The 288,358-nt window shown below is 40.5% G+C and overlaps 3 protein-coding genes across 5 annotated transcripts; 1 reads left to right on the top strand and 2 right to left on the bottom strand.

Annotated features, from left to right (window-relative positions):
* Positions 1-38,483: 38,483 nt before the first annotated feature.
* Positions 38,484-39,867, bottom strand: LOC124545187. The gene is made up of 2 exons (XM_047124087.1): positions 39,489-39,867; positions 38,484-38,593 (listed from the first exon to the last, which is right to left on the bottom strand). Exons 1-2 carry the CDS (start codon positions 39,865-39,867, stop codon positions 38,484-38,486), a joined length of 489 nt encoding a protein of 162 aa, XP_046980043.1.
* A 39,972-nt stretch (positions 39,868-79,839) lies between these two features.
* On the bottom strand, positions 79,840-164,877 carry LOC124595508 (Golgi reassembly-stacking protein 2). 3 transcript variants are annotated; one of them, XM_047134290.1, is made up of 8 exons: positions 164,857-164,877; positions 164,370-164,531; positions 164,193-164,273; positions 111,325-111,528; positions 99,059-99,276; positions 96,239-96,326; positions 88,608-89,307; positions 79,840-80,654 (listed from the first exon to the last, which is right to left on the bottom strand). In XM_047134290.1, the coding sequence occupies exons 2-8, from the start codon at positions 164,430-164,432 to the stop codon at positions 80,527-80,529; spliced, it is 1,482 nt and encodes a 493-aa protein (XP_046990246.1). In that variant the 5' UTR covers positions 164,433-164,531; positions 164,857-164,877; the 3' UTR covers positions 79,840-80,526. The 3 variants fall into 3 exon arrangements, with proteins under 3 accessions (XP_046990246.1, XP_046990238.1, XP_046990230.1); XM_047134282.1 differs by having other exon boundaries at positions 164,722-164,859; XM_047134274.1 differs by lacking the exon at positions 164,857-164,877 and adding an exon at positions 164,626-164,845.
* A 43-nt stretch (positions 164,878-164,920) lies between these two features.
* LOC124595529 (exosome complex component RRP4) lies at positions 164,921-280,437 on the top strand. The gene is made up of 6 exons (XM_047134300.1): positions 164,921-165,150; positions 204,935-205,172; positions 205,270-205,404; positions 236,422-236,601; positions 241,237-241,365; positions 280,062-280,437. The coding sequence occupies exons 1-6, from the start codon at positions 165,020-165,022 to the stop codon at positions 280,137-280,139; spliced, it is 891 nt and encodes a 296-aa protein (XP_046990256.1). The 5' UTR covers positions 164,921-165,019; the 3' UTR covers positions 280,140-280,437.
* Positions 280,438-288,358: the final 7,921 nt, after the last annotated feature.

Below are 288,358 nucleotides of genomic sequence, written 5' to 3'. Positions count from 1 at the left end.
TGACTCTCAACTAAACTGGACCGAGCACACTGCAGTACTTGGAAAGCAAATAGCTTCAGCATGCTATGCACTTAGGATAATAAATTCAGTGTGTAGTAGCTTGTGTACTAGAACTGCATATTTTGCACATGTTCACTCTATAATTAGTTACGGCATATCCTTCTGGGGATCAACAAAGCAAAACAGACAAACAATATTTAAGTTGCAAAAAAGGGCTGTACGAATCATAACGAAAAGTAGCAATAATTCCCATTACACAGAGTTATTCAAATTTTCGGGTATATTGACAGTTCCGTGTGAATACATTTTGCAGCAGTAATATACATAAAAAAAAACCAGTTCCATACATGCACATGAAACCAGACATAGACAACACTTACACATCTATAGGAAAAACAAACCAAAATCTCAAAATAGCATGTTTATATAATGGAATTAAACTGTACAACAATTTTCCACAAGGGATCAAAGACGTAAGCAAAATAGATAACTTCAGGAAATAGCTAAAATAATATCTCTTGGAAAAGTGTTTTTATACTGTCAAGGATTATTTGGAATGATGTAAATATATAGTTATATGTAAAAATTATCAACTGCGTCATTAAGTGGTTTAATAATGTATCTTTATGTTACAATATTCATGAATTCCAACTGTGATAATTATAAATTTGTATACATGTATGCTGACAACACCCATACAATCCTTACTGTTGACAGATGGATAAATAAATAAATAAGTTTTACATATTTTATTTTATTTGTATTTGGTACTTATTATTAATTTTTTATGGAAAGTCATCACTTTACAAATGTATCTAAAAATCAGTTGGTACCATTTCAATTTGGTTAACTAATTGTTCCATCAATACTGCTGCTGTATGTTAGGCACACGTGAGAGAGAAACTAAATAATCTTCTATTTAGTTTTCCAACTCAAATCATATATGTTGCCTCTTTGTGGTTAATGAGGTAATCAGTGACTTGTTACTGCAATTTACCCTAGCTCACACACAGACCATTTACATTACTTTCAAGAGAATTTGCTCCATAGTATCTGGGGAAGCACATCCTGTGAGGTAATTGCAAGCCTGTATCATCAATAGCAAAGATATGACACCAGCTTTTTATGTTCATGCATGTATGGACAGGTCTCTTCCACTAATCCCCACAATCAGCATGTCTTCCTATACTAGTTTGGAGAACTCTTCACAAATGGGATCAAAATTCAGTACCATTCCTTACTTCTGTAAAAACTGTTTAGACACGCTTCTTTTGTAAGATGATACCTCTCAACCATTTACAATCCTTACAATGGTAGCATTCCTCTCAATATCTATCTCCCTTACATGCCTTCTCTGCGTCCATCTAACTTCAGTATGCAATGTGTGTGAGAAAATTAAGGAGACTGACTTTTTATCGACCAAAGTTTTATTTTTTTCAACCAATAATACTGTCCCCTTCAAAGCAGTTCCCTTCAGCAGCTATACACCAGCCGGGTCATTGTTTCCAGTCTCAGTAGCAGTGATGAAGGGCTTCAGTTGGTAGGGCCTTTAAAATGTTGACCACATTTTTTTAAAAAAAAACATTCTTCAAAACAAAGTCACAGGGACTCAGATAAAGTTATTATAGGGGCTGTTGAACAACAGGAATGCCATTCGAGGGGAAAAATTCCATGATGGAAGTGGCTGTATGACATGGTAGGCATCCAGTCACATACCCCATGGCATCATTTTAGCTCCTCTGTCATTCTACCTTTGTTTTAATCCCAGGTGCAGCAGCTTTCACTATTTCTCCATTGTTTTATGGTTTGTGATATGGAGTGACTGTGTTGGTTAATGCAGGTGAATGAGTGAGTGAGTGAGTAAATCAATATTTTTAGCTCGTTTATTCACATTTGTTTCCTTTAATATTTGTAAGGGAGCTTATAATCTGTGCATCCTCATGCAGTTTTACCTGTCAATACCGTACAGTCAAACCCACTGAGCTAAAATACCTGCCCTGTTCAAATGTAGCCAGAAATTTTTCAAGTGTTTTGTCTTAAATGATACAGTACAACTAGAATCCCGACTGTTCCAGTACAATACTTCACAATCAAAGTCTAATTTTACTTTATATATCAGTAACAAATAAATACATAGTAGTATTGCAAATTTACATTTGGGACAACTAAGTTTGCATGAACTTGTCCGTATCTGTGGGTAACCTTGTTTCTTCTTTAACTAAACTAAATTAATATTCAAAGACTTTGCCATGTTCACGTCTGCTTGTGTTGAAACTTCTTTTAAGATACGGTAACCAGACTCAGTTGGTAAAATAGTCTAATAGCGTTCATTTCTCCCATTAGCATCTGCAAGGTTTGGGAATGGGTTTGATTCCAGTTTTGTTCGCTATATGAAATCGGCGATCAAAATGAAAACACTTTTTTTTATCATTTGTGATACAAAAATCTGATATCAAAGTGATATGTTCCACCTATTTCCATTTTTCCTTACAAGCTGTATACTCAATATTACATATCAGTAGATTTGTTTTCTTGAGGGCAGTTCATAATTAGTGATCTAGTAGCCAAATGCCTTGCTGCGAGCAGTAATGGATGCCACACTACAGGCTGAAATTTGAAAATACACTCATGAGACACTTTGAATTTGCTGTAAGATTTGGACTGGGATTGGACAATCTTAAGGTGGCCAAATGCCTTGTCATGTACGTGAACGGTTGCTGTGCTGTAGGTCGTAGTTCGAAAATACTCTCATGACACATCTGGAATTTGCTGTAAGGATTTTGGTCATGATATTAAGGTAACTAAATACAGAGGCTTGAGCATGAATAGTGTAAACGTATTGCTTCATCAATGTCACCTTCAGTCACTTTGCACTCTAAATTTTAATATATATCGGTAAATTTCTGTCACACCCTTTTTTAAACTCTTGTACCCACCAAGCCAAAACTTTTTTCACATTTTATCTTTTTGCGTGTTTCTCTCATGAAATGGAGGGACTGATGACCCAACAGTTTAGTCTCTTTAAACACATAATCATCACATTGAATTTGTATGTAGGGTGTTCAAAAAAAAGTGTCAAATACTTTGAGAGGTGGTAGTATTCATTGAAACAAGAAAAACAAGTCCAATAAACATGGGTCTGGAAATGCACACTTTCTACGATAAACACATGTCTACACGAGGTGTTCAACATGGCTTCCATTAATGACAATACACCCCTCTGCCTTCTGGTGTAAGGATGACCCTTTGAAGTATACCTGGCTGTTGTTGCACCTTCTGGCAGGTACTGAAGACGCTACCCTGTAGTGTCTGCACATCATTGATTGGTGTGGCGTAGACCAATTCCTTCAAGTGTCCCCATAACCAAAAGTCTAGGGCATTGAGCTCAGGGGAATGAGCAGGCCAAAGTGTGCCCCCCCCCCCCCCCCCACCCTCTCCTCATGACTAATCCAGTGGTCGTGAAATGTTTGCGTCAGATGTTTGCTCGTATTGTGACAAAACTGTGCTGGTGCCATTGAGCATGAACAAAATTTGTATTTGTTACTGCAGTGGCACAGCCTTCAGCAAGGTAGGCAATACATTAATAAGAAATTCCAACTAATGTGCCCCATTTAACCTTTATGGTAGCACATATGGCCCTATTAATCTATCGTCAAGTATGCCTGCCCATACATTGATTGAGAATTGGTGTTGATGCCCTCTTTACTGAATTGCTTGATGATTTACATTTATCCATACAAGCTGGTAATGGAAATTCACATAATCATCTCTTGTGAACCCTGCCTCACCGATAGATAAAATCTTGGATGTGAACAATGGATTTGCAGCACACTTCTGCAACAGCCATTGACAGAACTCCCATCTGTCATGATGATCCTGTGGTCTCAGGGTCTGAATGCACTTTAGATGATTTGGATACAGCAATTGTTTATGAAATACTCCCTCTCCAGATAAGAGAGAGAGACATGCCTTCTGCAGCTGCTAATCATTGCACATGGATCCCAGGGGTTTCTTCCACTGAGCGTAGCACGTGCTCCTCCGTGTCAGGTGTGCGGGGTTTTCCATTGTCAGTCTTTTGAGGTGCAAGGGTACTTGTTTTCCTCAGATGCAGGAAAAGTCTTCCAAACAGCTTATTAGAGGGCACTCTGTGCTGTGGATATTTTTCAGCGTAGACGGCATGAGCTTGCAGGCTATGTCCATTTTCCAAACCATAGCAGAATATCATATCCACCATTTCACTTATCGAGTAGTAGGCTTCCATTGCTAAAAAGTAGTGGAAGAGAGAAAATGTAAATGTACTACACCATTTGTATGTACAAACAGTGCAATAACAATAAACATGTAAGTGAATCCGCTTTTGGAAGAAGGTAAAACATCACGATACGTATCCAGGGTTGACAGTACTGTACAATAAGGCACACAAACATGATGAAAACTAATGTAGCCTACAGAATGACTTGAAAAACACAACTGACTGCAGACCACCTAATGGCAGGTAGAGTACTGTGAGTGAGACATCATAATACCCTGCCGATACATTTAATGGAGCGCCAATGCAATGACTGTGCTAATGTCCACAAACAAGCATCACACAGCCCTTCCTATAAACACATATTTATCTCAGAACTTATTTATTTCCGAACGCATGTTTATTGGATTTACTTTTCTTCATTCAAAGAGTACTACCATCTCTCAAAGTATTCCACAATTTTTTTGAGTACCCATGAATATTTCTGAGTTACCATGATGCTAATATTCCTTATTGACTCACGTGTATATAACACTTATCAAACGCTTCACAAATTTTGATCAAACAAAATACATCACAATAAGCTACTGCTCTTCTAAAGTACACAGTGAGTGATGTCCCATTCTGTAGGCATAGATTCAACTAGGTTTTGGTTGGCGCGACAGTGGTAAATTCCAACCTCACTCGGAAATGCCACACAGCATGTGAACACATCTCAAGTTATTAACAATCTTAATCTGGTTGACTCAAAATCGTCTCAAAACGCTTTAATCTAATTTGGTAGCTTGAGTTGGCCTATCTCTAGTCAGATGTAATAGGGACAGGTACCATCATTTGCAATTTTCTCCAAAACATCCTGGGATACTAAAGAAATCTCATTTCCTAAATCTATGTAAATATTGACAGCCCTTCCCCACACATTTCTTACTCTTGCAGGTTTTGTTTGCTGCTCCTCTAACACCTTATCTTCTTCCAATAGCCATTGACTTGTAGGAATAGCCTGTGTTAAAGCAATCAGTGCCACGCGAGGTAGCTACGCGGTCTTTTTTTTTTTTAAGCCTAGGGACCGATGACCTCAGCAGTTAGGTCCCATAAGACCTTACCACAAATTTCCAAAATTTTTCCAAAGCAATCAGTTTCTCAGTATATGGGCCTACAATATTATTGTTACATCCTGGATTTTGTCCCACACTCCAGAATGTTTCCTGTTGCTATAATCGAATAATTACTCTCTTCTGTGTGTTGGTTAGTAAAAATGTGCTATTTTTTACTGTAGTGTCAACAGCATTTTTGTTACTGGGTATAAATACCTGTGAGTCATTATTCTGTTGACCTCTTCTAGTTTTGTATCTGCTATTGTTAGGCCTTTTATCTACATGACACTTCCTTTTCTCTTTTGAAATTTCAATGAATAACAATTGCTTTTACTATTTTCCGTGTTGCAGTTTTCTCTCTGTGTGTAATCCTCTCTTTCTGTATTAAGCATTGCTAGGCCTTCTATGAAGGTTAGTAGACATCAACAGTGGCCCATCACCTATACCATATTTATTTCCTCACACAGTAAGGTGATCTCCTAATGAGGACTTGCACCAAATGCTTTTCCTCTACCAGTTTATCTAATAATTGCTTGTTACTAACCCACATATTGTTATAGTATATATGCTCTATACTATGCGATCAAAAGTATTCAGACACCCCCAAAAACATACGTTTTTCATATTAGATGCGTTGTGCTGCCACCTAGTGCCAGGTCTCCATATCAGCGACCTCAGTAATCATTAGACATCGTGAGAGAGCACAATGGGGCACTCCGCGGAACTCATCGAACGTGATCAGGTGATTGGTTGTCACTTGTGTCATACATCTGTACACGAGATTTCCACACTCCTAAACATTTCTAGGTCCACTGTTTCCAAAGTGATAGTGAAGTGGAAACGTGAAGGGCCATATACAGCACAAAAGTGTACAGATCGACCTCGTGTGTTGACTGATAGAGACCGTTGAGAGTTGAAGAGGGTCGTAATTTGTAATAGGCGACATCTATCCAGACCATCACACAGCAATTCCAAACTGCATCAGGATCCACTGCAAGTACTATGACAGTTAGGTGGGAGGTGATAAAACTTGGATTTCATGGTCAAGCAGCTGCTCATAAGCCACAAATCACGCGGTAAATGCCAAAGGACACCTCACTCGGTGTAAGGAGCGAAAACATTGGACGATTGAACAGTGGAAAAATGTTGTGTGGAGTGACGAATCACGGTACACAATGTGGCGATCTGATGGCAGGGTGTGGGTATGGCAAATGCCTGGTGAACGTCATCTGCCAGAGCGCGTAGTGCCAACAGTAAAATTCGGAGGTGATGGTGTTATGGTGTGGTCATGTTTTTCATGGAGGGGGCTTGCAGCCCTTGTTGTTTTGCATGGCACTATCACAGCACAGGCTTACATTGATGTTTTAAGCACCTTCTTGCTTCCACTATTGAAGAGCGATTCAGGGATGGCAATTGCATCTTTCAATACTATCGACTTCCTGTTCATAATTCAGGGCCTGTGGTGGGGTGGTTACATGACAATAACATCCCTGTAGTGGACTGGCCTGCACAGAGTCCTGACCTGAATCCTACAGAACACCTTTGGGATGTTTTGGAATGCCAACTTCATGCCAGGCCACACTGACTGACATCAATACCTCTCCTGAGTGCAGCATTCTGTGAAGAATGGGCTGCCATTCCCCAAGAAACCTTCCAGTACCTGACTGAACACGTGCCTGTGAGAGTCGAAGCTGTCATCAAGGCTAAGGGTGGGCCAACATCGTATTGAATTCCAGCATTACTGATGGAGGGCGCCGTGAACTTGTAAGTCATTTTCAGCCAGGTGTCCCGATACTTTTGATCACATAGTGTAGTAATTCTAGTGTTAATTTCTCATGTGTTCTGTGTACCCAATATTAGCATTATTTCTTTCCTTTCTCAGACATTATGTCTGGTTAAAAATGGAAAGTGACGTGGACCTTGATCAAGCGTGACTTTCTTTTAACTGTACGGTATATGTTACATTGCATTTAGGAACTTTCGGGTAATTGAACATGTATCACTAATTACAGATTTCTGTAGTTGTATATATACGTTTGGATGTAGCTGTATTGCTTAGGTATTCTGGTGGATATTGTGTGGTATGACTCCTGTAGTTGATAGTATAATTGGAATAATGTCAACTTTATTCTGATGCCACATGTCCTTGACTTCCTCAGTCAGCTGGATGTATTTTTCAATTTTTTCTCCTGTTTTCTTCTGTATATTTGTTGTATTGGGTATGGATATTTTGATTAGTTGTGTTAATTTCTTCTTTTTATTGGTGAGTATGATGTCAGGTTTGTTATGTGGTGTTGTTTTATCTGTTATAATGGTTCTGTTCCAGTATACTTTGTATTCATCATTCTCCAGTACATTTTGTGATGCATACTTGTATGTGGGAACGTGTTGTTTTATTAGTTTATGTTGTATGGCAAGTTGTTGGTGTATTATTTTTGCTACATTGTCATGTCTTCTGGTGTATTCTGTATTTGCTAGTATTGTACATCTGCTTGTGATGTGATCTACTGTTTCTATTTTTTGTTTGCAATGTCTGCATTTATCTGTTGTGGTATTGGGATCTTTAATAATATGCCTGCTGTAATATCTGGTGTTTACTGTTTGATCCTGTATTGCAATCATGAATCCTTCCATATCATTGTATACAGGGTGTTACAAAAAGGTACGGCCAAACTTTCAGGAAACATTCCTCACACACAAATAAAGAAAAGATGTTATGTGGACATGTGTCCGGAAACGCTAAATTTCCATGTTAGAGCTCATTTTAGTTTCGTCACCTACGCTTCCACCTACGCTCAATGGAGCAAGTTATCATGATTTCATACGGGATACTCTACCTGTGCTGCTAGAACATGTACCTTTACAAGTACGACACAACATGTGGTTCATGCACGATGGAGCTCCTGCACATTTCAGTTGAAGTGTTCGTACGCTTCTCAAAAACAGATTCGGTGACCGATGGATTGGTAGAGGCGGACCAATTCCATGGCCTCCACGCTCTCCTGATCTCAACTCTCTTGACTTTCATTTATGGAGGCATTTGAAAGCTCTTGTCTACGCAACCCCGGTACCACATGTAGAGACTCTTCGTGCTCGTATTGTGGACGGCTGTGTTACAATACGCCATTCTCCAGGGCTGCATCAGCGCATCAGGGATTCCATGCGACGGAGGGTGGATGCTTGTATCCTCGCTAACGGAGGACATTTTGAACATTTCCTATAACAAAGTGTTTGAAGTCATGCTGGTACGTTCTGTTGCTGTGTGTTTCCATTCCATGATTAATGTGATTTGAAGAGAAGTAATAAAATGAGCTCTAACATGGAAAGTAAGCGTTTCCGGACACATGTCCACATAACATATTTTATTTCTCTCTGCGTGAGGAATGTTTCCTGAAAGTTTGGCCGTACCTTTTTGTAACACCCTGTATATTGCCTTTTCTTAGCCATGTGTTGGATGTGTCTCGATCGATGTGTGGCTGTGTTAAATGATATGGGTGCTTGCCATGTAGTGTTTTCTTTTTCCAATTTACTTTCTTCGTATCTGTTGATGTTATGTGATCTAAAGGGTTGTAGAAGCGATTATGAAATTGAAATGGTGTAGCTGATTTATTTATATGAGTGATTGCTTTGTGTATTTTGCTAGTTTCTGTTCGTTCTATAAAGAATTTTCTTAAATTATCTACCTGTCCATAATGTAAAATTTTTATGTTAATAAATCCTCTTCCTCCTTCCTTTCTGCTTAATGTGAATCTTTCTGTTGCTGAATGTATGTGATCGTGTAAGTGTATTGAGTGCTTCTAGGTCTGTGTTACTCCATTTCACTACCTACTCCAAATGAATAGGTTAATATTGGTATAGCATACGTATTTATAGCTTTTGTCGTGTCTCTTGCTGTCAATTCTGTTTTCAGTATTTTGTTAGTCTTTGTCTATATTTTTCTTTTAGTTCTTCTTTAATATTTGTATTATCTATTCCTATTTTTTGTCTGTATCCTAGATATTTATAGGCATCTGTTTTTTCCATCACTTCTATGCAGTCACCGTGGTTATCCAATATGTAATCTTCTAGTTTAGTGTGTTTTCCCTTGACTATGCTATTTTTCTTACATTTGTCTGTTCCAAAAGCCATATTTATATCATTGCTGAACACTTCTGTTATCTTTAGTAATCGGTTGAGTTGTTGATTTGTTGCTGCCAGTAGTTTTAGATCATCCATGTATAGCAAATGTGTGATTTTGTGTTGGTATGTTCCAGTAATATTGTATCCATAATTTGCATTATTTAGCATGTTGGATAGTGGGTTCAGAGCAAGGCAGAACCAGAAAGGACTTAATGAGTCTCCTTGGTATATTCCACGCTTAATCTGCATTGGCTGTAATGTGATATTATTTGAATTTGTTTGGATATTAAGTGTGGTTTTCCAATTTTTCATTACTACATTTAGGAACTGTATCAATTTAGGATCTACTTTGTATATTTCCAATATTTGTAGTAATCATGAGTGGGGTACACTATCAAAAAGCTTTTTGGTAATCAATGTGTGCATAGTGTAGCGACCTTTGTTTAGTTTTAGCTTGATATGTCACCTCTGCGTCTATTATCAGTTGCTCTTTACATCCTCGTGCTCCTTTGCAGCAGCCTTTTTGTTCTTCATTTATAATTTTGTTCTGTGTTGTATGTGTCATTAATTTCTGTGTAATGACTTAAGTTAATATTTTGTATATTGTTGGTAGGCATGTTATGGGGTGATATTTTGCTGGGTGTGTGTGTGTGTGTGTGTGTGTGTGTGTGTGTTGGTTGCGAAAGCTTGAATTTTGTGTGTGCATTTGTTTTTGTTTGTGTGTCTATCGACATACCAACGCTTTCGTTTGCTAAGTTACATCATCTTTGTTTTTAGATATATTTTTCCCACGTGGAATGTTTCCCTCTATTATATTCATATCACTTTTTAAATAATTTAGTTAGATGTGAATGTGTTGAGGTGAACTTCTTTAGCCAGATATTTGTTATTTTATCTTTTCCAGGGGCTTTCCAATTGTGCGTAGAATTAATGTGACTTCATGTTGCAAAATTATCACTTCAGGCATTTGTGGTATCATCTTGTATGTGTCTGTTTCTGCTTGTATCCACCATGCATGTGTGTTATGTTGTACCGGGTTTGACCATATATTGCTCCAGAAGTGTTCCATGTCTGTTATATTTGGTGGATTGTCTACTTTAATGTGTGTGTCATCTATTGTCTGGTAAAATTTCTTTTGGTTTGTGTTGAAGAAGAAGAAAATACAGCAATGGACTCAAACGTCCAAGAGCAAACAAACAAAGAACAACACGCATCAATTAAACAATGAGAGGAAAACAAAATCTTAAGACAGCCACCAGAACAAGCACAAATAGAACACGAAGTGACACACATGTTAGATATAGAAGAAAAATGTCAGCTGACATATATACACTCCTGGAAATTGAAATAAGAACACCGTGAATTCATTGTCCCAGGAAGGGGAAACTTTATTGACACATTCCTGGGGTCAGATACATCACATGATCACACTGACAGAACCACAGGCACACAGACACAGACACAGGCAACAGAGCATGCACAATGTCGGCACTAGTGCAGTGTATATCCACCTTTCGCAGCAATGCAGGCTGCTATTCTCCCATGGAGACGATCGTAGAGATGCTGGATGTAGTCCTGTGGAACGGCTTGCCATGCCATTTCCACCTGGCGCCTCAGTTGGACCAGCGTTCGTGCTGGACGTGCAGACCGCGTGAGACGACGCTTCATCCAGTCCCAAACATGCTCAATGGGGGACAGATCCGGAGATCTTGCTGGCCAGGGTAGTTGACTTACACCTCCTAGAGCACGTTGGGTGGCACGGGATACATGCGGACGTGCATTGTCCTGTTGGAACAGCAAGTTCCCTTGCCGGTCTAGGAATGGTAGAACGATGGGTTCGATGACAGTTTGGATGTACCGTGCACTATTCAGTGTCCCCTCGACGATCACCAGTGGTGTACGGCCAGTGTAGGAGATCTCTCCCCACACCATGATGCCAGGTGTTGGCCCTGTGTGCCTCGGTCGTATGCAGTCCTGATTGTGGCGCTCACCTGCACGGCGCCAAACACGCATACGACCATCATTGGCACCAAGGCAGAAGCGACTCTCATCGCTGAAGATGACACGTCTCCATTCGTCCCTCCATTCACGGCTGTCGCGACACCACTGGAGGCGGGCTGCACGATGTTGGGGCGTGAGCGGAAGACGGCCTAACGGTGTGCGGGACCGTAGCCCAGCTTCATGGAGACGGTTGCGAATGGTCCTCGCCGATACCCCAGGAGCAACAGTGCTGGGAAGTGGCGGTGCGGTCCCCTACGGCACTGCGTAGGATCCTACGGTCTTGGCGTGCATCCGTGCGTCACTGCGGTCCGGTCCCAGGTCGACGGGCACGTGCACCTTCCGCCGACCACTGGCGACAACATCGATGTACTGTGGAGACCTCACGCCCCACGTGTTGAGCAATTCGGCGGTACGTCCACCCGGCCTCCCGCATGCCCACTATACGCCCTCGCTCAAAGTCCGTCAACTGCACATACGGTTCACGTCCACGCTGTCGCGGCATGCTACCAGTGTTAAAGACTGCGATGGAGCTCCGTATGCCACGGCAAACTGGCTGACACTGACGGCGGCGGTGCACAAATGCTGCGCAGCTAGCGCCATTCGACGGCCAACACCGCGGTTCCTGGTGTGTCCGCTGTGCCGTGCGTGTGATCATTGCTTGTACAGCCCTCTCGCAGTGTCCGGAGCAAGTATGGTGGGTCTGACACACCGGTGTCAGTGTGTTCTTTTTTCCATTTCCAGGAGTGTAGAATACAAAGACACAAATACAGACATTAGACCATTCTTACATTGACCACCAAATAAACCACAAGTCAAAGCAACAATAACAACTATCAACACAATCATACACATCCTTCTATTTTCACTTTTTTTGTATCTTCTAAGTCGTTTGGCCAATGCTTGTAATTTCTGCTTCTTTTCATCTAATTGCTCTATTGCTTCTTGTTGTGAGATTTTACCTAACCTTTTTGGTTTTTTGTCTGATATTTCATTTCTTATAAATTGTGTTTGCTGTCCGATGTATTTTCTCAGTTTTTCTATTCTGATCTGTAGCCTATGTTGCCATGCTGGTTTTGTGGGTTTCTTCTGTGTGTTGGTTGGTTCTGATCTCTGCCTAGTGTGTATATTTAGTGAGTGAGTGCTGCTATATAAACCAGTAGTTGTAACTCTTCCATAGTTGTATTTTCATTTATTTTGTTGTGTATGATTGTGTTGATAGTTGTTATTGTTGTTTCGACTTGTGGGTTATTTGGTGGTCTATGTAAGAATGGTCTAATGTCTGTATTTGTGTCTTTGTATTCTATATATATGTCAGCTGACATTTTTCTTCTATATCTAACATGTGTGTCACTTCGTGTTCTATTTGTGCTTGTTCTGGTGGCTGTCTTAAGATTTTGTTTTCCTCTGATTGTTTAATTGATGCGTGTTGTTCTTTGTTTGTTTGCTCTTGGATGTTTGAGTCCATTACTGTATTTTCTTCTTCTTCTGATTGCACATTATTTTGTTCCAGTATTTGTTGTACTTGCTGTTTGATGTTTTCTAATTCTGACTGGGGTATCCTGTTATTTTTTATTATTACACGGATCTGAACAGCTAGTCATTGTTCTGTTAAAAATTTTAATTCTGGGTATAGGGTAATAAATGTGTATACCTTGTGATCTGTATCCAGTTGTGTTGGTTCCTAAGTTTGTTGCTTGGTAATAACAGAGCATGAGGTGTTGGTTAACTTCATCTGACCGTCTCATCCTCTGTCTTTGTTTTCCTTCTAGAGTGGTTGCAGGAAGCGTATCCTGCAAAACACCTCTATTTGGATTTAAATCATTTTCCGTGTGGCTAGCAATGTCGTTACCATTGTGGACGGGCATAGGGTTCAAGCGTTGTCCTTGACCATGACAGTGCTTGTCCGAGGCTTCATTAGTTCTGTCCCGAACCAACTAATCACACTAAAAGGGGGGTTAGCCCTATTAGTGGTTTGTTCTTTTCATCGCCTTTTACGACTGGCAGAACATACTGGAGGCCTATTCTTTTCCCAGGCCTATTATTATTATTATTATTATTGTTAAACACGTTACAGGCTTTTATCAGACCATGTGAAACATTCATGACTACTTGTTCTTCCTGTACTCCTTCATTCTTTCACTAAAGTCTCTCTTCCTTTCTTCAGTCCACTTTGGCCTTTGGGATTTAGGTGCTGTTTTCTCTGACATCACCTCGCCGCACTTGTACACCTTATGTCTATAGATGCCTTTGTCCATGATGTCTATCTGAGCTTTTTCCAGATCAATTTTGACTTGTGTCATCAAGGGTGTAGTGGTCTTGAGTCCCTGGATGTACCTGAGGATTCTGTTGGTGAGTCTGGTCTGTGGGAGTCTGCTGATGTGTCCATAAAATTTTAGTCACCTCTTTTAAAGTCAGCTACAATGTTGGAGAACTTTCCTGTGGTGTCCCTGGAGTGAAGCCTACATCCTTCATCCACGAGTTTCAGTCCAATAATTTTCCTAATGATTTTTCTTTCCTGTATGAGAATGTTCCCAATGTCGGCCTTTGTGAGTAACATCAATGTCTCACTGGCATATAGCACCTCAGGTTTGATTACAGTGTTGTAGTGACGAATTTTGGTGCAAGTGGACAGACATTTCTTTTTGTAGATACCCTGTGTTTTGTATAAGGCTCTCTTCATTTTCAATACCCCACTGTTCTGGCCAATTTTCTCCTTTCCTGTCAGTTTGAGCACTTCACCTAGGTATTTAAAGTGTGTGACCATGTTGATCTTGCCAATATTATTATTAATATTATTATTATTATATTAATTTTTCCTGGAAATCACACCAAGATTTAAATTCTTCTTAATGAGAGGTTCCCCTTCCCAACACTTCAGCTACTATACAACTAATTGTAAAATCAATTTGCTCTCTTTGGTAGATATCAAGAGAACACACTCAAAAAATGTCACATATGCTCACACATCACTATCTGATTTAAATTTAGGAAACTGATTTTATAAATTCATCTCATTTCCCATTTGAAGTGTCTATTAAATCATTTGCTATCCAGATGTAGTGACAATAAGTTTGTTTTGAAGGTCTTACAGTGTACTTTCTAAGGTTTGTCATAACGCCTGAAACCCATTATGCCAATCGACAGTACCATCAAGAGAATTAGTGATAATGCTATTAGATTTTACTTTCTCTTGTGCCTTTTGTTCAACTAATGCCTGTAGATATTTCTCCAAATTAGTCAAAGCAGTTGGGTCAGTTGCCTGTACCTTACCTTATGTGTACGAGATTTGATTATTCGAACTTTTGAAATTACTAGTTGAAGATTCTTCTATTTGTTTCATCTTAATATTTATGTCTCTAACTGTTCAATCTATTTCTGGACTAAGTCACATTGCATAAGTACGAGGGTGGTTTGAAAAGTTCTTGGAATCACTTGGGTCAGCATTAACGCAACGAATTGTTCATGTCATGTTCATTGGACTGTTGCCTGTAAACACAAGTCACATCAGTGCTCTTGGAAGAGAGCTTGGCAGTGACATTGCTCTGTTGTTGTTCCTGCGTAGGGATTTGTGAAGATGGAAAAAAATTGAGATTCCAGCAGTGATTAAGTACTTTGTAAAGACAGGTATGAAAGCAAAGGACATTCATGCTGATTTCCAGAATACACTGGAGGACTTTGCTCCTTCATATTCAACTGTTGCCAAGTGGACTAATGAATTTAAATTTTGTTAGGAGAGCTTAGATGATGATCCAGGCAGCAGTTGCCAAGATGTGTCATTACTCCAGAAATCATTGCAAAAGTGCACAAAATGATCATGGAGGGTCGCCAATTGAAAGTGTGTGAAATTTCTCACGCTTACCAGATCTCATTTTAACTGAAGAATTAGAAATGAAAAAAAATATCTACAATGTGGGTGCTTTGGCTCTTGACGCTGGATCAAAAATGCATGACAATGGACATATCGGAACAACGTTTTGCTGGTTTTAAGAGAAACAAACAAGATTTTTTGCGCCAGTTTGTGACCACAGATGAAACTTGGGAGCACTACTATACCCCAGAGACAAAACAAAAGTCAAAACAATGGAAACATGCTGATTCTCCACCACCAAAGAAAGCAAAGACAATTCCTTCAGTGGGAAAGGTCATGGCATCAGTGTTCTGGGGTGCGAAGGGGATTCTGTTTGTGGATTATCTCCCCACTGGGCAAACAATTACTGGAGAATACTATGCTAACTTCCTGGACAAATTGCAACAAATAATATGTGAAAAAAGGCCAGGGTTAGCAATAAAGAAAGTCATCTTCCATCAAGACAATGCGCGCCCGCACACATCTGCCATCGCCACGGCAACATTACATGAAATAAGGTGTGAACTGTTGCCACACCTGCCTTAGTCACTTGGCATGGCTTCGTCAGGCTTCCATCTCTTCCCAAAACTGAAAATTTTTCTTGGTGCATGAAGATTCACTTCAAATGAAGAATTGATAGCTGGAGTTGACAACTATTTTGCAGGACTGGAGGAAACTCATTTTCGCGATAGGATCAAGGCACTTGAACATAACTGGACCAAGTGCATTAATCTGCAAGGAGACTACATTGAAAAATAAAAGAAGTTTCAGTGATGGAAGTACTTTTTTTCTATTCCATTCCAAGAACTTTTCAGATCACCCTCTTATTTCTGTTTCTAACTCCTAACCCCCTCCATGAACCGTGAACCATGGACCTTGTTGCAGGTTCTGTGGCTTGCATGGCCCAGTGATACAGATTGCTGTACCATAGATACAACCACAATGGAAGGAAATCTGTTGAGAGGCCAGACAAACATGTGATTCCGGAAGAGGGGCTCAGCAGCCTCTTAGGTAGTTGCAAGGGTAACAGTCTGGCCTTGTAACATCAACCAAAACAGCCATGCTGTGCTGGTACTGCGAATGGCTGAAAGCAAGGAGGAAACAACAGCCATAATTTTTCCTGAGGACTACAACTCTCCTGTATGGTTAAATGATGACGGCGTCCATGTCATCATCTGGAGAAATAAAACTGCACTGTGCATATTGGAGTGTGGAACATTAGATCCCTTAATCTGGCAGATAGATTAGAAAATTTAAAAAGGGAAATGCATAGGTTGAAGTTAGACATACTGGGACTTAGTGAAGTTTGGTGGCAGGAAATGAATACAGGTTTATAAATACTAAGTCAAATAGGGGTAATGCATTAATGGGTTCAATAATGAATAAAAAATAGGAATATGGGTAAGCTACCAATAACAGAATAGTGAATGCATTATCATAGCCAAAATAGACATGAAGCCCACACCTACCACAGTAGTATAATTTTATATGCCAGACGATGAAGAGATTGGAGAAATGTACGATTAGATAAAATAAATAATTCAGATAGTTAAAGGAGACAAAAATTTAACTGTCTGGGGGACTGGAATGGAAGAGAAGAAAAAATAGTAGGTGAATATGGACTGGGGGAAAGGAATGAAAGAGGAAGCCACCTGTTAGAATTTTGCACAAAGCATAATTTAATCATCACTAAAACTTGGTTTAAGAATCGTGAAAGAAGGTTGCATACAATGGAAGAGACCTGGAGACACTGAGAGGTTTCAGATTAATTATATAATGGTTAGACAGAGATTCAGGAACCAGATTTTAAATTGTAAGACATTTCCAGGGGCAGATATGTACTCTGACCATAATTTATTGATTATGAACTGTAGATTAAAACTGAAGAAATTCGAAAAGGATAGGAAATTAAGGAGATGGGACCTGAGTAAGTTGAAAGAACCAGAGATGTTGAGAATTTCAAAAGGAGCACTAGGCAACAGCTGACTACAACAGGGGAAAGAAATACAGTAGAAGACGAATAGGTAGCTTTACGAGATGAAATAGTGAGGGCAGCAGAGGGACAAATAGGGAAAATAACAAGGCCTAGTAGAAATCCTTGGATAACACTAGGGATACTGAACTTAACTGATGAAAGGGGAAAATTTAAAAATGCAGCATATGAAGCAGATGAAAGGGAATACAAACATTTAAAAAATGAGATTTATAGAAAGTGCAAAATGGCTAAATAGGAATGGCTAGGGGACAAATTTAAGGATTTAGAAGCATATTTCACTACAGGAAATATAGATTCTGCCTAGAGGAAAACTAAAGAGGCATTTGGTGAAAAGAGCAGGTGTATGAATATCAAGAGCTCAAATGGAAAACCAGTCCTAAGCAAGGAAGGAAATGCTGAAAGGTGGAAGGACTATGTAGAGGGTCTATACAAGAGAGCTGAACTTGAAGGCAGTATTATAGAAAGGGAAGTGGACATAGATAAATATGATATGAAAGATATGATACTGCAAGAAGGATTTGACAGAGCTCTGAAACATCTAAGTCCATACAAGGCCCGAGGGATACACGATATTCTGTCAGAACTACTGGTAGCCTTGGGAGAGCCAGCCACAATGCCGTCTGCTGTGCAAGCTATATGAGACATGTGAAATATCCTCAGACTTCAAGAAGACTGTAACAATTCCAATTCCAAAGAAAGCAGTTACTGACAGGTATGAAAATTCCTGAACTATCAGTTTAACAAACCATGGTTGCAAAATTCTAACATGAATTCTTTACAGAAGAATGGAATAATTGGTGGAAACTGACCTCAGGAAAGTTTAGTTTGGCTTCCGGAGAAATGTAGGAACACGTGAGGCACCACTGACCCTATGACTTATCTTAGAAGATAGGTTAAGAATAGACAAACCTATGTTTATAGCATTTGTAGATTTTAGAGAAAGCTTTTGACAATGTTGATTGGGATACTCTCTTTGAAATTCTGAAGGTGGCAGGGGTAAAATAGAGGGAAGGAAAGGCTATTATAACTTGTACAGACCAGATGGCAGTTGTAAGAGTTGAGGTACATGAAAGGGAAGCATGGTTGAGAAGGGAATGAGGCAGGGTTGTAACCTATCCCTAATGTTGTTCAATCTATGCACTGAATGAGAAGTAAAAGAAACCAAAGAAAAATGTGGAGTAGGAATTAAAGTTCAGGAAGGAGAAATAAAAACTTAAATGTTTCCCAATGACATTGTAATTCTTTCAGAGACAGCAAAGAACTTGGAAGAGCAGTTGAATCGAATGGACAGTATCTTGAAAGGAAAATATAAGATTAAAATTAACAAAAACAAAACATGGATAGTAGAATTTTAATTCAGGGAATGGTATGGATATTAGATTAGGAAATTAGACACTTAAAGGAGTAAGTGAGTTTTGCTTTTTTGGCAGCAAAATAACTGATGATTGCCTAAGTAGAGAGGATATAAAATGTAGACTGACAATGGTAAGAAAAACATTTCTGCAGAAGATGTTTGTTAACATCAAATATAGATATAAGTGTTAGGAAGTATTTTTGAAGGTATTTGTAAGGAGTGTTGCCATTATGAAAGTGAAAGATGGATAATAAGCAGTTTAGACAAAAAGAGAATAGAAGCTTTCAAAATGTGGTGCTACAGAAGAACATTGATGACTAGATGGGTTGATCATGTAAGTAATGAGGAGGTACTGAAAAGAACTAGGGAGACAATAAATTTGTTGCACAACTTGACCAAAAGAAGGGGTCATTTGACAGACACATTTTGAGACATCAAGGGATCACTGTTTTAGTATTGGAGGGAAGTGTGCATGTGGAGGGGGGGGGGAGGAGTAAAAATCATAGTGGAATACAAAGAGATGAATACAGTAAGCAGAGTCAGGTTGCAGTAATGATTAATTATTCAGAGATGAAGAGGCTCACACAGAATAGAGTAGCATGGACAGCTACATCAGACCGGTCATCAACTCCTTAAGTAAGACTGCTAAGGTTTCTTATATTTTTTAAAAATGTTATCTACTTTCATTGATACCTCATCTCCTTGCCTCATAAATGCTACTTTTTCATTCCTCCCCTTGGGTCTTAAGTGTAGTAATACCAATAAACATTTTGTCTACTATATTAAATTTTTCTGCTTGAGCTTTAAGTGTGTGTGAAATTAATTTTAGTGTTGTGTTGTACTGAATCAATTAATCAATTCCTTCTTTGTACTTTGTAAAGAAAGCTTTTCCAATCAACAATGCCACTGAAGTTGCTACTTTGCAATAAGTAAAAAAAAATTTACAGCTCGAAAAAGTTATATTGAATTCCAGTAATGGTTATGGGAGTTTGCATCTTCCTCAAAAATAAATAAATAAATAAATAATGAATAAATAAATAAAATTTCAGTGAGCTTGAACGGTCCTGCATCGGGAGATCAAATAACTTCCAAGCATACAATAGTATTTCATTGGTTAGTAAAGACCAATTCACACTGGCTGCCACGTCCATGACATTATGGAATACATTTCATCCATACTGACCATCTGTTATGTCATGTCATGTTGCAGCATTGTCACAGTTTATTTGATTTGATTTTATCAGGGAAGCAAAAACAACATTGGTCAAGCCCACTGCTGCCCACACCGAAACAGAGTTTATTATGTGGTATCATTCCCTGTATCTCAAATAAAGCTAACCAATGCCCTTGAACAGTGCAAGGAGATCCTTTATCAGTGCTTTACTAGACACAGTTTGTTCAGGCCTTGTTGAGCCAAATATTCTGTGTCTTTTAATCTCCAATGCCTCGCATTTGAAGATCAAATGTGATGCTGTTTCCTTGCCGACACCACACATCCTACATTTGTGGTCTTCTTCTGTTATCCCCATTGTATGTAGGTGTTTTTCTGATGGCCTGTTAATAGTCCAACCCTGAGTTTCGTTTGTCTCCTCTTCAAACCCAGAATTGAGAGACTTCTCTTAGAACATGGCTTACACATCAATACCTTGCCATGTTTTTGCTTTTGGACCTTCGCCCAATATTCTACATGCTGTCTCCTTGTCCAGTCTCATAGTTTTATTTTGATCATCGCCTTGGTGATTGTCAGGACAGGTTCTGGTCCAATAAATAGTGTCATCACCCCTATCCTGGCCAACCTATTGGCTTGGTCATTACCACTAATCCCTGAGTGACCAGGGACCCACAATAGGTTAACTCTGTTGTTTACCCTAGCTCAACAAGGACTTTGTGGCATTCTACCATGATCTTTGATCTTGTACAGAGGCTGCCAGTGCTTTCAGGACTGTTTGGGTGTGTGAATACGTGAAAATGCTACGACCTCTGTAGCACCTCCGCAAATTCTCCTCCATGGGCTCCCTGATAGAACATATTTCTGCTTGAAACACAGTGGCCATCTTCCCTAGAGAGATTGCACTCTCCAGCCTTGGCTGCACCCTGTATACCCCAACCACAACACTTTGGTCTGCTTTTGAACCATCAGTGAACCAGACTATGTCCAGTGTCGAAATTTGTTCTTCCAAGCTCTCTACTTCCAATTACTACATTAAAAGGCTTCTTGAGGCAGCTGGGAGTTATTATATAGTCGGCCAGCATTTCCACAACCATACCTATGTCTGTGTCACTCATTATTTTATTGTGAGAACCTGGATACCCCAAAGAGTTCCAGTTTTTTCCAGTCTTTAATATGTGTGCTCCAGCTGCTGCCTCCATCTTTACCCACAGGCGTAATGGGGACATGTTCAGCATGGTTTTCATCCCAGCAGTAGGTGTGCTGCTAATTCTGCCTGTAATGGCTAAGCAGGCCAATCTCTGCACCTCAGCAAACTCCTTAGCAGCGACTTGCTGTTCTACCTTTTTCCAGCACACTGTAGCCCTATAAGTGGTCATAGGTCTTACTACCATGGTGTATATCCAGTACATACTCTTAGGGCTTAAGCCCCAGTTTTTACCACGCTCTCCTGGTGCTCATTAGAGTGCCTTTCACCTTGGAACAGGTGCTCCTTACATGGGGGTCTACAATAGTTTCTCATCTAGGTTTACCCCTAGATATTTCACTATCCCCTTCACTGGTAGAGTTTCATCAAGAAGCTTCAGATTCCAATATGTGAATTTGATCTACTTCCTTGTAAATGCCGGCCGGAGTGGCTGTGCGGTTCTAGGCACTACAGTTTGGAGCCGAGCGACTGCTACGGTCGCAGGTTCGAATCCTGCCTCGGGCATGGATGTGTGTGATGTCCTTAGGTTAGTTCGGTTTAATTAGTTCTAAGTTCTAGGTGACTGATGACCTCCGAAGTTAAGTCGCATAGCGCTCAGAGCCATTTGAACCATTTGCACCTTGTAAATGGTACTACAACAGTCTTCTTAAGACTGACCCTTAGACCATGTTTCCTGCACCAATTTTGCACAATGTTCAATGCTCCTTGTGCCATAGCTCTGAGTGTATTTGAAAATTTGCCAAGTATTACCATGACAAGATCATCTGTGTACCCTTGGCAAAAGTACTGTGTAGAGTTTAATTCTACAATGAGTTCATTCACAACAAGATTCCACTGTAGACAGTCTGTAGTGGTGTTGATTACCATTTTTTCTTGCATCATGGTGGCTTCTACCTTTCTACCATTAAGCAAGGCTGTAATCCACCTGCAGATGGTAGTCTCCAAGCCATGCACCTCTGCTGCCTTAAACATGGATTGGAAGGCCATGTTGCTAAAAGTGCCTTCAGTGTCCAAGAACATGCAGAGAGCTATTTCCTGAAAGTGTTGTGCTTTCTCCACCTTTCCAACAAATTTGTGAAGTGCAGTTTTACATGATTTTCCTGGTTGGTATGCATGTTGGTTTATGTGTAGAGGGACCCTAGTTAACCTCCTCTCTTTAATGTGCATGTTGACCAGTTTTTATAATGCTTTATAAGAAAGGAGGACAGACTGATTGGTCTCATATCCGGGGTGGCCGTGGTATGATCAGTTCTCCCTGGCTTTGGAACAAAGACAACCTTCACTGCCCTCCACACATTAGGAATGATTCCTGCTGCTAGGCTAGCGCTAAATAACCTGCATAGGAATCCTATTAAGTTCACTTCTGCTTGTTGCAGGAGCACTGGAAAAATTCCATATGGACCAGGTGACTTTAACAGTTGGAATCTTCCCACTGCCCATTGGATTTTATTATGGTTAACACATTCTGTGGCAGAGTCTCAATTCTCCCTTCAAATACCTGAAACCGATATCTGGTCTATATTGTCTGTCAGAGTACATTGAGGAGTAGTTCGTGTTTCATGTGCTGTCCTTGTTTACTTCCCATCCTCTTTCCTTGATGTTCCCCTGGATTAGTTGGTATCCTAGTGAAGATTTTGTGATGTCTGGTGTGAACAGCTGTACCCTCTACCTCCTCACAGAATACCTTCCATGACACCTGCATTGCTGGCTTAATTGCAAGACTGTATTTGACGAGGGCCTTCTGATATTCTGCCCATTGTCCTTTCCTTCTCGCAAGGTTAAACAGTCTTTGCATCTCTTTCCTCTGTGATTCTAGGTTGTTGTTCCACCAAGATACATTCCTAAATGTGCATATCTTGGTGACCGAGCAGTTGTCAAGGTATGTGGTCATCATGGCAGAGGTCACTGCCTCTGCTACCTCCTCAAACTCTACTGAATTCCTTTTCGAAGTACTGACTTCTGATAGGCTTGAGTCGAGGTCCCTCCTGTATGCCTCCCAGTCTGTTTTCCTGGGATTCCTATAGAACATAGTCTGTCTAATGCCCATTTCAACCTCAAACTTAAATTACATGTGGTCTGATGAGGATGGCTCTAAAGCCACATGCCATTGTTTGACATAACTACCCATCAAAGTGGAACCAAAGGTTATGTCAATTACCTCTTCCCTTCATATATTCCTAAATGTAGGTTCCTTGCCCCTATTGAGGATCTCTAAGCTATTAGCTTGAAGAAATCCTAGAAGGTACTCACCTCTACTTTTGGTGTCAGTGCTGCCCCACAAAAAGTTGTGGGCATTAGCATCACATCCAACCAATAGTTGGTTGCCCTGCTGTGACAGTCAGTATACTCACCTCCTCAGAAGGAACACTGTCCTTGTATGGAAGGTATGCCAAGGCTATTACAAACACTCTCGTGCTGTCTTCCTCACATTGAAACATCCTGATAGTCACCAAGTCCCTAGAACAAAAGCCCGCCATTGGCATGCAGGGGATTCCATTTTTTACATAAATGTTCTGGGGTTTCTTATATTTCTAGCATAAACCAGCTTACCGCCGAGGCCCGATACACCTCCTTTATATAAATAGGGTTCCTGAATCAGGGCCATGTCCACTTCTTGCCTTCCCAGAAACAACTCAGGGTAGCAGTAACCTCTTTACTGTGTTGCAGATTTATCTGCAGCACATTCAGTCTCCATCTTGCCGCCATTGTCGCTTCTGATGTCTTTGATTATCCTGACGGCAACCTCCAAGAACCCCAAGAATAGCCTCAGGTCCTGTTCCCACACTGCCTTCAGGGACGTCTCTCCACCACCAATCCTCTTTGGAGACTTCCGGGTTTTGGGATCCTATTTTCTCAATCAGAGTCTCTGGAGAGCTATCCTTAAGGAGTTTTGGCACCCAGATTAATATCTTTGCGGTCTTGAAGGGCTCATCCTTTGTCTTTACCAACAGCTTTGCATCCTCCCACGGTGATATTAGGGGCACCTTTTCCTTAAGCCAGTCCACTGTACCCGCCCCCTCACAGACAAAGATAAGAGCACCGTGATCCAGATGGACTCTCCTGAATTTAGGTCCTGGACCAGGGTCCTTCCCAGTCTTCTCAAAGAGAGCCAGCTGCATGATTTCCTCCTGCTATGAGGTGATCTTGACCAGTGGATAGCCTTGCTGGATAACTGCCATCCTAAAGACCGAGACTGCAGTACTACAGGTCTGTTTCCCTATTTCTTGCCTCAGCTTTTTCTGGATACACGTATCCTGAGAAGTGGGAGTCTTCCTCCGTTGTTCTCTTAATACCTGCCCTCAGTGTAGAAGAGGTTTGTACACCCCCTTCGCCCTGGGACAGTCTTTTCTTGGAGGTCTTGGGCTCAAGCCCTTTTAGTTTCCTCCGCTTTTGTTTACGAAGCCACTCTTTTTCTTCCTTTAGCTTTTGTTCTCTACGAAGTTTCCTCCTCTGAGCCCTAGACAAGTATTTGATCTTCATCTTGTCCAACTTCTTAGTAACCATTCCCACTTCTTGAACAGGACTGTCCCTCTGTTCAGCTGAGGGGTGTTTTCCTTTGGTTCCAGCCTCGACGTTTGGGTGTCTGAGGTCTCAACTTGCCCCTCAGTATTGCTTTTTTCCTTCGTGTCCATTTTGGTCCCATGAGAGTTGGGGATCTAATCGGCACACACCACAGAAACCCCAAGTGGTGCAAGGCTAATTACTCAGGGAGGTCGCGCGATATCCCTGAGGCCCTGCTCATGACACATCTTCCCATGTGCCGTGCACCTCTCAACACAGATCGCATCACACCTTGGGTTGGGTAGTGAGGAATTGGGAAAGGACAAGAAATGGATGTGGGATGACAGGTCATTGTGGGTCACACTTAGTCTGGACCATCAGCCAAGACCTTACTGACCCTAGGTTCTCACAGCTGGCATAGCCCTCAGTTTCACGCAACACACTAGCCTCTCCACCTGCACGGACAGTGCTACTTCGAGGTGGTGCCCCTCGAGAGGACCATTGAGGTTTTTCTGGAAGCAAGCTCTTAAGTCTGGCGTCAACCATCCGTTGCTGATCATGTGATCATTTCCTCCCAATACATGGCCATAGGCAAATCTCCAAATGTTGTTTCGTAGTGCTTTTTGTGGTTGATATCAGTTGTTTGTTATTTGCTATAAATTGTTTTGTTTCATTATTTTTTGTTAACATTTATAAATGATGACAGATAAATCTAAGCCATGAGACAGCAGTCTGAATTGCACAACATGAGTGTACTACATTTATAAAATGTTGTTGTTGTTTGTTTGTTTGTTTTTTTTTTTTTTTTTTACACGTACTAGTACCATATTTAATATTTTACAATGAAATTGATTGCAATATGTCTGCAACTTGAAGTGAAAAAAGTACTGTGAGTAAAATCGGATTGATTAGTAGGTGGAATTGATTTGTATGTTGTCAGGCATTTTTTTGTTACATAACGAAATTAAATGAAATCTTCAGACACTGCAAGTTGTTTGTCAGCTCTTTTTATTGTTAAGCAGCTCTGAATTGTGTGAAACAGTTTTGCAAGCATCAGTGGTCAATATATATGCGGTTTTACTAACTAACCCCAGAACAAATAAGGCACTTAAAATATTAAAGATCAAATACAACATGTAAAGATAACCTTTATATCTTGAAGAGAAAGGTATTTAGGGAGATATGACTAACATACAAAAAATTGCACTGGACTACCAATGAAACTTAATCTTAAACCAAATTTTCACGGGATGTGATGGCAGCTGGTAACACTGTGTTCCTTTTAATAATTCTTGCTGCAGTTTAACGAAACAAAACTGATGTTTTCACTTTCCGAACTATAAAATGCGGATTCCTCTTCCTCAAGCTCCTTGTTTAATGTGTGAAATTCCCCTTCCATACCACATAATGACCCATGCACATTCTTTGTGTTGTTTTGCACTTCTGTCTCCCTTCTCTAATATACAAGCTATACCTGCAAACCATTTGAGCCTAATAAATGTCATTTGTGTACAAATGTGGACTCCACCAACCACGCATGTAAGCTATCACGGTCTGTATGAACACATCGCGCGTAAAAACAGTTGAAAATCATCTTGCGAAGATGACAATTGCAGCGGAAAGAACAGTTGAGGACAGCAATGCAAGATAAGATCACGTGACAGTGCAGTGTCGTGACAGTGCCATGATGGACAGTCTATTTACTTGTATATTCAACTGGCCTTTATCTGGAGATTCCCTCACGTATCAGTAGTGTTGTTAAGACAAGTAAATATCGGAGAAGCATACCTTGCGATGTGCGTCGTCTCCTCTGCTACTCTATAGTATGAAGTCAGGTGTTGTAAGTTTAAGGGTCGATTCACATTTGATGGAACGCAACTGTCACATTTTTGAACACTGATGGTCAGAGGAATTCCTGAGTATTCACACTAAATGGCACGTCAATGTCGAACGAACGTCGTGACGTTACAGTTGGTCCATAAAATACTCACCATAGGCACTATTTTGTAGTTCATCATAAAATGCCGAAATTTAGTTTAAAGCAGTTTGCAATGATTGCTGTTGCACTTGATGATGAGGAACATTGAGCAAAAAGAGTATGGATTAGAAAAAATGTACAAAAATCGATACTGTGAAGCAGATTTCTACATTCTTTACAAGGAGCTGGATGAGGAGGAGCCATCATTCTATAAATATTTTAGAAAGTCTAAACAACAGTTTTTTAACCTGCTAAACAAAATACGAATAAACATTACTACGAGAAATTCAAATTTAGGCGTCCAATATCACGTCGATAGAAGCTGATAGTTTGCCTTTTTAATTTACTTGAACTATGTTTACATGTATTTCTGCTACCTGCTGTTCATCGTTAATTTCTTACAAATCGTATTTTCAACTTCTGCATCCCGCATCAGCTTTACTCTATTTCGCTATTCCACTGGAAAAATCGTCATTATAGTACCTTGAACAAGATATGCATTGCTTATTTTGCAATTTATTCCTTCAGTGTATATAATAAAATACTTTAACTTAGTACTTTCTTCCAGTACATATTAAGACCTTTTCACAACAGCAGTCAGTGGGGAATACTACCGTGTTAGTTCACACTGTGTTTACTGTAACAGTTGCTCGCCCAGAAGGCTACACTATGGTCCGTCGAGACATTCTTCCCAAGAAACATTGATGTGACACTGATGCGAGGTGTCTATGACGCTCCGTGACGGCGTCTGTGAATGCCACCATTTGAAATACAGAGGAGTGACATTCCATCAAGTGTCAATCCATCTTAGGGCTATGTTCACAGTGCCACCAACAACTTTTGTCAGAGGTCACCAGATAACATTGGCCAACAGCTTGTCATGGTACATCCGACCTCCTTTGTCAGTTTTTAGTTAGGTTAGAATCTATACAATGTCTGAAGCAGGTTTAGTTTTAACCCCCAAGGGTGGGGTGGATACTACACATCTCTGTGCTTGGAGAAGAGTACTACAATGCAGCTTTTGCTATGAAAAAGATGCCAAATGCCAGTGAAAGATCCATATTTGTCTCGAAAAAAACATGGCAAGTACTGTACACTCTGTCCTCAGTTGCTGGATGTACCAGACACATTTTACAAATAAAGGAGATGAAGGGAGAAACGTTATGTTACATGACATACTCAAGATGATTTGTAGCAGCCTTGAAAAGCAAGATTACAAACACTGTTTTTCTGAATTTATTTGAAGTTGTGTGGATATAGGTCAACGAACCTTCAATGACTGTCGTTCAGCATACTTGTGAAAGACAAACATAGAGTTTAGAGTAAGATAATCTGAACACCTAAAGCACCGAAAAATGGAAAAACATACAATACATTTTCAAACCACTTCATGTAACAAATCATGCATAAAAACGCCAATGAGCAGTAACAATAATATGTAGACACCTAATGTTCATATACTACGACACAAAAACAAGTTACTAAGTAGCCTTAAGCACACATCTCATTGGAACAAATTATTTGAGGTTATGATTTATGCCTAAAATTTCCGATATTAGGATGCTTGGGAAAAAAATTAGCACAGCATGCTATGCCTTACGAATATTAGTCACTGTGTGCAATAGTTAATACCAGAGAATGACATACTTTGCACACATACATTCTATAATAAGTTACAGCATAATATTCTGGGGTGCAAATGCCCAAAATGTGAAATATGTGTTCAGATTGCAAAAACGAGCTATCAGAATAATGAGCAAGAGTCACAAAAGAGCACACTGCAGTGATCTATTTAAAAAGTGGGGTATTCTGACAATCCCAAGTGAATATATCTTGCAAACTACAGTTTTTATTCAAAAAATATTGAACAATACTTAGCAAACAGCTGCATACATGATCACCAAACCAGAAACAGTAATTGCTTGTACCTAGACACAATGAATAAAACTAAAATCCAAATCACTATGTTTTACCAAGGTGCCAAGATATACAATAAATTGCCAAAAGAAATCAAAAGCATAAAGGAACTCTGTAAATTTAAAGCATTCCTTAAAGAATATTTATAGAAAAATAGTTTTTACTCGATTAGAGAATTCATGCAGCATAAAATTGGCATAAATAAAAATCAGGTTAAAAAATTATCAAGTGGACATACTGGATTGTAATTTACCCATACAGGTATTAGAGGAGTCTTGTGATATATTTCTTTTGATTGCAGCAGTTTCTTCTGCATTATGCAATTCAATGATAAATTGTGTGTGTAATATACATATATATATTATGAATTTATTATATATAGCTTGTATTTCATTACCTTATAGGGCCAAATAATGTACACATGTATGTATAATGTTGACATCCATACAACGAAATTTGTTTACGGATGAATAAATAAATAAATAAACAAATAAAAAATAAATAGATATAGATTTTGTCTCCTTATCATTTGCAATAAACCTGCAGTTTCATTCTATAGATTCTGAACTATATACCAATTATATTTCTCTTTCTCAGAATGCCACAGCCTCCTTTGACTAAACTTATCACATTCTCTTAGTCCATGTTTGTTATGTCTGCCAATATGACAGAAGAAAACAAACTGATCTGAAATTCACTGATTCTCAAGTCTGTATGTTCAGACAATGAGATCGGCTACATTGTGACAACGGAAGTAGTGGCACACCGATTTAAAAAGATCGGATATCTTCAGCCTGTGTCGGTAGTCGACAGAAGCCACTGTGATCGGTGCCACTGTGTGCGAAACCTAACGTCTTTTTTGTCTATGACATCACAGCTCCAACACAAATGCACTAGTTTCAATGCAATTTTTTTATTTAGTTGAATGCTAGTTTAATCAGAATTGTTGCAACACATGTTTGATGAAAGTTTGTGGAGTCGTTTAAAGGTAACCTGCTACAGAGAAGTAGAGAGTCTGCCGGCAGTAACATGCTACCTAATTAATAAGTGGTACATAATTGGATATAATACTAAAATATAGATTTCAATAACATCTACAAAAAAGTCCACAAGAACTTATGTCTATCTTTTATGGTTTAACCACAACCACCGATTTTTGTTTCACTGCACCAGGCGCAACCAAAAGACAAATGGTGATTATGGATGGCCCATAAATGATAAGGATATGCTCTCATGGACTTCGTGTATAGATTGTTTAAAGATCTACGTTTATCGCCTGCACAGTGCAATGCAAAACAGTGTCCCCATTAATATACAACATGAACAGCAAAGGTCCCAACACACTTCCCTGGGGTGCACCACAAGTAACTTCTACATCTGATGATGACTTTTCATACAAGATAACATGCTGTGCCCTCCCTACCAAAAAGACCTTCATCCAGTCACAAATTTTGCTTGATATCCCATATGACAGAACTTAATAAGTGTAGGTGTTGTACTCAGTCAAGTGTTTTTCGCAAATCAAGAAATACTGCATCTACCTGGTTGCCTTGATCCAAAGCTTTCAGTATGTCATGTGAGAAAAGTTCGAGTCGGGTTTCACATAATTGTTTTCTAAATTCAGGCGGGTGGGCAGCGAGAGGGTCATTTTGTTCAAGATACCTTAGTATCTTTGAGTTCAGAATATGTTCTAAGATTCTTTAACAAATCAGTGTCGAAAATATATGGACGGTAGTAGTGGTGCAAAGATTGGTAACGTGCTTTAAGTGTTCTAAAATGTACAACTGTGCTCTTCACAAAACGAATACAGTAGTATCCTGTAATTACTAATATCAATGAGTCACCATCAGAAATGACCAATTCATACAAATATCCGGGTGTAATATTATGTAAGGATATGAAATGGAATGCTCACACAGATTCTGTTGTGGGTAAAGCAGATGGTAGACTTCAGTTTATTGGCAGAATACTGGGGAAGTGCAATCAGTCTGCAAAGAAGGTTGCTTACAAATCATTGTCAACTCATTCTAGAATATTGCTCAAGTGTATGGGAGGGCCCATGCCAGATACGACTAACAGGGGAAACTGAAGACATACAGAGAAGGGCAGCAAGAATGGTTGCAGGTTTGTTTGACCTGTTACAGTAACATTGAAGAAACTGAACTAGCAGACACTTAAAAATAGATATAAACTATCCTGAGCAAGTTTGCTAACAAAGTTTCGAGAACCAGCTTTAAATGGAGACTCTAGAAGTAGGCCCATGCTACAGTCCCCTACGTATCACTGACATAGGCATTCTGAGAACTAGTTTAGAATAATTACAGCACACACATGGAGGCATTCAAACAATCATTCTTCCTGTACTTCATACATAAATGGAATGGGAAGAAACCTTAATAACTGATACAGTAAGATGTATTGAGAGTAAGAAGCCTGATGATGGTAGAAAATCGAAACATATAGCTTCAAATAATGCAGATTATGTTCTCTTTTCTACTATCTAGGAAAAGAATCCAGAAAAATCAAATATATAACAAAAATAGCTAAATGCATGAGCCTTAACACAGCTATTAAAATTTACGAATTATTCAGTAAACGTTTAAATTTACTTGTATGGTAAGTAAATCCAACACAATAGCTCATTTATCTGTTACACAATCATGAAATGATAAATGGCGTCACGTTTTGCTGTGCTTTTATTGTAAATTTTGTCAAAAAAGGAAGCAATAAGCAAATACATGAAGGCAATAACACAAGTCACACTGATGTTCCGTTAATTCCAGCTTTTTGCATTTTTAAAATTCACAATTACATGCTTTCTGTAAGTAAAAACTGTAAATATGCTGTGATATCTCTCCCTCCATCTGTCTGTCAGTCGTCTCTCTCTCTCTCTCTCTCTCTCTCTCTCTCGCTCTCTTTTTTTTTGAACTGTCTGAGGGGTGTGAGGGGGGGTGTCCACCAGCCCCCGAATCTGCCATCGCTGCTATTTATTTTGAGGGTAGTAACTGGCATACAGCATAGACAAAATTATGTATATTTAATAATGCTTCAGTAATGTGATCATATTTGAATACTAGTGTCGAAAACTAGAGAAATATTTTCAAATAACTGTTCACTGAATAGTGGCAGGAGGAATGAAATGTATTATATATTGCTTGTGTCTGTATATGTGTGGATGGATATGTATGTGTGTGCGAGTGTATACCCATCCTTTTTTTCCCCCTAAGGTAAGTCTTTCCGCTCCCGGGACTGGAATGACTCATTACCCTCTCCCTTAAAACCCACATCCTTTCGTCTTTCCCTCTTCTTCCCTCTTTCCTGACGAAGCAACCGTTGGTTGCGAAAGCTAGAATTTTGTGTGTATGTTTGTGTTTGTTTGTGTGTCTGTCGACCTGCCAGCGCTTTCGTTTGGTAAGTCACATCATCTTTGTTTTTAGATATATTTTTCCCATGTGGAATGTTTCCCTCTATTTTATATATATATATAATGTGTATGTATGTATATGCATAAAAAGAAAAGAACAAGGGAGAAAAGAAAATAATAATAATAATAATAATAATAATAATAATAATATGATACATTACAATTGGCCCCCACTGTGCCCTGATGTCATACACGGGTGCACAATGTCTCAGCTTATTTCTCTTTTTATGGGTTGATGTTATACTCAGGTGCACAGTGTCTCAGCTAATTTTCTTTTGATGGGTTGATAGCTCTGGCTAATATGGGCATAACCTTTCTTTTTCGGCCATTGGAGTTATCCTATATGGTTACCAATTTATATAGGAATGTCAGCTCCCTTAACACATGCATGCATAAGGTTTCCTTCATAACAATGTGCTTGCTGTAAGCACATAGTCCCATTGTTGTCAGTCAGTATCTGCCCAGTGTTTAGCTTGCAAAGCATGCACACGCAGCTCGACGTCCGTTACCATCCCTGCTCGCTTTCACGTATTTAATACAAAGTCAGAGTGCCCGTGTCGTGCGTTCACATAGTCTTCATTGCACAAATTCTTGAAGCACGTGTTCAGCAGTGTTATCCTTTGTGAAATTTTCGATGCGGTGACAACTGGTTTCCATATCAGTGGCCTGAGGAATGTATTTCAGTCGCTCACACTTATTCAGTGGGGACATTAGCCGTAGATCCAACATTTGCCGAATCGGTAAGTTTCTTGCTGCTTCTACGATGTTGTAGAGCACAGAAAATTCATGTCTTTACGACGTGGTCAAGCACAGAAAATTCACGTTGTATGAAGTATTGTCATTTTTAGTTCATTATGCACTCACCCACATCTCACACGCACACTTCACACTTTTCAGGCAGGTTTTGTATGTTTTTGCACTTTGTTTCTGGGCGTCTTTTATACTGTTGCATGACACAAAATTTCTGTAGTGTACTTTCCATATGCTATACACATAACAAAGAAAATAAAAATACAACTACAGAAATGAACTTATCCTATTCATTTGCTGAGGTGCCATTATCCTTGCTTATGTATATTACAGTCTGATTGTCGAATTGTTTATTACATTTTGTTAAATTATAATTTCTAAACATAGTTCAATTTCAATTATGTGAGTACACTTTCTACTCTCTTTTGGTTTTACATTCTTCGCATAACATTCATACAATAATAGATTCGAATTTCCTTTATGGTATAAATTGACATACGTTTCATTCCAATTTACTGTGACTTCTTGTCGGAGCGTATTTATCAAGTTCAAAGAACTAAAGAAGTAAACAATAGTCACTACAAAAGATTCTACACGCTGCTTAAATAACTACGCATGGCCTCATCTCTCTAGCATTCTCCAGGAAGGATCTACCAACTACAGAGTTGAGGAAATTTCACCGAAAGGCATTTATGTGCTCAGTTTCGTCTCGTTACTAGATTTAATTGTGATCTCAAGAACAAAATAGTTTTTTGTTTATAAACATAATGCAAACCTGACGATACCAATCCTATCAAATACTTATTCAGTATTTAAAGTGCACCTCCCTATTTACTTGTTATGTTCATTGTATAAAGGATAATCATTTCATATGCTGAAGCATACAGAGTGGTATGATCAATACTATATGTTATGTATGAATAGTGTAAAATAGTGTTTATGTAAGTAGCAAACATTTATAAAAATTTCAATGCAAATCAGGTGTTGGACACTTTTCTGAGTAGTTGACACTTACAGTAGCTAGGTTTCGACCCCTTGATTATTTGGTATTGCTCCACCTTAATTCAGTATCGTGATATACAATGTACTGCAACTGTATTCTTCTACATATATTTTCACATTATCATATTCGTACATACCATAAACTTACTACTTTATTTACGTATGGTGTGGTCCTTTCTTATGTTTATATGGTACATAACACTCGACAAGCATTTATCTTTCTTCATTTTAGGACATGTCGATGCATCGTTCCCTGGTAGAAAAAAACTTAGTACTAACTTAAAACTAAATCTTCATAGATAAGTGTATAGATGCTCAATGGTCACTAACACCTCTTTCATATATTCAGCGATATATTCATTTACTTTAGTGTGCATTCATGCCATCACAAATCATTTAATGTCGTGTGTGTGTCTCTACTTACCTTGTAAATTTGAAAGATAAAGTGGATTATAAGCGTGGTGCGATCTCTTATATAAATTTTGCCACTTATATTGTACTCACTTGTTTACCTGCAATAAGAGGTTTCTGGCCCCTCAATTATAATTAGTGTGTGTACTCTCAATACTTTAATATGTAACTATATAGATATAATGAACATAGTAGTGAAACTTTAGTACATATTTCGTACTTTAGGATCCCTTTCCGTGTATACAATCCCTTAGCTTATCTCTGTTTGTGTGTGTTGGGTAGATCGTCGTAGCTGTAGTATAGACTCTCCATTAATCTTCTATTTCCCTTTGTAGCAACAGGCTTTAAAAATGCTGGTGCGCGCTGTAGCTCATAGGGTTTGTTTGTTTTGTGTGCTCCAACACTTTCAACTGTGTCTGTCTGGCACGCAAGTAGTTGCTGTAGATTGACTAGCTTTCTCCCCAATGCACATGCACTGCATCGCTCTTTTACCACTGAAGTCGCGAGGAGTTGTGTAGTCCACTGCGCGCTATTGTGCATTTCACAAGTTCTTTTATTGAGTTACAACTGGGCTACTCACAAGGCGAAGCGTTGTGTTTAAAGTATCGTTATCTCTAGATACATAGAAGTAAAATTCCTCCTTGTTACATCCACTCAACTTGTCATTTACACATCTGACATATAAGAAGAAACAAAAGCAAAATATTTTCCTTAACAACCAACAACATAAATTCTGGAATGTGGTTTTCCAGCATACTAAATCTAATACTGTTATACATATATGTAACTTTAAGGGAATATCTACCTTGATCATATCTGATTAAGCAAGTGTTGATCAAGCTTGTGCCCCCACTCTCCGCCAAGGTCACAGGATGGAGGCCTACCATGACTAGTTCAAGTTTTCTGGCATCGTGGTGGCATTGGCCTACTGTGTTTACCATTGGTGTTTGGTTACGCCAAACGTCACTGTGTGTGTATCTAACAACAATTCTAATTTTCTGGGCTTCAGTCCAAGTACGAGGTAAAACATTTTGAAATGTCTGATAAAGACCACATGGTGTGTTCTTTTCCCTTCAGAAGTACATATCGGGAATTGTCAATGCCTATGTAATCCCTCATCTGCAATTAATGTTGACAAACACTCTTCGCTATTTTTCTTCAACAGCCTAGCCCCGTATTGCGGGTATCCAGTGAAGGTATCTAATTTCTGTAAAAGCATAGGTTTGCTTTCTTTCATATGTTGTTTTGCAATGTCAGTAGTTTTGTCAACACTGCCTCGTAACCTTCTCTCTGCTTCCTTTTAACCCGAGTCCACTTAGCTGGGAGTTGACTTTCTTTCCTCTTTAGAACTTCTTGCCGGCTGTGGTGACTGATCGGTTCTAGGCACTACAGTCTGGAACTGCGCGACCACTACGGTCGCAGGTTTGAATGCTGCCTCGGGCATGGATGTGTGTGATGTCCTTAGATTAGTTAGGTTTAAGTGGTTCTAAGTTCTAGGGGACTGATGACCTCAGAAGTTAAGTCCCACAGTGCTGAAAGCCATTTGAGCCATTTCATAACTTCTCCTACATTATCTATATAAATTTTGCATTCTGGTTCAAATGGCTCTGAGCACTATGGGACTTAACATTTGAGGTCATCAGTCCCCTAGAACTTAGAACTACTTAAACCTAACTAACCTAAGGACATAACACACATCCATGCCCGAGGCAGGATTAGAACCTGCGACCGCAGCAGTCGCGCTGTTCCAAACTGAAGCGCTTAGAACCGCTCGGCCACACCAGCTGGCTTTGCATTCTGACACTACCTATTTTGCTGTCTTTATTCAGCATCATGGCTTCAGCTTTTTCAGTTATTTCCTTTACATCTGCACACAACTTATCTCTCTGTTTTTTTTTTTTTTTTTTTTTTTTTTTTTTTTTTTTTTTTTTTTTTTGGCAAATTCTGACTCTAAACTTCCCTGACCTACTCTTAGACTCAACTTGTGTATTTCTGTAGGCAGGTTTTTGCATACGTCTTGCAACTCGCTGACTGCATTCGTCACATTTTTTAACGATGCGTCCACTTGAGATTGAGTCTCCAGAATTTGAGAATATGCTTCACTGAGGTTTTGCAACTCACTTGCAAGTTGTTACTGTTTACAATCTATGGATGTTACCTTTCCCGTTAACATATTTATATTGCAGGACATGTCAGTAATTATTTCATGTTTTAGTTGTTTACCGAGCTCTGTCAACTTCCGAGTTACTTCGCCAGATAAGTCAGTGCGTATAGTTTTGATCACTTCACTAAACTGTTGACTAATACTTTTCTTGAAATCGTTGAATGCCTGCTATTTGCTGTGTAAGCTGTTGCCCTATATTTTCCTGATGTTTTGTGAACTGCTGTGTAAACTGTTGTCCTATATTTTCCTGATGTCTTGTGAACTGCTGTGCAAACTGTTGTGTTATTAGTTGCATGAGTTTGTGTCAAATATGTCTCGCCAATATTTACATAGCTTTTATGAACTGTTTACTGTTATTGCGTTCGCGACGTCGTGAGCAGATAATCAAAGGAATTTTCGTTGACACGCGCTTCAGTTGCACTATTTGGAAAAATGTTTCACGGTGAGAACTGAGAAATTGTCTCATCAATCGTCATAAAAGTGACATTATGATTAGTTATATTACCAGTGTCATCATTTTTTAATAGTGTGGACGCCAACCTGGTTGTTCTGCTAGCCATTGGGCAGTTCACGAGTTGGCGCGTTAACTTTCAGCTGTTCCCAGGCTTTGATTTCCATCTTGGCATATTGCATTTTGTAATGAGCAGATTTATATGCGTATTCGTTAATGATCCTGATTATTGTCTGATATGGCCATATAGAATTTCAATCAATTATTTTGTACTCTAATGTTGACTTGACACAAATTTTCGTCGTTTCTATAGAAATTCGCTTTCCGTAAGGGATATTACTTGGAAGTAAAGGAGATTATTTAGTGTGAGAGTGACGTCGCCAAATGCGGCCATACAAGCATACAGCGTAGCAGCTTCCTACCTTTACTGTTGAAATCAGCATTCCCGCGTATCTCATTTGTAGTCAGTATTAAATTTTAATTTGCTTCTTCAAGTTGTGAATAGTTGCAATCTCACAGACATGTAAGAAATGCAACAAAGGCCTCATTAGTTTCTTGTGACGATGAAATGGATCATTTATCTCAAAGAACTTTTACATCAACAGCGAAAGGTCTGTTCATATTGCGCTCGGCACCGTCCATTGACCCGGCCGCGGTGGCCGAGCAGTTCTAGGCACTTCAGTCCGGAACAGCGCGACTGCTACGGTCGCAGGTTCGAATCCTGCTTCGGGCATGGATGTGTGTTACGTCCTTAGGTTAGTTAGGTTTAAGTAGTTCAGATGTTATGTCCCATTTTGCTCAGAGCCATTTGAACCATTTTGAACCGTCCATTGAATGGTCGCCATTGACTAGTGGTGGGGGGAATAAAATGTGATATATATTGGGAACTGATTAATAATTGCTGCTTGAGTAATTAAAAAAAGAAATTTTGAAAGAATAATTGAAGAAAAGGTAGATACTCATACCCTAAGTGAACTTTAACTGGCATTAATATCAATAGACCCTCAATATTCAATACATATATTCAGCATTTAAATTTTCGTACTTCTTTTTCTTGTTACCACCATTGTGCATAGGGCTTGGTATGACAATACTGGTTTCGGATCGTCCCTCTTGTACCCACGAGAATTATTCTTGTCTGCTTCGATCCTCTTGATGCAGGATTCTCGGAACATCCGGAATGATAACGAGATGTTTTTTTAATAAACTTCGTCTCCCAAATAACGTTTATAACCCTTCTTTAAAGTTCGATTAGAACACACATTTTTGAGCAATATTAACGCGGCGGAACTCTTCATACGTCCGCAAGCTACCACTTACAGAGACAAACAGATGAATATAAAGAAATTTCAAAAACTGCACACTATGTTATCAAAAAGTAAGTTGTGGACTGTCTAATAATAATGGCATCCGTCCATCCTTGAGGGATGATGGTGTAACATGCTTGGTTCAGGGTCTGCAGCGTCTGCTGTGGCTAAGAAGTCCCACTCGAGAGTGGCAGTCCCTACTGCAGTTTGGACATGTGAAATTTGAGGGACTTCGAACAGAAGCCGCTCTGTCTCTTCGCTTTGTCCTCTTCCTAATTTGTTCCTGTGTGCGTTCGTCCTCAGAGAGCTTGACGCCGTTGCGCACAGTTACTCGCCACTTGACACGGTCATCTGCAATGCTTTCCCAGCGACTTGGATTGATTCTGGTCTTGGTCAGTTCTCTCTTGCAGACATCCTTGGAACGAAGATGCGGTCGTCCCACTGGCCTCACACCCTCCCGAAATTCTCCATACAACAGTTGTTTCAGTATCCGTTCAGGATCCATGCACCTGACATGTCCCAACCATCTTAGACGTCGATGACTCAGGAGTGCAAAGATGCTGGTTGTGCTTGCACGGAGAAAGACTTTGGTGTTGGGCACTCTATCTCTCCATGAGATCTGAAGTATCTTCCGGAGACAGCGGAGATGTAAGCTGTTGAGTCGAGATTCATGCTTAGAAAGAGTTGTCCATGTCTCACAGCTATAGAGAACGGTGCTTATAACACACGCGTTGTAGCCTTTAATTAAGTTTTTGTGGTAAGCAGTCCGTTGTTCCATACTCTGTTTTTCAATCTAGCCATGACAGATGATGCCTTTGTGATTCTGTTAGTGATTTCAGTGTCCATGGACAAGTTGCTACATATCACGGATCCCAAGTAGGTAAAGTCATCAACTACCTGGAGAGGATTGCCATCAGTGCTGATGGATGGAAGGTTGGTAGTGCTCTGGTACTTTGGTCTTGGCCTTGAGGCGAGCAATGTTGAAAAGATTTCCATCAGACCTCGTATGTAGATACACTCCCTCATCACAGTCTTCAAAGGCAAATCTGAGCAGAAGGGAAAAGAAAATCCCAAATAATGTAGGAGCTAACACACACCCCTGTTTCACGCCGCTATTAACAGGGAATGCTTCTGATGTTTTACCGTTGAAGCAGATTGTTGCTTGTGTTTTCTTATGGAAAGAGACAATTATCTGTAGTAGTTTAGGTGGGCATCCAATCTTCTGCAACAGTTTGAAAAGCCCATTTCTGCTGACTAAATCCAACACTTTACCAAGGTCAATGAAAGCAATATAAAGTGGCCTCCGCGGCTCACAACATTTCTCTTGTAGCTGTCTTAAAGAGATCATATCTACGGTTGATGAGCCGGGCCTGAAGCCACACTGAGATTCTGGGTAGATTCTGGAAGCTAAGATTTGTAATTGCATTAGGATGACTCTTGCATAAGCTTTCCCAGCTACACTTAGTAATGAAATGCCTCGGTAATTGTTACAGTCACTTCTGTTCCCTTTATGTTTATATAGAGTAACTATCCTCGAATTCCGCATACTCATCGGGACATAACCTTCTTCCCAGCTGGTTGTGATAAGTGAATATAAATGTTTGAGAAGAACAGACTTGTTATACTTAATAACCTCTGCAGGGATCCCATCTTCACCTGGGGCCTTTCCGTTAGCAAGAGAATCTATTTCTCTACTAAGTTCTTCCATAGTAGGCATTGCATCTAGTTCTTCCATAACTGGCAATTGTTTGATGGCGTCACATGCATCCTTGCTAACTTCATTCTCGGCTGCATACAACTCGAGGTAGTGTTCAACCCAGCATTCCATTTGTTTGCCTTCATTAGTAATGACTTCACCCGTCTTGGACTTCAGAGGAGCTGTTTTTCTGACAGTTGGTCCAATTGCTTTCTTAATACCATCGTACATTGCCTTAGCATCCCCAGAATCGGCCGCTTTCTGTATACCTGCACATAAATTCAGCCAGTAGTTATTTGTGCATCTCCTGGATGTTTGCTGTGCCCTGTTCTCGAGTTCTTTCTTTTAGGTTTCTTTTGTAAGTTAGCAGGGCTTTCCATTTAGCCTCAATGACTGGTTCCATTTCTTCCAAATGTTGCTCACACCAGTCCTTATTTCTTTTTCCTTTTGTTCCATAGGCCAATACTGCTGAGTTGTAGATTGCACCCGAGAGTTTTGCCCATTTCTTATCAACATTCCTTTCTGCTTGCGCATTTCCTGGGAAAGCACTTTCAAAATTACTGGCAAAATCTTGTTTTCTTTGTGTATCATGAACATGACCTGTGTTGATACGGGGATGACCTCTCGGTTTGGCGTGGTGACATTTCTTAGGAGTGAGCCTCAATGTGCACACCACCAGGGCGTGGTCAGTGTTGCAATAAGCACTATGATAACTTCGTGTCAGTAGCACATTTTTGAGATCAGTACGCCTAGCTATGACTAAGTCGTTGACGCCAGTGATGAGAGTGCGGGTGTCTCCAAGACACCTTGTGCTGATCCTTAAGCTGGAAATATGTGTTTGTAATACAGAGTCCATAAAAGCAGCAAACTTCAAGCAATTCGGCCATATGTCATTATCTGATCCAACTCTAGCATTAAAGTCCCCTAGAATATACAGTATCTCAGTGCTAGGTACCTTAGCTATTCTGTCGCTAAGTAAATCATAAAACACATCCTTCTCATCCATGCTGGATGATAAGGTGGGAGCATACACATTTAGGATGTTGACAGTGCCACTTAAGGAGCATATTTTCAAAGCAGTAATTCGCTCTGTTCCACCGGATGGTGGCACAGTACAGTCCAGGAGGGTGTTTTTAACAGCAAATCCTATGCCATGAAGTCTTGGCTCGTGTTGAGACTTCCCCTGCCAGAAGAATGTGTAATTATCCTCACTGATAGAGCCCGCGTCTGGAAGCCGCGTCTCCTGCAGTCCCGCGATGTCAACATTCAAAAGATGGAGCTCTCTGTCAATTACGGCAGTCTTACGGATGAAATCAACCTCTTGGGCATCGTCAATGTGCCTTGGACACATGGTCCTAACATTCCAGGTGGCAATACGAAATAGTGATTTCTTTATTATTTCATTTTTGTTGTTGGTAGGTGTACTATATCAACCCGCTTGTCAAAGATTACTTCTAAGTTCCACACACCCCGTGAAGCAGGCGGATAGTGGCGGGACAGCACCTTATTGCCTGGGGGCTGCCCAGCTTGAGGCGGGCGGTAGCTGTCCAATGAGATGCAATGATCTCTCCCACCGTCGGAAGTGGCCCCTGGCACTCGAGTCTTACGGCAATCAGACAGAGCTTATAACTGGTAACTGCCTCTTTCCGTGTTGTGCCGAAGTCCTTGGATGTCGCTGAAGTGTCCTCTCCAGGATGCTACAAGCCTAAGCGATAAATATGAAGACTCATGAGTTGCCCAATCATCATGGACTCCCTTTCGACCTAAGAGATAATGTCCAGAGGAAAGGCAAGCCAATACGTCTGGTATCACTTCGGTTGCAGGAGCTGCTGGAAGGGGTCGTAGTGCGCCTTCCAACCGCCTTTGGGGCCCCACTCCAGATTTTCTTTCAGGGTTTTCTCCCTTAGCCTTCATCCCTCCCGAGACCAACCACAAGGCAGTGGTGTATTAAGGTAATTAGAGAAAGAGAAGGAATGGCAACTTAGGAGAGGGTAGGGAATAGGATATATAGGATATAAGACAGGTCATTGTGAGGCACACTTTGTCTGGCTCCTCTGCTGAGACCTGCCCGGCTAGGTTGGACCTGCCAGTATCTACGCTACCGCCGATATAGCTCTCAGCTTCCTTGGAGCACACAAACTCTCCCGCCCACACAGACAGCGCTACGATAAGGCAGTGCCTCATGGGAGAGAAGGGCTGTCTACAACTTAGTTAATAACGTCTCATTGCCAGTTGCCACATGCTGCCAATGGGTCCAGTGTGGGCAAAGCAATGTCGCGAACAGCCTCTGTGCAGTCGTAGTCAGCTGACCGTTGCTGCAGTGCGAAGCAAAGCTGCGCTGCCGTCGTCTTGTTTGACTGTTGTCATATTTTGCTGCTGCACTTGTAGCCTCGAAATCAGCGCTCGGAAACCTTCCCTCACTTCGTTTGAATGCGACACATCTTCTGAAAGACAAAAATCGAATTTTGGAAACCGTTTTCCGCCGACTAATGCTTGTTGACTCTCCTTCCAAACATTTTTTCAAGCGCATATTTTGCTATTGACCCCCTTGCTATGGCCAACTATTTTCCTTTACCCGATTCCGTATAACAATTCAAAATTCTTTGGTTTTTATCAAATGATAGTTACTTCTTCTTGAACACTTTACTTACTTGGGGCGACACTTCAGCATGTATTCACTTATGTCTCCGTCAATGTTTACTTAGACTGGTCAAGGCAACGTCCTTTTTCTTCTGTTTTTTTCCTATTTTCAATAACACTCTCTTCTTTTTGCACATCTTATTCGCGTCTTGCATTTATGGCTTCAAAATTGTTTGTACCAGTAGCTGACTAAGCCAAAATGGTGTGTCTCCTTCCAAATGATCCGTCACCCTGAGGCTATTCATGATAATTTTTACTTTAATAATATCTTTTTTGTTGTCACCTTTCTCAAAGTTTCTTGACGTCATGAACATGCTATGTAGTGCCACAAAATCTATGTAAGCTACTAAATGACGTAAACATATTTCGCTAACTCTTCTCCATTTCGTATCCAATATGTAAGAACATTCACAACTGTAAATGGACAGATCTCTTTCCAGTTCGTTGCTCGCATAAATTGTTACATATAATGATCTCTGTACAGAAACTCAGAACAGAATTACATTTTTGTTAAGGGGGGTAGGACGTCAAACGGGCCGACTTGGAGCAGGAGAGACACCACACGACATTTTAATTTCCACTGTCTATGGTTTTATAAATAAATTCATACAACTTTGTTAGCACAACCAGGAAGAACTCAGGGCTCACCCTCATAGCAGTGGAAGTTCAAAAACATAATAAAATAACTTTTTTAATGTAAAATTTCATTTACTATTGCCTGCACTTGTTGCTATAGATACACTCTTCTTCATAAGTAACAGAGATTCTTTGATGAATTTTGCACAGCAAACAAACAATACTTACAGGATTACAAAACTCTAAAATTTATTTAATTTATGATAAACTGAATGAGCTGTTACATTTTAAACTTCGTGTTTAGAAAAAAACTCAAATTTTATAGTTAATTATCTCAATTTTTACCATAGTTTTAATAGATTTGGAAAATTCTAGAGTTTTGCATTAAGGAACTTGTGTTTAATAAGCATACCTAGTTTGAAATTAATAGGATCTCTATTTTGGATGTTACATGTACCTAAGTACAGAAATTTGTGTTTTGCAGAAAATGGCCACTAAAGTTTTTGCTTGTATTTGGCATTCTCTTAGAACTGTCCAACGCCATAAGCAAGTTCTTTTTCATTTTCTAAATCTGTTTTCTTCCTTTTCACATTCCTATAATGCACTGTTCTTGATTCTATCACCTCCACAAATGAGATCTAACGATGGAAAATCCAGGACAGAATGTAACAATATTATGAGAAAGAAAGTTGCTACTCACCATATAGCGGCGATGCTGAGTCACAGATAGGCACAACAGAAAGATTTTCACACTTAAAGCTTTCAGCCAATGGCCTTTGTCAACAATAGACACATACGCACACACACATTCGCGCAAACGCAACTCATGCACACAGCTGCAGTCTCAGGCAACTGAAACCACATTGCGAGCAGCAGCACCAGTGCATGATGGGAGTGGCGACTGGGTGGGGGAAAGGAGGAGGCTGGGGTGGGTAGGTGGAGAGATAGTATGGTTGGGATGGGAGACAGCGAAGTGCTGCAGTTGGGTGGCAGGCAGGAGAGGGGTATTTTTTTTTATTTATTATATTTTATTCCACTACTGGCCATTAAAATTGCTACACCACGAAGATGACGTGCTACAGACGCGAAATTTAACCAACAAGAAGAAGATGCTGTAATATGCAGATGATTAGCTTTTCAGAGCATTCACACAAGGTTCGCCCCAGTGGCGACACCTACAATGTGCTGACATGAGGAAACTTTCCAACCGATTTCTCATACACAAACAGCAGATGACTGGCGTTGCCTGGTGAAACGTTGTTTTGATGCCTCGTGTAAGGAGGAGAAATGCGTACCATCATGTTTCCGACTTTGATAAAGGTCGGATTGTAGCCTATCACGATTGCGGTTTATCGTATTGCGACATTGCTGCTCGCGTTGGTCGAGATCCAATGACTGTTAGCAGAATATGGAATCGGTAGGTTCAGGAAGGTAATACGGAACACCGTGCTGGATCCCAATGGCCTCGTATCACTAGCAGTCGAGATGACAGGCATCTTATCCGCCCGCATGGCTGTAACGGGTCGTGCAGCCACGTCTCGATCCCTGAGTCAACAGATGGGGACGTTTGCAAGACAACAACCATCTGCATGAAAAGTTCGACGACGTTTGCAACATCATCTCGGAGACCATGGCTGCAGTTACCCTTTATGCTACATCACAGACAGAAGCGACTGTGATGGTGTACTCAACGACGTACCTGGGTGCACAAATGGTAAAACGTCATTTCTTCAGATGAATCTAGGTTCTGTTTACAGCATCATGATGGTTGCATCCGTGTTTAGCAACATCGCGGTGAACGCCCATTGGAAGCTTGTATTCGTCATCGCCATACTGGTGTATCACTTGGCATGATAGTATGGGGTGCCATTGGTTACACGTCTTGGTCACCTTTTGTTCACATTGACATCACTTTGAACAGTGGACGTTACATTTCAGATGTGTTACGATCCGTGGCTCTACCCTTCATTCGATCCCTGTGAAACCCTACATTTCAGCAGCATAATGCATGACCGCATGTTGCAGGTCCTGTATGGCCCTTTGTGGGTACAAAAAATGTTCGACTGCTACCCGGCTCGTCACAATACGCCAGTCACTACTCTTTATGAACTGTGGTATCGTGTTGAAGCTGCATGGGCAGCTGTACCTGTACATGCCATCCAAGCTCTGTTTGACTCAATGCCCAGGCATATCAAGGCCGTTATTACGGCCAGAGGTGGTTGTTCTGGGTACTGATTTCTCAGGATCTATGCACCCAAATTGCGTGAAAATGTAATCAAATGTCAGTTCTAGTATAATATATTTGTCCAATGAATACCCGTTTATCATCTGCATTTCTTCTTGGTGTAGCAATTTTAATGGCCGGTACTTACTGAGAAGCACAAGCACTGAATCATCGACAGACACAAACACAAAATAAATACTTGAGACATTTCGGAGTAATCCTTTTTCGACCTAGAATATACACACACACACACATATATATACCCCTACGTGTTGCTGGTTCGACACACAGTGACAGCCCGGCATTTCAGCAGTGAGGTGTATCACGTAATTTTAGGGAAAATGATGGGTACACTCCCAGTCCTTCTAAACAATGAAAGAGGATTGTGAGACTTAATGAACATATTTATTAGTAGTTAAATTTTGGACTGCATATTGCTGGGGATATGGTTTACTATTACTATTATCTGCTGGTAATTCAAGGTACATGGCCGCAGCATACCTGGAAGACGGGACAACCACCTAATGAGGGCCACTTGTTTTGGAAGGGATAACTCTCATTTCACAACACTTCCTGGAAACATGACGTCATTTTGACATCGCGCACAATATTGATGACCACGGGAACTGGTATCGACTTTCGTTTGATGTCGACTCCTCTAGCTCGGGCAGCAGTTCACACATTTCCTTGTTTGCATATGGCCTTGTGAGATAATTATTATCCGCAAATATTCGTGACAAGGAAGAATATGAATGTTATTGCTATCGTTTCATCACAGCAATTTAAAGTGTCCTCTTAGGTCCCTACCTAACCACACACTCGAAAATTGTCCAACATTCAGAGATAAACAGCCAAATATTTATTTCATTTTTCGTCTTCTAATCAGACGGAACTGTTACATAGCATCAAATATTGCAGAAATACTGATATTACGTTCATAAGAAATGCTCGTAACATGTTAACAACAATACGTAAGATATACTGGGCGATGCGATCCTGCATCCTTTGACTCGATGATCCACGATCTTCTCCATTGCGCTACAGTTTGTTTATCCAGTGATTGCCTGAAGTCTCGGTTATCAAAGCATCTCTTGAAGGCATATATCGTCGAAGCGTTATTAACTGACATTTAATAATGTGAGTGACGTATTTGTGATACATTTTCAATGCGCCGTTGTCTTGAAACGACATATTGCAAGTTATCATGCAGAACTGCTTAATATGCGAAAGTAAATATGGCACCTGCCAAGTCGATTGTTGATACTGCGGTGGACCTCGCGTTATTTTGCGTTACGTCGAAATATGTCACAATTGTAGGAATTGTTATCAAACGAGTGTTACCAGTGGGGTGAAACTCATATACACAGTTCCTTGTTAAAAACTTGCGTACATGCCTACCATCAGCTCTTACTGGCTGAAATAGGAACTCATGAAACCTGGCCACAGTTTTCGAACCACCTAGGGCCGCGGGCCGAGGATTTCCGGTAACACGACGTTGGTTCGGTCCCAGGCCACTTGGAGCGCTGCAAGTTTAGCAATTTATAGTCTCGTGTTCCTATTGGATGACGTAGTCTTCCATAATTGTTTTGGTATCGTAGCAACGTGATCGTGATTTTTCGTTTAAATTGCAGTGTATGTATGTTGCTATTATTCTGCTTAATTTTTGGATGCATTCGTAATATTTGATGCTGTGATGATTCAGTATTTACTTTTTTACTTTTGTTTCATATAAAACACGAGGTTGTATCATCACATTACGTTCTGTGGACTCTTGTATATTTGTTCCTGCAAACAAATACAATTTCCGTTGCTCAGTTTACTTGAGGGGTAAGTATATGTAAGTATATGTCTTATTTCTGTTAATATTTCCTTGTATTTCATAGAGAATCCCATGCTAGCAGCTTTTGACATAGTTTGTATTCAACTTTCCGAATCCTGTAATGGAATATAATTCTGCCTTTGATTCGTCTTCCTTTTTGCCACGAAGTACTCGTAGTGACATAATAAGTATCATTTATTGTGCCGTTTACTACATACCAAATATTGGACGTGTTACAATTGATTCGTAATGCCTTGAGTGTGTTCTATTTCCCGTTTTCGACAGTAAATATTCTGTACAGTACATAACACTCTATCCAGGTAAAAAGTATTTGTTGCTGTTATATCGACAAAGGTTGTGTTCTCACATAATAAGACATTTGTTTCGAAGTCACACAAAGCAGGTCCTTCAAGCAGTTGAACATTTACACGTATTATTGTGGCAATATCCAATGCAGTAGAAATCTTCTCGCACTTTAATGCTCAACACAATGTAATACAGATTTACAGCTGTAACTGTTACTGATAATGTACAGTTGAATTTGGTATCTACCATGGTATCTAGATGCTGAAATATACTGAAATGGTACAATAAGCAGTGTTTCTACCGCCTGATAGCACTGTTTAACTAAGTAGTGTTGAATATAGAATATAGTGCAACTACTCTCATGCAGTTATATATAAAGTGATGTGCATATCCGTAGTAGAAATGAGAATTTGTTTCGTTTTTTCACTATTTTGTAGCAATAGCACATCAGATTACAAGCCATGATAGCAATTATCAATACTTCAGTACAGGATAGCTGCATTTAGACATAATCTAATATGATTTTTGATAGTGAAATTAATTTCACATTGTGTTTTCTTTAACATTAATCAATGTAAACCATACCTGATCTTTTTTCTCGTTCCTAATTTTTGGTTTGAATAACATTTCAGACACGTGAGGATGGATCATACAGGAAGAGAAGAATCCAGTTTGAGATTGAAATTGAAATACTCGTGCAAGTTTCCTGGATGCAGGAGTAGTTATTATGTAAAATAAAATTCCAAACACAAGAATAAACATTTCTATAAATTTCCAGCTCCATCAAAAAGTGAGACTTTAAAGAAGTGGAAATTGATCTGTAATATAGATGGTGTCAACTGTAGTTATTATTATGTGTGTGAGGATCATTTTTATGAAGCAGATTTTGTGAACTTTACTAGACACAGGCTAAATCCTGGTGTTATACCAAAGCACATGGAATTGGTGTTGTATCATCCTCCCCCCACCCATCTGTGTTACACTGGTGGTGGCGGTTTCACCACATCGGGTGCAAATATAAGTGTGCACGAGACAGGTCACAATGCAAAATCTACAGTAATACAACGAAGCAGTCCCCCTTTACAGAGCACAGATGATGGTGAGTACAGCTTTTTATCCTCAGCTGTTTATGATGTTGAAAGTAGTGCAGGTGTAATGGGATCTGGCATTTCTAAATATGATTTAACTCCAAGAAAACACAAAATGTATAAATTGCATAGGATTACAGTTTCCAGAGTGTGTAAATTGAAAAAACAGCTACAGAATGAGAGGAATGAATTGAAAATTCTAAAAGAGTTGTATGATGACAGGAAATTTCAGTTAATTGAAGAAGAGTTGAATGATGTGACTAAAACTTTTATTAATAGTCAGTTAAGAAATGCCAATATGCAGCCCACAGCAGTACAGTGGTCTATACAAGATAAGGCATTTGCTTTATCTATTTATAAGCGTAGTCCCCGGTTGTACAGATATTTGGCCACATACTTCTCCCTTCCACCTGTCAGGCTGCTCAAGGGAGTGCTTTCCCACATACAATTTGATACAGGACTTAATCCAGCTTTATTAAACTTTTTAGCAAGGGAAGTAAGTAATCTGCATGAAAATGACAAGTATTGTGCTCTACTTTTTGATGAAATGCCTCTGGATGATGGTATGTACTATGATGCACACAAACAGCTAATCTATGTGTATCAGGACTTGGGTCATTTAGGACGTTCACCTGTAGCTGCTAGTCAAGCATTGCTGAAAGGCATTCACACAACTTGGAAACAAGTTCTAGCATATTACTTTACTGCAACCACTTTCCACTACGCCCATTTGAAATCACTCATTGTTCACATCATAAGTGAACTACAGAATATTGGGTTCAAAGTGGTTTGTACTGTATGTGACCAGAATGCAACAAACCAAAAGGCCCTTAAGCAAATTTGTTGAAGCCCAGTATATTTCATTTTGTCGTCAATAATCAACCAATTGTTACCATTTATGATGTACCACATCTGCTCAAAAACACTATAAATGTTTTGATAGATAATAAAATTCAATTTGAACCTCACAAAGCAGCAAAGTTTGAGTACATCAGTACAGTGCTCTTTTTGGATAAAAAAAAAACGGTTCTAAACTCTGCCCAAATTAAAAGCACAACACTTTAACTTTTCTGATTCCCATGTCAAAATGAAGGTAAAAGTTGCTGCTGCACAAATGAGCCATACTGTTGCAGCTGCAAATGAAACAAATGTTTCTACTCACACATTGCCATCTGAGGCTATACACACAGCTGAGCTTGTGGAAAAGGTAGATAATCTCTTTGATTCACTCAACAGTAATGAGCAATATCCCAGGGATGGAAAACAGTTTAGGTGTGCTTTATCAGAAAATTCGCCACATTTAGAAATGTGGTATAGCATATTGAGGGAAATAGGCAGCTGGCAAATAATAGATTTAAAAACAGGAAGAAACAAGACTAATATGTTTAGCTTCATAAAAGGTTGGCAGATTACATTACAGTCTATTATTTTCTTGTGGAAGACCTTGAAAGTGGTTGGCTTTAAGTACTTACATTTAAAGGTGTTCAACATGGTATTGCTAATACAAACCCAACTTGTTTTCAGTTTGTACAAGCTCTGAAGACTTGTGTTGTCAATCATAGGACTTTGCCTTTCAAAGCCATGAGTGTAAGTAACTGTGAAAATGATTATTACACTCCCTTGAGCAGTTTGTGTCACTTTTTGGCAGCTAGTGATAGGAGTGAACATTTAAGTGAATGTGAGATGAAAGACACTGATACACCTGAGCAAATTTATTCTTACTCGGATGGTATCATCGAGCCAGTAGATCAACAATCCTTAGCCTATGTAGCAGGCTATGTACTAAAAGCTATAGATGTACCAGATGATTGTGAAACATGTAATACCAGTCTCTACTCCTCTGTTGTGACTGAAAATCATTTGTTTACCTCATTTAAAGAGAATAGTGAGGAGCATTCTCATTTGAAATATGCAAGTGAAAGAGTCATGATTTTCCTAAGGGCACTCCATGATCAGCTGTATGAGTATCTAAATAGTCATGGTCACACAACAAAACTACATGATAATTTTTAAAAAAACATTTGTTCTGTCTCATACAACAATTTGTAATAAACATGACATTGAAGAGAGACTTCTGAAGACAAGTATTCCATTTATAATATACAAGTATGTGAAAGAAAAGAAATTTACAAACAAGAGGAAATTGTGTATGCAACAACTTAAAAAGAAATTCAAATCATGTTAAAAGACTTTGTATTTTGTTTATTATGTGTACAATGAGAGTAAGCTCCCTATACAAATACAAATGTTCTTGTATCAAAATCATGCCTTTGACTTGTTATGACAAAATCTGGTAATTCAGCAGGCACACAACTTAACACTTTCTAGATGTGATGATTGGGTTCTAAAAGTATAATGAATAAAGTGCTGTCAAGGGGAATTTGTGTTAATTTTCAGTAGTGTACCAAACAGTGTTTTCAAAGAGGAACTAAATAAATAAAAATGTTAAAAATAAATGTTGTACCAGTGTCTTCTTTCATTATTTAAACATGATGTGTGTTGCCAAAATAACAGCCTTGTTGGGGAAAAAAGAAAAAAAATTTTGTGTGTTGCAGTTAATTTTCTTTGTATGTCTCATCGGCAAAAACATTTTGGCTACGTTCATGGAGTGTCTACCTGCTCTGCTCCCAATTTGTTTTTCAGTTGATGTAAAGTAGCATTTTGTGTGTTTCATAAATTTATTTGAACTGTGCAGAAGTTCAATTTCAGATGACTGAATATCCGTAAATAACAATCAACAGAAATAATAAATCGGATTTTGTAGACTTTACAGTACATCCTTGGTTTGTAGCACAGATTTTTTTGTAAATGACCTCTTGGTTATCCATTAGCTGTGTAGTTATTTATTTGTGTAACCTACTATTCCACTTTCGATCATGCGAGTGGACAAAATGTGCTTTAGGATATGTGGAAACGTAAAAATCATTTATATATGTATGCAATGTCAGATGATTTTTTAGTCTGATACGTGCTAAAGCTCGTTTATTTCCACATGATAACGGCCACACGGCCAAAATCGCAATATTGAGTTTTACAAAAAAATTTCACAGTCAAAAGGTGACGTCGTAATTTACGAAAATTTTCACAATGTAAACTGCAGCTACAAGTAGTTAATGAGTGTTTTTGATTGAGATTTCTTTTTTATATTACTTTGCAAGATCTCAAAAACCTTTATTACTGCATTATGCGGCCCACATTCAAAGATTAAACGAAAAATATTGTCCTCGAATTCGCGTATTTAGAAATAAACATAAGAGATTTTTGCGCTTTTTTTTTCGTATTGAAGTTCACAGCCAGGTCACAAGTAGCGCTGGTGTCATTCTGTGTTTCCGTATAATAACGTGGTCTTTGCACTTCTATTATATTGGTGTTCTGTGAGTGTTACCCTCTCAGATATTGCGCTTGGAGGTGTCTGGATAGTGCTTAATGTTTAGAAATAGGTGACCACAGAGGATATACCATCCAATGAGATGGTATAAACCCAAATAAACAAATAACACTCCATCTAGGTGCTGTAATGAAGAATCCGAATATAGTCGTGGCAGAGAATAATAATAATAATAATGTTAAAACATTTATCAAGAAGAAATTGGAGCAATACGCTGTCGTTCTTGCCACAACACGCTGCCATTCCAGCTTCGCCAATGCGTTAGTCATCTGACGGGGTGTGAGCAGCAATGTCAGCAGTTCTCCACTGACAACACACAGCCATACACAACTCAGGAAGCTGTATCTATAGTAAACTATTTTTTCCATCGTTGTAATAACTCTGAGCAGTTTAACAACGAATGGATTTTTTAAAGTAGTAGTACAAGTTTGTGATTTGGTACTGCTTCTGGTTATTAGTATCATTTTGTCGTCCGCCCCCCAGTAGCTGAATGGTCAGCGTGACAGCATGCCAATCCTAAGGGCCCGGCTTCGATTACCGGCTGGGTCGGAGATTTCCTACGCTCAGGAACTGGTTGATGTGTTGTCCTTATCATCATCATTTCATCCCCATCGACACACAAGTCACCGAAGTGGCGTAAGATCGAAAGACTTGCACCCGGCGAACGGTCTACCCGACGGGAAGCCCTAGTCACACGACATTTATTATTTAATTCTTGTCGAATTTTCTGCTTGTCTGTTGTTACCAACAGAATGGAGAGCAGTTTATAGGTTACTTGACATTGTCAGCTGCACAGTCAGGTCTTATTACCAAAAATCTAATAAGTTTGTTAGAGAAGTATATTTGCCCAGACTGCGGTAAATACACATATAGAGACTACTTGCAGCAAACATGTTCAGATCATCTACATAAATCAAATACTGTGTCGCTCCATGTAGTACACAGTCATTTAGTCATAAAAATATAAATCAACTCACTGGAGCAGACATACCAGTGTAGTGTCATACATCAACTAATAAAACTGTAACTATGGTAACCACTCATAAAAGTCACTTGAAAGGATCTATGAGTTTGCATGTAGCCATACAGTATGTAACACGTACTCGCCAACCGACGTATCTTGGAATGCTGTCAATTTATTTGGTCTGTAGTCATGCGTCCAGCTGCAGTACGCCACAGGACAGTAAGCCACTGGCCGCCGTTCGCAGCGCGCCATATAACTAGCACGGCCTCGGACGCGAATACGTCTCTTTCTTAGCACACCATGGAGCCTTTCGATACGACCTTAATTAGCTGGTGTTAGGATGTCAGACACAGTGATGATCGGTGTGCGTAGCGTGCGTGTTTGATAATCAACCTTTTGTTAACAAACTGTTCAAACTTACTTCTCAGACTTCATGTATTTCTGTACCTCAAGTACCCACTGCTTACAAATCCTGACGAATGGTTCAAATGGCTCTGAGCAGTATGGGACTTAACATCTTAGGTCATCAGTCCCCTAGAACTTAGAACTAATTAAACCTAACTATCCTAAGGACATCACACACATCCATGCCCGAAGCAGGATTCGAACCTAGAACCGCACAGCCACAACGGCCGGCTCTGACGAATATTTCGTGTAATTATCGTCCGGGTGCAACAACGGAAACAACTTCCTTATAGAAGTGGTGTCAGCATGGGGATAATTATGGAAAATCTACAGTCCTGAAGAGGTGCAGCACAACGTGAACTTAGAGCAGCAGCAGGATGAACATCTTCCAACTACACGGGGACATCCAACGTGAATACAAATGGCAGTGATAGATTTTTATTTTACACTTGAATGACTCATTGGCGTTAAATTAGACGAAATGCCGCAATCAAGTCAGAGTAATGTTGTCGATCTACAAACTGTTTTTAATGAACTGCAACAAGAGATTGGCAGTTAAAAGCAGAAGGAAGCAAGCATAGCATTCCGAACGACTTGTTAAATGATAGTTCATGCAGTACAATTTCAACTACAATAAGGATTTTTCATTATTGCCATCAGTACCAGTGTTTAGCGGCAAACCCGAAGATGATGTGAAAGTGTTTTTTCGTAAACTTGAAGGTGACGCCCTGTTAGAATCATGGACAAATTCCAGTAAGCTGGTTTGCTAATTCCAAATTAAGAATTCAGGGAGCAGCACAAGATTTCGTTAGTACGGAGCCTATTTCCATGAATACAGTAGATTACAATGAATTTAGAACGGTTGTTGTTCAGAGATTTAAACGTAAAAACGCGATCAGATTTTACAGAGAGCAGCTTTACAGTTTGAGAATGCGACGAGACGAATGTATCGAGCAGTTTGCCGACAGAATTCGAAATATCAACGCTCAAACGTATGAGTTAGTAGAAGATGAAAATGAAAATCGCATTCAGTTGTTTGAAGCCGACAAGAGAGCCTTGGACACCTTTATTCATGCTTTGTACGGAGAGGTTCAAAAATGGTTCAACTGGCTTTGAGCACTATGGGCCATCTGAAGTCATCAGTCCCCTAGAGCTTAAAACTGCTTAAACCTAGCTAAGCTAAGGACATCACATACATCCATGTTCGAGGCAGTATTCGAACCTGCGACCGTAGTGGTCGCGTGGTTCCAGACCGTAGCTCCTAGAACCGCTCAGTCACACTGGCCGGCTGCACGAAGAGGAAGTAAGCAAAGCTGTTAGATTGACATAATGTAAAACGTTTCAGGAAGCAGTAGAATCATTTGTTGGTTTCGTTGAAGCACTAAGTCGACCGAATGAGATGCAGAAACAAGAACGCAGAGTTTTAAACACAACAGTACAATGCTACAGATGCAATAAGCTCGGTCACAAGCGTGAGGATTGTAAAGAGAATCGATTGTCGCAACAAGAAGAAAGGTAATGCGAACAACAGACGATCTGCCAGATCTTTAAACGCATGGAGCTTACCTCCATGTTTAAACGAGTACAGGGACGTATGGGCTACCACTCCGTCTGCCCCCTGCCAGAGACAGTGATTCCTGTTAGTTTCAGCGAAAATCAGACCGAAAATGGCTTCGTGATAGGTGCTGTATATCGTGGAAGAAACATGAAACTACTAATTGACACATGAGCACAGACCTCATTAATGTGGTGTTGCGTAGATATACAGAATAAACTGAAACCGCTGCTATTAAAAGTGAGAGGGTTAAACGCAGGAAAACTACGTAACTATGGAGAAGTTGATGTTTAATTAATTCTTGGTCAAGGCCAAGATGAAGGTGAAAATAAAGATAAAGATAAATACGCAGCAAGGGTGCAAGTAGTTTCAAATAACGAAATGTGTTATGACGGTGCACTTGGATTTGATTTCTTGTCCACTAACGAGGCAGAGATACTTGTCACAGAAAGAAAGATCAGACTAGACCGTTGCAACTACAACCTAGGAAATCGTTCTTCAGTAGCAGCAATACTGACGTCGTGGAAATGGACCACCCAAACGATGCGTCAATTCAAACTGTCTGAGTCAATGTTCAAATTGATCAGCCTCAGCAAATTCCTAAGGGAGCAGGAAAGACCATCTATGTTGAAGTTGTCACCCCGATGGAAGTAGCTTTGTTATTAATTGAGTGATCCGAGAAAAGTGAGTTACTAGATACAATGCACTGTTATGTTGCTAAAAGTGCAGGTGTCGCTACAATGGTGAGGCAGAATGTCGCAAAAGTTCCCGTTACAATAATGAATATGAGCAATGAGGATGTTGTTTGCCACGAGGAACGGAATTTGCTGAAGTGTCAAGCGTAAGTAAAAGTGACGTAATACATATTCCAGATGAGGCAACAAACGCTGCCGTTATAAACACAGATTTTTGTAACACTAACGCAAAATTGCAACGAGGAGACGAAGTTAATAATGAACTGAAGCGCGAGATTTGGAAGAAGATAGAACATTTGACAGCTGATGAACAGAAGATTTTAGCGCCTGTTTTGTTGGAGTATGCAGATTTATTCCGAGAACGTGCAAATTTACCTGTCATTCATGTAGTTCAGCATTGTATTCATACAGGGAATGCAACCCCAATCACACAGAAACCTTACCGAATACCATGTAGCCAAGGCGAGTTGGTAGAAGACATCGTTAAAGAACAACCAGAAGCCAGAATTAGAAAACCAAGAGATTCTTCAGACCCACTGTGGTGTTCGCCTGTTGTAATTGTAAAGAAGTAATCAATTTCTGGAGTACCACAGTTTTGGTGTTGATCACCGATCTTTGAATGCTGCAACCACACCCTTAATAGGAAGAGAATTTATAGTTATTACAGATAATGCCACACTTAAATGGTTATTGAGCTTAAAGGACCCAAGTTCCAGATTAACAAGATGGGCATTAAGACTGAGTGAGTATCAATTAAAGGTTATTCACCGACCTGGTAAACAACATGTGAATAATGATGCAATGAGTCGAAAAGTCAATGTTTGTGTTACAATAAGTCAAGAAGAAGAGTTAAGGGCAGCTCAAGAAGAAGGACTACAATGCAAATTATGGAAAAATGATCAATGTTTTGCCGAAATCGATGGATTATTGAACAAAATCACTAGTAAAGGAAACCTCTTAGTTACTCCAGAAAGCATGAAAGAGCAAATCATGAGAGAACAACATGATTCTTTATTATCAGAACAGTGAGGTAAAAAAGCAAAAAACATTAAAATAGCTCAAATGTTTTGGTGGCTGTGCCAGAAAGCTGACGTTTTCGAGTTTGTTTCACAATGTGATTCGTGTAACAGACGGGATAATGTAGGAAAAAGTAGAGTACTATTGCAAGAACTGCCAGAGACAAGTGAATCATTTGAAGGAGTAGAACTAGATGTTGTAAGTTGCCTAACACTAAAGATGGAAACAAATACATATTGCCAATGTTAGATTAGTTCTCTAGATACCTTCTCATGATACTAATATTTGATCAGAGTACTGAGACTACAGCTAAAGTTTTTGTAAAAGAATGGATTCTTGAGTTTGGATCACAATTAAGTATAATTAGTGATCAAGAACAAATTTTATGACTGAATTACTTAAACAGACTTGTAAGCTTATGCAAATAACTCAGTTAAGGACTACACCAGCACACCATGAAGGAAATGGAAGAGTCGAGCGAGTAAAAAAAAAAATCTTCAAATGTGTGTGAAATATTATGGGACTTAACTGCTAAGGTCATCAGTCCCTAAGCTTACACACTACTTAACCTAAATTATCCTAAGGGCAAACACACACACCCATGCTTGAGGGAGGACTCGAACCTCTGCTGGGACCAGCTGCTCAGTCCATGACTGCAGCACCTTAGACCGCTTGGCTCGAGCGAGTCCACAGAACAATTATTAAAATGATTAGCCATTATGTGGGCAGCAAACAGGACAATTGGGATGTCTGTTTACTGTACTTGGTAAGTTGTTACAACGCCAAAATGCACAGCTCAACTGGCCTAAGTTCATATGAGATCGTCCATGGAAGAAGAATGCATCCACCCTTGGAATTTGTACGATCGACTACAAGAATTAGCAATGAACACGTAAGGTATCTAGCACACAAACTAAAGGAAACAAGGAGGGGAGTGAAACAGCGAAATCATCAATCCTTTCTTCAGCAAGCAAGACAACACGACCGCTAAGCAGCAGTGCCACAGTATCGAGTAGAAGATCTTGTGTATCTGAGCAACGTGGTGTTAAAGAAGAGTCAAGTCAAAAAGTTTAAGAAGTTTTGGAAAGGACCATATCCAATCTTGGAGGTGTTGTCGACAGTCACTCTTAATCTCCAACTGCCCTTTCGTTCGATTGTCATTCATGTCAATCGTGTAAAGCCATTTCTGGGTAGATTTGCTGTAGCGTCGCAAGACGACGAGGACTGACCGAGAGGCAGACCTGATGTTACCAAATCCAGGAAGCGAGAATCGCGAGGTTGCAGTCCAGACTTTGAGGCCAAGATATCGCCACGTTCCGAGCGATCTTGTTCCGGACACCCCTACAATCTGTGTAAGCGTGTGTAGTGTGTGAGAGTGTAATGTGTGTGTTTATTTCAGCCATATGCTTATGTGAATGTGTTGTGAAAATTTAGTATTGAAGCTATTACACAAGTCCACAAGTGAAACTAAACATTTTATTCCACAGGCCACCATACGAAACTCATTTATTTTATGTTCATTGTTAACTCTAGTATCTAGAGCTAATTAACCATGTTCATTTTTATTCTAATGTTTGCTATGATGGCGTATTCTACCAATGCTGTAGTAATAGAACCACAGAGTACAGGTGTTTTGTCTGAACCACGATCAGACATGGTAGTTTCAACAAGTAATGCAAAACTTATACTCAAGTACCATCTGAGTGAAATCCAGCAACAGTTCAATTCTGTAAAGAAGCAAATTGATCTAATTCGTTCTGTTAAGGGTAATGATACAATCTTGGAAATGGATACATCTTGGTATAATAACTGGATCATAGCCACAATGTAGGTAGAGTCTACATTTGCTAATTATGAACAAGAGATTTACTGTTTTTTAAAGCTTTTCCATACAAAACTTTAATTAGGCCTAAACATGCCTGGTTTGATTTTGGAGGGAGTATCCTTCGTACTGTATTTGGTACTTGAACTAGTCGAGATCTGCTGAAAGTTAAAAGCAAAATATTAGCTCTTGAAATTCAGCTAAGCTCTCTAATGCAATTATGGTATTAAAGAATAAGCAAAGAAACCATTACTAACCACACAGTTTTCATTGAAAAGATTGTAAAGCAATTTATCTCACATTTCCGCATAATTCCTAATGAAATGAAGACAAATATCCAAGAACTATTCCAAGGATTAAATGCCGTGAGCGTACACATAGATTTAAACACTCTTTTATTAAGGATTACTAATAGTTTATCAAATGCTAGAATTGATACCCTTAACTTACGAACAGCCTTAAAAGTAGTTCAAATGATTGTTTGAGCAGTGTACTACTACATTTTACAGATCCTACTATCAATTGAACGAAAGCTAGATGTAACATATACGATGATTTACCGTGTTAACTTTTACAATTTCTATGCTTAGTACAAGTTAACCACCACACACTCTTTAATGATTGAAGATGTATTAACTATTATTGTTCCTATACCCATTGCTAGATCAAAGCGTAATTCTGAAATGTATAAGATTTATACTTACCCTGTGAAATGGAGAGAGAGAGGTAGGTATTCATATAAAGTACAGCAAGGATCGAAGATATTTTGTGAACCTAAATAAAAATGATTTGCATAAGTGTAAATGTAGTCATATTTTAATTTTCCCTGAATTGGCAATTTTCTTAGATAGTAGAGTGTACACCTGTGAGAAAGAATTGTTTATGAATCATCTCCCAAGAGATGATTGTCCTAGAATTTTAATGAATCTTTATTGTCCATTTCTTAAACGATGTTCTGAAGGTATAATTTTCTCATTTAACTATACCCTTGATGTCACATTTATATGTAAGAATTATGATACACCTGAGCTTTCCTTTACACTCAAATTGAACAACAGTGGATTAATCTTGAACACCACACATTGTGATTTATCGTGTGAACTATTTGATATGCCTAGTGTATTACCAACTACATTTCATGTAACTGGACATTTGGCATTAACAAGAATGTTATCTGTTTATTACAATGATTGATACATATTAACATATGGAAAGCATTCCTTATCAAATTTTTCTGAAGACAATGATTTAATTAAGGATATCCATGAAAATGTAATTTCTTCCAATACTGAGTTAAACTTCTTTGAAGCAGCAAAGAGTATTAAGTCCTTCGATTCATCCAGTAATGTTAATGCATACTTGATTGTCAGTATTGTGTTTTTATTGCTTTTATCAAGTTGTCTTTTGTCAACAGCATTTGTCATGTATGAAATTGTCATCCTGAAGGCTCGCTTCTCTGTATCGAACGTTACTGTGTCTGCAAATGAAATACATGTTGCAATGCCTTCTGATGCCACAAATGGTGAAATAGATTCATAACACTTAGGAGGTCGTTTTGAGCCACCTAAGTTGCTCTTTTTCTCTGGGGAGAGCGATGTAATTGTCTACAGGTTTGCATGTAGCCGTACAGTATGTAACACGCCCTCGCCAGCCGACCTATGTTGGTATGCTGACAATTTACTTGGACAGTAGACATGCGTCTGACTGCAGTGCACCACAGGTGAGCAAGCCACTGGCCACCATCCGCAGCACACCATATAACTAGCACAGCCGTAGGCGCGAATGTGTCTCTTTTCTTAGCTCATCATGAAGCCTTTCGATACGACCATAATTAGCTGATGTTAGGTTGTCAGACAGTGATGATGGGTGTGCGTGTTTCATAATCAGCCTTTTGTTTACAAACTATTTAAACTTACTTCTCAGTGTTCGTGTATTTCTGTACCTCAAGGACCCCACTGCTTACAAATCCTGACGAATATTTCGAGTAATTATCGTCCAGGGGTAACAATGCAAACAACCTCCTCATACACTGATGAAACCCATCTAGTACATGAGGTATTACTTGATCTGTCCATGTTGTGTGTGCTGTCAGTTGTCAACGTGATGAATTTTATCAGTATCGTTTGTGAGTGGTTTCCCTAATCATGGTTTTATTACTTTGTGTACGTTCCTGACTATCCTGACTACACTACTGTGCATTACACAGAGTGGTACAATATTTGGTGTCAACTGAAGAATGGGTTACAACTCGTCTGCTTTTACCAGTGATGTCATAGTTTACTCATAGATATTGATGTCTTTATTTTGGAGCCATATATAATAAATCGGTTATCTTCTGTGGTGAGACATCATCATTGTAAATCGAAATAAATGAATGTGTTTTTAAAAGACAGGGCTAGACATTATGCACGATGTTTGTCACTTGTATTAATTTAAATCGTTTTCGTTTTAATTCACTTATTTTACTTAGTTTGGATCAACTGAAGAACTGGATACAACCCGCGACTTTGAACAATGACGTCATCGGTTGCTCATAGATATTAATGTCCTTACTTTCGAGCCATAGATAATAAATCAGTTGTCTGCTGTGTACAGAGCCATCATTGTAAATTGAAATAAATGAATCTGTTTTTTAAAGACAGCGCTAGACATTGCATAAGAGTCTTTTTCTTTGCATTCGTTTAAATAATTGGTTCTCTCCAGTTCTTTCAGTACTTAATTTCATTCTTAGTGAGTTTTAGATAAGTTGGAAGAATAGCTTTTCATTTAGAAGAATGTTTAGTTTTTCATTTTCGCTTTTAGTTATGGATTTATCTATTCCCATGAATATGGAAGACTTAACCAGGCTTTGGGTGTAGATATGATGTCAACCATTCGATTTTTGCAAATATCTGGTCTTCTTGTTGATTACGTTTGATGTTGTGAGTGCGGAGAACATATGCGCCTGCAAACAAATGTGATATGGAGGTGTAGCAAGGAACGACTAGACCGAGCGAGGTGGCGCAGTGGTTAGACACCGGACTCGCATTCGGAAGGACGACGGTTCAATCCCGCGTCCGGCCATCCTGATTTAGGTTTTCCGTGATTTCCCTAAATCGCTCCAGGCAAATGCCGGGATGGTTCCTTTCAAAGGGCACAGCCGACTTCCTTCCCCATCCTTCCCTAATCCGATCAGACCGATGACCTCGCTGTCTGGTCTCCTTCCCCGAAACAACCAACCAAGGAACGACTATGGCACTCAATTAGACGAGGAGCTTGGTTTGAGAAATCGCTGCTGGCTTTGAGGGATATAACAAAAATTGCTTACTGTTAGTGTTTGAGGTATCCTGTGTAGTTGTGTGTATGAATGTCTTGTGAGTGAGCACACCGTTTTAGACTGGTATTCATTTTATAGCAAAGTTTGTGGGGAATATATAAAGTATAGGTGGCCCTGAGGGGGGGTTGTTATAGTCGAAATCGATTACTCTCATTTTGGCAAAACCAAGAACAACAGGGCGTAGCTTGCGGTGGGATTATGGGCTTGGGGGGGGGGGGGGTGTAATTTCGGATCCACAATGTGATAATATAGTTTTTAAAGCAACTCTTAATTGAACATAGAAAGTGTTGGTGAATTAATTGAAGATCATGTTGCAGAGGGTTCTGTAGCTATTTCTGATGGCTTTTCTTCATATAGGGATTTGGGGAATAGGGGTTTTCAGCATCTTGTCGTGAGTCATAATATTGAATTCAGATTTCATTAATTGGACCAATAGTATAGAAATCTGTTACAGGGAGGGGACATGACGCATTTCGACACTACAGAGCCTTTTAGATGAATATGCACAATGTACCTCATACACATTGCCTGTTTCCTTAAACTTGTTGGGCAAATGAATCGTCCAAAATTTGTTACTTAATTTCAGGTTGGGATGGAGGGTGGGGAGTGAACTGATAATTAAGGAAAAGGGTGGGTTTGGTGGGGATGGTTAAAATATTGATTTGGATTTTCTGGGATTGATCTATCATTCTTCATTTTCATGTCAGGTAATTTTCACTGTGGATATTTTATTATTTTACTTCATTTCGTTGATGTGAACTTTTGGGTTTATATATTTGTATGTATGTCTGTTTTGTCGTGATGTGTATCTGGGTATGTGATTTTTCTTGACGTCTTCCAAGGCGAGCTTTGGTTTTTTGCGGAGGAGTTTGTGTATGGTAAGTTTTTTGTTTTCATGTTGTACTGAATTTGTCTATTTTGATATATTTCTTTGTCGTATTATATTGCTCTGTGTTAAGAATGGGTTCGTCAGCTGCAGTACGGAATACAAATTTCTCAGTCGTTGCTGTTTTTCCCTTACCAAGTACTAGCATTCAATACGATTTTTTCGCCGCAAGACCGACATACGTAAAATTTGTGTCTCACATTTCAGTTGACGTGTGCAGGTCAAATGAAGCACGGGATACTGGTGCTAGAGGGACGAAAAAAGCGACATGTGTAACTTTGACGTCATTTACCTATATAGGTCAACTGAAGAACAGGATATAAATATTAGGTATGATGCTATTTTTCACCTTCGTTAGCTCTAGTACCCTATTCTTCAGTTGACGTATATAGGTCAACGTAAGGGCAAGATACACATGCTATAAATTTCATTTTCCATTCGCTAGTACTAGTATTCAATTCTTCAGTTGACTTATATAGCTCAACTGAAGAATGGATACAAATTTTACTGTTGTCGGTTTTTTTGTCGTCGCTAGCAAGACTATGATAATTTTCAGCCAATAGTATTAGTATAGAAGATTGACCTATATAGGTCAACCGAAGTATACGATACAAATATTTTGTATGTAGGTCTTTTCTCCTTCGCTAGTGATACTATCCATGTAAGAACAGAATGCTAGTGGTAGTGGAGGCGAAAGAAACAACACCTGCAAAATTTCAATCCCGTACTTCACTTGACCTATATCGTTCCACTGAAGAACAGGATACTAAAGCTAACGAAAACAAAGAAGTTGACGTGCGTTAAATTTGTATCCCGTACTGCAGCTAAGCTATATACAGGGTGTTTCAAAAAGGTATGGCCAAACTTTCAGGAAACATTCCTCACACACAAAGAAAGAAAATATGTTATGTGGGCATGTGTCCGGAAATGCTTAATTTTCATGTTAGAGCTCATTTTATTACTTCTCTTCAAATCGCGTTAATCATGGAATGGAAACACACAGCAACAGAACATACCAGCGTGACTTCAAGCACTTTGTTACAGGAAATGTTCAAAATGTCCTCCGTTAGCGAGGATACAAGCATCCACCCTCCGTCGCATGGAATCCCTGATGCGCTGATGCAGCCCTGGAGAATGGCGTATTGTATCACAGCCGTCCACAATACGAGCACGAAGAGTCTCTACATTTGGTACCGGGGTTGCGTAAACAACAGCGTACTTGTAAAGGCACATGTTCTAGCAGCACAGGTAGAGTATCCCGTATGATACCATGATAACGTGCTCCATGGAGCGTGGGTGGAAGAACATGGGGCCCAATCAAGACATCACCAACAATGCCTGCCCAAACGTTCACAGAAAATCTGTGTTGATGACGTGAATGTACAATTGCGTGTGGATTATCGTCAGCCCACACATGTTGATTGTGAAAATTTACAATTTGATCACATTATAATGAAGCCTCATCCGTGAAGAGAACATTTGCACTGAAATGAGGATTGACACATTGTTGGATGAACCATTCGCAGAAGTGTACCCGTGGAGGCCAATCAGCTACTGATAGTGTCTGCACACGCTGTTCATGGTATGGAAACAACTGGTTCTCCCGTAGCACTCTCCATACAGTGACGTGGTCAACGTTACCTTGTACAGCAGCAACTTCTCTGACGCTGACATTAGGGTTATCGTCAACTACACGAAGAATTGCCTCATCCATTGCAGGTGTCCTCGTCGTTCTAGGTCTTCCCCAGTCGCGAGTCATAGGCTGGAATGTTCCATGCTCCCTAAGACGCCGATCAATTGCTTCGAACGTCTTCCTGTTGGGACACCTTCGTTCTGGAAATCTGTCTAGATACAAATGTACCGCGCCACGGCTATTGCCCCGTGCTAATCCATACATCAAATGGGCATCTGCCAACTCCGCATTTGTAAACATTGCACTGACTGCAAAACCACGTTCGTGATGAACACTAACCTGTTGATGCTACGTACTGATGTGCTTGATGCTAGTACTGTAGAGCAATGAGTCGCATGTCAACACAAGCACCGAAGTCAACATTACCTTCCTTCAATTGGGCCAACTGGCGGTGAATCGAGGAAGTACAGTACATACTGACGAAACTAAAGTGAGCTCTAACATGGAAATTAAGCGTTTCCGGACACATGTCCACATTACATCTTTTCTCTGTTTGTGTGTGAGGAATGTTTCCTGAAAGTTTGGCCATATCTTTTTGTAACACCCTGTAGATCGACTGAAGTTCGAGATACAACTCATATATATGTCAACTGACATATTTCATGCTACCGTTACTTCTGTCCCTTTTTTTCCCTCAACTTTTTACAGAAGTGCTAGAACTCGAACAAGCAATAACCATAACATTATGTTCGAAATATTACTGGACGTGATATATGTCTACCATCTGTTTCTTATCCTGTGTTCCTTTGTTTCTGAATACTCGGCTTTGCTGTTAAATCTGTCTAATAAATCATCTCTGGCAAATTCTGACGTCCTTGGTCAAAGCCTACGGGTTGTATCGCGTTCTTCAGAGGAAACGTTAGCGACAGCCCCAACATTTGCACAAGCCCCGTCCATTTACCCCCGCTCCACACCTACCACCGCAACACCAACCAAGAGCGCATCAATATGATCTTTGGTAGTCCTCGTCGCTGTCGTGTTTTTGTTCGTCGTTTTTTGTTTTACCGCGGTTGTTGATACTACCAGTGTTGTGCTGTTAGTACTTCTTAGCGGTTTGTGTAATACTGTCAAAATGAAACATAGATACGCACTCTCAATAAAGTTATCATACACAAGGTGCGTAATCTTGACTGTTTTGGCCAACTGGTGTCAAAACTGATATCTAACAGACATTACAGTACGGTAAGATGTGTTGGAATGACACTGACGAAATTATGTTCATATGTTTAACAATAGGCAGATCTAAAGCTCTCAAACACCGAAGAAGAACTCAAAGTAATCTCGTGTCTGCTATAAGCAAGCAGTCATAAGAGTTCACAAGTAAAAATTCACCCATTACACAGGCAAATATTAATGAATAATGTCACTGTATAAAAATCTAACTGCTTGCATTACGCATTTCTACATTATCCCACTCTTATATTCTTTAGTCTTAATGAGGTAATCAGAAACAAACCAAGACATCGACTTTGCCTTATTTATGCACAACATTGACTTTAGACAATCGAGATAATGGACAGCATCCTTGGCGATACTACCGATTAATATTTCCCAACAGAGTTTCTTACACTATGCGAGGTGACGGAAATTTGCGCTCACTGCAGTTAACAAATATATAATGTTTCGATATAGTGCAGATGAAAGCAAATTAAATAAAAAAAGACAGTGTGGATATCATTTTTATTTTTCATTCTTATTGATGATTTTTCAACTCGCATATTCAATGAACAAATTTCTAATTCTTTTCACAATGGTACCGGAAAAATGTATTTCGTACTAACTACTGATTTTCTCCCTTGTTATGACTAGCATATCTGTGATACGAACAACTTTGATGTTGGAACATGCGGCAGACCATGGGCGGAGCTTAGGCTATGGATTGGTGTGGAGGGGGGTGATTGGGCGGGACTTATGCACCGTCCGGGGCTGTCGCTAACGTTACGTGTTCTTCAGTAGTCGTCTTATTTTCATTCTTAGCGAGTTTAAGATATTTTGGAAGAACTGATTTTTATTCTGGTCGATTTTTATTTTTTTATTTTAGTTGTGAGCATGGATTTACCTATTCCTATGAATGTGGAAGATTTGAAGCAGGGTTCGTCAACTGCAGTATGAAATACAAATTTAACAGTTGTCGCTAGCACTAGTATACCACAGTCTAACATAGACTGTGGTAATACTACGATGTTTTTCAGTCGGTAGTAGTACTACTGAAGACGAAAAGACCGACGTACAAAAAATTTGTATCCCGTACTTCATTTGACATGTGTAGGTCAACTTAAGATACTAGTGCTAGCAAAGGAGGGAAAACCGCATACTTAACGTTGGCATCCTGTGTCACAGTTTAACTTCGAAGCTAGTATCCAGTTCTACAGTTGACTCGTAGCCACCTGAAATACCGGATACAAATCTTATACATTACATTATCTTTTACCTTCGCTAGTACCAGTATCCTATTCTTCAGTGACGTATATAGGCTACCTTGCCGTTGGTGGGGAGGCTTGCGTGCCTCAGCGATACAGATAGCCGTACCGTAGGTGCAACCACAACGGAGGGGTATCTGTTGAGAGGCCAGACAAACGTGTGGTTCCTGAAGAGGGGCAGCAGCCTTCTCAGTAGTTGCAAGGGCAACAGTCTGGATGATTGACTGATCTGGCCTTGTAACAATAACCAAAACGGCCTTGCTGTGCTGGTACTGCGAACGGCTGAAAGCAAGGGGAAACTACAGCCGTAATTTTTCCCGAGGGCATGCAGCTTTACTGTATGATTACATGATGATGGCGTCCTCTTGGGTAAAATATTCCGGAGGTAAAATAGTCCCCCATTCGGATCTCCGGGCGGGGACTACTCAAGAGGATGTCGTTATCAGGAGAAAGAAAACTGGCGTTCTACGGATCCGAGCGTGGAATGTCAGATCCCTTAATCGGGCAGGTAGATTAGAAAATTTAAAAAGGGAAATGGATAGGTTGAAGTTAGATATAGTGGGAATTAGTGAAGTTCGGTGGCAGGAGGAACAAGACTTCTGGTCAGGTGACTACAGGGTTATAAACACAAAATCAAATAGGGGGAATGCAGGAGTAGGTTTAATAATGAATAGGAAAATAGGAATGCGGGTAAGCTACTACAAACAGCATAGTGAACGCATTATTGTGGCCAAGATAGATACGAAGCCCACACCTACTACAGTAGTACAAGTTTATATGCCAACTAGCTCTGCAGATGACGAAGAAATTGAAGAAATGTATGATGAAATAAAAGAAATTATTCAGATTGTGAAGGGAGACGAAAATTTAATAGTCATGGGTGACTGGAATTCGAGTGTAGGAAGAGGGAGAGAAGGAAACATAGTAGGTGAATATGGACTGGGGGACAGAAATGAAAGAGGAAGCCGCCTGGTAGAATTTTGCACAGAGCACAACATAATCATAACTAACACTTGGTTTAAGAATCATGAAAGAAGGTTGTATACATGGAAGAACCCTGGAGATACTAAAAGGTATCAGATAGATTATATAATGGTAAGACAGAGATTTAGGAACCAGGTTTTAAATTGTAAGACATTTCCAGGGGCAGATGTGGACTCTGACCACAATCTATTGGTTATGACCTGTAGATTAAAACTGAAGAAACTGCAAAAAGGTGGGAATTTAAGGAGATGGGACCTGGATAAACTAAAAGAACCAGAGGTTGTACAGAGATTCAGGGAGAGCATAAGGGAGCAATTGACAGGAATGGGGGAAATAATTACAGTAGAAGAAGAATGGGTAGCTTTGAGGGATGAAGTAGTGAAGGCAGCAGAGGATCAAGTAGGTAAAAAGACGAGGGCTAGTAGAAATCCTTGGGTAACAGAAGAAATATTGAATTTAATTGATGAAAGGAGAAAATATAAAAATGCAGTAAGTGAAACAGGCAAAAAGGAATACAAACGTCTCAAAAATGAGATCGACAGGAAGTGCAAAATGGCTAAGCAGGGATGGCTAGAGGACAAATGTAAGGATGTAGAGGCCTATCTCACTAGGGGTAAGATAGATACCGCCTACAGGAAAATTAAAGAGACCTTTGGAGATAAGAGAACGACTTGTATGAATATCAAGAGCTCAGATGGAAACCCAGTTCTAAGCAAAGAAGGGAAAGCAGAAAGGTGGAAGGAGTATATAGAGGGTCTATACAAGGGCGATGTACTTGAGGACAATATTATGGAAATGGAAGAGGATGTAGATGAAGATGAAATGGGAGATACGATACTGCGTGAAGAGTTTGACAGAGCACTGAAAGACCTGAGTCGAAACAAGGCCCCCGGAGTAGACAATATTCCATTGGAACTACTGACGGCCGTGGGAGAGGCAGTCCTGACAAAACTCTACCATCTGGTGAGCAAGATGTATGAGACAGGCGAAATAACCTCAGACTTCAAGAAGAATATAATAATTCCAATCCCAAAGAAAGCAGGTGTTGACAGATGTGAAAATTGCCGAACTATCAGTTTAATAAGTCACAACTGCAAAATACTAACACGAATTCTTTACAGACGAATGGAAAAACTAGTAGAAGCCAACCTCGGGGAAGATCAGTTTGGATTCCGTAGAAACACTGGAACACGTGAGGCAATACTGACCTTACGACTTATCTTAGAAGAAAGATTAAGGAAAGGCAAACCTACGTTTCTAGCATTTGTAGACTTAGAGAAAGCTTTTGACAATGTTGACTGGAATACTCTCTTTCAAATTCTAGAGGTGGCAGGGGTAAAATACAGGGAGCGAAAGGCTATTTACAATTTGTACAGAAACCAGATGGCAGTTATAAGAGTCGAGGGGCATGAAAGGGAAGCAGTGGTTGGGAAGGGAGTAAGACAGGGTTGTAGCCTCTCCCCGATGTTGTTCAATCTGTATATTGAGCAAGCAGTAAAGGAAACAAAAGAAAAATTCGGAGTAGGTATTAAAATTCATGGAGAAGAAATAAAAACTTTGAGGTTCGCCGATGACATTGTAATTCTGTCAGAGACAGCAAAGGACTTGGAAGAGCAGTTGAATGGAATGGACAGTGTCTTGAAAGGAGGATATAAGATGAACATCAACAAAAGAAAAACGAGGATAATGGAATGTAGTCTAATTAAGTCGGGTGATGCTGAGGGAATTAGATTAGGAAATGAGGCACTTAAAGTAGTAAAGGAGTTTTGCTATTTGGGGAGCAAAATAACTGATGATGGTCGAAGTAGAGAGGATATAAAATGCAGGCTGGCAATGGCAAGGAAAGCGTTTCTGAAGAAGAGAAATTTGTTAACATCCAGTATTGATTTAAGTGTCAGGAAGTCATTTCTGAAAGTATTCGTATGGAGTGTAGCCATGTATGGAAGTGAAACATGGACGATAAATAGTTTGGACAAGAAGAGAATAGAAGCTTTCGAAATGTGGTGCTACAGAAGAATGCTGAAGATTAGATGGGTAGATCACGTAACTAATGAGGAAGTATTGAATAGGATTGGGGAGAAGAGAAGTTTGTGGCACAACTTGACCAGAAGAAGGGATCGGTTGGTAGGACATGTTCTGAGGCATCAAGGGATCACCAATTTAGTGTTGGAGGGCAGCGTGGAGGGTAAAAATCGTAGAGGGAGACCAAGAGATGAATACACTAAGCAGATTCAGAAGGATGTAGGTTGCAGTAGGTACTGGGAGATGAAAAAGCTTGCACAGGATAGAGTAGCATGGAGAGCTGCATCAAACCAGTCTCGGGACTGAAGACCACAACAACAACAACAACTTGAAGTACATGATACAAAATTTACTCTTGTAGGTTTTTTCACCATCCCCTGTGCTGCTCTCATAATTTTCAGTCGATGCTAGTGGTATCAAAGGCGAATAAAAAAATTTGTATCCTGTACTTTAGTTGACCTTCGTTAGCATTAGTATTCTGTTCTTCAGAGACCTATATAGATCAAATAAAGTACGGGATACAGATTTTACGTATGTCGGTCTCTTCGCCAGTAGTAGTATGATCTGAAGAATAGGATGCTAATAGCAGTGGAGACGAAAAAAGCAACACCTGTAAAAACTGTATCCTGCATTTCAGCTTACCTACGTAGGTCAGCTGAAGAATAGAAGACTAGTGTTAGTGAAGTCGAAGAAATCCTCATACGTTAAATTTGTATCCCATACTGCAGTTAATCTATACAGATAAATTGAACTTCAGAATGCTGAGGTAGTCCATGCTAACTATACTTCTGTTCCTTTTCTTTTTCTTGCTTTTTTGCATAGTATGCTATTCTTCAGTTTAGCTGTATTGGTTAACTAAGGCATAGGATACTACGACTCACATAAGCAATATTCTTACAATTATGTTCAAAATATGAATGTACGTGGTATAAAACCAGCTGAAGGTATTAATATAATCCTAATTTCGTTCTAGACGGCTGCAGGTCATCAATGGTGTCTTCTTTCAGACGTGTCCGAAAGGACAGACACCATATGCACATACAGGGTGTTTCAAAAATGACCGGTATATTTGAAACGGCAATAAAAACTAAACGAGCAGCGATAGAAATACACCGTTTGTTGCAATATGCTTGGGACAACAGTACATTTTCAGGCGGACAAACTTTCGAAATTACAGTAGTTACAATTTTCAACAACAGATGGCGCTGCAAGTGATGTGAAAGATATAGAAGACAACGCAGTCTGTGGGTGCGCCATTCTGTACGTCGTCTTTCTGCTGTAAGCGTGTGCTGTTCACAACGTGCAAGTGTGCTGTAGACAACATGGTTTATTCCTTAGAACAGAGGATTTTTCTGGTGTTAGAATTCCACCGCCTAGAACACAGTGCACGAAGTTTTCAATGGAGGTTTAATGTAACCAAAGGACCGAGAAGCGATACAATAAAGGATCTGTTTGAAAGATTTCAACGGACTGGGAACGTGACGGATGACCGTGCTGGAAAGGTAGGGCGACTGCGTACGGCAACCACAGAGAGCAACGCGCAGCTAGTGCAGCAGGTGATCCAACAGCGGCCTCGGGTTTCCGTTCGCCGTGTTGCAGCTGCGGTCCAAATGACGCCAACGTCCACGTATCGTCTCATGCGCCAGTTTACACCTCTATCCATACAAAATTCAAATGCGGCAACCCCTCAACGCCGCTACCATTGCTGCACGAGAGACATTCGCTAACGATATAGTGCACAGGATTGATGACGGCGATATGCATGTGGGCAACATTTGGTTTACTGACGAACCTTATTTTTACCTGGACGGCTTCGTCAATAAACAGAACTGGCGCATATGGGGAACCGAAAAGCCCCATGTTGCAGTCCCATCGTCCCTGCATCCTCAAAAAGTACTGGTCTGGGCCGCCATTTCTTCCGAAGGAATCATTGGCCCATTTTTCAGATTCGAAACGATTACTGCATCACGCTATCTGGACATTCTTTGTGAATTTGTGGCAGTGCAAACTGCCTTAGACGACACTGCGAACACCTCGTGGTTTATGCAAGATGGTGCCCGGCCACATCGCACGGCCGACGTCTTTAATTTCCTGAATGAATATTTCGATGATCGTGTGATTGCTTTGGGCTATCCGAAACATACAGGAGGCGTCGTGGATTGGCCTCCCTATTCGCCAGACATGAACCCCTGTGACTTCTTTCTGTGGGGACACTTGAAAGACCAGGTGTACCGCCAGAATCCAGAAACAATTGAACAGCTGAAGCAGTACATCTCATCTGCATGTGAAGCCATTCCGCCAGACACGTTGTCAAAGGTTTCGGGTAATTTCATTCAGAGACTACGCCATATTATTGCTACGCATGGTGGATATGTGGAAGATATCGTACTATAGAGTTTCCCAGACCGCAGCGCCATCTGTTGTTGAAAATTGTAACTACTGTAATTTCGAAAGTTTGTCTGCCTGAAAATGTACTGTTGTCCCAAGCATATTGCAACAAACAGTGTATTTCTATCGCTGCTCGTTTAGTTTTTATTGCCGTTTCAAATATACCGGTCATTTTTTAAACACCCTGTAAGTATGCACGTGGTATATGTATATCATCTGCTTTCTCTGACCTGCACTTCTTTGTTTTTTCAACATTCGTCTTTGCTGTTAAATCTGTGCAATACATCATCTCTGGTAACTTCTGAACTTGTCAGTCAAAGCCATAGAGTAATTTACTCTATGGTCAAAGCCGACAGGTAGTATCCGTATTCTTCAGTAATCAGAGTATTTGTTGTGCAGGGTGTCCACCAAAATAGTATAAGAAGAGAATAGTTGCGCAGAATTACGTCAAATTTGAACAGCATAGTATTGACACAGGAGGAAACATCAAGGAGGGGGAAAAAAATGAAAATGTTACTAACAGATGGCACTATAATCATGTTAAAGTAAACGGGGGTGGTTACAAATAACAGATGAGATTCAATACAACAGTTATGCACCCACTACAGCAAGGTAGTACCACATCAGATGGGAAAAATCGATTTTTAATTGTGCTGGAACCAAAAACTCCATAAAAAAGCAAAATGTCATTGGTTTCGAATTGTCATGAGACTGGTGCAAGAAATTTTCAATGTGTTGTCCACCCGCTTCAGTAAGTTGACATTCAGAAACAACATGTTCCACAGTACAGTGGTGTGTATTGTTCACAATGCACACCTTCAGTTTGTTCACCTATATTCATAACTGGAGCACTGAAAACAACATAACTCCACAGCCTCAAGAAACACAGATTAAGAATGGGTGATCTGAACATCCGGGCTACAGGGAAATGATGGCTGATAGAGCATTTCCAAAATTCCTCTATAGCAGCCACTTCTTTAGCTGTGCAATATGTGGAGGAAAACCATCTTACATATAAATGATCCTGCACACACCTCCACACTGTTGAAGGGTATGAATGACATTGGTGTGCAAAAGACTCTCATAGCATTTACCAGTGGCGATACAGATCACAGAACTCTCAGTATTCATCCCCTCAAATAAATACAGCCCGATGATAAATGATGCTGTCAATCTGCACCATAGTCACTTTTCAGAAGGAAGTGGTACTGACTGATGTGTGTGTGGTTTTTCCATTGCCCATATTTTGCTGTTCTGCATATTGACATGTCCTTGGAGATGGAAATGGACTTTGTCTGTCCATGGCCATTTCCATGAGAGCAAGAAAACATCGAGCAAACTTATCTTGCTGGCAGGTCAACAGGAGGAAACTCCAGATTATGATAAATTTTATATGAATAGCAATGCATGATATTTAGTAGGATTTTAGGCTCATAGGCATGTCCAATGTTAAGGCAATTCCTCGTGCATTGAATGTTTGCATGTCAGTGCTCAACCCCTCTTGCAGTGCTGTGACCATGTCTTCAACAAACGTCAAATCAACTGCTTTCCTTTCTGCCACATTGCACTACAAAAGAACCTTCTTTTCAAATTCTGTAATTATTTTCTCCAGACCCTAGCAATAACAGACCAATGCGTTTTTTTAATACTCCTGCATATCAGGAACTTCTGCAGGGCTACTGGCACTCAGAGCTTTACCGGCAGATGCAATCCTTCATGAAGACAGCCATGGTGGGCATCTTGGATGCAAAGAAAGGAATAGCCATGTGCCGCATGTCTGTTGGTTAATTTTTTTTTTTTTTTCCTCCACAACTTTTCCCCATGCCAATAACATGTTTTCAAATTTAAAGTCATTCTGAGCAGTGCTTTCTACAGCATTCTGAAAATCAAACTGTAATTATGGATACACTGTAATGTAGATGATCTGAAGATGGCAATTAAAATTTGCCAGCACTAATTATCCAAATGTGTAATGGCTGTGATCTAGGCCAACAAAGCTTTTCTAACAAGAAGATTATATTTTTCATAAAAACCACAGCAGCATTAATTGTCCACTCTAATACAGACTTAAGCAATAAAATACAAATTAGTAAAGATTAATATTGTCTGAGGAGTCCAGACAGGAAAGAAACGAGATTAATGCTAAGATTTCAGAATTTCAATTAGCTGTAAGTACCTTAAAAGAGGTGTTACATACCAAGGTGAACAACCAGTTTGATCTAGTACAAAATGAGGTCAGTGAGCAATTTCGGAATTAAATAATGACTTGAAACAAGTGAAAGATTTTATGAATCAGGAATTTTAATGAACAAATCCCAGACACCCTGTAAGGTTGAACATATTAGGATTTGAATGTAACAATCTACTTTTGCTAGTTTGGAGAAACAGATAAACAAATTAGTTGAAACCCTATCTGATAGGTTGGCCAGTCACACTAATACCTGAATTCAAATTAGACATGTATTTAAGAAAGAGTCACTGAAAAATGATGACAGGTGTCCTAATGAGTGTACTAAGGTGTACAACTATTCTAAGTTAGACTATGAAAGATATTTATTTCATAAGGAAGGTGACCATGGAGACTTAGCCCTTGAACTTAGTATGTGTCGAGCAATAGTGATGGGGAGGGAGGATACTGAAGTATACAGGGTGAAAAGTATTTAAACCAACAAACTCTGGAGGTTGTAGGGGACATCAAAACAAATGTTTTCCCCTAATGTCATTTTTTCCTATGGTGAGTATTTAAACTGGCAGAGGAAGATTTCTCTGGCAGCAAATTAATTAAACCAACAAACATTTTTCCATTTTTTATGACCAAGAGACAACACATCAACACAACCCAATTTCAATTACAGTAGATTTTCAAAAAAGCCTCTATCGACACAAACAAAGGTTACACCGTCAGACCATGTTCTGTCTGACACGGGCAAAAACCCCAGGAGTATCCTGAATTGTTCATGCTGCTGCTGCTACTATCCGGGCAACCAGATGCTCTTCTGACGCAACAGGAGTTGTGTAAACAAGGTTGTGCATCTCTCCCCACACAAAAAAGTCCAGAGGGGACATATCTGGGGATCGAGCAGGCCATGGTACAGGACCGCCTGTGCCAATCTACGTTTCTGGGAACCGTCGCGCCAGGAATTGATACACATGACGACTGAAATGTGCCGGTGCCCTGTCATGTTGGAACCACGTTGTTGTCTTGTAGGGAGCGGGACATCTTCCAGCAATGCTCTGGTGAGAAAATTGTAATAGTGCCTGCCATCTGATGGCCTAGGTAGCAGATACGGCCCAATTAAACAGTCCCCAACGACACCGACCCACACATTAACGAAGAACTGCACTTGATAAGCACTAGTAACTGTGGCATATGGGTTATCCTCACTCCAAACATGCGAATTGTGCATGTTGAGGACTCCATCATGCCCGAACGTTGCTTCATCGGTAAACAACACAGAGGATGGAAATGTAGGATGCATTTTACACTGTCCTTGGTACCACTGCGAAAACTGAGCTCTGGGCGGATAATCAACTGGTTCCAGATTGTGGACACGCTGTAAGTGAAATGGACGTAACAATTGCTCTCGAAGGACTGTTCTTACATTCGTCCCCATGTTATGTGCAATTGCACAAGTGCTGATTGAAGGATCCCGCTCCACATGCTGCAAGACAGCTTCCTCAAATTGCAGCGTCCTTACCATGCGACGGCGTCCCTGTCCTGGTAATCTGCTAAATGACTGTCTCCCGCAGACGTTGGTACACAGCAGCAAGGTCGTATGATGCGGGATACGGCAATTAGGATATTGTTGTTGTTAAACCCGCTGTGCAGCTCGTCCATTGAGGTGCGCTACGTAGTACGCACCAACCATGTCAGTGTACTCACTCCAGATGTATCGCTCCATTAGTAAACAGAAACAATGCACTACTACACTGGTGGACAGCAGTTGCCTACAACTGAAGAGCGTAATACGGCCACCACCGGTTTAAATAATCCTCATAGGAAAAAATGACATTAGGGAAAAATATTTGTTTTGATGTCCCCTACAACCTTCCAGAGTTTGTCAGTTTAAATACTATTCACCGTGTATAGTAATATTAAGTTTTATGATAATGAGATATGCTGGGATATGTTTAACCCAGCTCTATGTATTAGATAAGCTGTTATGTAAATCACCACCTGTGAAAGGAATATTTACGAATACTGGTTTCAGTGTTATCTCAAGACATTCTATGTTATGAAAAGGAAATTCACTGGCTAATAAGACGATTGTTTAATGCATTGATTGGAGGGAAGATTTAAGACATACCTATTTTCGAAACCCTGTGGTGGTTATGTTATTTTATGCTAATGGCTCATAATCATATCTGATGTGATGAGGTTTTCCATTATTAATATGAGTGATCTCCTTTACTCCTAATTACAGTGGAACTTCGATTTTACATTTTTCGTGATTCTACACCATAAATTCATAGCCTCCACGAAAAAATAATAAGGCCAACACTAAAAATTCCCTGATTTTACATTTCTTCATAATAAGGTTTATTTCAACTCTAAGATCTTACTCGACATCTAACTTGACTTTGTCCCTTTTTCTTCCTATTGATATTTGATGTGACAGAAGTTGTAAGTGGCTCAGAAGACAGATGGTCTGCACCACGGATGATGGCAGAATTAAGGGAATATTTTCGACTGTTGTGGAGAGGGGGGGATGTAAGAGTGGAAATGCTTATGTAATCCACGATCAGTGTTGCCAACACAACATGCAATATTTAGCTTCACTGTGAAGCTATGATACAACTACTACTAGGTTGCAGCAGTAATAAAAAAACAAGACAGTCAACATGAAGTGTTGGAGACCAAGCCAGTACTTGATGAAGCGGGCCAGCGACTACCTTTCCTTGTGCCACTTATTACTCAGTCTCATATTTTTGCATGTATTTCCAATGTACTGTATTAAGCAACAATATCAATCATCAAACTTTTAAATTCAGACACTGAGCCTCGAAGGATATGCTTGGTCATAATTAAGGAAACATAGCGATTTTCCGGCTAGTGAACTCTTACTGTCTGGTGACTTGTTAAGTCACCCAATAGCCAGCACAGCCACCACACCACACTAAACACACATATAACGAGCTCACCTACTGGATTTGTGGAGAGGGAGAGTGGCCCTTCAGCTATGGGAGTGCAGGTAGGGGTGAAAGCATTTTGTGAAGTGCTAAAAATATACTTTTCGTACAGATGATGTGCTGTGACATGTGTCACACAGAAATAGTTCAATTGGCTCCAAGCACTATGGGACTTAACATCTGAGGTCATCAGTCCCCTAGACTTAGAACTACGTAAACCTAACTAACCTAAGGACATCGCACACATCCATGCCCGAGGCAGGATTCGAACCTGCGACCGTAGCAGCAGCGCGGTTCCAGGCTGAAGTGCCTAGAACTACTCAGCCATAGCGGCCAGCCATGGAAAGAGAACAAGGGTTTTGCGATAGCACATTTTGAACGTGTTCATATCTGACATGATACAGTTGCAACAACTACATACACTACTCATGCGTATACTTTGCACAACACACACCGCACAATGTAGATCGTAAAGATTGACAGCAGTGATAGAGAGCACAAAGCCAAAGTGTAGCGCCTGAGTTTTCATCCAGATTTACATGTTACATAGTGTACAGAATTTTTTACTGAGCCGACTTCCAATAAGCTGGAAGCAAACTCGTTTTTCACATCTTTATTTCTCTCGTCAAGCCTAAATTAATACTTTAATGGCAGTTAGCATATGAAGTGCAAATCATAAGAAGAGCGTTAAACAAAAACGGCAATGGTGACAAAGTATGCCCACAATTATGCATATGGTTTAACCACTTAGCTGCTGTGATGTTTTTGGTTTAATTCAACATGTCCATCAATTTTTGCTTTTTCTTGGTAAGCACAAAGGATGACCTCTATAAAACACATTTGGAAACGTATAGTTTTTAGTCACAGCATCTCAGAAAACAGTTCAATTTCCTTGTACTGAGATAGCAATTTAAATTTTTTGTGAGTTTTTACTTTTTATTACACATCTGCGATTTTTTAAGAATTGATTAAATTCATTACCACGAACTGTAGTACAGGGTGATTCAAAAAGAATACCACAACTTTAGGAATTTAAAACTCTGCAACGACAAAAGGCAGAGCTAAGCACTATCTGTCGGCGAATTAAGGGAGCTATAAAGTTTCATTTAGTTGTACATTTGTTCGCTTGAGGCGCTGTTGACTAGGCGTCAGCGTCAGTTGATGCTAAGATGGCGACCGCTCAACAGAAAGCTTTTTGTATTATTGAGTACGGCAGAAGTGAATCGAAGACAGTTGTTCAGCGTGCATTTCGAACGATGTATGGTGTTAAACCTCCTGATAGGTGGTGTATTAAATGTTGGTATAAACAGTTTACAGAGAATGGGTGTTTGTGCAAAGGGAAAAGTTCTGGACGGCCGAGAACGAGTGATGAAAATGTAGCACGCATCCAGCAAGCATTTGTTCGCAGCCCAGGAAAATCGACTCGCAGAGCTAGCAGAGAGCTGCAAATTCCACAATCAACTGTATGGAGAGTCCTACGAAAAAGGTTAGTTATGAAACCTGAACGTCAACTACCCGAGGCGATGGATCGTCCGCCAGGCAGCCCGTGACAGAGCACTTCATCACTGGCCTCCAAGAAGCCCTGATCTTACCCCCTGCGACTTTTTCTTATGGGGGTATGTTAAGGATATGGTGTTTCGGCCACCTCTCCCAGCCACCATTGATGATTTGAAACGAGAAATAACAGCAGCTATCCAAACTGTTACGCCTGATATGCTACAGAGAGTGTGGAACGAGTTGGAGTATCGGAGGGGGCCATATTGAACATCTCTGAACTTGTTTTTGAGTGAAAACCTTTTTAAATACTCTTTGTAATGATGTATAACAGAAGGTTATATTATGTTTCTTTCACTAAATACACATTTTTAAAGTTGTGGTATTCTTTTTGAATCACCCTGTATAAACATTGTACTGTAATTTCCTTCACTTAACACATTTTGTACAAAGTATTATAGAGAATTTCGATTGAAAATGTAAAGTAGGGGTTTCACTGTATTTACATTCTGACAATGCAAGACATAATCATGCGACTGCCTGCACCAGTCATCAAAGACTTGGTTGGAAACTGCTGAAGAAGGCAGTGTATGGCTACTCCTCTGTTATTCTGCAAACACTGGAGCCTTTCATCCGTAGAAGAAACATTAATATGTCTCTTTGGATGCGAATATATATGTGTTTTATTTGCTACTGCTCAACACCACACAAAATTCAAATGACTGACATCATCAGCACTGTGTGAAGTAACTTCCGCATGTAATGATACCATATGTTGAACAAATATTCAGTGACTTTAATTTTCAGTGTTGAGAAGTTAATGGTGGTGCCATCAACAACAAATTTCATTAACACATCACTTTGGGAGAAGGGGAGGAGGACTGATGAGTGGGAGGTGAAGGGGGAGGGAGAGAGGGAGGGTTGGGGGGGGGAGGAGGGAGGCTTGGAGAGGGGGGATGGAGGGGGGGAAGGAGGGCAGCTTGGAGAGGGGAGATGGAGGGAGGGGGAGGGATGCAGGAGGGGGGGATGGAGGGAGGGGGAGGGATGCAGGAGGGGGGGATGGAGGGAGGGTTGGAGAGGGGGGATGGAGGGAGGGTTGGAGAGGGGGGATGGAGGGAGGGGGAGGGATGCAGGAGGGGGGATGGAGGGAGGTGGGGGGGGGAGAGGGACGGAGGGAGGGTTGGAGAGGGGGGATGGAGGGAGGGTTGGAGAGGGGGGATGGAGGGAGGGGGAGGGATGCAGGAGGGGGGATGGAGGGAGGTGGGGGGGGAGAGGGACGGAGGGAGGGAGGGAGGGGGAGAGAGAGAGAGAGAGAGAGAGAGAGAGCGCATTTAGCATTACCTGTTTGAAAAATGTATTAAATATAATCGCTTCTCTAGCTAATGAAAGGATATATTTAACAATTCAGCATGGACGGGAAAATAAAGCTATGCATTATTGCCAATTAAAATCTAATACATTTGCTGGCTCATGTACGTTTGATGAATATGAAAGAGCCTAAGTCAGTACCAGAACCTCACTGACACATTCAATACACAAAGCATGAATTTAAATATGTATGAAAGGAAATAAAACATTTGTATCTGCTAAATAAATTAATTTTGATGGCTATTTATTCTGATACATATGACAGAATATAATCTCCATATCACATGTTTCATCAACTTCTTGCTTCGTACAATGTGCCAGTGAATGCCATAATTCTTAAAGCGAACAAGCATGCATACTTGTAACTACAATATGATACATACAAAGATAAAAACATTAATAAACAACAAATTAAGTTTTAAAATTTCATTACAGATTACAACACTGTCAATTCCCACAAAAGAAATTCCTTTTTAATGAGGCACTGTTTATTTTTTTTATATTCACAGTCCAGCAATTCCTGGCAGCATAAGAAACATTCGGTATCTATCAATATTTTCAACCCTTTGTAATAACTTTTCTCAATGTACGTCACTCGAAGAAAAATCACTTCTATCACAGAAATGCAAAGGTGAGAAGCAGTGTCATCCAAGATTCCCAAATGACAATTTCAAGATTAACAGGAGCCATCTACTGAGGAGGAGGAAGGCCCTCAAATGCTGCAAGTGGTATAGAAGCTGACACCGTTATAGGTGGCATCCCAGGTAGTGATATTGGTGTTGTCACAACTGGCATTCCAGGTATACTCGGTCCACCACCTGTAACAAATTACACACAGTTCACTACACACATTAATTATCACAGCTCATGTAGAGGTGATAACAGAAGATATATTCTCAATTCCTTTGTTTCTAGTATATCATTACAGAGTAACAAACTTAGTTTGCTGCCCCAGTTACATTAGAGGCTGTATTGCAATCACTTAGAATGTGTGTTCACACCAGTGTTGATGCTTTTAATCGGTGACATGTTTGTAAACAAAATGTTTCAACCTAGTTGTTAATACATGGCCATGATATAATTGCACTTGGCCTCTTATGGCATTTATCAGAAATGTGATGACGTTACAGAAAACAAGTGCAGTGATGACTAAGGAAACTATCACACTGTGAATGATTTCAAGACAGTTGCGCATATACTACTTGTGGTTCAGCGTATCCTTATGAAATACAATGACAAAAACTCACAAACTGACTGGAGTGTCCTCACTCCCAGATGCAACAGTATTGAAGGAACTAATATATTTGTCAACATGTTTAAAATACAGCTGAATATCGTCTTGCCTGTTTGCCACCAGCCTTGGATTCTGATAATGATACGATTTTATGTAAAGAAACAAATAGAGGCATATGAAACAAAACTGGAAACAAACATTGTTATTGAATTCCACTGCACAATAAACAGTTTTTGAGATTCGGTAATGTTAACACAGACAACAGTGTGCAATTGTACTAAATTATGCAATTAGAGAAGTTCCACTAAAACAGATCTGGTCCATTTGACTCTGACTGACTGGTCACCGGTAAAACACTGCCCACAGGAGTAAGTGAAAGGCACACAAGTGGTTGAAACAGAGAAGACTGACAGAAATACTGGAGGAAAATAAAAAAACAGTAATGTATAGAAGATCACAATTTCAGTATGGGCGCAGTTGACTGTTTGACATGTTACTGAGCTCAGTGGGATCAGTGCATAAGACTGTTAAATGGTACAAGAAATATTTTTTCACATTCTGGATTTGTGCATTCTAAATGCTCATGCTCTCCACTGGTCGGTAACAGGGCAAAAAATGGCACTCGCAGAGTTTCACCTTTCTCTCGTAAGGGAGACTGTAGAAAAATATGTTACAGAATGGAAAAAAGTTGGTAGGGGAAGGTGCTACGATGACAAGAACCGTATGCAATTCACAGGGAGACATTTTCCAGCTGTTATTGCGAGTGAACATTCGCAGGAACGTATGCTATTGTGCAGATGCGAGGTTTGCAAGAAAAAGAAAAGTGCGCTGGGAAACAAGATACCAATGCAAAACTTGCAATGTTCCATTATGTATTGTACCCTGCTTTGAGACTTCTCATACAAAGAACCATTACTAATCACTGGGAACTAAATCTGAGAAAATTTATTGACGCCTCTGGGAAAAAAAGAGAGGCAAAAATGTAAAAAGAAGTATAAATCTGTTTTTATCTTCGCCAGTGCTGGTTACTGGCATATGAATGGACTTGGTGATTGAGATGGCGCTATATATATATATATATATATATATATATATATATATATATATATATATATATATATATATATATATATATATATATATATATATATATCACACAGCACAAAACCACGCTGATAGCAACTGGGCCCCGATGCTATATGAGAGTAGGACTTCAAAGGTTCTTGCCACGAAACTAAAGTGTGTGCGAGCACCACGAATACAAGCAGAATGCAACTGAATGCTATTCCTACTCACTTGCAATTACACCAGAGGGAATTCACATTTGCTTTGTTCACTCTGGTGTAAACCATGTTCACAGATGCAAGAGAAGAAACTAGACAATGAAGCAGTGTGATAAACATGAGGTAACCTGAAGAACAGAAAACAATTTGAATGTTTACGTTTATGTGGACGGATTGTAGTTGTGTCAGTGATAATTAAGTGACAGTCATTCTGGCATCAGTGAAATGGATGAAGGACATTTTGAATTGATATTTGGATTTGTAATTTTTTTTGTTACCATGAAGATTATTATTTTGTGTATATGGTTCTGACAAACACTTGAGAAGTTAGATTTAATTTATGTAAAAAAACTTTATAAATGCAGCAAATGAAGCATGCAAAAGGGAATGGTTTTCAGAGAAATTGCAAAAATGGCAAAGCAGGAATGGCTAGAACAGAAACGCAAAGCTGCAGAAGCATAAATACTACGCTAACGATGTCAAGACAAATACTACACTAATGATATCAACACCACTCCCCACTGCAAACCTGAATGCCACCTAATGGTGCTGTGGGCATGTGAGGGAGTATGGAACATATATACTATGCGATAAAAAGTATCTGGACACCCCCAAAATCTGTTTTTCATATTAGTTGCATTGTGATGCCACCTACTGCCAGGTACTCCATATCAGTGACCTCACTAGTCATTAGACATCATGAGAGAGCAGAATAGAGCACTCCGTGGAACTCACCGACTTTGAATGTGGTCAGGTGACTGGGTGTCACTTGTGGGTCATTCCATGTCAGTTCAACCAGGGGCTCCAGCTCACAGTCTCAGATTTGACTGAAATTCAGTACACTAATTCTACCATGTGTGGAACACTCGTGTACAAAGTATTAGATTCCCCTGCCAATTAGTTCCAGAATTATGACTTGTGAAAGAAGGTGGCATGGTTGGTTGGTTGTTTTGGGGAAGGAGACCAGACAGTGAGGTCATCGGATTAGGGAAGGACAGGGAAGGAAGTCGGCCGTGCCCTTTGAAAGGGACCATCCCGGCATCTGCCTGGAGCGATTTAGGAAAATCACGGAAAACCTAAATCACGATGGCCGCACGCGGGATTGAACCGTCGTCCTCCCGAATGCGAGTCCAGTGTCTAACCACTGCGCCACCTCGCTCGGTGAAGGTGGCATGACCCGGAAATTGCAACCCGCATCTGGCAATCTATCTTCAGATGCAACTTCAGGTCTTAATAGCTTTGGAACTATTCCGCAGTCCAGTGAAATTTTTACAACCCAATAACATCCACTTAGAGAACACACACTATGAATCAAAACACCAACAACATGTTTCCGAGGGAAAATAAAAAATTCCAAAATGTGATTTAAAAAATGTAATATGTTAAGAGGTACATATTGTAGGTGCCCTCTATGCCAAATATAATTCACTCAAAAAGGGTATAAATTTTTTTTGTGGTAAGCTTAATGTGGCCTGAACACACACAGAACTCATCTTGCCCATATCAGTCACACAGAGTTACATGCACACAAAATTTGAAAAAGTACCTGAAAAACAGGCTTTTCTAAGTGTGGTAGCACAAAAGGAACAAGTGGTATCCAAGCCAAATTTCAAACACTGCCCAAGTAGACCATAATATAATATGCGGCAAAAATTCAACTTATTATTGCAAGGCATTTGTGTACAATAAAAGTTGACAGAGATGTATTTGGTTATGTTTCTTTTAACACGGTTTAGCAAGTAATAGTGATGATGCAGACAGCTTGTTTCAGATAAAGCTGCAGCAATTGTTGGGAACCATTAGGCAACAGATAGTTAAAGAATGGTAGCTTTCAGGGACAGAACGAGTCATTGTTAGGCAAGAACAACAAAGGAAACAAGCAACAATTACAGGTTACTCATGTTTTTAAGATTCTAGTACAGACTGATCAGTACTGTTGTGGAAAGTCAGTATGGAGGCATGAGGGTTTACTAGTGGGGCTTTTGTTCAAGCAAGTTGCAGTATTGGTAGAGCAGAAGCATCTGAATGTCATAAAACAACATATGGAACAAAATGTGGCATTCGCTTTGTACTGTATGATCTGGATGAATCGGACCAAGATTTGTTGCTATGGAGATCTGGGATACACCCTGTGGGCACAAGAAGTACAGTTCCAGGAAACTTTAGTGTTTGTTATCATCATATTAAGATACATTGCCAGATGCAGGTTGCAATTTCCGGGTCACGCCATTTTCTTTCACAAGCCATAATTCTGGAACTAATTGGCAGGGGAACTTAAAAGTTTGTACATGAGTGTTCCACACTTGGTAGCATTGGTGTGCTAAATTTCAGCCAAATCTGAGACTATCAGGTGGAACATTTTCTCAAATTGATTGAACTGACATGGAATGACCCTTGTGTCGTACGTCTGTAAGTGAGATTTCCACACTCCTGAACATCCCTAAGTCCACTGTTTCTGATGTGATAGTGAAATGGAAATGTAAAGGGACACGTAGAGCAAAAAAATGTACAGGCTGACTTTGTCAGAATCCACTGCAAGTGCTATGACAGTCAGGCAGGAGGTGAGTAAAACTTGGGATTTCATGGTTGAGCAGCTGCTCATATGCCACACATCACACCGGTAAATGCTAAACGATGCCTCACTTGGTGTAAGGAGTGTAAAAATTGGACAATTTAACAATGGAAAAACACTGTGTGGAGTGACGAATCGCAGTACACAATGTGGTGATCTGATGGTAGGCTGTGGGTATGGCGAATGCCCGGTGAACGTCATCTGCCAGCATGTGTAGTGCCAAAAACAAAATTTGGAGGTGGTGGTGTTATAGTGTGGTTGTGGAGTGGTTACATGACAATAACATCCCTGTAATGGACTAGCCTGCACAGAGTCCTGACCTGAATCCTATAGAACACCTTTGGGATGTTATGGAATGCCGACTTCGTAACAGGGCACACAGACCGACATCAATACCTATCCTCAGTGCAGCTCTCTGTGAAGAATGGGCTGCCATTCCCAAAGAAACCTTAAAGCACCTGAATGAACATATGCCTGTGAGAATGGAAGCTGTCATCAAGGATAAGGGTGGGCCAACACCATATTGAATTCCAGCATTACTGATGGAGGGTGCCACAAACTTTTAAGTCATTTTCTGCCAGGTGTCTGGATACTTTTGATCACACAGTGTATATACACACACATACAGCAGAGAAGAATGGGGAATTGTTCTTGTGACAACATAGATTGGAATAGGCAAAATCCACTGACATAAGCAATAGTGAAAAAAGGCATATTGTTATGGGTCTGCACTGGGAACAAGCATTTCAGAAATGGTCAAGGTGACACTGTTAATGTGTTATTGTCATGAAAATCTATGGAATGTAGCTGAAGAATGATGAATGACAAGTAGGTGGAAATTTGACAAAGCACTGAGAGCTCTAAGTTGAAATAATGCACCTGGGGCATGTGACATTCCTTCAGAATAATTATGATCCTCATAACAAATATCGCAAAACTGTTTCACCTGGTATGTAGGATATAAGAGACTGTCAAAAACCTCAGATTTCAAGAATAATGTAACATACTTAAACACAAATTACCTAAGAATGGAGCAGCTGGTAGAAGCTGATCTTCTAAAAGCTGATATGGTAGAAGATCAATGGAAGAACAACAATCTACATTTAAGCATTTGTAAGCTTAGAAAAAGCTGTTGACTGGGATATACTAGGGAAATTGTAATGTTATTGGGGACAAAATACAAGGAGCAACATGTTATCTAAAACTTGCACAGACAACAATCTGCAGTTCTATGAGTTGAATACAGAGAGAGAGCCTTATTCAATACGTACATCTGGCAAGCAGTAAATGAAACAAAGGACAAATTTGTAACAGGAGTTAACATTCAGAAAGAAGAAACACAAGACTTTAAGGTTTCCAATGACATTTTAATTCTATCAGACATGGCAAATGACTTGAAAGACCTGTGGAACAGAATGTGTTGTGACTAAGAGATGAAGAACAACAAAAGTAATCAAGTGCAATCAAACTGAATCAGGCTATGCTGGGAGACTCAGATCAAAAAATTAGAACTAAAATTTGTAAAGACTTTTTACTATTTTGACAACACAACAACTTACGGCTGATTTAAAGGGGACGTAATAACACAAACCGGCAATAGCAGTAAAAACATTTGTGAAAAAGTTAAATTTGTTAACAAATTTAAGGGATGAGATGTCTTTTTCTGAAAGTAATTATGGAGATATTGAGGCAGTTCGAATTTCTGCAGTGCAGCCTTATACAGAAGTGAAAGTGAACAATATGCAGTACAGACAGGAGGAGAAAGAAACTTCTGAAATGTTGTACAATGAAGAAGTGAAAGTGAACAATATGCAGTACAGACAAGAGGAGAAAGAAACTTCTGAAATGTTGTACAATGAATCTGGCCCATCCAGCAAGTCTCCCCTGACCCAGGGTTCTGGGCGACTTTTCCAAAATCTACCCCTTTTCTTAAACCTCACTTTTTTCCCCCTTCAAACCTCTACCTTCACTTTCAAGCCTTCTGCCAGACAAAGGAACCATTGGCTCAAAAAGTTTGCAATCTTTAAAACCTTTCCTGTGTGTGTTCTCCTGCCACTTCTTATGAGTGGATTTGTTTTAAGTCTACAGTTACATTATATTTAAACTTTGAAATGTTGAGTTGCAGATGAATGCTAAAATGTAGATGGTTACATCAACTGACTTATAATGAGGCAATGAATTGAATTGAGACTGAAGAAATCATCGTACATTAAGGACCAGTGGGTGGTGAGAACAAAAGACATATTGTAATTCCAGTTCCCACCTGCAGAGTTCTGAAAAATTGGAATCAAGGGGGAGAATCCAGATGGTACATGTGGTAAACCAGGCACTGAAGTCATAACTATCATGTTATTGAGCATGCTCTGCAACATCATATTGCATGTTGCCAATATACACCCTCTGCCTATGCCCATTCATCATCATAACTGCCAACTTGGTGGTAGTCATACCAATGCAGAAGGTCAGGCGTTGTTTACATAGCAGATGGTACACAAAATGCATCATTTCACAGGTGGCTCTCCCTTTGATAGTATAGGTTTTGCGAGTTACAGGACTGGTATAGGAGGTAGGAAGAAGCACAGGGCAAGCCCTACAGCGGTAGGAGCCACAGGGTATCAAAATGGATGCAGGAGCATAGGGTGTGATCAGGATATTGCTGAGAATGAGGGGTGGGGGTGGGGGGAAATTCTAAGTGTATGGTGGGCAAAATGTCAGACAGCAAGGACCTACCTCATTTCAGGGCATAATTTTAGGAAGTCATAACCTTGTCAAAGTAGTTGACAAACACATTCAAGGGCAGTATAGCACTGAGTGACAAGAGGTGTATTCATCAGTTGCTTCTTGGACAGATCAGCAGTACAAGGCTTGGATGGAGTGGCCCGGAAAATCTGCTTTTGAACAAGGTTAGTGGATCCAGTGAAAGATGAGATGAGAATGTAATGTTTTACAGTGTCTGGATCTGAACATGTTTGCCTCGAATGCCAAAACTGTATGGGAGGAAATATTTGATGTGATATCACGAGTACTGAAGGCTTTGACTACAGTGAATGTTTAGAACAATCACGAAGGCCAGCAGTTTTGCTGGATCATGGACTTACTGGGAGTACATCAAAATTCACACTGATTTGCTACATAGGGAAATGTTGCAAAGTGACACTGTATGAGTCAGAATGATGATATACAGTAACAAGTTGTGTGTGGCTCTACAGCAGTGTTAAAACAACAATTAAAGTTTGTGATAAAAAAAAAAACAAAAAAAAAAAAAACACACACACACACTTTATAAGCATGCGGTGAAAAAGATTTAATACATAAAATACTGTTGCAGCATAGAAAAATTTCTCATACTGCATTATATATAATCTTTACAACAGTTATTGCCCAAGGACTCCTCTTTAGTTACATTATTTTGAAAATTATAAAAATGTTGAAAAAAGAACAATAATCAGAAGAACACACAAAACTTATTTTGTTAGAACAAGTACATTTTTGCTTTGTACAGATTTAAGTATGATTCATACAAAGTTTTTAATTGTCATGTAGCTTTAGCATTCATTTTCTGTCTATTTACACAATGTATCAAGAGCAACTACAGTCCAAACATCTCAGCAAATTAAAGAAGAAATAATCAAAACTATATCAGATCAAAGCAGATGCTCATACAAGGTGACATGTCACTTACTTGCTGCTAGAGTTGTCGCTGATCTGGCAACTGATGGTAAAACACCACTTGCTGTTGCTGCTGTCTCAATACCACTGCGAGGTGGCATAGCAGGCATGGGAGCTGTGGGTGGTGGTACTGTGAAAAGGTGTGCTGTTGACTGCGGAGGCACTTTGTAGTCTGATACTGTAAATGGAGCTGGTCGGTAGCCAGATGGTTGTGATGCAGGATATGTTACTCCCTGTGCACCTATTGTTCCCTGCATTCCAGTGTTTAGCATTTGGATATTATTCATTTGTTGGCTTGTATTGAGTGTTGTTGGGACAGATGTTCCTTGATAACTAGGGCCAAGGCCTGTAGAAACAACTGTTGGTTGGTAAGTGGAATCTGAGATAACTGAAGGTTGGTAGACAGTAGAATTTGGTGAAGGAACTGTGATAGGTAACCTCTGTTCAATGCTGTGCGGAATAGAGAGTGGGGACATTTGGTATTCAGATGTTGTAGATGGTGGCATTGATGTAAGACTGCCACTCTCTTGGAGGTGAGGTGTCACAAAAGACTGCATTCCTGATGTGGACACTGTAGCCTGAGTCTTTCCAGATTCTGGCGACACAGTGTCACTGAATGTTGGGGCTGCACTTGCTATTGACGGCTGTGCACCTGGACTAGCTGCACCGCCTGGCACAGTAGTCCTTGTTGGAGCTGTAGTTGCAGGTGAAGCCTATGGAAAACAAAAAATCATGTATTTAGAATTTGCCTAAAGCGACACATACACATGCCCTTGTGCACACCCGCATGCACACATGCTCTTTCTGCAAGCTGACGATTCATCATCAAACAAAACATTTTACTACTTAGGGCATGCTATACATAAACCTCAAACGGCAAATTTACTGAAACAAAATAAAAAAATGATGAGACCGAAATGGGTATATTGCTAGTCCCCTTAAAGATGACAGAGAGGCACAACAAAAAGACCGTTACACACTGAGCTTTTTCTGAAAACACACACACACACACACACACACACACACACACACACACACACACACACACACTCAAGTGCACACATAACCGCTATCTCTGACCAGACTGCAACTGTTGTGTTGAACAAAGGCACCGATGAGGAACAGGGCAGAGAGGTGGGAGGGGGTGGGGGACGGGGCCAGTATGGGTGGGGGGAAAGAAGCATGCAGGGATTAGAAGGCGGTAGGATAAGGCTGCCAGGGTAGTGTCAGGAGGGTGTGGGGGAGGAAGTGGAGCAGAAAAAAAGAAGAGCACAGAGGGGGAAAAGACTGCTGAGTGATGCACAATGACAATGAGGTGGCATGAATTGGGAAGTGGTTATACGACAGAAGGGGTCGAAACTGTTGGGTGGAGAGTGTGGGGACACTAGAATATCGTAGGTTGAGGTTCGGACAATTTCAGGAGCAGAAAATGTATTGTAGTTCAGAAAAGTTGTGGTGGAGGAAGGATCCAGATGGTCCAGTTTGTGAAACAGCCACTGAAATCAAGCATGTTATGTTCAGCTGCACAGTGTGCTGCAGGATAGTCTGCCATTCTCCCAACCACACTTTGGCAGTGGCCATTCATCCTGGTGTATAACTGGGTGGTACTCATACCAACACAGAAAGCTGTGTACTACTTGCAGGAGAGCTGGTAAATGGCAAGGCTGCATTCACAGGTGGCTTGGCTTCTGATGGGGTAGGGTAAGCCTGTGACAGAACTGGAATAGGGAGTGCTGGGTGGGTAGATTGGGCAGGTCTTGCACTTGGGTCTTCCACAGTGGTATGATACATGGCATCAAGAGTGTCATAGGGATGGACTAGGATGTTATGGAGGATGGGTGGGTGATGGAACACCATTTTATGAGGGGGTGGTTAGGGTCTTGAGTTGGATGTCCCTCATTTCAGGGCATGATGATAGATAATCAAAAGCCCTGACAAGGAACGTGGTTCTGTTGTTCTAGTTCAGGGTGCTATTGTGTGACGAAGGGGAACTCCTTTGTAACTGGTTCTTGGAGATGGTGGGAAGATTGGGAGTGTATGGTGGTATGGGATGGGAAGTCTTTGTGGCTTAGGTCTGGGGGATAGTGAGTGTCTGTGAATGCCTTGGGAGACATTCACCATACTGGGCATGAGCGTTCTTGTCAGTGTAGATATGCCATCCCTGAGCATCCAAATTGTATATGGAAGGGATTTTCAGAAGTGGAAAGGATGGCAGCTGTCGCAGTGCAGGTACTGTTGGTGGTTGATTGGGTTAATGTGGACAGAGGCATGGATGGAAGCATCAGAGACGTGGTGGTCAATGTTGAGAAGGTGGCATGCTGGGTTGAGAAGGACCAAATGAAGCAGATGGGAAAGAAGGTGTTGAGGTTGTGAAGGAATGAGGAAAGGGTGTCTTGGCCCCAAGTCCACATCATGAAGATACCATCAGTGAACCTGAACCAGACCAAGGGTTTGGAAGGCTCAGAATGTTTTCTCTAGATGGGCCATAAACAAGATGGCATAGGAGGGTGAGATGTGGATGCCGCTGGACGTGTCGCAGATTTGTCTGTATACCTTCTCTTCTTAAAAAAACAGTTGTATGTTAAGATGAAGTTAGTAAGGTTGAGGTAGTGGATTTGAGTCTGAAGGACGTTGGGATAGGTGGCGTTTAATAGTGGCAAGACTATGGCCATGAGGAATGGTGGTGTATAGGGAAGTGGTGTCGATGTTGAGAGTGTGGATCCAGGAGGTATAGCAGAGGGGATGGCGGAGAGTCTGAGAAGGAAATGATGTGGGAGGTTAGATTTTGGGCAATTGGTTAGAGGTGTTGGTCAATGAGGGTCAAAATTCTTTCAGTGGGTGGGGGCACAATAACCAGCTGAAAGGAGTGTACAGGCTTGTTGGATTTGTGGATTTTGGGGAGCACATAGAAGGTAGCTGTGTGGTGTGTCACAGGAGTGAGGAGGAAAAACGATTCAGGGGAGAAGTTTTGGGGAGGGCCATGCTGGATTGTAACACTCTGGCAAGGTTCATAGGCAGGGGAGTCAGACAATTGGCAGAGGCCTCCCGTCTAGTGTACACTGTGATGATGATGATGATGATGATGATGACAGTGGCAGAGCCTTTGTCTGCATGTAGAATGACTAGATTAACATCTGTTTTGAGGCTGTGTATAGCTATCCTCCCTTCTGCCAAAAGGTGGTTGTTCTTAGTAAGGGTCTTGGGGGAGGACGGTGAGGCCATGACGGATGTAAGAAATTCCTGGAAACTGAACAGGGGATGGTTAGGTGGGAGGGGGTTGGGGAGGATCACATTTGGATGGTGGTATGAAGTGGGAGACACAGGGTTCAATGCTGGGGTTAGGTTGGCTTTTGCTGGAGGGATTGGTGGTAAGGGAGTCTTTCCACCGCAGGTAAAAAAGTGTTTTCACACCCTCTCCCCTGAATCCATTTCTGTCCTCACCCCCGCTACAATGCGCACACATGCTCCCCAAAATCAATAATACCCAGAAATCCTGGACACCCCATTGTAGTTCGTTATTGTGCCCCACTGAGAATTTCAGCCCTTGCTGACAAACACCTCCAACCATTTGGCCAAAATCTAGTCTTCCATGACATAGATATCAACCACATCCTTTACCGAATCTCCACCATCCCCACCCCTTTATCTCCTGGCTTTCTACTCCTCACAGGTGACACCACTTCCCTATAAACCAACATCCCTCCTGCCCACAGTCATGCTACTGAAAACTCTTCTCTCCCAGTGTTCTCCAGCTTCCAAACCCACTATCTCATTACTGATACATTGTTCTGACTTTATTTTAACTGAGAACTAGTACTCCTTTGAAGAGAAGGTATACAAGCAAATCTGCGGCACAGCCATGGATGCCTGCATGGCACCCTCCTATGCAAACCTGTTTATGGGCCATCTAGAGAAAACCTTCCTAGCCAGCCACAACCCCAAAACCCTGGTATGGCTCAGGTTCATTGATGATATATTCATGAGCTGGACTCAGGACCAACACACCCTATCCTCATTCCCTCACAACTCCAAACCCTTCTCTCCCAATCACTTCACCTAGTCATCCTCAACCCCTGGGTCACATTCTGAACGCTGATCACCTTGAATCTGATGGCTCCATCCACACCTCTTTTTACATTAAACCCATTAACCACCAACAGTTCCTGTATTTTAACAGCTGCCATCCCTCCCCACACCAAAAATTCACTCCCATACACACTGCTCACTCAGGAGCACCCCCTTCACCGTCCAATACCACACCAGACTAACAGCTGAATTACATCCCTCGTTGGGGCTTTAATTATGTATAATATCATCATGCCCTGAAATGAGAGAGATCCTACCAAAGATCCTCTCGCTACCACTAAAGTGGTGTTCCATTGTCCACCCAACCCCCACAACACCCTACTCCATCACTGTGCCACTCCCTGTCTCCCAACCTTGTCACAGTGCTCACATTCCTGTGGGAGACCCAGGTACAAGACCTACCCAATCCATTCTCCCAGTACTTCCCATTCCAGTCATCACAAGGTTATTCTACTCAATTAGAGACCTGGTCACCTGTCAAAGCAGCCAAGTCATATACCAGCTCTACTGTAATCACTGCACAGCTTTTTATATTGCTATGACAACCAACCAGCCAGCCAGCCACCAAAGTGGACCATCCTTTGGCAAAACATACAGTTAAAAATAACATGATTGATTTCAATGGCTGCTCCCCTCCACCACCGTATTTTCTGACGTGCACATGGGAGTTATCCTTACATTCACTGCTCCTGAAAATATCCCAGTGTCAACCTAACCTAACCTAACCTAAGCTACTGTCCCTGCATCCTCCACCCAACAGTTCCCGTCTGCATCGCCTCCCATCCTATCACCTCCTCCCAATTCATGTTCCATCACCCTCATTAGCACTACTCTCTGTCAACACTCCCAGAAATCTTTTCCCCTTTATGCTCCCCTGCTTTCGCTGCCCTGGTAGCTTTCCCTGCCACCCCCTAGTCCCTGCATGCTCTGTGAAACAGCATTCTTCTTTCCTCACCATCCTCCCACCCCTCGGCAGTTCGCTATCCCTCTCCCTTCCCTACTACGCTCTGAATGGCCATTACTGTTCAATGCAAAGGCTCTGCAGATCAGTAACAGTCTTTTTGTTGTGCCTGTCTGCAATTAAACATGTTATCCTTACAGTAAGTAGCAATCTATCCTTTTCAGGATTTTGTGATATTCCTACTTGGATGTTCCACTGTTTCATTTATAAACCATGTTCAACTTTCCTAATTATCTATTCTCTCACTTTCTTACCAAGTCACATACAGTTTGAGACAATTTGCAGTGAAGGCAATCTGTTTTGTATGATCTGTAAATCCTTATAAAGTGAGCTTTACATTTTATTTGTTCCAACTGAAGGAGATATTGAAAAAAAGATGAAATAATTTTGAGATAAGACTCAATGTACTGCTCAGGTAAGGAGGGAAAAAAGAAGAACGAACAGAGGACAAGATTATTCCAGCAGTAGGAAAATGAATGCTGTAATATTATTCCTCTCGGCTGTAGCTGCAAGAAGTAGAAATGTCCTAAAATGCCAGCACAAAAATGACTATAAGGGTTGGAACTTAGATAGTGGCAACTATTTATTCACAATCGATACAAAAGAGTTACATGTTTGAACCTGTTACTGTCCTTCAAAGTAGTCACCAGCATTGAGTAGAACCCGTTGCCAGCAATGTGGAAGGCGTAGTATACTGTTAGCAGAGCCTGTTCTGTTGATGGTGCGAATGGAGCGGTCTACTGCCTGTCGAATTTCTAGAACAGTTCTGAAGTGAATGCCACGAAGTGGTTCCTTCATCTTCGGAATCAAATCAAAGTCACAAGGACTTAAGTCCAGGGAGTATGGTGGATGGTAAAGTACTTTCCAGTCCCATCGACCAAACAGGGCATCCGCAGCTTGCGCTGTATGCGTCCGCACATTCTCGTGCAAAATGATGGACGAGTTGTGCAGAAAGTGTCGCTGCTTCTTTAGCAAAGCTGATCGCAGGTGATACTCCCAAAATGAACAGTAATACTGTGCAATGACGGTCTGCCGTGGAGGAACGTAATGCGTTAGGATAGCACCATCACAGACGCACACAAAAATCACCATAACTTTCACCATACTGGGGCTCTGACGCACTTTTGACTTTTGTGGCGACCCATAATGATGCCATTCGTTGGATTGGTGTTTCAGTTGTGGCTCGTATGATGTGGCCCCTGTGTCATCCAGTGTTACAATATGGCGTACGAAAGCCTCTCTGCCGTGCTCATAGTGCTCCAAGTGCGTCTGAGCAGCGTCGTAATGCATCCATTTCTGCATTTCTGGAAATTCATGCAGAACCCATCGTGATGCTTGATTTGATTCCAAAGATGAAGGAACCACTTGGTGGCATTCGCTTCAGAACTGTTCCAGAGATCCGACAGGCAGCAGACTGCTCCACTCACACCATCAACAGAACAGGCACTGCTAACAGTATACTATACCTTCCACATCGCTGGCAACGGGTTCTACACAATGCTGGTGACTACTTTGGAGGACAGTAACAGGTGCAAACATGTAACTCTTTTGTATCAGTTGTGAATAAATAGTTGCCACCATTTAAATTCCAACCCTCATACGTTTAATCCTTTCAGCACCAAATACAGTCTAAAAACAGTGAAAAATTTCCATGAAAGTACAAGCCACAATCTAATCGAGATGGTGTTGTCATGTCTTACCCTTTCCAAAGTAAAGCAAAGGTTTTAAAATACGTCTGTTAAAAACAGAAAGGAAGGGCCAAAGAATGTTATGTGGATTTTCTCTACTGCTGATGTGAAGTATCCGCTGTTATACTTCTGAAAAATCTGTTCTGTTTATGTATGGAAAGTAGTAGTATGTTGTCCAACCAGAATTTTCATTTCAATGCAAGCAATCTTGATGATAATAGGAAAAATAACTGAAATGAGCATGTGTTTGCCAGTCTGGTAGAGTCTGTGTCTCATTTCACAATATTTATGTCAATGACAAACAGTGCTTATCCAAGGGAGAAATATGCACCAAGAAACGATAAAAGAAGTAAGGAATGAAATTTTAATTTGTAGTACACTTTGTGAATACAATTGTTTTGTGGTAAAGATGTTTTGGATAATATTTCAGTGACAGAATGTGGAAGTTAGCAGATTATCCCTGAAAGCTTTAGAACGTTCCACAACCAGGGACACTCAGCATTTAAGGTGCTGATAGCTTTCACAAGTTACTTCCAAAAACAATATCACGCAAAATATGACATAGAAACTGAAATAATTGCTACCTGTTGTAGAGCACAGCCTGAAATTTTCAGATATATAAGATCTTTAATAATTGTGTGTGTGTGTGTGTGGGGGGGGGGGGGGGGGGCAATTTTTTTTTAGACAATTACAATTTAAAGTACAATCATAGGGCATTTTTCATTTGACTCTTGAATGGATAGCAATTTGTAGGTTAAGCATCAACATAAAACTGAACAAAAGCTATTTAATAGAAGTTAACAACAATTTGAAAACTAATGGATACACAGAAGAAGAAATGTACTCTATATTAAAAATTACAATTTCTTTAGTGCCCTATAGCAAACACGGAAAACAGTATCTACTTACAATAGGTGTGACAGGAAGATGTGGTTTGGCTAGGTGACTACGTACTGGAATACGATGCAAATAGCCATATCCAATTCCACAACCCAAGCTGAAAACAAAAACACGAAATAAAATGCATCATACACTAGCTTCTTAATTACATACATAAACACTCCAAACTCCAATATGTTCACCCTTAAGTTTCTACTAGGCAAGTTTCAAAGTTGCTCAGCACAGGCTGCAGGGAGACTGTCCAACCACACACCAATGTGAGAAGTACCAGAAATATATGGAACTGCTTGGTTATAGCTGTATGGAAATAGAGAATACGATTCCTACACATTGGGAAACTTTTTGCTATTAATCAAATTTACAGTAGGGAAGTTTCAGTACTCTTAAGTTAAGCCATATTGTACATGATGATGCCAAAGCATGATGAAAATTAGTATCAAATGATTGACTAAATTTCTTAATAGTTCGTAAAATGTAGTTCAAACCTGGTTTTGATCACTCTTACACTTAATGTAAACAACAGAAGATCTGGGGTGAATAATAATGTTATGAACTGGGATAGGTTGTTAGTCACTACAGGTAAGTCACTGAGCAGCAACGTTTAAAACTAGATTATGGAATTGGACCCAGTCATTATAGTCTCTGGCCACAGATTTCTGACTACAATGAGTAGTGATTTTAATTTGGGTGGATAATGGGATGCAGTATAGGTGTGGGGTGATGATGCGTAGTGATAGTGGCATAGGGGTGGGGAAAGAAGATGATGTGCTGCCTGTGACTGTATAGGGATGTGGTGGGAATAGTATGATGGACCCCTAGGCCACTAGAAGCAGCAGTGAGGAAGGCTGTGCTGGTGTATGGGAAAAGTGGGGAGGGGGGTGGGTGTCGGCAGGGGGTGGGGTGGGGGATAGGGGGTGGAAGAGCCACAGAAGAGTAAAAGACTCTTCAGGTGCACTGGAGGAGAGAAAGCATGTGTGAGGCTGAAGTGAGAGCAAAGGAGACCAAAGAGGCAGGTGGGGGGCAAGGATTGGTGGAGGTTGAGGCCACAGTGGTTACAGGAACAACGGGTATGCTGCAAGTATAGTTCCAACCTGCACAATTTAGTAAATCTGCCATTTGTGGGAAGATTCCAGACTGTGAAGCAGTTATTGAAGTCAAGCACACTATGTTGCATGGTGTGATTGATTACTGCATGGCCTAGCTGCCTCCTGGCCACAGCCATTCTGGCAGACAAACAGCTTGTTGATGGTCATACCCACAGATTGCCACACAATGGTTTCAGCAATTTTGGTACACCACAAGCCTGCTTTAACAGGTGGTGCTGCCTTGATGGGGGAGGAAATGCCATTGATAAGACTTGGGTAAGTGGTAACGGGATGACATATGTGAACAGTTTTCACATCTATGTCTTTTACATGAGCCTTAGGGCTAGGAACAGGGATGGCTAAGTATACTGCCTCTGTTGGGTGGTTGGTGGAATACCACTATCGAAAGGGTGAGGTGTATAAGGGGGGAAGATATTTCTGATTTCAGGGCGCGATGAGAGATAGTATAAACACTGTCAGAGAATGTGGCAGCTGCTCCAGTCCTGGACGGTACTCTGTCATGAGGGATGTACTCCTTCATGGCTGACCAGTGGCTACGGAGGATGACTAGGAAGATAAGATGCGGGAGATTATTTATGGACAGGGAGGAGGACAGTAACATCCGTGAGAAGGGCTCGAGACTTTTGGCATATTTTGTGAGGAGCTGCTTGTCATTGCATGTGCAATGTCCATGGGCGGCTAGGCTGGAATTTCAAGATGTGGAATGGGTGACACCTGTAGAAATGGAGATACTGTGCTGAGAGTTCTGATGAAGCCATCCACGAGGTAGAGTTTGATGAAATGGCCATGTCCAACATCTACATCCTTCCCCGATGTCACCCTTCTGTCCTTCCATCCTCCTAGCACGTCTGCATAGACCTTTACACTTATCTGCTACTTAATCTAATCCCCCCACCCCCCTGCAGAGCCTTCTGATGCTGCACCTTTTCTGTAACCCCACACCCACCCCAGCTAATTAAGCTACTTAGTGCAACTGAGCCTCAGCACCCAGACATGGCATAGGTGATCTGCATGTGGAGCTGTGCTTGCTTGCATGTGTGTTCTCTACATCTAAAGGACAGTCTCCAATAACTTGATCTACTTTGATAGTGCCTGTCTGTTGTTCAATGTCTCTTCTATGTAGAGTGTAGCAATCTATTCTAATTCATATTCCTGTTACCACTGAAACTTAAATACCACATCTGTTCCACAACATTAACATTCTATATTCAATTGCAACAGCAGTGATGTATGACCAAACATCTTTCTTTATTTCATTAGTATTTTAAACAATCTACAAGAGCATCTATAGTGTGCCAATAATATTACAGTAGAAAGTAATGGATACAAGAGTAAATTTGTAACGAGACTACCAGCACATGGTTCAATCATGTTCATAAATTTGGAAGCAAGTGAGTTTAACTATAAACTTGATCACATCAATAATTTTCTTTCGTGATTGAATATTTTTAGGCAAATGTGTGGAAGGGCATCCAACAAAGTGATGTCCAGGTTGAAGCCTCACCTCCAAAGACCCCACAATCTCTCTCTCTCTCTCTCTCTCTCTCTCTCTCTCTCTCTCTCTCTCTCTCTCTCTGTGTGTGTGTGTGTGTGTGTGTGTGTGTGTGTGTGTGTGTGTGTGTGTGTGCACGCGCGCATATGAGAGAGAGAGAGAGAGAGAGAGAGAGAGAGAGAGAAAGTACTGTTACGCCTGTATTATGGAACTGCATAACATGTTACAAACCTTCCTTGTCCTCCCCACTGAGAATTTGGGGTTATGGTGACTTCTCGGCACGAGTCCTCTGCTGTGTTGTACACATAAAGTTTCAGAGGACGGCCTTCGTGTGCTTCTATAAGTGTAAACAGGTCTTCTGTTTCATGTAGTACTGAATCTGCTCCAATGATATAGTCAGTGAATGGCCTTAATCCAGCAATTTCTGCTGGTGACTGTGGGTTAACTTCCTGTAAAAGTTAATATGAAATCATTTATTAATATTCACATTATATAACCAATACTTCAAAAATTTCTTAAATTGGTAGAGTAATTGAAAACTTATTCTTTGAGAAAATTGAAAACGTTATTTTATTTGTCAAATATAAATGCAAACACTATGAAAACAAATAAATACACTCACACAAACACACAAATTAATTTGAGTTGAAATGACTGTCTAGTCTCCTCCTCCATCTTTCCGTCTTCATACTATGTTCCTCTCTCCACTCGGTTCAGATCTTCTCTCTTCATCACACATTTCATCACTTCAATGATCCACCTGTCTCTTTGTCCTCCTCTAAGTCTCTTGCTCCTATTGCACCTTAGGTATGCTGCTTAACTCTCATTCTTTTAACACGCTCATACCATCTTCATTTGGTCATTTCTACGGTTGTTCCTCTGTCTATCCATTCTAGTAGCACTATTATGCTTGTTTGAAATTTCATCTTGCACGCCTATATCCTGCTCACTTGCCTTTTTTTCATTACCAATGTTTCTGATGCACATGTATTGCTATTGTTGGTGTTGTGTGGTTTTCAGTCCGAAGATTCGCTTGATGCAGTTCTCCATGCTACTCTATTCTTTGAGAGCTGCTTCATCTCTGAATAACAACTGCAACCTACATCCTTCTGAATCTACTTCTTGTGATCCTCTCTTGGTCTCTCTCTGATTTTTACCCATGACCCTTGCGTCCTCCAGTACTAAACTGATGATCCCTTGATGTATCAGAATATGTCCTGTCCCATCAACTGGTCCCTCCTTTAGGTCAAATGGTGACACATATTTACTGTCTCCCCAATTCTGTTCAGTATCTCCTAATTAGTTACGTGATCGATCCATATAATCTTCAATTTTCTTCTACAGCACCACATTTCAACAGCTTCTATTCTCTCTCTAAGTTAACTGTTTACCATCCATGTTTCACCTCCACACATGGCTACACTCCAGACAATACCTTCAGAAAGAGTTCCTCACACTTAAATCTGTAATCAGAGTTAACAAATTCCTCTTCTTCAGAAATGCTTCTTCGCCACTGCCAGTCTACATTTTATATCCTCTCTACTTCAGCCATCAGTTATTTTGTTGCCCAAATAGCGAAACTCCTCTACTACTTTAACCATCTCGTTTCCTATCTGAATCGCTTAGCATCACCTGATTTAACTTGACAACATTCCACTATCCTTGTTTTGCTTTTGCTGATCTTCAGCTTATACCCTCCTTTAAAGGCACTGTCCGTTCCATTCCACTGCTCTTCCAAGTCCTTTTCTGTTTCTGACAGAATTACAATGTCATGCCTTTATTTTGCCATTGATGCAGTCCCACATTTTGCTTATTCTACATACATTCGCATAGTGAACTGAGATGTACTGTACTTTTCTCTTCCCATCAGTTTTTCAATTGGAGCCAAAGATTTGGTATTTTGGGAAACTACTGTATAAGCAATTACATCGTTCCACATTGCTGCTCCCTGATGTTAATTTTTACTAGACAATGATCGTGTATGTTCTGTAGAATATTATGCCTAAGTATATAGTCCGGGCCCATAAACAGTCAGCAGAGTAGTTTACAGACTGTATCTGACTGGGACAAAGAAATTTATTCTTTGGTTTTTGATTTGTTTTAGGGTGCAAAAACAAATAAGGTCATATGCAGAACACGAAGATGAAAAAGGAGATAAAAGTGACTACACCTTAAGCCCAATTGACAGAAAGAAAAAGAGCTAAAAACAGTGACTTTCTCTTGTATAAAGGGCCATAAAATGCACCATAGAGGCAATGGAGGTCCTGAACTAAAGATTAAATGTCCTTCACCATATTGTTACAACAGATAAAAAGTAAAATGCGGTCAAGAAACTGCAACGTCATTCACTAAAACAGCCAATAACTCAGATGGCAAACATAAATTAGAATTTAGGTTGTCACAAAAAGGGCATTCTACCAGGAAATAGCAGACCGTCAAATGTTGAGGGCAATGAGCACAAAGCGGTGGGGAGCACCACTTAAATCGTGATGGCTAAAAAGACAAACTAGCTAAAATGATCTCATGGAGAGAGGTAGTCACCCACGCCGCTGGGAGAGGCTTAATAACCCAGAGCTTGTTCCCATGAAGGGAGAACCAGTGATGATGCCAATGTGACTCCACTTGCTAACAGATGGTAACACAGAGATCAACAGACGGAGTGTCAGAACTAGTGGGTTGAGGTACGAGGACTGCAGCCTTGGTAGCAGCGTCAGCAGCATCGTTTCCTACCAGACCGACGTGACCAGGAACTCTAATAAACATCACACTAGCACAATTCAAGAGCGAGCAAGTGACAGCTTTCCTGAACCTGTTGCGCTAAGGGATGGATGGTGTACATGCAGTACACAGAAGCTTTGAAGGACAGAGAGAATCGGAGCAGACATCACAATTGAAAAGCCTGTGTCGCCGGATGTACTGCGTGGCCTGATACAGGGCAAAGAGCTCTCCAGTAAATACTGACCAGTGTTGCAGAAGTTGATAGCAAAAAATGTCAGTACCAATGATGAAGGCACACCCGACACCACAGTCAGTTTGAGAGTGGTCAGTGTACACAAACATACTATCGCGAAGTTCTGTGTGAAGGTCGTGAAACTGAAGGCCATAGAGTGAGGCTGGAGTAGTGTCCTTAGGAAGCGAATGAAGGCCAAGGTGAACATGGGCCGACGCACGAAGCCAAGGTGGTGAATGGTTTCGCACCCATCAGTAAAGTGACAGCTAGCATGAAGTTAAGCTGCCAGAGCAAGAGCTGAAAGAACTCCAGGAGGTAACAGAGAAGAGATCCGCATCCCATACTGCTGGTCAAAGGAGACATCGAAGGAGGAGGCATAGGAGGGGTGACCACAACCGAGCTAATGTAAAAGGCGCCACTGTCCAAACAGGTGCCACAATGGTGGATTTACTGAGATGACTTAACATCAACAGCCTTGCAGATGTATAAATGAAACATCAACAGTCTAGTTTCAAATGGGCAACAGGTTGGTATAAATGGAGGAGAGTGGTCCAATCCACTCCCCAAGAACTACTGCTGAGGACACGTAGGACATTGTGGAACTGGATACAGCAGGTGGCGAGGTAACATGTGGGAGGACCAAGAAAGTTTACTATCAAGCCTGATAACCAGGAATTTTGTAATTTCGATAATAGAAAAGCAATATGCCCAAGATGTAAAGGCGGTAGACGAAACCATTCTGTTACCAGAAATTCATACAAATGGTTTTGTCAGTCAAAAAGCCAAAGACATTGTCAATTTTCCATGACTAAAGATGATCAAGACAATACTGAGGATGCTGCTCAAGGAGGCAAGTACATGGAGAACTGCTATGAATGGCAAAGTCGTCAGTGAAAAGGGAGCAGGAAATGCCCGGTGGGAGGGAGACCACACTATGGTTACTGATGATAGCAAAGAGGACAATGCTCAGCACGGAACCCTAAGGCTCACTGTTTTCCTGGATAAAGGTGTTCGACTAAGCAGAACCCACATGTACCTTGAAAACTTGTTCTCTTGAAAATTCCCGAAGGAAATGGGGCAGGCGGCCTAGGAAGCTCTATGTGTAGAGAATACAGAGGATACCAGTCCTCCAGCAGGTGTCTTAGGCTTTCTCCAAATCAACAACCATTGCCACAATCTGGAAGTTCCACAGAAAACCAGTCGTGACACGTATTTATATTAAAGATGAAGAAATTCCTCTAGTTGTATTTAAGGTGTCGATTTTATTTTGGCAACTAGTGTCAACGTTGTAACATCATCTTCAGGCCCATACACTTGTTGACGTCAACTGTGTGCGGCTGATACTTGAAGTCAGTGGTGAGATACAGTCGTGCTCCGTGTAGAAGGTGGTTAGTTCACCTTGTGAACACAGCTAGCGAGAGAAATGGGGCAGTAGCTAGAAGGAAGGTGTTTGTTCTTACTGGGCTTTGGTATCCTGAAGAACGCGACGAGACTGAGCATGCAACTATTTATAACCAATACAATTTGCCATTGTAGGATGACGATTGAAAATGCGGAGAGCATGTCTCTGCACGTTAATTGCATCACGGCACATGTCAGTCTACCAAGGGACTGGGACACGGTACAGTGAGGATGAAGTGCGAGGAATCGAACATAACATCTGTAAGGTATTCTACCTGGTCAACACAACTGAGGAAATAATGAGCGTTGAAAGTCACCATGAAGGAGTAAAGCCTTCAGTCAACCTTAGATGGCTGCCATTTGAATTTGTACACAGGTGGATTGGGAGTCAGCAAATGGATAGCACATGGGAAATGGTTGCTCGAGTATGTCAGAAATAATGGACCACTTGAGACGATGGGCAAGCTGGACAGTGCAGAATGAGAGGTCCAAATGGGAATATGTGTGCATGGTGTCTGAAAGGAATATTGGTGCTCCAGTGTTAAGGTAGATGAGGTTGAGTTGACTGAGAAAGTCAGCCAAGAGGGCACCTCTCAGACAAGTTCTGGGAGAGCCCCCAAGGGGATGGTGCACATTGAAGGCACTGAACAGAAATAAGGGGCGAGGTGGCTGCACAATAAGCTGGAGGCTGGAGGAAGTCAGCCGTGGTGACACCGACTGACAGAGGGATGTAAACGGTATAAATAAAAAAGGTAAAGCGAGGAAGGAAAATGTGGACTGCAACGACTTGCAGCAAGTATTTACAGACATTGTTTGACTATGAATGTCATCCTGGATGAGCAGCATGACTCCTCATGAGATGAAATGCCATCCTTGGGAGGAAAGTCAAAGCAAACTGGAAAGAAATGTGAGAGGTCAAAACAGTCATGAGGACGTAATTTTGTTTCCTGGAAGCAGAGAACAAGTGGATGATGCGATTCCAGGAGCAGCCATAATTCCTCCTTGTTGGATCTAAGGCTGTGAATGTTCCATTGGAGGACACTCATGACATGGAAATGGAAGGAGGGAAAGAAAATGAAGGTGTGTCATCTCAACGGCTGCCAAGTGCTAGCCTTCCAAGACACTCTGCTACAGGGTGCAGAGGCTAGATGACCCTGCTCCATTACATCTACACAGGCATTGGCATTCTGCCTCGGTTGGTCTGCGGAGTCCAGGGCAGAAAAATGGTTGGTGCTGTGCACTGGCGACACAGAGGTCGAAGAGAATCTCAGAGTCAGCAAAGGAGAAGACCATTTGTCTTTGATTTCTTGGAGTCTTTGCGGTTGGCAGATGACAATTCAGATGTTTGTTGGTTGGAGGGATGTAAAAAGTCTTCGCAGGTGTATTGCTTCTATCCTTTTCAGCCTGCTCATAGGGAAGCAGGTGATTTTGCCACATGAGGCAAAATCTGGTGGCTTGTTAGACAGCTGGAGGAGGAGACGGGAATACTATTGTGGTGCTGGGCAATTTTATAACTGCAGTGCTGAATTTGAGATCACATGTCTACGTGGCCACGTCCTTCATGGGGTGAGATGTAGCAAGAATGGTACCGTAAGTTCCAGACTGTAAAATGCAGGGTTTCCGACTAGACAACAACTTGTGAGCGACAGGGTAAGGTACTTTTTCCTTCTCCTGGACAGCTCGCTCGTTGAGATACATGGGATGATCTTGGGAGGAAGCTGCATCATCACCACTGTAACTGATACAGCAGGGAGAAGGAGATGGACAATCACCCTCATGAGCGTCCCTACCACATGTACACATTTGGCCAGGTGTCGCCAGAACACTGAGTGCGGTTGTAATGATGACACTGACAGCAGCGTATTGGGTTTGGAATGTAAAGTCGGACTGTGATAACTTCATACCTGCTTTGATCTTCAATGGAAGCACTGCAATACGAACGGTGAGAAAAAGAGTGCATGTGGACACTAAGGATGCATCTACCTTTTTCATCACTGCATCGATGACCTGATCAGAGAGGTATGTTTGGACTTTTGACTCGGTCAGACCATTGAGCCGCCTAGTGTAAAAACACCACACGAAGAATTGAGCATTTGATGGGCCTCGAAATGAGCAGGATAGTCATGGAGGAGCTAAGCTGCAAGCAGTTGTTGTGCTTGAGAATCACAAGTAGTCTCCAAAAGGAAAGTGCCACTGTGTAAATGAGAGCACGATTTCACAGGGCCGGCAACTGCATCAACACTTTTCTAAATAATAAACAGATTAACAATAGCCAAGGACTGAGCATCTTCAGTATGAAGAACCGAGGTGCAGCTGGGAGGGCCTTTGATTCATTAGCCTCATTCTGTTTAGTTTTAGTAGACGTAGATTGAGAAGTTGATGTTTGGCTCACTGGGAGAAAATCCCTATGACTTCCAGCATTTCCGATAGCATGCTCCTACCAACTGGGGGCCCACCTTGGGGGGGGGGGGAACTCACCCACCTTAGGTGATTATCTATTGTCTCAACTTACGTCACACCTCCTGAACACCTGACAGAGGAACAAATTGGCAATTTGGGAAGTTAAGAGCTCACGCAATCACCCCTCTCTGGGTCTGGCCTGTACGAGGGGGTATGTGAAAAAACTACCTGTCGACACGTTACGCAGACACCTGTTACACATCAGATGCATGAATTGACCTTCAGGAGTGCGCAAGGAGGAAGAAGAAAAAGAGGAACCTCAAACACCACAGTGGAGGAAGGGTAGGAGAAAGGGGATGAAGAACGAAAAAAAAAAAAGAACAAAAAGAGTGGAAGAACCATTCTGATGTCATGCTATTGAAAATGCAGAACACATTCACAAAAATAACCCAGGCACGTTCCCCAAGTGAGGGGAAAAAGAACAGCAGGAGGACAGACATGTAGCACGGAAGGAAAAAGATGCTGCAAAGGCTGGGGCCCCATGGTACCCAAGCATGAGCTCACCGAAGAGTGGTGAGCCTCCAGGGGGAAACAAATTTACTGCATACTCATTAACAGGTTGAAATTACCATGACCTCCTGTATGATACAATACATGGAGTGAAGACATACAGGGTCCATGGCTAGACCATAGCAATGCAAGAACGTACTTCAATAAGTAAAGTGTAGTTTCTAAATTTTCACATTTTTAGTGATTTTTTTACAAATTTTATCAATCTTCTTGTTGCTTACTGCTATTTGGCACCCTGCAGTTCTCTAACTGCCATGGTGCATATCACAGCATTATTTTTCCTTCATTTTGTGGCAACAATTTTGAACTTTTAAACCTACAATTCCTTAGTTGACCCCCCCCCCCCCCCCAAAAAAAAAAGAGAACGTCTTATCTTGTGTCACTGACACTAAAGATGCTTGAAGACACATATTTCAGTTCTTCACCAGTAAGAACTATCATAGAAATGCATACACAGTTTCTTCACCGGTAAGAACTATCATAAAAATGCACACACAGTTAAATTCTACACCATACACACAGACAAAATAAAATTGATGAATATCAACATCTGAAACATGCCAAAGACCAAAGAAAGGATCAAGAGAGAATATGGTAAAATAATAATCATCCCGTATCTCCTATTCCAGGTCTATCAGAAGTGTATGAAAACCAGTTGCCATCCAGATTCAAAATTTTATTGAAGAGTATGATATTAGTTTGAAATCTTATTAATAAGATTAGCACATCATTAGACAATAAGCATAAACTTAATTTCATCCACTGCTGTCAGTGTTGCTTTGGTGATTGTTACCTTTTAAAATAATAAACAAGCTGCCTTCAGTCACAAATCACGGTTCATTTCAGTGCAATGCATTTTGAGTCCTACGGGCTTGATCAGTCAAGTTTTTCCAATTTAGGTAAACCCTGTCCTGTTAAGATAACGTACGTATAATTATGAAGTAGCACCTTATGCGTACAATTAATTGAAGACTGTAAAAAGTTCATCTTCTCTCCCAAAAACAGGAGTAGAATTTTTGAAGGGAAAAATAAACTTGCTGAAACAATTGTTTATTACATGAGATATGTGGATGATACTATATCCCTTATCTGATGACAAAAGATGCACTTCAAATCACTCTATAATAAAGTAATGTCTTCTCTGAAAACTACCTTGAACAAATAGGAAACCCACTCACGATGGAAATATATTGCGTCTAATGGCAACAAAGAGACATGACTTCTTTGAGGATTCCGCATCAAAACTGGTATCAGTGATCACGACACAGTTGTGGCTACAATGATTACCAAAGTACAAAGGGCAACTATAACACACAGAAAGATTTATATGTGTAGTAAACTACATAACAAATAAGTAGTGTCATGTCTCATTGAGCAACTGGAAACTTTCAGCACAGGCCAGGAGCATGTATAGGAACTTTGGCTCAAGTTTAAAAGAAAAGAATAGCTGGATACATATGTACCCAGTAGAACAGTTCATCATGGCAGGGAACCTCCGTAGTATACAGTCACTGTAAAGAAATTTCCACAGAAACATAGATTACTGCATAACAGGTAAAAAACAAAGTGTAGGGGAAAGAGATGTTGAATGGAACACGTTTGGCTGTCAAGGGAGCAATGTGTGATGCCTTCAATAACTACCATAGCCGGATACTGTCAAATGACATTTCACAAAATCCAAAGAAATTCTGGTTGTATGTAAAGGCTGTTAGTTGCACCAGAGTTAGTGTCCAGTCCCTAGCAGATGTGACAGGAACTGAAACTGAGGGTAGAAAAGTGAAAGCTGAAATGCTCAACTCCATTTTCAAATGGTCCTTTACCAAGGTAAACCCATGAGAGTTGCCCCAATTTAATCCTCATACCACTGAAGAGATGAATTAAATAAGCATTCATGTCAGTGGTTTTGAGAAACAGCTGAAATTATTACAACTGAACAAAGCTCCACGTCCAGATGGAATCCCTGTCTGATTCTACACTGAATTTGGCAGCTGAGTTAGCCCCTCTTCTCACTATAATCCATCGTAGATCCCTCGAACAAATAATCATGCCCAATTCTTGGAAAAAAGGCACAGATCACACCCGTCTACAAGAATGGTAGCAGAAGTGATCCACAAACTATCATCCAATATCCTTGACAATGATTTGTTGTAGAGTCTTAGAACATATTGTGAGTTCAAACATAATGAAAAGAATGACCTCTTCAATCCCAACCAGCATGGTTTTCAAAAACATCGATCATGGCAACCAGGTAGATGCAGTATTTCTTGGTATCTGAAAAGCATTTGACTCATTAGTGCACCTATGCTTATTGTCAAAAGTACGATCATATGGCATATAATGAGAAATTTGTGGCTGGACTGAGTACTTTTCAATAGGGAGGACACAGCATGTTATCTTGGATGGTGAGTCATCGTCAGATGTAGAAGTAAGTTCGGGTACGCCCCAGGGAAGTGTGTTGGGACCCTTGCTGCTCATGTAAATTAATGACATTGCATACAATACTAATAGTAAAATCAGGCTTTTCGCAGATGATGCAGTTATCTATAATGAAGTACTATCTGAGAGAAGCTTCATAAATATTCAGTCAGATCTTGATAAGATTTCAAGGTGGTGCAGAGACTGGGAACTTGCTTTAAATGCTCAGAAATGTACAATTTTGCACTTCACAAAATGAAAAAAAGTAGTATTCTGTGACTATAATATCAAGAAATCACTTCTGGAATCGGTCAACTCATACAAATGCCTGGGTGTACAACTTTGTAGGGATATGAAATGGCATGATTACATGGGTTTAGTCATGGGTAAAGCAGGTGGCAGACTTCAGTTTATTGGTAGAATACTGGGGAACTGCAATCAGCCTACAAAGGAGATTGCTTACAATTACTTGTGCGACCCATTCTAGAATACTGTTCAAATGTGTGGGACCATTACAAGATAGGACTACCAGCGTATATTGAACGTTTTCAGAGAAGGGCAGCACGAATGGTCACAGATTTGTTTAGTCCATGGGAGTGTGTCAGAGATACTGGGGGAATTGAAATGGCAAACTCATGAAGACAGACTATCCCATGAGAATGTATTAAAGTTTCAAGAACAGGCTTCAAATGATTATTCTATAACCCACTACATATAGCTCACACAGGGATCGTGAGAGTAAGATTAGAATAATTGCTGCATGCACAGAGGCATTCGAACATTCTTCCCACGCTCCATATGCAAATAGAACATGAAGAAACCCTAATAACTGGTACAATGGGACGTACCCTCTGACATGCACTTCATGCTGGTTTGCAGAGTACAGATGTGGATGTAGATATAGAAATTCCACAGTAGAATACAAAACGAATCAGTTGAAAAAATTTCTTTGGCCTCACTACAGTTGATGAACAGCAAGAACTTCGAAATACACGAATCACCACATCATCCAAACACAAATAAGTATGCTGCACTTAGATCCATGCTGAACAGTACACACACATTATCTTTAAAATCCAAATAACTGATACAAGAAAATCAAAGCACAATGCAATAAATAATGGTTATTCAATAAAATCAATTGACAAACTAGCAAATAAAATAAAGGCCAACATTAGTTATAGAAATATGAATAAAGAAGTTTCTGGAATCTTTTGTGACCTCACAAAAAGCTCTGACTTAGTAATCATGCATTTCTTATCTACAAATGTAACAAGGGTAGTGTCCTATGTTGGCTTACTTCATATCAGGGCAATAGGAAATAAAGTGATTGTCTTTGCACATGCAGCAAATTATTCTTCCACATTGAAGTCAGTAACACATGGTGTATCACAAGGATCTATTTCAGGACCTCCTACGTTTTTGTTCTACATTAATGACCTACCCATCAATGTAAGTGCCCCAAAAGCTTTTGCAAATTTTACATCTGCAATGAGGACGATGAGTTACGAAATATCCCTGCCATCGTCATCAATACAATAAATCCTCAAGAAACATGGTTTCAGCTCAGTGAATTAATCCTGAATATCCTAAAAAAATGATATGATGCAGTGCAGAGGAAAAAATAACACCAAATTAAAATAACTCATAATAATCAAGACCTATAAGTGCACTGCGCAAAATATTTAGGATTAAATTCAGATAAGAATGTAAATTGGAATAAATATGTTTAGTACGTAGTAAACAAATTATGTGACTTTGCATTTGCAAAACAAATATTAGATAGTTGTCTGATATGGACACAAGAAAAATAGCATGTCACAGCTACTTCCAATCAGTTATAAGGTACAGTATTGCTTTTTGGGGTAATTGCTCATACTGAAATTTCAGAAAATAATCATTAGAAACATGTGTCCTGTAAATCCAATGAATTCGTATGACCTGTTAACTACACATCGGAAGTTACAAATTCTTCCCTCCCTATAAACCTATGACACTATTATCTTTTTACAAAATAATTTACAATTATTCGAGGAAAACCTCTCCTAATCACTCATACTATATGACAATGCTGATTTCATGTGCCCTGCTCATTGTTTAAACTTATATTCTCGTACTCCACAGCACATGAGGAAGAAGCTACATGATCCTCTACTTCAGCAATTCTACTACTCACTCGAAGATTTCATCAAGGATGAACAATATTTTGAGCAGGATGCAGTTTACAGATTTTTTCTTGTGTAAAGGTAGTTGTCTTTTCATAAAAAAGTTATAAAAATGTTTATAAGCGGCTATGTCTTATTAACAGGATTTATGCATCAGTAAATTTGTATTACCCATTCTTGCAACATGTATCTTGTACTCTAATCAACTGATTAACATCTGTATCTTATAAGACAAATAAATCACAATTCACAATTGCCAACTAAACCATGTATTGTAGCCTGGCGATGTAATCTACAACTCTGTATCTCCTACTTTTCCAAGATTCTCCTTCCTTGAAAGTTAGGTAACAAATTATTCATCAAAACGTGGCTCTTTGACAAATTCTACTGTGGCTACTCACTGACCATCGCTCTGTACTAAAGATACTGTACTACAGCCACATATACTGAATACAATAAATGGCGGACTACTCTTTATTCAGTGCTCAATAAATGGGTGTATTTCCAACTGACAGACTGGGTTCATATTTTTCTGTTAATTTTAAATAGCATATAATGATTACCAAAAACAAGGAATTGTGATTATTTCTACTTACCAGCACATGCCATACATTTTCATTCGCTCCCTCAAAGGAGCAAAATCTTATACTGACACCAAGTAAACCCTGGCCTCCCCAAGTAGTACTTGGTTCAATAGATACCTCACGGACAGACTGTGTCTTACTACTGTATACTGTCATTTGTAGCTTCTGGCCTATACCTTGCTTTAGCAGTTCTTTCAGCGTGTCATTATCCTGATCCTGCAATACAAGAAAAACAGGGTAAAATTATTTATATTTCTTGTGTGTGTGTGTGTGTGTGTGTGTGTGTGTGTGTGTGTGTGTGAGCACACGCGCTGGGTGGGGGTGCCTCATATGCGCCCATATCAGGACCATAGAACAGAAAGAGACGCATTAAAGGCAACTACATGTTAATCCCAATCGGCAGAAAGAAAGACAGTTAAAAACAGGGACTTCCTCTTGTAGAAAGGGCCATAAAATACACCATAGATGTAACAGAGGTCCTGAACTAAAGATCAAATGTCATTTTCCATATTGCTACAATGGATGAAAAGAAAAACTTGGTCGAGAACATGTGTGTCGCTCACTAAAACAGATGATAACTCAGACAGCAAAACATAAATTAGAACGTAAGTGGTTACAAAAAGGGTATTCTGCCAGGAAATGGCGGACTGTCAAAGGTTGAGGGCAATGAGCACAAAGTGGTGGGGGAGCACCACTTAACAAATCGCAATGGCTAAAAACACAATGCCCATTACACAACCTAGCTAACATGATCTCCTCACAGCGAGAGGTGGTCATCCATACTGCTGGGAGAGGCTTCATAACCCAGAGCTTGCTCCCATGAAGGGAGGACCAGTGGTAATGCCAAAGTGACACCACCTGCTGACAGACAGCACACAGAGGTCATCAGAGGGACTGTCAGAACCAGCAGGCTGAGGTACGAGGACTGCAGCCTTGGCAGCAGTGTCAGTGGCTGCATTTCCTGTCAGACCGACAGCACCAGGAACCCACATGAACATCACACTAGCTCCATCAAGAGTGAGCATGTGTCAGCTTTCCTGGACCCCTTGCACTAAGGGATGGATGGTGTACAGCACACAAAGGCTTTGAAGGGCACTGAGAGAATCAGAGTGGATGACGCAACTGAAAAGCCTGTGTCGCCAGATGCAATGCGTGGCCTGATACAGGGCAAAGAGCTCTCCTGTAAATACTGACCAGTGTTCCGGAAGCTGATACCAAAAAATGTCAGTACCAATAACGAAGGCAAACCCGACACCATGGTCAGTCCGAGAGCCACCAGTGTACACAAAGGTACTATCGCAAAGTTCCGTGCGAAGGTCATGACACTGAAGGCCATAGAGCAAGGCTGGAGTAGTGTCCTTAGAAAATGAACGAAGGCCAAGGTGAACACAGGCCACCACACGAAGCCAAGGTGGTGAATGGTTCACACCCATCAGGAAAGTTGCAGCTAGCATGAAGTTAAGCAGCCAGAGCAAGAGCCAAAAATGAGGAGAAGAGACGAGGGATGCACCCATACTGGTGACCAAAGGAGTCATTGAAGAAGGAGGCACACAATGGGTGGCCGCGCATGGCAGACAAATGGCATGCATATCTGCTGAGGAGAAAGTTACAGTGGTAGAACAGCAGCAGTTTGGCAGCTTTTGCATACAGACTCTGAACCAGGCTAGTGTAACAAGCGCCACTGGCCAAGCGGATGCCATGATGGGGGGGTTGTGTTGAGACAGCGTAAGAGAGACAGATGTGTAGATGTATAAATGAAACACCCATAGTCGAGTTTCAAATCAACAAGGGGTCGGTACAAACGGAGGAGGGTCGTTTGATCTGCTCCCCAGAAAGTACCGCTGAGGACCTGTAGAACATTTAGTGACTGCACACATGGGCTGCCAGGTAAGACACATGGGAGGACCACAAAAGTTTCCTATCGAGCATGATGATGATGATGATGATGATGATGATGATGATTGGTTTGTGGGGCACTCAACTGCACAGTCATCAGTACCAGTACAAAGTTCCAATTTTTTACACAGTTTATTTTCTTTTCACAATCCACTCTAGTCACTCTCACAAGTGGTGGTGATGATGACAACAGAAACACCCAGTCCCTGGGCAGAGAAAATCCCCAACCCAGCTGGGAATCGAACCCGGGACCCCGTAATCCAGAGGCAGCAACACTAGCGCCTAGACCACGAGCGGTGGACTCCTATCGAGTATGAGCTCCACGAATTTCATACTTTCAAACAAATGGAAGAGCAACAGACCCATGATTAAAGATGATGGAACAAAACCCACTGCGCCGGCAGAAACTTACATAAATCGTTTTGTCAGTGGAAGAACAAGAGACATTGTCGATGCTCCATGAGTAGAGACGGCTGAGACATTGCTGACTTTGCCGCTCAATGAGGCAAGTCCATGGAGAACTGCAATAGATGGCAAAATTGTTAACAAAAAGGGAGCCACAGGTACCTGGCAGGAAACAGGCCATTATAGGGTTAATGGCAATAACAGAAAGGATGACGCTCAGGACAGTACCCTGAGGCACATCGTTTTCCTCCATAAAGGTGTCCTGAAAGAAACGAGGCATGCGGCCTCGGAAGCCCCACGTGTAGAGTGTACACTGGATACCAGTCCTCCAGCAGGTGTCGTAGGCTTTCTCCAAATCGACACAACCATTGCCACAATCTGAGATTTCCACAGAAAACCAGTTATGACATGGGTGGACAAAGTGACACGATGGTCAACTGCAGAATGGCACACTTGAAATCCACACTGTGTAGTGGTTAGTACATTAAATCACCTTACGAACACAGTTGGCGAGAGAAATGGGGCAGTAGCTAGAAGGAAGGTGTTTGTCCTTACCAGGCTTACATATGGGTATGACAGTGGCTTCACGCCAGCATATGGGAAACATGCCTCTGCCCAGATGCAGTTGTACGTATTAAGCAGAAAGTGCTTGCCCGCCCGAGAAAGGTGCTGCAACGTCTGAATGTGAACACTGTCTGGCCCTGGGGCATAGGATCGGGATGAAGTGAGAGCATTATCTCATAGTAAAGGCAGCTTTGTAGCACTCACTATCCTTAGAAGAGAAGGGTACTGCCCAAGTCTCCTCTGCTCGTTTTCGATGGAGGAAGGCAGGGTGATAATGGGAGGAGCTCGAAATCTCCACAAAATGGCGGTCCAAGATTTTGGAGATAGCAATAGGATCCACTATGACACCGTCTGTTACTGTCAGGTTGGAATTGCGGAATGGACCTTGGTACCAGAGAGCCATCTGAGGTTGGCCCACACAACGAAGGTGGAAGTGGAACTATTAAAAGAACTGTTAAATGAAATCCAGCTATCTGTTTTGCTATTCCGAAGAACGGGACGACACTGTTCATGCAACTGTTTATTTTTAATGAATGCATTTTGTCGTTGTAGGATGACGGTTAAAAATGCAGAGAGCACATCTCTGCAGATGAACTGTGTCGCAGCACGGTGTGGATGAAGTGGGAGGAATGGAATGGTCAGCGGTGATTGTAAGGTATTCGACTAGGTAATCACAACTGAGGAAATGATGTTTGTCAAAGGTTGCCAGGGAGGAATAGAGCCTACAGTCAGCCTTAGACAGCTCCCATTTGGGTTTGCAAATAGGTGGGGTAGGAGTCAGCAAACGGATAGCACAAGGGAAATGGCTGCTCGAGTATGTGTTAGAAAGAACAGACCACCCGAGACAATGGGTAAGCTGGGCAGTGCAGAAGGGTAGTTCCAAATGGGAATAGGTGTGTGTGGAGTCTGAAAAAAATGTGGGTGCTCCTGTGTTAAGGCAGATGAGGTCGAGTTGATTGAGATGGTCAGCCAAGAGGGCACCTCTTGCACAGGTTCTCGCAGAACCCCGAAGAGGATGATCTGCATTTAACGGTTCAAAGCGAAAAAATCAAGTGAGGAAGAAATATGTGGATTGCAACAGCTTGGAGCCAGGTAGTCAGGCAGATGGGTTGACTATGATCATCATCATCATAAGCAGCATGACTCCCCCATGAGATGGAAGGCCATCCTTGGGGGGGGGGGGGGGGGGGGGGGTCAAAGCAGACTGAGAAGAAATTCAAAAGTTCAAAGCGATTGTAAGGACACAAGTTTGTTTCCTGGAGGTAGTGTACAAGAGGCTGCAATGATACTAACAGCAGTTGTAAGTCCTATATGTTGGATCAAAGGCTGTGAATGTTCCAATGGAGAAGAGTCTTGATGGGGAAAAATGAAGGGGGTGTCACCTCTGCAGCTGCAGAGTGCCAGTCTTTGACAATTCACCGCTATAGGGCACAGAGGCTGGAGGATTCTGCTCCACGAGGTCTACAGAGGCATTGGCATTCTCCTTGAGTCGGTCTGCAGAGGCCAGTGCAGAAAAACAGTTGGTGGGGCGCACTGACGACACGAAGGTTGGCTGGGCGAGGGCAGCATACGGCGACACCATCTAAGAGGATCTCCAAGTTGGTGAAGAAACAGAGCGTTTCCCTTTGTTTGACTTCCTGGAGCCTTTCCTGTTAGCAGACGAAGACTCAGATGTTTGTTGGCTGGAGGGACATAGGAAGTCTTCATGGGAGTATTCCTTCTGTCCTTTCCGGCCTGCCGGTTGTGTAACAGGTGACTTTGCCCCATGACGTGGAAGTTTGGTGGCTTGTTGCACAGCTGGAAGAGAAGACGGGTATGCTACCATGACACTGGGCGATTTCACAACCACGGCAATAATTTCGAGGTCGCATGACTGCGTTGCCATGACCTTCATGGAGCAAAATGTAGCAAGAACAGTACTGTTGGTGTCAGATGGTTGAACGCAAGGTTTCCAACTAGTCAACAATTTGTGAGCCACCAGGTAAGGCACTTTTTCCTTCCCCCAGATCTCCTGGACAGCCCACTCATCGAGATATATGAGAGAATCTCAGGAGGAGGCAGCATGGTCGCCAATGCAGTTGATACAACAGGGAGAAGACGACGGACAATCACCCTTGTGAGCATCTCTACCACAGATTACACGTTTGGCTGGGTGTCGACAGAACTCTCAAGTGTGGTTGTAACAATGACATTACTAGCAGCGCACCGGGTTTGGAATGTACAGTCATACTGTGATAATTTCATAGCCTGCTTTGATCTTCGATGGAAGCACCACTATCCGAAGTGAGAAAAAGAGTGTGTGTGGGCATTATGGATGCATCAACTTTTTTCATCACCCAATGGACTGCAAAGACACTTTGATCAGAGAGGTATGTTTGGATTTCTGCCTTAGGTGACTGTTCACACCTCTGCTCAGACCTCCCGAACACCTGACAGAGGGATCAATTGGCAATTTAGGAAGGTAGCAACTCAGGCAATCACCCTTCCCTGGGGCTGGCCTTTACCGGGGGTACGTGTGAATCTTACCTGTCAACACGGGGCTGGGAATTACGTGTTACCAGTCACCTGTTACGCATCAGATGATGGACACGGTCAAGGAGTTTCAAAGCGGAAGGAGCTGCTGAGCCATAAACCTGACTACCATAATCTAGTCTGGACAAGACCAGAGCATAGCAAAGATGGAGAAGAGTGGAGCGGTCTGCACCCTAAGATGTGTGGGCCAGGAGGCGAAGAGCATTAAGCTTCCACATACATGTAGTCTTTAGGTGGCGAATGTGGGGCTGCCATGTCAGCTTATCAAAAATAAGACCCAAGAAATGGGACTGTGCTACAACATCGAGGTGGTGCTTGCCTAAATAAAGTTCTGGATCGGGGTGTACTGTGGGTCAAAAAATGCGTAACCCACACTTTGGAGGGACAAAACTGGATGACATGGGCGGAGGCCCACACAGAGGTCTGCTGGATGGTGCCTTGGAGTTGGCGCTCAGCAGATGCTACAGAGTGAGAGCTGCACCAAATGCAAAAATCGGCGACGTACAATGCGGGGGTAACCAGAGGCCCAACAGAGGTCACAAGCCCATTGATGGCGGTGAGGAAGAGTGTGACACTTAGCACAGAACCATGTGGGATATCATTCTCCTGAATCTGAGGGGCGCTGAGTGAAGTGCCAACTTTAATCTGGAAGAGCCTGAGAGATAAAAATTCATGGATAAAAATTGGAAGGGGACCATGGAAACCCCAGTCTTGGAGAGCAACTAAAATGTGATGGGACCAAGCCATGTCATACGCCTTATGTAGGTCAAAGACCACGACAAGGTGCCAGCTGTGAGTAAAAGCCTGTCGGATGGCCCAGAAACCACACTGATAACGGGGCCAAAGGCCCCGAGATTCGAGTACCCAACACAATCTGAAGCTGACCATCCTTTCAAACAGTTTACAGAGTTCATTCGTCAGGCTAATTGGGCGGCAGCTGTCAAGAGACATTGGGTTTTTCCTGGGCTTAAAAACAGGGATAACTATACTGTCTTGCCGTTGAGACGGAAAAGCACCCATGAGTCAAATGTGGTTGAAGACCCTGAGGAGATGTTGCTTCTGGGTTACATCCAAGTGTTGGATCATCTGGTTGTGGATGGAATCCAGACCTGGGGCTGTGTCTCGTGAAGAGACAAGAGCCTGCGCCAATTCCCACTCAGTGAAGGGAGGATCATAGGGCTCAACGTGGTGCAGGACGAAAAAGAGGGGGTTCTCTTCAACTCTGTGTTTCTACTGGAGAAAGGTAGTAGGTTAGGAAGACGATGACTATGCTGTTGCAAACTGTGTTGCAAGGTGTTCTGCAAGGAACAATGGATCAGTGCACAGAGCACCTTGGAGGTTCAGACCCTGGACAGGTGACTGTCGCTGGTAGCCCAGAAGGCTGGGATGACCATTGTATGGAAGACATGAGGGCAGGGGCGAAGATCGTGAGATCAATAGCAAAGAATGTGCCATGAGCGGCATTGAAGTGGGTAGGGGAACCATCACTGAGGAGACACAAATCGAGGTCTGTGATAAATTATTACACGAAATCCCCCTCTGAAAATTTGTTGAATATAACAGGGAATAGCAGAGAGAGAACTGGTGAGAAATAATAAAAAGAAAAGGTTTTCATCATAAAATTTCGTGAACTAGATCATGGTTGTCCTCTGAACGAGATCAACAACCAGCTTTGCGGCAGTTCGCAAGCTACTATTAGTGATGCGCTTTAAGAGAATACGAAGAATTAAATGTTTGGGGGGGAAAATGTTAAATTTATTAACACCATTTACAATGAAGAAGAATTAAGAATTTATGCGTTGGAAGATAGTTGACAGCAGTCTCTAAGGATTGTAAAGACATCAGCTGTATTTCCCTGACATCCAGTGCAGCCAAATGCTGTTATGTTTCCAGCTCACTAAGTCTTGGTGCTATGTCTCCAGCTCATCCCATCCACTGTCAGATGCTGGATCCACACACACACCTTCAGTGATGCAATTTGCCTATCACATCATCACTGCAATGTGTCAGCATCTTAACAACAAGAGCTATACATCAGTTCAGAAACTGGTATCTATATTGCTTCCAATCATTCCTTATGTGAAAACTGTGGTGGTGCATACGGTGTGGGCATTATGAGCTGTTTAACAATTGGTTTACTGGTATTGTCATACGACATTTGACACTGCAATGAATCATTAATTTACACTAATTACAACTTATTATCTTTATCACTGAATGCCGATTGTGACTAGAAACATGGAGGCTAACATTCCCGAATGGTTTAAGGTTTTCAGAAAAATTTTAAACCTTAAACTAAATGCAAACAATTAAAGCATTAAAGCACAGACTGAAAATATAAAAGCTGTCAGGCTGAGTTAAAGACAAGCATAAGAACTGAGTTAAACTAGTATCCAAGTGCAAGGTTCCAAATTAAAAGCATAGGTGGAACGTGGGGAATCACTATAACGTACAAGTAAATAACTAAATGTCACAATTATAACACCAGTATGTTCTATGAGAGAGGAGTTAAATGTTGTGGTACTAGAACAATGTGATTAGGTTTTTGACAAGGTTAATTGATAGTTCAATGAGGTAAATAACAATTTGAAACAAGTTAAAGATTTAGCTGAATGAAAATTAGATGATATCAATATAATAGAGGGAAACATTCCACGTGGGAAAAATTATATATAAAAACAAAGATGAGGTGACTTACCGAACGAAAGCGCTGGCAGGTCGATAGACACACAAACAAAAACAGAAATATGTCTGCTTGTGTCTGTATGTGTGGATGGATATGTGTGTGTGTGCGAGTGTATACCTGTCCTTTTTTCCCCCTAAGGTAAGTCTTTCCGCTCCCGGGATTGGAATGACTCCTTACCCTCTCCCTTAAAACCCACATCCTTTCGTCTTTCCCTCTCCTTCCCTCTTTCCTGATGAGGCAACAGTTTGTTGCGATAGCTTGAATTTTGTGTGTATGTTTGTTTTTGTTTGTGTGTCTATCGACCTGCCAGCGCTTTCGTTCGGTAAGTCACCTCATCTTTGTTTTTATATATGAAAATTAGATGAAGCGCATAAGCAAATCTCAGACACAGAAGCCAGGTTAAATGTTTCAAAGCACGGTGAGGGGGTCTGATGTGGCTGCTGTAACAACGTCTATTCTTGCAGCTTTAGAAGATAGTGTTTACGACTTAATAGGACAGAAAGTACAGAACAAAATCAAGTCATCTGCCTGTACAAATTGATCCACAGCTAAGAGGGAACCAAAGTGGAGTTAAGGAATAACATACCTCTTTCCCCAGAAATGGTACCTGGTAAGTCTATTTGGGAAAGATTATTGTATTTTGACGCTAATTTGCAGTTCAAATGGTGGGACACACATCTGAAAACATTTAGTCAACAATTTTGTAACTGATGTGCAGATTTAATTTGTTTACTGACACTGTGTCAGTTTAAACATGTATAGTAATTTGGTCTCAGTTTACATGACCTGTCTCATATTTTTGGAAGCTTCAGTATAGATAACATAATGCTAACATCTATGAAAATAATTACTTATGAAAAGGACAGTGCCAACCTTAAATGTATATTTGTCTTTGCGCTCCATACTACATCAAATGTTGATTAAGTATTTCCAAAAGATAAAAAGGCAATGAAAATGCATGTTTGAAATGGGCTGTCGATGACCTCGAACCTACATTAGACAAACAGAGGCGTGTGGATTGATTTATGTATCCAGATAAGTGCCTTTGAGTACATTTTTGATACCACAGGCACTTATAAATGAATATTAAATGCTATTCTGCCTCACATCAATTCACATTTTTTGTGGATTGATATCTGCTAGCTAGGTTTTGAGTCATCTGGTATATTCTTGATGGACGGAACTAAATTTCTTCCATCTTCTCTGTGAACATTTCACTTTCTGGGTTCTGTCCAATTTCCATAAGTTGTGCATCCTTTCACTATACTACAATATGTTAATCTGCAGATGCCACTTCAATATCTTAAAAGAACCACTGAAATCTGAAGATCGCTTTTCTGCATACAAGTTTATTACACACATAAATAGATGGCTATAAAAAACCATTACCTATAGTATTCAGATTAAAAAAGAAGCAATAGTACACTATGTTAGCACATAAAGCTAAGTTACCCAATGTTGAAACTGTTTTGTTACCAAGGTGAACACACTCTCGCAGACGAATTCCATGCACATATATATATATATATATATATATATATATATATATATATATATATATATATAGAGAGAGAGAGAGAGAGAGAGAGAGAGCCGTAACCTAACTAGATAATAACCCATAATAGTCATAAATGTTACAATCTGACACTTTGGTTGCTATTTCCGTTGACCATAAAAGCAACATAAAGGAAATCTGATGTGGCCAGATATTAGCATCAACGTATTTGATGGAGGATAAAATGAGTAGAGACTAGGGCTGTCGATAAAATATTGATGAATATTGGTGATATTTCATTTCTGATATATATGTGAAAACGGCAATATCAAATGCTGATATTTATATTTTACAATATATTTTTTCACAATTGTCGCAAATACGAGGGCGGTTCAGAAAGTAACCTCCGATTGGTCACAGTGCGGGTTGTGGGGGGGAGTAGCGACGCCATCTGTGCGTTCCAGGTCAGTCGGCATCAAGCCGTGGTCGAGTGAACGTCGTACCTGCGCTAGTTTAGTTTTTGTGGCAGTTTGAAATGTGTGCTGCAATAGAAAACCCCGCCAAATGTGAAGTGCGTGCTGTCATAAGGTTTTTTACAGCCAAAGGATATTGTGCATCGTGAGCTTTGTGCCGTGTACGGACCAAGAGTTATGAGTGAAGGAGTTGTCCGTGAATGGGTACGTTTATTTAAAAGTGGACGAGAAAATGTTCATGATGAAGAGAGGAGTGGTAGACCATCATTGGTGACTGACGAACTCGTTCAGACAGTTGATGCAAAAGTTCGTGAAAATCGACGTTTCTCAATGTCGGAGTTGTCTACTGGTTTTCCACAGATTTCTAAGACTCTCTTGTACGAGATAGTGACAGCAAGATTGGGTTACCGTAAGTTCTGTGCACGATGGGTGCCCAAAATTCTTACCGACCACCACAAAACTCAAAGAATGGCCTCTGCATTAGACTTTCTGTCACGTTATGAGGACGAAGGAGAACCATTGTTAAACAGAATCGTGACCGGTGACGAAACGTGGATTAAGTACGTGAACCCTGAGACAAAAGAACAATCAAAGATGTGGGCACATTCAAATTCGCCTACCAAACCAAGAAAAGCCTCGCAAGATTTTTCTGCCAGAAAACTGATGGCAACGATGTTTTGGGATGCCAAAGGGGTGTTGTTGGTTGAATTCACGGAACGTGGTACGACCATTAATCAAGACGTGTACTGTGAAACAATAAAAAAGTTACGACGGGCTATAAAGAACAAACGCCGTGGTATGCTGACTTCCGGTATCGTTTTTTTTGCACGATAACGCCCGTCCTCACTCTGCTCGCAGAACAACGGCCCATCTTGAGTCCTTCAAGTGGGACGTTATCAACCATCCACCTTACAGCCTAGACCTGGCGCCAAGTGATTATCACCTCTTCATGCATTTGAAGAAATGGCTCGGGTCACAGCGGTTTGATGACGACGAAGAGCTCAAAGATGCGGTCACAGGCTGGCTCCAGGCACAAGCGCGTGATTTTTATGCAGAAGGAATTTCAAAGCTTGTGAAGAGATATGATAAGTGCCTCAATCGCTATGGAGACTATGTAGAAAAATAGTGCAAAGATGTAGTTGTAAGATGTATATATTAAAATATTTTTATTTAACTTGGTGTATTTTTTTAAATCAACTGGAGGTTACTTTCTGAACGGCCCTCGTACTTGAAACTGTTCTTTTTAAATCGTAGTAGAACATGATTTCACTTCCACTGTATGAAGTAGTCTTACTACTTTTTGAGCTTTCACCACGTCTGGTCTCTCTCTTTGACTGTGTGAAGCAAGTACAAGTGGAACAAAAGAAGTAGTACAATCGCATGGGAGGGGGGGGGGAGCAGTGTGAATGGAATAACCAGATCTCCAATGTGAAAAAATACCACACAACTTTGTTAAAAAACATTTTTAATGCAACTAGTGTGCTGCTACTTTGCATCGGCACTATTCCAAAACAGTTGCTTCAATGATGAACAAAAGTCTAAATTACAAGATTGGGCTATGCAATGGGTGGAGACGTCTGTGGTGAAGTGCTGACATAATCGACACTAGGCAGTACCAACAGCTAGCTCTTTATTCCCAGGAAGTAATGAGTGCTGTCGACGAGGGATCTCAGATCAATTCCACGTATCTGGTGTTCCGCAAGGTAGTGTCATAGGCTCTCTGCTGTTCCTGATTTACATAAATAATCTAGGTGATAATCTGAGCAGCACCCCTAGGATTGTTTGCAGATAATTCTGTATTTTACAGTCTAGTAAAATCATCAGACGATCAAGTCCAATTACAAAATGATCTAGAGAGAATTTTTGTATGGCGCAAAAAGTGGCAATTGGCACTAAACAAAGAAAAGTGTGAGGTCATCCACATGGGTACCAAAAGAAATTCGATAAATTTTGGGTATATGATACATCACACAAATCTAAGGGCTGTCAATTAGACTAAATACCTAGGAATTAAAATTACAAGCAACTTAAATTGGAAAGACTGCATAGATAATATTGTGGGGAAGGCGAAACAAAGACTTGGCTTTGTTGGCACAACACTTAGAAGATGTGACAAACCCACTAAGGAGACAGTCTACATTACACTTGTCCGTCCTCTGCTGGAATATTGCTGCATGCTATGGGATCCTTACCAGGTAGGATTGCCGGAGGACAAAAGTGCAAAGAAGGGCAGCTCGCTTTGTGTTATCGTGCAATAGGGATGATTGTGTCACAGATGTGATATGTGAGTTGGGGTGGCAGTCACTGAAACAAAGGCGGTTTTCTTTGCGGTGGGATCTATTTACCAAATTTCAGTCACCAACTTTCTCTTCTGAATGCGAAAATATTTTGTTGATACCCACCTACGTAGGGAGAAATGATCGTCATTATAAAATCAGAGCTCAAACGTAAAGATTTAGGTGTTCCTTTTTCCCACCCGCCATTCAAGAGTGGAATGGTAGAGAAGTAGCATGAAAATGGTTTGATGAATCCTCTGCCAGGCACTTACGTGTCAATTGCAGAGGAACCATGTAGATGTAGATCTAGTAGAAATAAGGGATTAATGTTTAACTTTTTTAATTCTGCAATAAGGTTACAGAAATAGGATTTTTAGTCGGTCATGAATGCTGCATATTTATGGTGACATACTTCATCCAAGGAGACGGATATGAGGTGTCACATACCACCTCAGTAAAGTGATGTGTTGCACAATGTTTACATGAGGGTCATTTAAAACTTCTCCCACAATGTGCTTGTACGACTGTTACGGTGGTATGATCAAGCTGAAATCAATGTCAGTTGTGAGCAAGACTTTAAGTGTGATGATCTTACACGTGTTTCCTGGTTTGTGTGGCTGATCACGAATAATGCAGTTTTAAGGCGGAAGCTGAAAGAGAGTTAGGTCAGGTTACTAAAGAGTTAGGTCAGATTACACATGGGTTACCAACATTCCTACACTGAAATTGAATCCCTATATGGTAAGAACCCAACGGAAATTTACTATGCTCAGAGAGGTGTGCGGAAATAGTGTAGTGGATTATGGCACATTATCACGCTATTAATCTGTAATACTTGATGCAGTTAACAAAAATGAATGGCAGACTGTTGTTACGTGGGGTGCTCTAAAGTTGTATGAAAGTATACACTGAAGCACCAAAGAAACTGGTATAGGCATATGTGTTCCAATGAAGAGAGATGTAAACAGGAAGAATACGGTGCAGCGGTCAGCAAAGCCTCTATAAGACCACAAATGTCTGGTGCAGTTGTTAGGTCAGTAGCTGCTCCTACAACAGCAGGTTATCAAGATTTACGCGAGTTTCAATGTGGTGTTATAGTCAGCACATGAGTGATGGGACACAACATCTCCGAGGTAGCGATGAAGTGTGGATTTTCCCATATGACCATTTCATAAGCGTACTGTGAGTATCAGGAATCCGGTAAAACATAAAATCTCCAACATCGCTGGGGCCGGAAAAAGATCCTGCAAGAACAGGACAAATGATGACTGAAGATAATTGTTCAATGTGACACGAGGTGCAACCCTACAGAGAATTATTGCAGATTTCAATGCTGGGACATCAACAAGTGTCAGCGTGTGAACCATTAAACGAAACATCATTGATATGGGATTTAGGAGCCAAAGGCCCACTTGTGTACCCTTGATAACTGCACGACACAAAGTTTTACGCCTTGCCTGGGCCCATCAACAACGGCATTGGACTGCTGATGACTAGACACATGTTGCATGGTCGGACGAGTCTTGTTTCAAATTTTATCAAGTGGATGGATGTTTCAGGTACGGAGACAACCTCATGAATGCATGGTTCTGCAAGTCAGCAAAGGACTGTTCAAACTGGTTGAGGCTCTGTAATGGTGTGGGGTGTGTGCAGTTGAAGTGATATGGGATCCGATACATCTAGATACGACTCTGAAAATAACACATTCGCTAAGAATTCTGTATGATCACTTGCACCATTCATGTCCACTGTGCATTCAGATGGACTTGGACAATTCCAGCAGGACAATGTGACACCCCACACATCCAGCATTATTACAGAGTGGCTCCAGGAACACTCTTCCGAGTTTAAACACTTCCACTGGCCACCAAATTCCGCAGACGTGTACTTTATTGAGCATATCTGGAATGCTGTTTTCCAACCCCTTGTAGTCTTATGGATTTATGGACAGCCTTGCGGGATTAATGGTGTTGATTCTCTCCAGCAATACTTCAGACATTAGTCGAGTCCATGCCACATTGTGTTGCGGCACTTCTGCATACTCGCAGGGGCTCTACACGGTATTAGGCAGGTGTACAAGTTCCTTTGGCTCTTCGTTGTATATGACGTCTTTCAGTTCAGTTATTTGGTAGCTTTCTCGGAAGGAAGGAAGAAGATGTTGAGAGGGGAGCTATAACTCAGATAAACATACCAGTAATTTCAGATCTGTTCACTACAGCAACAAAATTATAACACAAAGTACCCCTCTGAATATTTGTTTAATGCAGCAGGGAACATTGCAGTGTCACACTTATGCCCCAGAGACCCCAATAAACAACACTAAGAGAATAGTATTGTTTACTACAATGAACATTATCCAATAATTACAAGACCTCCTAGTTCCCATATAAATAATAATTATTATTATAAAACAGCCTTATTGCGTTCATTACAAGTTAGCAAAAATGAATATGACTATTTTTTTCTAAGGTCAGCATACCACGCCGTGGTATGCTGACTTCCGGTATCGTTTTTTTGCACGATAACGCCCGTCCTCACTCTGCTCGCAGAACAACGGCCCATCTTGAGTCCTTCAAGTGGGACGTTATCAACCATCCACCTTACAGCCTAGACCTGGCGCCAAGTGATTATCACCTCTTCATGCATTTGAAGAAATGGCTCGGGTCACAGCGGTTTGATGACGACGAAGAGCTCAAAGATGCGGTCACAGGCTGGCTCCAGGCACAAGCGCGTGATTTTTATGCAGAAGGAATTTCAAAGCTTGTGAAGAGATATGATAAGTGCCTCAATCGCTATGGAGACTATGTAGAAAAATAGTGCAAAGATGTAGTTGTAAGATGTATATATTAAAATATTTTTATTTAACTTGGTGTATTTTTTTAAATCAACTGGAGGTTACTTTCTGAACGGCCCTCGTACTTGAAACTGTTCTTTTTAAATCGTAGTAGAACATGATTTCACTTCCACTGTATGAAGTAGTCTTACTACTTTTTGAGCTTTCACCACGTCTGGTCTCTCTCTTTGACTGTGTGAAGCAAGTACAAGTGGAACAAAAGAAGTAGTACAATCGCATGGGAGGGGGGGGGGGGGGGGCAGTGTGAATGGAATAACCAGATCTCCAATGTGAAAAAATACCACACAACTTTGTTAAAAAACATTTTTAATGCAACTAGTGTGCTGCTACTTTGCATCGGCACTATTCCAAAACAGTTGCTTCAATGATGAACAAAAGTCTAAATTACAAGATTGGGCTATGCAATGGGTGGAGACGTCTGTGGTGAAGTGCTGACATAATCGACACTAGGCAGTACCAATAGGAACTGGAAATGTTTACTTTCACCACGCAATTTTCCTACAGACGGGTGAAAAGGTTTATTAAAACATGTAGCCAACAACAAATTAAGAAAGTAAGGTTTGAGAGGTTAACCGGAATGAAGTAATGCATGACTCTGCACCATTTAGACAGCTGTTCATTAACAACACAACAGTTGACAAAAAAAGTATTGTAACACAAGCTTTTCATCTGAAAGTCCCATTATCAATTTACAAATTTTCAAATTAAGTGTCTTCCTTTCAATTCTTGCTCTAATGGGGATAGACATGCTGCTAGTTTGTTAATGTATAGAATAACAAATAAAAAGTCAATACTTAAATATACAACTCTAAAACTGGAAGTATGTTTACAATGTGCGAATGATTCCTTCAATATATCGATAACTTTTTTAGATACAGCAAAAAAAGAGCTGATAACGACATTTTTTTAAATATTGACATATCGGATTCCTTACTCTTTTTCAAATTCTGAAGGTGGCAGGGGTAAAATACAGGGAGCAAAAGGCTATTTACAATTTGTACAGAATCCAGATGGCAGTTATAAGAGTCGAGGGGCATGAAAGGGAAGCAATGGTTGGGAAGGGAGTGAGACAGGGTTGTAGCCTATCCCAGATGTTATTCAATCTGTATATTGAGCAAGCAGTAAACGAAACAAATGAAAAATTTGGAGTAGGAATTAAAATCCATGGAGAAGAAATAAAAACTTAGAGGCTTGCTGATGACATTGTAATTCTGTCAGAGTCAGCAAAGGACCTGGAAGAGCAGTTGAACGGAATGGACAGTGTCTTGGAAGGAGGCTATAATATGAAAATCAACAATAGCAAAACAAGGATAATGGTATGTAGCTGAAATAAATCGGGTGATCCTGAGGGAATTAGATCATGAAATGAGACACTTAAAGTAATATATGAGTTTTGCTTTTGGGGAGCAAAATAACTGATGATGGTCGAAGTAGAGAGGATATAAAATGTAGACTGGCAATGGCAAGGAACGCGTTTCTGAAGAAGAGAAATTTGTTAACATCGATCATACATTTAAGGGTCAGGAAGTCTTTTCTCAAAGTATTTGTATGGAGTGTAGCTATGCATGGAAGTGAAACATAAACAATAAATAGTTTAGACAAGAAGAGAATAGAAGCTTTCAAAATGTGTTGCTACAGAAGAATGCTGAAGATTAGATGGATAGATCACATAACTAATGAGGAGGTAATGAACAGAACTAGGGAGAAGAGAAATTTGTGGCACACCTTGACTAAAAGAAGGGATCGGTTGGTAGGACATGTTCTGAGACATTAAGGGATCACCAATTTAGTACTGGAGGGCAGTGTGGAGGGTAAAAATCGAGAGGAAGACCAAGAGACGAATACACTAAGCAGATTCAGAAGGATGTAGGTTGCAGTAGGTACTGGCAGATGAAGAAGCTTGCACAGGATAGAGTAGCATGGAGAGCTGCATCAAACCAGTCTCTGGACTGAAGACCACAACAAACAACAATATCGGATTCCAAATATTTTTACAAATATCAGCAATCCTAGTAGAGAGCCACATACAGATAAGAAATGACATGCTAACATCCAGCCTATATCTGGTACTAAAAGATATAAGGATATTTGAAGCAGTAGCATGTAAATAAACTGGCAATTGTATTAAATGGTAATTAGGAATCTATATTACAAGAGACTACAGAATGGTTGCTTACAAGGCTCTGAATTCAGGTAGGGTTTATTCATTTATTTAAAGACTTTTGGAAGCAGAAAGATATTTCCTATTGACCAAGATACTGTAACTATATATACAGATTGGTGAAATGGTAGGTTATATGAGTGTACAAATAAAAGGATGAGCCACACCACAAATATGTGTGAAGATGAATAGTGGGACCCTATCACAGTGAAAATGGATTGTTAATGGAGAGTTATATTTTTGTGGTTGAGGTGTAATGGGTGGTTCCTATAGCAGAAGGATACTACTGACTTTTCAGGCTTACTCCAAAGTTTTAAGGTAGATAAATTTACCTAAAGTTACAGTCCAAATAGTAAATAAGTTTGATGACCTGTGATAGTCTTAAGTAAATCATGGGTGCAAGGAATGTTATATGATTATAAGTCTCACGGCAATGAAAGGGTTGCTAGATGTTCTGAGCATTTAGTTCCTCTAGCAGATGGCTGAGTCATGCTGTAATAAAGCTGTTGCAAACTTATGTTTTGAGGGCTGCAGTTTATTCACAAATTACCTGAAAAAATTGGGTTTGATAACAAAAGGGTAACAAGGTCCTTGAGTATAGTTGGGGAATATTCCATTGCAATTTTGTAGTATTTTGTATGCTTTGTATGCTTTTCATATAGTGAATAAGAAGCCTATTAGTTAATTGTTTGGATACAAGGTTTTATGAAGCTAGAAACGCAAATTGTTTGCATATTTTCTGTGTACTGAGCTCAAACACGTTATCAAAATGTAGAAATAGCGTGCAACTGATGCATTGCAAAATCGTTACCACCGTAATTTAAATAACTAACTGGAGTAATACCACATACACAATTCTGATACGGGCACTGATATTGACTGTAACCAAAGTGTTCAATGTCAATTGTATGGAAAGCTTTAAACGAATGTAGCGTATAAACTAGATAATTAGAATCAGTTAACCTAGAGTGTTAGCACTCGTAATCTGAAATATAAGGAAAAGAAATAGAATGAACTTACCAAAATGAATACTTAGTACAAATGAATTATGTTCATGATTCAAAGTTTTATTTATTTGAGGCTTAAAGAAATACTGTAAATATTTTTTAGGTTAGACAGTCTCGGGAAAGATCAAAAAGGGCTCCAGTCTCAAAGGGTACAGGCAAAGAAACGACGAGAATCAACCAAGCAACAGTTGGTATTGTAATCGTAAATTGTTGTAGCTGTGTCAGAAAAGTACCAGAGCTTCAAGTGCTGACAGAAAGCACAGAAGCTGAAATCATTATAGGAACAGAAAGCTGGCTAAAGCCAGAGATAAATTCTGCCAAAATTTTTACAGAGGTGCAAACTGTGTTCAGAAGGTGGGGAGATTGTGAGAGTGTGTGTGTGTGTGTGTGTGTGTGTGTGTGTGTGTGTGTGTGTGTAGTAGTAGTTTAAAAAATGGTTCAAATGGCTCTGAGCACTATAGGACTTAGCATCTGAGGTCATCAGTCCCCTAGAACTTAGAACTACTTAAACCTAACTAACCTAAGGACATCACACACATCCATGCCCGAAGCAGGATGCAAACCTGCGACCATAGTGGTTGCGCGGTTCCAGACTGAAGCGCCTAGAACTGCTCGGCCACAAAGGCCGGCAGTAGTAGTTTATGTTGTAGTGAAGTTGAAATAGATAGTTCCTGCAAATTACTATGGGTAGAGGTTATACTCAACAGCTGCACCAAAATAATAATTGGCTCCTTCTACCGACCACCCAACTCAGATGATATAATAGCTGAACAGTACAAAGAAAACTTGAAGTACCCCACTCATACAGTTATAATTGGTGGAGACTTCAACCTACCATTAATTTTTTGGCGAAAATACATGTTCAAAGCTGGTGGTAGACAGAAAACATCTTCCAAAATTGTACTAAATGCATTCTCTGAGAATTACTTTGAACAATTTGTTCATGAGCCCACACGAATTGTAAATGGTTGTGAAAACACACTTGACCTCTTAGCCACAAATAATCCTGACCTAATAGATAGCGTCGTGACAGATACAGGGATTAGTGAACACAAGGTCATTGTAGCAAGGCTCAAAACCATATCAACCAAAACCACTATAAATGAACACAAAATATATCTATTAAAAACAGCAGATAAAAATTCGCTTGATGCCTTCCTAAGAGTGAGTCTCCATTCCTTCCAATCTAATTACGTTAAGTGCAGACCAGATATGGCTCAAATTCCAAGATACAGTATCGACAGCAATAGGTAGATTCATACCGCATAAGTTAATAAGAGACGGGACTGATCCACCATTGTGCACAAAACACATCAGAACACTGTTGCAGAAGCAACAAAAAAAGCATGCCAAATTCAGAAGAATGCAAAATCCCCAAGATTGGCTAAGTTTCACGGAAGCTCGAAATTTAGTGCGGACGTCAATGCGAGATGCTTTTAATAGGTTCCACAATAAAACACTGTCTCAAAATATTGTAGATAACCAAAGCGATTCTGGTCGCATGTAAAGTACACCAGCGGCAAAAAACGGTCAATACCGTCACTCCGCAATAGCAATGGAAATGTTACCAATGATGGTGCCACTAAAGCGGAGTTACTAAATACAGTTTTCCGTAATTCTTTCACAAAAGAAGACGAAGTAAATATTCCAGAATTCGAAACCAGATCAGCTGTTAGCATGAGTGACATAAAAGTAGACATCTTAAGTGTTCGAAACAACTCGAATCACTTAAGAAAGGCAAGTCTTTCGGTCCTGATGGTACACCAATCAGGTTCCTTTCAGAGTACGCAGACACACTAGTGTCTTTCTTAGCAATCATATGCAACCACTCACTTGACGAAAGGTCTGTTCTGAAAGACTGAAAAGTAGCACAGGTCACACCAATGTTCAAGAAAGGAAATAGGAATAACCCATTGAATTACAGACCCATATCACTGACCTTAATTTTCAGTAGGATTTTGGAGCATATACTGCACTCAAATATTATGAATCACCTTGAAGAAAATGACTTATTGATACATAACCAACACAGATTCAGAAAATATTGTCCTTGTGCAACACAGCTAGCTCTTTATTCCCAGGAAGTAATGAGTGCTGTCGACGAGGGATCTCAGATCAATTCCACGTATCTGGTGTTCCGCAAGGTAGTGTCATAGGCTCTCTGCTGTTCCTGATTTACATAAATAATCTAGGTGATAATCTGAGCAGCACCCCTAGGATTGTTTGCAGATAATTCTGTATTTTACAGTCTAGTAAAATCATCAGACGATCAAGTCCAATTACAAAATGATCTAGAGAGAATTTTTGTATGGCGCAAAAAGTGGCAATTGGCACTAAACAAAGAAAAGTGTGAGGTCATCCACATGGGTACCAAAAGAAATTCGATAAATTTTGGGTATATGATACATCACACAAATCTAAGGGCTGTCAATTAGACTAAATACCTAGGAATTAAAATTACAAGCAACTTAAATTGGAAAGACTGCATAGATAATATTGTGGGGAAGGCGAAACAAAGACTTGGCTTTGTTGGCACAACACTTAGAAGATGTGACAAACCCACTAAGGAGACAGTCTACTTTACACTTGTCCGTCCTCTGCTGGAATATTGCTGCATGCTATGGGATCCTTACCAGGTAGGATTGCCGGAGGACAAAAGTGCAAAGAAGGGCAGCTCGCTTTGTGTTATCGTGCAATAGGGATGATTGTGTCACAGATGTGATATGTGAGTTGGGGTGGCAGTCACTGAAACAAAGGCGGTTTTCTTTGCGGTGGGATCTATTTACCAAATTTCAGTCACCAACTTTCTCTTCTGAATGCGAAAATATTTTGTTGATACCCACCTACGTAGGGAGAAATGATCGTCATTATAAAATCAGAGCTCAAACGTAAAGATTTAGGTGTTCCTTTTTCCCACCCGCCATTCAAGAGTGGAATGGTAGAGAAGTAGCATGAAAATGGTTTGATGAATCCTCTGCCAGGCACTTACGTGTCAATTGCAGAGGAACCATGTAGATGTAGATCTAGTAGAAATAAGGGATTAATGTTTAACTTTTTTAATTCTGCAATAAGGTTACAGAAATAGGATTTTTAGTCGGTCATGAATGCTGCATATTTATGGTGACATACTTCATCCAAGGAGACGGATATGAGGTGTCACATACCACCTCAGTAAAGTGATGTGTTGCACAATGTTTACATGAGGGTCATTTAAAACTTCTCCCACAATGTGCTTGTACGACTGTTACGGTGGTATGATCAAGCTGAAATCAATGTCAGTTGTGAGCAAGACTTTAAGTGTGATGATCTTACACGTGTTTCCTGGTTTGTGTGGCTGATCACGAATAATGCAGTTTTAAGGCGGAAGCTGAAAGAGAGTTAGGTCAGGTTACTAAAGAGTTAGGTCAGGTTACTAAAGAGTTAGGTCAGATTACACATGGGTTACCAACATTCCTACACTGAAATTGAATCCCTATATGGTAAGAACCTAACGGAAATTTACTATGCTCAGAGAGGTGTGCGGAAATAGTGTAGTGGATTATGGCACATTATCACGCTATTAATCTGTAATACTTGATGCAGTTAACAAAAATGAATGGCAGACTGTTGTTACGTGGGGTGCTCTAAAGTTGTATGAAAGTATACACTGAAGCACCAAAGAAACTGGTATAGGCATATGTGTTCCAATGAAGAGAGATGTAAACAGGAAGAATACGGTGCAGCGGTCAGCAAAGCCTCTATAAGACCACAAATGTCTGGTGCAGTTGTTAGGTCAGTAGCTGCTCCTACAACAGCAGGTTATCAAGATTTACGCGAGTTTCAATGTGGTGTTATAGTCAGCACATGAGTGATGGGACACAACATCTCCGAGGTAGCGATGAAGTGTGGATTTTCCCATATGACCATTTCATAAGCGTACTGTGAGTATCAGGAATCCGGTAAAACATAAAATCTCCAACATCGCTGGGGCCGGAAAAAGATCCTGCAAGAACAGGACAAATGATGACTGAAGATAATTGTTCAATGTGACACGAGGTGCAACCCTACAGAGAATTATTGCAGATTTCAATGCTGGGACATCAACAAGTGTCAGCGTGTGAACCATTAAACGAAACATCATTGATATGGGATTTAGGAGCCAAAGGCCCACTTGTGTACCCTTGATAACTGCACGACACAAAGTTTTACGCCTTGCCTGGGCCCATCAACAACGGCATTGGACTGCTGATGACTAGACACATGTTGCATGGTCGGACGAGTCTTGTTTCAAATTTTATCAAGTGGATGGATGTTTCAGGTACGGAGACAACCTCATGAATGCATGGTTCTGCAAGTCAGCAAAGGACTGTTCAAACTGGTTGAGGCTCTGTAATGGTGTGGGGTGTGTGCAGTTGAAGTGATATGGGATCCGATACATCTAGATACGACTCTGAAAATAACACATTCGCTAAGAATTCTGTATGATCACTTGCACCATTCATGTCCACTGTGCATTCAGATGGACTTGGACAATTCCAGCAGGACAATGTGACACCCCACACATCCAGCATTATTACAGAGTGGCTCCAGGAACACTCTTCCGAGTTTAAACACTTCCACTGGCCACCAAATTCCGCAGACGTGTACTTTATTGAGCATATCTGGAATGCTGTTTTCCAACCCCTTGTAGTCTTATGGATTTATGGACAGCCTTGCGGGATTAATGGTGTTGATTCTCTCCAGCAATACTTCAGACATTAGTCGAGTCCATGCCACATTGTGTTGCGGCACTTCTGCATACTCGCAGGGGCTCTACACGGTATTAGGCAGGTGTACAAGTTCCTTTGGCTCTTCGTTGTATATGACGTCTTTCAGTTCAGTTATTTGGTAGCTTTCTCGGAAGGAAGGAAGAAGATGTTGAGAGGGGAGCTATAACTCAGATAAACATACCAGTAATTTCAGATCTGTTCACTACAGCAACAAAATTATAACACAAAGTACCCCTCTGAATATTTGTTTAATGCAGCAGGGAACATTGCAGTGTCACACTTATGCCCCAGAGACCCCAATAAACAACACTAAGAGAATAGTATTGTTTACTACAATGAACATTATCCAATAATTACAAGACCTCCTAGTTCCCATATAAATAATAATTATTATTATAAAACAGCCTTATTGCGTTCATTACAAGTTAGCAAAAATGAATATGACTATTTTTTTCTAAGGTCAGCATACCACGCCGTGGTATGCTGACTTCCGGTATCGTTTTTTTGCACGATAACGCCCGTCCTCACTCTGCTCGCAGAACAACGGCCCATCTTGAGTCCTTCAAGTGGGACGTTATCAACCATCCACCTTACAGCCTAGACCTGGCGCCAAGTGATTATCACCTCTTCATGCATTTGAAGAAATGGCTCGGGTCACAGCGGTTTGATGACGACGAAGAGCTCAAAGATGCGGTCACAGGCTGGCTCCAGGCACAAGCGCGTGATTTTTATGCAGAAGGAATTTCAAAGCTTGTGAAGAGATATGATAAGTGCCTCAATCGCTATGGAGACTATGTAGAAAAATAGTGCAAAGATGTAGTTGTAAGATGTATATATTAAAATATTTTTATTTAACTTGGTGTATTTTTTTAAATCAACTGGAGGTTACTTTCTGAACGGCCCTCGTACTTGAAACTGTTCTTTTTAAATCGTAGTAGAACATGATTTCACTTCCACTGTATGAAGTAGTCTTACTACTTTTTGAGCTTTCACCACGTCTGGTCTCTCTCTTTGACTGTGTGAAGCAAGTACAAGTGGAACAAAAGAAGTAGTACAATCGCATGGGAGGGGGGGGGGGGGGGGGGGGGCAGTGTGAATGGAATAACCAGATCTCCAATGTGAAAAAATACCACACAACTTTGTTAAAAAACATTTTTAATGCAACTAGTGTGCTGCTACTTTGCATCGGCACTATTCCAAAACAGTTGCTTCAATGATGAACAAAAGTCTAAATTACAAGATTGGGCTATGCAATGGGTGGAGACGTCTGTGGTGAAGTGCTGACATAATCGACACTAGGCAGTACCAATAGGAACTGGAAATGTTTACTTTCACCACGCAATTTTCCTACAGACGGGTGAAAAGGTTTATTAAAACATGTAGCCAACAACAAATTAAGAAAGTAAGGTTTGAGAGGTTAACCGGAATGAAGTAATGCATGACTCTGCACCATTTAGACAGCTGTTCATTAACAACACAACAGTTGACAAAAAAAGTATTGTAACACAAGCTTTTCATCTGAAAGTCCCATTATCAATTTACAAATTTTCAAATTAAGTGTCTTCCTTTCAATTCTTGCTCTAATGGGGATAGACATGCTGCTAGTTTGTTAATGTATAGAATAACAAATAAAAAGTCAATACTTAAATATACAACTCTAAAACTGGAAGTATGTTTACAATGTGCGAATGATTCCTTCAATATATCGATAACTTTTTTAGATACAGCAAAAAAAGAGCTGATAACGACATTTTTTTAAATATTGACATATCGGATTCCTTACTCTTTTTCAAATTCTGAAGGTGGCAGGGGTAAAATACAGGGAGCAAAAGGCTATTTACAATTTGTACAGAATCCAGATGGCAGTTATAAGAGTCGAGGGGCATGAAAGGGAAGCAATGGTTGGGAAGGGAGTGAGACAGGGTTGTAGCCTATCCCAGATGTTATTCAATCTGTATATTGAGCAAGCAGTAAACGAAACAAATGAAAAATTTGGAGTAGGAATTAAAATCCATGGAGAAGAAATAAAAACTTAGAGGCTTGCTGATGACATTGTAATTCTGTCAGAGTCAGCAAAGGACCTGGAAGAGCAGTTGAACGGAATGGACAGTGTCTTGGAAGGAGGCTATAATATGAAAATCAACAATAGCAAAACAAGGATAATGGTATGTAGCTGAAATAAATCGGGTGATCCTGAGGGAATTAGATCATGAAATGAGACACTTAAAGTAATATATGAGTTTTGCTTTTGGGGAGCAAAATAACTGATGATGGTCGAAGTAGAGAGGATATAAAATGTAGACTGGCAATGGCAAGGAACGCGTTTCTGAAGAAGAGAAATTTGTTAACATCGATCATACATTTAAGGGTCAGGAAGTCTTTTCTCAAAGTATTTGTATGGAGTGTAGCTATGCATGGAAGTGAAACATAAACAATAAATAGTTTAGACAAGAAGAGAATAGAAGCTTTCAAAATGTGTTGCTACAGAAGAATGCTGAAGATTAGATGGATAGATCACATAACTAATGAGGAGGTAATGAACAGAACTAGGGAGAAGAGAAATTTGTGGCACACCTTGACTAAAAGAAGGGATCGGTTGGTAGGACATGTTCTGAGACATTAAGGGATCACCAATTTAGTACTGGAGGGCAGTGTGGAGGGTAAAAATCGAGAGGAAGACCAAGAGACGAATACACTAAGCAGATTCAGAAGGATGTAGGTTGCAGTAGGTACTGGCAGATGAAGAAGCTTGCACAGGATAGAGTAGCATGGAGAGCTGCATCAAACCAGTCTCTGGACTGAAGACCACAACAAACAACAATATCGGATTCCAAATATTTTTACAAATATCAGCAATCCTAGTAGAGAGCCACATACAGATAAGAAATGACATGCTAACATCCAGCCTATATCTGGTACTAAAAGATATAAGGATATTTGAAGCAGTAGCATGTAAATAAACTGGCAATTGTATTAAATGGTAATTAGGAATCTATATTACAAGAGACTACAGAATGGTTGCTTACAAGGCTCTGAATTCAGGTAGGGTTTATTCATTTATTTAAAGACTTTTGGAAGCAGAAAGATATTTCCTATTGACCAAGATACTGTAACTATATATACAGATTGGTGAAATGGTAGGTTATATGAGTGTACAAATAAAAGGATGAGCCACACCACAAATATGTGTGAAGATGAATAGTGGGACCCTATCACAGTGAAAATGGATTGTTAATGGAGAGTTATATTTTTGTGGTTGAGGTGTAATGGGTGGTTCCTATAGCAGAAGGATACTACTGACTTTTCAGGCTTACTCCAAAGTTTTAAGGTAGATAAATTTACCTAAAGTTACAGTCCAAATAGTAAATAAGTTTGATGACCTGTGATAGTCTTAAGTAAATCATGGGTGCAAGGAATGTTATATGATTATAAGTCTCACGGCAATGAAAGGGTTGCTAGATGTTCTGAGCATTTAGTTCCTCTAGCAGATGGCTGAGTCATGCTGTAATAAAGCTGTTGCAAACTTATGTTTTGAGGGCTGCAGTTTATTCACAAATTACCTGAAAAAATTGGGTTTGATAACAAAAGGGTAACAAGGTCCTTGAGTATAGTTGGGGAATATTCCATTGCAATTTTGTAGTATTTTGTATGCTTTGTATGCTTTTCATATAGTGAATAAGAAGCCTATTAGTTAATTGTTTGGATACAAGGTTTTATGAAGCTAGAAACGCAAATTGTTTGCATATTTTCTGTGTACTGAGCTCAAACACGTTATCAAAATGTAGAAATAGCGTGCAACTGATGCATTGCAAAATCGTTACCACCGTAATTTAAATAACTAACTGGAGTAATACCACATACACAATTCTGATACGGGCACTGATATTGACTGTAACCAAAGTGTTCAATGTCAATTGTATGGAAAGCTTTAAACGAATGTAGCGTATAAACTAGATAATTAGAATCAGTTAACCTAGAGTGTTAGCACTCGTAATCTGAAATATAAGGAAAAGAAATAGAATGAACTTACCAAAATGAATACTTAGTACAAATGAATTATGTTCATGATTCAAAGTTTTATTTATTTGAGGCTTAAAGAAATACTGTAAATATTTTTTAGGTTAGACAGTCTCGGGAAAGATCAAAAAGGGCTCCAGTCTCAAAGGGTACAGGCAAAGAAACGACGAGAATCAACCAAGCAACAGTTGGTATTGTAATCGTAAATTGTTGTAGCTGTGTCAGAAAAGTACCAGAGCTTCAAGTGCTGACAGAAAGCACAGAAGCTGAAATCATTATAGGAACAGAAAGCTGGCTAAAGCCAGAGATAAATTCTGCCAAAATTTTTACAGAGGTGCAAACTGTGTTCAGAAGGTGGGGAGATTGTGAGAGTGTGTGTGTGTGTGTGTGTGTGTGTGTGTGTGTGTGTGTGTGTAGTAGTAGTTTAAAAAATGGTTCAAATGGCTCTGAGCACTATAGGACTTAGCATCTGAGGTCATCAGTCCCCTAGAACTTAGAACTACTTAAACCTAACTAACCTAAGGACATCACACACATCCATGCCCGAAGCAGGATGCAAACCTGCGACCATAGTGGTTGCGCGGTTCCAGACTGAAGCGCCTAGAACTGCTCGGCCACAAAGGCCGGCAGTAGTAGTTTATGTTGTAGTGAAGTTGAAATAGATAGTTCCTGCAAATTACTATGGGTAGAGGTTATACTCAACAGCTGCACCAAAATAATAATTGGCTCCTTCTACCGACCACCCAACTCAGATGATATAATAGCTGAACAGTACAAAGAAAACTTGAAGTACCCCACTCATACAGTTATAATTGGTGGAGACTTCAACCTACCATTAATTTTTTGGCGAAAATACATGTTCAAAGCTGGTGGTAGACAGAAAACATCTTCCAAAATTGTACTAAATGCATTCTCTGAGAATTACTTTGAACAATTTGTTCATGAGCCCACACGAATTGTAAATGGTTGTGAAAACACACTTGACCTCTTAGCCACAAATAATCCTGACCTAATAGATAGCGTCGTGACAGATACAGGGATTAGTGAACACAAGGTCATTGTAGCAAGGCTCAAAACCATATCAACCAAAACCACTATAAATGAACACAAAATATATCTATTAAAAACAGCAGATAAAAATTCGCTTGATGCCTTCCTAAGAGTGAGTCTCCATTCCTTCCAATCTAATTACGTTAAGTGCAGACCAGATATGGCTCAAATTCCAAGATACAGTATCGACAGCAATAGGTAGATTCATACCGCATAAGTTAATAAGAGACGGGACTGATCCACCATTGTGCACAAAACACATCAGAACACTGTTGCAGAAGCAACAAAAAAAGCATGCCAAATTCAGAAGAATGCAAAATCCCCAAGATTGGCTAAGTTTCACGGAAGCTCGAAATTTAGTGCGGACGTCAATGCGAGATGCTTTTAATAGGTTCCACAATAAAACACTGTCTCAAAATATTGTAGATAACCAAAGCGATTCTGGTCGCATGTAAAGTACACCAGCGGCAAAAAACGGTCAATACCGTCACTCCGCAATAGCAATGGAAATGTTACCAATGATGGTGCCACTAAAGCGGAGTTACTAAATACAGTTTTCCGTAATTCTTTCACAAAAGAAGACGAAGTAAATATTCCAGAATTCGAAACCAGATCAGCTGTTAGCATGAGTGACATAAAAGTAGACATCTTAAGTGTTCGAAACAACTCGAATCACTTAAGAAAGGCAAGTCTTTCGGTCCTGATGGTACACCAATCAGGTTCCTTTCAGAGTACGCAGACACACTAGTGTCTTTCTTAGCAATCATATGCAACCACTCACTTGACGAAAGGTCTGTTCTGAAAGACTGAAAAGTAGCACAGGTCACACCAATGTTCAAGAAAGGAAATAGGAATAACCCATTGAATTACAGACCCATATCACTGACCTTAATTTTCAGTAGGATTTTGGAGCATATACTGCACTCAAATATTATGAATCACCTTGAAGAAAATGACTTATTGATACATAACCAACACAGATTCAGAAAATATTGTCCTTGTGCAACACAGCTAGCTCTTTATTCCCAGGAAGTAATGAGTGCTGTCGACGAGGGATCTCAGATCAATTCCACGTATCTGGTGTTCCGCAAGGTAGTGTCATAGGCTCTCTGCTGTTCCTGATTTACATAAATAATCTAGGTGATAATCTGAGCAGCACCCCTAGGATTGTTTGCAGATAATTCTGTATTTTACAGTCTAGTAAAATCATCAGACGATCAAGTCCAATTACAAAATGATCTAGAGAGAATTTTTGTATGGCGCAAAAAGTGGCAATTGGCACTAAACAAAGAAAAGTGTGAGGTCATCCACATGGGTACCAAAAGAAATTCGATAAATTTTGGGTATATGATACATCACACAAATCTAAGGGCTGTCAATTAGACTAAATACCTAGGAATTAAAATTACAAGCAACTTAAATTGGAAAGACTGCATAGATAATATTGTGGGGAAGGCGAAACAAAGACTTGGCTTTGTTGGCACAACACTTAGAAGATGTGACAAACCCACTAAGGAGACAGTCTACATTACACTTGTCCGTCCTCTGCTGGAATATTGCTGCATGCTATGGGATCCTTACCAGGTAGGATTGCCGGAGGACAAAAGTGCAAAGAAGGGCAGCTCGCTTTGTGTTATCGTGCAATAGGGATGATTGTGTCACAGATGTGATATGTGAGTTGGGGTGGCAGTCACTGAAACAAAGGCGGTTTTCTTTGCGGTGGGATCTATTTACCAAATTTCAGTCACCAACTTTCTCTTCTGAATGCGAAAATATTTTGTTGATACCCACCTACGTAGGGAGAAATGATCGTCATTATAAAATCAGAGCTCAAACGTAAAGATTTAGGTGTTCCTTTTTCCCACCCGCCATTCAAGAGTGGAATGGTAGAGAAGTAGCATGAAAATGGTTTGATGAATCCTCTGCCAGGCACTTACGTGTCAATTGCAGAGGAACCATGTAGATGTAGATCTAGTAGAAATAAGGGATTAATGTTTAACTTTTTTAATTCTGCAATAAGGTTACAGAAATAGGATTTTTAGTCGGTCATGAATGCTGCATATTTATGGTGACATACTTCATCCAAGGAGACGGATATGAGGTGTCACATACCACCTCAGTAAAGTGATGTGTTGCACAATGTTTACATGAGGGTCATTTAAAACTTCTCCCACAATGTGCTTGTACGACTGTTACGGTGGTATGATCAAGCTGAAATCAATGTCAGTTGTGAGCAAGACTTTAAGTGTGATGATCTTACACGTGTTTCCTGGTTTGTGTGGCTGATCACGAATAATGCAGTTTTAAGGCGGAAGCTGAAAGAGAGTTAGGTCAGGTTACTAAAGAGTTAGGTCAGGTTACTAAAGAGTTAGGTCAGATTACACATGGGTTACCAACATTCCTACACTGAAATTGAATCCCTATATGGTAAGAACCTAACGGAAATTTACTATGCTCAGAGAGGTGTGCGGAAATAGTGTAGTGGATTATGGCACATTATCACGCTATTAATCTGTAATACTTGATGCAGTTAACAAAAATGAATGGCAGACTGTTGTTACGTGGGGTGCTCTAAAGTTGTATGAAAGTATACACTGAAGCACCAAAGAAACTGGTATAGGCATATGTGTTCCAATGAAGAGAGATGTAAACAGGAAGAATACGGTGCAGCGGTCAGCAAAGCCTCTATAAGACCACAAATGTCTGGTGCAGTTGTTAGGTCAGTAGCTGCTCCTACAACAGCAGGTTATCAAGATTTACGCGAGTTTCAATGTGGTGTTATAGTCAGCACATGAGTGATGGGACACAACATCTCCGAGGTAGCGATGAAGTGTGGATTTTCCCATATGACCATTTCATAAGCGTACTGTGAGTATCAGGAATCCGGTAAAACATAAAATCTCCAACATCGCTGGGGCCGGAAAAAGATCCTGCAAGAACAGGACAAATGATGACTGAAGATAATTGTTCAATGTGACACGAGGTGCAACCCTACAGAGAATTATTGCAGATTTCAATGCTGGGACATCAACAAGTGTCAGCGTGTGAACCATTAAACGAAACATCATTGATATGGGATTTAGGAGCCAAAGGCCCACTTGTGTACCCTTGATAACTGCACGACACAAAGTTTTACGCCTTGCCTGGGCCCATCAACAACGGCATTGGACTGCTGATGACTAGACACATGTTGCATGGTCGGACGAGTCTTGTTTCAAATTTTATCAAGTGGATGGATGTTTCAGGTACGGAGACAACCTCATGAATGCATGGTTCTGCAAGTCAGCAAAGGACTGTTCAAACTGGTTGAGGCTCTGTAATGGTGTGGGGTGTGTGCAGTTGAAGTGATATGGGATCCGATACATCTAGATACGACTCTGAAAATAACACATTCGCTAAGAATTCTGTATGATCACTTGCACCATTCATGTCCACTGTGCATTCAGATGGACTTGGACAATTCCAGCAGGACAATGTGACACCCCACACATCCAGCATTATTACAGAGTGGCTCCAGGAACACTCTTCCGAGTTTAAACACTTCCACTGGCCACCAAATTCCGCAGACGTGTACTTTATTGAGCATATCTGGAATGCTGTTTTCCAACCCCTTGTAGTCTTATGGATTTATGGACAGCCTTGCGGGATTAATGGTGTTGATTCTCTCCAGCAATACTTCAGACATTAGTCGAGTCCATGCCACATTGTGTTGCGGCACTTCTGCATACTCGCAGGGGCTCTACACGGTATTAGGCAGGTGTACAAGTTCCTTTGGCTCTTCGTTGTATATGACGTCTTTCAGTTCAGTTATTTGGTAGCTTTCTCGGAAGGAAGGAAGAAGATGTTGAGAGGGGAGCTATAACTCAGATAAACATACCAGTAATTTCAGATCTGTTCACTACAGCAACAAAATTATAACACAAAGTACCCCTCTGAATATTTGTTTAATGCAGCAGGGAACATTGCAGTGTCACACTTATGCCCCAGAGACCCCAATAAACAACACTAAGAGAATAGTATTGTTTACTACAATGAACATTATCCAATAATTACAAGACCTCCTAGTTCCCATATAAATAATAATTATTATTATAAAACAGCCTTATTGCGTTCATTACAAGTTAGCAAAAATGAATATGACTATTTTTTTCTAAGGTCAGCATACCACGCCGTGGTATGCTGACTTCCGGTATCGTTTTTTTGCACGATAACGCCCGTCCTCACTCTGCTCGCAGAACAACGGCCCATCTTGAGTCCTTCAAGTGGGACGTTATCAACCATCCACCTTACAGCCTAGACCTGGCGCCAAGTGATTATCACCTCTTCATGCATTTGAAGAAATGGCTCGGGTCACAGCGGTTTGATGACGACGAAGAGCTCAAAGATGCGGTCACAGGCTGGCTCCAGGCACAAGCGCGTGATTTTTATGCAGAAGGAATTTCAAAGCTTGTGAAGAGATATGATAAGTGCCTCAATCGCTATGGAGACTATGTAGAAAAATAGTGCAAAGATGTAGTTGTAAGATGTATATATTAAAATATTTTTATTTAACTTGGTGTATTTTTTTAAATCAACTGGAGGTTACTTTCTGAACGGCCCTCGTACTTGAAACTGTTCTTTTTAAATCGTAGTAGAACATGATTTCACTTCCACTGTATGAAGTAGTCTTACTACTTTTTGAGCTTTCACCACGTCTGGTCTCTCTCTTTGACTGTGTGAAGCAAGTACAAGTGGAACAAAAGAAGTAGTACAATCGCATGGGAGGGGGGGGGGGGGGGCAGTGTGAATGGAATAACCAGATCTCCAATGTGAAAAAATACCACACAACTTTGTTAAAAAACATTTTTAATGCAACTAGTGTGCTGCTACTTTGCATCGGCACTATTCCAAAACAGTTGCTTCAATGATGAACAAAAGTCTAAATTACAAGATTGGGCTATGCAATGGGTGGAGACGTCTGTGGTGAAGTGCTGACATAATCGACACTAGGCAGTACCAATAGGAACTGGAAATGTTTACTTTCACCACGCAATTTTCCTACAGACGGGTGAAAAGGTTTATTAAAACATGTAGCCAACAACAAATTAAGAAAGTAAGGTTTGAGAGGTTAACCGGAATGAAGTAATGCATGACTCTGCACCATTTAGACAGCTGTTCATTAACAACACAACAGTTGACAAAAAAAGTATTGTAACACAAGCTTTTCATCTGAAAGTCCCATTATCAATTTACAAATTTTCAAATTAAGTGTCTTCCTTTCAATTCTTGCTCTAATGGGGATAGACATGCTGCTAGTTTGTTAATGTATAGAATAACAAATAAAAAGTCAATACTTAAATATACAACTCTAAAACTGGAAGTATGTTTACAATGTGCGAATGATTCCTTCAATATATCGATAACTTTTTTAGATACAGCAAAAAAAGAGCTGATAACGACATTTTTTTAAATATTGACATATCGGATTCCTTACTCTTTTTCAAATTCTGAAGGTGGCAGGGGTAAAATACAGGGAGCAAAAGGCTATTTACAATTTGTACAGAATCCAGATGGCAGTTATAAGAGTCGAGGGGCATGAAAGGGAAGCAATGGTTGGGAAGGGAGTGAGACAGGGTTGTAGCCTATCCCAGATGTTATTCAATCTGTATATTGAGCAAGCAGTAAACGAAACAAATGAAAAATTTGGAGTAGGAATTAAAATCCATGGAGAAGAAATAAAAACTTAGAGGCTTGCTGATGACATTGTAATTCTGTCAGAGTCAGCAAAGGACCTGGAAGAGCAGTTGAACGGAATGGACAGTGTCTTGGAAGGAGGCTATAATATGAAAATCAACAATAGCAAAACAAGGATAATGGTATGTAGCTGAAATAAATCGGGTGATCCTGAGGGAATTAGATCATGAAATGAGACACTTAAAGTAATATATGAGTTTTGCTTTTGGGGAGCAAAATAACTGATGATGGTCGAAGTAGAGAGGATATAAAATGTAGACTGGCAATGGCAAGGAACGCGTTTCTGAAGAAGAGAAATTTGTTAACATCGATCATACATTTAAGGGTCAGGAAGTCTTTTCTCAAAGTATTTGTATGGAGTGTAGCTATGCATGGAAGTGAAACATAAACAATAAATAGTTTAGACAAGAAGAGAATAGAAGCTTTCAAAATGTGTTGCTACAGAAGAATGCTGAAGATTAGATGGATAGATCACATAACTAATGAGGAGGTAATGAACAGAACTAGGGAGAAGAGAAATTTGTGGCACACCTTGACTAAAAGAAGGGATCGGTTGGTAGGACATGTTCTGAGACATTAAGGGATCACCAATTTAGTACTGGAGGGCAGTGTGGAGGGTAAAAATCGAGAGGCAGACCAAGAGACGAATACACTAAGCAGATTCAGAAGGATGTAGGTTGCAGTAGGTACTGGCAGATGAAGAAGCTTGCACAGGATAGAGTAGCATGGAGAGCTGCATCAAACCAGTCTCTGGACTGAAGACCACAACAAACAACAATATCGGATTCCAAATATTTTTACAAATATCAGCAATCCTAGTAGAGAGCCACATACAGATAAGAAATGACATGCTAACATCCAGCCTATATCTGGTACTAAAAGATATAAGGATATTTGAAGCAGTAGCATGTAAATAAACTGGCAATTGTATTAAATGGTAATTAGGAATCTATATTACAAGAGACTACAGAATGGTTGCTTACAAGGCTCTGAATTCAGGTAGGGTTTATTCATTTATTTAAAGACTTTTGGAAGCAGAAAGATATTTCCTATTGACCAAGATACTGTAACTATATATACAGATTGGTGAAATGGTAGGTTATATGAGTGTACAAATAAAAGGATGAGCCACACCACAAATATGTGTGAAGATGAATAGTGGGACCCTATCACAGTGAAAATGGATTGTTAATGGAGAGTTATATTTTTGTGGTTGAGGTGTAATGGGTGGTTCCTATAGCAGAAGGATACTACTGACTTTTCAGGCTTACTCCAAAGTTTTAAGGTAGATAAATTTACCTAAAGTTACAGTCCAAATAGTAAATAAGTTTGATGACCTGTGATAGTCTTAAGTAAATCATGGGTGCAAGGAATGTTATATGATTATAAGTCTCACGGCAATGAAAGGGTTGCTAGATGTTCTGAGCATTTAGTTCCTCTAGCAGATGGCTGAGTCATGCTGTAATAAAGCTGTTGCAAACTTATGTTTTGAGGGCTGCAGTTTATTCACAAATTACCTGAAAAAATTGGGTTTGATAACAAAAGGGTAACAAGGTCCTTGAGTATAGTTGGGGAATATTCCATTGCAATTTTGTAGTATTTTGTATGCTTTGTATGCTTTTCATATAGTGAATAAGAAGCCTATTAGTTAATTGTTTGGATACAAGGTTTTATGAAGCTAGAAACGCAAATTGTTTGCATATTTTCTGTGTACTGAGCTCAAACACGTTATCAAAATGTAGAAATAGCGTGCAACTGATGCATTGCAAAATCGTTACCACCGTAATTTAAATAACTAACTGGAGTAATACCACATACACAATTCTGATACGGGCACTGATATTGACTGTAACCAAAGTGTTCAATGTCAATTGTATGGAAAGCTTTAAACGAATGTAGCGTATAAACTAGATAATTAGAATCAGTTAACCTAGAGTGTTAGCACTCGTAATCTGAAATATAAGGAAAAGAAATAGAATGAACTTACCAAAATGAATACTTAGTACAAATGAATTATGTTCATGATTCAAAGTTTTATTTATTTGAGGCTTAAAGAAATACTGTAAATATTTTTTAGGTTAGACAGTCTCGGGAAAGATCAAAAAGGGCTCCAGTCTCAAAGGGTACAGGCAAAGAAACGACGAGAATCAACCAAGCAACAGTTGGTATTGTAATCGTAAATTGTTGTAGCTGTGTCAGAAAAGTACCAGAGCTTCAAGTGCTGACAGAAAGCACAGAAGCTGAAATCATTATAGGAACAGAAAGCTGGCTAAAGCCAGAGATAAATTCTGCCAAAATTTTTACAGAGGTGCAAACTGTGTTCAGAAGGTGGGGAGATTGTGAGAGTGTGTGTGTGTGTGTGTGTGTGTGTGTAGTAGTTTAAAAAATGGTTCAAATGGCTCTGAGCACTATAGGACTTAGCATCTGAGGTCATCAGTCCCCTAGAACTTAGAACTACTTAAACCTAACTAACCTAAGGACATCACACACATCCATGCCCGAAGCAGGATGCAAACCTGCGACCATAGTGGTTGCGCGGTTCCAGACTGAAGCGCCTAGAACTGCTCGGCCACAAAGGCCGGCAGTAGTAGTTTATGTTGTAGTGAAGTTGAAATAGATAGTTCCTGCAAATTACTATGGGTAGAGGTTATACTCAACAGCTGCACCAAAATAATAATTGGCTCCTTCTACCGACCACCCAACTCAGATGATATAATAGCTGAACAGTACAAAGAAAACTTGAAGTACCCCACTCATACAGTTATAATTGGTGGAGACTTCAACCTACCATTAATTTTTTGGCGAAAATACATGTTCAAAGCTGGTGGTAGACAGAAAACATCTTCCAAAATTGTACTAAATGCATTCTCTGAGAATTACTTTGAACAATTTGTTCATGAGCCCACACGAATTGTAAATGGTTGTGAAAACACACTTGACCTCTTAGCCACAAATAATCCTGACCTAATAGATAGCGTCGTGACAGATACAGGGATTAGTGAACACAAGGTCATTGTAGCAAGGCTCAAAACCATATCAACCAAAACCACTATAAATGAACACAAAATATATCTATTAAAAACAGCAGATAAAAATTCGCTTGATGCCTTCCTAAGAGTGAGTCTCCATTCCTTCCAATCTAATTACGTTAAGTGCAGACCAGATATGGCTCAAATTCCAAGATACAGTATCGACAGCAATAGGTAGATTCATACCGCATAAGTTAATAAGAGACGGGACTGATCCACCATTGTGCACAAAACACATCAGAACACTGTTGCAGAAGCAACAAAAAAAGCATGCCAAATTCAGAAGAATGCAAAATCCCCAAGATTGGCTAAGTTTCACGGAAGCTCGAAATTTAGTGCGGACGTCAATGCGAGATGCTTTTAATAGGTTCCACAATAAAACACTGTCTCAAAATATTGTAGATAACCAAAGCGATTCTGGTCGCATGTAAAGTACACCAGCGGCAAAAAACGGTCAATACCGTCACTCCGCAATAGCAATGGAAATGTTACCAATGATGGTGCCACTAAAGCGGAGTTACTAAATACAGTTTTCCGTAATTCTTTCACAAAAGAAGACGAAGTAAATATTCCAGAATTCGAAACCAGATCAGCTGTTAGCATGAGTGACATAAAAGTAGACATCTTAAGTGTTCGAAACAACTCGAATCACTTAAGAAAGGCAAGTCTTTCGGTCCTGATGGTACACCAATCAGGTTCCTTTCAGAGTATGCAGACACACTAGTGTCTTTCTTAGCAATCATATGCAACCACTCACTTGACGAAAGGTCTGTTCTGAAAGACTGAAAAGTAGCACAGGTCACACCAATGTTCAAGAAAGGAAATAGGAATAACCCATTGAATTACAGACCCATATCACTGACCTTAATTTTCAGTAGGATTTTGGAGCATATACTGCACTCAAATATTATGAATCACCTTGAAGAAAATGACTTATTGATACATAACCAACACAGATTCAGAAAATATTGTCCTTGTGCAACACAGCTAGCTCTTTATTCCCAGGAAGTAATGAGTGCTGTCGACGAGGGATCTCAGATCAATTCCACGTATCTGGTGTTCCGCAAGGTAGTGTCATAGGCTCTCTGCTGTTCCTGATTTACATAAATAATCTAGGTGATAATCTGAGCAGCACCCCTAGGATTGTTTGCAGATAATTCTGTATTTTACAGTCTAGTAAAATCATCAGACGATCAAGTCCAATTACAAAATGATCTAGAGAGAATTTTTGTATGGCGCAAAAAGTGGCAATTGGCACTAAACAAAGAAAAGTGTGAGGTCATCCACATGGGTACCAAAAGAAATTCGATAAATTTTGGGTATATGATACATCACACAAATCTAAGGGCTGTCAATTAGACTAAATACCTAGGAATTAAAATTACAAGCAACTTAAATTGGAAAGACTGCATAGATAATATTGTGGGGAAGGCGAAACAAAGACTTGGCTTTGTTGGCACAACACTTAGAAGATGTGACAAACCCACTAAGGAGACAGTCTACTTTACACTTGTCCGTCCTCTGCTGGAATATTGCTGCATGCTATGGGATCCTTACCAGGTAGGATTGCCGGAGGACAAAAGTGCAAAGAAGGGCAGCTCGCTTTGTGTTATCGTGCAATAGGGATGATTGTGTCACAGATGTGATATGTGAGTTGGGGTGGCAGTCACTGAAACAAAGGCGGTTTTCTTTGCGGTGGGATCTATTTACCAAATTTCAGTCACCAACTTTCTCTTCTGAATGCGAAAATATTTTGTTGATACCCACCTACGTAGGGAGAAATGATCGTCATTATAAAATCAGAGCTCAAACGTAAAGATTTAGGTGTTCCTTTTTCCCACCCGCCATTCAAGAGTGGAATGGTAGAGAAGTAGCATGAAAATGGTTTGATGAATCCTCTGCCAGGCACTTACGTGTCAATTGCAGAGGAACCATGTAGATGTAGATCTAGTAGAAATAAGGGATTAATGTTTAACTTTTTTAATTCTGCAATAAGGTTACAGAAATAGGATTTTTAGTCGGTCATGAATGCTGCATATTTATGGTGACATACTTCATCCAAGGAGACGGATATGAGGTGTCACATACCACCTCAGTAAAGTGATGTGTTGCACAATGTTTACATGAGGGTCATTTAAAACTTCTCCCACAATGTGCTTGTACGACTGTTACGGTGGTATGATCAAGCTGAAATCAATGTCAGTTGTGAGCAAGACTTTAAGTGTGATGATCTTACACGTGTTTCCTGGTTTGTGTGGCTGATCACGAATAATGCAGTTTTAAGGCGGAAGCTGAAAGAGAGTTAGGTCAGGTTACTAAAGAGTTAGGTCAGATTACACATGGGTTACCAACATTCCTACACTGAAATTGAATCCCTATATGGTAAGAACCTAACGGAAATTTACTATGCTCAGAGAGGTGTGCGGAAATAGTGTAGTGGATTATGGCACATTATCACGCTATTAATCTGTAATACTTGATGCAGTTAACAAAAATGAATGGCAGACTGTTGTTACGTGGGGTGCTCTAAAGTTGTATGAAAGTATACACTGAAGCACCAAAGAAACTGGTATAGGCATATGTGTTCCAATGAAGAGAGATGTAAACAGGAAGAATACGGTGCAGCGGTCAGCAAAGCCTCTATAAGACCACAAATGTCTGGTGCAGTTGTTAGGTCAGTAGCTGCTCCTACAACAGCAGGTTATCAAGATTTACGCGAGTTTCAATGTGGTGTTATAGTCAGCACATGAGTGATGGGACACAACATCTCCGAGGTAGCGATGAAGTGTGGATTTTCCCATATGACCATTTCATAAGCGTACTGTGAGTATCAGGAATCCGGTAAAACATAAAATCTCCAACATCGCTGGGGCCGGAAAAAGATCCTGCAAGAACAGGACAAATGATGACTGAAGATAATTGTTCAATGTGACACGAGGTGCAACCCTACAGAGAATTATTGCAGATTTCAATGCTGGGACATCAACAAGTGTCAGCGTGTGAACCATTAAACGAAACATCATTGATATGGGATTTAGGAGCCAAAGGCCCACTTGTGTACCCTTGATAACTGCACGACACAAAGTTTTACGCCTTGCCTGGGCCCATCAACAACGGCATTGGACTGCTGATGACTAGACACATGTTGCATGGTCGGACGAGTCTTGTTTCAAATTTTATCAAGTGGATGGATGTTTCAGGTACGGAGACAACCTCATGAATGCATGGTTCTGCAAGTCAGCAAAGGACTGTTCAAACTGGTTGAGGCTCTGTAATGGTGTGGGGTGTGTGCAGTTGAAGTGATATGGGATCCGATACATCTAGATACGACTCTGAAAATAACACATTCGCTAAGAATTCTGTATGATCACTTGCACCATTCATGTCCACTGTGCATTCAGATGGACTTGGACAATTCCAGCAGGACAATGTGACACCCCACACATCCAGCATTATTACAGAGTGGCTCCAGGAACACTCTTCCGAGTTTAAACACTTCCACTGGCCACCAAATTCCGCAGACGTGTACTTTATTGAGCATATCTGGAATGCTGTTTTCCAACCCCTTGTAGTCTTATGGATTTATGGACAGCCTTGCGGGATTAATGGTGTTGATTCTCTCCAGCAATACTTCAGACATTAGTCGAGTCCATGCCACATTGTGTTGCGGCACTTCTGCATACTCGCAGGGGCTCTACACGGTATTAGGCAGGTGTACAAGTTCCTTTGGCTCTTCGTTGTATATGACGTCTTTCAGTTCAGTTATTTGGTAGCTTTCTCGGAAGGAAGGAAGAAGATGTTGAGAGGGGAGCTATAACTCAGATAAACATACCAGTAATTTCAGATCTGTTCACTACAGCAACAAAATTATAACACAAAGTACCCCTCTGAATATTTGTTTAATGCAGCAGGGAACATTGCAGTGTCACACTTATGCCCCAGAGACCCCAATAAACAACACTAAGAGAATAGTATTGTTTACTACAATGAACATTATCCAATAATTACAAGACCTCCTAGTTCCCATATAAATAATAATTATTATTATAAAACAGCCTTATTGCGTTCATTACAAGTTAGCAAAAATGAATATGACTATTTTTTTCTAAGGTCAGCATACCACGCCGTGGTATGCTGACTTCCGGTATCGTTTTTTTTGCACGATAACGCCCGTCCTCACTCTGCTCGCAGAACAACGGCCCATCTTGAGTCCTTCAAGTGGGACGTTATCAACCATCCACCTTACAGCCTAGACCTGGCGCCAAGTGATTATCACCTCTTCATGCATTTGAAGAAATGGCTCGGGTCACAGCGGTTTGATGACGACGAAGAGCTCAAAGATGCGGTCACAGGCTGGCTCCAGGCACAAGCGCATGATTTTTATGCAGAAGGAATTTCAAAGCTTGTGAAGAGATATGATAAGTGCCTCAATCGCTATGGAGACTATGTAGAAAAATAGTGCAAAGATGTAGTTGTAAGATGTATATATTAAAATATTTTTATTTAACTTGGTGTATTTTTTTAAATCAACTGGAGGTTACTTTCTGAACGGCCCTCGTACTTGAAACTGTTCTTTTTAAATCGTAGTAGAACATGATTTCACTTCCACTGTATGAAGTAGTCTTACTACTTTTTGAGCTTTCACCACGTCTGGTCTCTCTCTTTGACTGTGTGAAGCAAGTACAAGTGGAACAAAAGAAGTAGTACAATCGCATGGGGGGGGGGGGGGGGGGGGGGAGCAGTGTGAATGGAATAACCAGATCTCCAATGTGAAAAAATACCACACAACTTTGTTAAAAAACATTTTTAATGCAACTAGTGTGCTGCTACTTTGCATCGGCACTATTCCAAAACAGTTGCTTCAATGATGAACAAAAGTCTAAATTACAAGATTGGGCTATGCAATGGGTGCAGACGTCTGTGGTGAAGTGCTGACATAATCGACACTAGGCAGTACCAACAGAAACTGGAAATGTTTACTTTCACCACGCAATTTTCCTACAGACGGGTGAAAAGGTTTATTAAAACATGTAGCCAACAACAAATTAAGAAAGTAAGGTTTGAGAGGTTAACCGGAATGAAGTAATGCATGACTCTGCACCATTTAGACAGCTGTTCATTAACAACACAACAGTTGACAAAAAAAGTATTGTAACACAAGCTTTTCATCTGAAAGTCCCATTATCAATTTACAAATTTTCAAATTAAGTGTCTTCCTTTCAATTCTTGCTCTAATGGGGATAGACATGCTGCTAGTTTGTTAATGTATAGAATAACAAATAAAAAGTCAATACTTAAATATACAACTCTAAAACTGGAAGTATGTTTACAATGTGCGAATGATTCCTTCAATATATCGATAACTTTTTTAGATACAGCAAAAAAAGAGCTGATAACGACATTTTTTTAAATATTGACATATCGGATTCCTTACTCTTTTTCAAATTCTGAAGGTGGCAGGGGTAAAATACAGGGAGCATAAGGCTATTTACAATTTGTACAGAATCCAGATGGCAGTTATAAGAGTCGAGGGGCATGAAAGGGAAGCAATGGTTGGGAAGGGAGTGAGACAGGGTTGTAGCCTATCCCAGATGTTATTCAATCTGTATATTGAGCAAGCAGTAAACGAAACAAATGAAAAATTTGGAGTAGGAATTAAAATCCATGGAGAAGAAATAAAAACTTAGAGGCTTGCTGATGACATTGTAATTCTGTCAGAGTCAGCAAAGGACCTGGAAGAGCAGTTGAACGGAATGGACAGTGTCTTGGAAGGAGGCTATAATATGAAAATCAACAATAGCAAAACAAGGATAATGGTATGTAGCTGAAATAAATCGGGTGATCCTGAGGGAATTAGATCATGAAATGAGACACTTAAAGTAATATATGAGTTTTGCTTTTGGGGAGCAAAATAACTGATGATGGTCGAAGTAGAGAGGATATAAAATGTAGACTGGCAATGGCAAGGAACGCGTTTCTGAAGAAGAGAAATTTGTTAACATCGATCATACATTTAAGGGTCAGGAAGTCTTTTCTCAAAGTATTTGTATGGAGTGTAGCTATGCATGGAAGTGAAACATAAACAATAAATAGTTTAGACAAGAAGAGAATAGAAGCTTTCAAAATGTGGTGCTACAGAAGAATGCTGAAGATTAGATGGATAGATCACATAACTAATGAGGAGGTAATGAACAGAACTAGGGAGAAGAGAAATTTGTGGCACACCTTGACTAAAAGAAGGGATCGGTTGGTAGGACATGTTCTGAGACATTAAGGGATCATCAATTTAGTACTGGAGGGCAGTGTGGAGGGTAAAAATCGAGAGGAAGACCAAGAGACGAATACACTAAGCAGATTCAGAAGGATGTAGGTTGCAGTAGGTACTGGCAGATGAAGACGCTTGCACAGGATAGAGTAGCATGGAGAGCTGCATCAAACCAGTCTCTGGACTGAAGACCACAACAAACAACAATATCGGATTCCAAATATTTTTACAAATATCAGCAATCCTAGTAGAGAGCCACATACAGATAAGAAATGACATGCTAACATCCAGCCTATATCTGGTACTAAAAGATATAAGGATATTTGAAGCAGTAGCATGTAAATAAACTGGCAATTGTATTAAATGGTAATTAGGAATCTATATTACAAGAGACTACAGAATGGTTGCTTACAAGGCTCTGAATTCAGGTAGGGTTTATTCATTTATTTAAAGACTTTTGGAAGCAGAAAGATATTTCCTATTGACCAAGATACTGTAACTATATATACAGATTGGTGAAATGGTAGGTTATATGAGTGTACAAATAAAAGGATGAGCCACACCACAAATATGTGTGAAGATGAATAGTGGGACCCTATCACAGTGAAAATGGATTGTTAATGGAGAGTTATATTTTTGTGGTTGAGGTGTAATGGGTGGTTCCTATAGCAGAAGGATACTACTGACTTTTCAGGCTTACTCCAAAGTTTTAAGGTAGATAAATTTACCTAAAGTTACAGTCCAAATAGTAAATAAGTTTGATGACCTGTGATAGTCTTAAGTAAATCATGGGTGCAAGGAATGTTATATGATTATAAGTCTCACGGCAATGAAAGGGTTGCTAGATGTTCTGAGCATTTAGTTCCTCTAGCAGATGGCTGAGTCATGCTGTAATAAAGCTGTTGCAAACTTATGTTTTGAGGGCTGCAGTTTATTCACAAATTACCTGAAAAAATTGGGTTTGATAACAAAAGGGTAACAAGGTCCTTGAGTATAGTTGGGGAATATTCCATTGCAATTTTGTAGTATTTTGTATGCTTTGTATGCTTTTCATATAGTGAATAAGAAGCCTATTAGTTAATTGTTTGGATACAAGGTTTTATGAAGCTAGAAACGCAAATTGTTTGCATATTTTCTGTGTACTGAGCTCAAACACGTTATCAAAATGTAGAAATAGCGTGCAACTGATGCATTGCAAAATCGTTACCACCGTAATTTAAATAACTAACTGGAGTAATACCACATACACAATTCTGATACGGGCACTGATATTGACTGTAACCAAAGTGTTCAATGTCAATTGTATGGAAAGCTTTAAACGAATGTAGCGTATAAACTAGATAATTAGAATCAGTTAACCTAGAGTGTTAGCACTCGTAATCTGAAATATAAGGAAAAGAAATAGAATGAACTTACCAAAATGAATACTTAGTACAAATGAATTATGTTCATGATTCAAAGTTTTATTTATTTGAGGCTTAAAGAAATACTGTAAATATTTTTTAGGTTAGACAGTCTCGGGGAAGATCAAAAAGGGCTCCAGTCTCAAAGGGTACAGGCAAAGAAACGACGAGAATCAACCAAGCAACAGTTGGTATTGTAATCGTAAATTGTTGTAGCTGTGTCAGAAAAGTACCAGAGCTTCAAGTGCTGACAGAAAGCACAGAAGCTGAAATCATTATAGGAACAGAAAGCTGGCTAAAGCCAGAGATAAATTCTGCCAAAATTTTTACAGAGGTGCAAACTGTGTTCAGAAGGTGGGGAGATTGTGAGTGTGTGTGTGTGTGTGTGTAGTAGTAGTAGTTTAAAAAATGGTTCAAATGGCTCTGAGCACTATAGGACTTAGCATCTGTGGTCATCAGTCCCCTAGAACTTAGAACTACTTAAACCTAACTAACCTAAGGACATCACACACATCCATGCCCGAAGCAGGATGCAAACCTGCGACCATAGTGGTTGCGCGGTTCCAGACTGAAGCGCCTAGAACTGCTCGGCCACAAAGGCCGGCAGTAGTAGTTTATGTTGTAGTGAAGTTGAAATAGATAGTTCCTGCAAATTACTATGGGTAGAGGTTATACTCAACAGCTGCACCAAAATAATAATTGGCTCCTTCTACCGACCACCCAACTCAGATGATATAATAGCTGAACAGTACAAAGAAAACTTGAAGTACCCCACTCATACAGTTATAATTGGTGGAGACTTCAACCTACCATTAATTTTTTGGCGAAAATACATGTTCAAAGCTGGTGGTAGACAGAAAACATCTTCCAAAATTGTACTAAATGCATTCTCTGAGAATTACTTTGAACAATTTGTTCATGAGCCCACACGAATTGTAAATGGTTGTGAAAACACACTTGACCTCTTAGCCACAAATAATCCTGACCTAATAGATAGCGTCGTGACAGATACAGGGATTAGTGAACACAAGGTCATTGTAGCAAGGCTCAAAACCATATCAACCAAAACCACTATAAATGAACACAAAATATATCTATTAAAAACAGCAGATAAAAATTCGCTTGATGCCTTCCTAAGAGTGAGTCTCCATTCCTTCCAATCTAATTACGTTAAGTGCAGACCAGATATGGCTCAAATTCCAAGATACAGTATCGACAGCAATAGGTAGATTCATACCGCATAAGTTAATAAGAGACGGGACTGATCCACCATTGTGCACAAAACACATCAGAACACTGTTGCAGAAGCAACAAAAAAAGCATGCCAAATTCAGAAGAATGCAAAATCCCCAAGATTGGCTAAGTTTCACGGAAGCTCGAAATTTAGTGCGGACGTCAATGCGAGATGCTTTTAATAGGTTCCACAATAAAACACTGTCTCAAAATATTGTAGATAACCAAAGCGATTCTGGTCGCATGTAAAGTACACCAGCGGCAAAAAACGGTCAATACCGTCACTCCGCAATAGCAATGGAAATGTTACCAATGATGGTGCCACTAAAGCGGAGTTACTAAATACAGTTTTCCGTAATTCTTTCACAAAAGAAGACGAAGTAAATATTCCAGAATTCGAAACCAGATCAGCTGTTAGCATGAGTGACATAAAAGTAGACATCTTAAGTGTTCGAAACAACTCGAATCACTTAAGAAAGGCAAGTCTTTCGGTCCTGATGGTACACCAATCAGGTTCCTTTCAGAGTATGCAGACACACTAGTGTCTTTCTTAGCAATCATATGCAACCACTCACTTGACGAAAGGTCTGTTCTGAAAGACTGAAAAGTAGCACAGGTCACACCAATGTTCAAGAAAGGAAATAGGAATAACCCATTGAATTACAGACCCATATCACTGACCTTAATTTTCAGTAGGATTTTGGAGCATATACTGCACTCAAATATTATGAATCACCTTGAAGAAAATGACTTATTGATACATAACCAACACAGATTCAGAAAATATTGTCCTTGTGCAACACAGCTAGCTCTTTATTCCCAGGAAGTAATGAGTGCTGTCGACGAGGGATCTCAGATCAATTCCACGTATCTGGTGTTCCGCAAGGTAGTGTCATAGGCTCTCTGCTGTTCCTGATTTACATAAATAATCTAGGTGATAATCTGAGCAGCACCCCTAGGATTGTTTGCAGATAATTCTGTATTTTACAGTCTAGTAAAATCATCAGACGATCAAGTCCAATTACAAAATGATCTAGAGAGAATTTTTGTATGGCGCAAAAAGTGGCAATTGGCACTAAACAAAGAAAAGTGTGAGGTCATCCACATGGGTACCAAAAGAAATTCGATAAATTTTGGGTATATGATACATCACACAAATCTAAGGGCTGTCAATTAGACTAAATACCTAGGAATTAAAATTACAAGCAACTTAAATTGGAAAGACTGCATAGATAATATTGTGGGGAAGGCGAAACAAAGACTTGGCTTTGTTGGCACAACACTTAGAAGATGTGACAAACCCACTAAGGAGACAGTCTACATTACACTTGTCCGTCCTCTGCTGGAATATTGCTGCATGCTATGGGATCCTTACCAGGTAGGATTGCCGGAGGACAAAAGTGCAAAGAAGGGCAGCTCGCTTTGTGTTATCGTGCAATAGGGATGATTGTGTCACAGATGTGATATGTGAGTTGGGGTGGCAGTCACTGAAACAAAGGCGGTTTTCTTTGCGGTGGGATCTATTTACCAAATTTCAGTCACCAACTTTCTCTTCTGAATGCGAAAATATTTTGTTGATACCCACCTACGTAGGGAGAAATGATCGTCATTATAAAATCAGAGCTCAAACGTAAAGATTTAGGTGTTCCTTTTTCCCACCCGCCATTCAAGAGTGGAATGGTAGAGAAGTAGCATGAAAATGGTTTGATGAATCCTCTGCCAGGCACTTACGTGTCAATTGCAGAGGAACCATGTAGATGTAGATCTAGTAGAAATAAGGGATTAATGTTTAACTTTTTTAATTCTGCAATAAGGTTACAGAAATAGGATTTTTAGTCGGTCATGAATGCTGCATATTTATGGTGACATACTTCATCCAAGGAGACGGATATGAGGTGTCACATACCACCTCAGTAAAGTGATGTGTTGCACAATGTTTACATGAGGGTCATTTAAAACTTCTCCCACAATGTGCTTGTACGACTGTTACGGTGGTATGATCAAGCTGAAATCAATGTCAGTTGTGAGCAAGACTTTAAGTGTGATGATCTTACACGTGTTTCCTGGTTTGTGTGGCTGATCACGAATAATGCAGTTTTAAGGCGGAAGCTGAAAGAGAGTTAGGTCAGGTTACTAAAGAGTTAGGTCAGATTACACATGGGTTACCAACATTCCTACACTGAAATTGAATCCCTATATGGTAAGAACCCAACGGAAATTTACTATGCTCAGAGAGGTGTGCGGAAATAGTGTAGTGGATTATGGCACATTATCACGCTATTAATCTGTAATACTTGATGCAGTTAACAAAAATGAATGGCAGACTGTTGTTACGTGGGGTGCTCTAAAGTTGTATGAAAGTATACACTGAAGCACCAAAGAAACTGGTATAGGCATATGTGTTCCAATGAAGAGAGATGTAAACAGGAAGAATACGGTGCAGCGGTCAGCAAAGCCTCTATAAGACCACAAATGTCTGGTGCAGTTGTTAGGTCAGTAGCTGCTCCTACAACAGCAGGTTATCAAGATTTACGCGAGTTTCAATGTGGTGTTATAGTCAGCACATGAGTGATGGGACACAACATCTCCGAGGTAGCGATGAAGTGTGGATTTTCCCATATGACCATTTCATAAGCGTACTGTGAGTATCAGGAATCCGGTAAAACATAAAATCTCCAACATCGCTGGGGCCGGAAAAAGATCCTGCAAGAACAGGACAAATGATGACTGAAGATAATTGTTCAATGTGACACGAGGTGCAACCCTACAGAGAATTATTGCAGATTTCAATGCTGGGACATCAACAAGTGTCAGCGTGTGAACCATTAAACGAAACATCATTGATATGGGATTTAGGAGCCAAAGGCCCACTTGTGTACCCTTGATAACTGCACGACACAAAGTTTTACGCCTTGCCTGGGCCCATCAACAACGGCATTGGACTGCTGATGACTAGACACATGTTGCATGGTCGGACGAGTCTTGTTTCAAATTTTATCAAGTGGATGGATGTTTCAGGTACGGAGACAACCTCATGAATGCATGGTTCTGCAAGTCAGCAAAGGACTGTTCAAACTGGTTGAGGCTCTGTAATGGTGTGGGGTGTGTGCAGTTGAAGTGATATGGGATCCGATACATCTAGATACGACTCTGAAAATAACACATTCGCTAAGAATTCTGTATGATCACTTGCACCATTCATGTCCACTGTGCATTCAGATGGACTTGGACAATTCCAGCAGGACAATGTGACACCCCACACATCCAGCATTATTACAGAGTGGCTCCAGGAACACTCTTCCGAGTTTAAACACTTCCACTGGCCACCAAATTCCGCAGACGTGTACTTTATTGAGCATATCTGGAATGCTGTTTTCCAACCCCTTGTAGTCTTATGGATTTATGGACAGCCTTGCGGGATTAATGGTGTTGATTCTCTCCAGCAATACTTCAGACATTAGTCGAGTCCATGCCACATTGTGTTGCGGCACTTCTGCATACTCGCAGGGGCTCTACACGGTATTAGGCAGGTGTACAAGTTCCTTTGGCTCTTCGTTGTATATGACGTCTTTCAGTTCAGTTATTTGGTAGCTTTCTCGGAAGGAAGGAAGAAGATGTTGAGAGGGGAGCTATAACTCAGATAAACATACCAGTAATTTCAGATCTGTTCACTACAGCAACAAAATTATAACACAAAGTACCCCTCTGAATATTTGTTTAATGCAGCAGGGAACATTGCAGTGTCACACTTATGCCCCAGAGACCCCAATAAACAACACTAAGAGAATAGTATTGTTTACTACAATGAACATTATCCAATAATTACAAGACCTCCTAGTTCCCATATAAATAATAATTATTATTATAAAACAGCCTTATTGCGTTCATTACAAGTTAGCAAAAATGAATATGACTATTTTTTTCTAAGGTCATTATTCATCATTGTCGTCATGTTCTAAATTTCAGAAACACCTCTCGTTTTTTGAACAGATCACCATTTTTTAACTGCTTACTTTATAGAACTGAGGGTCTTGTGCAAGTTTTCTACAATGGAGTAGTTTTAGACCTCAAGTTTATTAATTTCTCAATATTTAACAACGTCTACTGACAGTACACTATTTCAAAGACTCTTAACCAATTTCAAGCAATTTTGAATATCCTCTAGTTCCTCTTGGGTGTAAAATGGGGTCACTTTTATTAAAATACCCTCCTCATTTTGTATCACTATTTTTTTTTAACGTAGCTTTTCTTGGGAGGAGAACTTCAACAGTAATCAATTCCGCCAGTGGAAGTAGTACACATTGAAGTGTATGTTCACAAAGAGTGAATACTTTTTATAGTAATGATGAATGTGATACAAAACCACAAAGTGTTTCAATTACTAAATATGTATGAGAACTGGATATATGTACTAATCCATCCCCCCCCCCCCCCCCATCTTCTTCTCCACCCTCCCCTTTATCTCATCCTTTCCACCCACCCTATCTGGTCTTTAGCCTTGTGCACTGTTATTGCAAATGAACTCTCGATTGGGAATGGAAGTCGCAGAAAATGAGAGGGCTATATCAGTTGAGATTATTGGTGTATGGGATATGCAAGATACACTTCCAGTTGCTGGATCTGCAAGGATGGTAGCTTTCACAGTGTTTTGCATAGCTTTCATCTGCAAACAGGTAGGATACAAATTTAGCCATAAATAAAACTTTCCTGTTCTCTGTCAAAAGAGGCAGCAAAGAAGAAAGCAAAACAGCACACTGTGGTGTAAACAACATTTTGGTAAAATTATATATAAAGAGAAAGAATATATATGGAAGAGTGAATCAGACAACGTCACACAATGAATTGTCATTACATACATGTATGACAACTGGATATATGTACTAATCCATCCCCTCCCCCATCTTCTTCTCCACCCTCCCCTTTATCTCATCCTTTCCGCCCACCCTCTCTGGTCTTTAGCCTTGTGCACTGTTATGTGCCACATTTAACTGACTTTTAGAGTGACATCTTGTGGCAATGACGGGAGTTACAGACTGTGTCAACTACAGACGAGATGGTATCCAGTAGGAAAATCAGTAAAGTAAACAGCTGCCACAACTCCAAAGCAGTGAAGTCTGGCCACCAGAATACTAAAAAAAAAGTCATAAAATTAACTTGGTCGCAACTGGTGCATTAGTTGTATATTGTAATAATTAAATGCATTGTTGAATGGGGGTCAAAACATTGTTTCATTTGGTCTACTTAGAAGTTGAGAGTTCTCTACTGCTGACGCTTAGATATGTATACAGTGGAAGAGTTTAAGATCAATACCATTTTGCAGTTAACATATGCCTAACTAAAACACTTTGTCTGTAGCAAGTTTTGAGTAGGTAGCATCTGAGGTGATCAATTTGTCTAGTGTATTTTTGGGATGAGATAGGAGTAAATGTATGGTACTGAAGTGGGAAAGTAAAATTTTGTTTGTTACGGGAAAAGTGGCACCTTCGCTTATAGATACTTTTTGTTACATTATTTCGTAAGGTAGCTACGAGGCAATGGCAATGAGTAGAAGTGGGAATAGAATTATTTTATTGAACAGAGTATACTTTGTTTTGTTCAGAGAATCATTTCTGAAGTATATTTCTCGATGATGATTGAATAGCTCGCTTTGGTTATTTCCAGTCCTTGTAGCTTACGGAATACTTTTTGGGGTACAAATAATTGTAGATTAAATGAATTTTTTTTTTCATGGCACAGAAACAGGCTATTAAATTCTTGTCTCCCAGCTCTATGAGGGCTCACCGTATGGCACCATTCCTATACATATACAAATCTGTGCTGGTAAGGACTAACATGGGTACCTGCATAACAACAGGAGTTACAATACCCATAACACACTCAACTGGTATCATTTCTTATATATTAAGAAGTTGGAGAAGGTAATGACCTTTGGAGCAGAGTTACTACTAATAATTGTAAAATTACTAATTCATATCTAAAAATTCAACTACTGAGTAGGAGTTGTCATGTTTCTGCTGTCAGTTTCCTGTTCTCTCTGTTTCAAATGCAGCTCAGTCCACCACCTCTGAAAAGGGATCACTTGCAAGATTAACTGTGATATAGTGCTGTCAGGCAATTGTGTGTTTTTAGTTTTCAACAGTACCCAATAATGTGTTCAAAAGTTGACTCCTTGTAATCTCATTACAGACTATTGAGGAGGGCAATGAAAAGTCTCGTACCTCCATATAGCTGTGAAAACCTCATGATTTCAATACCTCCATTACCAAAGATAAATTTGAAAGTGCTTGGATTTCTCTAATCTGTCAATAACTAGGCTTCTGCTATATAGTTACACATGTAGCAACCTTATCTGTAACATATCTTTTAAGACACTGTTTTTGCTTTCCCTGTAAAATTTAACAAAGTAGAATTACGAGAGTTTCATTGCCTACAATGTATATGTAGCTTTCTTTCCTACTCATATACTGATTGAGGCGGTTAAGTCAGTTTAATTGACTGGATTTGCATTCAGGAGTAGTTGGGGGATGGGGGTGGGTCCTATCTCGTCCAGCCATTCTGACTTGGGTTTTCCATGGTTTTCCCAAGAGACTAAGATGAATGCTGGTATGGTGCCATTGACAAGTCTACTGTCAACTTTCTGCCCTATCCATACCCCATACTATTCCACTTTGTCTATGTCTAATGTATGCATATTTTTTCTGTAATGTGCCTGACCTGTCCAATACTGATGTGCTGAATGTTTGAAGGACAAATAAATAAACCCATACAATAAAGTATGCACTGCATCAGTTTTAAATTTATTCACAGTGAAAAGGCAATTGAAAGAGAAGAAGTGTAGTTCAATAGCTTTGTAAATCATATCATAAGGAGAGGCAACAATGGATCATGCAGTATCAGTTCAGCAGATGGCAAGACAACACAAATATTGAAGTGATGCCCATTCAAATATACTACAAATGCCTTATGTCAAAAGTAAGCTTTAGTTACTAAGTTCTTTTTTTAAAAAAAATAAATGACTTACAAACAATGTGTCAAAAAGTGTCTTTCACTTACAAGTCTGGTATTCCCAATGGCGACTATGAAATCGAAAAAGGCTTCCAATCCAGCTTTCTGACCTGGAGATCCTTCTTGAACCTGAAATATTTAAACCAATACACAGTGATTGCTATTCTGAACAAATACATTTCTGTCTTTCCAACATGTCACACAGTTCATACTCGTATTACTTACACGAAGAACATGGTACCCTTCTGTTCCACCCCCTGGTATTTCAACACTCTGAGAGCCTCCCATTTTTCAATATAACTGGTAAATGGTTGCACGACCGCTACATCACCATTTCTCACAACACGGTTTCCATCTTACGTGGCACTGCTACAGGCAGCCAAAAATCTATAACAATAACAAACATAATGAAATTGCCCATAAATCTACAACTGCAACCAGATCTACCTTTATATTACACCTCTCCGAAGGACCTAATTACCTAATTTACGTTTACCTTACAGTAACCTAACACGCATGATTATTTAACATGACATTCTCACATGAATGACAAGAGTGAAATACTACAGCTCAATACCTATATTATTGTAAACAACTTTCTTTGCAAAACTGTTCCACGGTACTAGAAGTAATAAATAAGAAAACAAATCCAAAATTGTCAACCGTCCTACACTTCCAACCAGTCCTCGGAATTAAACAGAGAAACTCATACCTGTGTACAATGCATGATGTGTCAACGTTTAGTATCTTTGGTTGTTCCTGGTATGCAGGCGCATCTTCGGCAACGCAAATCGAAGTTGTTTGAGTGTTGCGGTTTTCAAACAGTAATGAGTGTTTTCTGTTTTGAAACATAGTGAATTTGTTTGCAGTGATTGATGATGTCGGCGTTGGCACATATTAGATTAGCTAGTGAGCGTGTCGATAGTACTATCAGGTCATATGAGAGATCCGTACCTCGTATATTGACTCCAGGAGAAATAATTACTAGTCAGAGCGGATGCATGAGGTTTGTATGTAAACAAATGATTCCGCAAATGTGAATTCAGAATTGTAAGATTTTTCAAAGTAGTTATGGCTTATGTAAGGGGATTTACGCAGATTTGCAAGTGTTTATATATTCCTAAATTGGTGACTGTGCTTGTTGCAAGAGCCTGACAAAATCACTAATTGCAGTATTGAAGTCGAGGTCGATGCAATTCTCCCACCCTCTCAATAACCGAGAAAACAATGTGATAAGCTACATTTTATACATATGTTGTGGGTAAATATGGAAATGAAAAAAAGGGAAAGACCGAAACACAATTTTGCTGCATATTGTATGGTAATTGAGTCATCTGGTTTTGGTGACATGATGAGGGCTATCTGTTGAGAGGCCAGACAAACGTGCGGTTCCTGAAGAGGGGCAGCAGCCTTTTCAGTAGTTGTAGGGGCAACAGTCTGGATGATTGACTGATCTGGCCTTATAACACTAACCAAAACGGTCTTGCTGTGCTGGTACTGCGAACGGCTGAAAACAAGGGGAAACTAAAGCCGTAATTTTTCCCGCGGGCATGCAGCTTACTGTATAGCATGGAGAGCTGCATCAAACCAGTCTCTGGACTGAAGACCACAACAACAACAACAACAACATTGTCGGATAGTCGCCATGTTGTGTATGACGTTTTTCGCATGTTTCCTACCTTATTTGTCAAAGCCAACGATTAGGTATCGAATATTACTCATAAGGCCGGTAATCAGCAGCTGCGCGCAGTGTTCTCTGCCTCTGTTGCTGGTAACATACTAGCAGTAGAAGTTCTCGATTTGGATCAGCCATGGGCTGAAGTTACGTATTGAACTCCTCCCCTCAGAAATTAGATTAGGTTAATTATCCATTCCGTGGCCCACAAAAGAGGGGATCCTCCAGGTTGTGGAACATGTCAGATAAACACAGTACAAAAATGAAATTCGAAAAACTTGAGTTTCATTAATTTTAATGATCCTCAGTCAGTAAACAGTAAAATTATGTAAATGAATTAAAATTAAACTTCTAATATTTACAGGTTTAATACTTACATCTGCTTTCATTAAATCCATCCTTCACACAGTAGCTAGTTACTTGGCTATTACATCCAAGTATTGTCAAAAATTAAAGTAAATTATTCATTTCAATGATCCTCAGTTAAGAACAGACAAATTATGTACAATATATAAATTAATCTTCCACTATTTACAGACTTAAGACTTACATCTGCTTTCCATACATCCATCATTCACACAGTAGGTAGTGGCTGTTACAACCAAGTATTGTCACTTGCACTTGTTGAGAAATTCATGGATGGAATAGGAGTTGGCCACCAAAAAATCTTTTAAATCATGTTTAAATTGTGCCTTGTCTGAAACTAAACTCTTAATGGTTCCTGGTAACTTACTGAAAATATGCGTTCTTGAATATTGGACTCCTTTCTGGGCAAGAGTAAGTGATTTTAAATCTTTATTTATATTGTTCTTATTCCTAGTATTGATACTGTGTACTAAGCAGTTAGTTGGAAAAAGAAATGTATTTATTTAGCCTACAAGAAACTTCATGAAGGAATAAGCTGAGAAGCTGTAGTTAGTATGCCCAATTCTTTGACTAGGTTTCAACATGATGTTCTTGGATGTACACAACACATTACTCTTATTATATGGTTCTGTACTCTAAAAATTTTTCCTCAGTGTGTGGAGTTACCCCAAAATATGATACCATATGACATAATGGAGTGAAAATAAGCATAATATGCCAGTTTTTTTATATTTGTATCTCCTATGTCTGAGATCATTCGCATTGAAAACACAGAGTTGTTTAGGTGCTTTAGCAATTCGTTAGTATGTTGCTCCCAACTGAATTTATTATCAAGTTGTAATCCCATGAATTTTACACTCTCAACTTCTCCAGTGTCCATGTTATCATATTTTATACACCAACTAGAAGGAAATCTCTTGGAAGATCTGAACTGCATATAGTGCGTCTTTTCAAAGCTTAATGACAGTGAATGGCTATGAACCACTTATTAACGTCAGTAAAAATTTGATTAGCTGCCCTTTCTAAATTTATATTTGATTTGCTATTTATTGCAGTGTTTGTATCATCTGCAAATAAGACATACTTGGCATCTGGTAATGTAACAGATGACAGGTCATTAATATACACGAGAAAAGGTAGTGGGCCTAGTATGGAACCTTGGGAACACCACATGTAATTTCTTCCCAGTCAGATGATGTCTGATTGCCTACTGCTGGAGTGTTATGTTGTTTTCTATTAGGCTTAGTAAGATAAGACTGAAACCAGTTTTCAGCACTACCAGTGACGCCATCATAATTTAATTTACTTAAAAGAACGCTGTGATTCACACAGTCAAAAGCCTTTGACAGGTCACAGAATATGCCAGTTGCCTCTAATTTGTTGTCTAATGTATTAAGGACATTTTCACTGTTATTGTAAAGAGCCTTCTCAATATCAGAACCCTTAATAAACCCAAACTGTGACTTTGGCAGTATGTTATTTTCACTAAGGTGCTTAAGTAGATGTTTGTACAAAACCTTTTCAAAGATTTTTGTAAAAGCTGGCAAAAGTAAGATCGGTTGGTAATTGTGGAGAGGTATAACTTCAGCATATTTAAGCCAGTCCGGGAATGTTACCGTGATAAGTGATTGATTACGCAAATAACTCAAGATATCACCAAGTTCACATGAACACTCTTTTATTAACTTTGTTGATATGTTATCATAACCACTAGAATGCTTTGATTTCAAGGACTTTATGATGGATTCTGTTTCTTTGGGTGAACTAAGTGTCAATTCCATTTTACTGAGATTGCTTGTGTGCACTGGTCTCAGATATTCCATTGCATTGTTTACTGAACCTGACGCACCAAGCGAGGTGGCGCAGTGGTTAGACACTGGACTCGCATTCGGAAGGACGACGGTTCAATCCCGCGTCCGGCCATCCTGATTTAGGTTTTCCGTGATTTCCCTAAATCACTCCAGGCAAATGCCGGGATGGTTCCTCTGAAAGGGCACGGCCGACTTCCTTCCCCATCCTTCCCTAATCCGATGAGACCGATGACCCCGCTGTCTGGTCTCCTTCCCCAAACCAACCAACCAACCTTTACTGAACCTGACAACCCCATGCTACCAGTAACAGAGACAAAATACTTGTTTAAATGGTTTGCAACACAACATGTGTTTGTTACCAGGGTTTCATTTATTTTAAGGGCTATTTGTTCCTCCTCATTTCTGGTCCTACATGTCTCTGGCTTAACTATATCCCATATTGTTTTTATTTTATTGCTGGATGGTTCAAATGGTTCTGACAAGGGAACCTCCCCATCGCACCCCACTCAGATTTAGTTATAAGTGGGCATAGTCGATAGGCCTTGAAAAACTGAACACAGATCAATCGAGATAACAGGTAGAAGTTGTGTGTAACTATGAAAAAAATAAGCGAAATATACAAACTGAGTAGTTCATGCGCAAGGTAGTCAACATCAAGGAGGATGTGAGCTCATGAGCGCCGTGGTCCCGTGGTTAGTGTGAGCAGCTGCGGAACGAGAGACCCAAGTCTTCCCTCGAGTGAAAAGTTTAATTTTTTTATTTTCAGACAATTATTATCTGTCCGTCCGTCCGATGCGAGGTAACTGCGCCGTAGTATGGGGACGCTAGACCTAAACAAACATCGAAACAAAACATATGTTTTGACAGAGCACAGGGAAAATTGTGCAACTGTGAAACTGTTGCATTCATTTGTTGCAGTTTATGTGACAAACTCATATGTTTTCATCACTTTTTTTGGGAGTGATTCTCACATCCACAAGAAAACCTAAATCGGGCAGGGTAGAAGAATCTTTTTACCCATTCGCCAAGTTTACAAGTTAGGTGGGTCGACAACATATTCCTGTCATGTGACGCACATGCTGTCACCAGTGTCGTATGGAATATATCAGACGTGTTTTCCTGTGGAGGAATCGGTTGACCTATGACCTTGCGATCAAATGTTTTCGGTTCCCATTGGAGAGGCACGTCCTTTCGTCTACTAATCGCACGGTTTTGCAGTGCGGTCGCAAAACGCAGACATTAAACTTATTACAGTAAACAGAGGCGTCAATGAACGAATGAACAAATCATAACTTTGCAAAAATAAAGAGAGAAAACTTTTCACCTGAGGGAAGACTTGAACTAAGGACCTCTCACTCCGCAGCTGCTCACCCTAACCACGGGACCACAGCGCTCATTAGCTCATATTGTCCTTAATATTGCCTATCTTGCACATTGACTACTCAGTTTGTATATTTTGCTTATTTTTTACATAGTTCCACACAACTTGTTCCTATTTTCTCGACTGATCTGTGTTCAGTTTTTCAAGGCCTATCCACTGTGCCAACTTATAACTAAATCTGAGGGGGGTGCGATGGGGAGGTTCCCTTGTGAGTACTATGGGACTTAACTTCTGAGGTCATCAGTCCCCTAGAACTTAGAACTACTTAAACCTAAGGACATCACACACATCCATGCTCGAGGCAGGATTCGAACCTGCGACCGTAGCGGTCGTGCGGTTCCAGACTGTAGCGCCTAGAACCGTTCGGCCACTCCGGCCGGCTATTGCTGGATGTACAGGGTTATTACAAATGATTGAAGCGATTTCACAGCTCTACAATAACTTTATTATTTGAGATATTTTCACAATGCTTTGCACACACATACAAAAACTCAAAAAGTTTTTTTAGGCTTTCACAAATGTTCGATATGTGCCCCTTTAGTGATTCGGCAGACATCAAGCCGATAATCAAGTACCTTCCACACTCGGCGCAGCGTGTCCCCATCAATGAGTTCGAAAGCATCGTTGATGCGAGCTCGCAGTTCTGGCACGTTTCTTGGTAGAGGAGGTTTAAACACTGAATCTTTCACATAACCCCACAGAAAGAAATCGCATGGGGTTAAGTCGGGAGAGCGTGGAGGCCATGACATGAATTGCTGGTCATGATCTCCACCATGACCGATCCATCGGTTTTCCAATCTCCTGTTTAAGAAATGCCGAACATCATGATGGAAGTGCTGTGGAGCACTATCCTGTTGAAAGATGAAGTCGGCACTGTCGGTCTCCAGTTGTGGCATGAGCCAATTTTCCAGCATGTCCAGATACACGTGTCCTGTAACGTTTTTTTCGCAGAAGAAAAAGGGGCCGTAAACTTTAAACCGTGAGATTGCACAAAACACATTAACTTTTGGTGAATTGCGAATTTGCTGCACGAATGCGTGAGGATTCTCTACCGCCCAGATTCGCACATTGTATCTGTTCACTTCACCATTAAGAAAAAATGTTGCTTCATCACTGAAAACAAGTTTCGCACTGAACGCATCCTCTTCCATGAGCTGTTGCAACCGTGCCGAAAATTCAAAGCATTTGACTTTGTCATCGGGTGTCAGGGCTTGTAGCAATTGTAAACGGTAAGGCTTCTGCTTTAGCCTTTTCCGTAAGATTTTCCAAACCGTCGGCTGTGGTACGTTTAGCTCCCTGCTTGCTTTATTCTTCGACTTCTGCGGGCTACGCGTGAAACTGGCCCGCACGCGTTCAACCGTTTCTTCGCTCACTGCAGGCCGACCCGTTGATTTCCCATTACAGAGGCATCCAGAAGCTTTAAACTGTGCATACCATCGCCGAATGGAGTTAGCAGTTGGTGGATCTTTGTTGAACTTCGTCCTGAAGTGTCGTTGCACTGTTATGACTGACTGATGTGAGTGCATTTCAAGCACGACATACGCTTTCTCGGCTCCTGTCGCCATTTTGTCTCACTGCGCTCTCGAGCGCTCTGGCGGCAGAAACCTGAAGTGCGGCTTCAGCCGAACAAAACTTTATGAGTTTTTCTACATATCTGTAGTGTGTCGTGACCATATGTCAATGAATGGAGCTACAGTGAATTTATGAAATCGCTTAAATCATTTGTGATAGCCCTGTATTTGTCTTTTTCTCATAATGCAGGTGTTAAGATTTCTGGATAACCTTCTTCAATATTTTGCAGTAATTTTTGTAATGAGCTATAATGCTAGTATCAAAGGTGTCCCTACATATCAGATAGAGTTTCCTTTTTGTTTCACATGATATCTTTATCCCTTGTGTGATCCATGGTTTCTTATTAAACTTCTGCTTAATTTGAGTTACCTTCAGGAGAAAACAATTTTCAAATAAGGTGCTAACTTTATTAATGAATGTTTTGTATCTTCCATTTGTGTTTTGGATGCTGTAAACATCCATCTAATTAATTTCTTTGAGCAATCTCCTAAATTTCTCAGTGTTTGATTGTTTTATTGGCCTCCTGTACTCAGTTCTGATAGATGTTTTACCGTGACAATTTTCAAAATTTAATGTTAGGTGTTGCATGTCCACCATTGCAGTAGTATCTGTTAAACAGTATTCTGACATCTAATCACTATGTAACTTGGAAATTTGCAACAAAGAGCATGTCATTTATCAATAAGTAAAGATTTTTGGTTTGTAAAATTTTCCTTCGTACCCATTAACTAGAAACTCTGATTTCTATTTAAAAATGTGACCTTGGAGAGTCTTTTAGTCTAAAAATCCATTTGGATTGGCTTTATATCTGATGACGAAACTATGTTTCCAACATTGTATCATGATCCACCCTAACTCTCATCTTTATATGGGTACCCAGTGCTTGAAAGTTGTAACACAGTCCTGTTTCTGGGGCTTCTTTTCTGACTTGGCTGCTCCATATTCATCAGCTAAAGACTAGTTGCATATGGAAGTGTAACATTCTCTGCTTCCATGCACACATCTCATGGGGTTATGGATTGGGGTACTCTTCTCTGTATTTACTGGATCCAGGTCTCATCCCAGTGGACTATGGTTACCACCTTTATGGCTTGGTGGCACCTTCGCCTTTGAAACTGGTACACTCAGTTCGTCTTCACCTGGCGCTTTTCAGACGAGTCTTGGAGAAAGTCTGCTTAGTGAAGCTGGGATCTTACCTCTTCAGTTCCAATGGTAACATTTCTTGGTTTTATATACAATCATCATTCAGCAATTCCATGATCATCCAACATATCCTATTCTTTTTGCATACAAGTATTGTTGACCACCTGATACCCATTCTCAGGTGGAATTACCAGTTGGAATGCGCCTCGCAGTCCTCGCGAGGATTTCAGTCTCTCCTCCCTGGGATGTGCTCCTTGTGTAAGCCACAAATTAGGATTGATCTATTTCAAAGTCCTACAGTCTGATTCCCTAAGACCTTTTGGTGTTTGTTACATTCAGTTGTCCAGGAATTTCATGGCACTACCATCTTTCATACTGACAGCTCTCAAACTGTAGATAAGATGGGATATGGTTTTACATCCTCTGTTGGCCATTAACACCATTTGATGCCAGGAACTTATAATGTTTGTACAGAGGAGCTGATAGCCTTTAATGGACCCTGTTACTATATTAAACAGGCCTCCCTTGACCACATTTTAATATGTGGTGACTCAGAGAGCAGACCTTAAGTCATTGACCATTGTTGCTTTAGGTCCCCTGTGGTCTGCTATTCATGACTTTTTCACTGAACTTAGTCATACCGAGTGCTCGATTGGCTTTCCCTCAACACCACGTCATGTGGGTAGCCCAGGGAATAAACTGGCCTTATCATTTGTCTAGAGGAGTAATATCCAGCCCCCCCATTCGCTTTACCAATCCCAGGTGCATATTTGCGAGTGAAAATAAGACCTATGCTCCCTCAGAGATGAAATGACATCTGGATGGCTACTGCCCCTTCTAATAAACCCTGCACCATCAAAGAAACTGTTGGTTAATGACACTTTTCCCTCCCTCCCTCCCTCCTGGAAGGAATCCACCAGCCTATGTCACCTGCTCATTGGTCATATTAGGCTAACATTATAGTTGTGGAGCGTTACAGACGGTGGCTCTTATCATGGTGGAATGCCCACATTATAGTTGTGGAGCCTCATATCATGGTGGAATGCCCTTCTTCAGGCCCTCCATGCCAAGCATGGCCTTCCAAATTCTGTACCTGAGATAATGGCAGATGATTCATGGTTGGTTGAGCTGGTTTTCTGTGGTTTTTTTTTCTTTTTTCTTCTGTGAAAGTGGTTTTTACTTTTTGATATAAGGTTTTAAGCTATCTTTGGCACAGGGCTGGGGTGAATGTGGTTGGCATATCTCCTGCTGCATGCCTCGTCCAGGGGACCACCACCAACCCTACCTCCTCAACCAGCCCACTATTTCATCCCTCTCTTACTCTGTTTCAATTGCTTTTAGATGTCATTTGCCTCCTTTTCTGCTGGACTCTATTTTTTCCTTTAGACATAGGACTCTGTTGAATAGTGAGTGCTCTTTAATGCCGTGACTGCACTGGTGCAGGGGTGGGACGCTATGTGGTGAGGTGCCCCCTGTCACATGTGGAGGCCCAGGGATGCCCACCTCCTCCCCTCTTGTTGTTGTTATTCACTGTCCAGTGGACGTGGGATGAGACCTGGGAGACCCCTTGTCTGGTCTGACCTATGTACCAGCCTGATCCACACATTTCTCCATAAATTATTTTTCAGCTCCAGCATCAGACTTGCCTTCAATGCTTCGATCATACACCTCCTACCTACTTTAATTGTCAGAGCACATTCTTGCAGGTGTCACTAATTGATGATGAACTTCCTTTGGATTGAGTTACTACTGATGTTACTGTTTAGTCCCTCAACCTCCAATCACCCAACCAACTGTTCCAGAATATACAAACATTATGAGCCAAGAAGCCGTGAGAACCATCTAGAAATGACTAATAGGAAAAAAATAAAATAATTGCTGTTGATGGGATTCAAAGAGGTGACATGCAGTAACCATGCAACAATGACAACTGCTACTTAACAAGTCATGCAGAACAGCGTGCGGCATTGTTCCCTCTCGTAAAGAAACAGTGCCCCGCTGATTCAGATGTTCTCATTGGAACCACTACAGCACCCTTGATCTAGATCTGGCCCATGGCAGTGCTGGACGGTTCTCACATTTTGGTCGTGTTATTGCACCCATTTCCCTCTACAGAAGGGTCTCATATGGAGGACTTGGAGAATGTCTCTTTGCCTTTGTTTTTTTGATGAGGGATACTAATTCTCGACTTCAGGTGTGATATCTGATGAGTGACAAAGGATATGATATAGCCCAAAATAGTGCTTTAATAACTTTTCCAGTAGTCCCACTTCCCACACACGTTTAAAAATTCTTACCAAGTGTCTCAGGCTGTATCTCACTGGCTAGCACTAGGTATTGTAGCACTTTCAGTCCTGCTGAATGTCGAGGGTTCATATGCACACCAGCTGTTTTGCTTCTTTGATCCTGGTGATGAAGGTGTTTCACATATTCACCTTGTGTATCATCCAGTTGAAGCAGGAACACTGTAGTCATTATTGTTCCAGTGTCATGGGACTGGATCTGAACGAACTGTGAAGCCTGTATTGCCTTGCTTAGCTGTGTTGTATGTGAATGTTATGACAAGCAGTATTGTGCCCCAATCTCTCTGTTCTCACATCAACGTACATGGAGAGCACATCTACCAGTGTCGTATTAAAGTCTGCTGGTGGCAGACAGTCATCTTCGTGTGGATGGTGTCGAAACTTGGAATTACCTCTGATACTAGTCTAGACTGGAAAACTTTTCCATGGTCATAGATCCATGCTTCAGACTGGTTTATTTTATGAGGAATCTTACAGTTTCCGTAGCTTCAGCAGTGAGCACAATTTTCCGATAGCGTAGCAGGTGAGGTAGTCAGTGCAGACTGTTAGCCATCAATTCTCGTTTGTCCACTTTGAGAGCCTTGCCAAAATGTCATTTCCAATTCGGTGGGATGATGCTGCCGCTGCAGGAATTAGTACTTGATGCCTCAGTGGTAATTGTGGCACACGTTTCTTCTGTGACACATGTTTGTGCTGTTGGCATTCCTTACAGTGACTCACATAATGTCTAATGGATGTGTGGTCAGTGATGCATGCATCTGATTCTCTCCAGAATCTTCATGAACCTCAGCTGATCAGCCATAGAAACATCATGGAAAAACCTAAATGTGCCTAACCACAGATGAGATGGGATGCAGAGCAACCATTTTCTGCCATATTGTATCATAGTTTCTCTTATACCATGTTTTGTTAGGTAATTGGTATTCTCCTATGGATGGTTCTTACTTCTTCAAGCCTTGTGGTTTTCTACAATGCTGTTCTTTAAGGCAAAGAATGTTTTGAGTAGACCATGTGCCATTGCAGATACACGCTAAGGCCACCCTTGCGTAATCCATTTGGCAACTGTACAAAGAGTATGGTCCACTCTCGTCTGAGCTGCGACAAGTGGAGCATCAAGAGAAATGCCACTTAAGGGGCTCCGGAACGCCCTATACTTGCAATGTTAAAATAACGCTTATAAATTACATCTTTCCTCACAAAGTATTTGAGGTAGGAAGTTGAACTTTTTACAGATTATTTATTGGAATATGGGCTACAACTTAACACAGGGATTTTACAAAATTTTAGTTCAGTTATGAAAGATGATTTTTTTTCAATTGTAATGAAAATTCACAACATTTTTTTGCAATTTTTTATTTATATATTCAAAAATATACAGTTTTTTGGAAAAAGGCTGTGTTAAATTATGCAGAAGGTACTGTGTAACATTTACTGAAAGTTTGAAACAAATATGTTTGGAAGATCCTTAGAAAACATGTAATTAGTATGAGAAAATAAAAGTTTTGGGAATCGAGCGACAAAGATTGGAGTAACTTTTTAGTGCATTCCAGGTCCATTGGATGGATTATCTTCATCCTCTGCAAACTCTTCCTCCAGCTTCCTCTTGTTCCTCCTCCTGTTTACTCTTGCTTGTATTTCTAGACTCTTTACAGCCCTGTCTGCAGCCCGAAGGCGTTCCTTGTCTAAAGCAAGCATCGCTCGTTGTTGTGTTCGTAGATTTTGCTACCATTTTCTTCAGTTGCAGTTACTGCAACACTGTTCCAAAAGGTGGTCATGTATGAACACTTATCACATTTCAGTTGTATTTCACTAGCAAGTTCTACGTGCTTTATTATGGAGAGTTCCAGACCAACTTCACTACAATGAATACATCTTACACAGTTTGAAAAAATTCCTTTGAGAACCGACATATCAAATATTTCATTCACATCCGATTCGCCCATAAAACATTCATAGTTTTCACTCATTGAACCAAGCTTTTTCTGTGAAGTATTTTCTTTCCCACTTTGACTGCTATGGGCAGGTGTACTTGAGAGGTTAGGTTCACTCACTTGGTTATCGTCTTTATTGTTTACAGTAATAACACATACCTTTGGCTTTCCAACATTTCTCCTTTTCTTAAAAGCCTTCAGAGGATTTCTAATAACTTTACTTTTACTCATTATTATACTTCAACAAAACAGAGACTCAAGAAACAGAATTAATTACGAATATTTTCGAGATAACGACAGAGTAAATAAACATGAAACAATCAACAATCACACCAGCGATATATATTGAACCATCACAGGTTAGCCACAACACATACTTTATCTCACATCACTAAAATGTACCTGATGAACACGGACGTTAATAATAACACCATTTGACAGCAGTTTAACAGCGGCACAGTGGGTCACGCCCATGTAGAACACATTTCAAAAAAAATTTGAAAATAGTTGTAGTCTTCGGAATTGAATAAATTATATATCTATTAAAAGGTAATAGTCTGCAGATTCAGAAAACGCAAACAAGTAAAAATTGAACTTTTCATGATTTTGAGCCTTTCTGGAGCCCCTTAAAGCAGCGATGGCTGAGATTCCACTCTTGCTGCAGCATTCCGCCAAAGGATTCCTTGAAAGGCAGTTGGCATCCTTGTGTTTGCATCCACATTGTAGCATTGTGATATACTCTTGAACCTTCTGTGCCAGTCATGCCTATCAAATTGATTGATCTTTCAGACTAATAAGAAACATAAAGGAGGATCAAAGACACACTTGAAGGTCCAATGGGATCAACTTGTAGCCTCTTCTCCACTTCATCCCAAATTATATACTGTTTAGTCGGCGACACCATACGTGAATGCTCGCTAATTGATAAATGACCCCCAGTGTTGACACAGTCTGTTACCGTAGGCTACTTGGCCTGTCTTCTCCACTCCAGATTTGAAAGCATCTGAGAATTGGCACAGAGTGGTTAACACTTGCCCCTGTTGTTACTTACTTAGACTAGGCCCTATTGGCAGTTTGATAGCAGCTTCCTCAACTTTGTAGTCTGTAGTGCTAGCAGAGAATGAGTTTCCATCAGTGGCATTAAGCTCTGAATCATGGACTGGTTTAGCTGTTCGTATACACACACCTTTAGGGGTGAGCCGTAGTTGCTTATGAAAATTATTGATTCAAAATTCTCATTGACTTACTGGAATGCTTATGATCGTCGCTGGTATGTAGGTTCCTTTTGTGAGCCGGTGAGTAGCTCTTTACAATTGACGAAAATATCACATTTTAACTGAGTACTAGTCTCAGAACTCTAACTCTTGTTGTTAGTGACAGCAGGATAACAATGGTTCCAGTTGTAAACAACTGTCCATAGTAATCTTTGTCATGTGTGCTTGTTGAAATAGCTTTGCTTGTCAACCTGGAGCTGTGATCTTACAGTCTATGACTGCTTGCGATACATGCAGGAAATTCCACCCAAGAATAACATCATGACTACATTCTGTTACAATGACAGATTCAAAGGGCGGTATTCTGACATTGACAATTGTTCTTTAAGTATGTGTGTCTGTTGGCTGGATGCATTTCCCATTTGTAACCTTCAGTGTTGAAGTCAGCAATTGTGAGCACGATTTAATGGATGAAATACTGTGACACAGTAAATTCACAGTTAATACAAACACATGTAAGTTCCGAGTTACTCAGATTGAATGACACCAGCCAAAAAAAGGAACCATGCATAGTCCAGAGTTCAAACCTATGTAGTCAATTGATAGCTGCCGGCAAAGTGAAAGTTCCCTTTAAATGAGCGCATGAGAGGATACATGCTCTGAGCTGTGGGTGCACAATTATAGCTGGTTGGTGGTCACAGCGTCCCACCAGTAACATGACGTGCATTCCGGGGGCATGGCAGTGTCAATGTAGAACCACTCCTAAGGGCCCAGCAGTGACCAAAGTGAAAATACTGGATGGTGCAAATAATTGCTGAGCATACACAGTGCAAGACTGGATCGTGGTCTCAATATCCTTGTCGATGGCTAGCCAGTATATGTGATGGTGTGCCAGCTGTTTCGAGTGGTATATACCCTAGCGACCTGCATGCAGGAGTGCAAGCATTCTGGGATGCAGAGCTCGAAGAATAATGACCTTAGGCTGGTTGTGTTCTGCTGGCACATGGAGTATGGCTTCATAGAGGGGGAGCCTGTTCTTTAAGGCAAAGAACATTTTGAGTAGACTATGTGCCATTGAAGATACACGCTGAGGCCACCCTTGCTTAATCTATTTGGAAACTGTACAGAGAGTAGGTTCACTCTCGTCTGGGCCATAACCAGTTGAGCATCAAGAATAAAATCATGAAGGGCCAGTGAAGAACCAGGATCCAGCTTCTTGGACATCAGATGTGGGATCTGGCCTGCAAGGAGACAGGACAAAGCATTGTGTTAGGGTAATGACTTGCAGTCTTATAAATGATTTTGTATGTATAATTCGATAAGAACAACATCCCTATTGCAGACTTTGTGCTGTCATACCTGAGAAATCAGAACACAATTAATGGCTTGTGGCCTGTCAGCAGCTGGAATTAAATGCCATGTGGATAGGTATAAATTTCTTATCAACATATATGATAGCCAATGCCTCTTTTTCAATCTGGGGTTAGTTGTGCTGGGCAGTGTTGAGTGTCCTGAAAATGAATGCAATAGGGTGTTCGGAGCCATCAACTTCCTTATGGGACAGCACGGGGATGCAATATTGTGAGGCATCTCTGGCTAGAAGTGAGGCTATTCCCGTGAAAATGGAATGAAGCACAGCACTGTTGGGAGGGTTCGTTTAGGCATGAGGAAAGCTGCATCGCATTCTGGAATGTAACCCCGTTTTTCAGGAATGCATTGAGCAGGTGGGACATCTTTGCAACCACAATACCTTATTTTTCCTGTAAACAATTGTAGTTACTTGTGATTCTGGGGCCTGGGTGTGTTGTCTATGGCAAGGACATGTTGCTTGGCAGGAGAGATGCCCTGCTTGCTGGTTATAAATCCAGTGAAGTTGAAAAAATTTGCACTACTGGAGATTACATTTGAGGCCTGCATCTGTTAAGAACACAAAGATTACAAAATCTGAAGGTGCTCAGTGGTGTATGCCCCAGTTACTATGATGTCATTCATATAATCGCACCACAAAGGAATGTCTTGTATCAGCTGTTCCAAGTAACACTGAGATACTGCCAGGGAACTGGTAGTACAAAAAGGCAGATGGTTATACTGGTAGAGGCCAGAGGGGCTGTTGATCACCAACAGGTCTTGAGAATCCAGATGTGATGGTAATTGCAAATATGCTTCTGACAAATTGATATAAGTATAATGGTCACAGTTTTTCATCTTGGGAAAAGTGGTCTTCCAAGCACAGGATCGGAAAAGTATCTACAATGATCTGGATGTTAATGGCCTAATAAACAGCATCTAACTAGAGAGAGTTATCTGGTTTCTTTACTAACATGATGAGAGAAACCCACTGACTTGAGGAGACAGGTGTAATCACATCGAGGGCCTCCAACCTGTCCAGTGCCACTTTGACTACATCCCACAGGACAAACAGGATCAGGCACATCCACAAAAAGCAAGTCACAGATCATGGTTTCACGTGGAAGCTTCCTGCTACTGCTGTAGCCTGGCTTAAGCTTGTAGTGAACTGATCAGAATATGAGACAGTTAATTCTTCAGTGCAGTAGTACAGAATCTCTATGGACAACAAGCACCATTTTCTGAAATGGAGAAGTCAATCTGACTGCAAATTCAATATGTTTTCCGCATTAATGGAACTAGTGATTGAGAATGAAAGTTTCAAGGAAACATTTTTATTACAGACTTCTGTAGTAAAAACGCCTTTCACCTGTGTGTCATTGTCACTATACACAATTACTCTCTTATGAAATGGTTGTAGTGGGGTGGCGGTGGGGGGGGGGGGGGGTGGACTGGGGGACTTAACACAACGTGTTGTTGTTGTTGTCTTAGTCCAAAGACTGGTTTGATGCTGCTCTCCATGCTGCTTCGTCTTGCTGTACCCATCTCTTGTTCTCCCTCTACGATTTTTGCCCCCACCCTTCCCTCCATTGCTAAATTGGTGATCTTTTGATGTCTCAGAATGTGTCCTATCAACCAATCCCTTCTTTTGGTCAAGTTGTGACACAAATTCCTTGTCTCCCCATTCTACTCAATACCTTCTCATTAGTTACATGATTGACCCGTTTAATCTTCAGCATTCTTCTCCAGCACCACATTTCAAATGTTTTTGTTCTCTGTTTATATAAACTGTTTATCATCCACGTTTCACTTCTGTACATGGCTTCACTCCAGATAAATATCTTCAGGAAAGACTGCCTAGCACTTAAATCTATATTTGATGCAAACAGATTTCTCTTTTTCAAAAATGCTTTTCTTGCCATTGCCAGTCTACTCTGGCCGTCATCAGTTATTTTCCTGGCAAAATAGCAAAATTCATCTGCTACTTTAAGTGTCTCGTTTCCTAATCTGATTCTCTTAGCATCATCTGATTTAATTTGACTTTATTCCATTATCCTTGTCTTGTTGATGTTCATCTTATATCCTCCTTTCAAGCCACTGTCCATTTCATTCAATTGCTCTTCCAAGTCCTTTGCTGTCTCTGACAGAATTACAATGTCATTGGCAAACCTCAATACTTTTATTCGTTTTCCCTGAACTTAAATTCCTACTCCAAATTTTTATTTGGTTTCCTTTACTGCTTGTTCATTGTACAGACTGAATAACATTGGGGATAGGCTACAACTATATCCTACTCCCCTCTCAACCACTGCTTCCTTTTCATGCTTCTTGACTCTTATAACTGCTATCTGGTTCCTACACAAGTTGTAAATAGCCTTTCGCTCCTTGTGTTTTTCCTCTGCTGCCTTCAGAATTTCAAAGAGAGTGTTCCAGTCAACATTGTCAAAAGCTTTCTCAAAGTCCACAAATGCTATAAATGTAGGACTGTGTTTCCTTAACCTATCCTCTAAGGTAATTCATAGGGTCACTATTTCCTTGCATGTTCCTACATTTCTCTGGAATCCAAACTGATCTTCCGCAAGGTCAGCTTCTACCAGTTCTTCTGTATAGAATTCGTGTTAGTAATTTGCAGCCATGACTTAAATTGCATGTTCGGTAATTTTCACACCTGTCAGTAACGGCTTGCTTTGGAATTGGAATTACTGCATTCTTCTTTAAGTCTGAGGGCATCTCACTTGTTTCACATAGATTGCGCACCAGATGGAGTAGTTTGGATGTGGCTGGCTCTCCCAGGGCTATCTGTCATTATGATGGAATAATGTCTGTTCCTGGGGCCTTGTTTGGACTTAAGTCTTTCAGAGCTTTGTCAAATTATTTTCACAGTATCATATCTCCCATCTCATCTTCATCTACGTCCTCTTCCCTTTCTATAATATTTGTTTAAAGTTCATTTCCCTTGTACAGACCCTCTGCATAACCCTTACCTTTCAGCTTTCTCTTCTTTGCTTGGGACTGGTTTACCATCTGAGCTCGTAGATATTCATACAACTGCTTCTCTTTACCCCAAAGGCCTCTTTAATTTTTCTGTAAGGGCCATCTATCTTTCACGTAGTGATATATGTTTCTAAATCCTTACTTTTGTCCTCCAGCCATTCATGCTTGGCCATTTGCACTTCCTGTCAGTTTCACTTTTTAAATGTTTATATTCCCTTTTGCCTGCCTCATTTGCTGCATTTTTAAATTTGCCCCTTTCATCAGTGAAATTAAATATCTCTTGTGTTATCCAAGGATTCCTTCTAGCCTTGTCTTTTTACCTATCTTATCCTCTGCTGCCTTCACTGTGTCATCTCTGAAAGCTGTCCATTCATCATCTACTTTAGTCCCTTCCCATGTTCTAGCCAGCTATTGTATAATGCTCCCTCTGAACATCTCAACAACATCAGGTTTTTACAACTTATCACGGTCCCATCTCTTTAACTTCCTACCTTCTTTCGAATTTCTTCAATTCCAATTTACAGTTTATAACCGATAAACTGTGGTCAGAGTCCACATCTGCCCCTGGAAATGTCTTACAATTTAAAATCTTCTTCCTAAATCTCTGTCTAACCATTATATAACCAAGCTGAAACCTTTCAGTGTCTCCAGGTTTTTCCCATGTATACAGCCTTCTATTATGATTCTTAAACCAAGTGATAGCAATGATTAGATTATGCTCTCTGCAAAATTGTACCAGGCGGCTTCCTCTTTCCCCCAGTCCTTCTCTTCCTTTTCCTGCTATTGAATTCCAGTCGCTCATCAAGATTAAATTTTCATCAATCTCTTCATCATCTGCAGATCTAGTTGGCATGTAAACTTGTACTGCTGTGGTAGACGGGGGCTTCGTGTCTATCTTGGCTATGATAATGCGTTCACTATGCTGTTCATAGTAGCTTGCCCACATTCCTATTTTCTTATCCATTATTAAACTTACTCCCGCATTACTCCTATTTGATGTTGTATTTATAACCCTGTATTCGCCTGACCAGAAGTCCTGCTTTTCCTGCCAATGCGCTACACTAATTCCCACTCTATCAAACTTTAACCTATCCATTTCCCTTTTTAAATTTTCTAACTTATCTGCTTGATTGAGGGATCTAACAATCCACACTGTGATCCATAGAATGCCAGTTTTGTTTCTCCTGATGACATCCTCCTGAGTAGCCCCTGTCCAGAGAGCCGAATGGGGGACTATTTTCCCTCTGGAATATTTTACCCGAGAGGATGCCATCATCATTTAACCATACAGTAGAGCTGCGTGTCTTTGGGAACAATTACGGTTGTTGTTTTCCCTTGCTTTCAACTGTTTGCAGTACCTGCGCAGCAAGGCCGTTTTGGTTGAAGTTTCAAGGTCAGATCAGTCGATCATCCAGACTATTGCCCCTGCAACACAACATAGGTAGAACCGTATATGATAGAAGGAGAAGATGTGCTGGTATCCAGATGCGAAGGAACCTCAAAACTATTCACTAGTAGTATTAAAAACAACTTGGGGCAGGTTTACCTGTTTTTGGATGAGGCATTGTTACAATAGAGTGCACTGCTTCATGAGGTGAACAAGGCCGGTCAAAGGAGGAAATGATAGAAGAAGACTTGCTGTTATGCCTATAACGCCATGCAGGGTTGCTGAGACCCACTAACAATGTGGCTTTCTATTTTGTACAAAAAACAGATAGCTAAGCGGTGTCGGGGGTGAGGGTGTCAGTGGAAACACTGAGAACAAGAGGATAAAAGACTCTGAAAATCTCAGAAAATTCTTGGTGATTCAGCTGAGAGGAGAGAGAGAGAGAGAGAGAGAGAGAGAGAGAGAGAGAGAGAGGGGGGGAGAGAGAGAGAGAGAGAATGTTTGGAAACACTTGGAAGTTTTCGGTGCTCTTTTTGTGTATCATAGAGCGTAGTCTGCTTTAGCTGGCAGCAATAAATATTAGACATCACAGAAAAAGAATCCTCTGTGTCAACAAGCATCTGGACAGGATGACCGCTGATAATGAAGAATGACTATCATTCTTGTAACTATCGTCCCTGGACAATTTTCATCTGTGGTGGCTAGACCTCAATGAATGGTTGCCTTGCTTAATTTTCCTAAATTAAGAGGCTAGGCAAACAGCTGATATGTCTGAATGATGAAGGAGAATGGCTTTGGAGCTTTGAGATGCTACGTCATCCAGAGTATGGCGACGAACTCTGTCCCACAGGTCAGCTATAATCATCTATAGTTGAATGGTATGAGTAGGACTGTTGTGGTGGTTGATGTCTTCCATCGTAATAATTGTCTAACACTTGTATTCTTCCTGTGCCATAGTGTACAATGTGTCCAGGTCATCCACAGTGGAAACAGCCTTTCACATTGTCCTGTGTCTCCAAATATTTGTTCTTCTGTGGGATATTATACTTGGCAGAGGGGTTGGTTGTACCTCCATTTGTCAGATGATAGGTGATTGTTTGATGGCTGTAGCATAACTGGAAGTTGCCTGAGTCAAGTCCAGTCTTCATTGTGCAATTGACTGGCAGCCAAGATTGGTACCAAAGGCCGGTCAGTACATCTCGTATTCAGAATTCTCTGTACCCTCCTTATGGGTGAGGACGACATTTATGACCAATATCTCTTTTGTACTCATTGTGAATTTCTGTCTGCCATAAACTGCTGCATCTTTTCTATTACCATCTGACATATGAGAGAAGTGAACTCATAGTCGTCTTCCACAACTGCCACCAGGACCACATTCCGGAGTCCGTCATACCTCTTTCATCCGATTCTTTTCTGTTGCCATTTCCTTGATGTCCTGGCACCACATGATGATTTCTTATTGTTGGGACATTCTTTACAAGAAGAGCTTGGTACATGTGTTATACAATTCGTTTAATCAAATATGTGAGTGTGTTGCCTTGTGTCGTATTCGGATTCACAATGTTGCATGGGGCTAAAATATCCTACATGTACAACTGTGATTTCCCTATGACTTTGCTTGACCTTCAGTTGTTCAACTACTAAGTGGACTTGCTGTAGGTTGTCACCAAATGTTTTTTTTAGTTCACCCTGTAATTTATTCCAGCTATTGTAATTATTTTCATCGTTCTTAAAGACCTACTGTACTCTACCATCCAAGTAAAAGTACACATTTGCCAAACACCTCGTTTCCTCACACCTGTTCTATTTGGAAACATGGTCAAATTCTTTCAGCAATTTCATTGGGTCCTGATAAGCAACTCTGAAGAACATTGATGGATACCTCATGTGCAGATTTCAAATTGTCCAATTGGAGCCATGGTGATGTATACGTTTTGAAATGCCTGGTGTCTCCACCAGTGTCAGGTCATAATCAGGATAAAGTCCAAATCAAAAAACACAGTAATGAATGAAAGCATGTTTATTACAAACACCAACATACAGCCAGAACAGAACTGAAATACTGGAAGGAGAATGCAGCATTTTATACAAACATGGAATATTCCAGAATATACAAATGTTACAAATATAAGAAATTATGACATTATTCTAGAAACAACAAATAGTAAATACGAGGGCCGTTCAGAAAGTAACCTCCGGTTGTTTTAAAAAAATACACCAAGTTAAATAAAACTATTTTAATATATACATCTTACAACTACATCTTTGCACTATTTTTCTACATAGTCTCCATAGCGATTGAGGCACTTATCGTATCTCTTCACAAGCTTTGAAATTCCTTCTGCATAAAAATCACGCGCTTGTACCTGGAGCCAGCCTGTGACCGCATCTTTGAGCTCTTCGTCGTCATCAAACCGCTGTGACCCGAGCCATTTCTTCAAATGCATGAAGAGGTGATAATCACTTGGCGCCAGGTCTGGGCTGTAAGGTGGATGGTTGATAACGTCCCACTTGAAGGACTCAAGAAGGGCCGTTGTTCTGCGAGCAGAGTGAGGACGGGCGTTATCGTGCAAAAAAACGATACCGGAAGTCAGCATACCACGGCGTTTGTTCTGTATAGCCCGTCGTAACTTTTTTATTGTTTCACAGTACACGTCTTGATTAATGGTCTTACTACGTTCCATGAATTCAACCAACAACACCCCTTTGGCATCCCAAAACACCGTTGCCATCAGTTTTCTGGCAGAAAAATCTTGCGAGGCTTTTCTTGGTTTGGTAGGCGAATTTGAATGTGCCCACATCTTTGATTGTTCTTTTGTCTCAGGGTTCACATACTTAATCCACGTTTCGTCACCGGTCACGATTCTGTTTAACAATGGTTCTCCTTCGTCCTCATAACGTGACAGAAAGTCTAATGCAGAGGCCATTCTTTGAGTTTTGTGGTGGTCGGTAAGAATTTTGGGCACCCATCGTGCACAGAACTTACGGTAACCCAATCTTGCTGTCACTATCTCGTACAAGAGAGTCTTAGAAATCTGTGGAAAACCAGTAGACAACTCCAACATTGAGAAACGTCGATTTTCACGAACTTTTGCATCAACTGTCTGAACGAGTTCGTCAGTCACCAATGATGGTCTACCACTCCTCTCTTCATCATGAACGTTTTCTCGTCCACTTTTAAATAAACGTACCCATTCACGGACAACTCCTTCACTCATAACTCTTGGTCCGTACACGGCACAAAGCTCACGATGAATAGCTGCTGCAGAATATCCTTTGGCTGTAAAAAACCTTATTACAGCACGCACTTCACATTTGGCGGGGTTTTCTATTGCAGCACACATTTCAAACTGCCACAAAAACTAAACTAGCGCAGGTACGACGTTCACTCGACCACGGCTTGATGCCGACTGACCTGTTGAGTGCGTAAACGCACAGATGGCGTCGCTACTCCCCCCACAACCCGCACTGTGACCAATTGGAGGTTACTTTCTGAACCGCCCTCGTACAATTAATTGGTGGTGACTGGTTTGAGCCAGTGACATGCAACATGCCATCCAGCAACGTTAACTGCTACTTCTCAAATTGGGCAAGACAGCTAATGGCAATATTCAATTTTGAAGTTACGAAGATTGACATAGTAGGCAGTCAGAACAAGGTTACCGTAGCCATTTATCATTGCATTCAATAATAGGCCCAAGGAATTTTTCAAGCAAACTCTTTAATGAGTAGATTGCCTTTTGTAGACTTATTATAAAGCATCTTTGTCATCTATTTTCCTCACTGCAAGATTGATGTACTTGTTGAACTTCTAGTTGGTCTAGCTGGATACCTCTAGATATTATATATTTGTGACTGATTCTGGGAATTCATTCGGTATTCCATAATCAAACTGTATTACAGTATATTAGTCTACCAGTTTTAGGAAGGGAAAATCCCTTTCTTCTGACAAACAAAGGCAAGAAAGAGAAGACATTTTGACAAGGATGGAACATGCAGTCAGCTGCAGCGTTAAAGTAGGAATTATCTTTGCATTTGCCTGAAGGGTCATTCCATATCAAATCACCCAATAAAAAATAAATTTTACACCCACCTCCTTAGATTTTAATGAAATTTGGCTCAAATGGTTCTAATACCATCCTGACAACACCTGCAATTTTTGTTGTTGTATCTCTTACAGTTTTTTTTTTATAAATTTTTAAAGTTTTTATGTTTTTGCATTTTCTGAACCTTCGGAAATGGTCAATTTAATTTGTATTCAAAACTTTAAACTCTTTTAGATAACATCATGAATTTTTGCAGCAAGTTTATTTATTATACATATTTGAAGATAAAAATGATGCTATTAAAATATATTAATATTTTCTATGAAAAAAATATATATATGTATTTTTTTTCTTTTTTTTAACGGATATTTTGTTTTATAAGAATTGCAATATCTAGAGTCTCAGACCTGATAGAATGCTCAAATTTGTTTTAATTTACTCTTAAACATACAGGCTACTTGATAAAACAAAAATAATGATGGCTTTTTAACATGTTTATTAACTATAGTAGATTACATTAGAATTATGTACAAAAATAGTTTACTTACGACACTTATGTATAACCCAACTGATTGCTTGAAACATTGAATTTTTTGAGTAATTTTGTCTTTTTAATAAACATTAATGCTGATTCAAACTGTTTTTCCACTTCATCCAAGAGCTTTCAGTTCTTTTGATACAGTCTTTTTTGAAGTAATACATTCTCCCAGTGCCGCTTGATTGAGGCGCGTCTACTACACAGACTATGTGCTCCAAAGGCACTATGCAGGAATCTTCTCTTTCAGGCCAATAAAATGATGCAGCGGGTCCTGAAGGATGTAGAAATAGAATTTCTGCATCTTCATCATCATTGAATATTGTTTTTACCAGTCCAAAGTACCAGTTACCATCATAATTTGCAGCCACATAGCTATTTATTGATGGTTCAACATGAACCCAATCAGAAGAAGAATGGAAAGAAAAGACTAAGGAGGGTTTTACACTATCTGTAGTCCTTCTAATTTCAAGGTTGTTTGTTGGAAGTGGTTTGAAGTTATGAAAACTTCTTGTTCCAGGAATAGTTCGGGTTGCTGAAAAACGTTTTTCTAGTTTTAACCGTAGCAAATCAGCTTCTTTTTTGTCAATAAAATGAAAATGAATGTTTTCAATATTTTTTTCACAAAACTTATACACATCGATTGCTGTCATTATTTGTTCTTTGTCTGAAAGCTGTAGACTGGCTTTCCTTAAAATTCTTTTAATAGTTCCTCCTAGGCCATCACAAATTGACTTTCCATGACTTGTTGCAAAAAAAGAGTGTTGGGCCTTCAAATTAAAGTCTCTCAAGTGTTCAGTCAAATTTTTAAAACTGTTTCAATTTTTGTACTGCCCAGCACAACCATCTGTAAAGTAGTGAACTGAGTCAATGTCAGTATGATGTAATGACAGCCACTTTGTAATTTCTTTTTGTACAAAGTTAACAAAACCAGTGTCATGTTCTTGCTCATCACTAATAAAACAGTGGTTGGAAACAAAAACATTGTTTTCCTCATTTCTTAGAAAAACTCCAACTGGGTGTAGAGTACAACCACCTCTATTCCAGTGGTAACTTTGGATCTCATTTTGTATAACAAAGGAATAATTTCCACTGAAATCCATCACAATAATTGCTGTTTTGGGTGGTGGGTCTTCTTTCAATCTTTTAAAGGCTGCTGATTGGGATTTTGCTATAAACGAGTGCGGGGTGAGCTTTTCCAATGACCTAACCAATAAAGAAATGTAGTCTTCAACACTGATAGACTGTTTGATCATTTCTGCCCTGTCTGTGTTAACCCACTGACTGATTACAATTTCTTCTTCTAAATCATAATCTTCACTTAGTTTTTCAGTTAAGCACTCTGTTAGTGCAGTATTTGCAGGACAGCTGTTGCAATGATGTAGCATGCAGTTTTCGTTTTCTGTGTTGCACACAAGCATCTTAATTAGGTCTTTATAAGATTCTTCAATTTTCACAGCATCCAGTAATAGTTTAACATTCTGGTGGATACTGCATACACATACAGTGTGTGTGCCTGCAGCACCAGCAAGGATACACCAATTAGGTCTCAAGAAACAAAATTTTGAAAATCCTACTTCTACCTCGGGATTCTCCCATTTGAAAGAATAATAGAGTTCTCTCAAGTTACACAAAATGAGTCTTTTTTGCATGTACACGTTTTTTGGAACACTTACTTTGTCTTTTGTTCCAGGTAGTACTCTGGAACTTTCATCCTTTTCATAAAAATCTGTTACAAGTCTTACTGTATTTTCAGAAAGAGTTTTACCTTTTTTTGGACCAGGAGTTTCCAAAATACTCTTTTCAGATTTTAGCCTTCTAGCTTGCCGCACCATGTACTCACTTACATTAAATTCTTTCATCACTTTATTTCGACTCCAAGAATCTGGAGCCAAGGTCAGAATCTGGATTTTTCTAGACCTCCCAACAGATGAAATCTTCTCTTTCATAAGAGAAATCATTACATCAAAATCCTTTGCTTTCTCAACCACACTTTATCTTCTTCGTCATCATCAGAACTTGGTGCATCATATTTTAATGCTTTTGAAACCGCCTTTTTTGCAGTCTTTTCAATACTGCTAACCTTCCTTTTAAAATAAGACCCTTTACTTTGTTCTGACAAGCCATGAAGCTTTATCGGTGTTAGACCTAAATAATCAAGAGCAATGTTTGTTTGTACGAGGGATTCATTTCTGGATTCCAATGATTCTAATTCAACCATGACTTCATCATCTGTTTCACTTTCATTGACTTCAACTCTTAATTTTTTCCTCACAAAAGTTACAGCATGTTGAGCAAAACTTTTGTCCAGGTTTTATGCTAATATTTTTTGTCAGTAATTGTTTAGAAAGATCCAAGCCTACACTTCTCAACGATTTTTTGTTGGGCTTTTTGTGTTTCTTCAGTGGGTCTACACATGTTGTTTGATACTTTTCAAAAACATTTAAAAAGTAGTAACTGTGGTGTGAACATATATTCTTAAATTCACACAGATTAATTCCAGATCGTAAGTGGATCAAATCTTTTTCTTCCTCACTCAATTCTGATACCAGTTGTAACTTTGTTGAAGGTGTGTAGGTTGTTTGGAAACAGTCAGATTTTTTAAATAACCCTACATTACAGGTTTGAATATCTGACATACTGATTTCACTTTTGGTCTGATTACTGTTCTGGTTACTTTTATAGGATATTGGAAAAGAATCTCTGTAAACTAAGTAACAGTACTTACTGAGGGTTCGAATAAACTTAATAAAATACTATCCAAGCACTATTTAACACTGTAATAATTTTTTACTTCAAAACACAGGAGTAAAAAAACAAAATCCAAGTGTACATTGTTACTCCAAGAAGACAAAAACTTATTTTCGGTGTCTAAGTCACTTGGTATTTTTTATTTTTAAAATATAATTAATATTATTTTAAAAATTAGATAACTATTAAACAGGTTAAAAAGCCAACATAATTTTTCTTTTATCTAATAGCCTATACAATTAAGAGTATTTTAAAACAAATTTGAGCTTTCTATCAGGTCTGAGACTCTAGATATTGCAGTTTTTTAAAACTAAACATCCGTTAGAAAAAAAGAAAAAAAAATAACATTTAGATATAATACACAAACTTATTCCAAAATTTCATACTGATATCTTGAGTATTCTTTAATATACAATTTTTTTTAGTTGTGAGGACACATTTAAGTTACAATTTCCGACTGCTGAAACAACGCCAAATCTAAAAACTTTAAAAATTTATTAAAAAAAACTATAAGAGGTAGACCAAAAAAATTTTGCAAGTGCTTTCAGGATGATAAAAGAAGTAATTGTACCAAGTTTCATCAAAATCTGACATGGTTGGTGTCAAGGCCTGGGTGACTTGACATGGAATGACCCTGAAGTAGTTTAGGGAAAAGACAGAAAACCTAAATCAGCATGGCTGGATGAAGATTGGAGCCTCCAACCTCCCCAAGTGGAAGGCCAGCCTACTTAAAACTTCCAACATCAATAGTGCCACAGTTGGGTAATTTTCTCTTTTCTGGAGGTCTGTTTGTATTTCCTCAGTCAGTCCTCTCTAGTTTTTTTGTGTTTTAGAAACCTTTTCAGTTTTCTACGCAGGGCTGCACAGCCAGCTCCTTAGACCTGAGCCAGAGGTATGAGATGCTACTCAGTATTAACATTTTGGAGCCATTACAGAACTGCTCTCCTTTTGCCCTCAGGGTCTCAGCATTGGTTTGCTGGGTACGAGCTTGGCGACCCCGAGGTTCCTGAGCTGGGGGTCGGTAAGCGCTGCCAGTCCCCTGTCACCGTAAGCTCTGGGCACACTTCAGCGACCACTGTGCAGCATGGCGGTGGAATGTTGTATGTTTCAGGGTACAGGGATCTTCGCTTGACCTCCCGGGCCGCAAGGAGGGGATAAACGTCTATGTATTAAAAAAAATAAATAAATAAAAATAAAAAACCCCTCAATCTCAAGGTGTGCTGCGTGCTGATGGGATGCATGGCTGTGAGGTGAAACAGTCGTTAGCGGGCAATCTCTGGAGAACCTGTTGCACCTCAGTTGTATAAGGCTTATTCAGGCCCATGGGGATCTGTCTGAGTGGACACTTATTTCCCTAGCTGCTCGTGGGACCGAGATGGAACACTCAAAATCGTCATCTTCTTCTTCTCCCAGCAGGAAAGATGTACCACCTGGGAGTATTCACTCTCATTCATTCAAAAGAATGAGAGAGGCTAGTCCTCCTGATAATAAGAGTACTTTGGACTGCATTAACAGGGCTCATGGGGTCTTGTATAACAATGTTTCTGGTGATAAAGAGGAAGGAGGGGACATCTGAAAAAGTGTCCCCCTTTTATATCCATAAGGGTTTGGAAGGGCTTGCAGGAACATTAAGATCTATAAAATGATTGTGTAATGGCTCATTGTTGGTCAAAACTAACAGGTCAAATCAGGTAGACTATCTTGAGAAATTGCAGAAACTGAGTGACTATGATATCAATGATGAGAAGCACACCTCTCTCAACTCCAGTAAGGGCATTGTCACATGCTGAGATATCATGGACATGGACATAGCAGAACTGAAACAAGAATGGGCATCCCAGGGAATAGTTGATGTGGGGCAACGTACACAGAGGAATAATGGAGCAACTGAAAAGACTGCCACTTTCATTGTCACATTCAATTCTCCGACACTGCCTGAACATCTTATGGTGGGGTTCCTGTGACTTAATGTTCGGCTGTATATTCCAAACCCTATGTGGTGCCATAAATGCCAGCATTTCGATCACACAACCATGTGTTGTGGAGGTGAAGCAATCTGCGGAAACTGCAGAAAAGCCACTCATGACGCTGGGACTGATTGCCTGTCTCCGGCAATCTCCATCAATTGCTTTGGGAACCAACCAGTCTGGAGCCGAGACTGCCCTGTTTTTACTGAAGAATGCAAAATACAGGAGATAAAAGTGACCAAGTGGATCCCCTATGCTGAAGCCAAAAAAGAATATAAGGTGACCCCCTGTGTTTGCCACCTCATATTCTTCCATGGTGCAGAAACCTATTCCCAAGGCGGACGCTTCGTCACAGATAACGCCTAGTTTGCCTGTATCCACCACAAGCACCTGTACTTGCACGTTTACATATCAAGGGAAAAAGAGTAAGGACAAAGCAATCCAGGCACTGCATCAGGGAAGACCAACAACAGTTCCGTAACGAGCATCCAGAAGATACAAGAAAAGTCGAGTACCTCTCAAAGCCCCCTTTCCCCCTCATAAGCTGTCCTAAGCATTGTCGGACGTCATTCTTTTTTGTCTGGCTGATGAGGAGGATATCATGGAGTTAGAAGCCTTGGATCCAGGCAGCCCCTCCACTCCCCCTCACTCTTCAAGTGCTTTAGCCCCCGCAGTGCAACAATAGGGGTAAATTAAAACCAAACTGATGACATGGCTTCCATACTACAGTGGAACATGAATGGATTCAGGAGTCATGTGGAGGAACTGAAACTCCTAGCACAGGCACGTCCCTTGTGCTTTTGTTTACAAGAAACACATTTTAAAGATACAGATGTCCCTGTGCTACAGGGATGTATGCTATACTGCAAGGATGACCTGTCGTGGGAAAGGGCCAAGGAAAGGGTCACCGTGTTTGTCACTAATAGGCACCACTCTTCTGTTCTCCCTTTGGCTACTGACCTGCAAGCAGTTGCAGTTCAAATTCATGTGTGTCGAAGGATCACTGTTTGCTCGCTATATTTACCTGGACAAAATGCACTAGATTCAGGCTCTCGCGGATCTTACCGCACAACTCCTACAACCATTCCTCCTCCTGGGGGACTTCAATGCCCATCACGTCTTGTGAGGCTTGCCCAATACTTGCCCTCGGGGTCAGGTTTTGGGGGGCCTCATGATGTGTCACGAGCTTTGGATCTTCAACACAGGTACTTGCATACATTTCTCTACTGCTACTGGGTCATTCTCAGCTATTGACCTCTTTCTGTTCTCCCACTCTTGCTGACTCTGTTCAGTGGGAGGTCATTGATGACCTTCATTCCAGTGACCACTTCCCAATCCACCTTCACCTGCTAAATGGCTCACCACTTGAAATTAAGCCCTCGAAATGGATGGTCAGTAGGGCTAACTGGATGCGTTTCAGCCGGCTGGCTGTGTTCGAACACTGCTACAGTGTCCAAGGATGGGTGGACCACATCATACAAGAGATCCATTGAGCTGATAACTTCTCCATCACACAGCCCTCAGCTCATCTTGGGAGGCAACCAGCACCTTGGTGGACACATGAATGCTGTTCCGCGGTCCAGGAAAGGCATGTGGCTCTTTGACATTTTAAATGCCGACCAATGGCAAACAACCTTAGGGCCTTATGAGTCACGAGGGCCAAGGCTCGATGCGTCATTAGGGAGAGTAAGGAAAGGTCATGGCAAGCGTTCCTGGACTCTTATCAATTGTTCCACTTCTTCTATAAAACTATGGGAAGCCATCCAGAGGATTTCTGGTAAACGCAGCCATCTACCGATAGCAGTAGTGTTGAAACAGGGGTGTCTCCAAACAACACCCAGAGACATTGCTCAGATGGTGGCTGAATGTTTTGCACAAACTATAGCCAATGCAAGCCAGGATCTGGCATTTTGTCACTATCGTGTGACTGTAGAGAGGGAAAAGTTGGACTTCAGGTCCAACAATTCTGAGGCCCATAACTCCCCTTTCTCCATGTGGGAGCTCAAATCGGCACTGACTGAGATTTGCGACACTGCACCCAGTCACGACCAAATCCGGTACAGCATGCTTCGACATTTGCCAGTGACATCAAAGGAAATCCTACTTGAATTTTTTAATCTAATATGGCAGACAGGCAACTTCCTCAACTCATGGAGTGAGGCAATTCTGATCCCTGTCCTCAAACCAGGAAAGGGGTGCTCATGTCCCAGTAGTTATCAGAGTATCCGCTTAACGGGCTGTGTAGGAAAGATTCTGGAGCAAATAGTTAGCTGTCGTCTGGTCTGGTTGTTAAAGAATCAGGCAAATCCTTAGCTGCTCTCAGTGTGGATTCTGAAGATTTTGGTCCACTGTCAACAATCCGACCCTCCTAGAGGCGGCTATTCAGCAGGCTTACCTCTGTAAGAAACGCTGTATTGGCATATTCTTCGATATAAGTAAGGCACAAGATACTACTTGGAGACACTATGTTCTCACACAACTGCATCAGTGGGGCTTTCGTGGCCACCTTCCTATCTTCATACAGTCTTCTGTCTCAGCAGCTTTTTAGAACTCAAGTTGGTGACATGCTGTCTGATTGGTTTGAGCAGGAGAATGGTGTTCCTCAGAGCAGTGTTTTAAGTGTTATCCTCTTTGCCATAGCCATCAACAGTATCACAAGTATGGTAAGGAGTCCTGTACAGTGCTCCTTATTTGTAGACGATTTTGCTGTTTTCTGTTCCTCCTCCAGTGTTGCAACGGTGAGCCGTCAGTTGCAGTTTACAGTGCAGAGGTTAGAGGAGTGGGTTGCAAAGGCAGGTTTTCAGTTTTCTGCAGATAAGTGTGCGTTTTCATTTTAATCGTTGTCGTCAACTTTTTAATTTGCCTGCCTTGAATATGGGGGACACCATCTTACATTTTTAAGACACATTGTGGTTTCTGGGCCTCATTTTTGGCACCCAATTGTCGTGACTACCACACCTGCAAGACCTGAAAGCCAGAACCCTGAAGGCTCTGAACATCATCAAGTGCCGTAGCCACAGGTCTTGGGGAGCTGACAGGGCGCATCTCCTTCAGTTGTATCGGGCTTTTGTGTGTTCGTGGCTGGACTATGGTTGCACGGTGTATGGGTCAGTGAGGCCGTATTACTTGCGTATCGTTGATGCTGTCCTTCATGAAGTGATTCGACTGGCCATAGGTGCTTATTGGACCAGTCCCATACCTAGCATCGGTGCTGAGGTTGGGGGGAACCGCCACTTACCATCCGGCGCCAGTTCCTCATGGCCAGTCCCATACCTAGCATCTGTACTGAGGCGGGGGGAACTGCCACTTATGATCTGTCGCCAGCTCCTCATGGCGTGTCGGGGGTGTAATTTCCTTGCAGTTCCAACTTCACCTGCACACCATACTGTTCCTCGACAACCTCTGGAACACCCTTTTTCCAACCGTCCACAAGCCACAATGCCATTTGGGATCCTCGTGCAGCGTGTACTTTAGCCACTCGGTGCGGAGCCAGTATGACCCCAAATCCAGGGTTTTAACGGCCTGCTGCCCTGGTTACTGGAGAGGCCTAGAGTGATTTTAGGTTATTTGCAGTACAGGAGAGATAGCACTCGTGCTTCCATTTTTAATGTGATATTCTCTGGTATTTTATGTGAGTACCACAACAATGTAGCTGTTTATACGGATGGGTCTAAGCATGGGGACTCCATTGGTTGCTCTGTCATTTTCCCGGATTGTATCCTCAAGGGTAGACTGCCTCCAGAATTTGGCGTCTTCAACGCAGAAATTTTATGCTATCTTGCGAGTGTTAGATTTCTCGTCTGCCGAGATTCTCTGAACGTCTTTTACTCTCTCCAACGTTTGTACCCAGCAGATACAGTAACCCAGAATATCGAGGATGACCTCCAACAACCGCAAAGACTTAAGAAGGAGGTGTCTTTCTGCTAGATATCTGGGCACATTGGAACTGCAGGGAATGAAAGGGCGGATCGAGCAGCCAAGGAGGCGTGTCTTGATCCTCTGGTAATTTGGTGTGCTATCCGCCCTACATGCTATCTCCTTAACTGTTGATGTACAGAGTCATGTGTTGATGGGAAGGTGAGTGGCTGGCAGTGACCGATAACAAGCTCCGTGTCATCAAGCCGACAACTCGGCCGTGGAGTACTTCCTTCCAGCCACATTGGCAGGACAAGGTCCGTCTTACTCATCTTCGCGTAGGCCACAGCCCTATGACACGTGGATTCTTACTCCAGTGAGAGGGCCCTCCAATGTGTGGTGCTTGTGGGGTGCAGATCGCAGTGCACCACATTTTATTGGACTGCATTTTATTTGCCGACCAGCGGACTGTGGCAGATTTGCCTTCGGATCTGCTGTCTAGTTTGTGTAATGATCAAACGAATGTGGTTAGGGTTTTAAACTTTTGAGAATTGTCCAACGTTTTTAACGATATTTTAGGGAGATGTCCTTAATGTGGCTTAAGGGTGGCTGGCTCACCCTAGATTTTTGTAGGCGGTCAGCCAGTCACATTTCCCTGTGCTTTTTTTTTATTTCTTCTTTGTTTTGTTTTCTCTGTGTTTTAATTTCTTGATTAGCTCTCTTCCCTCATAATTGGTTTTAGTGCATGAGATATGTGGTCATTTTGAGTTAATGTGTGTACAACACTTTTAGTTCATCTCCACATTCGTTCATTTTTGTAAGTGTAAGGGCACTGTTGACCTCACCGTTGGGCGAGACAAGTGCCCATTTCAGACAAGTGCAGAGGGTGGGAATACTAATCATTAGAAGCTCCAACATTAGGTGAGTAAAGGAGCTCCTCAGGGACATAGTAGTATGCATGACAGGAAAGAATGCCAGTGTGGCTATCTATGTATGTTTGCTGGAGGGCGGGGGGGGGGGGGGGGGGGGGGGGCGGGGCACGTCTGTGATGCGGAAGAGGCTCTGCTGGTGGCTATCGAGTGTGCTGTATGCAGCCTGCATCAAATAGTGGCACAAGCCAAATGATGCGCGCTATTGGGGTTCTGAGTCCATCCTTGATTTGCTTTTGGCAGATGGCTATCATTGAAGGCAACTGGTATCACAAATGGCCTGGAGGCTTAGCTGACTATTACCCACATTGTACCCCTGGTCTGGAGCAGAGTGGAAGTTCTAAACCAGAGGCTCAGATGACTCTGTGATAGTATCACATACAAATTTCTTGATCGCCGCTGTTGTGTGGACAATTGTATGGCAACCTTTAAGAGATCAGGCATGCACTATATGCAGGAAGTGGCTACTGGGGAAGTGGAGCAGGTTTGGCATGCACATGCCCCCCCCCCCTCCCCTCCCCCCCCCCCCCCTCCCCGCCCCTTTCCAGGTTATAGAACCCTGAAAGAGACGAACTACCTGCTAAAATCAAAGTTATATCAGCCATAATGTTCTCAGAGAGTGCTCATCCTTGCAGATTGGATAAAGAAAAGGTTAATAAACTGCAGAAGCCTCCAAGGAAAGATCTCGGAATTAGTATTGCTTATTGACGGTTGTAATGCCCAGATAGTATTAGGAACAGGAAACTGGTTGAGTATACATAGAGCCGTGTCATCAAAACTGGTGCCAGAGATAGGCATTATTGTGAATGTCTTGTCAGAAAATTACTTCAAGCAGATAATTAGAGGACCAACTCGTGAAGGGAACATCTTATACCTCCTAGAAACAAACTTGAGCTTAACCATCTTGTGATGTTGCAGTTCTTCTTGTTATGTCCGTGCTTGCTACGAAATAGGAAGAGGAATTCTGCCTAATGCAAGACAACTTTTTTCTGTTTAGTTTCACACAGACATGTTTCAGCACATTTTGTGCTATCTTTAGTGGGTAATTTTTTTTCTGTTTTCTAATCTGTAAAATTGTTGTTACATATTAAAATTCAGAAAAACTTTTGGTACATAATATTTACAGTTGTGAATGAATAATTGTTGTAAAATATTATACATCATTTGTTAGTTCACAGTTGAGATATTTATTAATGACCTGATGCACTATGTGTTGTTTATAACATTATGTCAAAGTTCTATTTATAGCTAATTGGCAAAAAGAGTGGATGTTTGCATTAGTTTACATACCTTACATGATACCATTGGACATTTATTTTGGTAGCTATTCTGCTACACAATCTACAATTTCTCATCTGCAAAACAGCAAAATGTAATTTTTATTTTTCTGTTTATTATGCATTTGCAAATGGAAATGAATATATATCACGTTTTTCGAGTGTAACTTAGGGTTTTGATATTTTGTAGTGCTTTCTCATATGTTGTTGGTGAAGTGAATAGGCAGATTTCATGACCTGTGTTTGCTTGACACTGCACTTTCTCTGATTTTTCAAAACATAGGCAGAGATTTTGCCACCATTACATGTTGTTGTGGCTGTGTAGTGTTCATTTGTTTCATAGCTCGTTTGGCTGGGTGAGTTTGAAGTGTATTTGGCATCTGTGGTGTTTGGTTTGTTTGTTTGTGTGTGTGTGTGTGTGTGTGTGTGTGTGTGTGTGTGTGTGTGTGTGTGTGTTTTCTGGGCAGTACTTTCTTTCCTTGGGCTATTAATTTTTGGATGTGATAGTTTTCTTCTGTAGTTGCAGGGCTTATTTCAATAGTGGTCCATTTTTGTTCATTTTGAGATACAGAGTCCTGAAGTTAAATGAGCACTGAAAAATCTGCAGTTGAGATACCAGAAATATTCAAGCATGTCTTGCTAGACATGAACCTTTCTTTCTGTATGTGTGGATCATTACTTTCAGAAGCATTATAGCAAAAGAGTGGAGGTAATGGACTTGTACCACTATTGAAATAAGCCCTTCAGTTAATTTTTGGTATAAGCTGCTACTAGTTTGTTGGGTGGTTATTGTGTGCTCTCAGGTGGTCTGCAAATGTTGAGTGTGAGCTATTGCTTTTCAGTGTCTGAGGTATTCTGTGTACCTGGTTCTGAAATTCCTGCATGTTTGACCCACATATACAGACTGACAGCAGTTGCAAGTAAGTTGGTATATACCAAACTGGATGTATTTGTCAGTGTTGGTGGTATTTCTTCCAAGTCTGTTTTGTATTGTGTTCTTGTTTCTGTATGCTATGTTGAATCCTTGTTTCTTTAGTATATTACCCACCCTGTGTGTGACTTTGTTGGTATAAGTCATTATGTGTCATTTGTTGCTTACTGTCTACTGATTTGTTGTGTGTGTGTGTGTGTGTGTGTGTGTGTGTGTGTTTCATGGCTACATGTTGTTTGTTTTTGTATTTTGTGGTTTATTTTGTCTACTCTCCTTGCATCATATCCATTCTCCTGTGCAATTTGCTTTATTGTGTTCAGTTCTTGCGTTTAATTGTGTTTGTTCATGGATATTGTGTCCAGTCTGTGTAGTAAATATCTGAAGCTGGCTTCTTTTTGAGTTATGTGGTGATAGGATTGGTTATGAATAATGGTGTTGGTGATTGTGGGTTTTCTGTAGATTGTGAATTCATGTTTGTTGTTTCTTTTGTGTGTGGTGAGATCTGAGAAATTAAGTTTTTCATCTGTTTGTGTTTCAGTGGTGAACTGTATTTGTGGGTGGATGGAGTTTATGCAGTCATGAAGTTCTTTTATGCGAGATGTGGTTCATCTGTTAAGCAAATTGTGACATCTACTTATCTTTACCAATATATTATTTTGTACTGTTTTGGTATTACTATTTTTTCAAAGATTTGTTTTTCTGTCTGATTGAGGAAAATGTCAGTTAGTAGGCCACTGATTGGGGATCCCATTGGTCGTCCATCTTATTGAGAGTAAAATCTGTTGTTGAATATGAAGTAGTTTTGCTCTGTGAAGAGCCTGAGCTTATCAAATCAGTTAATATAGAGGAAGGTGTCAGTGATCAAAAGGCTGTGATAGCAACTATGACAATAGCTTTTTACACGGAATGTTAAGGAAGGTAGGAAAATTTTTGCTTAACAAGGGTGACAGGATATGCATTGCAAAGTATTTGAGTAGTCAGCATCAAATATTCAGTGCTCAGGGTGAAGACATGGTGCACAAATCAAAATCGAAAAAATTCAAAAGCATTGTTTAGTATACTGTTGACAAGTAAGTTTCAAACAAGGTCCTAAGGGGTGCAAAAGATCCACTGTGCATTAATAGCCATGTTAGAAAAATCCTACTTAATCAGAGCTCTGCCACAGATTCAGAAGTCAAAATCTAGCAGACAAACAAGCTGACAAGGTGAAAATGAGTGTAAGGAGATACATGAGAGAAGCAGTAGGTGACGTTGAGAGTAAAATTTTGTCAACCAATCTGAGGAAAAACCCTAGGAGACTTTCGTCTTATGTAAAATCAGTACTCGGTTAGAAATCTATTCATTCACTCATTGATTATACTGGCACCAAAACAGAAGATAACAGAGAGAAAGCTGAAATACTGAATTTGATCTTTCGAAATTTTTTATTTTTTCAATTAGGGAGATTGTAACATGGTCCCTCCTTTCAGTCATTGTACAGATGCTGAAATGACAGATATTGAGATAACAGAAAACAACTACAGTTGCTTAGTAGTGGAAAGGCATTAGGACCAGATGAAACACATATGAGGCTACAAGATTATGCGAAAGAACTTGCTCCCTTTCTAGCAGTAGTACATTGTAGATTCTTGGAGCAATGTAAGGTACCTCGCGCCTGGAAAAAAGTGCAGGTAATTCCTATTTTTAAGAAGGGTTGTAAGACACATACACATAATTATAGGCCTGTAACATTGACATAAATCTGTTGCAGAAGTATGAAGCACGTTTTATGCTCAAGCATTACAATATTCTGAATCTACATCTACATCCATACTCCGCAAGCCACCTGACGGTGCATGGCAGATGGTACTTTGAGTACCTCTATCGGGTCTCCCTTCTATTCCAGTCTTGTATTGTTCGTGGAAAGAAAGATTGTCGGTATGCCTCTGTGTGGGCTCTAATCTCTCTGATTTTATCCTCATGGTTTCTTCGCGAGATATATGTAGGAGGGAGCAATATACTGCTTGACTCCTTGGTGAAGGTATGTTCTCGAAATTTCATCAAAAGCCCGTACCAAGCTAATGAGCGTCTCTCCTGCAAAGTCTTCCACTGGAGTTTATCTATCATCTCCATAACGCTTTCGCGATTACTAAATGATCCTGTAACGAAGCGCGCTGCTCTCTGTTGGATCTTCTCTATCTCTTCTATCAGCCCTATGTGGTACGGATCGCACACTGGTGAGCAATATTCAAGCAGTGGGCGAACAAGTGTACTGTAACCTACTTCCTTTGTTTTCATACTGCATTTCCTTAGGATTCTTCCAATGAATCTCAGTCTGGCATCCGCTTTAGCAACAATCAACTTTATATGATAATTCCATTTTAAATCACTCCTAATGCCTACTCCCAGATAATTTATGGAATTAACTGCTTCCAGTTGCTGACCTGCTGTATTGTAGCTAAATGAAAAAGGATCTTTCTTTCTATGTATTCGCAGCACATTACACTTATCTACATTGAGATTCAGTTGCCATTCCCTGCACCATGCGTCAATTTGTTGCAGATCCTCCTGCATTTCAGTACAATTTTCCATTGTTACAACCTCTCGATATACCACAGCATCGTCTGCAAAAAGGCTCAGTGAACTTCCGATGTTATCCACAAGGTCATTTATGTATATTGTGAATAGCAACGGTCCTACGACACTCCACTGCGGCACACCTGAAATCACTCTTACTTCGGAAGTCTGTTCATTAAACGACTGTGGGGAACTGTATCGAATGCCTTGCGGAAGTCAAGAAACATGGCATCTACATGGGAACCCGTGTTTATGGCCCTCTGAGTCTCATGGATGAATAGCGCGAGCTGGGCTTCACACGACCGTCTTTTTCGAAACCCATGCTGATTCATACAGAGTAGATTTTTAGTCTCCAGAAAAGTCATTATACTCGAACATAATACGTGTTCCAAAATTCTACAACTGATTGACGTTAGAGATATAGGTCTATAGTTGTGCACATCTGTTCAATGTCCCTTCTTGAAAATGGGGATGACTTGTGCCCTTTTCCAATCCTTTGGAACGCTACGCTCTTCTAGAGACCTACGGTACACCGCTGCAAGAAGGGGGGAAGTTCCTTTGCGTACTCTGTGTAAAATCGAACTGGTATCCCATCAGGTCCAGCGGCCTTTCCTCTTTTGAGCAATTTTAATTGTTTCTCTATTCCTCTGTCATCTATTGGAGAATGAAAATCTCTTGTATAAAAATGAATATGGATTTAACAAACAGAGCTGTAATGAAACTTATCTTACTCTGTTCCTCCATTAGATCCATAGAGCTGTAGACAACAGCACTCAAGTTGATGCCATGGTCCTTGACTTCAGGAAGACAGCTGACACCTTCACACAGTGCCGTTTAGTGAAAAATATACAAGATTACCGAGTATTGAACCAGATTTGTGACTTGACTCATGACATCCTAGCTGACAGAATAGAAAGTAGCAAAGCCAGAACGGAGTATCAATTTGTGAAATGACCTACAGATGGTTGATGAATGGTGCAGGCTCTGGCAGTGGATACTGAATGTAAAGCAATGTAACATACTGTTTATATATATATATATATATCAGAAAAGGAATCCACTTCTGCACAGCTACACTATTCATGTCAAATTGCTGGAAACAGTATCCATCATAAACTATCCAAAGCAACTTGAAGCGGAATGACCACAAAAAACAAATAATGGGAAAAGCAGATGCCAGACAGAGTCCTGAGGGAATGTAACTCATCCATGAAATAAGTGTCTCACAAGACACTTGTTTGATTCTTGAATATTGTTCATAAATCTGGGATCCTTATCAGTTCAGACTGATAGGGGAGGGAGGGGGGGAGAGAGAGAGAGAGAGAGAGAGAGGGAGAGAGAGAGAGAGAGAGAGAGAGAGAGATCCAACAAAGAGCAGTGCATTTCAGCATGGGATAATTTAGTCAGTGCAAGGATGTTACAGAGATGCTCAACAAACACCAGTGGCAGGTGTTACGAGAGAGGCATTGTGCATCATGAAGAGGTTAACTAACAAAATTTCAAGAGAGTACATTCCGGAAAGGGTGGGACAATATGTTACTTCCTCCCACATACATCTCATGAAACGATCATGACAAGAAAATTCAAGAAATGGGAGTTGATATGGAGGCTTAGCGACGGTCATCCTTTCCACGCACCATTTGCAAGTGGAAAGGGGGATCAGTTGGTGATACCAGAAGTACCCTCCGCCACACACCATTAGATGACTTGTGGAGTATGGTGTAGATGTAAAACAGTGCTACCACATTTGAGTTATCTCTAGTGTACAATAATTTTTTAAATAAGTTATTTAATGATGTAAAAGGCTAGTGTTAAATAAGATGTTGAACCCAGGAAGAGAATAAGGAGTTAATATTATACAGTGCATAGCTTTAGGAGTAATGTTTCCCAAAAAACTGAGTCTGTGTTATCTAAGTAATCCCTCACTGTGTAGTATGTATTGCTTAACAGGTCTTTTAACTGCCTTTTTAAGTAAATTTGTTTTGTGCCACTATGGTCTTTTATTGAAGTATCTATGAGTGAATATAGTGTGGGCTGTGTGAACTGCTTTGGTGACAAGAAATTGTTGATTATGTTTCATTTATAACACTTTTCTCATATTTTATTTTTACAGTGATTACCTGGGGTCAGCCTTAACAAATAGTGTTTGTCACATGTGTCATGCAACATCCAGGGTCAACAAAAATGTTGATTTGCTTCCCATAAAGTTATATAAGCTCATTCGATTCAGTGCTCCCAAATTAAAGTAGTGTGACAAACAATTTGACAATACATATTAACATGGACAGCCAAACATGAAGAATAACCAGCATCCCAGCAGAGGCCAAGTCTAACAAGGGAGTCACAGGCAATGAATGTTATCTGATCATCTGGGGTTTGTTGTTGTTACTTATTGCATTTATCTAGTTGAGAATAAGCCCCTTAACTACAGTACTGATACATTCCTGTCCAAGGTAATTTTCAAGAAGTATTCAGAGAATGGTCTGGTGCCTATGCCCTCATGCTCCATTATGTATGCTTGCCCGCATTGTACTATCTGCTACCACTCTGCAGCAGTGTTATTCAGTCTCTGATGGAGTACTGGCTATTCTCCCTGTTTTGCTTTCCTTGTTGATACGTTCATGAAATAAAATATCATGCTGGACTAATATGGAACCATTGTATATTTTTTGCACGTGCAGAGGGTGAGGGGGGAGGGGGCAACAGCATTTCCTTTGTCAAATAACAGGTACCTGTTGTTAGCCCCCTTTTGTCTGTGTAGGGTAAATAACATGGACAATGGACTCACATCCAGAAATATTGTTACATATTTTCAGAGGCCATGGAACATATGCAGAAGATGACAATCTTAAGGCATCTGTTGCTGGTGTTGAGGAACGCATAATTAAGCTTGTGAGTGTAAGACCACTTAAGAGCCGTTACGTTGGTGAAATAGGTGACGTGGTGGTTGGAAGAGTAACTGAGGTCCAACAGAAGAGATGGAAGGTTGATACTAATGCCAGACTTGATTCTATATTACTGCTCTCTTCCGTGAATCTGCCTGGCGGTGAACTCGTAAGACAGTAATCTTAATTTTTAGTGTAGAAACTGCTGTCTTTAAATTTACATGTTTCACTGTAGTACCACAAAAATATTTCATGTTTCATTCTAGAGGAGACGTTCAGCTGAAGATGAACAGAAAATGAGGAAGTACTTACAGGAAGGTGATCTTATAAGTGCAGAAGTACTGCAGGTTTATTCAGATGGATCACTGTCTTTGTATACAAGAAGTCTTAAGTATGGAAAGGTGAGGCCACATATGTCAGCATACTAAATCAGTTTCACCAAGTTGTTAAGTGTTTTATGTCCTTAAGGGCATATCAGGAAGTGGTTGAGAAATCTGCATCTTGTGCATTCTAACATAATCTCCACATAGTGAACAGAGCTTTAAAATTGAATTGTAAATGTGCATGCTTGTTCTCTCTCTCTCTCTCTCACTCACTCACTCACTCACTCACACACACACACACACACACACACACACACACACACAGAGCCTTCATTCAACACACATTCAAAGTGTGAGTATGCAATGAATATTTCAGAATTCTACCATCCATTCACGTGGCTGCATTTCTCAAGTGTCTGTCAATTCATTTTTGTTACAGTTGTAATCACACCTTCCACTGCAATATGTACCTGTTGATCTGTTTTATTCCTGTCTCTCTTAATAATTGCCAACATCCATCTCTCTGTTTCTCACTGACTCCGTTTCTGAATGGGTTCATTTAGTAAGCCAGTCAGTCAGGCCATAGCCCTTGGCTGATATAAAATCTACAGAGTGGCAAGTTAAATGTTGATCTTTTTCTGTGTTTTCCTCATAGTATATTTATTAAATTTCATACGTGTTTTTCTGTTTAAGAGGTTCAGTGTTGCTTTTTTGTAAGGGTGAATTCATTCAGTCTGTAGAGCAATAGTTGCCCACTGAACAGGCAGCTGCATAGCTCATTAATGCATCAGTGTTCATTGGTGACACATCAGGAAGGTAGCAAGTTGCATATCTATGATTCTGTCTGCTTTTATAGTTTACTTTTTCAGTTTGTCTTGCTAGGATGGTTAGGATGTGTGCATGTTGTGTGCGGGATCAGGAGGAGCTCGTCACAGTTCGCGTACAGCTGAATGCACTTTTGGCTACAGTCAATCACGTTCAAGTTGCTGCCTCAGGGTGTTATGGGGGAAGAGATTCTGGCATGTCACATGGGACAACTCAGGTATTGTTTCTTTTGCTCATGGGCTCTGCTTTCAAGACACCTCGTAGTGTATCAGATGCAGTGGATCCTCTCTCACAGCAGAGTGAGTGGCAGATTTTAACACTTTTCAGTCACTCGAGGCGGAGGGCCACTGTGTAGGCTGGCCGTCTGGCCTCACTCATTCACCCTGAGAGTGGGCAGGTGGCTGCTCCTTCAGCATGGTCCGAGCAGGCACAGAGGAGGGGGGGGGGGGGGATTTACTAGTTACAGGAGCTCCAACGTTAGGCACGTTATGGAGCCTCTTAGGCAGATAATGTTCTAGGCTGCAAAGAAAGCCATTGTGCACTCGGTATGTTAATCGAGGGACCTCATCCGAGATGTGTAGGTGGCCTTGCCTGTGGCTATCGAGCATACAGGGTGCAGTCATCTACAACTTGTGGTTTGTGTCAGCACCGACAATGCCCGTCACATGGATTCTGAGGCCATCCTCAGTTCACACAGGTGGCTGGTGGAAGTGGTGAAGACCATTGCTCTTGCACATGGGGTCAAGCAGAGCTCGCAGTTTGTAGCATTGTTCCATGAGTTGATTGTGGTCCTTTGCTTTGGAGCCGAGAGGAGGGTCTCAACCAAAGGCTTTGTCGACGGTCTTGGCTGCAGATTTCTAGACCTGCGTTATCATAAAGGGATTTTTAGGGTTCCCCTTGATAAGTCAGGGGTGCACAAAGGAAGCAGCTACTTGGATAGCAGAGTACTTCTGGAGTGCACGTGAGGGTTTTCTAGGCTAGATGGTAGTTTGAAGCGCTCTGATGAACAGTTTGAGGTGCTCTGATGAACAGTTCCCTCTCTGAGGTATTTAGCAAGCCGTGGAACATATATCAGAAAGATGGATTATAGGTGATAGAAGGGAGTGTGTTCATCGCAATTGACAAAAATACTACCTCTATTTGAAGTCGAAGTTGAGTGTGACAATGAAGTTATCTGGTTGCGTGTAACAGGTGTAGATGAAACTAGCTTGATTGTTGGATACTTCTACCGGCCACTCAACTCTGCTGTGACAGTTCTTGACTCGTTCAAAGAAAGTCTACAGTCAACAGTGCGGAATCACGCAGATCATGCAATACTAGTTGAAGGCAACTTTAACCTACTGAGTACAGAGTGGGAAGTCTATGGATTCACTGCAGGGAGTACAGTCAGACAACCATGCGAGATACTTATGAACATGTTCTCTGAAAACTGTGTAAGTCGGCAGCCTCCAAGCAATGAAAATATCTTAAATCCTGTAGCTCCACGTAGGCCGGACCTTATCAACAATGTCAGTATAGAAATGGGGATTAATGATCATGATGTCATTATAGCGACTATGGCTACGAAAATTAATGAATAAGTCAAGAAGACTGGGAGAGTGTTTCTGCTAGACAGAGCACACAAGCAGTTGTTGGCATCTCACTTAGGCTGTGAATTGACGCCATATCCAAGATGGTCATAGAGGAATTATGGGCAATCGGCAAAGTCTAAGCAGATTGTAATCATGGTCTGGAGAGTTATGTGCCTAGTAACTGGATCAAGGATGGAAAATACCCACCATGGTTTAATAACAAAATTTGGAAGATGCCGAGGAAGCAGAGCCTGTTGCACTCTCGGTTCAAAAGAGAATGCACAAACGATGAGAAGCAAAGATTAGTAGGGATTCATGCATCTGTGATAAGATAAGACCTGTGCGTGAAGCAAAAGATCTGACAGAGAACCCAAGAAAATTCCAAGTCCTATGTAAAATCACTCAACAGATCTATGGCTTCCATTCTGTCCTTTGTTGACAAGTCTTGTGTGGCAGTTGAAGATAGCAAAACATAAAATGAAGTTTTAAATTTCATGTTCAAGAAATTGTTCAAATAGGAGAACTGTACAAACGTACCATCATTTGACCATTGGATAGACTCCTGTATGAACACATGGTAACAGGCATCCCTTGCTTAGAGAAACACCTGAAAGAATTGAAAACAAATAAATCACCAAGTCTGGATGGAATCCTAATTCGATTCTACAAGGAATTCAGCAAGTTTCTTCTCCTGCCTACAGTCAGGTTATTATGCGTGAAATTGCAATATATTGAGAGTAGAGGAATAAGTTTTCATGTTAGAGTAAGAGTTCTTTCGATTTTCTTTGTATTTGAGAGACCTGATAGCTCGTCGCAGTGAGGAGGAGAGCGAGGGGGGAGTGGGGCGGGTGGGGGGAATGACAGTACTTCCTGTCCTCAGGTTCCTGTACATCGAGGGCGAGGATGGGAAGTAAGGCCAGTGGACACAGGCTGTAGTTTTTAACACATGGAAGTTATGGAACGAAGTAGGAGGCTGGTGGAGGTGTTTCTCGGGGTTTGATGGGGAGCCAAGAGCAAAGGGTGCTCGGGGTAGTTTCTGAGCAATGTGAAAAGTTTCCAAAATTGTATGAAAAATTATGGGCACAGATGCAGCAAGTAGTGAATGATGTGCCTTGTTCACTAAGTTGGTGGAAGAGGGGTTGGACAGGTAATTGTGGGGGGCATATGGAAGTTTGTAAAAATTAGGATAGAAATGTGGTGATGGAGGAGGAACCTCACAATTATCAGAGGGAGTCTCTTACAGTGTTACAGCCAGGATGATTCAAACTGGTACAAAAACAAGTCCGGTGCAGCTATTCATAGGCGGGACAAGATTTCCCAAGGGACATTGTGGAAACTAAACCTTATTTCCAGCAAGCACAGTTACAGTGGTTTATTCTGTGTTTAATAACTTGGTAGAGAGGATACAAAATGCAGACTAGCAATGACAAGAAAAGTGGTTCCGAAGAAGAGAAATTTGTTAATTTCGAGTATAGATTTAAGTGTCAGGAAGACTTTTCTAAAAGTATTTGTATGGAGTGTAGGCCTGTATGGATGTGAAACATGGATGATAAATAGTTTAGACAGGAAGATAATAGAAGCTTTTGAAATGTGGTGCTACAGAAGAATACTGAAGATTAGATGGGTAGATCACATAACTAATGAGGAGGTACTGAATAGAATCGGGGAGAAGAGGAATTTGTGGCACAACTTGTCTAGAAGAAGGGATCGGTTAGGCATGTCCTGTGGCATCAAGGGATCACTAATTTAGTGATGGAGGGAAGCACGGAGGGTAAAAATCGTAGAGGGAGACCAAGAGGTGAATACACTAAGCAGATTCAGAAGGATGTAGGTTGCAGTAATTACTTGGAGCTGAAGAAGCTTACACAGGATAGAGTAGCAAGGATAGCTGCATGAAACCAGTCTCTGGACTGAAGACCACAACAACAATAACTTGGTAGTGGTAGTGAGGTGCTACGAGCTCAGAAGGCTGATGGAAGCAAGGTGGATGGAGGTGAGAGGTTAAGGGAAGTAGCCAGTTGAATGTGACACTGCCACATTTTGCTGGCCTGACGAACCAGAAACTGATTCTAACCTTCATGAACAATACATTGAAACCTAGCCTGGTCCATTCCCAGAACCAGTTTATAGCTGTGCAAGAAGGGCAGATTTCAGCAGAGCAGTTGAGCATGCGTGTTAAGCAATTTAAGGATGAGCAACAACGAGTCACCAAGACCTGGAGCCTCATAATACCTAGTGCTGCAGCGGCTCTAACTCTGCTGTGCATGGTCTTCATCTATCTGCAGTGGAGGGCCACACATCAATCTGAGCCACTGGTAGTATAGATTCTGGTAAACTAGTTCACTAGAGTGTGAAAGTCAATGAATGTGGAATAATATAGTGTAAATGTTGTTGAGAAATGTATTTCCTGTAGTTTAAGAGGATATGAGGCCATGGAACGAGCCATGAAAGCTTGCAAAGAGAGTTGCCAAGGGCACGTGACTGGCAGGATGTAGAAGTTTCGAGGTACAATGTGATGTGTGTTCCAAAGGAGCTATTGGTCTGTTAAGTGGTGTAGAAGTAAGCAGCTTAGTGACATAAGAGGAAATCTAGCAAGTAAAGTTTGTAAGTTACATGCAGTCTCCGAACCTTGGGGGTTCAGCTGCTAGATACTCTTATAATGCAAACATTTGCTGTACATGTGGTATGCTATTTTAGACCAATCTTAAGTGAGACCCATGGGGCCAGGTCTTTCTGTGGAGGGCTTTGTTACTTGTGAATAGCATCTACACCACCACTTAATTATATAGTTCCTCTTTACTTGAATATTTCTTCTTCTTTCCAAGCTCTTCCAGAAAATCGCCATTTTACGCAGTGTATTGTACAAAACATCTTTCTGCCTTGGGAAACAAATCTTATGTAAACAAATCTTCTGTTTTATGAAAAGATGTTGTTTTTGTGTTGTTGTCTGTATTTTTTGAGTGATCTAGTAGATCATCATTTGTCAGATGACTGATGTGGCACATGTATTTTGTCATTCTTTTCTGATGTGAATTACTGTATATGAGACCGATGACCTCGCTGTTTGGTCTCTTCCCCCAAAAAACCAACCAACCTACTGTTGTTATGCTGCCTTTTGTATGTATTCCAGACCTTTGTTTAGGATTCTCAATACTACATAACAGTTCTTTGCATTGAGACTGTAGTAAAAAAGATTTAAAAAACAGTAGAAAATGACTGTCAAACTTTTATGTGCTAACACTCTCTCTACATTAATCTGGATTTTTGGTTCTATCAGACAGAACCCCCCCCCCCCCTTTTTTAATTGTTTTTTAAATTAGTACAATAACTGAAAAATATTTGATACTCTGGACATACTAGTAGCAACAATCTGTGATACGAATCATAAAATGTAAATTCAACTGTCTGCCATGCACAGATTCTGGCAAGCTGTCGGTTAAGAAGTTGACATTGAGCTGTACATTATTGTATTGCCACGATTTGTTGGAAGTGTAAAGTGACATCAAAGACAAAGAGAATTGTTGTGTCCATGGTTAGATTGCACTGCATAAAGGAGATTTGTTTAAAAGCACTGCTGGTGAATCTGAAGGTGAAGCATTTGCAAAGATTGCAAGATGCTCAGACATGGCTGTAAATGACTGGCTGTGAAGTGACAATGGCACTGACTACTATATGATTTCAGGTGACAAAATTATTGTCATTTGTTTTTCTGCAGACAACAAGATACTAATAATGAATTAGCTGACAAAATTGGTACTCAGTTTAAAGAAATTATGACTCTGAGGCCACAATTCATCGGGACAAAATAATGGTTTATTTGGAACCTCAGTCTGAAACAACTTTGGCTAAATTATTCCCAAGGTAACGCCTGCATGATCATGCAGAACATTAATGATATAAGCATCTCACTGCAAAAGGAATATTCTCAATATTTCAGTGTGTAAAACTTACTATGTTTCAACATCTGATCAACATTTACGTGAAAATGATAGATGGTCGACGATAGTCAACCCCAGGAGTGGAGGGGTGGCCAGGATGGCAGGTGGTGGACAGTTGAGGCAGAGCAGCAGGCCAGTGAAGTGCAACAAATATATGGGTGTCGTACTCAATATTCTACTTTCTACTTGTGCATTAGTTCTGTGTCTGCAAGGTAGTGACCACATTTCCTCTCCATAGAATGAGGGTCAGATAGCTGGAGGGAGATGCCAGATAACATCTGACCACCTAGTTGCAATACACACCCAGCTTTCTGTGCTCGATGTGTGGCGCGCGTCCATGTTCCGTGAGTCACATCACAAATGGTAGATGTCAGTGGAACATGAAGATGGTTACCAGTCTTGCTGCAGTAGCCAGTTCTGTGGTAGATTTAGTGCTGGAAGCTTATACTGCATTGGAGACTATCTAACTTGTGACTGTTACTAACAGCTCCATGTCCCACGCCCGGGTTCGATTCCCGGCGGGGTCAGGGATTTTCTCTGCCTCGTGATGGCTGGGTGTTGTGTGCTGTCCTTAGGTTAGTTAGGTTTAAGTAGTTCTAAGTTCTAGGGGACTTATGACCACAGCAGTTGAGTCCCATTTTTAACAGCTCCATGTGGTCTGCTTGTCCTGGTACAACTGCTAGGCAGCAAATGCACTGCTACAAAAATAACAGCTATTTATACTAGATGGGAGCAAACCTGTTGTGCTAAAGTACCACTTCTAGTCATGTTGACGGCAAAACCACTGAAACTCGCTGATGGAGACATCCTTTGCCTGTGCTGTGCATTACCACTGCATTGGCAGGTTTTACCAAGTGAACCTGGCCCATCTTGTAATAATAATTTACAATGGATTTCATTAGAAAATAAATGGAACATATGCCCTACAATGTTGTTGTTGTTGTTGTTGTTGTTGTTGTTGTTGTCTTCAGTCCTGAGACTGGCTTGATGCAGCTCTCAATGCTACTCTATCCTGTGCAAGCTTCTTCATCTCACAGTACTTACTGCAACCTACGTCCTTCTGAATCTGCTTAGTGTATTCATCTTTTGGTCTCCCTCTACGATTTTTACCCTCCACACTGCCCTCCAATGCTAAATTTGTGATCCCTTGATGCCTCAGAACATGTCCTACCAACCGGTCCCTTCTTCTTGTCAAGTTGTGCCACAAACTCCTCTTCTCCCCAATTCTATTCAATACCTCCTCATTAGTTATGTGATCTACCCATCTAATCTTCAGTATTCTTCTGTAGCACCACATTTCGAAAGCTTCTATTCTCTTCTTGTCCAAACTATTTATTGTCCATGTTTCACTTCCATACATGGCTACACTCCATACAAATACTTTCAGAAACGACTTCCTGACACTTAAATCTATACTCGATGTTAACAAATTTCTCTTCTTCAGGAACACTTTTCTTGCCATTGCCATTCTACATTTTATATCCTCTCTACTTCGACCATCATCAGTTATTTTGCTCCCCAAATAGCAAAACTCCTTTACTACTTTAAGTGTCTCACTTCCTAATCTAATTCCCTCAGCATCACCCGACTTAATTCGACTACATTCCATTATCATCATTTTGCTTTTGTTGATGTTCATCTTATATCCTCCTTTCAAGACACTGTCCATTCCATTCAACTGCTCTTCCAAGTCCTTTGCTGTCTCTGACAGAATTACAATGTCATCGGCGAACCTCAAAGTTTTTATTTCTTCTCCATGGATTTTAATACCTACTCCGAATTTTTCTTTCGTTTCCTTTACTGCTTGCTCAAAATACAGATTGAATAACATCAGGGAGAGGCTACAACCGTGTCTCACTCCCTTCCCAACCGCTGCTTCCCTTTCATGTCCCTCGACTCTTATAACTGCCATCTGCTTTCTGTACAATAGCCTTTCGCTCCCTGTATTTTACCCCTACCACCTTTAGAATTTGAAAGAGAGTATTCCAGTCAACATTGTCAAAAGCTTTCTCTATGTCTACAAATGCTAGAAACGTAGGTTTGCCTTTCCTTAATCTTTCTTCTGAGATAAGTCGTAAGGTCAGTATTGCCTCACACGTTCCAATATTTCTACAGAATCCAAACCGATCTTCCCCAAGGTTGGCTTCTACTAGTTTTTCCATTCGTCTGTAAAGAATTCGCGTTAGTATTTTGCAGCTGTGATTTATTAAACTGATTGTTTGGTAATTTTCATATCTGTCAACACCTGCTTTCTTTGGGATTGGAATTATTATATTCTTCTTGAAGTCTGAGGATATTTCGCCTGCGTCATACATCTTGCTCACCAGATGGTTGATGCCCTACAATGGCTTTGTTAAAGTACTATCTTCAAAATTGGTTGTGTGCAAGACTGTTGTGTGTGAGTACCAAATATTATTCTAATTGGAAGCTTTTATGTAATGAAAATTGTCTTTCCTAAAGATTAATGATGCAGAATAAAATTGAAATGGTGCTATTGAATGAAAATAAGAAAATTAGGTTAGTTTACAGTTCTATTAATCTCCAAGACTTACAGTAGTAATATGAAATGCAAAAGTGACTGAGCTTGGTTGTTTATGAAGCTCTACCACATTAACTCTTTGCCATATTTTAAAGTTTGTAATTGATGCTATAATTATTGAGTAGGTAAAAGAAATGCAGTAAATGATGAACTCATCTCTATTGAGACATTAAATATTGGAGGAAAAATTAGGTAAAAAAAAACTTGTCTGGTAGAATTCGGGGTAACACATGAGATATTAAATTTAATTGATGAAAGATGAAAGAAATTAAACAGGGAAATTGGATACAGACATCTAAAAACTGAAACTGACAGGCACAGCAAAATTGCCAGAGGAGGAATCCAAAGCTGTAGAAGCATGCATGACTGTGAGAAAGATCACTACCACTATAGATAAATTAAAGAAAACTTTGGGATATAAAGAGTGAGCTTAATGGGCATAAAGAGCTCAGATGGTCGATTAGTACTAAACAAAGAAGGGAAAGACGTAGTGCAGGAAGACTATAATAACAGAAAGGAAGTTGAAGACGTTATTATAGAAAGACCAGAAGTAGAAGGGGATGAAGGCAAGTTAGGGGTGCAGTGTTTGACAGAATATTGAAAGACTCAAGTTGAAACAAGGCACTTGAAGTACACAACACTCATTCAAACTTACTGAGATGCTTGGAAGAGCTAACACTCACAGAACTGCTCCACATGGGGCCTAGTATATATAATGAGACAAATGAAAAATCCTCAAACATTCTTGAAGTATGTAGTAAACCCAATACCATCGAAGGCACACGCTGACAGATGTATTATCAAAACATCAGCTTAGTAAGTCCTTGATGCGAATACTAATATAACTTATTGTCAGAAAAATGAAAAGACAGGCAGAAGGCAACCTGGAGCATGACAATTCAGGAAAAGACATTATAAAGGCATTCATCGCAGCTGTTGTTGACAAGTATTCACTGTATTATATCTTCCAAAATTGGTTAATTTCAGTCTTCCAGGCCATTTTAAAGTGCAACTACAAAGAAACAAATCAAAGGTACAGCAAGTATATGATTGCCTTACTGATGTACAGAAAATATTTTACACTAAACTTGTACTTACAGATTTCAATATACAGTAAAATTATCTAATTATAAAATGACAGCCATAGGTGAGCTGAGAGTAAGCACATAATGTGCAAGCATCAGGATGCTTACTGGGTGCAGTAATATTTATCTTTGTGACAAATGCTATGTTATAGATATGTGCTCACTTTCATTGTTGAACACCATCTGTCACTTCTGTCCATGTGGGGGAAAGTTGTGGCATAGATACAAAAATTTGAATCGGTGTGTCCATAGTATGATAAATGTGTCAGCGACGTAACTTACTGTATTTTATTCTAAACATTTGTTAGAAGGTCAAAATTGTAAAAAACAAGTCCTCGAAGAACAATGTGCCAAAGCATCCAACACACCGGCAGAGTGGGGTGCAGACTACCTCAGACCACAATAAAAGTCTAATAACCCATCGTTTTTTGTATATTCTATTTCCATGTGAAAATTACACTCTGTCACTTATGTTTGCTGTAGCAAACAACTTCTGTTCATTTTTTAAAATGGTTTTAAATTTCATTGACAACCTAATGTTTTTGCCTGTTATGTATTTTTTAATCAGTGTATCATTTCCGTTTTTTATCTGCTACTAGCACTGTTGTGGAAGAAATTCTCAGACTGTGATATGAGTTTAAAATGGCTACTGTTTTATTACGTACTAATCTTTCCCTGCAGCTTCACTCGCCTATGCATTCAACACTTAAATTGAACACACCTCTGCCTCCCCCCATCTCTGTGTGCACCTCATCATCGCCACCCCCCCCCCCCCCTCTCTCTCTCTCTCTCTCTCTCTCTCTCTCTCTCTCTCTCCATCTATCTATCTATCTATCTTATCTACCTCTTCCTCCCCACTCTCTCTACCTCTTCCTGCCCACTCTGTCTCTTCTACACCACCTCCCTTTCTCTTTGTCGATTTCAACTATCCCTTCTCTCTGACCAGACCTTCCTCTGCCCACTTTTGACCATATCATCTAACCCCTCTCTCTTTCCATCTTGACTCCCCCCTCTATGCCTTCCACTTGCCTCATGCAACTCCACCTCCTACCCTCTCTCTGTCCATTTCCTCCTCCCCCTCACTCTGTCCATCCCCTTTTCTATCCATCTCAGCCTGTCCCCATTTATAATCATCAGCATGTGTAACCCCTGCAATGTAGTTCAATAAAGCAGGTCTGTAGGCTAGAAATGAAACTCATGTGTATTTCAAAACATTTACCACCCTTGGGGCTCACGGTTCTTTCATGAGCTTTTGCGTGGTGCACATGGGGCCCGTCCTGCTTTACGGCGGACCCTCTGTGTGGTGACTGTGGACACCCACTCCATGAAGGTAGCCCCTGTGTTCCGCCATGTGTGTGTCAGTTGTCATGGCTGCCACTCCCCTTGCTCGCCAGATTTCCCAGCTTACAAAAGAGAAAAATGATCCAAGAGTATAAGTTCTTGGATCACCTGTCTTATGCTGAGGCTCCCCAAAAATATTAGAGACTCCATCTAGTGTCACTTTCTTCAACTTTTGCCTCTGTTACATCCTTTCCACGTGCTAGCTCTTCCTTATTCCAGCCCCGTTTCCTTCCTTCCTCTCCTGCAGTTTCACATGACCTCCCATCCAGGAGTCCTTCTCCCCGGCTGAAGAAGTGCCCACCTTCTTCAGCATCTGCCAGTGATGGGGCAGACGCCCCCCCCCCCCCCCCCCTCCCCCGGAGTCCTCTCCCCAGCCCATTGTCTCTCAGGCCGGAAGCCTCCTACTACAACCTACAACTTGGCCCCAAAATGCACCATCTGTGCGCACCGAGGTCGCCTGCTCTCTTTCGGTCCAGGATCTTGCAGACATCTGTACTCCCTCTGTGCCCTGCCCTCCTCCATCTCTGAAAGAGAAGAAGAAGAAACTTAAGTCCCAAGACAAGCACCCCCCCCCCCCCCCCCCCCCCACTACCACCTTACTTATGAATGTCATCCCATCCTTGTCGGCGACGACCACTAACTAAGTGACATGACCCCCTCTTGGCTTCTTTATGTCTAACTTGGACTCTCACCTCAGTATCATCCAGTGGAATTGCAACGGATACTATCACCACCTGCTGGAAATACAGTGTCTTGTTTCCTCCTATTCTGCGTTTTGTCTTGCTCTTCAAGAAACACACTTCTGTGATGACCACTCTCCAACATTTCTTGGTTATCGACATTCTGTCGGAATCGTGCCGACCCCAGGGTATCATCTGGAGGGGTCTGCACTTTGGTCCGTTCCGATGTCATCAGTGACTGGATCCACCTTTGTACCAACCTGGAAACAATAGTGGTTAGACAGAAAATGACTCCGCCAATCATTGTTTGCATCGCAAATACAGCAACACCCGCCCCCATTTCTCCTCCTCGGGTTCTTAAGTGCCCACAACCCAATGAGAGGGAGTGCCACTTCAACGGGTAGGGATCTTGTAATTGACCAACTTATTACAGACTTTGATTTGTGTGGCCTCAATGATGGTTCCCCTACCAATTTCAATGATACTTATGGCACCATTACTGCTATCGATCTCTTAATCACCTCCCCTGCTCTCGTGGCTTCTCTACATTGGTCATTCCCTGATGATCTTTGTGAAATTGACTATTTTCCGGTGATTCTATCTTTCCCCTGCGGCCGCCAGGCAGACAGGTCCTCATGTTGGGCATTCCATAGGGCCAATTGGACTTAATATATAAGTCTGCTGTGCTCTTTGACACCTCCCTCTCAAATTGCATTGATGCAGTCATACAAGGCATCTCTGCCACCATTCTTCATATTGCTGGCACTGCTGTTCCCTTATCCACAGGTCCCCCTTGTCGTCAGCCGGTACCATGGTGCACCAAGAATGTAGCAGTAGCTGTCTAGGACGCCTGGTGGGTGCTGCAGCAATTTATACTTCGCGACAGCGTTGATGGCCTCTCGGCCGACGATGCGCAGTAGACAGCTGCGCAGCTGGGCAATGAGCGCTCATTCGGTTTCCGCGCCTCGTGCTTTCTGAAGCTCCATCATATTTCAGAGTTCTTCTGTGTTTTATGTGCGGAAAAGTGCAGTTGGCCAATTTCTGTTGTATACTGGGTCTTCTTTGAGTTTTGTCATAAGTGCCGAAACACCTAATGTCGTCAAGTGTTTCACAAACAGGCAAGAGACCTTAGAGTGTACTCTTTCTTCAAGTGTGAAGCAGTTTCAGGCGAACCAATGTGCGAGGTTGCCAAGGTGCAGGAATGCACTGCAGCTGCCTGTGGCGATATTGGTGTACGAACTGTCAGGCGAGTTATACAGGAGGCGAAGCAGGCAGTTGGCAATGTGGTGTTTCGGTCTCTAGGGAAGAAACATAGCGTTCCAAAGAGGGTAACAGGAATCGACGACTTCGATCAAAATATGTTACGTTGCAAGGTTTTCGAATTTTATGAAAGAGATTGTGCACTGTTATGCACAAAGCTACTGGGTTTGATGGAAGTGCAAGGTCAATGCAAATAATGTTGAAGAACATTGAATTTAAATATGTAAAGTCCAATGACGGGTGCAAATTTTTAATGGAGTGTAATGATATTGCTGCTGCTAGGATTACTTTTCTAAGAAAAATGCATGACATCAGATCAAAAGGAACATCAACTGTCTATTACTTATTCCAGCCCCGTTCCCTTCCTCCCTCTCCTGCAGTTTCACATGACCTCCCATCCAGGAGTCCTTCTCCCCGGCTGAAGACTTGGGTAAATCAAAACCATACTAGAAATTTTATTTGGCAAACAACAGATGGACAAGGCAGTTTGAAAGTTCCAGTGGGCAAAGGAGGGCGTCTTATAATATGGCATGCTGGTTCTGCTGCTACCAGGTTTGTGCCTGAAAGTAAACTTATTTTCAAATCAAAATAAAAAACCACATCTGACTACCATATCGAAATGAATGGAGAAACATTTTGAGAATGGTTTCAGAATCAGCTGTTGCCTTATTTGCATCCAGACTCTGTCACTGTTATGGACAATGCAAGCTATCACACTGTTGTTCTCAACAGGCCTCCCACAACAAGCACAAGGAAAAGTGATATTGTTTCTTGGTTGCGAAATAATAATGTAATGCACAGTGAAACACAAACAAGAGCAGAGCTTTTGGAACTAGTGAAGATGTCAAAGACCAGCGTTAAAAACTACAAAATTGACTCCATAGTTAAGCAGCATGGACACAGAGTGATACGAGTACATCCTTATCACTGCCATTATAACCCCATTGAACTGGTGTGAAGAAATATGTGGCAGACAAAAATACTACATTTAAAATAGCTGACACTGAAAGACTCTCCCATGAAGCACTGTTGCTGATTGGGAAGCTTGCGTGCGTCACACTGACAAACTGCAAGAAGAAGATTACCAGAAAGAAGTTGTCAGAGACGAAATAATGGATTCGTTAATCGTCAGTCTAGCTCTCACATCCAGTGCCTCCAGTTCCAAAGACAACAACAATGAAAGCTCCGAGTAAAAAGGTATGTGAATGGAACGTAAACTTACACTGTAATTATCATGAATATTTACTTTCTTCTCAAGCTGTCTGTGCTGTAGAAAGTAGTTCAGTGGAATATCTATTCTGTAATGACAATTTTATTGTACTTCATTTTTTTCTTTAAATTAAACACCTTTACATGCTGAAATCTGTTTTATTAATCCAGACACGTTTAGAATTTTATTTTAAGGCATCATCAGTGGATATCATCTGATGTAGTACACTGTAGCTATTATATGCCGTCAAGTAGATTTGAAAATAGTTTACATCCTTATTTTTGCATAAATAAATTATTACTTACAATTATATGCAAAAATAAGTGCGTGAACTGTTCCTAAATCTACAATGACGGCATATAGCCACAGTGTACTATTTCAGATGATATCTATCGATAATGCCTTAAAATAAAATGTGGAATGTGTCTGGATTAATAAAACAGATTGCAGCTAGAAAAGGCGTTTACTTCAAAAAATGATTATTTATATACTTGCTGCGGATAATGGCCATTCAAACAAATTTGTTTATTTTACTTCTCTCTCTATTCTGTCTACGATATAACGTAGATTAAAATGCTGTTCATCCTGGGTACTGGGGTGGGTATTTTAGATTTGATTCTTTCGTCTTTTTACTTATAAAGCAAGAGAAACAGAAGGCGTAATCTTTCTGTAAGGTGCAATTTATTATAGAATCCATTCGGGCAGTGAGAGAGTATGTATCACTATTTTGTAATGTAGTTATGACTGGGAAAGATTGTATTGACATTCCATTCTGTTAAGTGTATGTTGCAGTTATTAGGTACATTTAATAAATTTATCATGGAATGGGGAGTAGAGTACTGTGAACCTGACAGTAGCAAGACAGGTCAAACATCGGCTAAAGCAACTGTCCGTAGCATAACTGCCGTCAATTTGCCCAGTGCCGAGTTGACAACGCAGCACTCCTTGGAAGCTGTGCGGCGCGGCGACAGGCCATTAATGCTGTCGCGGATTATAAATGACACTCTTCAGAGACTAATCTCCTCACTTTTAAATGTCTCCATGCTAAGGTTTGTTACCTTATTAAGCAGAGTAAAAAAGAATGCTGGGAATGCTATGTTTCCTCCCTGGGGATGTATGCCTCTTCATCGCAGGTTTGGTCCGAGCTCTGTAGCCTTCTGGGCCACCAGCGACAGTAAAGTGTGCAGGCTCTTAAACTCCAGGGTACTCTGTGCACTGATCCATTGGTCCTTGCAGAACACCTCGCGACACCATCGCCGTCTTCTTCCTAGACTGCTACCTTTCTCTGGGAGAAATGCCGAGTTGAACAGACCCACTTCTGTTTCAGCTTGCACCATGCTGAACCCTATAATGAACCCTTTACTGAATGGGAATTCTTGCAGGCTCGTACCTCTTCACATGACATGGACCCAGGCAAGGATTCCATCCACAACTAGATGATCCAATTCTTGGACATTACCCAAAAGCAATATCCCCTCAGGGTCTTCAGCCACATGTGGCTCATGGGTGCTTTCCTGTCACAATGGCGTGAGAGCATGATTATCCCCGTCCTTAAGCCTGGGAAGAACCCAGTGTCCCTTGACAGCTACTGCCTGATCAGCCTGATGAATGTACTTTGTAAACTTCTCGAGAGGATGGTTAGCTTCAGATTATGTTGGGAACTTGAACTTTGGAGCCTTTTGTCCCCATATCAGTGTGGCTTCTGGGAAGGACGATCTCCAACTGATTATTTACTCAGATTGGAAACAGCAATCTGACACGCTTTTACTAACCGCTGGCACCTTATCGTGGTTTTCTTTGACCTAAAGCATACTGCACGACTAGGTACCATCACGACTGGGGCTTCCATGGCCCCCTTCTGATTTTTATCTGTGAGTTTTCATCTCACCGTCTATTCCAGTTTTGAGTTGGCACTTTGCTTAGCACCCTGCAGATTCAGGAGAATGGTATCTGGTGTAGCTCCCACTCGTTAGCACCTGCTGAGTGCTGGCTCCAAGGCACCATTCGATGGCCTCTGTGTGGGCTGTCTCCCATGGCCTTCAGTTTTCTCTCTCCAGAACATGGGTTATGCATTTTTGTCATTGACCCACATTACATCCAGATCCAGAACTTTAATTAGGTGACCAGCTCCTCAGTGTTGTAGCACATTCCCGTTTCTTGGGCCTTATTTTTGATAAAAAGCTGATGTGTCTGCCCCATATTTGATATCCAAAAACTACATGCATGTGAAAGCCTAATGCTCGCTACCTCCTGGCCCACACATCTTGGTGTGCAGACTGTGCCACTCTTCTCAATCTTTACCATGTTCTAGTCTTGTCCAGACTAGATTGTGGTAGTCAGGTGTATGGCTCAGCGGCTCCTTCCACTCTGCACATACTTGACCCTGTTTACCATTGTGGGATGCATCTGGCTATTGGTGCCTTTTGCACCAGTCCCATTGATGGTCTCTGCAGAAGCGGGGATTCCCCCTCTACAAATGTGATGGAGCCAACGTCTGGTTTCTTACGCAATTGTCATTCACCAATTCCCTGACCATCCCGTGTACCCTGTCCTCTTTGCAGTCGAGGAATGTCTTCCTCCTGACAACTGCCCACAGATGGAATTGCCATTTGGAATACGTCTCACTTCCCTCTGTCGGGATCTCCATCTCCACTCACTGAAATGCCCACCATGTATTTCATCCCTCCCTCCCCCCATCCTCTTGGATGGTGCTTAGACCATGGATTAGGACTGACCTATTCCAGAGTCCTAAGGTCTCTGTCGGCCCTATGGTTTTCCAGTGTCTTGTATGTGCCATCCTTTCACCATTCCAGGGTGCCATCATCTTCTACTCCGATGGTTCTATGGTAATAGATAAGGTGGGTTACGCTTTCACATCTCCTATTGGCTTAGAACACCATATATTTCCAAGATCATATAGTGTGTTCACAGCAGAGCTTCTAGCCATCCATAGAGCCTCCATTTTGCTTCTCAGGCCTCCCTCCACAGTGTTGTAATTTATACCAGCTCGATGAGTAGCCTGTAGACTATTGACCGACCCTTTTGTCTCTGCTACCCTTGACCTTCTCTCTGCCATTGGCCATGCTGCCTGCTCAGTTGTCTTTATCTGGGTCCCAAGTCATGTGCGCATCCCGGGGAATGAACTGGCTGACCGTTGGGCTAGAGAAGCAGATACTCCCCCTCCCCCCAAATTCCTTTAATGATTCCAGCTGCAGACATGCAGATCTACTTCAAATCTCTCTTTGCCCAAAAGTGGTATGACATCTGGTGCACTACTGCCCACAGTAATACACTTCACACAATCACGGAGTGTAAAGCAGTTTGGCACTGTTCCTTCCACTCCTCTCAGAAGGTGTCTTACTGTTTTATGCTGTCTATGCATTGGTCATACTAAGCTCACCCATTGTTTCCTCCTGCGTAATGAACCATCCTGGCAGTGTGGTTGTGGAGCCAGACTGACGGTATCCCACATATTGGTGGACTGTCTCCTTCTTTTGGCCCTTCATGCTAAGCATAGTCCTTCAGATTCCTTAATTTTTCTATTAGCATATGATTCATGGATGGTTGAACTGATCCTCAGTTTCCTCCATGAAAGTGTTTTTATTTCCAGATCTAAGGTTTTGCTTTACTCCTGGAGCAGGGGCAGGGTGGTTATTGTTGTTGGGGCTTCTCTCAGAGCTTCTCAGTCTGGGATCCCAAGGAACAACCGCACTTTTTTCCAGTTTTTAGATTTTGTCTCACCTTTTATGCCTTTTACTGTGTTTGTTTTAATTTCATTGTTTTATAGTTTGACTCCCCTGACTGGGTCCATCCCCTTTTAGCAGACCGTCTTTCTTCTGTGAGTAACTGTAATGCCTCGAGAATTTCAATGCAAATTCTAGAGACCCTCGGCTTTCCACCACCTCGAACACCCAATATTTTACGTAAGAGCGTGAGAGATGGGAGAGTGTCTACCTCGCGCCGGTTTTCTGTATGTGCAGGGTGGACATGTGTCAAGAGAATGCTACAAGGTGGACGGTTGATCGATGCAGGCAAGTTGTTGCCACGCTCGACACAGAAGTTACATGCCGAGCACAAGGAGCAAGCGTGCCTTTCTCCAAGATGGTGCTATGTCAGTCATTATTGTGAACAGTTGAATTGTGTAAAAGAAAAGAAAAGACACTTTTTACTTACTTGCTTGCTGACTCTCTAGAGTTGCAGATGGTGGCCTTGCAAGAACCTTGAGATGTTTTTGGAACTGTATTTATTGTAATAGTACGTAATAGTTTCTGACGGTCTGCGAGTCATTGGGCTTATGAAATGTGATTCATTTATGTGAAAACTGTTATATGGTATTCTGTTTGTGGAAGTGAAATATAGTAGGATTGATTTAAAAGTATCTTGAGAGTACGCAATCATCTTAAGAGTAGAGAAAATTCCTCCCAACAGCATCATATCTTCGGAGAAGAAGTTAGGTAGATTGTTGTAGCCGACTATCCTGAGAAGAAGATCAGCAAGGCACCTCCAAGTAAGTCCATTGATGAAGGGGACGTGTGAGTCTTGCGCACCAGCACCACATTGCTTCCTCTAGTCGCCAGAAACTGCCAGAACGTGGCGATCGACGTGTGCAGGTCTCGAAAAAGGGTAATTTTTGAAGTAAATTGAGACAAGGAGATATTGAGAGTTGCCATAGCAACCAGTAGCTACAAGACTGAGAAACTGTTTCAAGTAATTGTGTGATGTCCAATAAAACAAAGGAAGAAAGTTGTAAATGTAACACAATATAAGACAGGAAAAAGTTATAACAACAAGAGAACAGAGAGAAGATCTCAACTGTTCGACTAAGTTTGTGGTGTGGTGAAGAAGTATTTCTCACCCACACACATCGTGCCTGTGCTGACGCAGTAACCAACCGACGTTGACACAGTAACCAGCTAATGACTGTGATGCAGTAACCAACCGCCGACACCGACACAGTAACCCCCCACTGTTGCTGACTGCAATGGCTGCCGTTCACCGTTGCTGACTTCGCGTCCGCTCGCCGATGCCAATGCCGCAACCAATGTTTGATGCTGCCGGCACCTGTACTATTCACTGATGCCGACGCAGCATAAAATTCAACTCCATGTGAGCATGAAATAAAAACTTTATTATTCTACTAAGAAGTGTTAGGAAATATTGTGGGTGAACTTTTACCATGTAATTGGTATAATTGAAATTAGTATTAGATGCTCACGAGAGCTAAAGTCTATAGGAGTATGGACAGTATACAACAAGTTGGAGAGACATCAGAACCAGCCATGGCTATGAGTATTGCTAAAGAAGGGCGTGACTGGTCTAAAATAGTGAATTTAATCAAAACTTAAAACACCCAAATAGCAACCTTGAGACAAGAACTAAATGCTAGATTAGATGACCAGAGTGCTAAGTTGGATGACCAGAAGGCTGGTACAGCCACTCTAAGTGAAAAGTTAGAAGCACAGAGTGTAATTTCAACTGCTCAAATTGCCTCTTTGAGAAATGAAATAAGTACTACTTTAAGTGAAAAGTTAGAAGCACAGGGTGAGGCTCTAAATTCCAAGTTCGATGTATTAAATGATAAAGTGGAACATTTACGGTTAGATTTAAAAAATGATTTAAGTAATTCTTTAACTGTCCAAATTAATCAAATGTTTACAGATTTTAGTCAAAAGCAGGACGATCAATTTCAGAAGTTGACCTAGAAATTAGAATTTGATATTGAAGATAAGTCTGAATGTAATGAAAAATTAGGGTCATTTCAGAGTGTGTGTAATGTTACACTCAATGCAGTGAAACAAAGGCTACATACCTTAAATGATAGCATAGAAAGACAGAATATGCTGATCCCTATTGTCCAATTGTAAATTGCGGTTGTCAACACTCGAGTCGATGATGTGGAGAGAAAGTTTAATGAAAAGCTAGCAACCTCAGACACCATAAATATAAGCCGTCTGGAGGAACAGGTGGAGGAAATAATCGACTGAAAAGTTGTCGAGAGGGTAAACCTAGACAACGTTCCATCATGTTTAGATTCAGAACTTAATGATACTAAGAGAGTCATGGACGATTTGTGGAAAGAGTTTAAACTTATCCATGATAAGGTAGAGAAAAGGGTGGCTTCACCGAATGTAGAGTTGACTAGCGAGGTGGTGACACATTTACAATGGGGAGCAAATCCTGGACTTTCCAGACAATTTCCCAAATTTAAACCAGATGGAGATGTACACCCAACTTATTTCTTGAAACAATTTACTCAAGCCTTGCTGAAGAATTGGGAAGACGCAAAAAAGGTAGAATTTGCTGTAGGTTACCTTCAAGGAGAGGCCTCAGAGTGGGGCACAGTGAATATAGAGAATTTCTTGTCTTGGGCGTACTTTCGGAATAGGTTTAAGGAGAAGTATTGGTCAACAAGTGCTCAAGGAAAGTTAATGTCTGATTTGTGGGACCCAAAGTATTATAACAATACATGGGGTACGATGAGAAAATATTTTGACTGGCGTTTAACAAGGGCAAAATATTTAGATAAACCCATGTAGGAAGAGGGATTGGTAAGAATTTTGATAAGGCAATCATCCACTTAACGCTAGGAAAGACGTATTATGTAAAGGGTGGAAGACAATAGAAGAATTGTTATCCTTTGTGGACACACTTGATGCAGTAAATAAAGACCTAAATGAGAATGTGCATCAAAATGAGACTCAGAACTACAGAAGGAATAATATTAATAATAGCAATAGTAATTTTAAAAGACGCAAAACTAATTTGGCTAGAGTACATCGGCATAACCGGAATAGTGGTAATGAAAATTATCAAAAAAGATATCCACCTTCGAATATAGGCCCAGTAACTACACAGGAATTTGTACCTAGAAATAATAAAGCTCAAAATGGAGACGTAATACCTCGATTTGGTAACCAGCCAATAATTACCAATAATGTGGAAAATGTCGTGTGATCTGGATCCAGGGCCGGGGCCCAGGTCGTGGAAATACATTAGAAGGCCTACCTCATAATACATATGCTTGCTTTACACATGAAGTACCAACAAAAGAATGGTTATTCTCATAGTGAATTGTCACTTATTTTTACTGGATTCTTGAATACATTAAGAACTAAACATAACTTACCACTATTACCAGTAACAGGAGTACACACAGTTGGTGTAACTGGAACTAAAAGTAAGGTTGTCGAATATGAAACCCAAGTAACTTGTAACATTGGCGGTATTGTGTTTCACCAAACACTTCTGGAAATAGAAAATATTAACAGGGATGTATTATTTGGCCTAGATTGGCTATCAGAATTTAACGTCGTATTGAATTTTGAAGAGAGTTGTCCTTATTTTGGACTAAGTGAGGATAAATATTGTGTTAAGTTTATAGCAGACAGTTATATTGATAAACAAACAACTGAACACCAGCATGTAAGATTAACAGTGACAGCGCAATTGTCACCAGAGATGGAAAACGTAAGTCATGCATCGCATCGAGCTCGCATACAAAATAAAGTAAATGAATCTCCGATATTTCCGAGCAAAAATCAGATTTAACCAAAATTCTATTAGAATATGAAATAGTGTTTGCTGATAGTCCAGGTAGTATTAGTGATTGTGTATGTAAATTTAAGATCAAAGATAATACTCCATGCTTTTGTAAACCTTACCTGATACCGGTAAGCTTAAAGGAAGCGGTTAAGGAGGAGATAGACAAAATGGTAGACAGTAAAATAATAGAACGCAGTATGAGTGTAATAAATAATCCTTTAGTAGTAGTGAAAAAGGCTGCTGGAGGTGTGCCATTAGTACTGGATGTGCGCACCCTAAATAAACATGTAGAAAATGAAAGAGAGAGACCTATTAACATTGACGAGTTATTGTCCAAATTTGAGAAAGCACAGTATTTTAGCTCAATGGAACTAACTTCTGGGTATTGGCAAATGTGGTTACATCCAGATTCAAGGCAATATACAGCATTTCTGTTTGATGGGAAATCCTATCATTTTAATGTACTACCATTTGGACTATTAGTATTTATATGCATGCTGGACGAAGTGATAGGGAGAGTGTTATTAAAGGATCTAATCATTGCCTGACCTTGAGGAAAACCCTAAAAAGATTTGAAGAAAAAGGTATTACAATAAAATTGGCTAAATCACACTTTGCAAGGCAAGAACTAAAATTCTTGGGACATATCGTAGGTGTACAAGGAATTAAGCCTGATCGGAATGGTAGGGTATTAACAGACACTATGTACAAAGTCAAGAGTTAAACAGCCCTCAACTTTTGCATCTTTTATTGAAGGGAGTACCTTGGAATTGGGACCAAGAGGCACATAATCCTGTTGAAAGTGTCAAGTGGGCACTATCAGAATCATCGATATTGCACCATCCAGTGATGAGCGAACCATTTAAGATTTCAACCGATGCATCAGACTATGGTATAGCCGCAGCAAATGGGGTTTAGAAAGTGTAGACCATAGGTCAATAGCTTTTGCTAGCAGAGTCTCAACAAACATTAATTGAATTATAAAGATCAGAAAAAGAAATATTGGCCATGGTATGGGGTGTACAAAAATTCCAAACACTGATAATGGGGTCCAAAATATATGTGTATACGGATTACCAAGCTCTGTCATTTTTAATGAATAGTCAATTACTACATAGTAGATTGATGTGTTATATGTTGTTTCTTCAAGAATATGACATTAAAATCCAGTATATAAAAGGTTCGGAGAATGTTATACCTGACGCTTTGTCTCAGCTACCAGTCGACATGAAAGAACTAAAGCGTACAGAAGGACATGACGTAATTTTTGCAATTAATTTTTTAACATTAGAATATCCACTTAACAAGGTGCAAGAAATTAAAAAAAAAAAAAAAAAATTACAGATATATTTGCTATGTGTGTTAGGAAGTCGTTACTGTCTAATCAAGATGGAAGGGGGAAGATTATAGGACGTAAGTTGTTCTGGAGAGACAGTAAGACAACGAAACATTGGCATTTATGTACACCGAATTTAGTAGAAGACGAGTTAGTGTGGTACACTTATAAGGGGTATGGATATTTCGGTGTAAAGAAATGTATTGCACATACGAAAAAGTTCTGTTACTTTAAAAGGCTAGGACATAAAATATCATCGGTCATTAAAAGTTGTGAAATTTGTCAGAAGGTAAAAGAGGATAACACTCATGTTAAATATAAAATGTATACAATTATTCCTGAGATGTTACATGATCTAACCACTGCAGATTTCTTTGTACCAATTCCAAAAGGAAAGGGAGGAGTGGCTTACATTTTTGTTCTCATAGAATGTTGGTCGAAGTCTGTTAAGTTGTACCCTATTAAGAAAGCAAACACACCAACGGTAATACACTGTCAGCAACAATACTTTCTCGAGATAAGAAAACTGAAGCTGTGCCTTTCCGACAATGGACCACAGTTCACTAGTAACAAGTTTAAAGAATTTCTAGCTTGGGAAAATATTCGTCAAATATTAATCTCCAGCTATAATCCATCTTCTAACCCATGTGAAAGGATTATGAAAGAAATTGGGAAGTTACGCCACACATACTGCTATAAAGAACGTATGTCATGGACAATGAAAATTAGAGACTTTGAGCTTATTTTAAATGAATTACCACATTTATCAACTGGACTAACACCTTTGGAAGTAATAGGTAAGCCCTTTGTAGGTGAACCTCTTATTAAATGCTTTACTTGGCCAGAACAACCTGCTACTGATTACCAACAGAATCAAACAATAGTTGTTTCGAACTTAGTCAAGAGGGCAAAACAACGAGTAAGTAAACATAATGAGAAGGCTATTGAACCTCAGTATAAGGTCGATGACCTAGTTCTAGTAAAACAGCATCTTCAGAACTCTGCCATGAAGAAAGAAACACAAATCTTTTCAAAAGTATGTTGGGCCTTACCGAGTACAATCAGTAATCCACCCAAAAACCTTATTTTTAGTGGATCCTACAACAGGAGAAGAAAAAGGGAAATATAATGTTAAGGATATAAAGTGGTATATACCCCAGGGATGTTAACGTTCTGTGTTAATGGGCGGAGTGACGACCGTCAGTTCTTGAGTTGTTTTCGGTATTACTTCCGCATTAGTTTTCCTACACCAAGTTCCCTTCAAATCTTCAACTCTTCTGTTATCTGTTCATAACCTCTTAAACTGTCCTATTATGTTAGTATTTAAGTGACCGAATATGACTTCAAGATTGTGACTAATTAAAGAGAATCACGAATAAACAGTGATCTCTAAACATAAAATGGAATCAACAGAATAATATTCTGGTAGAAGGTATAATATGATGGTACTAGGTAAACAGAGTGACTTTAAGACGGAATGAACAGAATAGAATATTATATTTAAGAATAATATAATAAGAGGTGAATAATGAAATAACTATCATATCATAGTGTATAATTTTCTATTTTTATAGAACATTTATATCTTTTATGAGGTGTGATGTAGATGGCAGGGTTTGTATCGATCTTGGAAGGGGTGGGTAGTGTAAGTACAAGCGTAGCTAACACTAATCACACACCCCACCTTTCAGACAAGCCGTGCAGACAAGTGTAACTGATTCTTCACCATTTGCTGTTCCATAGGTGTTGTTAAGATTTTCTTTGGGGGCTTCAAAGATGAAGGTGAGAATGTCCGTTCTGAAGGTGAGAATGTCCGTTCTGCAGGAGACGTTTAACATCCTACCTCCTCCAGCTTCTCACTCAAGTACCAGCGGAGTAGGGATCCTGGGGAAGGGGGATGGGAAGGGTTTTCCTGTCTTTGGGGCGATCTTCTTTCATTTCTTCAATCTTAGCAACTTTTTCCTTTCTTACTTCTCATTAGAGTACCTATCTATCTTTTCCTCTTTCCATATGTATACATTTCTATTGCTGAAGTCCTTCTCAATTTCCGTGGTTTTCTATAACCTTCAACTTATTTTACATAAGTAGGCCAAAGGATCAGGCTACACGACTACCCATACACATACACACAAAGACACAAACAGTAAAAGTACAGTTTGAGAGCTTGTAGGAACCATCAAGGGTTGTAGGGGGAAGTACTTGCACATGGTAAAGAATGAGCACATGGTATTATAGGAGATGGTTCTACATTGACTAATTCTAAAAATATATATGTATGTAAATAAGAATGACTTGACAACTTGTTGAATAGTGGGACACTCTGATAACCTAAGTAAAGATGATACACCCTTTGATAACCTAAGTATATATGATAAGTAATGAATGGTATATAGAGGTATGGTAGAGTGGTTGAAAAGAAAAGGAGAACCCTAGGATAAGAAATGAATTATTAAGGAGCAGTGTTGGAGATTGAAGTAGATTTTTAATTTTACCGGATAATATTTAGTGATAGTATACGTGAAGATGTGTACAAGGGTGATGAACCGTGGGGGCCTACTCACAAAGGATGGGGGGGGGGGGGGGGGGGGGGTGCACACTCAGCTTTTAGTGAATGGAAAAAAGGGCAGAGAGGCTAACCTATACTGTGCAGACAGGGGCACCAAGAATGGGATTGACCTGTACCATAGAATATAGGAAGAAGAAGGTGGCATGCCTAACAGAACAACAGGAGAAAGGTTACCCATAGGATCAACCCATAGGTAAAGGATAAGTTGTATTCCGAAGGGAAAAAGGGCAGTATAGTGGTAGAAATCACATATTTGGCAGGATTTATTCTGGTAAGTTTGAATTCTTAATACTTCCAGCGTTAATAAGGTTTATGGATGTTGGAAAAACAGGCTCATAAATTTTCTCTAGAGTTCCTCCCGACTACAGAAAGCTGTATAGGACATTACTAATCAGTACGAACAAAGGAAGGACTAGCATAAAGTAAAGACTAAAACGTTTAAGGGTCCATGACACCTGGAATTTACGAGTGGAGTTGAAAGGAGCACAATACAGAAGTAACAGTAATGCAGATTGAAGTAGAAAATAAAGGTTTATATTCTACAGAGATGTCAAAATAGAGTAAAGACTCAGTGGAAAAGCAAATATAGAGAGCTTACCCTGTGAGGTTCAAGAACTTGTGAAAAATATACATATATATATACAATTATGGAGTGAATGAATATCTTAGAGAGGTGGATTGTCATTAAGTATGATGTCAATGAACATATTGAATATCTATAAAATATCGAGTGTTCAAGCTAAGGGGAGAGATATGTAGTGCCTCGAGAATTTCGACGCAAATTCTAGAGGCCCTTGGCTTTCCACCATCTCACAGACCCAATATTTTACGTATGAGCGTGAGAGACTGGAGAGTGTCTACCTCGCGCCGGTTTTCTGTATGCGCAGGGTGGACATATGTCAAGAGAATGCTACAAGGTGGACAGTCAATCAACGCAGGCAAATGGTTGCCGCACTCAGCACAGAAGTTACATGCACAGCACAAGGAGCAAGTGTGCCTTACTCAATGACGGTGCTATGTCAGTCATTATTGTGAACAGTTGAATTACGTAAAAGAAAAGAAAAGACACTTTTTACTTACTTACTTACTTACTTACTCTCTAGAGTTGTGGATGGTGGTGGACTTCTGAGAACCTTGAGAGGTTTTTGGAACTGTATTTATTGTAATAGTACGTAATAGTTTCTGACGGTCTGCGAGTCATTGGGCTTATGAAATGTGATTCATTTATGTGAAAGCTGTTATATGGTATTCTGTTTGTGGAAGTGAAATATAGTAGGATTGATTTAAAAGTATCTTGAGTGTACGCAATCATCTTAAGAGTAGAGAAAATTCCTCCAAACAGCATCATATCTTCGGAGAAGAAGTTAGGTAGATTGTTGTAGCCGACTATCCTGAGAAGAAGATCAGCAAGGCACCTCCAAGTAAGTCCAATGAAGAAGGGGTCATGTGAGTCTTGAACAGCAGCACCACATTGCTTCCTCTGGTCGCCAGAAACCGCCAGATAACGTTGGAATCTCAGGAATGATGGCCTCTTTGTTTGGTCCCATAAGCCCTCTCAATTAATCAATCAATCAATCAAAATATTTATTTTTCTCAGTCACAGTTAGAAGCAACAGTTCTACATCAGCAAATAATAAAAGTCTTACTCCAAAACCAACTATGCTTGCAAGGAATAAACAATGCAGCTCACTAATCAGTTTCTTGTTGTGCAAAAGTGTTTCCCAAGGTGGCAATCCATTTGTATGGCTGTGTGGGCATAAACAGTGGTGCTCACAATTGTAGGCATGGCATGGTTGATGAGGATAAGCCGGCACGCAAAAAATCTTCGGCATGGCTGTAATTGCTGGAGCTTGTGAACTGGTCGTGCCTGTCCTCCTGTTGTCTTAGTTCTAAAACTTCAGTCTCTTGTTGCATGTGCTGGATCTGGTCACCATAGTTTGTGAAAAGCCATTTGCCCTTTTCATGTTTAATGAATGTAATCACTTAAACTGTTGTTGTGATTTAAACCACTCTTGTTTTCAGGGTCAGCAATTATGTAGGCCAGAAATAAAATCCATATAAGAAGTTTGATCAAAAAATATGGAGAATAATTTTATTAGAAACAAAGTAATAAGCTCACATGGAAGTTGGTTTAATCTCCTTAAAAATACTGTTCTTGGCTAGCAGTTGATTTATTGCAGCATTGAATCCATGACAGGAAACATTTATTGAACACTTCTTTTGGAAGGACATTCAGCTGCTCTGTCACGGCTCTCTCAATGTCAGGAATGGTGTTAAAATGTTTTCCTGTAAGCATGGTTTTAATTTTTGGGAAGAGTCAGAAGTTGTGTGGTGCTAAATCTGGTAAGGGGAATGTGGGCAGGCAGGACACTTTTTCTGGGCAAAAACTCATAAATCAAAAGCAAGGTGTCGCACAGCATGTTGTGATAAAAAGGAACCGATTGGCCCATTTTTGTGGTCTCTTTCTTCATACATCATTTCGCAGACATTGCAGTATGCCCTTGTAAGATTTGTTATTGACAGTTATTCCCCTTCAAATGCACTCAGATTGCACAATTAGCACTATGCCTTCAGTATCAAAGAAAACAATGAGCATGACTTTGATATTCGATTCTGACTTACATAAGTTTTAAGGTGAGGAGATTCACTAGTTTTCCATTGAGAACAGTGAAGTTTCGTCTCAGGGTTGTACCCAAGGACCCAAGTTTCACCTCCAGTTATAGTTTTGAACTTGAAGTGCAGATCTGAATGAAGATGATCCTTCTGCTCCATGTAAACTGACACTCAATTTTCCTTCCATTCATCACTAAAAAATCTGGTACAAATTTTGGACTCACTCGCCTCATTTACAAACTGTCTGTTAAAATGCTTTGCATTGTCCCTTAAAAGGTGCTAAGTTCTGTGGTAAGCTCTCAGGTAGTTATTTGCCTGTTTGAACGACAATTTTTGCCACTTCTTGCACATTTTCTTTGGTTTTGGAGATTAATGTACATCCCCAGTATTGCTCATCTTCTACTGCCTTATTTCCACTTTTAAATCACTCATACCACTTGTAAACAGTCTTCAGAGTTCCAGCATTATCTCCATACACCAATTTCAACATATCATGAGTTTCTTTGGCACTTTTTTGCAATTTGGAACAGTAGGTAATGTTCATGCATTGTTTGAAATCCATGATGTGGGACATACATGATAAACACAACCTCACTCTAGCATCTCTGGATGCTAACTGACAAGTCAGAACATATTCCAACGTCATGCTGCCTGTGTCAATGGATCAGGCTATGGGCAAATTAAGTTAGTGGTTGTAGCATCCACAGTTGATGCTAAAAAATTCATTCAGTGTATTTTCTAATAATACCTTGCATTTTTCATAGCATTTATTTTTCTTGGTCACAGTCACAAGTAATAGTTCTAAATCAGCAAAGGTTGGTTGGTTTATTCAGGAAGAGGGAACCAAACAGCAAGGTCATCGGTCCCATCAAATTGGGAAGGATAGGGAAGGAAGTCAATCGTGCCCTTTCAAAAGAACCATCCTGGCATTTATCTGAAGCAATTTAGGGAAACTGCGGAAAACCTAAATCAGGATGGCCGGATGTGTGTTTGAACAGTCGTCCTCCTAAATGTGAGCCCAGTGTGCTAACCACTGCTCCACCTCACTTGGTAATCAGCAAAGTATAAAAGTCTTACTCCAAAATCCACTATGCTTGTAAGAAATCAACATGCTCTTCCCTCATCAGTTACTCAATTCCGTAGGCCAGTAGTATTCACACAACATGCCTGTCTTACCATTAATCTGCTATCCCAAGACTGGCCTGTCATACTGTTACTATTGTGATCAAATCATATCCACTAAAATGACTGAAATATTGCTCTAGACAATTCCATAAATGCACAAAATTTTACAATTCCCTTTAGCCTTACTCCAAGAAGATGCATTGTTAGAATGACTTGACAGTTAATTTCATGTGTGTTTTGGGTAAACTTACTGCTTGGTACGACAACTTGTAGGCAGTTGGGGCAAGCAATAATTACGAAGAAGCCTAAGCCTGGAGGACCTCATTCTTACAACATAATGTCTGCATTGCATGTTTTACATTTCACATGTTGAGAAACAACAGAGAAAATGTCAAGAAAATTTATAATCTGCAATTCACGTCAAAATCCTGCTAAGTCTTTCAGTTTCTTACCAGAGGCAATGACTGCTTCCAAACTGCTCTCAGCCTCATATCTGTTCTTTGGATTCTTTGATGACATACTGCTTCAGTGCCAAGCTAATGTATTATTGTTTAGAAATGCCTCTAACTACACCCAGACACTACAATGGGGTATCAAGTTGGTGTAGGAAGGCCATTTAAGGTCATCCAAGGCATTAGAGGAATTTCATAGAACAATTTTTTTCTGTGATTAGTCTTTTTGCCTCATATTTTAGAAGGCTCAAAGCATCTTTTAAGCCAGTAAAAAAATTACTTTTTGAAAGCTCTACAGCGGTGCTAGCCCCTAACAACAAAATCTGATGTCAGCATGTTCCTAAACTACCTACAATAATGTGTATGTATACATTTTAGAAACAATAAAAGAAAAAAAAAACTCTGAAGATGCCATAATTATGGTGAAACATGTTTGGGGATTAAAGAAAATAAAAAATTATGTTCTTGCAAATAGGCGGACCCTCTTTAATTCATTACTATTTTCTGCAAGCATGGGGGCAGAGCTTCAAATTCCATTGTGATAAATATTGTGCAGTGTAGACACTACTATATGATGCAACAACAAGAACCTTTGAAGCAATTACTGTCGCTAAGCATTAATCAGCACATCATCTGTATTCATAACTGAGGAACTAACTATTTCCATACTAACTTGAATATTTTGTGCAACAACTAGTGTACATAATTTGATGGTAATTATTACTACAATGTATAGAAATAATTTATCACAGTTGTATTTCTTTGTTAATTATTTCTTACTGCATTCCAATCTCCATAATAGGATCCATGGAACACAATGAGTGAGTGAGAGAAACTTTTTAATATAAAGCAGACTAATTTCAGCTCTATCTGCATCTGTCTGACAATAATGATTATGACACAGCAAAGAGCTTAGCTTGAAAAGTAATAAAATATTTTTGTTTCCAAAATAGATTGCACAGGAAACTCAATATGTGCTGCTAAGTGTTTTAACTGTTATGTTAATTTGTAGTTGTCACAAGGTGTCCTGGTGAAAGTGTTCCCATCACTCGTAAAGCGTCGAAAAACACACTTTCACAATTTGACCTGTGGAGCAAGCATTATACTTGGAAACAATGGTTTCATCTGGCTTTGTCCTACAGCCAGTGCTGATGAAGAAGGGGGCGGCGGCTTCACACAGAACTTAGAAGAGGTACCATCTATTAGAAATTAAATATAAGATTATAACTAGTTTTGATTGATAATGGTTGAGGTCACAGTGTATTAAAAGCTCTCTCACCCCTCCCCCCCCCCCCCCCCCCCAACCCCAATTCTCAATTTCAAACTGATAAATTATGTGACATGAGCCCTCCAACTGCAGTACACAGGCAATTACATTAGTTACTTTCTTGCAATATCATGTATTGCATGTGCAGCTACATATAACGGTTAAAAAATAATAAAATATTACTGCTAATCAAGAAAATTCAACTATTCTTCTCAAAGTAAATCCATTTAAGATGGACTTAGTGCATGGTGATTTCGTAATCTGTGGCTTTTCGGACTAAAAGGATGAATTGTAGGAATGATGCACACTGTATTACTGTAATAACTAGATAATAAACATAGTGATATGGTAAATGCACAACAAATTAAAAACTATTGCCCAAAACAGAGAAAGAGATATAATATTTTTCATTATACTTGCAACTTTTAACAGAATGGTCTCTGGATCATTATATGTTCACACATTTGTCAAAGCATCTTTATTAAACTTATTCATATAAGCCAATGCTTTATTGAAAACTTATTGTAGGATATAATCTATACTAATAATAAAACAGTAAAACCATTGTATCTGTCTGTTTGGACACACTAATCTCCAAACCCACCCGACAAATTATCATAGGATTTTCCCAGTTAACTGTAGTGTAGCTTGAGCCATGTTTAGGCTTTATTTCATCAGATTGCAGGGGGGAAAAGATATCATGATTTAAAGTTTTAACTAAAACTGTTGTTCCTGTCTCAGCATGTTAATATTAATAAAAAAAGACCAATTTTCATGGGGTTTTCTCATATAATTGAGTATAGCTTGGAGCAACATGTAGGCTTCATTTAGTCAAAATAGGAACACAAAAAATCATAATTTAAAGTTTATCTTTAACTCAGGAAAATATGGATTGCTACTCACCATAAAGAAGATACGTTAAGTTGCAGGAAGGCGCAATTAAGAAACACTTACACAAGACTTTCAGCCACAGCCTTCATCAGCAAAGGAAAAACGGAGAAACATTCACCATACATTCACACAAGGAAGCACACCTCACATGCATGACTGCCAACTCTGGCAACTTAGGCCAGCAGCAGTATTGAGGGGGCAAGGAAGGGAAAGGGGACAGAGCAACACTGTCTGGCAGAGTGTGTGGGGACTAGAATGCCAACACGCACAGTGTCAGGAGGTTGTGGGGCAGGGACATGGGGAAAATGGAGTGAAAAGAGAGGAGTGGGAAAAGATGTGTGGATGCATTGGCAGAGGGCTGGGAGACGAGAATGGGGAGGAGATGATAGGACAGAAGGGGTGGAAACTGTTGGGTAGAGGTTGTGGGGACAATATGTTACCATAAGTTGAGGCCGGGATAATTACAGCAGCAGAGAATGTGTTGTAAGGATAACTCCGATCTGCGTAGCTCAGAAAAGTTAGAGATGGAGGGGAGGATCCAGGTGGCTCGGGCTGTGAAGCATCCATTGAAATCCACCGTTTCTGCTCAGCAGCGTGTTGTGCCACAGGGTAGTCCACTTTGATCTTGGCCACAGTTCAGCGGTGGCCGTTCATCTTGGTGGACAGCGGGTTGTAGTCATGCCAATGTAAAAAGCTGTGCAATGGTTGCAGTGGAGCTTTTAAGTGACATGGCTGCTTTCACAGGTGGTCCAGCCCCCAAAGGTGTAGGATAAACCTATGACAGGACTGGAATAGGAAGTGCTGTGTGGGTGCATTGGATAGGTACTGCACCTGGGTCTTGGATATGATCCTTGTGGCAAGATGGTGGGACTGGGAGTGAGATAGGGGGATGGACTAGGACTTTGTGGGGTTTGGGTGAGCAATGGAACACCACTTTAGAAGGTGTGGGGAGGATTTTGAGTAGGACATCCATCTTTTCAAGGCATGATGATGGATAATTCCAGTCCTGTCACAGATTTATCCTAACCTGTCAGGGGCTGGGCCACCAGTGAATGCAGTCATATCATTTAACAGATCTGCTGTAACCATTGCACAGTTTTTTATATTGGTATGATTACCACCCAGCTGTCCATCAGCATGAACGACCATCACCAAACTGTGGCCAAGAGCAAAGTAGATGACCCTGTGGCACAGCATCCAGGTGAGCATAACACGCTTGATTTCAATGGTTGCTTCACATCCTGAGCGATCTGGATCCTCCCCTCCACTACCAGCTTTCCTGAACTGTGCAGATCCTTACAGCGCTTTCTCCATTCCCGTAATTACCTTGGACTCAACCTCCGGTAATATACTGTCCTCACATCCTCCACCCAGCAGTTTCCACCCCATCTGTCCCATCATCTCCTCCCCATTCTTGTCTCCCAGCCTCTTTGTTTGCTGCCCTCTGCGAATGCACCCACTTGTCTTTACCCTTTTTTGACCTTTTCGCTCCTTTTTCCCCCCACCTCCTTGCCCCACCACCACCTGATGCTGCGCCTGATGGTATTCTAGTCCCTGCAATCTTCACCCGACAGCATTGCTCTGTCCCCCAATTATTATTAATAAAAATATTATTTTAATGGCGTAAAATTATGTTTATTATTAAATGAAGTAGGAAAAGTATATTAATGGGTAATTGCTGTTATGAGGATGCGGAGGGGAGAAGGTTGAAGGGTAGTAACATGAGGAAAGACAAGTTGCTGAAATGTGGTAATGCATTTCCATCATTCTGAGCATAATCAAACTGAAGAGCAAGCAGCTGAGCCACTACTCTCTCTACACCACACACTCAATTCTTTATTTCCCCCCCCCCCCCCCCCCCCCCCCTGCAGTATGTGGTGACCTGTTAGCTTACCAGATACTATTATTCATGGTGAATGGATTTTAATAATTTTTCACCTACCTGATAGTTTTTTATTAGGAATTTCTTATTTTTAACTTTCATCCTTTCTAGGTATCATGAGAGTGTTCTGTGTTATTTTATGCTATTTTGTATTTGACGTCCACTACTTAGCGAAAAAACGGACTATGAATGCTGTGTCACCTCATTCTCTTTTTTTAGTCCAAACAGTATTTGATTTTGTGAGTATCTTCACCCAATTTTTTTTGCATTTTAGTTAAGTTTTCTTGCCTTCCAAGAGTTTTTATCTATTACTTTGTGTGGATTGCAGCTGACACTGCAGCTAAAATTCTGCGATACTGGTTGTGCTTACCTCCAAAACTGTGTTTCTTGTTCATGAAACTTTCAGGTTTCTGATCTTCTCTCAAATAACTTGCATTTACCAAGAGAGGAGGTTGGGGGGGGGGGGGGGGGGGGTTAGGTTTCCAGATTTTTAATATGTTCCTGGCACTCCTTACCACTGTACAAAAATTTACAACTATACAAATTATTTCCCCTATCTTTCCTTTTGTTAACTGAAGTAAACCACAACATACTAGGACATCCTCAAACTAAAACTCAAAGATGAGCATCTAGGAAAAATTTCAAGCTGCTTGGGTAGCTGTATTTAAAAGGTTATTAAAATAATTAAAATTGGTGAATTAGGCTTATAACATCAGCCATATTCTAAATAAGTACAATATGAAGGATTGCATAAAGATTTCATTGCCTCAAGATAAGAATCGTTTACCCACAGTTTGATCAACATTATAGAGGAGATAGATAGAGGAGACTGTGTCAGGTGCGTGTGAGTTGTGTTTGCACACATGTGTGTTGTCTAATTCTGATGAAGCCCTTTTTGGCTGAAAGCTTACTTGTTAAACATTCTTTTTGTTTCCCATCTCAACTCAACATCTATGCTACAAAGTGGGTAGCACTCCATCCTTTTCATTAATAAATACATATTTCCATAAAAAGAAAGCAAAAACCAATGCTTATGCATACTGTTGATATGCTGTCATTTAAACAACACTGTGAAACTGTGATTCTCGACTGATGATGACCAACAACAGATTAGATTTTGTGCATTAGTTGGGCTGGAAAGACTGAATATCACTAATCTGCAACAGAGTTTTGAGTAAACTCATTGGGAGAAATTATTTCATTGATTTTTTATGGTTAACAAAGACAGAAAAATAGATTTATCTTCAATTAGTGGATGCAGATTTATCACTAAAGAAGACTCGGATATCCCAGAATACTCCATCACTGTGTATGGGTGCAGTCTCAGAATTCCAGGGAATTTTTTTTTAAAACCATTCATTTGTTGTGATGTTGTTTTGATATTAGTAATTTGGTTTTCAGCTTTGTTGTTGTTAAGAAAGACTAGTCCAGAATACACTTGTTGCTTCTAATTTTTTAGTAAAATGCATGTTCAGCACTTTTTTTTTTTTTTAATTCTCAGTAAGTGTTCTGGATATAACATGTAACTATTGTACTAGCCATTATTATATTGTGTTGTGTTTTTGAGATTTGTATGATCTGCAGTTTTAATTTTTACTGAATCTGTATGCAAAAAATCATAATTGCATGCTGGTTAAACAGCTGTATGAAAAACTCTCTTAGGGAGATTAGTGGATTTTATTTTGTGTAATGTGGTGTGCCATTAAGGAAGACAATTTTGTTGTCATTGACATGTGAAAATAAGCTGTTCGGAAAAGTGTGTTACATTTAACGGAACTTTGTTGCAGAAAGTAGACCGTGCTGATCGAGAAGTGATAGCGAGGCTGCGAAATTGTATTTTGGCCCTGGCAAACAGCAAAATGATGCTGTATGACACTAGCATTCAGTATGCCTTTGATGAATCCATGAAATATAAAGTAAGAAAATATTTTAATTATTATGTTAAAATCACTTTGTGTTAGATGTAAGTTTTGTGGATGATGCTGGCTGCACAGAGGTGTGAACCGACATGACATGGTGTTACACTATTAAAGTTTTAGTCAGTAGGATCTGGAATTAAATCCTGTGGAGTCCATGTCCGATAATTCTGATTCAGGTTTTCCACAGCTTCCTTAGAGGTGAATGTCAGAGCAGTTTCTTCAAAGAAGTCACAGGCATTTCCTTCTGTCATCCATGTCCTTGCCACCAGGGAGGTATTAAAATTCGACTTTTATTGCTTGTGGACACACACACACACACACACACACACACACACACACACACACACACACAAATATATCTGGAAAGAAATGATTTTACTCAATCAGGCTGTTTTTTAATTGAAACAAGCAGTTTATTATATAGGCAAATCATGAATTTTGCCTCCTTGGCCATTATCAAGCAACATTACTCACAAAATATGTTGCATAGTTGCATTTTGTCAACATAAGTTGATCCACACAGCAATATAGACAAGATTAACACGCAATGTCACTACATATGTCTGTCAGATGATATAATATTGTATGTTTATGATTCCTTGATGCATCATGATGTGTCCTATCAATCAACCCCTTCTTTTAGTCGTACCGAGCGAGGTGGCGCAGTGGTTAGCACACTGGACTCGCATTCGGGAGGATGACGGTTCAATCCCGTCTTCGGCCATCCTGATTTAGGTTTTCCGTGATTTCCTTAAATCGCTTCAGGCAAATGCCAGGGTGGTTCCTTTGAAATGGCACGGCCGATTTCCTTCCCCATCCTTCCCTAACCCGAGCTTGCGCTCCATCTCTAATGACCGTATTGTCGACGGGACGTTAAACACTAATCTCCTCCTCCTCCTTCTTTTAGTCAAAGTTCAACCATAAATTGCTTTTCTTCCCAATTCAACTCAGTACCTCATCATTACTTATTAGATATAGCCATCTAATCTTCAGCTTTCTTCCGTAGCAACACATATCATCCACATTTCATATTCATACGACTCTACATTCTAATTTAAAAAAAAAAAAAAAAAAAAAAAAACCCTCGCAAAATTCATTCTATTTGATGTTAACAGTTTTTTCTTTCTTAGAAGAACTTTTCTGCTATTGCCAGTCTGCATATTATATGCTCAATGCTTTAGCCATTATCAGTTCTTCTGCTGGTCTTATTTCCTAATGTTGTTCCCTCGGCATCACCTCATTTAATTGGACTATAGGAAATGGACAAATGGGGTACCAAATTGATCAGCATGATGCCTAGTTTTGCAAAAAAATATTTAATTTGCTTGAAAGTATTTGGGGTAATTAAGAAAAATTTGCTTACTGATTTGAGGGAAATACATTGTCCAGATTTCCATAGCCAAACAGAGTGGGAAAGGGTCAATTGGGGTATCAGATAGACCAGTGTGAGGTATAGTTGTGTAAAAAGGTATTTAACCATTGTAGACCAGTGCAATGTTAGTACTTGCATGGGGTGTTAGAAACACCCCAACGAATTAAGAGCCTAAATAATGTTGTTGTGTAAAATATCTGTGTTATAATGCTATTAGATTGAAGTATTCTCAACATGAATTGCAACAACAGTGAACCCAGTGTCAGGTACATCTAACCACAATATTCCCAGTTATACATTTTTGATGGCAGAAACTTTCTACATTAAGTTATCTATAGTTGCAGTTGACACTGTGAAAGAAAACCTGCCATAACAGGAAATATAGAAAACCGTAAAGACCACAGCATGTGGTAACAAGGTATATTCTTTTACCAAGTTTGTGAATATGTTTCTTAGAAACTGATTTTTGTGTATGTAGAAATACTAAAGAGCAATTTTGTTGTTTTAGAGAACAAAAATAAAATAATAGAAAAACACATATTATAACTCCAACAAAATATGTCTGGGTAAAAAGAAGTAAAATTGTGTATGCTCAAGGTGCAACCCATAAAATAATGTTTGTTAGTAATTTGAGGAAAATTGAAATATTTCACGCATAGCTGTTGCTGTCTACATCAGTGCCTAGTCATTTTGCAAATAAAAAGTTACATTAATATGAATATGGCTTCCTCTAAACCTAGTTCTGAATTCAGAACATTTTGATAACAGAAGACACTAAGAAAACCTAACATGTCAGTGATGTTGCAGCTCTGTAGGTGACTATAGTTTCTTTTGCAGATATTAGTGCTTCATAGTTCAAAGCTGGTAACAGCACTACTAGTTGTAAGGAATCTTCTTATGTTGAGTTGACTATAGAATGTTGTAAGCACCACCAGAGGACCGCAGGTGTCGCCAACAACAAAAGGTGCTCAGTGAACATGAAGGTCTTCCAACGATGTTGAGGGCAGAGAAGCATGCAAGAAGGACCGATAACAGAAAAGATCATCCAGTAACACAGAAATACCTGAAAGCATAGTGAGAAAATTCTTTGCAGACATTCACGACAAACAATGAAAAAGCCAGGACATGATGACGACATTTTTATGACAAGGATATATTGATACTCATCATAGAGTGGAAATGTTGAGTTGCAGACAGGCGCAACAAAAAGACTTCTAAACAAGTAAGCTTTCAACCACAAGGCCTTCTTCTGAATTAGACAAAACGCGCGTGCCCACACACACACACACACACACACACACACACACACACACACACACACACACACACACTCATGCAAGCTGCTGAGACCAGACTCCAGCTGTGTGTGTGTGTGTGTGTGTGTGTGTGTGTGTGTGTGTTTAATTCAGGAGGAGGCCCTGTGGTCGAAAGCTTACTCGTTTAGCAGTCATTTTGTTGTGCTCGTCTGCGACCCAACATTTCCACTATATGGTGAATACAAATCTATCTTTTTCATAATACTGGCAGAAACTGACATTCTCCTGGCCCAGTCTTGCTATGTTTGCGATTGCCATATGTTTCCACAGCTTTTGATACAGCATGCAGATAACAATTTGATTTGTAAGCTGCTGGCAGATTACAGTGTAGTTGCCAATACTGACGGGAAATTATGTGTAAGATGCCATCAGTCATTGAGTGATCATTGCATTCCTTCTCAAGCAAAGAGCAACCAAATGGAGTTGGAAGAAATGTCATCTGTCTTCACTGACTTGTCATTTGCAGATTAAGTCTTCTTGCATTATTTGATGTATTTGTCATTATCCAGAAGTACCATGAAGTAATTTGAACAAAGAAAAAAGGGGTCATCTGTCACTTCTGACAAATCGTGGAGGAAATATTTGATCAGCTGCTGAGCAGTCTTTATGCATGCTAGTGTTGTCATGATCACAGAAGAGTTCTTATTGTTTAATATCAATCAGAAGTTTGTAATTTTACAACAAATAATGCATGCTGCTTTTAATTACCTCAAGCAGCACAACGTCAATCTCGTCAATATAGAACAGTTGGCTAGCTCTGCGATAGATTCATAGGTTCCAAAAATGTTGCCTACAAAGCTAGTGAAAAAATCAGAAACCAATGAGAGCTGCGCTACAGACTGCATTCTGTGTGAGTAGGAGCAAAAGGTACAGCTGTTCATATCCTCAAGCTTCCACACATCAGGCAAACTTGAAGCGTTACCCTAACGGTTGTGACATCTCCAAATCAGCTGCAGCTGTTGATCTGTGCACAGTAGGCGTGAAGTCGATCACCCCCTGGAAAAAGTGTAATTTTCATGCTGTTTTGTCGAGTACACATGCCATTTTTAGTAATATGCAACAGCAGGTGGATCACAATATGCTTATGACAAATGAAATAATTTGTGAAATCGACATTGCAACAGTTGATTGAGCTATTAATGAAGTACCACAGCAGGGGTTATGGTCGATTATCACTGCTTGATCTGATAACCAACATGTAAGTTATAGATGAGATACTGATAGTCATGAACATTTTAGTGACTTTCCAATAATTACTGGTCAAAACATGACTGTGGCTTTGCATCACAGTCACAACATGTATTACCTGTATTCTCGAACTCCTGCTGGTTATTGTTCAATATATTTTTCAGCAGTTTTAATTGTCATTCATGGCTCATTGTAAATTGTATTCAGGCATCTCAAAAATAACTATATGAAGTTCACAGCTCAAAACCAAATGATTTTTATCACCTTTGTGTGAACTGCTCTTTTATGATGACAGTAGTGACTATGACAGTCGAGCATCTCAAGAGCTGAAGAAGTAACCAAAATTCCATTTCTCATCGTGTTAGAAACTGTAGATTTCTTTCTTTCCTGTCGAAAAAATAAAATAAATATCAAGCCACAGAATAAACTGAAACTTTTCTGTTTTCTCTTGGTCTATGTACTGATACTAACAATAAAATACTGTGAGGTATTTAAATATCTTATATTTCGTATTTTGTGAAATCAGTTGTCTCTTAAAGTAATAAATAAAGTAGATTAGAGAAACATTTGGTGCACCTTTAAATGATGACCGAAATCATGGACAACAAATAAGGCCCTGTTTGATACTTTGAGAGTTCTAAGTTCATAATCTTAGGATTGTAAAGTGTATTTTCCCCATTAAAAAAAAGTACAGTACAGTGCAGGGTGGGCACACAGTATATAATTTGCGAGATCTGTTAAAAAAAATTAACATTTTTTAATGTGGCAACATGCTGTTGGCACCAGTGTATCTGTCACAGTCTGTGATGTAACCTCATTGTTTCACATTATTGTTATTTCATTTAGTTTCTAGATTTGTTAATTTGATGAAAAGTGACACCATATTTGTGGCGTTTTTGGCTGTGTTTGATTTACAGGAGCAACAAACCATGAATCTGGGGAAAGGTTTATAGAGGTATTTTAATTAGTGATGCCACCTTACAGAGTGTATGCATTAAGTCAAAATCAGTAATGTGAATGTTTATCACAAATCAGAACTGGTCATCAGTAAGTTTAAGACAACCCTGGCCCAGAGAAACCTTCAACTTCAGCTAATAACAGTCAAAGCTCTGATTCATATGACTGTCAGAGAATTTGCTGAAAGGATTGAAGTTTCAATTGGTTTGTCTCATGAGAATGTAGTCAAAATGTTGTACAGACACAGGTGCAGGCGAGGTGTTTTTTAATGACCAAAGGGCAGAATAAACATTAAATGAATGTTCACAAGGAATTTAAATATTGTTGTTGTTGTGGTCTTCAGTCTGGTTTGATGCAGCTCTCCATGCTACTCTACCCTGTGCAAGCTTCTTCATCTCCCAGTACCTACTGCAGCCTACATCCTTCTGAATCTGCTTAGTGTATTCATCTCTTGGTCTCCCTCTACGATTTTTACCCTCCACGCTGCCCTCCAGTACTAAATTGGTGCTCCCTTGATGCCTCAGAACATGTCCTACCAACTGATCCCTTCTTCTAGTGAAGTTGTGCCACAAACTCCTCTTCTCCCCAACTCTATTCAATACCTCCTCATTAGTTATGTGATCTACTCATCTAATCTTCAGAATTTTTCTGTAACACCACATTTCGAAAGCTTCTATTCTCTTCTTGTCCAAACTATTTATCGTCCATGTTTCACTTCCATACATGGCTACACTCCATACAAATACTTTCAGAAACGACTTCCTGACACTTAAATCTATGCTCAATGTTAACAAATTTCTCTTCTTCAGAAACACTTTCCTTGCCATTGCCAGTCTACATTTTATATCCTCTCTACTTCGACCATCATCAGTTATTTTGCTCCCCAAAAGCAAAACTCATATATTACTTTAAGTGTCTCATTTCCTAATCTAATTCCCTCAGCGTCACCCGACTTAATTCGACTACATTCCATTATCCTCGTTTTGCTTTTGTTGATGTTCATCTTATATCCTCCTTTCAAGACACTTTCCATTCCGTTCAACTGCTCTTCCAAGTCCTTTGCTGTCTCTGAGAGAATTACAATGTCATCGGCGAACCTCAATTAATTAAATATGGCAGTGGAAAATTGTGGTAGAATTTAAATTTTGTAGTAAAGGCAACTACTCACTGGATAACAGAGGTGCTAAATTGCTGCCAGGCTCATAAACGAGATTGAAAACTTTGTCTGGACTGCAGTTCTGCAGCTTGACGGGGGTGAGAAATTGTGTTGGGTTGAATGTGTGGGGTGGAAAAGGAGGTGAATAGCGAGAGGGAGAGGTGGGAAAGGGTAGCTGATGGCTGTGGCAATTGGGAGGGATGCAGCTGATGCATGGGACATGGAAATGCGACAAGGAAACCAGCAGGTGCGCAGGATGGAAATGTGGCCAGCAGGTGCCTGGGATAGGAATGTAGTGGAGAAAGCCAGCAGGGGCATGGGATAGGAATGTAGTGGAGAAAGCCAGCGGGTGCACGGGATAGGAATGCAGCTTGGCACTGGCACTTGCGATGATGTGGTGAAGTGGGTTAGGATGGGCGTGACAGAACACAGGAGGGGGAGACTGCTGATAAGAGGGAGTGGTGAAGTGGGTTAGGATGGGGGTAACAGAACACAGGAGGGGGAAACTGCTGATAAGAGGGGGTGGTTGCCGGATGGGTGGAGCGGGGTCCTGGGGCATGGAGGTGGGTGTGGGGTAGACAGATATCGGAGATTGGGACCAGGAATATTACAGAAGTAAAGGATGTGTTGCAAGGATGACTCCCATCGATTGAAGTTCAGACAAATTGGAGATTGAGAAAGGGGAGTGGGGAGGTAGAGGTCCAGATGGCATAAGTTGTGAAGCAGTTATTGAAATTGATTTGGCTGTGCTCAGTAGTATGTGCTGTCAAGGGGCAATAAGCTGTTTTCTGGCCCACTTTTTTCCCTTGGTTGGTAGTCATGCCAACATAAAATGTTGTTCAGAAATTGCAGCAGAGCTAGTATGTGGCATGATCACATTCACAGGCAGCCCAGTCTCTGCTGGGATAATATAAAAACATGATGGGACTGGAGTAGCATGTGCTGGCTGGGTCTGTCGGACAACTTTTACACCTGGGTCTCTTTTTAATTGTTTCAGTGGAGATTTATCTTCAGGAACTAGAAAGAAAAACCTTTGCAATTGGATCTGAGACAGGTGCACCATGCATTGGAAGACCCAACAAATATGACAATGATAATGAGGTTACTGAACGCTGATATGAATCATCGCTCCGGTCATCATCAAGATTCACAAGGAAGCAGTTTGCCAAAACATTCCCAGAACCTCTGTGAGTTGTTGGATGAAGATATATGATGATATCTCTCTAGATGTTATCTGAACTCGACAAAGTTGGTCTGCCAAATTATGTTTTTATGCAGTAGAATGGTACCCCTGGACACTATTGGACTGCTTTTCGAGGCTGGTTGAACAACTAATTTCGGTTGTTGATTGGACGTAGAGGGGCTCTTATATGGCCACCCAGAAGCCTGGACTTAACAACGTGTGATAATTGGCTGTAGTCATTCTTAAAGGAAGAGATTTTTGCAGCTCATATGACTCCCATTAGGGCTGAAAGAAGTGATTACCTATACCTTGAGAACAATCACAGCCGAAATTCTGCACTGGGCAAGCAGACACACATGGCAGCAAGTCCAACTCTGTGCCAAGAATGATCATCAGCATACAGAGAGAGTTTGAAATATATAAGAAGTATGCAAGAACATTAATTTCTGTGTTATTACATTCTTGCTTGCATCTTTTTCTATTAAATACGAGGGTTGCCCAGAAAGTAATGCACAGCATTTTTTTCTTCAACATTTCTTTATTGGACATAGTGAGTATTACACGTGCAAAAGAATGGTGTTTTATCTAGACACACTGTTTTTCTGCATAAATTCTATCCTGTTCTGTGGCCTTCCTCCAGCACAAAACAAGGTCATGTATGTATGCTCTGATTATACCAATCCTTGTCCTGGAGGCAGAGCCAGTGCTTCACTGTGTGAGAATCACCTCCTCATCTTCCTCAAAATGTCGTCCACGAATGGCATCCTTTAATGACCCAAGCAAGTGGAAGTCAGAGGTGCTAGGTCAGGACTGTCAGGTGTGACAGCCATGGGTGGTCTCCCCGACCACTGCAAATCGTGTAGCTCCACCGAACTGCCTTCTGATGACCTCATCCTCCATGCCCAGCGACTAACTGTACTTTGTTGTAACTGTATCTTTGTTGACAGCAGATGTCCCATAGACTTTGCCCGAGCGTTCGTGAATATTCCCCACATTTTTTTCCTCTGCAGCGAGAAATTCAATGACGCCACATTGCTTGTGATGTACATCACCTACAGACGCCATTTTCAAACTGTCCTCAGCTACGCTCTCTGTTGGAAGTGATGGAAACTTGGGGCTCTCACTCAGGAGACATCAAATAATACAAATGTAATGTTTCACATTCATAGCATTGTTTTTGGCTGAGAAAAAAAATGTGGTGCATTGCTTTCTGGGCAACCCTTGTACAAATTGTGCTAGAGCTAGGGCTCTCATGTTGCTTCTTGTTTTAGTACCATAACAGTAAACATTTCCGATCATTACTTCTGTGCCACCTTGTACAGGAATGAGGCATCCGGATGGGAATGGGATGGAGGTCTTTGACAGTTGGTGAAGAAAATGGTTCTGATCTTTAATATGGGAAGCTAGGCAGCTGGCAGTTGGCTGTAGGTGTTGGTCAATAAGAGTGGAGGTCCAGACACTTGCAATAGGAACACAGTGTACAGCTACAACAGGGTGTCCAGGGCTTCCAGAGTTATGGATGTGGGATGCATGTAAAAGGAAGGGGAGGAGGGATGTCATTGGGGTGCTGGGAGAAATGGATGCTGAGAAGAGATTCTGTAATTGTCGGCCACTACCCCCAACTTTACTGCTTGCATTAAAGTTGGGGGTGGTGGCCAACAATTGCAGAATCTCTTCTCAGAATCGAAGCAGTAAAGGAAACAAAAGAAAAGTTCGGAGTAGGTATTAAAATCAATGGAGAAGAAATAAAAACTCTGAGGTTCGCCGATGACATTGTAATTCTGTCAGAGACAGCAAAGGACTTGGAAGAGCAGTTGAACAGAATGGACAGTGTCTTGAAAGGAGGGTATAAGATGAACATCAACAAAAGCAAAATGATGATAATGGAATGTAGTCGAATTAAGTCGGGTGATGCTGAGGGAATTAGATTAGGAAATGAGACACTTAAAGTAGTAAAAGAGTTTTGCTATTTGGGGAGCAAAATAACTGATGATGGTCGAAGTAGAGAGGATATAAAATGTAGACTGGCAATGGCAAGGAAAGCGTTTCTGAAGAAGAAAAATTTGTTAACATCGAGTATAGATTTAATGTCAGGAAGTCATTTCTGAAAGTATTTGTATGGAGTCTAGCCATGTATGGAAGTGAAACATGGACGATAAATAGTTTAGACAAGAAGAGAATAGAAGCTTTCGAAATGTGGTGCTACAGAAGAATGCTGAAGATTAGATGGGTAGATCACATAACTAATGAGGAGGTATTGAATAGAATTGGGGAGAAGAGGAGTTTGTGGCACAACTTCACTAGAAGAAGGGATCGGTTGGTAGGACATGTTCTGAGACATCGAGGGATCACCAATTTAGTATTGGAGGGCAGCGTGGAGGGTAAAAATCAACGATGGAGACCAAGAGATGAATACACAAAGCAGATTCAGAAGGATGTAGGCTGCAGTAGGTACTTGGAGATGAAGAAGCTTGCACAGGATAGAGTAGCATGGAGAGCTGCATCAAACCAGTCTCAGGACTGAAGACCACAACAACAACAACAACAACAACCCCAACTAATTGGCTGTAGCCTAACCTCACATATTAAAGGTATGAACCACTTCCTTTATTTACTATCAAGTATGCCCACCACATTACCACCTGGATCCCCACTCATCACTGTTGATGCCATCAGAGGTAGGGCCACTTGCGAAAGCATTCATTCATGCGGACACCAGTGAAAACATTCATGTCATGTACCAGCTCTGCTGAAATTTTTGCATAGCATTTTTATGTAGGCATGACCACACTCAACTGCACAATGTAGGAGGGGGAGAGATAGAGAGAGAGAGACTGAGACTGACTCAGCACCTTAGTATTCAGTGAGTTGTTTCCTTTCTGTACTGCTAAATATTTGCGAGCAACCCCTTGTGCAAACTGGCAGTGCCAATCATCCGAAGGATATGGGATGCATTTGTTGGTTTAATTTCAATGACACTGAATGAAATGTCCAGTCATTGCAATATACAGACAAAGGATCTTCACAGACAGAAAAAGTACCCAGTCTCCATCCAATGTCAAACCGATGCTCACTTTTTTCCTTCAGTGTCAATGATTTTGTGAATGCGATTTTGTAATGTGAGGCCAGCTGTCAGCTGTAATTGCTGTGCAATCATTTTGTTGTGTTTGCATGAGTAATTTGCTAAGAGAGACCATAGTTGTTAAAAAGAATTTTACCATGACAACGTGCCCTCCATGTCAGCTGTGTCAGTTTCCAAACCCCTCAGTCTTCCAAACAGGGTTCCATGTGATTATTTTCCCTTGTTTTCAAGGTCTAAACTGGTGCTGAAAGGAAATTATTTCAACATCACTTTCAAATGTAGAATAATTACTCATCCACAGTGATGCCTTTCACTAAAGAGCCTTTTCTAGACTGCATGGGAAAGTGGAAACACTAGTGGGACAGGAGTTTGCATAGAGCAGGGAAGCACTTTGAAAAAGAAGAAGACGTGTAAAAGTTGAAAGAAATATGAGTAGTGCTTATAAAAGTTTATATTCTGATGGGCCTGCAGCATGCATTAATTCTGTAAACGACATAATATATATGTTTTCAAGTTGCTGCTTCACAGTGCATTTATCAACTCACTGCTTATAGATGATGAATTCCATTTTGGCTACCATGCGATTTTCAAATGGTCCTGCGATATTAATGATAGTAAAATGTATGCATAAAATTATAGATGCATATGTTAGATGGCTTTACATACACGTTGATGATAATTTGTGTTACATTTTAGATATTACAATAAAGCATCCTGGAGTGTTTTACTGAGATTATATCTCGGTTTTTGTGTTGTTGGAATTCATCAGATAATTACGTATGGTGCTCACTTTTGTATTTGCACCTATAGTTGACAGAAAAGCTTACTCCACCACTGCATCTTTGTTTAAAATCAGTTTACATTCGGTGTAAATCAGTGGTAGTAGCTACAGTACAGAAGATCATATTACAAGGTAATCCTAAAAGTAAGGTCTCCTATTTTTTTATAAGTACATGGTCCTGTTTATTTCTGCAATGGTTTACATCAGTTTACAGCTTGGATATTTAGCTATTTTTCGACATAATCACCATTTCCGTTGATGCATTTTTGTAGACACTGTGGCAGTTTTTGTATACCCATGTCATACCAGCTCGCCGTCAAGTTGTTCAGAAAGTTATGAACCTCTTCTTTCACCTCTTCGTCGGAGCTGAATCACTTTCTGGCCAAATGTTCTTTTAATCTAGAGAACAGGTGATAGCCACTGGGCCCCAAGTCAGTACTGTAGGGTGGGTGGGTGATTATGTGCCACTGAAACTGTTGCAGGAGAGAAACGGTTTGCCAAGCAATGTGTGGGCGTGCGTTGTCATGGAGAATGTGTACGATCTTGCTCAACATTCCTCTTCTCCGGTTCTGAATCGCCTGTTTGAGTTTTTTCAGAGTCTCACAGTACCTGTCAGCATTAATTGTGGTCCCAGCGATTCAGCTCCGATGACGAGGTGAAAGAAGAGGTTCATAACTGTCTAAACAGCATGGTGGCGAGCTGGTATGACATGGGCATAGAAAAACTGCCCCAGCGTCTACAAAAATGCATCAACAGAAATGGTGATTATGTCGAAAAATAGCTAAATGTTCAAGCTGTAAACTGATGTAAACCATTGTAGAAATAAACAGGTCCATGTACTTATAAAAAAATAGGAGACCTTACTTTTGGGTTTACCCTCGTACTATGGGTTTTTGTGTATGGTGTAAAGATATTTATGTAGTGAGAATTCCAATGTTTTTACTTTTTTTCTGATGTTGGTTATGTGTTGAAATAAATTCTTTTTCTTTTTGGAAGCCAGTAAAGTTTTCCAAATACTGTTTGCATTTTTGTTCCTTATTTTCATTAATAATTTCGTCAGAATGTGTGTTTATGTGGATAAAGATTTCGAATTTTTCCAGGATATTAATTGTCATTCCTTTTGGTACACAATGGAGTATTTTCATTGCTTTTTATATTTATCCAGTCTTGTATTTTTGGTTGTGTAAGTGCACACAATTTCGAGAGTTTGTTTTTGTACCTAACTGCAAAGTTCAAACCTGTGCATCCAATGTTAAATTTGTTGCAGTAATTGCATGACATTATATATATGCCTGGATTTAAGAAAACTGGAATTTTGGTATTTCCTGATTGTACTTTTGCTTTTTAAAATGTTAAAACTGCCATCCTATTCATTATTAATTACGACCATGGATGTTTGGACTCATCTGTCGAAGCATCTTCTGTAACATATGGCATTATATAACGTGACCAGTGGACGCATTGTATTTCATCTTGGCATGCAATGGAATAATTTCACTAACATCAATTTGAACAACTACTGAATGTTGTGTAGCATAACGAAGCTTTAAAAAATTTGGACTGTGCTTTTCTAACTTAGTAATCAACAGAGATTCAATTTCCATTTTCTTTTACTGCTTCCAAGCTATTTGTACAAAACTCAGTACACTAATGTCTCTTTCCAGAACTCTGCAGTATTCGTTTCACCTTGATATACTTTTCCATTTTGTACCACGTTCCAAAGAAATTGATTGTTTCGTCAGTCTAGGAAAAGCTTAGGTGCTCTTATGAAAAGGATTTAGCTAAGAAGTGCATGTTCTGGTGATATTTGCAAACACAAACTAGTAATATACTGGTGGTAATAATGGAAAGTTTTCCTTCATAGTGTTTCTATTTCTACACAAGAAAGGAGAAAAAGATGTTGTAATAGTTATGTATCTACATCATAACTCCCCCTATTCATCAACAGTGGCGTAGAGTTACTTATCTCTTTGTGTAAGTCCATGTTGATGGAGTTTGTAGTTCAGTTGTAGGAAGGCTCTTCAGTTGCTCGGGCAGTATATTTCTTATTGCACAAAAGGGGGAAGATATCGAAGAGGCAGGAAAAACGAAAACTGTGTTTGGGTATTTTCTGTATTCTGACAAGTGCCATTGACGTTGTAGACCACACCTATATTGTTAAACATGTCAGAAAATTAAGGAATTGAAGATGAAAGTTTATTTCAGTGTTACCTCAGCAGAAGGTTTAGTTACATTGTGACATTTCCAGAAATGGGTTAGCATCTGATTGAGGTTCTGTAGCATGGGGTGTTTCACTGGGTTCCTTTGTAATACTGTTTCTTTTTCAGATATACAGTAATGACTTGCTTTCAGGTATAGTAGGTAACGCTACAGTTGTTTTATTTGCATAAAATAAATGTAATAGCCAAAGATTCAGGTCACTAACTTTTAGATTCAGAATTTTATTATCTGATTATGTATGTAGATAAATTATTGACTCAGTGTACAGGGTAAATAACATAATACACAACACCAAAAAAATTCTTAATTAGAACTGCCAGTGCAAGTTTATTACCTTACTTTACAAAGATAGCTCTATCATCATTATCCTCATCTAAAATTTTTGTTGTTGCATAACATTTCTATACAAAAACGGCATGTAATTTTCTTTCCAGTAAAGTTAGTTCCACACTGTGGAAGTGTTCGTCTTTTAATGTATTATAGGTTTTTGTAGCTTTGTTTCTAGTATCATAGATGTTGAAAGTGGTTACCTATAGATAATTCTGATTTGTCATTTTTAGAGATAAACAGTTCATAAATGAAAATTCACATTAGGATATTCTGGTTATACTACTTACATTCCCATACCTTTCTTACGATAAACTCAAAATAGCTGTGATACATTATTTTTCTAGTGCCCAAGTCTCACATAGGACAACATAGTCATTGTGAATGTATGACTGTTTAACTTTGTTACGTAGTAGTTTTATCTGTAAGTGTCCACAGAATTTGATAGACTGTTTCCCTAATCTCCTGATTTTTGTGGTAATTTTAGAATTATTAGATTTTGACAGCGTAGTTTTAAGCTGGCGACTCTTTTGGGAATTTGTTTTATGGTTACTCTTTCAGTGAGAACCGTTGTTCATTCATGTGCAAATAAATAAATGGAGAGTTGTATTTAGAAATACATTTTTTATGTAAAATACAAAGGGGATTACAGGGTAAGGACTCGGTCACCTTTTAAATTTTTATCACTTATCTCATGCTTTTTGCTATTTTAGGAAGAAAATAAGTTATTTACTTTTGTTTCCAGGTTCATTCATTTAACTTTCCTGAATGCTTCGATGATAAAAGTAGATAAAATCTATACTCTGATAAAAATTACTCTGTGACTGACAGATGACAGTTGCGGAATGTGGAGTTGCCGGCTCATGCACAATATGCCACGAGCTCATGTGATCAATAGTTACGCCGTGCAGCAACAAAGGAACAAGTCGTCTGCTTACCAAATGTTGCCAGTGTCTTCGTATGTAGTGGGGAGGGCAGTGGTGGGAGCTGCTGGTGTTGCCACTATAGGGGCAACCACCTTGAAAATAAATGTGAAGCATGTATCAAGATGACAGTCAAGGCCCTTAGCTAATAGCACTATGTTGTCTGTGTCCTTGTGAGGCACAGCACTTGGCAACAACGTACTGCTGCTGTGAGACTCTGCGATAAATTTTTCGAGAATGTAAAATGCAAATATTATAGTGATTAGCTTGAAAAAACAGACAATTTTAAAAGTAACGTCTGGATGGGGAGAAAAAATCAGTGAATGTGAATTGTTTTGCAGTGTGTGTTCTTGCTTTCTTAATTTTAAGTCAAAAGGTTTTCAGGAAATTTTTAATCACTCACTTTCAACAAAATGCAAGTGTAACTTCGATAGTAAATTTGGATCCCATCAGTTATAATTATAACTTTCAGATTGGACACAACCTTCAAGTTTGGTACATGCATCAACAATACGGATGTCAAGTACCAAGGAGAGTTCCACCACTGCTGAATTGATTTGGACAGTGAAATTAGTGGTTTCCAATTACTCTGTGGACTCATCAAATGATATTTGTAACATTTTAAGATGATGATTTTCACTTTTGTGTATGAAAATGAGATACCGAATAAATGATGGATTGGTACAATATTTCCCAGAATATATGTTAGTAGAGGCATGTTCATAAAATTACATATTGAGTTTTGATGAAATTACTAAAATTAAAGATAGAAAAGAATTCCAAACAACCATTACATTTTGGTCAGAGAGTAAGTGTTGCATAACTACACATCACCTAAGAACTTTAAATCGGTAAGGCAGATTACATTGGAAATAATGTGAAGTACTTTCTGAAGCCACCTTGTCCCTAAATAAATGCCTTATGCTGGGATCAGCTGGACCTAGCGTCAACAAAAAAATATTTAGGCTTTTAGATAGTGACGTCCATGAGACCCAAAGTAGGCAACCCTAAACATTGGAACTTGCATCATTTATTCAAGGCAAAATGCCTCATTAAAGGCTTTGGAATGTTTAGATCAAGAAGCATCAGAATTTCTGGCAAATACTCACTATTATTTTAATGGTTGACCTGTTTGCTGGGAAGAATGTGAAGGAATTCAGTCCATGCTTAACATTCCACATCACAAGTTTTGGAGGCATACAACCACTAGGTGACTTACTTTAGGATCTGCAAACAACAGTATTTTGGAACATTGGGATGGTATTCGATATTACTTTCTTAAATATGTTCCTCTAAAAAAGAATTCTGCTACTGTTCAGTTCAAATCCTACAATGCCACTGTGAATGCATTTTAGAAACCTTCAATAAAAGCAGAACTTTATTTCATAATGTCATCTGCAGAACTATTCACTATATACACACTGTTTTCAAAGCCATACACCTTTGATTCACAAGTTGCATCTAGAAATAGAGACCACATTTAAAACCTTTTTGGGTTGTTTTTTGAAGGTTCCTGCTTTGAAAAAAATTGAGAATATTTGTGAAGTTCTACATAATGAACTCTTTACATTTGATAATCTGCTTCCTCTTGGCCAACTAGTGTTGGCAGGCAGGTAACCAAAGAGCTTAGTAAACAGGAAGAAGGTGACAAGTTGTGGTTTCCAGGATTGGGTTTGAAATGTTCTAAATAAAGCAACTTTGAATTCCATGCCATATATACGTGGCAATGTGTAGTGCATAGAAGAGGGTGCTTCATATCCATATTAGTATCTGTAACATCTTATTCAATTTGCATAAGGAATTTAAAAGCAGATAGACTGACTCTTTGATGAAATCTTCTCAAGTTGTCAGCCAAGTCAAGGCATTGTTCTGTAGCAACGTTCCGACAAGTTTTCCACTTGTTATCTTCAGGCAAAGTGTCTGGTTCATGTCCTGTCTGGATCTTTATAGCCGCTGGACCACTGCCAACTCTGTCTCGTCTGGGTTTGCGACACCAATTGTGCACCTCCAGAGGGGGTATCAGGGTCTTTGGTGGGGGACAGTCGTGGCTGGTAGTGGTGGGGTCTCCCTGCATACTGGTGGGTCCAGGTGTCGTCTCCTACTTGGGCCTGTCCACTCCATCCGCTACCTTCACTGGTGTTGCATCTGAGCTTCTTGTCGTATTTTTATTACTGCTGCATCCCTTGTGGCGCTAAGTTGGAAACCGCTATCTCGGTTGGCAAGGTTATCATGGACTCATATTTCCACATCCTCTTCAAGGATCAAATCTCAGAACCCATCTGCCCTGCACACCAACTTCGCTTGTTCGAAAACAAACATATGGTTTTCATTGACACTATGCTCCGCCGCTGGAGATTTCTCCATATGGCCTAGGCGAACGCTCCTTGTGTGTTCTGAGCAGTGCTGCAAAATACATCGCTGTGTGTGACCAATGTATTGTTTTCCACACTCGCAGCTGATGCTGTAGACTCCAGGTCTGTATTTCTGGTTTATCCTTCACTGAGCTCAGCATGTTCTTGATTTTGACTGAAGAGTGAAAGATGATTGTAAAGTTGCTCATTTCTAATATCCTGGCACTCTTTGTGGTGGGCAGCTCAGCATATTGAAGCAACACCAAGCACACAGTATCGTCTTCGCATAAGTTTTTTCTCTTCTTTTCGCTCAGTTGCAGAGTGCATCTTATCTGCATCTCACAATAACCATTCTCGCAAAAGGTTTTTTCCCAAGTGCTGCAGTTCAGAAGGAAACTCTCCTTGTCACATGTCTCGTGCTCTGTGCACCAACCATTCTCACAAAAGATTTTTTCCCTAGTGCTGCAGTTTGGAAGGTAAACTGTCCTTATCACATATGTCTCATACTCCGCACACCAAGGTGGTTAGCACGGATTTGCTTTGTGCTGGATAGTGGCACCTATTGGCATTAAGGTACAGGTCGGAGTGTTTTTTCTTCCTGTGAACAGAATGACCTAACATGCCATCAGTCTTCTTCTTTAATTATGATGTCAAGGAAAGGTAGACATCAGTTTTCTTCCATCTCCATGGTGAATTTTGTGTTGTCATGTTTGTTATTGAGGTGTGGCCAAATCATGAAAGTGTCATCCTTGTAGCAGTAGAACACTTTCAATTTCAGGCGTGCTATTTTGAGAGCCATTTGTTTTCAAAGTGTTTGATGTATAGGTTTCCGATAAATGGTGCCGGGGGAGGGGGTGTGGCGGCCCATGGCCACTCCATCCGTGTGTTCATTGAATTTACCACCACATTAGCAGTTAGGGCCGGCGGTGGTGGGAACTCCCTGCATGCTGGCGGGTCCAGGCATCATGTCTTGGTGGGACCTGTCATTCGATCCGTCCATATGTTTCATTTCGAACAAACAAAGCTGCTGTGGAGGGCAAATGGGTTGTGGAATTTGATCTTTAAAGAAGCTGTGGAGATGTGAGTCCATGATAACCTTGTGAACCCAGACATTGGTTCTCAATTTAGGACTGCATGGGATGCAGTGATAACAAAAATATGACAAGAACACTCCGATGCAAAACCAGCGAAGGCAACAGTTGGAATGGACAAGCCCCATCAGGATGCAATGTCTGGACATGAAAGCACGCAGGATGCCCCCATTACCACCATCTATGATTCCCGCCCTCTCATCACAGATTGCAACACACACCCCTCTGGAGGCACGCCACTGGCACTGCTGATGGAGGCAAGGCAGAGGAGTCTGCGGTCTAGCGGCTATAAAGACTCGGACAGTACATAAACCAAACATTTCAACTGAAGATGACAAGTAGGAAACTTGAAACATTGCTGCAGAACTACATCTTGACTCGGCTGATAACCTGAGAAGACTTCATCGTCGAGACTCGCTGAAAGAGTCTAAATTCACATATAGCACACCTCTTCAGGGAGATGATACAGCACAGTTTCAAGATGCTGCAAAAATTTTGTAACAAGAAGGCAAACCTGCTGAGCAATCTAGCCTTCCTACTATGATGTTGGGACATGAAAGTCCTGCTGCAGTTCATTCACCTGCAATGCCCCATCAACACAACAAGGACAAAATGCATTTTACAGTGTGCTAGTTCAACCTTGGTGTGTGAGCACATATGCATAACAAGGCTTTAACTTGAAAAAACTGGTCACACTCTACTCACATGCAACTTGGAACTGGCATCGAAACTCTCGCCTTGCTCGTGGGAGTGGGTAGACAGCAGCACATTCGCAACCAGTGAACTATGCAAATGCATAGTAACCATGAAACAACAAGACAAGATCCACTGACGTCCAGGGGCTTAATTATGGAGCATCAATAGAAAGATTTCAAGGACCATTATCAATTTAACTGAAAGGAACTGGATGAGGCAACATCTGTGCTGTGAAACAGACTATATTTTGCACATTACCTAAGCGGGAGATCATCAGTAGCATCAAGCAGACAATCTGAGGGCTCCCCTCTGACACTGCCAAAGAGGTCAGAAGTGGGACTTACAGAGTTTGGGAAAATACAAAAACGACAATAATCAACATCTCCATGGCTGTGAACACAGGGTGAAACGCAATCTACAGGAGGACAAAGATACAGACATCCTAGTGGCAGACAAATGCAATGCAATGGTACTGCTACAATCAGTCGACTACTGGCAGAAGATTGAGATCCTTTTACAAGATACAGCTTACAAAAAAAGTGAAAAAGGATTCTTCTTCAGCTGTGGTGAAGACCACCTCTGTGCTAAACAACTCAGCCATGTACAAGGATGTGGTTAGAAGGCTGTACCCCAGAGCACCAGTACCACCAAGTATGTACAGACTTCCAAAGATTCACAAGAAGGAACTTCCACTGTGTCCAGTAGTGGACACAATAAATTCACCAACTTATGAAATAGCAAAACACATGGCGCAGCTATTGTAGCGTCTCGTGGGTCATTGTCCTCACTATGTCGAAATCTCGATGGTGTTTGTGCAGATACTTTGAGTGACATATCTGGACAAAGGTGACATCCTGGTCAGCTTTGATGTCATGTCCCTTTTCACACGAGTACCTCTAGAGGACTCCCTGACATTACTATGGGGCCACTTCAACGAAGACAGTGGAACTATTCTGCCACAGACTCACTACCATATACTTCCAATGTGGTGGTAAATTCAACCAACAGATAGATGGAATAGTCATGAGTTCCACCCTGATGCCATGTATTGCAAATCTATACATCAAAACATTGAACAAATGGCTCTCAAAAAGGTGTGCCTGAAACAGAAAGTGTTTTACCGCTACTTGGACGACACATTCGTGATTTGGCCACATGGCAAAGAAAATTTGCAAGAATTTCTTAACTGTCTCAGTGGCATATAAGACAATATTAAATTCCCTATGGAATGGAAGAAAACAGAAGTCAGCCTTTCCTCGACATCATGATAAAGAAGAACAATGATGGCACATTAGGTCATTCTGTTTATAGGAAGAATACATACGCCAATAGGTGCCACCATCCAGTGTAACGCAAAGAGTCTACCTTCCAAACTGCAGCTCTAGAGAAGAAACTTTTGCGAAAACGGCTATTCTGAGACATACTTTCCAACCGAGCGAGAAGAAGAGGGAAGACATACATGAAGAAGACACCAATGTTTTGGCATTCCTTCCATATGCTGGGCTGCCCATGGCAAAGATTGCCGGGATATTAGAAAAGAGCAACATTGAAACCATCTTTCACAGTTCAGCCAAAATCGAGAATATGCTGGGCTCAGGGAAGGATAAATTAGGAATACAGACACCCAGAGTCTACAGAATCTGCTGTGAATGTGGCAAACAGTACATCAGCCAGATACAGAGGTGTATAGTGCTGCACTGCTCAGAACACGTAAGGAGCATTTGCCCAGGCGAAATGTAGAAGTCTGCAGTGGCGGAACACAGTATCAGTGAAAACCATATGCTTGATTTCGAACAAACAAAGCTGCTGTGCAGGGCGAATGGATTCTGAAATTTAATCTTTAATGGTGATTTTGAGATAAGAGCACATGATAACCTTGTCAGTCGAGTTTCCTGAGTGAGAGCACCAAGTTTTGGCCACTTCTGACAGATAAGGTAGCTGCAGAACAGTTTCAAAATGACGTATGTAGGTGATGTATGTTACAAGCATTGTGGCTTCATCGAATTTCTCACTGCAGATAAAGAAACTGTGGAGAATACTCACAAACACTTGTGCAAAGTCAATGGAGCATCTGCTGTCAACAGAAGTACAGTTAGTCGCTGGGCACGGAGGGTGAGGTCATCAGAAGGCAGTTCGATGGAGCTCCACGATTTGCAGCTGTCGGGGAGACTATCCACTGCTGTCGCACCTGACATGTTGCAGCGAGCTGATGATGTCAGTCATGAGGACAGATGCATTATGACTCATCAGTTGACGCAGTATCTGTCATTCAGCAAAGGATGTGTGGATGCAATTATCTGCACTCTTGGATATTCAGAAATGTATGCAGATGGGTCTCATGGTGTCTAACTGTGGATCACAGATCACACAGAAAGAACATTGGCCTTGATTTGTTGCAACGTTTTGAAACTGTGGAGAGCCCTTCTTGCCCTGGCTTGTGACAGGTGATGAAACCTGGGTTCACCATTTTGAGCCTGAAACAAAACAATAGTTTATGGAATGGCACCCTTCCCACTCCTCACAGAAGAAAAAACTCAACGCAATTGTTTCTGCTGGTAATGTCATGATCACCAGGTTCTGGGTCTGAGAAGGTGTGATTCTCATTGATGCGATGCCAAGAGGCAATACAATTAATTCAGAAGCACATATCAACACATTAGCTTAAGACGTGCTTCCGGCGATTTTGGTACCACAGCAACCCAGGAGATGTTTTGCTGCAACACGATAACACTCAGCCCTACACATGTCTGCGGACTGCTGAACACATCGCAAAATAGGGTTGGAAAATGCTACCCCATCCACCCTACAGCTCTGACCTAGCCTCCTCGGACTTCCACTTGTGTGGGTCATTAAAGGATGCCATTTGTGAAAGACAGTTTGAGGACAATGAGGAGGTGATTCCCACAGTGAAGAACTGGCTCCGCCACCAGACCAAGGATTGTACCAACAGGACATACACGCCTTTATTTCATGCTGGAGGAAGGCCATAGAATGAGATGGAGATTACATGGAAAAATAGGGAGTGTAGATAAAACACAATTCTTTCATGTGTGTTATTGTCATTATGTTCCATAAAGAATTGTTGAAGGAAAAAAAAAAAAAAAAAAAATGGTGCATTACTTTCTGGGCAACCCTCGTAAGAAAAGATGATACATGAGAAAGAAATTGTCAAAATGGAACAGAAATCACTAGGTGTGATGCACATGTACAGGCAAACAAATGATTATAGTTTCAAATACATTGGAGTATTTATTCAAGAGGAAGAGCTTCACAATCCAGGACAAGAAGGCCTCCCCACAGCTTCACCAAATTCTGGCTTGCAATCTCATTCAGCAGTTGTCTTCATTGATGAGTTCCACATTGAACTGAAGCCCGATGCCCATCGGAGATGTAGCTGGAGATGCCCCGAACAGCTATAGGATACCAACTTGACCGTCACCCGTCGTTCAGCCTGACAACCAGGAGTGATGGTCTGAAGTGCTATTTCTTTTGGTAGCAGGACCCTTGCGGTAATCATCTGTGATACCATTACAGCATGGCAGTACGTCAACTATATTCTACACTCCTTTTTGTTGTCCATTATGGCAAGCCATCCTGGGCTTACATTTTTTAGCAAGATAATGCCCACCCATATCTGAAAAGAGTTTCTATTGCTTGTTTTTATGTTTGCCAAAATCTTCCTTGGCCAGCAAGTTTGCCGGATATCTCCCCAATTGAAAATGTTGGAAACATTATGGGCAGCGCCCTCCAACAAGGTCGGAATTTTGATGATCTAACGTGGCAGTTGGACACAATTTGGCACAATATCCCTCAGGGTGATGTCCAGCAACTGTATCAGTCAGTGCCATGTTGAATAAGTGCTCGCATAAGAGCCAGAGGTAGACTCGTGCGTTACTGAGTTGCTCAATTTGTGAAGCTCTTTCTGTTGAATAAACCATCCAAATTTACTGAAATTGTAATCATTTGTTTGATGGTACATGTAAATCATATCTACTGATACCAATACAGATCGTTAAACTGTTTTACAATATTTCTTTGTTTTGTCTTGTAAACTACTCATTACCAGAACTTACAGTCCCCTAGCCATTTGCTCTAATTGCCCGTACATCATTTAATCAAATACATTTATTCCAGAATGCAAGCTTTTCCAGCCATGCTCATAACATTTTTAGACATGACTGGATGTGTGCTACACCTCGGGCAAGCCTTTGTGTACAGGTTTTAAAAAGTGGATATAATAAGGGTTCCATGACAGAGGCTATTGACTATGGTAAAAAAGGAGTCAAGAAACTCCAGGAGGAGAAGGAAAAAAGGAAAGAAACATGAAGTATGAGGCCTGTTCAAAAAATTTCATAACTTTATCCACAAAATTTTTGTACACTTACCTTTACTTATTATGCATGGTCTCCTTCGAAATACACTCCTGGAAATTGAAATAAGAACACCGTGAATTCATTGTCCCAGGAAGGGGAAACTTTATTGACACATTCCTGGGGTCAGATACATCAGATGATCACACTGACAGAACCACAGGCACATAGACACAGGCAACAGAGCATGCACAATGTTGGCACTAGTACAGTGTATATCCACCTTTCGCAGCAATGCAGGCTGCTATTCTCCCATGGAGACGATCGTAGAGATGCTGGATGTAGTCCTGTGGAACGGCTTGCCATGCCATTTCCACCTGGCGCCTCAGTTGGACCAGCGTTCGTGCTGGACGTGCAGACCGCGTGAGACGACGCTTCATCCAGTCCTAAACATGCTCAATGGGGGACAGATCCGGAGATCTTGCTGGCCAGGGTAGTTGAATTACACCTTCTAGAGCACGTTGGGTGGCACGGGATACATGCCGACGTGCATTGTCCTGTTGGAACAGCAAGTTCCCTTGCCGGTCTAGGAATGGTAGAACGATGGGTTCAATGACGGTTTGGATGTACCGTGCACTATTCAGTGTCCCCTCGACGATCACCAGTGGTGTACGGCCAGTGTAGGAGATCGCTCCCCACACCATGATGCCGGGTGTTGGCCCTGTGTGCCTCGGTCGTATGCAGTCCTGATTGTGGCGCTCACCTGCACGGCGCCAAACACGCATACGACCATCATTGGCACCAAGGCAGAAGCGACTCTCATCGCTGAAGACGACACGTCTCCATTCGTCCCTCCATTCACGCCTGTCGCGACACCACTGGAGGCGGGCTGCACGATGTTGGAGCGTGTGCGGAAGACGGCCTAACGGTGTGCGGGACTGTAGCCCAGCTTCATGGAGACGGTTGCGAATGGTCCTCGCCGATACCCCAGGAGCAACAGTGTCCCTAATTTGCTGGGAAGTGGCGGTGCGGTCCCCTACGGCACTGCGTAGGATCCTACGGTCTTGGCGTGCATCCATGCGTCGCTGCGGTCCGGTCCCTGGTCGACGGGCACGTGCACCTTCCGCCGACCACTGGCGACAACATCGATGTACTGTGGAGACCTCACGTCCCACGTGTTGAGCAATTCGGCGGTACGTCCACCCGGCCTCCCGCATGCCCACTATACGCCCTCGCTCAAAGCCCGTCAACTGCACATACGGTTCACGTCCACGCTGTCGCAGCATGCTACCAGTGTTAAAGACTGCGATGGAGCTCCGTATGCCACAGCAAACTGGCTGACACTGACGGCGGCGGTGCACAAATGCTGCGCAGCTAGCGCCATTCGACGGCCAACACCGCGGTTCCTGGTGTGTCCGCTGTGCCGTGCGTGTGATCATTGCTTGTACAGCCCTCTCGCAGTGTCCGGAGCAAGTATGGTGGGTCTGACACACCGGTGTCAATGTGTTCTTTTTTCCATTTCCAGGAGTGTAGTATCCTCCACAGTTGATACACTGCTGCCAATACCGTTTCCAGTTCTGGAAGCAATCTTGGTACACCTCTTGCTGGATTATGTGAAGCACTGTCTGTGAATTTTGTTTTATTTCGTCTATGATTGCAAATCTTTGTCCTTTCAACAGTGCTTTGGAAATAAATTAAAAAAAAAAAGTCCACAGGGGCCAGGCCTGGAGAGTATGGAGGATAAGATAGAACAATGATTTTGCTTTTTGTGCAATAGTCTCGCACACACACACACACACACACACACACACACACACACACACACAAATGTGCAGATGTGTTATTGTAATGCAAGAGCAATGAATTGTCCACCGCATTTCAGTCCATCACCTTCTCTCATTTTCTCACAGACATCGCAACACGTCCCGATAGTACCATCGATAAACCAATTGTCCCTGTGGCATGAATTCATGATGAACTAATCCTTCAAATTCCAAGAAAACCATCAGCATGGCTTTGACGTTTGATTTGAGCTGAGGAGCTTTTTTTGATCGTGACAACCTTTCCCGACCCACTGTGAAGACTCTGTCTTGTCTCATCAACCAGCTGTGATTCTCTTAAGGAACATCTCGTCCTCATTTGTGCAATCTGAAAGATCTTCATAGATTGTGATGCAAAGGTCTTTTTGACCGTGAATCATTGTATTTGTCAGGATGGTATCAGGAGATCAGGTGGGCATCCATTGTGTTTTTTCTACATGTAAAATGAGAAATGCCAGGATTCAGAGAAAAATGGGTTTTATTTGCTAGAACTACCACTAAGGGGTACAATATTTACAAAAATTGGCTACAGCTGCAGAGTGAACCAAAACAGGGTACAGAAGGAGCATTTTGGCCTCAGTAGGAAGGGCGGGTCAACACATGCTGAGGGTAAGGACGTCAGACAGCAATAGAGCAACCCACTGTTATGGCTGCTACATTGCTGACCCACTTGCATACCTCATGTGACAGCAACCAGTCCTTCTATTGGTGGGTTTGTGGCAGAAAGTTGGCATCTCTCACTCAGCTATACCGTGGAGGCATCCATTGCTCAATGTAATAGCTGGCCACAAGTACTGTGAAGTAATTTACTTAGCCACTCACGCCACTGCCTGAGGCTAAGTTAAAATGATGGAAGCAGAACTACAATAAAAAATTTTAGCGTTATTATCCATTACCATGTACAGTTCCTTACCCCTTCCATGAGGACCTGTTAGGGGTCTGCGATTGTTACAAAGGGTGACAATAATCAGTCTTAATGACCAATTCAAAACACAAAAGAAAGGTCTCAAAAGTAATGGAGGGTTGAATTCTCAGTTTTTTAAAAACTTATTATGAAATATTCAGCGGGTACAAAGTTTAAGTTTTTACTTTACAATATCATTATCCATTGGTGTCACTTGAGTTATTCATAATTGGAAGTCTCTGTAAATATCATGGATGTCAATCTTTTCTTTTCACACACACTTCATGAAGCTGCCAGAGTTAGTGCAATGGCCGGTAGTCGACTGTGTACTTGGAACCAAGGTGGTGGTGGGTGCAGTGGCAGCGACCAACTGAGCTGCAGCTGAGCCGAAATGCAGGGTCACCCAGGCACTGTAATGCTAACCTGGAGTTGAGGTGGTTAGAGGGCTGTCTGGTCAAATGAGAGTGTGTCGAGTACCAACAACTGCAACACTCGCAGGCAGGAATCACATCAATGTAGGCTCATAATAAAGAGTGCTTTATTGGGCCTTCGTGGCCTAAAACGTTGTCAAGGCACACCTAAAGCCACACCTGGCACAAATAGTTAAACAGCTTGCAACAGCAAACCGATAGTCATTGCTGTGGTTGCCAACACATAGGACCAGTAGGAAAATATCACTTCAGATTGAACGGTGGGAAAGATCCCACTGAGAGACACTAGTTTGTTTATGTTAGGATGGCATCAGGATTTCAGATGGGTGTACATTGTGGTTTTCCTACATGTAAAATGAGAAATGCCAGGATTCAGAGAAAAATGGGTTTCATTCCCAAGAACTACCACTAAGGAGTACAATATTTATGAAAACTACAACTGTGGAGTGATATGATATGGAAAGACCATTTCACCGTCAATATTCAGGACAGTTGGACACGTCCAGAGGGTAAGGAAGCTGACAGGCAAGAGAGCGCCCCCCTGTTGTGGCCGCTACCTTACCAACCCTCTTGCGTACCTCACATGATGGCACCAGTTCCTCCCATTGGTGGGTTTGTGGCAGAAAGTTGGCATCTCTCACTCAGTGATACCGTGATGGTATCCCTAGCACAGCCTAAAAGCTGGCTGGAAGTACTGTGGAGTAGTTTACGTAACTGCTCATACCACTGCCTGAGGCTAAGTTAAACTGACGAAACAGACTGCAATAAAAATTTTTGCCATAATTACCCATTACCATGTCCATCATGAGCCATAGGATGAATTTGGCGGCAACATGATGCATTCCAAGATGATGTATCACTATTTCGTGGCATGATCCAACTGAAATGTTATGTTCTTCTCACTCTTTCGGACAGTCAGTCTTCAATTGGTACTCACAGTTTCATTGACATTATTGACATGAGCGTTGTTGGTAGATGTCAAAGGGCATCCTGAACAAGGGTCGTCTTTAACTTCTGTCTGGCTATTTTTAAACAATGTGAACCATTCGTAACATCGCATATGGCTTAAGCACTCACCACCATGGGTTTCCTACATCATTTTGTGTGTTTCTGTAAAGGTTTTCTTGAGTTTCATGCAAAATTTAATGCAGAAGCATTGCTCCGCTAACTCTGCCATCTCAAAATTCTCAAACTGTGGAGCACAATGTTTCTACTCAATACAGCACTGAACATTTACCAACAGACAAACAACAATGAAACTTCTGACAGTTACACATTGAACACAGATGTGTGCATGGATGCCAACTGCATTTTGATCCAACACACCATTGGTGGGAAATTACAAATGTTCCAGAATTTTTTGAAGAGATTTTGTATGTTAGAATGTAAGAAAGAAAGACGCCTACATCAGGATTCCCTACTTGACAGGTTCTTCACCGAGGAGCTGGGAGATGAAATTGTGTGGGGTACCCTACAGAATGGACTTCCCCAGTTTCACCCTTACACGTCCTAAAAAGTGGTCCTAACAGCTCCCTATTGATGCCAAGTGGAGAGGGTAGCAACACAACACAGTAATCACCTTTGCCTTAGTTTACATTCATTCCATGGACTGAATTACCAAAGCAAAATCTTGTAAACTCGAATCTATTATTTTATCATCTTTCATAAAGAATTTTAAAAAAATATGACTCCTCTAGGAGGAGTATATGAGACTCTACCACACTCACAGAACTATACTGGGATATTGCCCTGTGTAGTTGCAGCAAACACCGCGCTCATTGTTATGAGGCCAATTTCCTCATAAAATACCTTCATCATTCGTAAACTGCCACTGAACCAGAGGAGTTAAATGTTTTGAATAGTTAAGAAGTACTTTTTGTTGGTCATTTCATAGTCAGTTTCCTGTCTTTCTAAATCTGGGGAATAGCATGCAAAACTCAGATACTTGCCTTTTTATGTTGTCATGTTTAAATTAGTATATGGAACAGATTAATCCACTCAGGTAAATTCATCTACCTTGCTACTTTGGATGAACCTCAAAACTAATGAGACCAACTTTTTTAGTAACCCTCAAGATATGCCTCTTTCCCGAGAAATATTATCCTATGCCACTGTTTAATTACTCACTGTGATAGAGTCCCTGTTTATGTATCCTCCCTTTTCTCTCAGGTATAGGTCATCTTTCTCCTCTAGCACTCGTATCCTTTCCACCGCCCTATACATACATACAGGTTAGAGTGCAACATCCGGTTAATAGCATTTATTACTCCATCTTCTCCTATTATATATACATATATCGAGGTAGCCGATATTCAAACTCTGTTTTTAATCTGTCTTCTGTGGTATGTGTATCTTACTCCTCTGTACATACTACACTATAACTTTTGAAACCTTGCAGATTTTATGGTTATTTTTCGTTGAATGCTGTTAAACGTAATGTAGATGCAGTAATCTTAAATCTACCACACTACGTTACCTTGCTACTCTAGACTTTGTGAAACTTGGCATCAGGGTCACGAGCACACCTTCAGTTGTACATGGTTTAAGGAGCTTTTGCCCATGCGCAACTGGCATGATGTAATTGTTGTACAGTCCAAATACATAGGGATTTGATAAACAATGTGCACAGTTCACAGAGTGCGCAGCTATCCCTTACCCCTTAACTACAAGCTTACATCAATTTCACCAGGTGAGAGCACACTGCAGCACACTTTTATCCCATTCGCTTGGCATAAATCCTAGATTGTAACACACTTTTCAGATATTACCAGTTCACTCACAGTAGTAAAATTAGATCGGATGACGGTGTATGTTACAGTTATACTGACAGAAAAACCTATTTTCTAGGTGTCTGAATGAGACATACTATATTAAGTTTTGAATTTTATCATACAGTAATCCATTTGAGGTGCTGAGACCCATAAAGCAGATCATCATCAATTCTGAGATTGTGGCATTTATTCATGCTTCTGACATCTATTGATCTTGTGATTTTTCTCTCTTTCTCTCTCTCTCTCTCTCTCTCTCTCTCTCTCTCTCTCTCTCTGTGTGTGTGTGTGTGTGTGTGTGTGTGTGTGTGTGTGTGTGTTTGTGTGTGTGTGTTTATACACAACAATGAAAACAATAAGTTATTGACAAAATTATTTAATTGTATATCTAAAACCAAAGATGATGTGACTTACCAAACGAAAGCGCTGGCACATCGATAGACACACAAACAAACACAAACATACACACAAAATTCAAGCTTTCGCAACAAACTGTTGCCTCATCAGGAAAGAGGGAAGGAGAGGGAAAGACGAAAGGATGTGGGTTTTAAGGGAGGGTAAGGAGTCATTCCAATCCCGGGAGTGGAAAGACTTACCTTAGGGGGAAAAAAGGACGGGTATACACTCGTGCACACACACACATATCCATCCACACATATACAGACACAAGCAGACATATTTAAAGACAAAGAGTTTGGGCAGAGATGTCAGTCGAGGCGGAAGTGCAGAGGCAAAGATGTTGTTGAATGACAGGTGAGGTATGAGTGGCGGCAACTTGAAATTAGCGGAGATTGAGGCCTGGTGGATAACGGGAAGAGAGGATATATTGAAGAGCAAGTTCCCATCTCCGGAGTTCGGATAGGTTGGTGTTAGTGGGAAGTATCCAGGTAACCCAGATGGTGTAACACTGTGCCAAGATGTGCTGGCCGTGCACCAAGGCATGTTTAGCCACAGGGTGATGATCCTCATTACCAACAAACACTGTCTGCCTGTGTCCATTCATGCGAATGGACAGTTCGTTGCTGGTCATTCCCACATAGAATGCATCACAGTGTAGGCAGGTCAGTTGGTAAATCACGTGGGTGCTTTCACACGTGGCTCTGCCTTTGATCGTGTACACCTTCCGGGTTACAGGACTGGAGTAGGTGGTGGTGGGAGGGTGCATGGGACAGGTTTTACACCGGGGGGCGGTTACAAGGGTAGGAGCCAGAGGGTAGGGAAGGTGGTTTGGGGATTTCATAGGGATGAACTAAGAGGTTACGAAGGTTAGGTGGACGGCGGAAAGACACTCTTGGTGTCTGCTTGTGTCTGTGTATGTGCGGATGGATATGTGTGTGTGTGCAAGTGTATACCCCTGTTTTCCCCCTAAGGTAAGTCTTTCCGCTCCCGGGATTGGAATGACTCCTTACCCTCTCCCTTAAAACCCACATCCTTTCGTCTTTCCCTCTCCTTCCCTCTTTCCTGATGAGGCAACAGTTTGTTGCGAAAGCTTGAATTTCATGTGTATGTTTGTGTTTGTTTGTGTGTCTATCGACCTGCCAGCACTTTCGTTCGGTAAGTCACATCATCTGTGTTTTTAGATAAATAGTGTACATATTTAGACAGTGTTAAGTGCCACTCAGTTTCTTGTAAGTTCTCCAACTAAATATAAAAGAAAGGGTCAGGAAGCTCATGTACCAGTTTTTCTTGAGTACTATGATACCGGTACTGCTATTTTTCCTGAAAATCATTCCAGGATGTAAATTCTTCAGCATGAGCAGTTCCCTACTTTGCAGCACCACCACATGTGCATAAATAGAACAAGCATCCGTCGGTTTGAAAAATGCTTGTGCAACACATCAGTTCACCAAAGCGATATGTTAGACTCCATTTTGTGTAGTAGTAATGCATATGTTTTGTTTTATTTTTTGTGTTTGTTAAAGCTCTTTTAGGGAGCAGGTGTGTCTGCAAGGTGAGAGAGAGAGACAGAAATTGCTCAATATTATTTCCTCTGTACAGGAGTAATTTTGGACCTTGTCAATTTTAAGGCCGCATCCTTTAAACTATAATTATTTGATGGTCACCAAGATCAACCAGGAAATGGCAACCTAACAGATCTTGAGGATTCCCTCAGAAATCAACCGTGCTCTTTGTAGGAGCAGCCATTCAGGGTGGCAATAGAAAGTAGTACCTACTCTGACAGTCTGCGATTTTCTTGCTGGGACTAAGTTTTTAAATAGGACGTAGCAGGTAAAGGCAAGCTAACTTTAGTTTATGTCCTATAGTAGACAACACATAGCACCTGAGTCCATCACAGAGGACCTCGTGGACAATATCAACCCCAATTAGGGCAACGTGGTGCGATGCTACTGCCTATAGGCCAGGTAACACACAGTCATGTTCCACTGTTGCATAAACATGTGCACCAAAAATCTAATAAATACACTCTAAATACTTTAAAATGTGCATAAAAATAAAACATACAATTTCAGCTTTCTCGTATTATCAAACCTGATGAAGTAATCAAATTGTAAATTTATTCTTAAACTTAGTCATTAATGAAATTAATATTTCTCTCTCTCTCTCTCTCTCTCTCTCTCTCTCTCTCTCTCTCTCTCTAGATCTATCTATCTACCTATCTATCTATTTTAGCACTACTTGCTTTTATTGCAATAAACAGTTAAATATTTTTCTTTTCTAAATGAAACAATGTACTGCCATCATCTAAAATATTTTTATGTTGAGAGAAAGATCACTCCCTTCATTTGAAGTTACAGACAGTACCAGTAAGAGGCTATGTCAGTTGCAGAATAGGCATTAAGTTGTTTTTCAGATTTTCCTTGTAGCACCTTATTCACATCTTGAAGAAATGTTAAACCTTGATTCGTTGCTTCAGTTTTCTCGGTTTTAGTATGAAGACACTTTCCTATCTCTCCTGGTAGGTCTCCAGTAACAGCTGATTCATATACCTGCAGGGCAGAAGACAGAAGCATCCCTTTTTCTTCCAAACATGCAGTGAGGGGTTTACTAAAATGAGTCTCAATAAACACTGAGACTCTTCTCATTATGAACACTAACTGCAATGGAGATACTTGCTGCTTTGTTTTTGTTCATCGGGTCAAGCATCCTATAAATGATCGCCATAATATTGACCTGCTTCAATCCATGTTCCCCTTCTTGTGAGGATAGGCTCTGTGGGGTAAAGAGGTATCATGCATCATATCAGTAAATAATTCAGCTCTTGATGGCGCCTTCACATACACTTTTTTACAGAGAGGAAATTAAGGCATTTACTTCTGAAAAATTCACTTGGGTTCCCGCTGCCAAGTGGTGAAGAGCAAATGCTAAATAACGTATATGAATTGCGTTAGTATAAAATACCTGCAAAGCCTTAGCAATATTAATCATGTGTTCTGCTGCATGTTAACTATTGCCAGGAGTTGTCCCTCATTATTTTTTTACATGCAATCAAACATGTAACACATTATGAACAACCCTAGCAATCCAATAGTTTGTTTCTTCAAGTATCCTAGAGCCAAGGAGATGGGGTGTTCGTGGTTCAAGTTCTGTCATTTTTCCCACGACGACATTGCCAATAAATCTCCCACACAAGTCTTTTATTTCATCTACAGATAACCACAAACTTGAGTCGCGGGTATCACCTCTTATTTCTTGTATCACCTGAAAGGAGTCGTTTTATTGAAAATTGATAAAGATCAGCGGTGGAATTTAATATCTCACTTTTGTGGGGAGCAAGTTTAAATTTTTTTTAAAAAAAGTGTGTTTGTTGATTATGAACTAAACTTAACCTGTGGCACTAAGTAATTTTACATTTCCATCGTCAATATGTTTCAAAGTTTTAAATAATTGACAAATTTAAATACTTCTTCATAAACTTTACCAATGGAGTTTTTCATTATTGTTGATTCATCAGGAACTTTTCGTTTAGACTGTTTTTCCAGGAATGTTTGAAATTTTACATTATTTAAATTATTCAAAGGGATGTTGGCTGAAAGTAGTTCTCTGAATATATCTTTTAAAAAATTAACATTGTCGTAATTTCCACTTCTGCTTGCAGAAGGTGCTGCCGGTAACATTGTTTGGATCTTGGGGACATTTTTATTAACAGAATGTCTATGAGCAGCTGTTTGTAAATATTGTGCAATCTAAAATATCTTCTTATAGGACTCCAAAAAAAATGGTATAAAATAATTTGAGTTTATTTTAGTTAAATAAAAACAACAATTACTAACTCAAAAATTGCATTAATTTTTAAAATATACTTACTTATTGACTTACTTATACTGGCCACACAAACTGCAGTCGGTCCTTGTCCTCCCTCAGTCCCGCCTTCCACACTTCTTGTCATCTGCATCTCCATCTCCCAGACCCAGTATCTGCATGTCTCCCATGGTATTATCCTTCCATCTCATTCTTGGCCGTCCCAGAGGTCTCTTTCCTTCAGCTTCTCCATCCATTACAGCCTTTATTACCATGTTCTCCTCTCTCCTCCTCACATGTCCGTACCATCTTAGTGTCTTAATTTTCATACTCACTACAATGTCAGGCAGTGTGTATAATTGTCTGAGCTCTCTGTTTTTCCTTATTCTCCACTGTTCACTTTCTTTCTCTGGTCCATATATTTTTCTCAGTATTTTATTTTCAAAAGTGATGAGTTTTTTCTCTGACTTCTATGTCAGGGTCCATGTCTCACTTGCATAGCACACTATTGGCTTGATGATGGTCTGATATATTCTCATTTTTGCCTGCCTAGATAGTAACTCGATCTTATGATGTGCATAGTTCCTAGACGTATTCCCTCAGCTTGAATTCTTGTTCTATGAGGTTTTGTTGGTTGATGTTGACACCTAGGTACATGAATGTGTCTGTTTTCTGTATTGTTAGATTTCCGGTTTTTAGATGGTTTGGTCCTAAATGAGCTTTTCTTCATACTATCATGAACTTTGTTTTACTTTTGTTTATACTTAGACCTGCTTTCTTAGCTTCTTCCATTAGCACAGTCCCCATTTTCTCCAGGTCTTCCATGTTCGTTCCTATCAGCACAATATCATCCACAAAAGCCAGGACATTTATCTTTTTTCCTATGGTGACTCCAGCACTTTCATATGTTACTCTCTTCAGGATGTTGTTGAGCGGCAAATTAAACAGGATTGGTGATATATCATCTCCCTGTCTCACTCCTGTTTTTGCTTCAAATGCTTCTGAGAACTCCCTCTGTACTTTCACTCTACACTTTGATTCCATCACACACATTCTAGTTAGCTCTACTCATTACTGTCATTTTTCTCTCATGCCCATATCAGTCTTATAAGTCTTCATTGATTATGTTTTTGTAACTTTTATTTTAATTGATGCTTGAGAACATATTAAGTTGATGTTGAGCACTAATGCACTCTTTGCTCCATATTCATTTTCTGTTGCCTTGTAAATCTTGAATCCCTACATCACAATTACAGAGTCAGGTTTGGACTGTTCCCATTACTGTGATTGTGGCAATGCCATTCCTGTTCACCTACATCTCCATGATTAGCTCCAGTAAATCATATTCAGAGTGACTGCTTGAGTCACACCTGCAAGTAGTATTGAGTCAGTTGGTATGGTGTCATCTTCATTGAATGTCATTTGTTGGTAGAAGCAATAGGCAGGCAAGATGTAACACCACAAGGGTAATAAGGGGAACAGAAGTGTGGAAAGTAGGAATATACAGAGGAAAGACAGGATTAGGACCTGGACAAAGAGGATCTGTGAAAGGCATAGCGCTGGCCAATGCAAGAGTGAGATACTGTTAGGCAAATCATAATAGTGAGCGGAAGGCTGTGGATTAATAATTCTGTGAAGTCTTTTTCACACTGCTCTAACTATAATGTCATTGCAATATACTGGAATGATTGTTACATCCACAAAACTCGTGAAATCCGTGACAACTCTAACGTACCTTTTGTAACTGTGTTGACAGACTAAATGGAAAATATGTTGTATAATTATAATTTTACTGTGTCACAAACACAAAAAGATGTGTTATAGCCAACTGCACTGCAGACTTTATACTTGGTTAGCTCTACAGTTAAGTTGAAATCTAGCTATTATAATTCAAATTATCTGTGATTTCATTTAATATTATGGTCATTTGTTTAAGAACCATGCACCTTGGAACTTGCCCATCAGTGGTATGGCTTTCATGCCTCAGCGATACAGATAGCCATACTGCAGGTGCAACCATAATGGAGTAGTTGTGGTTTCTGAAGAGGGTCAGCAGCATTTTCTGTAGTTGCAGGGATAACAGTCTGGGTCATTGACTGATCTGGCCTTGTAACATCAACCAAAATGGCCTTGCTTTGCTGGAACTGCAAACAGCTGAAAGCAAGGGAAACTATAGCTGTAATTTTTCCCAAGGGCATGTACTCTACTGCGTGGTTAAATGATGATGGCATTCTCTTGGGTGCCATATTCCAGAGGTAAAATATTCTCCCATTCAGATCTCCAGGTGGGGGCTACTTGGGGAAGGGGGGGGGGGGGTTGTCGTCATTAGGGGAAACAAAACTGGTGCTCTGTAGATCAGAGCATGTAATGTTAAATTTCTTAATGATGCAGGTTGGTTAGAAAATTTAAAAAGGGAAACAGATAGGTTGAAGTTTGATATAGTGGGAATTAGTGAAATCCGATGGCAGTAGGAACAGGGCTGCTGGTCAGGTGAATACAGGGCTATAGATACAAAATCAAACAGGGATAATGCAGAAGTAGGTTTAATAATGAATAAGAAAACAAGAATGCGGGTAAGCACTATGAGCAGCATAGTAAACGCATTATTGTAAGCAAGATAGACATGAAGCCCACAGTCATCACAGTAGTAAAGTTTATAAGCCAACTAGCTCCACAGATGATAAAGAGGCTAAAGAAGTGGATGATAAGATAAAAGAAAATATTCAGATACCTAAGGAGTATGAAATTTTAAGTCCAATGAGGAACTGGAATTTGATAGTAGGAAAAGGAAGAGAAGAAAATAAAAAAAAATAGATGAAAGTGAACTGGAGGAGAAGAATGAAAGAGGAAGTCGTCTGGTAGAATTTTGCACAGGGCGTAATTTAATCATAGCTAACACTTGGTGTAAGAATGCTAACACTTGGTTTAAGAATCATGAAAGAAGACCGTGTATGTGGAAGAGACCTGGATATAGTGGAAGGTTTCAGATTGGTTATATAATAGTAAGACAGAGATTTTGGAACCAGATTTTAAATTGTAAGACATTTACAATGGCAGATGTGGTCACTGACTACAATTTATTGGTTTCGTACTGTAGATTAAAACTAAAGAAGTTGTAAAAAGGTAGAGATGGGGCCTGGATAGGTTGAAAGAATCAGAGATTGTTGATAATTTTGAAGGGAGCATTAGGCAACAATTGGCTAGTATAGAGGAATGGGATACAGTAGTAGATGAATGGGTAGCTATGAGAGATGAAATAGTTAAGGCATCAGAAGATCAGATAGGTAAAAAGACAGGGCATAATAGAAATCCTTGGATAACAGAGCAGATATTGAATTTAATTGGTAGAAGGCGAAAATATAAAAATGCAGCAAATGAAGCAGGATTACAAACATCTAAAAAATGAGATTGACAGGAAGTGCAAAATGGCTTAGCAGGAATGGCCAGCGGAGAAATCTAAGACTTTAGAAGCAAATCTCACTACGAAAAAGATAAATACCACCTACAGGAAGATTAAAGAGGCGTATGGAGAAGAGAGAAACAGGTGTATGGATTTCAAGAGCTCAGATGTAAAACCAGTCCTAAATAAAGAAGGGAAAGGTGGAAGGACATTATAGAGGGTCTGTAGAAGGGAGATGAACTTGAAACAATATTATAGAAAGGGAAGTGGATGTAGATGTAGCTGAGATAGGAGAATCATACTGCTAGAAGAATGACAGAGCTCTGAAAGACAAAGACAAAACAATGCCCCCAGGGATAGACTATATTCTGTTAGAACTACTGAGAGCCTTGGGAGAGCCATCCATCACAAAACTCTACCTTCTGGTGTGCAAGATGTATGAGATAGGCAATATACCTTCAGATTTCGAGAAGAATGTAGTAATTCCAATTCCAAAGAAAACAGTTGCTGGCAGGTGGGAAAATTACTGAAATATCAGTTTAATAAGTCATGGTTTCAAAATACTAACATAAATTCTTTACAGAAGAACGGAAAAACTGGTAGAAGCTGGAAAGATCAGTTTGGATTCTGGAGAAATGTAGGAACACCTGAGGCAATACTGACCGTATAACTTACCTTAGAAGATAGGTCAAGGAAAGGCAAATCTATGTTTATAACATTTGTAGTCTTATTCTAAGCTTTTGACAGTGTTGACTGTAACACTCTGTTTGAAATTCTGAAGGTAGCAGGGGTAAGATACAGGGACTGAAAGACTGTTTACAACTTGTACAGTAACGAGACGGCAGTTATAAGAGTCTAGGGGCTTTAAAGGGAAGCAGTGGTTGAGAAGGAAGTGAGACAGGATTGTAGCCTATCACCAATGTTATTCAATCTGTACATTAAGCAAACAGTACAGGAAACAAAAGAAGAATTAAGAGTAGGAATTGACGCACAGGGTAAAGAAATAAAAACTTTGAGGTTTCTTAACAACATTGTAATTCTGTCAGAGGCAGCAAAGGGCTTAGAAGAGCAGGTGCAGTGTCTTCAAAGGGTGATACAAGATGAAAAGCAACAAAAGCAAGACAAGGATAATGTAATTTAGGTTGAATTAAAAGGGAATTAGATGAGGAAATGAGACACTTAAAGTAGTAGATGAGTTTTGTTATTTAGGCAGCAGAATAACTGATGATGGCCAAAGGGTAGAGAGGATATGAAAGGTAGACTGGCAGTGACAAGAAAAGCATTTCTGATGAAATGAAATTTGTTAACATTGAATATAGATTTAAGTGTTAGGAAGTCTTTTTTGAAAGTATTTGTATAGAGTGCTGCCTTCTGTGGAAATGAAATGTGGATTATAAACAGCTTAGACAAAAAGAGAATAGAAGCTTTTGAAATGTGGTGCTACAGAATAATACTGAATATTAGGTGGGTGGATCATCTAAATAATGAGGAGGTACTGAATGGAATTGTGGAGAAAAGAAATTTGTTGATAGGACATGTTCTGAGTCATCAAGTGATCACCAATTTAGTATTAGAGGGAAGTCTTGAGGGTAAAAATTGTAGAGAGAGACCAAGAGATCAATACAGCAAGCAGATTCAGGATGGAAGTTGCAGTAGTTATTCGAAGATGAAAAGGTTTGCACAGGATAGAGTAACATGGAGAGCTGCATTATATCAGCCTTCAGACTTAAGACCACAACAACAGAGAATTTATTTCTCGTTCTTGTCTGACTGGGTGTGTACTTTGTTTTAATGCACTCTTGTTGATGGTGAGATGTCATTTGTTACCATGAATTGATAACAAAAGAAACAAAGTAGTAATTAAATTTTGATATCTCAGTGGTCTGCACCATTGGCAACACTTTATTTGGGGATATCTTTATAGTACATGCAACTATTTGAGCTTAAGATTGTGTTGGAAATTGTGTAAATAAAAGGAAAAGAAACAATGTGCGTGGCAATGTGCCATATAATAGGAATGCAATGCGCACTCGACACCCAGGCTGTGATGTCGAATAAAATGTATCATCCACCTGTATCTATTTACAGTGCTATTGCTCTCTGGCATAGTACAGGGTCAGTGGTCGGTTGATTTTCTCATGTGTAAGTGAAACAAGACATGCCTCTTCGTGTAGCCATTGTGATATTAATTCTCCTTGTACTTTCATTGTTCTGCAGGTTGCTGAATTGTTGCACCCTGAGCCTATGAAGGATGTTGCAGTTCTTACTAGACACAGACTGACTTTGTCTGTGTAAAAATTACAGTTTATGTTAACTTTCTGTTATGGAAGAGCCATTGTACCAAACAAAAATATATACACACTTGCTTCTGTGAAATTCTGGTAAGTCCACCAGGCTGTCAGCAGACATGATCACACCAAAACAATTTGATCATAGCAATATTGTTTCAGTACTCATGTTATCATCCATATTTAATTTTGCAGTTGTTATATTTTTTAAAGTTTGTATGGTGACAGTCCTAAAAATAAAATGTATCTCATATAAACAGAAAAAAATATTAAGTTATGTTAAAATAAAGCAAGTTTGTAGTTAATTGTGCATGTTCCATGCTACGCCCCACTACATTTTTATAAAAGTTTCTAAACTCATGATCCTTTTGTGATAAAATTATTTCTTTGTGAATATAGATGCTGCTTTGAGCTTAAGATTGTGTTGGAAATTGTGTAAATAAAAGGAAAAGAAACAAAATTTAGAAATTTGTCAGTATTGGTCAGAATTTGGTGTGTGTGTGTGTGTGTGTGTGTGTGTGTGTGTGTGTGTGCGCGCGCGTGTGTCAGCAATAACACTCACTATTTGTCAGGATTCTAGTTGGCACTGACTGGGTTTCATTAGGGAAACCTAGGATTTCCAAACTGGAGGCTACTCAGTGGGATGGTAGAACATAGTGAGCTAAATTGGCTTCTGTTTTTGTATATGAAGATATGTCTGAAAGAACAGATACCATTGGTGACCATGCAGCATGTTAGAATGAACTTAAAATGAAATGAATATCCCTAGCTGCATACAGGCATTGATATATGTCAACAGGAACAGTTGAAAATGTGAGCCCCAACCGGGACTCGAACCCGGGATCTCCTGCTTACATGGCAGACGCTCTATCCTTCTGAGCCATCGAGAACACAAAGGATAGTGTGACTGCAGGGACTTATCTCTGACACGTCTCCCACGAGACCCACATTCCTGTATGCAGCTAGGGGTATTCATTTCATTGTCTAACACGTTGCATGGTCACCGATGGTATCTGTTCTTTCGGACATGCCCGAAAGAACAGATACCATCTTCATATATAAATATAGTTAAGGCTCACCGGCCATTTGACCATCTTCTTCTTCTGAGCGGATGCATAAACAGTGCCCGAACTCTTCCGAGAATCGGCAAAAAGCCGCGAGTAATGAGTATAATGAGCAGGGGCACCATGAATATAGTGCGGGACATTAAGTTGGGAATGTGGGTCTCACGGGAGGCCTGCCAGAGATAAGTGCCTGCAGTCACACTATCCTCTGTGTCCTTGGTGGCTCAGGATAGAGCGTCTGCAATGTAAGCAGGAGATCCCGGGTTCAAGTCCCGGTCGGGGCACACATTTTCAGCTGTCCCCATTGACGTATGTCAATGCCTATATGCAGCGTGGGGTATTCATTTCATTGTAATTTAAATTGGCTTCTTTGCTCATTTCATGAGGAGGGTAGAAAACTCAATTAAAAACAACCTAAAAGCGATAAAAATGTAAAGGAGGTAGTTGGGTGTTGAATTAAAACTTTTATTGGTGGCAACTTCTGGAACGCTGCAACATTCTAGCTGTATTACTAGCTCTGGCTGCATGAATGAAGCACAGGTGAGTAATTATTCCCTACAAAAAGCATACATGTAGCCTGTACACTTAACAAATTTGAGAAAAACATTCTCTAGCAATTGCAACAGAACCATGAATGTTTGCTGCAGTGTATTTCTCATAGTAAAAAGACAAGACATCAGTGTGAAAAGGTGTCGCCTTTATGCCTTTACATTGAGAAGTAACTGGAAGGTTAGTATTATTGATAACTCAATCAAATTTAAGTTCTTATGAAATGGGACTTGTAAAGTTATTTATGTGGAGAGTAAGTGCGTCCATGCGTAGAAATAATTATGCAAATAAAACACAGTGTCAGTAGAATATCCAGTCCATATTATGCATATTCATTTTTCAATCATCAACAGAAAACTAAATTTAGTTCTCGCATTGTGAACTAGCTTTGTGTATCTGTAGTGGAAGAACACTATTTCTTTCTGCAATTACAGTCCTGACAGCTGTTTGAATTTCATTACTGGTGTCATACTTCAGTTTAGCAGAAAAATAGGCTATCAAGCTGTGTTGTATGGTATATCCAAGTTCCATCTGCAGTGACTCTTGTGTGGAAAAACTTCACCTTCTACAGTAAAAGAACTATTCACTAAGTAATCTAGCATTTTTTTTCTGGAATCAGTTCAGTTTTATTCAGGATTCCAGTAAATCATATTATTCCCCATTCTTTTGACTACAAAACCTCAGTTGAATCATAATCTACATTCAATGCGATGGCGTTACACCACCTTACTGCGAGGGCTTGTGTGCCTGCATGTTACCACTCTACTGGACAATGTCAGAGCCAACATCTTGCTGCATCAATAACTTCACCATCATCCACATACTGCTTCCTGTGGAGTGCATTTTTCATTGGGCCAAATAGATGGAAATCAGAAGATGCAAGATCCAGGTTGTAAGTGAATAGGGAAGAACAGTCTAATGAAGTTTTGTGAGCTCCTCTCGGGTGCACAGACTTGTGGAGGCCTTGCTTTGTTATGGAAAAACAGAAGATTGTTGCATTCTTGCAGTGACAAACATGCTGAAGTTGTTTCTTCAATTTCATGAGGCACCCAGCAGATGTGACAGGTTTGCATGATCTTGTTGAGATGATGACAGTTGCCCTGCCCAAAGACTCACTGTGCTTTTGTTTCCTTCCAGGTCTCTATAAACATTCTGCAGGTATTTATGAATATCTACGATGCTCTGGTTTTCCCCCAAAAGAAACTCAATGACAGCTCTTTGCTTGAAATGCACCTCCTTTACAAATACCACCACCTATTGGAACTTCATGAAACTATAGGGGCTGAAATGGGAATATTTAACAATTTCCCATAACAAACTAGCCGAGAAAAAAATGTGTTGCATTACTTATGAATGCCTCTTGTATAATGAAGCAGAAGCACCTGACAGTTGTGTAGTCTGTGAGATTTTGTGATAGGCAAGGCATATGGGGAACACACACTCGTAGAAATATTCTGATCTGAAAGAAATTTCTGGTTGAATGATTAGCAAATTCTCCCAAATCAATTCTGAAACTTATTTCTTGTATATGTTAATTGCTGATAGAGGTTATTACAGTCATGATAACAGTAAGGGCAAGTTCTGGTGAAATGTAAATATTTTAATGGTAAAGAAAACAGCTCACTGAATTAGAGAGGTGTTGAATCACCACGAGACACACGAACAATACTGAGAACTTTTGTAGCTTAATACTTTTTCGAACTATAGAGCGCTCACCCACGTGGAGAAGCGCGCAGCAGGCACCCCCCCCCCCCCACACACACACACACGAGTGTGCCCCTAGTGACTGTATTTCTCTCTCTCTCTCTCTCTCTCTATCTGTCTCATATATATGCTGGCTGACTACATAGTACCAGCCCTGTAACTGTACAGCTCAAATAGAGGGAAGAGTTGCGTTAGGTGGAGTGGATGAGGGGAGAAATAAGGTGAGGAAGGGTAGGGAAGGATAGGTGACAGCTGGGAAGGGGAGTCCCCTCCAGCCTCTCACCTCCTTTCTCCCTTCACCCTCTCCCTTTTATTGTGTAGTAACAAGTATACAAATATTCACTCATTTTTGTTAACATGTGTAGAAAAAAAACATATGTGCAGCATATTGTACATTGTTACTGAAACGTTGCTAACATACAATTCAGGGATTATCATGTGAAGGGGACATGCAACAAAATAAATAATAACTTCAGTTGAGTATAATTATTTTGTGTTATTTATTCGATCAGATATTTCTTACATTTAATGAAGTTCAACAGATTTACAGTGCAGTTTATATAAAAATAGTGGGAAATTGAAAACTTCATTGTCAGTTTGCCGCAATTCCTTCCGTTTGCCAAACAAGTGTTGGTCAAGGGCAAAATCTGTAGCATGTAATCAGTTATGTTTGTTGTTGTTGTTGTTGTTGTTGTTGGTGGTGGTGGTGGTGGTGGTGGTGGTGGTGGTGGTCGTCGTCGTCGTCTTCAATCTGAAGACTGGTTTGATGCAGCTTTCCATACTATGCAAGCTTCATCATCTCAGAATAACTACTGCAGCCTACTACATCAGTAGGGACCTGATACTAGATCCAGGTCTAGATCTCTCTCTACCATTTTTATCTTTTTCACTTTCCTGCATTACTAAATTGATTATACCTTGAAGCCTTTGTATGTGTCATATCAATCACTCTGTTCTTTTAGTCAAGTGATGCAATAAATTTCTTTTTTCCCCAGTTGCATTCAGTACCTCCTCATTTGCTATTAGATATATCCATCAAATCTTCAGTATTCTTCTGCTGCACCACATTTCAAAACCTTTTTCTCTTCCTGCCTGAACTGCTTATTTTCCATGTTTCACTTCCACACAATGCACAATGCTATATTCCAACAATATACACTACTGGAAATGGAAAAAAGAACACATTGACACCGGTGTGTCAGACCCACCATACTTGCTCCGGACACTGCGAGAGGGTTGTACAAGCAATGATCACACGCACGGCACAGCGGACACACCAGGAACCGCGGTGTTGGCCGTCGAATGGCGCTAGCTGCGCAGCATTTGTGCACCGCCGCCGTCAGTGTCAGCCAGTTTGCCGTGGCATACGGAGCTCCATCGCAGTCTTTAACACTGGTAGCATGCCGCGACAGTGTGGACGTGAACCGTATGTGCAGTTGACGGACTTTGAGCGAGGGCGTATAGTGGGCATGCGGGAGGCCGGGTGGACGTACCGCCGAATTGCTCAACACGTGGGGCGTGAGGTCTCCACAGTACATCGATGTTGTCGCCAGTGGTCGGCGGAAGGTGCACGTGCCCGTCGACCTGGGACCGGACCGCAGCGACGCACGGATGCACGCCAAGACCGTAGGATCCTACGCAGTGCCGTAGGGGACCGCGCCGCCACTTCCCAGCAAATTAGGGACACTGTTGCTCCTGGGGTATCGGCGAGGACCATTCGCAACCGTCTCCATGAAGCTGGGCTACGGTCCCGCACACCGTTAGGCCGTCTTCCGCTCACGCCCCAACATCGTGCAGCCCGCCTCCAGTGGTGTCGCGACAGGCGTGAATGGAGGGACGAATGGAGACGTGTCGTCTTCAGCGATGAGAGTCGCTTCTGCCTTGGTGCCAATGATGGTCGTATGCGTGTTTGGCGCCGTGCAGGTGAGCGCCACAATCAGGACTGCATACGACCGAGGCACACAGGGCCAACACCCGGCATCATGGTGTGGGGAGCGATCTCCTACACTGGCCGTACACCACTGGTGATCATCGAGGGGACACTGAATAGTGCACGGTACATCCAAACCGTCATCGAACCCATCGTTCTACCATTCCTAGACCGGCAAGGGAACTTGCTGTTCCAACAGGACAATGCACGTCGGCATGTATCCCGTGCCACCCAACGTGCTCTAGAAGGTGTAATTCAACTACCCTGGCCAGCAAGATCTCCGGATCTGTCCCCCATTGAGCATGTTTGGGACTGGATGAAGCGTCGTCTCACGCGGTCTGCACGTCCAGCATGAACGCTGGTCCAACTGAGGCGCCAGGTGGAAATGGCATGGCAAGCCGTTCCACAGGACTACATCCAGCATCTCTACGATCATCTCCAAGGGAGAATAGCAGCCTGCATTGCTGCGAAAGGTGGATATACACTGTACTAGTGCCGACATTGTGCATGCTCTGTTGCCTGTGTCTATGTGCCTGTGGTTCTGTCAGTGTTATCATGTGATGTATCTGACCCCAGGAATGTGTCAATAAAGTTTCCCCTTCCTGGGACAATGAATTCACGGTGTTCTTATTTCAATTTCCAGGAGTGTTTTAAGAAATAACTTCTTAACATTTAAATTTATAATTGATGTTAATAAGCTTTTCTTTTTTAAATGCATTTCTTCCTATTGCCAGTCTCTCTACTTCACCCATCATCAATTGTTTTGCCACCCAAAGAGCAAAACATATTTACAGCCTTCAGCATCTCATTTCCAAATCCAGTTCTGTCAGCAGCGCCCGATTTAATCTGATGATATTCGATTACCGTTTGTGCATCTTACCTCTTACTGCAGTCTGGTTTCTGTACAAGTAATGTCCTGGCAACTGGTCCATAAAATCAAACCAGCTCATTTCATGGTTTTATTTTTGACAATCAGGCCTTAAGAGTTCAGTATATTTTCCATTTTTCTGATCCCATCATCTATCTCTCTATCTATCCCCATCTAGTTACAAGCCAGCACAACATCTTTATTCTGAATCCATTTTACAGCAACATCACAGTATGAAATGTTGACTTTTTCGCTCTATTCCATTAGTTTCTTCTTTGATTCTTTGTCAGATGTAAGTGGGTGTTACCCAAAGGGATTTATTCTTATGGTTCCATTGTATACATTTTCTTCATTGTTAATATTTGTAACAAATCAATTGATAAAAAGTAATTATCAAATTAGAATTCATAGCCCAAGGAAGAGGCATAGAATGATGTAGGATAAGGAAGTGTGCGCTGTATTTCATTACTGTTAAAATAAAATAAATAAAAGGGCGTCCTGATTCTCCACGAAAAAACCTTAATTCCTCCAGGATAATGCTTTTCTGTTATATTATCACAAAATAAATATTTTTACATCAATATAAAATTCTTTTGTGATTCTTAAGCCAAGTGTTAGCGATGATTAAATTATGCTCTCTGCAAAATTCTACCAGGCGGCTTCCTTTTTCATTCCTTTCCCTCCAGTCCATACTCACTTACTATTTTTCCTTCTCTTCCTTCTCCTACTATTGAATTGCAGTCTCCCATCAGGATTAAATTTTTGTCTCCTTTAACTATCTGAATAACTTCTTTTTTCTCATCATACATTTCTTCAATCTCTTCATCTGTGTAGCTGGTTGCTATATAAACTTGGACTACTGTGATAGGAGTGGACTTTGTGTCTATCTTGCTCACAATAATGCATTCACTATGCTGTTTATAGTAACCTACTTGTATTCCTACTTTCTTATTCATTATTAAACCCACTCCTACATTACTCCTATTTGACTTTGAATTTATAACCTTGTATTCACCAGACCAAAAGTTCTGTTCCTCCTGCCACCAAACTTCACTAACTCCCACTGAATCTAACTTTAACCTTTCCATTTTCCTTTTCAAATTTTGTAACCTGCCTGCTTAATTAAGGGATCTAAATTCCATGCTTCGATCCGTAGAATGCCAGTTTTGGTTCTCCTGACGATGACATCATCCTGATTAGTCCCCGCCTGGAGGTCCAAATGGGAGCTATTTTAGCTTTGGAATATTTTACCCAAAAGGACACCATCATCACTTAACCATACAGTACAGCTGCATGCCCTCACAAAAAAATTATGGGTGTAGTTTCCCCTTGCTTTCAGCCGTTCGTAGTACCAGCACAGCAAGGCCATTTCGTTTAATGCTACAAGGCCAGATGAGCCAATCATCTAGACTGTTGCTGAAAACACTGCTGCCTCTCTTCAGGAGCCCCACGTTTGACTCATCTCTCAACAGATGCTATTCTGTTGTGGTTGCACCTATGGTACAGCTGTCTGTATCGCTGAAGCATGTAAGCGACTCCACCGACGGCATGATCCAAGATTCATGAGGGGGAGGACTTTGCTGTATAAAATATCTTTCTTTTCCTCTCTTTGCATTAAGCCACTGAATGAACGAATATCTTAACTTACAGTGATAAGTGGGCAGTCACAATATTATCTACTGTTCAATTTAACAGCTCAATAATGATGATGATGATGATTTTAGGTGAGGGACACTAAACATCTTGGTCACCAGCACTCTGACAAAAAGTCAGCATGCCAGTCTCACGTGTGGGGATGAAGGCTGTCCCCACATGAGAAGCAGTTTAAAGTCTGCCTCCCTTCCTCAACTAATTTCGTGATGAGGCCTGACAGTTCACAGAATGTCACCACTCTTGTAACACTGGAATCAGGATTGGCATGGGTGGTGGGCAGATCTCCATCCAGACTGAGGCCTGCCCTGATATCAGTATACAAGACACATGTTGCCAAAATATGCTGAACTGAAAGTGGAACACCACAAACCTCACAGAAGGGTGGATCGTCCCGCCTGAGGAAGAAGCCATGTGTTAAAGGGCTATGTCCAATGCGCAGCCTTCTAAGCTGCAGTGAG

Source organism: Schistocerca americana, chromosome 1, assembly GCF_021461395.2.
Source record: "Schistocerca americana isolate TAMUIC-IGC-003095 chromosome 1, iqSchAmer2.1, whole genome shotgun sequence".
In the NCBI taxonomy this organism is placed as follows: domain Eukaryota; kingdom Metazoa; phylum Arthropoda; class Insecta; order Orthoptera; family Acrididae; genus Schistocerca; species Schistocerca americana.
This window is presented reverse-complemented; position numbering and strand designations above follow the sequence as displayed.

Excerpts from the sequence above, each read along its gene's own strand:
- LOC124595508 (XM_047134290.1), bottom strand. The coding sequence starts at position 164,432 with ATGGGAGGCTCTCAGAGTGTTGAAATACCAGGGGGTGGAACAGAAGGG. Across the intron at positions 99,277-111,324 it reads AAAATGTATGGCATGTGCTG|GAAGTTAACCCACAGTCACC; the intron begins GTAAGTAGAAAT and ends TAACTTTTACAG. Across the intron at positions 80,655-88,607 it reads AGCGACAACTCTAGCAGCAA|GTGGTGGACCGAGTATACCT; the intron begins GTAAGTGACATG and ends AATTTGTTACAG.
- LOC124595529 (XM_047134300.1), top strand. The coding sequence starts at position 165,020 with ATGATGTCGGCGTTGGCACATATTAGATTAGCTAGTGAGCGTGTCGAT. Across the intron at positions 205,405-236,421 it reads GAAGTCTTAAGTATGGAAAG|TTGTCACAAGGTGTCCTGGT; the intron begins GTGAGGCCACAT and ends GTTAATTTGTAG. Across the intron at positions 241,366-280,061 it reads ATGAATCCATGAAATATAAA|GTTGCTGAATTGTTGCACCC; the intron begins GTAAGAAAATAT and ends ATTGTTCTGCAG.
- LOC124545187 (XM_047124087.1), bottom strand. The coding sequence starts at position 39,867 with ATGTACGATGGTATTAAGAAAGCAATTGGACCAACTGTCAGAAAAACA. Across the intron at positions 38,594-39,488 it reads AGAAGGTTATGTCCCGATGA|CTTACATCTCCGCTGTCTCC; the intron begins GTATGCGGAATT and ends TCGACTCAACAG.